Below are 288358 nucleotides of genomic sequence, written 5' to 3'. Positions count from 1 at the left end.
ATGCGTGCCTGTATGTATGTGTATATGTGCATATGTGTGGGAAGGAGTGGTGTGAGAGAGTGTGTGTGTGTGTGTGTGTGTGTGAACGTACGTGTGTGTATGTGTGCGCATGGGACATACCATGGCAATTTCCAACATTGTTTGGCACATGCCACCGGTGCAGCTGTACTTGAAGACCTTGGTTTAGGGAGCGGAAATTTCAAAGCACAGGAATTCAGTACTGTAACCAGAATACTATCTGGGCCCAATACCTTTTGCAGTTCATCCAACCATATTAATATCGCATAAACTGAACAGAATTAGCTGAAGACTGTTACTTTCAGTGCCTGGGACCACTAATGGAGGTGTTGACGGATGATTCATTCAGCAACTGTCACTGAAGATTATCCTAATGCTTCAGTCTTATCTTTTGCACTGATGTATTGGACATTTTCATCATTAAAAGTTGAGATTTTTCTGTAGTCTCCTGTACCACTGTGTTCTTTATTAGTTCAATATCATTCATGAATGGATGCAACAAAACTGCCAAGCTTAGATTTGGTCTGTTAGCTGATCAGTTACTGAACTCAGTCTACCATATCCTGTTTGAAATGGAAGTTCTCGTGTCTGGTCGTTTTAACAGTTTGGCGTCTCATTTCTCATTGGTGCTACTGCGCGCCTGCCCTCCTCCATTTTCCATTGAACCACGTTGAACCCATGACTTGACGAGAATGTTTGACTGGAAATGCACCAGGAAATGAGGTTGCAGATTTTCGAGGGGTATAGTTCTGGTGCTGTTGTAGGCCAGAGTGCATCTTAGATTCCCAGTTTTGAGTTATTACCTCTGGTCAAGTTTTGTGCAATACAGCATATTAATGGCACTGCACAGCGTGATTGAGGTTTGGAAAATGGGAAGGACATTGACTCGACAAAGATGGTGCAGTGACTGATCCTGTCATGTATGAATGCATCTGCAAAGAGGCGAAAGTGAGGACAGCAGATGCTGGAGATCAGAGTCAAGAATAGAGTGGTGCTGGAAAAGCACGGCAACACAAGCAGAATCCGAGGAGCAGGAAAATCGACGTCGCTGGTATAAACCCGTCATGAGGAATGTGGCTGGGAGCCTCTGGGGTAGAGAGACAAATGGGAGGGTTGGGGCTGGAGTGAGATAGCTAAGAGTGCAACAGATGGATGGAGGAGGGGATGAAGGTGATAGTTCGGAGCGGAGGGTGAACCGGATAAGTGGGAAGGAAGATTGGCAGGTAAGATAGGTAATGAGGATGGTGCTGAGCTCGAAGGTTGGAACTACGGTAAAGTGGAGGAGGGGAAATGAGGAAACTGGTGAAGTCCACATTGATGCCCTGGAGTGTTTCGAGGAGAAATATGAGGCGTTTTTCCTCCAAGCTTCGGGTGATGAGGGACTGGCGTGTCAGCAGTGAAATGTGGCCGTGCAGAGCCTGATAGCTAAGATTGGTACCCATAGGGAGGGACTTAACTGGGACTATGGGTTCATGTCACACTACAAGTGACCAGCATTGCACTAAACACACACAGACACTCCTACACACACACAAACACATACACACACTTATAAACACACACACGGACACTCCTATACACCGACACGCACACAGACAGCCACATACACAATCCTTCAGACACACACACTCCTGCATCAAAAAACACCGTCTCGGAGACTGATAACCTTTTACACTCACAAGCACACACACACATATATATACTTGCTCCCACAGGCACTTGCAACCCCCCACTCCAGACAGACATTCGTACAGACACACTCCCACACGCACACATGCGCACCCTTACAGACTTAGTCCCCTTTACACTCACACACACACATATTTACGGTCTGTCACAGACGCTCACAGCACCCCACCTCAGAAGCGCACACACACATATACACACATACATACTTTCTCTCTCTCTCTCTCTCTCTCTCTCTCTCTCTCTCTCTCTCTCTCTCGCTCGCTCTCTCTCTCTCTCTCTCGTGCACATTTTCGTTTGCGGGGTGAATTTGTACTTGCAGAGTTACATTTTACTTTGCCCCAAAGCTGCATGCATCCATGTCAGACTCTGTTACCTCATTTCTTAGATTTGTATCAGTCTTAACATTACAGCACAGGCAACAGCTGTACGCTACTTTCTCCCCACCCCCACCCTCCTCTCACTATCTCTCCACCCTTAAGGCTCTCTGCCTGCATTCCATATGAAGGGCTTTTGCCCGAAACGTCGATTTTACTGCACCTCGGATGCTGCCTGAACTGCAGTGCTCTTCCAGCACCATTAATCCAGAATCTGGTTTCCAGCATCTGCAATCATTGTTTTTACCTAACAGCAAACAGGGGGCTAACACCTTCAATACATTATCTGGGCTGATACCAATTGTTAATGTTAATCTGAGAATGTAACTTTAAAAAATGTTTTGTGAGTTACATATGAAAGAAATGAAACTAGCATGGTCATTCTAACAGATGAGAAATTTAACAAACAATCAATGTATTTTTCAATGTATAATTTCAGTTACATCACACTGTAAACTTTTGATATAAATTCAGTGTCTTACAATTGTGTACTACACAACCACCTGATGAAGGATCAGCGCCCCGAAAGCTAGTGTGCTTCCAATTAAACCTGTTGGACTATAACCTGGTGTTGTGTGATTTTTACTTTTGTGCATTCTGGTGTAGTTAATAATGCGGCAGTGGTTAATGCATGTTTTAGGTGATCACATATCTTTGTACAGTACGCTGTCCACTGAAACGTCTTGCCCTTAACAATTCGGTGAATGAAGCAGCTGTACTGCTAAAGTTCGGCACAAACTTTTGGTAAAATTCACTCAACCCCAGGAACCGCATAACTGCTCGTTTTGTTGACGGTTTTGGAAATTCTCCAATTGCTTTTGTTTTTGCATCCCTTGTGGCCATTTATCCTTGCCAAAGAACGTGGCTCATGAAGGTGAATTGGGCTTTGGTAAATTCACTTTGAGCTCGGTTTACTACCAAGCCTGCCTGCCGAAGTGGATCTAACAGACCTGATAAATGCAGTAAATGTTCCTTCAATGAGTGACTAAAAATCACCAGGTCATTAGTGCACACCACACATTTGATATTCTTGCAAGGACCTTACTGGTTAGTCTCTGAAAATTGGATGGAGCGTTCTTTCATACAAAATAGCATGACTTTGAACTGATATAGTACATTTGGGGTTAGAAACGTTGAAATTGCATTTGCTTTCTCTGGCAGAGGTACTTACCATAAATTCTGAGCAAGTCCAATTTAGAAATGTAAGTTATCTGTCCCAATGTTTCGACACAGTCATCCAACTGTAGAATTAGATATGTATCAATCTTTGTGACGGTTTTTACTTTGCGACAGTCCACACATAACCTTTGGTACCATCTGGCTTTGGTACTGTGACTGTCGGTGAAATCTTGTCACTGTATCTCATTTCAATTATGCCATCTTGAAGAATGCACTCTATTTACTTCTAAACCTTTGCCAGTTGTAGAGGGTTATTCCGATAAGGATATTACCTAATCGGAACAGTATATCCTATCTCTACATCACGACAATCACATCTGCCCACTCATTCCCTCGAAGTCCGAATAGACTGTTGGTGTATTTCACCATGAATACTGTTGCAAAGTTTTAAACATTTCCTCATCCATTTCTTTGCTGTTTATAACTAATATCCAACCTCACTTTCCAGTGGTAGATTTACCCTGCCAATGTGACTTGCTATATATGCAAACATATCCTATCACCTCCGTTATACTTTTCACAATCTAATTATCATGTTTAAACTCCTCCTCCCCATTCCATTTTTATTTACCTGACTATTTTTTAAAGATTCTGAATCCTTTGCATTCCTAATAATATTCACGTCACTGTATATTTTTCTTGTCATTTTATCCTTTCCCTTACTTCGCATATCAGTTGTAGTTGCCTTGTCCTCTCCTGATTTTGTTTCTTCTTTGTTGTAATGTATTTCAGGCATGTCTCAGAATTATTCGCAGAAACTCTACGATTACTGCTTCACAGTCCTCCTTGCTCGGCTCCCCTTCCAATGTACTGTGGAGGGATCCTCACTTATGCATTTATAGTTGCGTTACTCAATTCTTATCGCCACAGATATAAAAAATGAGCAATAGATATACAATGAAAGAGGATCGTTTCAGAGATGTTGCACTGAGAACTATTGAGTGATTAATAAACGAGATTTAAGAGAGAGAGGAAAAGAGAGAGAGAGATGGAAAAGATAAAATAGATGAGCAAATGTAAACGTAGAGAATCGTAGATAATCGATAGAAGTACCAGGGCTTGCAAATTAGATGCAGTGTGTGCTGTGGTCCTTCGTACAATGTACGTACAAAAAAAAAAATCGTACAATGTACGTACAAAAAATACACTGGAGGGTTTCTGGTTTGAGATAAGTAATGGGTTGATTCTTATATGGTTCAAAGCGCCCCAGATCTCTGACATTGGACTTAATTAGGGAATTACAAATGAAAAACATGGTGGCCCAGTGCTTGAGAGCAAAACAATTTCTGCGTGTATTTAACTGCAAAAATAAAAGTACGAGATTAGAAATAAAACTCAATTGCAATATAACAGTGACATTGTTAAATATGCAGTGGAGCGTAATCAGATACTATTATATTGAATGCAGGTTAAATAGTATTAAAACTAAACAGCAAGCCTTTATTCCGAAAAATTAATTTGGATTTCCTACTCTTGGGGCTCCCTGCACTGCAAGCACCCTGCTCCTACACAATGCCCTTCAGAGCGAGGTTGCAAACTTTGGGGTCTCGAGAATGAAAGGAACCACTGGGGGATATTCACCATTTTGCTTGACAGGTGGCTGCTCTGAGGTGTGGTACTCAGTATTTTTTTGGAAACTTGAGACAGCGCAGGCCTTCAGTCTGCTTTTGTGTCCACTGCTGCAATGGGACATGTCATGGTTGTTTGGTGAGTAATTGATTTTTCTTGCTTTCTGGTCATTTTTGAGAGTTTCATTTCATAATTTGCTTGAGGCCTTGTGTTGGTCATGTTGTTGGTTTTCTGAGATTTTGGGTGCTCAGATCTGCTGGTAGTCGTCATTCAATGTTGATTCGCATGTTATGGAACAGGTCCATGTCACTAGTTCTCGGAATTGCCGTCGGGATTCTTCTTCCAGAGATAGCCATCGGGATCGCTGCTGGAGCGGTATCTCTCTGGGATTCTTTACCTGATGGTACCTGCGAGCACAGGTCTCTGTGATTCTACTAGTTGCGAGCCTGTTAACTTCGTGCCAAATCTATGCTTGCCATTGTGTTACTGTTGTTCCCTTTTGAAGTCTCTTGCCTTCCTGTCAGTTACGAGGAGATACAATTGAATGTATTGCGAACGATTGGAATGTCTGGCATCTCTGCACAAGAATATTGATCAAAGTTGAATATTTTGGTATAGGTATAGTTTCGTAATATTTCATTTGGGATAGGCTGAAACGTAAAGTTAAGTTACAGTCTAGAGTGTTGGGTATGTCTACTTGGTGTTTTAGAATTGAGATGTAAATTGCATTTTCGGGATGAACAATAGACAATAGGAGCAGGAGCAGGCCATTCTGCACTTCGAGCCTGCACCACCATTCATTATGATCATGGCTGATCATCCTCAATCAGTATCCTGTTCCTGCCTTACCTCCATAATCCTTGATTCCACTATCCTTGTGAGCTCTATCCACCCCTTTCTTGAACGAATCCAGAGACTGGGCCTCAAATGCCTTCTGGGGCAAAGCATTCCACAGACTCACCACTCCCTGGGGGAAGAAGTTTCTCCTCATCTCTGTCCTAAATAGCCTACCCCTTATTTTTAAGTTGTGTTTTCTGGTTCAGGACTCACCAGTCAGCAGAAACATGTTTCCGGCCTCCAGAGTATCCACTCCGTTCATAAACGTATATGTCTCAATCAGATCCCCTATTCGTCTTCTAAACTCAAGGGTAAACAAGCCCAGTCGCTCCAATCGTTCAACATAAGATAGTCTCGCCCTTTCTTGAATTGACATCGTGAACCTACGCTGCACTTCCTCAATAGCCAGAATGCCTTACCTCAAATTTGAAGACCAAAACTGCACACAATATTCCAGGTGCGGTCTCACCAGGGCCGTGTACAGCTGCAGAAGAGCCTCTTTGGTTCTATACTCAATCCCTCTTGTTATGAATGCCAGCATGTCTCCACTACCTGCTGTACCTGCATGCTTTCCTCCATTGACTGGTGTACAAGAACACCCAGATCTCTTTGTACTGCCCCTTTATCTAACTTGATTCTATTTCGGTAGTAATCTGCCTTCCTGTTCTTGCCACCAAAGTGGATAACCATACATTGAAACACATTAAACTGCATCTGCCATGCATCTGTCCACTCACCTAACCTGGCCAGGTCATTCTGTAACCTACGAACATCCTCCTCACATTTCACTCTGCCACCCAGCTTTGTTTCTTCAGCAAATTAATACCATCTTCTATATCATTAATACATATTGTAAAAAGCTGCGGTCCCAGCACAGATCCCTGCGGTACCCCACTGCTCACTCCCTGCCATTCCGAAAGGGAGCCATTTATCACTACTCTTTGTTTCCTGTCAGCCAACCAATTTTCAATCCAAGTCAGTTCTTTGTCCCCAGTACCATGTGCACTTACAACGGTTAGAAACAGCTATCTCTTTTTCTGTGCATTTTCCCTGATAAGCTCACAACTGTTTTTTTAGCTTTAAAAGTTTTGAGGAATCCAACGTTTTGTTGCGATATTTTGATTTTTACTCGATCCTTGATCACACAACGATTAATGAGAATACATAAAGTCATTTTTTCATCTAATCCCTTTCAAGTTGTTCTATTGTCCTTTGCCACTCCTTCTTTCAAACATGTTCTGTTTATCTTTTTTTATATCTCTGCACTTTTATGCCGTATACTGGCAATCTCGATGATGTTAGTGTCTTCACAACCAGCGTTGACTATTAATTTTATGTTTCTTAAACAATGGCATTTATATTCTATCTGTGACCCTCTAATCCCCACCACCAAGGTAACTGAAATGGTGATGACTACTTTCTCGCTCCGGCCAAAAAAAGAAACTTGATAAAGAAAATGCCTATAATCTGTGCAATAAGAGTTTTTCAAATTTAGAAACAAATTATCGATGTGTAATGTGTCAAAGCTAAACCGTTGCCTTGAACGATCAGTGAGAGGCAAGATGAAGGAAATTCTGATTCCTGTATCCGGGGCAGTTGTCCACAGAGACAATTTCAGATTTGCAGTTGGTCTGGAGATGAGACTTCAGTGCAGTAACAACTTCTTGATTGGCTTTTTAGGAAGGTAGTTACATGCAGATGCATGAAAACAATCCAGCGGGGTCATCGAGTCTGTGAAAAAAAAGCATCACCGTTCTTCTTTACGTCTAACATTGATAGAATAATAAGAGATCGACAATAAGACCAAGAGCAGACGACGTAAACGATCCACCCAGACCACGTATTTTTGTTAACTTAAATTTTCCAAAAAATATGCGACATGGAGCGGTTTGTTCCGTGAATATGACGTAAGTCACTCTCCATAGACCCTAACTGTGCCACTGGAGGGTTCCTTTCTTCTATAAGTATGGAGCGTGCCTTAATATGTTATCCCATATTGTCAGCGGCGACGATATACTCAGCACGCACGGGATAAGCAGCTCCAGAGAGAAGAGGAGAACAGTATCTGTGTGCAACAGACTGGAATTTTACAACAATGGTCAAAGATGTTTCCTGGGCACTTGACTATCTTTCCACGGATTGGCGAGATTCAGAAGCGTGGATTGGAGCCTTATTGATAATAATTAGGGCGTGTTACTATCCCTTGCTGGCTATTGTTGGTGTTCCTGGTAAGCCTATCCTGAACTATTTGTTAATACTGTGAACTATTATGAACCCCATAGCTACTTCCATCGTCTATATTTCGCCAAGATATACAATAGTGCATTTGGTTTCAACTAAAATATGCATTCCTTTCTTGAATTTCATACCCTTCATCTACAAACATCTGAGGAGGAACAAACTGCTCATAACCAAAGTGGCCCTATTTTGACCTGAGCTTATTTATATCACAATACTCCCTTGATCATCGGACCTGTCTAATACCACCTCAACAATATCCCTAGTATTCAATTCTGCCGCATTGTTGTTTCTGAATACATTATGATACAAATCTATCTGGTTGGAATTTACTTCTGGTCACTCTTCCTGTTGCAAACATTCTGATCACAAACTTATTTTTGTCTGTACCTGTATCTGTGCCAGGTAAAAAGTGTGAAGGCAGTCTGATTATAAAATAAGGTGGTAGCAACTTTGTGTCATTCTTTCAGCATAAGCCGTGACCTCACCCGAGTGAGAGGTCTGTGCTGTCAGTGACCCACGAAATGAGAGTTGCATTCGAAAACCTCCCTAGCAGGGGTGTCCATAGCGCTCCAACGTATTCGTTCAGGGATGGAACGCCATGTTTGCCCCCGTCTGAGGGGAATACATTAGTTCTGTCTCCATAAAGGAATACTGAAAAAGTTCTCCCAATATAACGTGGGGAAAACTGTCCAAGTGAAAATGAGAGACTGGTGGAAATGAGAATTAATAAAGAGAGTTTACTTAAAAAAACGCTTTGAATTGAATGTTTGCGAATTGCTTCACGAGATGAGATACATCCCAAAGTATTTATGTAGGCAACAATAGAGCTAGGGAATAAATTCATGCTGCAAAGAAACAGACCCTTCCTTCCAAATTGTCCATACCGATCAGAATCACAAACTGATCTACTCACACCTACCTGCGCTTCGCCAATATCCATTGAAAACTTTGTCATTCAAATCCTCATCTAAACCTCCTTTATACATTATAACTACAAGAAGGAATTATTGATTATCCTTCAAACTTCATTGGAGTCTAGAAATTCTGTTTCCTGCAGACTGGAAAGTAGCTTTGTAACCATAAATATTTAAAACATGGCTGGGAGGCGAAGAACAATAAGACTACTTCATGTCTGTTGTGAGGGAAATATTAGAGTCTTTCATAAAGAATGTGATAACTGGACACTTGTGGAATCGTGATCTCACTTGGTCGTGGCGGCTTAGTTTCAGGCATGTCAAATAACATTTGAGCAACCTATGGAATTTTTGTTAGTTGACGCATGCATAAATGGGCACCAGTGGGAGTGGTGTATTTTAATTTGAAGTAGACTTGACATGGTTGCTGAAAGCGTGAGCCACGGAATCTGAATCTAATTTATAAGAGTAAAATATAATAATGCATGAGAATTGTTTAGGTGAGACAATACAGAGAGCAGCACTCTTTTCTGGACTTCAAGCCATTACTACGGAGTATCACATGTATCACAAGACCCAATTTGCAAGGCAGTTAAATGATATGGATGTGGGCACAAAATAGCATACCTCTTATATTGTATTGATTAAATGGTGTAAAGCTGGGAACTGTTGTCCAAAAAGACCTGAATGTGCAGGAACATGAGTCACCGAGAAAGTACATTCAGGGAAGTACGTAATTTTGCCAACAAATGTTATGTCACCTTTCGTTCAAAAAGATTTAAAATATAAGTAATGCAATTTTCCTACAATTTCGAGCTTTGTTGAGAGAGTATTTGGGGTACCGTGTACAGATACTGTAAGCAATGATCACCTTGCCACAGTCACAGTTTAAACGAGTATCATCAGACTAATCCCTGGGATGATGGTACCATGAGGAAGGAGTGAAGGAATTGCGTGTTTAAAATCCGTAGCGTTCTGAGAGAAGAAGCAATGATTGTTTTGAAGCTTGAAGATCGGAAGGCAATCTGTTATTTCCAAAAGAGATATTGATTGGGTAAAAAATCCATACTTTATCCAGGATAGGGAATTCCTAACAGCTTTTGCGCCGCTGTGGAGGCGAGAGAAATGCTTGTGTTTACGAACTTTATGACGGTTCATTTGGAGTCAGTGTGTGACCCTGCACTGAACGTTATATTGTTCACAATCCCCAACAACAGCCACAATACCCTCCTTCTTAAACAGCTAGCCAGTCTGTCTTTTCACAGATGGAAATCGCCTCCTTGAGTGTTCAAACAAAATATGTACCTTCACTCCTCAGTGCGAGAAAATCTCGTTAAATTCCCACGTGTGCACCATGAGCACCAGAGGGACGAGGAAAAATGTGGAACAGTCTGTGCAGCCTCTGTCATGTTGGAACATCAGTTACCTCATTCTGTCCTTGTACAAGTGTCTCGAGGGACTGGATGGCCGGGTATTTTTCCTGTGGAAGTGACTTATGGCACTGAATCATTACTTCCTTGTCCAATTGGTAAAGGACTAATAGACTAATTGGGTTATCCCTGGTTCCCGTTTAACAGTTAGATTAGATTAGATTACAATACAGTGTGGAAACAGGCCCTTCGGCCCAACACGTCCTCACCGACCCACCGAAGCGCAACCCATCCGTACCCCTACATTTCCCCCTTACCTAACACTACAGGCAAGTTAGCATGGCCAATTCACCTAACCTGCACATCTTTGGACTGTGGGAGGAAACCGGAGTACCCGGAGGAAACCCACGCAGACACGGGGAGAACGTGCATACTCCACACAGACAGTCGCCTGAGGCGGAAATTGAACCCGGGTCTCAGGCGCTGTGAGGCAGCAGTGCGAACCACTGTGCCACTGTGCCACCGTGCCACCCACAGTTCTATGTGCCGCCCACAGTTCTATGTGCTGACTAGTGTGACAATGCTGTAGCTTGTGGAGGTTATTTGGTCTCGGTTTCTTTTAAGAGAGAAATTGAAGGAGAGGTTTAAAGCTGGCTAGTTAGGAATACATGAGCAATCTGCTTTGGTTGGGCTTGGATTTATTTTCAAGAAGCTTGAATTGCTACGGCCAGCTCCACAAATTAGAATTTCTGGGTTTCCCCCTTTGGAGTAGCATCAAATGAGTTGGAGTGTCAACAGAGATGGAAGTTTCAATGCATGAATCCTGGCCGATACTCTCTCATATTTTTCTGGATGACTTTGTTTTCTTTTCCTACTGGATTGGAGAAGTGTATGTGGGGATCTTTGTCGGAATTATCGTTTTTACCATGTTTTTGGGGAATGTTAATGGAATGTTACTGTTTTGAAACAGTTACTTAGTACCAGTTAATTTACCTTGCATTGATAAATTTCCCAAAAGACTTCAAGTTATTCTAAATTCATTTTTGGGTTGTATTTTCGGTACAGTTTTTAAATAAAAAGTGTTAAATTTAACACCGAATAATTTGACCAGGCACAGTGCAGCTGTATTTGGCACTTTATAGTTGCTTTCAAACTAAGAAAACTTTGAGGGTTACGGTCTGTTCCTAAAATAATTTTCACAGGGTCTTTTCTTGCCCTTAATACTTGACTCCCTCTCTTCCTGTGTAACAGGCTGGCCGGACGGAATGCGCTACCTCTTTTCTTGCCCAATAGTTTCGATGGGTTAAATTGCTTCATCAGATTCCTGAGAAACAAATGAGTTCCTCCTTTTACTGTGGAAATGTACAGTGTCCAAAAGTATTGTTACATTACAGTTACGTATACATTAACAGTATTAGCTTGAATGTTGCCCAAGTCTTGGTGCAAGTCGATGCAGATTGTTTCAGGAGTTAAGAAGTGAATTTTCATTCTGAACATTGTGTAATCTTAAGTGAATATCCCCATTTCTGACCCTAAGACGGAGAAGACATTGATGAAGCAGCTAAAGATGCTTGTGTGCTGAGGAACCGACCCTGAGAATCTCCTGCACAGATGTACCCGCACTATGATTATTAACGTCCATGAGCCAAAACATTTGTCCTTCGTGCTTTAAATCACTCCAGCGGGGGGAGTTTTAACAACTGATTATGATTTAGCTCAATTTTGTTCAGCTTCCTTGATTCCATCCTCACTCAAATGCCGTCTGGATATCAGGGGGTGTCGCAGTTCCCTGACACCCTGCATCTCTCTCAATTACTCATATCAATAGGTTATGAAGTAGGAGCAGGGAGTGTTTTCTTCAAACAGACTAACAAATGTCAGAAACTCTCTCAACCAAAGAGTTCGTGATTGAGATTACTGAAAGTACTGAAAGAGGAGAAAGAGAGAATTTGACAGGACAGAGAGTTGGGTGTGATGAAGAATTTGGTATTTAAGAACATTAAAGACCAAGAGCAGAACAGCCATTAGCCAAGTGTCGGACAATGCATGCTTGGCGTGGTGCGAGGGCAAAAGCCATGCTCCTGTTTCTGCTGTGCTCACATTGTGTAATTGGAAATTTAGTGTTTGCTACTTTCCAGGAAGTTCTATTATTAATTTTTGTAGTCAGAGAGACCAGGGGATTTTGTGAACCATCACTGGGTGAGCTATGTGGCCTACCTATATCGTGTTTGTGGGTCTATACCATGACTACCAAATGAATCATATTCCGGAGAAGGGAACCTTTTTGAAGAGAGATGAGGGAGTTCTTTCATACACAGCGTCGATTTTCCATTATTTTTTCTAAACCGACTGAAACCGTGTGACAGTTTTGTTTTGTTGAATGGCCTCCTCTGCTTCTGTGCATCAAGCTAAAGAGCAAGGAACTTGCAACTGCCACTCTCTTCCAGGTTGAGGGGCTGAACGGAAAATGTGAATATAGGACTGAGAAGTAGGAGTCGGTCATGAGACACTTTGAGCATTCTCCATCAGGCACTAAGATCGTGGCTAATCAGGTTGTGGACGCAGCGCCTGGTGCCTAACTGTATCCCATTAACCATGACTCAATACTCTGTAAAACGTTGAACTAGCACAATAAATGTAAACAAAGGGGAGCCACAAACAACTGTGGAAGGGAATTCTCCAACTAAATTAATTTTGGAATTTCTCTTAATCCCTCTTCGAGAGACATGTAGCACGGAAACAGAAATCTTCAGTCCAACTTCTCTTTGCCAGGAGAAAGTGAGGACTGCAGATGTTGGACATCAGAGCTGAAAAATGTGTTGCTGGAAAAGCGCAGCAGGTCAGGCAGCATCCAAGGAGCAGGGGAATCGACGTTTCGGGCATACAATTTGCCAAACAATTTCTAAATTAATTTAGACACATATGCCAGTAATTGGCCCATATCAATCTAAGTCCATCCAGTACATTTACCCGTATAGATGCGTTTTAAATGTAATTGTACCAGCCTCCACAAATTCATCTGGCACCTCATTCTATACACCCACCACCGTCCACGTGAAAATTTTGTCCCTGAGGTCGTTTTTAAAACTTTCCTCTCTCACATGAAAGTTATACCTTCTAATTTTGAACATCTCCACGCAGGTGGAAGATGTCCTTGTCTATTTACTCTACCCTTACCTCTCATGATTTTATTATCAACTTCTGTAGGGACACACCTCAAACTCTGACACCCCATGGAGAATGCAATGCCGCAAAATATTCGTCCTCTCCCTGTAGCTCAAAACATCCCGTATCAGTAATATCCTTGTAACTCCTTGCTGCACCCCCTCAAGTTTAGCAACATAATTCATTTATCAGAGCCAACTGAATTGTACTCCCTAATCGGTAAATGACCTCACTCGTATCCTGCTCACCTGCACCTTGTCATCAGAACCCCTCTACTCAATGTGCTGACATTTGAAGGCAAGCGTGCCAAATGTCTTCTCAGTAATCTGTAAACCTGCGACTCTACTTTCAAGGATCTCTGAAACAGCACTCCAAGGCTTCTTTGTTCAGCAAGACTCGCCAGGAACGTACCATTAACTGTTTAAATTTTGGACTGGTTTGTCTTTCTAAAATGCAAAACTTCACTTATCCAACTTAGACTCTACCTGCCAATTCTTGGCCAATTGGTCTTCCTCATAAAGATCCCGTTGCATTGGGATAATTTATGCTGTCCACTACACAGACTATTTTGATGTAATTTGCAAAATTCCTAAACATGCATGTGATATTCATACACAAATCATTTTCAAAAATAATGAAAAGCAGTGAACTCAGCACTAAGTTTTGTAGCATACCACTGGTCACAAAACTGCAATCTGAAAAATATTACTCTATCACCATTCACCGTTTTCTACCTTATTTCAACCTTAATAATCAGTCTGACCTAACCTTAATAATCTGTCTACCATGCGAAATATTGTCTGAAGGTTTGCTGAGTACCACAAAAACAACATGCACCACATAGCCATCATCAATATTCTTTGGCAATTATTTAAAAAAGACTAAAGTCAGTGACAATTACCCACATGCAAGGCCATGCTGACTACCCATTATAAGGCCTTACCTTCCCAAGTACATTTAAATCGTACCCCTCAAACTCCGCTCCAGAAACTTACCGAAAACTGATGCCAGGCTCACTGATATTTAGTTTCTTGATTTTTCCGGGCACTGTTTCGGCTTCTCGTCCAATTCTTCCATTGATCATAATAAATTTTCAATGTCGCAACTTTGGTGATGTGGTTACTAAATTGTTATGAGTCTGCGTCAGTTTCATTGTGAGGAAAATAAGGCAGTTTTTTAATCTGATAAAATCACAAGTTTATGATAAAAGCAAAGTTAATCTAAATATGAAGGAAAGATGAATGACCAATAAATTAGATATTGCAAAAATATATATTGATGATTTTCTTCCTAAAATGCTGTAAATATACACACATACCGCAAACTCACACAGATAGACAGTCAAACAGATAGAAAGACAAAACACACGTGCACACCTGCACACACACGCACACACACATACACACACACACACAAACACAAACACACACACACAGGCACACTTGCACAAAGTCACTTATACAAACACACATACAAACTCCCGCATAGAAACACACGGACAGATTCACAAACATCACACTCATAAACACACACACCAATAGAACTGTTATAGACCAGACCAGAACCACTTAAAGTATGTTAAGAAGGTCGCCAGACGTTAATTTTCTTTCTGATTGTAAAGCAGATTTGAAGTGTATATTCAGGGTATGATAGCTGGTAAAACCACTTGACTTTCAGCAAAGCAGAATTTAACTAAGTACTACATTGTAAATAATAACAAAGGGGAATAGAATTCAGAATAATTAACTCTTTGAGAGCTCAACTTACTTGATTCAGAAAATTATCTAAGTTGCTGCTGCAATTCGCTTATCATCGTGTAAACACACCCATTAGCAAAATGTAAACTGAGTACAGGTTCTCAGAGGCACGAGAGATTTCAGAGAGAAAAAACAGGCAAGAATCAGCTGTTGATGCTTGGAATCTGTTTTTTTTAATCAGCAACAACTTCTGTGCGACAAGCAGCTTCTTTACTAAAATTGAGCCGAACTGAAAAAAAAAAGCTAAACTGGGCGAATTGGCCTCTCCCCTGCCATTGTTCTAATCCAAATTCCTGCACTACTATTTTTCAAACTCTCTTTAAAAATAGTCTTGGTATAAAGTGCGAATATCGTCACAATACATAGTCTGTCACGCTCGCAGGCCCACATACACAAAGTATGTTTCTCTCTCTCCCTCTCTCTCGCTCTCGCTCTCTCTCTCTCTCACACACACACACACACACACACACAAATACGTCTGATGACGAACAAAAAAAGCAAAATATGCAGAGTATTAACTTGAAAGAAATTTGGCCAACTAATGGTAGAACTCACCCCAGAAGGAAAACTGAGAAATTATTTCAAATGTTATTCTGCCTCTGAAGTCATTCTGCTCATAGAAGCGACTGTCAAAGGGATTTCTTCCTGGAATAATTGGATTTGGCTGAATTCACTTTGCATCAAGCCGTGGTGAGATTCCAATAAATACTCAGTGTGAATCCTCCACGAATGGTAAACATGTGTAATAAGTTATTTTAGATTGCATGCAATGCTGTGAGGAGGAACAAGAAAAGAGATAGGGCGCAATAGACTTTCTCTTCTTAGCAAGGTTACATTTCTCTCCTCACGGAGTTGAATCACACAATATTATCTGATCCCAAAGTGGACAGTGTGAGGTATCCTTGAACACTTTTGGAACAATATGACTCCATCACATTCACTGATCCATGTCGGTACATATTTGCTGCGGCCATACACAGAGCCATTTTCTTCTTACGAAATTTCCCCACATGATTCGAAGATGTCTTTATATGTGAAGCGTAATTTCATCATAAAACCTCAATGCTTTCACAATATCTCTTTTAAATTTAATGCATCGATTTCTTAAATTATTTCCCTTGGTTTTATTCTCCCATACAAAAGGAACTATCATCTCTATTAACCAAATACGCTCTGTTCAAGTCCTTATATGATCAAGAAGAACTTTTGTCATTCTCAGGTCTAAGCAATTCACCCTTCATAACATTGTGCCTTTATGCTAAGACCGAGCAAAGAGAAACATCCCTGAGAAGTTTCTAAAGCAATTGTGTTTTTATTTCGTTTTGAGGATCATAACCTGCCACAGGGCCTTGGATTTGGTCTCAGCAACGGTCTTTGCAGATGCAGGAGAATATCCCGAAATAAAAATCTATACTCATTTTTTTAAAAATCGCATCATTCCATTTATCATCCAAATCACTTTCTGCATCTTCAGTAAATTAATGTGTTTTAGGTGCCGGGATTCACAAATCTCTCTGTACTACTGAGTTCTGAAATCTCCATACTGTTAAATATTTCATAGCTGTTTTATCCCATCGCCCACATTTTATTTTCTTTTTGCTGAAGGTTTGCTGACTAAACTGCGCTGTCTTTTTCCCATTGCAGCTGCTCTGTCTCCATTTGACATGTTAGATTAGATTAGATTAGATTAGATTAGATTAAATTACTTACAGTGTGGAAACAGGCCCTATGGCCCAACAATTCCACACCGGTCCTCTGAAGACAAACCCACCCAGACCCATTCCCCTAAACTTACCCCTTCACCTAACACTACGGGCAATTTAGCATGGCCCGTTCAGCTAACCTGCACATTCTTTTTGGACTGTGGGAGGAAATCGGTGCACCCGGAGGGAACCCACGCAGACACGCGGAGAATGTGCAAACTCCACACAGACATCTTCGTGAATGAGTTTGCTGGTGTATTAGCAAAATGAACTCCCATTCATTCAGATCATTCTTCTAAAATCATTAAACTACATTGTAAATTATTGATGAACTCATATTGATCAACGAGGCACTCCACTCCTATCAGCTTTCCAATCTGCAAGTAACTAATTATCTCTACTCCGTGTTTGTTGTTCGCTAAACAAGTGTTCTCCTGTACATTTGCTGCAACCTGGAAAAGTTGTCTGGCCTCCTTCTGTGATATATAATGTACTCAAATAATTTATTCCATTCCTGACTAACTCCTGAGGGGGGCAGAATTGTCTCCTTCTGTCTCATTGTAATATTCCTCAAATTCTGTCATATCCTGGAAGCGTGAGAGAGAGAGAAACGCATGGGTTCAGAACAACAGTTGGCCATTCGGACCCTCGAGCATGCTGCTTTCTTTAGAAAGATCATGTCCGTTCTGACTGTGGTCGAATACCCCCTTCCTGTCTATTCCCAGTAACCTTTGACACCCCTACCTCTCAAAGGTCAATCGAGATCAAATTCCTCAGTCTTCACTGCTTCCTCGTTATGAAAACACCACGGACAGCGCAGCTCGCATGACAAATGAACATTTTTCATCTTAATCTTCAATGGCAGACCTCTTAATTTTAAAGGAAAAAGTGAGGACTGCAAATGCTGGAGGTAAGAGCTTAAAAATGTGTTGCTGGAAAAGCGCAGCAGGTCAGGCAGCATCGAAAGGAGAAGGAGATTCGACGTTTCAGCCTCCATGACATCCCCTGGCAGGCTATTAAATGTACACATCTTTCTCTGCATGTTAACTTTATCCTTTAGGTCCCTCATAAATCGCTACGTCTGACCTAAACTCTTGGCCTCTACATTTGGACTCCCTTAATGTGGGGAATACCCTTTGACTGTTCAACATACCTATGCCCTTCATGAATTTAAAAACATCTATAAGGTGTACGTTTGACTGCAGTCAACACGAATGGCTGTGGTTTGAGTCATCCAGGGGCGAAATTCTGAAATACTGACATCTCTTTCTTCTCGATCAAGTCCCAATTATAGAATCGTTTTAGTCAAAGTGTTCATGTATGTTATAAAACGCGTCTGTAGGGGTTGAATCTAGCCTTTTGAGCCCAGAGGTGTAACTGTACGACCAATCAGCAATAACCCCGAAATGTGTAAAATTATTCCCCAATGTGTGGTTTTCATCAATCTGATCCGACATGCTCTGGTACATCTCCACGACAGACAAAGCTTGAGTCAGTACTTTCTCGTCCAGAGAAACGTAAACTACCACAAGATCAGGAATTGGAAACAAATCCTAAGCTTTGGATCAGACGCATGGGTGCTACCCACTACATAACACCTAAACAGTGCTCTCTCGCCTCTCTCAGCAGCCTGGGATAGATCCCATCAAATCCTGGGGATTTGTGCACCTTGATACCCTTCAGCCTACCCAAAACATCTTCCCTCCTTATGTCAACGTGATCCAGAGAAAACAAGCTTTTATCTCTAATTTCAACATTCATGATGTCACTCTCCTCAGTGAGTACTGAGGCAAAGTAACCATTCAGAATCTCACCCATTTTCTCATATTCGACACACAATCTTCGTTCGTTACTCTTAAGTATTCCAATAATTTATCTAGTTACCGTCTTGCTTCTGATATAAAAATAAACGACCTTGAGATTATCCTTAATTCTGTTCGCTAAAGTTGTTTCATGGCCCTTTTAGCCCGATTGATTACTCGTTTAAAATTGGTCCTACTCTCCTGATATACCTCCTGGACTCGTTCTGTTCTTAGCTGCCTGAACCTTACGCATGCTTCTCTTTTCCTTTTGGATAGTCGTACGATTTCTCCTGTCATCCACGGTTCACAAATTTTGTCTTTGCTATCCCTTGTTTTCAAACGAACATTCTGCACGATCTTTAACCGAACTTTGAAACCCTCCCACATAACAAATTTGGACTTCCATTCAAATAGCTGATCCCAATCCACATCTGCCAGTTGCTTCCGACGTTTGATATAATTGTTCTTGGCAGAGTTTAATAATTTTCCCTTCGGATCACTCTCATCTTTGTCGAAGAATATTCTAAAACTTGCAGAATTGTGATCACTACGCTCAAAGAAATCCCCCATTGCAACTTCTACCACCCGATTTAGCTCATTCCACAACACTAGGTCCAACGTTGCCCGTTCGCTCGTTGGAATATCGACTCACTGCTCCAGAACACTTGCCTGGATGCTCCTTGCAAATTCTGTCCCACTCTGACCTCTGACATGAAGTGCATGCCAGTCAGTGTTGGGAAAATTACCACTCTGTTGCTTACACAGCTTTCCATAATATGTTTACTTATTTGTTCTTCTACCTCACACTTACTGCTGGGAGACCTGTATTACAGCTGCAACAATGTAACTGAACACTTCTTATTTCGCAGCTCTTCCCGCAATGCCTCACTCCTCAAGGCCTCCATTTTGATCTCCTTTCGAACAGCCGTGGTATCATCAGTGATCAGCGAATGCAACTCCTCTCCCCCCATCTTTTACATCCATCCCTGTTCGGTCTGAAGCATCTATGTCCTGGATCATTTAATTGCCAATCATGTCCTTCCTTCAACCAAGTCTCAGCGATCACAATAACATCATACTCCCAGGCACCAATTCAAAAGTTATGTTCATCTGCCTTACCCACGATACTCCTTTCATTAAAGTATGCAATTCAGGTACCAGTTCTTTTGCCTTCGTCTGCTCTCTGCCTACTCTTCCCCTTGGTAATGCTAATTTCATGATCCTCACAATCTTTATCTTCTACCTCACTGTCTACTAGTCTTCTCTTCTGATTTCCAGCCCTGTGCCACTTTAGTATTATACCTCCCAACTGCAGTAGCAGAAACTCCTTCAAGACTATTAGGTACAGTCTGGTTCAGGTGCAGATCATCAAACTGTAAAATTTCATCGTTCCACAGAACCAGTTTCAACGTTCCACAAGTATGACCACCTTTTCCTGCACCATTTCTCAAGCCACGTGTTCAGCCTTGGCTAGCTCCTGGCAGTGGTAGCAATCCCGAGATCACGACAGTTGAGGTCCTCCACTTTAACTTTTGTTCTCGCTCCCTGAATTGTGCTTTCAGATCCTCATTTCGTTTTTTTACTTATATTATTGGCTCCTATGTGCACCATGACTTCTGGCTGTTCATCCTCCTCTTTCAGGATGCACTGATTGGTGACATCCCTGTCCCGAGCAACACATTATCCAGGAGTGTCGTTTTCATCGACAGAAACGCCTCTCTGCTCTCTTTACAATAGAATCCCCTATAACTGTGCCGCCAAGAGTCTTTTTCCCGCTATTCTGAGCAGCAGTGTCAACCATGGTGCCATGGTCCTGGTAATTGCTGCCCTCCCCGGTTAGCCATATTCCTCTACAGTATCCAAAACGATATACTTGTTTTGGATGGAGGTGACCGCAGGAAACACCGACACTGCTTTCCAGCTATTTGTCTGCCTTTTGTTCACCTACTCACTGTCTCTCTCAACAACCTAATCTGCGGTATGACCAATTCATTAAACGTATTATATCCACGACCTCCTCAGCATCGTAGATGCTCCACAGTGAGTCAATCCGCAGTTCAAAAGCCGTCATGCGGTCAAACAAGAAGTGCAGCTGAACACAGATACAGCTTCCCCGCTAGACAGTTAACTAGTGACAATGTGACGCCTACACAATGTTCTACTGTGTTCAGATTTCCAGGCCTTATTGAGCAGTACACTTGTTTGATCTAGACAGTGTTCTGAGCACATATTTCTGAGCTGCCATTACAGTTTTCAAAGTGGATATGTGAAGTGGATGAGAATGTGATATAATTTCAGCATTTTAGCTTCTGTGCTGCACATATATGTTATGTTCTCATTATTCTGAATCGACCGTCCAAAATCGCCCCCGTCCATCTTGTCTTATCCTTCTGGCAAACACGATCATTCTTCAACATGTGTAACAATAAGTAATTATCCAATTATCCAACTTTGATGTAAAAACCAGTCCCTCTTGTTATGAAACAGAACCCCTCAGGATGCATATAGAAGGTAACAGAAGCAGAAACATTTTTGTTGTTTTACTAAAAGAGAGATGCAATTCAATTGGTCAAACTACTCATAATCAAGCAAAACACAAATGATTCAAATACTATATTTAAAACACAACAAAAGAAAGAAGAACTTGGAATAAATTAATTCATTTTGAAAACTTTCTCAGTAAAACATAGACTATTCTTCTGATATCAACTGTTCCAATATGTTTACATCCCATAGACACACCTTGGTAAAAGGAAAGTTCAAAAAATGCATTTTCCTACATGCAGTTTTACACTCCAGGAGGAAACAACATCAAAAGATAATTCTGAAAGAAAACTGAGAGAGAGAGAGAGAGAGAGAGAGAGAGAGAGAGAGAGAGAGAGAGAGAGAGAGAGAGAGAGAGAGAGAGAGATTGTACAGCAATTGGGAGATACTCATTGTCTTCTAAACATGATGATGCCCCAGAAATCACTGCTGAAAGCAAACCAGAAATCCAAGTTCTGTAATTTCTCCAGTTTCCTCATTTCCCCTCCCCCCCACATTGCCTCAGTTAAATCCATCGAACTCAGCGTAGCCTTCCTAACCTGCAATCTTCTTCCTGACCTCTCCGCTCCCACCCCACTCCGGCCTATCACCCTCACCTTGACCTCTTTCCACCTATCGCATTTCCAACGCCCCTCCCCAAATCCCTCCTCCCTACCTGTTATCTTAGCCTGCTGGACACACTTTCCTCATTCCTGAAGAAGGGCTTATGCCCGATACGTCGATTCTCCTGTTCCTTGGCTGCTGCCTGACCTGCTGCGCTTTTCCAGCAACACATTTTCAGCTCTGATCTCCAGCATCTGCAGTCCTCACTTTCTCCTCTGCGAGAGATTAACCAAACTCACCCAGGCTGCTCCTGTTGCCCCAATTTAATGAACGACCCGAGGCAACTCAAATTGTTTGTCCTCTCAGAGACGGATCTAGATTTGTTTCCCAAACTCTCTCAATGTCTAACAGGATAAAATGCGCCTCATACAGCCACAGTATCATCATACAGGTATGTTACCCGGAGCTTTGCTATTTGTATCCATGGATTATTTAGTTCCATCACTGTCGAGTTCAGAAACAAGGAAACGGTGTGTGTTCAACTGTGTTAACACTCCCATGTGACTTTATGGTGCTCCATGTTGTACAGGGGATTTCAGCAGCTTGAAGACACGTGTTTAAAATTTGGTCTGAATCTGTGCATTGATCGCTTGTGTTTGCCTCTGTCAGCTGATCGTGCCTTCAATATACGAGAAAAGCCCTCAAATATGATTGTAAAGGATCAGGAATCCATCTTGTACATGAACGACGTCTGACTGAATCCTCTTATTGACATGTTTGTGGAGGAGCTGGGGATGGTAGCCTGAAGGTTGTGCTGTGAGCTGCCTCAGACAACGAGGGAAACCGGAATATTTGGTAATCCAACTCTGGACAGAACACGGGGACTGAAGTTACAGCATCTGGATCTGCGACATGAACAACAAATGGAGCAGAGCCTGCAGAGTGGGAAAGCTCTGAAACCATAGTGTGAATGTGTGTGGGGAAAGGGAACTGCCATACGCACACTGGCTTTTCCAAGAACTGCTTCGCATGCTGCACTTAAACCAGGACAAAACTGTAAGGGGACCCTCATTGAATAAGGAGCTAGTCACATGGCGGTGGTCAACTCTGTCAACACACAACTTCACACCAGATGGAGGACGGTGCAGCCAGTTACTATTGGGGTCACACTTTCGTTCAGTTTCTATGGTCCAGAACTTTCCAGGCAGGAGTCGGTGACATTCCATCATTTCCCAATATTTCGACATCAATGTCACTATTTGGTGGTGGAGAATATATGTGGAGGATGAGGTGAATATCATGATTCCTCCCTCAGTAGGGAGCTGCTGAGTGTATCTTTCTCTTCCCAGTCTGGCGGGATTCCTGATAGTGCACATGGCTCTACCGAGTCCGTATGTCAACTGCAGAGGAAATGAAGGAGCTGTCAGTCCATTAATGTTGGAATGTGACCATGCACAACACATCATGTTGGTGAATGCCCGCTGTCCTGGTTCGCGTCGCAGCTTCTTCATTCAGAAGCAGTCATCCATTACCATCATCTTTGGATCTCTATGCGGAAAGAAAAGATGACCTCTCGGATGAAGGCAGTCCCCTTGGCACACAGTTCAAAATAAGCTCCCGCTCGCCACTCCCCACAGCTAAGTACATCATCAAAACACCCCTTGTGTACTGAAAGCAATTGGGCCACTGGGAACATCAGGGAGTAGATCGTCATGGAGATGGAACAATAATTCTGATGTTAGACCGGGAAAGAGTGAACCGTCCAATACACCTTGTATCACTAATTCCCGTAATCCTTCTCAACTTTAAAATTTGTGAAGCCTTTAATTTTTCCAGGATTGAGCTTAAAATTTATAAATAATAATATATTCCAACTGACAAACTATTATTGATTCACGTGCCCTGTCTATATTCATTTGCAGATCTCCACCTTCCCATCACAAGTTAATTTTATGCTTATTTTCGTGTCGTCACCAAACGTAGTTACATTGCATTTCTCCGTTCCTCGAAATCATTGATGCAGATTGTACCTAGTTGAGGATCTAGTACTCGTCACTGTGTGACTCCACTTGTTACCATGTGTCAAAATGATTAAGACTGATTTATCCTAAATGGCTGCTTCATGGTTGACAATCAGTCCTCTCTCATTCCTGTGCAGCACACGCAAATGTTTAAATAAGAACGAGGTGCATCAGTTGGCGATTCAGACCCTCGAGGCTGCAGTGTCATTTGTTGCGATAATGGCTGATATCATTTCGGCCTCAGATTTATCTCCCTGCAAATTCTCCATAAGCCTTCATTTACAAAAAAAAATCCCAGTTACCTTGCACTCTGGGGTACTAAATTACAGAAGTTCACAATTCGTTGAGAGAAGAAAGTTCGCCTGATCCCGTTTTACATTTGCTCTGCGTTATCCTAAAGTTACGATTTGTAGTTTTAGATTTCTGCACATGAGGAAATATTCAGTAGACATCTGCATTGGCAATCATTTTGAACATTTTCAAGACCTCAGTGAGTTCTCCTCCCACCCCCATTCTCAGAGAGGATAAATCAGAACTGCACAATCTATCTTCATAGGCAATCCAGCAATCCAGCAATTTCTTCTGAAATCCCTCCAATGAAACTATATCCCTCCTCCATAGGTGTGGCTATAAGACTCGAGTTATTTTCTACATCGGAGTAGGAAGAATTGATAAGATTAGGAGATATATAGTTAGGTTGAAGGTCAGAAATATTTTCCAAGATTTGAAAAGTTTAAAACAAGGGAACATCTATTTAAAGTATGAAGAGGAAAGTTCAAAAGAGACATGGGGGTGGAGCATTTTTTCACAGAGAACAGTAAGAACCAGGAAAACACTGTCAGGAGCAGCGGTAGTGTTAAATATGATGGACGTGTTTCCTGGGCTTTTAGGTAACTATATGAATAATGCAAGGAATCAAGGGATATGGACAAAGTTCAGGCAGAAGGGATTACTTCCATTTGGCGTCATGTCAGACACAACATTCTCGTCCGAAGGACTCGTTCTTCTGCTGTTCTGCTCCATGTTCTCTGTTATTTGGCATGATTTCTGATGACAACATTCAGCCAATGTTCTCTACGTTTCAATAAATCTGAAAGGATAGCAAGTAAACCTAGCACATTCACAAAGAGAGGACTGACTGATGAAGTGGCATAGACAAGTGCAGGCAGGCAGCATAAGGGAGAATTAGCAACACTGTTAAATGAGTGGGAGAAGGAGGATGCAAGTACAGAATTCAGCAATTCGGTATGAAAACGTTGAATCGATTGATATAAGATGTGAGGAGAAAGTGAGGTCTGCAGATGCTGGAGATCAGAGCTGAAAATGTGTTGCTGGAAAAGCGCAGCAGGTCAGGCAGCATCCAGGGAACAGGAGAATCGACGTTTCGGGCATAAGCCCTTCTTCAGGAATGAGGAAAGTGTGTCCAGCAGGCAAAGATAAAAGGTAGGGAGGAGGGACTTGGGGGAGGGGCGTCGGAAATGCGATAGTGGAAGGAGGTCAAGGTGAGTGTGATAGGTCAGGCCGGGTTGGGAGCAGAGAGGTCAGGAAGAAGATTGCAGGTTAGGAAGGCGGCGCTGAGTTTGATGGATTTGACTGAGACAAGGTGGGGGGAGGGGAAATGCGGAAACTGGTGAAATCCGAGTTCATCCCTTGTGGTTGGAGGGTTCCTAGGCGGAAGATGAGGCGCTCTTCCTCCAACCGTCGTGTTGTTGTTATAAGATGTGAGCAGGGATTGTTAGTTTTGGCGGCCATAAAAAATGGACAAATCCCAGCTCTGAATGAATCATATCTAAGGCTGTTGTGTGAGGCAAGCCCGGCCTAAGCCAAAAGTTTAAGTAGGATCTCGCAACAGTAGAGGAGTCAAAGATCCAGAGAACAGGTAATGTGTTTTCACTTTATAGGATAAAGGATGGGGACAGATAAGGTAACTACAGCCCAGTGATTGTCAAATCAGTGTGAGGGGATTCATTGGAGAAAACAGTGAAGGTGAAAACTGATCTCCATTTAGAGAGGTAAGAACTGATCGGGGTGAGTCACCAAATCTTTATCAGAGGGAAGTCATGCCTGATAAATGTGAATAACATTTTTTTTTCCTGAGAGAGCCATTTGTATATTCTTTCAGCATGGCCTTTGACAAAGCCCCAAATGCGAAATGATAAAGAAAGTTACATATCATGGTTTCCAGTGGAACTTCGCAAGTTAAGTTCAAAATTGGCTAATCCAACAACGATGTGGAGATGCTGGTGTTGGACTGGGTGGACAAAGTTAAAAATCACACAGCACCAGGTTATCGGCCAAGAGAGTTTTATTTCAAAGTACTAGCTATCTGAGCACTGTTCCTTCATGAGGTAGCTGTGGAATATTAACATACATTCAGTGTTTTATGATCCCGTTCCACAGCAGCGCTGCGATGAAGGAGCAGTGTTCCACGAGCTAGTACTTCCATTAAATCTGTTGGACTGTAACCCGGTGTTTTGTGATTTCTAATTTTATCCAACAGTGACAGGAGAAATAGGAAGTGGTCAGAGGCTGGTTTTGTGACGGGAGGTCATTATCCGCTGTTGTACCACAGGGATCAGTGCTAAGACCCTTATCATTGTGATCCCTTAAATGATGTAGAGGTGGATGTGCAGGCAGTGGGGCGAGTGTTATAAGCAAGCCAATGTGTTTGACACAAAGATTTGCCGGGTAGTTGGCACTGAGAGGGGAATGTCCTTTGTTTCATGAAGGAATAGATGGAACCATGAAATTGACAGATCAATGGCAGGTGTAATTTAATCTGATAACTCTGAAGTGATGGAATTTGCAAGATAGAATTAGGCAGGGAGCGTTCAATGAATGGAAGTGCACTATGATGCTCAAAAATTAACTCTCCACTGATTCCTAAAGTGATTGAACAAGTTAACAGTTTAATTATGAAGGCACAAGTTAACACAGGCATAACCTTTATTCATCGTGGAATAGATTAGAAAAAGCTAATCATGACATTGGTTAGGCCAAGATGTGTGAAGTTCTGGAATGGCACATTACAGGAAGTGGGTGATTTCAACGGAGACAGTGCAGAGGAAATTCAACCGGATGTGCCCTGGAAGAAGAGCATAAGGCCATAAGTACATGAGACATTTTATTAAGTTGAGGGCGTGTACTTTACCAAGAAGAGAGTGAATGCTGTACTGCGCTGAGAGTATGCAACAGCAGTCTCAGAATGTATTGTAAATGTGATAATATTTACAATTGGCTGTGAAACAGATACCAGAATTGGTTGCTGTTTTGAAAACAAAACGAATTTACGCAATGAGCTTGAATTATGCCACAGGACACGAAAAACGAATCAAGATTAAAGTAATTGTTTTGCCAACATCGAAGCAATGAGACATTTCGATGCTGGGCATATAAACAAAATGCAGGCATGTTGGAAATCAGCCAACTGGATGTCATTGAGATAGACACATCAAAATAAAAGCAAAATCAATCAAATGTACATTTTTATGAAACATATTCGCAATAAAAGAACGAACATGACCCAGTGAGATCTTCAGCCAAAAGAAAAAAGTACAGGTTTTGAAATTAAGTCGATGTAATAATAAGAAGTGTTTTATCGCTACAGTATATTGTTATAGAGTTGAGGGCAAATAAGAGGGAGGAGGTGTAGAGTCTTTGGCTTTGATTTTTATCTTGCCATTGTCAACAGGATTACTGCCAGGCGACTGGAGGAGAGCCATTGTTGTCCACTTGTTCAAGAAGGGGAGCAGAGCCGAATCTGGTAATTATAGATCAGTGAGGTTTACATCGGTGGTGGGTAAAGTGTTGGAAAAAGTTATGAGATACGACTTACAATCTTTGAGAAAGGAAGATTAGGGGTGGTCAACATGGTTTCGTAAAGTATAGGCCATGCATTTTGAGTTATTTGAGAATTTGAACAAACAGATCGATGAGGAATAAGAGGTTAATGTGGTGTATATGGATTTTGATAAGGCGCTGGATTAGATTACCCATGGTAGGCTTTTGCACAAAATACGGTAACGTGGGATTGAGGGCGATTTAGCAGTTTTGATCAGACGTTCGCAAGCTGAAAAGAAGACAGAGGTAGGTGGTGAAAGGAAATATTCATCCTGGAGTTCAGTTACTAGTGGTAAACCGCAACGTTTTGGGGACATTGCATTTTGTCATTTTAAAAAATATAAATAAACCAGATGAGCTCGGAGATGAGTGGGTGAATAAATTAGCGGTAGACACTAAGTTCAATGAAATTGTGGATAGTGTTGAAGGATGTTGCAGACGACAGATGGACAAAGATAAGCTGCAGAGCTGGGCTCCGATTTGACAAATGGAGTTTAATGTGGAAAATCGTGAGGTGATTTACTTTGGAAGGGCCAATAGGAATAAAGTATGGAAGGCAAATAGTAACTTCCGTGGTATTATGGGTGAACACAGAGACTTCAGTGTCCGTGTACATTTATCCCTGAAAGTTGACACCGTGAAAAAAGCGTTATTTAGAAGTCAAATGGTTGGCTACACCAACTAGCCACGAAACGACACGGCCAGCTATCCGAAGTAGCCACACACTCAGATGACAAGCAACATGAATTCGTCTGGGACAACACTACTATTATTGGACAAGCCAAACAGAGAACAGTCAGGGAATTCCTAGAGGCATGGCATTCATCCACAGATTCAATCAATAAGCACGTCGACCTGGACCCAATATACCGACCACTGCAGCGGACAGCTGGAACTGACAACCGGAAGTGGCAGATACAAATCACTATAAATGCCGGAGGAAACAGCACAGAAGCGCTTCACAGGAGGATCCCAAGCACTGAGGATGTCACCTAGACAGGGGACGAAACGTCTGCAACACAAATTCCCAGCTTGGCGAACAGAAGCACAGCAAATGGTGTGTTAGCTTTAATCGGTAGAATGATTTATTTTCGAGGCCACGTGGTCATGCTGCAGCCTTAAAAACTCTGGAACAGCCGCACTGGCAATATTGCGTACGATTCCGTTCACCAAATCAGAGGAAAGACGTGCAAGTTTTGGAGAGGGTTCAGAAGAGATTCCCTGGGATGTTCCCTGTTATTGAGGGAATGTCTTATGAGGAAAGGCTGAGGGTCTTGAGGTAGTGTTCGGTAGAGAGAAGATGTTTCTGATGTAAATTAATTGACACATACAAGATAATCAGGGGATTAGATAGGGTGTGACAAAAGGAAAATTGAAATTTTAACATTGTTAGTCAAGCACTTCGGTATATCAGGGAAAGAGACACTCCCAGTACATATAGAAAAAAGATATTGCAATTAAGAAAAAATGTAGTTCGATGATAAAGAAATGGGAAGAAGAGCCATGAGCGTAGAAAATGAGTGAGAAAGAGAGATAAACGAAAGAGGGAAAGTGGAAAAAGAGATAGGAAAACAGAGGGAATGACCTTAGCTGTGCAAATAGAAATAGAGTAAAGAGAGGCAGAAAGAGACGAGAGAGAAGGAGAGCGAGACAATAAAGAGAAAGGGAGAGATAATGTGAACTTCAGCAGTCGTGAAATGGTCAGAAAAATTAAAGTAAAAGGATGGAGATATAGACAGAAGTTAGTAATATGTACAAGTATATCAAAACATTGCCAGAACTGGAAGAGAAATAATTCGAAGTCTTCTTTAATTATTTTGAAAAATTGATTAGGCAGATGGTGCGGTCAAAGAACCTGTCGGTTATGTTCCTTCAGACTAAGCTTGTGGGCAGAGGTGGTGAGGTATTTGCAGCACTGTAAGATGAGGGGTTAAACAATTGTGTAGATGTCGATCAGACTATTTTGAGTGTTTCTGAATTGGTAACCAGAAGCGTACAGACACCGTTTCAGAAACACAAAGAAGAGACAGTACAGACTTATGCTGAGTTAGAAAGAATTAAACATAATAATTTTGATAGATGGGTGCAAGCCTCAAACAGAGATAAGACGATATGACCTAACAGGCTCGAAGAGAGATTATTCTGCTGGAGGAATTTAAGAACTTACTCCTGGAGTTGCTAAGAATTCATGTGGATGAACAGAAAATTCAAGAATTGAGAACAGTGGCAGAAATAGCAGATTAAAAGAAATTCGAGCATTTGACAAATTTTGGATTCCTGCAGGAATTTCATGCTGTGTGCAATAGAAATTGGGGAAAGGTGTGATCCTACACTACGAAATAAAAAGTAGGAAACAGGCAATTGTTTGCCACAGGTTAACAAAAAGCCTAAGAGGGTGGAAAGGAGCTGAACGGCTTCAGGTTTTTTCCTTGTCATGCAGTGGGGCATAGACGATTACAGTGTCAGTGGTTTAAGAGAGGGAAAAAGATGTTTTAACTGTCAGGAGATGGGGCACATAAAGCTACAGCGATGGTTGTTAAAGAAAGACATTGTGAGAAATCAATGCGGTAAAAGTGGTTAAGCCAATGTAATTACGAAGTCGTAAAGGAAACGCCATGAAAAGTCGAGGAGCTGCTGGAGAGTGCACGAACTCTGTTGGGGTTGGGTTTTTAGTTATTGTCTGATCTCTATAAGACTTCGCCTCTTTGGGTACATTATTCAGAAAGAAGAAGGGGAGAAGGGAAAGAAGTTATAATTTTGAGAGATACAGGGTCCAATCTGTCTCTCATAGTAAGACATCAATATATTTGAACTGTTTCTGACATGTTTTCAGGGATAATTGTCATTTTTGGGATAGATGGACAGGGATGCAATGTTCCCAAAAGTAAGTTCAGGTTGGAGTATCAATTGGGGAAATAACAGCGGGACTGATTGAATAGTGATTCAGTTGAATGAAGGTTGTTATTTGTAACCATTTAGCAGGACCAATATTGGGGGGTGACACCCGTTGTTGTGGAGAAGCCAAACTTAGATCACTAAACTGAGAAGTTAAAAGAAAAATACCCTGAATTTTCTTTCCAGACTGTGCAGTAACACGATCCCACTATTTTAAATCGCAGCACGAAGCAAACTTTCAAGGCAAAAACGAACGATTTGAGGTTCAGTTAGGGGACACATTGCTTGATTTCATGGGGCAGGAAAAAATCTGAAAAGGATAGGGTCTGTTAGAAGTGTTTACGTCTGAAAGATTAATTAAGGTACAACAGAAAGACGAGACACTAAATGGTATATAGATTGATGCATACTCAGAAAAGGAAACTGAATACATTCCTGAGGGCTATGATCCTAAATGTAGAATCCGCAAACGCAAATTGAGACCATAGTACGTTTGTGTCGAGAAGAAATGGAGATAAATGTACCATATTGTGTTTCTGGTGCCATGCCGACAGAAAGTGTTAAGTGTAGCACATGAATTACCAGTTAGAGGTCACCTTGCTGTAAAGAAGACTCAGACGAAGGCACAAAAGCATTTCTATTGTTCTGAAATGCACAAGGATGTGGTTTATATTTGCAGAGCATGCCATATTGCCCAATTAGTAGGTAAGCCAGAGGTAGTAATAAAACGATCCCTGTTGTCGTGAGTTGCCACATTTGAAGAATCTTTCACTCAGGTTTTCATGGACTATGTAGGTCCCTTGCCTAAACAAAAAGTGGGAACCAGTACTGGCTAAACATAATAGATGCATCTAAAAGAATTCTGAAGGCAATTCTATTATGGCGTATTACGGCAAAGGGGGTGTTGTCGTAGTTAATAGATTTCTTCATGTGGTATAGGTTACACAGACGGATTCAGGCGGACAAAGAGTCTAATTTTACTGCTGTGATGTTTTCACAACTCATGGATAGCGGAGGCAGAGAGCAACTTAAATTAAGTGAGTGCCATCCTCAATCACAGTGAGCATTGGTAAGGGGTAAAAACGCCATCCCATTCTCCCAATTCCTTCGTCTCCGCCGCATCTGCTCCCAGGAGGACCAGTTCCAAAAACGTACGACCCAGATGGTCTCCTTCTTCAAAGACCGCAATTTCCCCCGCGACGTGGTCGACGATCCCTCCACCGCATCTCTTCCACTGCCCGCTCCTCCGCCCTTGAGCCCCGCCCCTCCTACCGCCACCACGACAGAACCCCACTTGTCCTCATCTACCACCCCACCAATCGCCAGACCACAACAACACGACGGTTGGAGGAAGAGCGCCTCATCTTCCGCCTAGGAACCCTCCAACCACAAGGGATGAACTCGGATTTCACCAGTTTCCTCATTTCCCCTCCCCCCAACTTGTCTCAGTCAAATCCATCGAACTCAGCACCGCCTTCCCAACCTGCAATCTTCCTCCTGACCTCTCTGCCCCCACCCCAGTCTGACCTATCACCCTCACCTTGACCTCTTTCCACCTATCGCATTTCCGACGCCCCTCCCCCAAGTCCCTCCTCCCTACCTTTTATCGTTGCCTGCTGGACACAGTTCCCTCATTCCTGATGAAGGGCTTATGCCCGAAACGTCGATTCTCCTGTTCCCTGGATGCTGCCTGACCTGCTGCGCTTTTCCAGCAACACATTTTCAGCTCTGATCTCCAGCATCTGCAGACCTCACTTTCTCCTCATCAGACCATGAAGACCAGGCTCAGAGCTCACTCTCAGGATGACCCGAATGATTCGGATAAAGGTATCCCATTTTCTTGCTTGTCATAAGAGATGCTCCAAACGAATCGACTCAATTTGTTCGCTTTGTGTTTATACTCACATATGAAGTGAGACGGCCTGGGAAATTCACCATGAGAAATTGATAGGACTGAATTCGGAGATCTCGCATTTGGGTTCTGTATCTGAGGAGAGCGAACTGTTTAGACGGGTACGTGAGTTACCCAATCAGCGCCTGAAGAAGGCACAGCATAGAATGAAGCAGGTGGCATACGAATCTCTAAAAATCGGACGTTTTCGCGGAGGGATAACGTATTAGTGATGGCAACAGTAGTAAGCGATCCTTTCACAGCCAGTTTTAGTGATCCTGATTAAATTCAGAGAAGAAAAAGTTAGCTAAACTGTCTGGTAAAGATTGTGTTAAAATAAATATAACGGTGTATGGACTGTGAATGTGTTGTAACGTTATGATAATAGCAAATGGGAACTGTAGAAACAGATGCTTGCTACCGCCTTGCAGTGAGGAAGCAAAAGCAGAAGTCATGGAAATGGGTGTGTCTCAAAATACGTCAAACAATGAACATGTCCTTGAAGAATTGGATTGGTCAGTAAGCTATATGTCTCAGGAACAAAGAAACGAGATGAGTATTTTTGTTGCAGCAGTATGAAGAAATAGCAGGAATAACTTGGGGAGAACTTACATCGCTGTTTATGAGATGGAAGTAGGGAATGCTGTTCCGATAAATCAACACCCCCGCAGATTTAATGCTGTCAAAGCCTCACAAGTCCAGAAGCAAGTCAATACAATATTCACCGAAGTTACCATTGAACTGACTCAGAATGAGTGAACTTTCAAAATTGTGTTAGTTTTGAAAACTGACCTGATCACACTTTTGGGTGTACTATCACAAGGTCCATGCCCGAACAAAATCTGACTCAACAGAAAAAACCTATATCACAGACTGGACTTACTGGTTGGTCATTGGCAGGGATCTTTATTAGAGGAAGCGAATCATGTTTCTGTACTTGTAAGCCCATTGGGCTACATCAATTCAAAGTGGTGCTTTTTGGAGGAATGACGAACGCACCACCCACATTCCAAAGTCTCAGGGAAAAAGATGCTGAATTAATAAATTGTGCAGTTTATCTGGAAATGTAGCAATCATTGAAACGTCATTGAAATATTAGATTCTACAGTTAACAGACCTCTTTAAATGATTATGAGAGGCAAAAGCAGACGTGATGTTCTTGCGACATAATAGCGGTCGTGTAAGGTTGACGGCAGCGAATGCCAAGACGAAAGCCATCAGGGAACTTGGAAAATCAACTTGGAAGAAAGGTGTGCTTTGATTGTTCGGACTGAACAGATTCTACTGGTAGTTCAATCCGAATTTCAGTGGCGTGGCCACAACACTAACAAATTTACTAAAGAAGAACCCAAACTTTCGGTGGAATTAGCAATACCAGTCGGCATTTGAGAATACAAAAGTAATATTAACTACCTCACCATTTTTAACTAAATCTTTTTTTGACAGCCTTCAATGTTGCAATTGATGCTAATGATATAAGAGTTGGAGCGTTACTGCTGCAAGAAGGTGATGTAGGATTTTAAAGTCAATTGTCTACTTTTTAGAGAAACTCAACATTCAACACAGAAAATATTTGACCACCGAAAAAGAATTAATGAGACAGAGACTAAATTTACAAAATTGAAATTCTTATGTGATGAACAACATGTCAGAAATGATTTGGAGGTGTCGGTGTTGCACTGGGGAGTACGAATTTAAAAATCACACAACACCATGTTACAGTCCAACAGGTTTAATTGGAAGCACTAGCTTTCAGAGTGCTGCTCCTTCATCAGGTAGTTGTGGAGTACATGATTGTAAGACACAGAATTTATACCAAAATTTACAGTGTGATGAAATTGAAGTTATACGTTGAAAAATACGTTGATTGATTGTTAAGTCTCTCAACTGTTAGAATGACCATGTTAAAACAATTGTTTAACAGGTTTTTCGATCTTACACTCATGTGGAGTGCATGATATCTTACAGTCATGTATTCCACAACCACCTGATCAAGAAGCAGCGCTCCAAAAGCTAGTGCTCCAAATTAAACATTTTGGCCTATAACCTGGAGTTGTGTGACTTTAGCTATGTCAGAAATACTTGTGTACAAATCTTCTACATTCTTGGAAAGTTTTAAAGACAAGCATAAAAGTTAATTTCATTGTGGCATTATGCTACAGATATTTAATTTACAAATTGTACATGTTGTGGTTGATAGAAAGGTGATTGCAGATGCGTTATGAGAGATTAAAAGGATAAAGTATCGATAGGACTGGACAGATTTCTACGAATGTGTGTATATTTGTGTGTGTGTGTGTGAGTGTGTGTGCACTAATTGACATGAATTTAGAGTAAATACTGATGCACTTAATTTTCATCGTGTTAAGGATTAGGCAAAATAAAACAGTGAAGCCATCTTTTCAACTGAATGGTTCATCATATTCCTGAGGGCGAGATATTGTGAGAGTTTACAAGAGCAGCCTCAGAATTTACTGAACAAAATTGAAAATATGGAACATTTGATGTGAAATAGATGGAGGAGTTTTTTTTTCTATTTTGAGAAGCGTTTGAATTTGAGGAATCCGCTTGAATTATGTCTCAGGATACAAAAACTCAATCCAACTTGAATTTATTGATTTGCCAGCATCGAACCAATCAGATAGTCTGCTGCTGCGGATTTAAAAATGGGAGGCGTTTGAAAATCTGGCACAGTATTTGACAGACCACAGAAATTGAAACGATATCTATAAAAGTTACCTTTTCCTGTGAAGCATGTTCAGCAGTAAAAGAAAGAAGACGACCCAGAGAGAATTGATGTCAGAAGAAAAATGACACCGAAGACAACAACTGCTGTCTGGTTTTGAAATTATGTTCTTGAAATTTTAATAAGTGATATGTTGGAGCAGTGTATTATCATAGGTTAGGAGGCAGGTAATAAGCAGTGAAGTGTTATCAAGTTGATGGCATGCTCTGTACCAAAAAGGGAGAGTGAAATCTGAAAAGCCGGCAACACCTATCATGTGACTGACTGCAGGCATAAATTGTAATGGATAATTTGAAGATGTATCATATGGATGTAACCGTGGTATCAGCTGTTTTCAGAGCAGTTCGAATTTCACCATTCAGTTTATGCTATGCTCGAAGATATAAGAACCCAACCGAATTTGAATTTTACGTTTTTAACAACGCTGACAATGAAATGCTTCAAATTTATGTAGTGGATAAAAAAGGGCATTTTGGACAGTTATTCAGAGGGAAAGAGCAACTCCTGCCACTGACAGACTGTACACAAACCCACTGTATAAGAGGCCACTTTTGATACGAAACATCTTTGCACCAAAAGACCGAAGAGGATGCAGGGAGATCGACACCGCTTTGTGGTTTTGAAAATAGATTTGACTTTTACTTATTATTGGTTTTATCAGATCAGACTACTCTTTTAGATCAGGAGGTAGATAACACATATTAAAGAGAAATAAGGCTTAGTTTTGTATTTAGTCGTTGTTTACTGTTCTCTATTGGATTTAAAGAATAAACTTTTTTTTGGTTAAATAGTGGACTTGGATAGGACTCTAACACTCATACTGTATCGCATCAAACGGCGAGGTCATTTTTTCAGTGGGTTTGGTTTAATTAGCAGAAGGTTTTGCCAACATGTCCTAACAGTTTGTGGGCTCAGGCCACGATGTGGAAAGTTGTAGATAAATCCAGTCTGAGACTGGATAGATTTAGATCTGAATAGATTTAAGGTATGAAAGATCACAGCAGATTTAAACACTTGCTGATTGGTGTTCTAGATTTCTTTGTAAAACGTAGGTGAGAAAAATGTTTAATTTCTGTAACTGTGTTTGGTGAAATTTGATAGACATGATTCTGAAAATTGCTAAAGCTGTTCTCGAGTTTGAAAATTTTTCACAAATTTCCCAAGAAAGATGAGAAAGAAAATAAAATTTATCTTTAGCATGAGCAAAGAGGTTAAAATTCGGTTTAAGAAAGAACATAAGTAAAGCTGAAATTGTAATAGAATCACACAAGCACTTATGGTTGTCAGAGAAACAGATAAATGAGTGAGGGCAAGAAAACCTTACATTAGAATTGAGGAAAATGAAGTCAGAAGATATAGTGAGAGTGAGGTAAAAAGAACGAGAGAGTGAAGAAAGAGAGAGAAGCAGAAAAGAGAGAGATGGTCCTCAACAGACCAAAAAGAGAGAAGAAAGAGATAGAGAGAAAGAGGGAGACAATAAAGGGACAGGGAAAAGAGAGTATTTGAATTTCAGAAGTTGCGATTAAGTTAGTAAAGTGAAGTTAACAGGCTGTCAAATAAACAAGAAGGTAGTGATGTGCACAAATATCGTTTATTTTTTTTTAAAATGCCACAATGTGGTGAGAAAGATATCGAAATCTCCTTTATTTAATTTGAAACAAAAATGGCAAGGCAGATGGTTTGGTCTGAGGACTTGTGGTAATACTAATTCACACTCAACTCGTAGGCAAAGCCAGTGAGATATTCGCAGCGCTGTCAGATGAATCAATCAAGAGATTATGAAGAGTTCAAACAGGTTATTTTCAGTGCACACGAAATTGCACCAGAAGCCTAGAGACAGCAGTTCACTGTTAGAAAGAATTAATCATAGCCATCTTGGCATATTGCACAGGCCTTCAAATACCCTCAAAATTCCATGAGAGATTATTCTGTTGGAGTAGTTTAAAAACGCACCTCCGGAGATCACGGAAATTCATGTGGATGAGCAGGAAGTTCAAAAGTGAGAAAAGCAACAGAGATGGCAGATGGCCATGCAGTTAATTGTTTACCACAGGTTAAAAAGAAGTCCAAGAGGTGTGGAAAGGATGTGAAATGCCTCACGTGTCTCCAAAGTGCTAAAGTAGAACACGTAATGTCACAATGCTGTCTGTTAAAGAACGCCATTGTGGGAAAAGATGTCATAAAATAAGTTAATCCAGTGGCATTTATGAAATTCGTGACGGAAAAACCAAGAAAAGTGAAAGTGCTGCCAACATAGGGACTAGGTATGGACTTCTCGCCTGATATCCATAAATAATTAGCCTCTGTGGGTAAAGTTGACTCAGAAGGAACTGGGGGAGGAGGGCAATAAAGTATATTTCTGAGAGGTACAGGATCTCACCAGTCTCTAATATTAAGAGATGAACGTATCTCTACGCTTTCATACCAGTTACCCGAGATGATGGTAACTTGATTAATGGACAGAAATAAACCTACCCTTACTTAAGATCATGTTAGAGTGCTAACTCAAGACTTGGAACTAACAGTGGGAGCGATTGTCAGTGTGTCAGTTTGATGAATCCATTTTGCTCTTGGGAACGATTTCGCAGGATCCAAGTTGGACTACACGCCTTGTTTTGGAAAAGGACAAGAAAGACCAAGAAACTGAAGAGTTAAACAGAAATGCCCTGGTATTTTAGCAGAATGTATTAACAAGATCCGACTATCATAAGTCACAGCACGAAGATAAAAAAAGATAAAGTTAACGTTTAGTTAGTGGCGTCCTGATTGACGTACTGGTGCAGATAGAACCTGAACAGGCAGAGATTCAGGCAGAAGTGTTCAGTCCTGAAAGGCTAACGGACTTACAAGAGAAAAACGAGGCAATAGAAGATCTATATGTTGAGAAATGCTTAGAAAACTGGTCATAGAATATTTCTGAAGATTATTTTCTCAAAGCTAGAAACGTAAGTCGAATCCGTAGATGAAAATATGATAATGCAGAGGAGAAATTGAAAGAAGGTCACTTGATTGTGTTGCCCATAGCATAACAATAGTAAGTGTTACATGTAGTACGAGAACTACCAGGAGGAGGTCGCCTCAGTTATAGTCTGTTGTGCCGTTCCGCTGCATAAAACTAAAAGTAGGAACCAATACTTGTTAACCCTAATGGATGTGTCTACCACATTTTCAGAAGCAATTCATTTATGGAGTATTCAGGCAAAAAGTGCAGCAGCTTCCAACACGCAGTATGGATGACCCACAGAGATTCAATCTAACCAAGAGTCTAATTTTAAAACTCGGCAGTTGAAGTGAGTCATGGATAGCTTAGGTATCCAGGATTTTAAATCAAGTGGGTATCATCCTGAAACCTCGGAAGGAACTGAGGACTGCAAATGCTGGCGATCAGGGTCGTGAGTGTGGTGCTGGAAATGTACAGCTAGTGAGGTATATCCGAGGAGTGGAAGAGTCAACCTTTCCGGCTTCAGAACTTGTGGGACCATGCTGTCTTGCTCCCCAGATATTGGTGGACTGGTTGTGTTTTTCTAGCACCACATTATCGACACTGTATGCCAGTAATGATCGTAAATGTGACGTCAGACGCTTCATACCATGTGAAGAGCGTTCTGACAGGATTACCCGAATGATTGCGATAAAGATATGCCTTTCGTGTAGTTTGTGATTAGTGTTGCCCCAAAGGAGTGTGCTCAGTTTACTCCATTTGAGATAATACACGGACATTAAGTGAGAGGCCGTTTGAAATTATTTAATGAGAAATTGACATGCCCAAATTTGGAGATCTCATACTTGGTTTTATGTATGGGAGGTGAGACGAAATTGAATAGCTGAGTTCGCGAAACAGTACCAAAACAGGGCAAAGCATAGAATGAAGCCGGTGGCAGATAAAAACTCGGAGATCCAGACGTTTTCAGGCGGGGATGACGTAGTAGTGTTGTTCACAGTGACAGGAGATTCCTTCACAAGCAAAGGTAGTGGTCCTTGCAAACTGAGAAAAACAGATGAATCCATCAAACTACCTAGTAAATATGTGTGTTGGGAAAAACAAAGACTATGTCATAGTTGTCTTGTGAACACGTTGAAATCTTATTATAATAGAGCGAAGGAATTGAAGAAACAGGTGTTAGCTAATACCCCACAGAGGGAGGACAAAAAAACCAGATTTTCTGGAATTTGATTTCCCTCAATATATGTTAAACAATGACTAAGTCCCTCACGAATGCAAAAGGTGAGTAAACTATGTGTCTTTGGAGCAAAGAACGCAGCTGCAAGATTTCTTTACAGCAGGATGATGACATATACAAGAATAAGATGGGACGACTAAATCTATAGTTCATGAGGTAGACGTACAGAATTCTGCTCTGATAAACCATCATAAAAACACACGTAATGCTTTCAAAGCCAGGCAGATCCAGAAAAAAGTGAATGTGATGATCAACAAAGATGTCATCAAACCAAGTCAGAGCGAATGGAGTTCAGCGATCAAATTTGTCTCAAAATTTGACCGGAATCAACCGAATTTGCGGGGAACAGTGTAATTTCAAGCCATAAAAATCCGACTCATTCTCAATACCGACATTGCAAGACTGAATAGTGAAGGTTGGACAATCTGGTAACATCACAAAAGTTTACTTACTGTGCGGTTTTTGGCAGGTACCTTTCGCGGAGATAACAAAAGTAATTTCAGCGCTTGCAACCTCAAACGGCCTAAATAAATTCAAAGTGATGTCTTTTGGAATGAAGAACGCAGCAGCCAAAGTTTAGAGACTCATGAACAGAGTTATGGCTGGGTTAGCAAACTGTGCACTCTATCTGGATGACGTGGGGATCTTTCGTGTGAATCCTGGAAAAATCAAATGGTACAATTGGCAGAGCTATTTGAACGGTTAAGAGAAGATAAACTGGTAACAAACAGAAAGAAAACACAGTTCGTGAAAGTAGAGATGAAGTTTTAGGGACATACATTTGGTCATGGAAGGGAAGCCCAAAGGAGCAAAAAGACGAACGATATTGAGGGATTTCCTTTACCAAACGTTGAAGAAAGAGACAATCCAATCTTTGGGAGAATGATTTTTCCACTGGACGTTTCTTCCAAACTTCAGCATTGTAGTGGGAACCTGAACTGATTGGCAGAAGTAGAACACAAAATATCCGTGAACAGAACAGTGCTAGGTGACATTTGCCCATTTAAAAGCAGGATTAACCACCTCACCAGTTTTCGTTAAAACAAACATTTTGAAAGCCTAGAAAGTTGCAATCAATGCTAGCGACATTGAAGTTGGAGCTGTATTGCTACAGGAAGATGATGATGGAATTGATCTGTGAGTTTTCTATTTTTCAATGAAGTGGAACACCCACCGGAGAACATACTCTACGGTAGCAAAGGAATTCTTTAGTTTGGTACTCGTCTTAGAACGTTTCAGTCTTTATGCCACGAGCAATATTTTGGAGGCGGTTGTGTACACGGTGCACAAGCCTCTGACATTCTTTGAATGCATTAAAAACAAGAACATGAGACAATTACTTTGGAGTCTTATATTACAGACGGCTAATTTACAAATCGTACATGCGGTCGGTCGTAAGAATGTAATAACAGATGTGTTATCGCAGATTTGATGGAAAAATATAGGCAAGATTGAACAGATATAATGTGATATTTATATGTGTGCAGCAGTTGACATGAAGTTAGATTAGTGTCCTATGTATTTCATGGTAACATTGTTAAGAAATAGTAAAAAGAGAAGCCATCTTTTCATTAAGATGGCTTAATTTTTCACTTAAGAAGGGAAGAATTATGAGGTTGAAGGCATGCAAAGTCATTTTATGAGAGACTGAAAGCTGAAAAGCTGCGACGAAAGTATCATGTGACTAATTTCATGCATAAAGTGGAAGGGACAATTTGAAGGTATAACATTTTGCTGTAAACTAGATATTATTTTTACAGTAGTTGGAATTTATCCAATCAATTTGAATTATGCCACAAGTTTCTGAGACCTTACCGAATTTGAACTTTACTGCTTTGACAACATCAAACCAACGAAACAATCCGATGTGTTGTGGTATGAACAGTAGGTATTTTGGAAAGTTAGCCAGAGAGAAAGAGCACCGGTGCTATCGACAGACTGCCAGCAAATCGTCTGTCCAAAAATATATTTTCATATGAAACATCTGTGCAGCAGGAGACCAAAGATGACTCAACGAGACCAAAACCGCTGTGTAGTTTTGAATACTATTTTGCTGTAAAGTTAATAGGGGCTTTGTTGCAACAGTATTTTGTTAGAGAGTGGAAGGTAGGTAACTTTTTTTAAGAGTAAGTAGGCTTAGTGTTGTAAATGGTCGTATTTTAGTGTTCGCTTGGAGTTAAAAAATATTTTATTTCTGTAAGTGATGGAATTTGGGTAGTTCTCTGTCACTCATATTTCGACAGATTACGAGATGAGGTGAGCTTTTCTGTCTGTTTGATTTAATTAGGAAAAGGGTTTTCCACATTTTGGCAGCAGCGAGATGTCCAGTGTTCAAATCCCAGACAGCCCCCAAATTGTGACGATACGGTGGCAAACCCTTCTGGTAATTAAACCAACATGCAGAAAACTCACTTCGCCTCTTAATCCATTAAGATATAAACGATAAATCACAACACAACATAAAACACTGAAAAGCAACTTATTCTTTATCTCTAAACCAAAAAAATCTAAACAACATTTTACAAATCTAAATCCCCTTTCTCTTAATAAAATTTATATGCACCCGATTGTGTAACAATGTATTTATCCGATGAAGCCCGTATTAAATTATTACCCAATCAATTTTCGAAACCAGCGTGTCGAGCTCCCTTCGTTGTCTACGGTCCTTTGCTGCAAAGATGTTTCATATGAAATCGCACCTTTTGAAGAGAGAGTTTGAAGGCAGCCTGTTGATAGCAGTAGCTACCATTTCGCTCTGGATTATGGTCGAAAACGCCTGATTTTCTATCCATTAATACATTGGATCGTCTCATTGGATCAATAGTGTAAAAATAGTAAAATTCAAATTCGATTGGTTTTTCTTGTCTTGGGACATAATTTGAATTGATTAGTTAAATTCGAACGGCTGAGAAAATAACTGATACCTGGATTACAACACCATGTCACATGTACAAATTTCCAGGACACTTCATGCCTGCTGTCAGTCACATGACAGTTTTTGCCAGCATTTCACCTTTCACTCGCCCTTGAACGTACAAGTTAGCCGTCAACTTCATAACATAAGAGAAAGGGAGACTTAGTTGTTGTTTAATATTCACTTTCAGAATCAAGGGGAAAAAATGATGCTACTTTCTTTAAATAGTGAAAAAATCCAGTTGGCTTTCATTCATAATTTAACAGATTATGAGGTGAGGGGATCATTTCTGGATGTTTGGTTTAATTAACAGAATTGTTCACCACCGTGCCATAACACAGACAAGCAGAAATTCGGCCAATGCCAATTGAGTCAGCTCTGCCATTCCGACATTCATCATTAGTTTCTGTTCACCATTCTCCTGTTTTACAGAGAACATAGAAAAATACAGCGCAGTACAGGCCCTTTGGCCCTCGATGATGCGCCGATCCAAGCCCACCTAACCTACACTAGCCCACTATCCTCCATATGCCTTTCCATTGCCCGTCTAAATGCCCATAAAGAGGGAGAGTCCACCACTGCTACTGGCAGGGCATTCCATGAACTCACGACTCGCTGAGTAAAGATTCTACCCCTAACATCTGTCCTATACCTACCATCCCTTAATTGAAAGCTATGCCCCCTCGTAATAGCTGACTCCATACGTGGAAAAAGGTTCTCATGGTCAACCCTATCTAAACCCCTAATCATCTTGTACACCTCTATCAAGTCACCCCTAAACCTTCTTTTCTCCAATGAAAACAACCCCAAGTGCCTCAGCCTTTCCTCATACGATCTTCCTACCATACCAGGCAACATCCCAGTCAACCTCCTCTGCACCCGTTCCAGTGCCTCCACATCCTTCCGAAAGTATGGGGACCAAAACTGCACACAATACTCCAGATGCGGCCGCACCAGAGTCTTATACAATTGCGACATGACCTCAGGACTCCGGAACTCAATTCCTCTACCAATAAAAGCCAGTATGCCATATGCCTTCTGCACCGCACTATTCACCTGGGTGGCAACTTTCAGAGATCTGTGTACATGGACATCAAATTCCCTCTGCTCATCCACACTACCAAGTATCCGACCATTAGCCCAGTACCCCATCTTTTTGTTACTCTTATCAAATTGAATCACCTCACACTTACCTACATTGAACTCCAAACTTTCTTTCTGTAATTCTTGATTCACATGATACTAAAGAGAGCACACTTTAATTGTGAAGTGTTTGAGATTTAGAGAGAAGTTGAGGGTGCTGGCGTCGAGAAGAAACGTCCTCAGTGGGTTTTTGACACTGCTAATCTCACAACTACTAATAAGTAATCGGACGTGCACTTGAAGTGTCAGAGTATTCACGACTGTGGGTCTCATGTAGAAAAGTGGAAATAATGTAGATCGTACTGTGACAGCACACAAGCTATGTTTCTGCGACGTATGACTGCAGAAGCTCAATCATTCAGCAGCTTCAAGACAGGGACTGATGGGTTTGTGAAGAGTATGTTAACAGGAGCTAATTTGTAAATCATCTCAAAGTACAGTATGCCAAGGTGAAATGATAGTGATGATTACTTCAGCTTCCAACTACCTGAACCCAGGGAATTGAGAACAGGAAAACAGGAATGTCTTCTACAAGAAATTTTAAAATAAACTTTATAGCAATACTCGCAAAACTAGATCTACTGAGAAAGTCGAAATAATATAACATCAATAAATAAACAATTTTGCATGAATTATCAGCATTTGGAATTTCAGAAAGTTTTTTTTTTATCAAGTCCCAAATCTAGTCTGCAGTACCTGGGTCTTAGATACTGACGTGGATTTTGAATGGGAAAGCTGACATGAAACAGTGAGGTGGAATAAACAGAGTTGTTATTTGGCATTGAAAACAGTGATTAACGAGATGTTGCAGCAATTGATTTTTGGCATTATCTCTTTACAAAATTGGTCAAAGACTTGATTGAGTTTGAAAGTACAATCATTCCAAATCTGCTGATGTCAGAAAAGTCGGATTGTAAATGAGTGAGGAAAATGTAAAGAAGCTACAGTATGATTCATGCAAGGAGAGTGAAGGGAAATACGTGCTGATGCAGAGCAATGTTAAAAATCACACATACAAATAAAGGCTATAGTTGAAAAGGTTTAATTGGAACCCTAGGTTTTGGAGCGTTGTTCCTTCATCGGGTGCTTATGGAGTACACAACTGTAAGACACAGAATTTTTAGCAGAAGTTTACAGTGTGATGTAACTGAAATTATACGTTGAAAAATATCGTTTGTTTGTTAAGTGCCTCATCTGTTAGACAGACTACTTTAGATTCGCTTTTTTCATATGTTGAAAGTGTTAAGCCCCCTGTGTGCTGCCGTCTGTGGCATTCTGTTTAGACCTATTCAATCCCAAAAAAATGAGTTCACAGATTCTTACATGGATTCATCTAGTTCTTGAGCAAAGTAAAATGTAACTCTGCAAGTACAAATTAGCCGCTCAAAAGTATATGTCCATGTGGGATTGTGTGTCTATGTGTGTGTGTGTTGGAGTGGGGTGTTATGAGTGTCTGAGAGAAAGTGTGTATGTTTGCGTGTGAATGTAAAGGGGTCAAAGTCTGTGCATGTCTATGAGAGGTTGCACGTGTGAGTGTGAGAGTGTGTGTATTTATAGAAGTGTTGCGTGTGTCGGGGTCGTGAGTTGTGAGTGTCCGTGAGTGAGACTGCATATGTGTGAGTAAAAAGGTGTCGAGTCTGTGAGAGGGTGCACGTGTGAGTATGTGAATGTGTGTCTGTAGTAGTGTGTGAGAGTGTTTGTGGGCGTATAGGAATGCCTTTGTGTGTGGGCATGTACGAGTGCCTGTTTGCGAATGTGTGTATGTGAGTGTGTGTAGGATTGTCTGTGTGTGTGTGTGGTGTAACGGTGGTCACCTGTACTGTGACATGAACCCAAGTTTCCGGTTGAGGCCATCCCTCTATTATTGAAGTTTGCTATCAGCCTCTGCTCGGTGACTTTTCACTGTTGTCTGTCCCAAAGTCCGCCTCGGAAGATGGTCACCCGAAGTTCCGAGGACGAATGATCTGGACTGCTAAAGTGTCCTCCAACTTGGAGGGAACACTTCTGTCTTTTGATTGTTGTGCAGTGCCCATTCATCCGTTGCCGCCGCCTCTGCTCACTTTCACCAATGTACCATGCCTCAGTGCATCGTTGCAGCGTATGACATCGACAACGTTGGCTGAGTCAAATGAATACCGGCCACATACATGGTGGGAGGTGTACTCATGTTTTGATGTGGTATCCATGTCTACTCTCTGACACGTCTTGCAGCGCCTACTGTGACCGGGTTGTATGGAGTTGTCCTGAAAGCCAGGCACTTTTCTCCGAACAACAATGTGTTTGAGGTTGGTGGTTGTTTAAAGGCCCGCAGTGGAGGTGCGCAGCAGATATTGGCGAGGTGAGCATTCTCACTGATAATCCGTTGCAATCCGTGAAGAACATGGCGTAGTTTTTCGACTCCTGGAAAGTACTGGACAACGAAGAGTACCCTGTTGCTGGCAGCACGTGTCTGTCTCCTGAGGAGTTCATTACGGTCCTTGCTTTGCCACATGTGAACTGGTAATCGATGATAAAAACATCATATCCCATTCTTAGGAAGCATCCTTGAGTACTTCCCCAATGCCCGTCATGTTCCTCCTCGTCTGAACAGATCTTGTGTACACGCAGTGCTTGTCCACAGGGGATGGCTTTTTAAATATGTTTTGAGTAGAAAAAGGAGTAGCGCAGCATTGTGAGGTTGTCTGTAGATTTAAAGTACAGTGTGTTGCGGAAGTACCCATCCTTGATTGAGATGCAAGTGTTCAAGAATGAGACCGATAGTAGAGATTAGTCCTTGGTGAGTTTGATTTTGGGATGGGTAAGCAAAGATGCACGAGCAGAGGCTACGACAACGATGATTGGGCATCACACAGCAATCAACAGACAGGAGTGCTCCCTCCCAGTTGGAGAACACTTCAGTGGCCTATTCGACCTCGGACTTTCGGGTGACCATCCTCCAATGCCATCTCCAGGATAAGCAGCAGCGAAAAGTGGCCAAGCAGAGGCTGATCACTAAGTTCGGTACACATAGGGAGGGCCTTGACCGGGACCTTTGGTTCATGTCACACTACAGGTAACCATCATTGCACTATACACACACACATACACAAACACTTCTATAATCACTCACATTGATACACTCACACACACAGGCACTCTCTCCATCACACACACACACACACACACACAGATGGACTCCCACACGCACACACAGAGATGCACACAAACAGACAGGGAATCCTATACACACATGTTGACTCTCCTATACGCAGACATGCACACAGACACACTCACACACACCTATCATCGCATACTCTGCCACACGCACACATGCACCTTCTTACAAGCTTAGACTCCTTTACACTCACACACGCATATACACTGTCTCTCACAGACACTCACAATCTCCACCTTAGACACAGACACATTCCACACTCACAGATGCGCCGGCTCGCAGACGTTGACCCTTTACACTCAAACACACACATATACACTCTGTCACAAATACTCCCAACACCCTCCCCAGAAGTGCACACACGAACTTCCAGTTGTCAGTTCTGGAAGCGGCAGATTCAAATCACTGCAAATGCTGGAGAAAAGATCACAGAACCGCTTCACAGGAGGCTCCCAAGCACTGAGGATGTCACCTAGACAGGGGGTGAAACGTTTGCAACACAAACTCCCAGATTGGAGAATTCTGTAATCCGTAAGGCTGTGGAAATCATAGTCTGACCGTAAATAAAAATCAATTGATGCGTTGATCGAGACTGAAGTTGTGGGGCAAGAACAGCTCTATGGTATGGCAATAAAGGAGGAAGCAAGCTTGATGGGTCAAAGGGATGGCTGAAGATCCTACTTCATATTTTTATTCTGGAATGTATTGCATAAAGGGATCAACACAAAGATCGTTGAAAACATGTTTAGCCAGAATGGGTGTAGACCCAATGGATTTAATGGGATACTTCTTCTCTTTTACTGTTGAAATTTTGGAAACGGCTGTAAAAGTTGTTACCAGTTCTACGATGCCAGAAACGAGGTCTCTGCGGGGTCCCGCCCTCTTTTCAGATACCATGCCTATAGATGAGTAATCCATTTAGTTTTATGATTGAAGACCTCGAAGTTGTTTGACACGTTGAGTGTTTCGCTTGGCTTTTTCAGAGAAGATTTAAGAGTTAATCACATGTCTGTGTGTCTGGCGTGACATTTAGGACAGACCGCGAAAGCACAGTAGATTTGCTTCCTGTAAGTATATTGAGAAGCAAATTATGCTTAGATGTTGATATCTTATTAACTGATTGTAAAGTCCACCAGCTACCAGAACATTAACCTAGTCTGAATTAGTAATCCAATGGCACTTCCACAACAGCTCCATCTTCAATTGGGGATGTACCGGAAACCAAGCAAGCATGTTATTTCTGTGCTAATTTTACAGCTGTTTCAGAGAAAACTTCCATCAATTTGACTATTCAAATGGGACTGATAGAGTGGCAATTGGCCAAATTGTAATTATTCTCATATTAGCGGACTGTACCTACTTGAGTAATTTTTCACATTGACAGGCAGATGTCAGAGTTGAAGCTGGAATTAAACTGCTTCCTCAGACACACAGCTTGCTTTGAACCACAGGACGTCTGTCCTATTGCAGGAATCGTGTCAGGATCCATTGCCTTTGTCGTAGCTACTGTGGTCAACTGTTTCTTGATAAGATGCGCATCGAATTGCTTGAAGACGTGCTTGTATATTTCTATGGGGATCATGATGAGATTGAGATGGATTGTCGATCAAACCTTCTGGCTGAGAATGATGCAAATAATGCATGTTGAAGAGCTTATACATGAAACGTCGATTATCCTCTTCCCTGGATGCTGTCTTACTGGCTGTGCTTTTTCAGCGCCACACTCTTCGACATGGATACTTCATCCTTGTCTTTTTTTACACTGATTGTGCAGAACGGGGATATTTGTGGAGTACTCTATAAAGTGTTGACATTACATTACAGTGTGGAAACAGGCCCTTCGGCCCAACAAGTCCACACCGACCCGCCGAAGCGCAACCCACCCATATTCCTACGTTTACCCCTTAACTAACACTACGGGCAATTTAGCATGGCCAATTCCACCTGAACTGCACATCTTTGTGACTGTGGGAGGAAACCGGAGCACCCGGAGGAAACCCACGCAGACACGGGGAGAACGTGCAAACTCCACACAGTCAATCGCCTGAGGCAGGAATTGAACCCGGGTCTCTGGTGCAGTGCTAACCACTGTGCCACCGTGCCACCCACGATTCGGTTCCCACAATTTCTGTCCGGATGTGGCAGGCTGCAGAGCTTAGATCCAGTCTGTTGTTCATGTGATAATTTATTTCTCTCTGTAAGACGATTTGATTTAATATGATTTATTGAGACGTGTCCTTAGTCGAGTAGAACTGGGTGCTCCGGTTTCCTCCCACAGTCACAAAGATGTGCAGTTCAGGTGGAATTGGCCATGCTAAATTGCCCGTAGTGTTCGTTAAGGGGTAAACGTAGGAATATGGGTGGGTTGCGCTTCGGCGGGTCGGCGTGGACTTGTTGGGCCGAAGGGCCTGTTTCCACACTGTAATGTAATGTCAACACTTTATAGAGTACTCCACAAATATCCCCGTTCTGCACAATCAGTGTAAAAAAAGACAAGGATGAAGTATCCATGTCGAAGAGTGTGGCGCTGAAAAAGCACAGCCAGTAAGACAGCATCCAGGGAAGAGGATAATCGACGTTTCATGTACAAGCTCTTCAACATGCATCTACAACTTTGTGTTCTACTTGCCGATTATAGTCAGGTGGGAGCTGCCTATTTTGTAAGAGACACACATTGGCGGCCTTGTTTCAACTGCTTCTTTTTAAGAGACAAAAAATGGACAAAATTATTTTTAAAAAACTGCCTTTTGCACAATTGGAAATAAAGTTGGCTTTCGAAAAAGGCATTTATTCCAAGGCAACATAAAGCATTGCCTGATTTGCAAGATTCGAAAGAACGTCAATACAGCAGTGAAGTAGATTGAAAAGAAACATGTTGCAGGTCTGTAACACAACACAAAAGAAATGATAGATTTGTAACACAGAAAACTTCAAGAATCCCTGCAATAATTACTCATTCCAGGCTCATTAAAGATGTGTTCAGCCACAAAAACAGCAGCCAAGTTGTCTTGGAGAAATTAGCTGTGTCTTTGAAATTAGTTACAATATTAATAGGTTCTATGTAAAGGTTTGTTAAATTATCACAGAGGCAGGTTTCATAATTGAAAAACATTAAAGAGATGCCTGGCATATCTTGTCTGTCGAGCTAAACGAATCGTTAGCAATACAAATAACTATCGATATTGTAATTATTATTACGAGTTTTTTATGACAGAATCAATTGTTTGTGAATAAAAGAAAGTGTAATGGAATTTGATAAGACGTGGCCAGTACAGTGGAGAATCGAATTTAATCTGCATTGAGAGAAAAGCCTAAAAGAGCATAACCAAAAAGAGTACAGTCAATAACTTTGGCATACATCGTCGAAAGATCTCATGGCCCAGATATTACAAAAAAAAATAATAAAACCTAAGAACACAGAGCGATCCATAGGCATGTCCATAATTCATCAGATGTTTTACAAGATTGTGGTAACAGAAGTGAAGGGGAGGGTACAGTAAAAACGTTGTGTGTGATCATGGTAACACAGGAATAAAAACATTGCTTCTTGCTGAGAAATCTCACTTCATCTCCCTTTATCTCCCTTCATCTCCCTTCTGATCCGATTTTACGATTAAGAAAGGGATTGTGTTTCTATGTTAAGGCCAGATTCGGTGAAGAAGTTTTGTCCCTGTTCATACTTTTAAGCGGTTTATACTTGAATAAAAGTTCACTATATGCCTGTATCCTGTCTGCCTCCAGAGACTTTGCCGCTGGTCGAGGGAATCTTGCTCCTACAGTAGGCAAATACGTGCAGATCAGAAGGTGAAGGGAAATCTTAGTGGCAAAGTGGCTACCCCACAAATGGCACGCAGTGGGCAAGATCAGTGTTCACAAGATTAGCATTATTTGAATTTAGAGCATCCCTTCATGAATCTGATAACATCTATTACGATCTTATTCCTGAATTGCTCGTCTGTGTTCAACAGCCTGTATTTTCCGCCTGAGAGCAGAGCATTTTGGCCAGCATTACCAGGGCCCGATGGGTCTTTCATGATGTTGGGAGCCTTGCTGCGGCAGCGAGCCAAGTAAATCGGTTCCATGCATGGAAGGTTGGGTCGTGATGCTAAAGGCTCTGCAGACTACACTCTATAGTTTCTCAGTGCAGATGCACTACTAAGTATTTATGCATTTGCACAGTATGCTTTCAATAATGCATCTGTATAATTTGGGGGGGGGGGTGGTATCAGTATGGGCATGCCACATTTCCTGAGCTACCTGTGAAAGAATTGATGTTACTGTGCCTCCTTGGCAGTCGTATCAATTGGGACGTCGAGGAAACGTTGACATTTATCATCACTCCGAGGAACTTTCTGCTACCGACCCTATCAATCACAATTCCATTGATGTAGCTAGAGGTGTGTTCCCTTCCTTCTTTCAGAAATCAAAGGGGAGTAATTTCGTTTTGCCAACTCTCATTGCAGAACGGCACCAAAACGTTTATCTCCCTTCTGTATTTTAGTTCATTGCCGTTAAATGCCCATCGTAGCTTCGGGGTGTTGTTAGTGCATGTGTACATTATGTTCACTTGGAAGTTCGATGCATAGTCTTGGGAGCACAGTTTGTATGGTAGGTTGATGAGTAAACAACCCTGACGTCATCTAGTGTTCAGTCTTACTGTGGCGGAGGTGCTGATAAATATCTTCACTGATTGCTGTCTGTGGGTCAGAAAGTTTAGAATCCATTTGCAGAGGGTCGAACTGAGACTAAAGACACAGTGTTTTGAGTTCACGCTGAAGGGGATAACGGTAATGTAGTTGGAATTGTAGTCAATGAGCAGGAGTCTGACGTAGATATTCGTGTTGTTCAGCAATTTCAGGGATGAGTGCAAGGCTAAGGATGTGGCATCTACTGTGGATCCATAACGTTGTTACACAAATTCTGGGGGAATTGATACAGGGCGTGGCAGTCTTTCAAAGCACTTCAAGTTTCTCAGGTATGGAGATTGTTGTAGTGTTGAATCAGGTATGGACGTCGGCTGCTATGTGGGAGACATTGAAGATGTAGTGAATACTTTCGCCAGTTGGTCCTCACAGGATCTGAATGCTCTGCCGAGAACACTGACCAGGTCTGGCACTTTCCTTGTGGTTGACTCGAAGGAAGTCTAATCTGACCTCTGTAGTGGTGACCAAGAGAGCTGGAACGTCTGGGGTTGTCAGGGCAGGTGTCAACGTTCCCGTGCCATTCTGCTTAAAATGGCAACCCCACCCTACGAGTACAGAATACATGAAGTGCGTCAGGGAGAGATGTACCTGCTATCTTGCCATGCTTCATTTTGTAACACTTAATCGTGTCAAGGCCATCCTAAAGGCAACGGGAATTTGTTTGGTTGGAGGAGGCCTCCAACTGAGACTGCTAGTGCTTCTTAACATCCCTGATGTCTTGGCAGAATTCATATGTGGAATTATTGTGTTGGTATGCGTCATCCGACTTGAATACTGTATGTCTGGCCTTCAGTAGTTTTAAGACACAGGATAAACGTTCTTGTTCAATTTAATCCAGCAACACAGAAAAGATTTATCCTGCGCAGTAATCTGTGAAAATATGAGAGGTCAAAACCTATTTAAATTAAAAATTAACAACTTTATTTTTTAAAGTATAACATAGAATATTTAACGAACTACTATTCTCAATTTCTTCCTCCAACCTATAATTAACGTTCATCTTCTGCAAAGCCAGACTGACAGAAACCCCAGTTACAAAGCAAAAGGTCAAAACAGGGCAGCTTTCCGTTCTTCTCTGTATTCCTGGAAAATGTTCTTCTTTCTAGGGATTCTGCATGACAGTTTACTGATCGGTAAAGGGGACTACTTTAAAGGAAATCTTTATATGTTGGTAGCGTGGCAGTTCTCCTCTCTACTGTTCAATATTCCCTGGTCTAATACACCCTCCCAAAATAAAACAAGACAATAAGTCATTGTCTTTTATGACTGTCAATACACTCAATTCAAATTTGCTTGGAATTTGGTATTTTGGGGTACAATTTGAGCTGATTGGCCGAATTCGAATTTGGCATTGTCTCCAGTTACCCAGCTAATCGAGTTATTTGAACAAGTCACATTATTACCTTCTTACAAACATTTGGTGATGTTTCCGGCAGTTCAGCTGGCTTCTAACTCACTTAACGTCAAATACACCCATATCTTCAAAACACCTCCCCCACTAAAAAAAGGAAACATCACACTGAAAAGTTGGCTTTATTCGATTTGTTTAAAGGAATTGGATTTCTTGGTATTTCCAAGGTATTTGTTCGGAAAAACTCGGATTGAATTATTTGTAATACAATTCTCCACACATTTGTGAATGAAATCTTTGACAGAGGTTGCTTACTTGTCCCAGCTTTCTGCTGAGTGGTTGAACGCGGTCCAGTCTACTATTTGAGAGCAGTCCCACAGACTTTCTTCCACAGTGTAGGACTTGCACTGTACTTCGTATTGTGAAGGGTCTGCACATTTCAACTTGTGTTTGTAAGCTGTGATAAGGCTGTTTGGAGGGTGCACATTCAACTGCGATAGCTTTTACCGGTGGTCATCAGTTTGAAGTTCTCACCCTGGCATGTTCGCTCATACTACTCACTAAACCATTGATCAGTTTGTTTGCAATGATAGATCGAGGAATTGTGCCAAGTAAAAGACGAAGTTACCAATTGTGGTACGATATCCTGCTTCCACTGCCTCTGTGGTCGACAGCATCACATCAATGTCAGGAATACTATATTCAAGGAAGTTCGGTGAGCTAGATCACTGAAAGTATATCAAGTATTTTTGACTTGCAAATGAATTGCGGGCTAAAAATAATTGATCGTAGAAGGGAATTGAGAGTTATTGAGAGTTAGATTCTTGCAGTATGAAAATAGACTGTTCTGCCGATGCTGAACATGGTTCTTGAACTGAACTAGTCCCATACGCTCACGTTTGATCCACATCCATCTAAACACTCCCGGTCCATGTACTTGTCCAAAAGTTTTTAGTTAATGTTGTAATTTACTCGACCCAACAACCTACGCTCTGTGTGCAAGCTTTGATGCTCATGTCCCTTTGAAATCCTTTACTCTCTCACCATAGTCTTTTGGATTCTAGTTTTTTTGACGGCGCTAGCCCGGGAAGAAGACATTGGCTATTCACCTTATTTGTGCTCCTCATGATCACATAAACCTCAGAATGGTCACTCATCAGCCTGAAAAATAAGAGTGGAAAAAAGTCCCAGCCTATACTTCAGACAAAAGTTTCAGTCGATTTCAGTTACATCATTTTCAATGCTTTTTTTGCACCATTCCCTGTTTAATAACATCCTTCCCAAAGCTGAGCCACGAGGATTATACACAGCATTCCAAATGACACATTGGAGTTGTCATGCACAGCCGTAACATGATGTATCCATGCCTGCACTCAATGTTCCTGACCAATAAAGGCAACATGCGAAACACCTTCTTCACTGTACTGTCTACTTTTGACTCCACTTCCTAAGAACAGTGTGCCTGCACTCCTGTGACTCCCTGTTGGACAAATAAACCATAGTGCGCTATCATTAACTGTATCAACCCTGCTGTAGTTTGTCAAATAAAAATCAACACCTCACATTTATCTGCAATTAACTCCATCTGCCATTCATCAGCCAATTGGTCCAATTGGTGAGTATTACTTTATAGTCTTGGATAGCGTTATTCATTGAATGCAACCATGCTGGTACTATCTGACTATTCATGTTTCCATATTCTGATCCAAATGTTTTCAATGAACAGTGAATCAGAGTGGATCCAGCAGTGGTCCTGGTGGCACACCGCTGGTGACAGGTCTCCAGTTGGAACAACAGTCCTCTGACACCACTCTCAGTCTCCTACCATCAAGCCACTTTTGTGCACAGTTGGTGCATACCCTCCATCCTTGTGTGTTCTAATCATATTAATCAGTCTCCCGTGTGGAACCTCGTGGATGGATTTGCTAACGTACATGTCTGCAAAGGATACAACTCGTGCTTAATCTTACTTTTGGTCACTTCATCAAAAACTTAATCAGGTTTCTTAAAAAAATATTTTCCTTACCGAGAGTATTGCATATTAACTGAAATCAATCATTGCTTTCCCGTATGTATATAAATCATGTCTCCTTGTTACAACATACTCACCACTGATGTCAGGCTCATGGGTCTGCAGTTCCCTCGATTTCCCTTGCAGCCTTCTTAAAAGAAAAACACGATATTAGCCACTCTCCAGTCTTTTGGATGCAGGTTTGCTTGCTGACCTGAAAGGTTCATTTCCAGACTTTTAATTACCTTACAAGGTAACATCTTCAGTGGACCACATGCTAAACAATGCTGAAAATTCCTGCTGTCTATTTATGTGTTTGGGTTTCTTTGGATTGGTAAGGCCATTTCCTGTGTTAATGTTATTTCCTGTGGTGAAGTAACTTCCTGGTAGATGGGGTCTAACTCGATGTGTTTGTTGTTAGAGTTCCGTTTGTAATGCTACCATGATGCGAAGTGGTCTGAGTAGTCAGGCAGTCATTTCCGTGATGTCTTTGATGTAGGGGAGAGTGGCTCGGGTTTCTGGGCGTGTTTTGTCTGCTTGTTTGGGTTTGTTGCTGAGAAATCGGCAAACTGTGTTAATTGGGTACCCATTCTTTTTGAATACACGGTACAGGTAATTTTCCTCTGATTTGCCTAGTTCTTCTGTGCTGCAGTTTGTGTTGGCTCGTTGAAATAATGTTCTGATGCAGCTTCGTTTGTGGGTGTTGGGATGATTACTTCTGTAGTTCAATATTTGAACTGTATGTGTTGTTTTTTCTGTAAGTTTTGGTTTAAAGTTCCCCATTGGCTGTTCGCTCTACTGTGACCTCGAGATATAGCAGTTTGTTGTTGACTTTCTCCTCTTTAGTGAATGTTATGCCAGTAAGGGTATTATTGATGATCTTGAAGGTTTCCGCTAACTTGTTCCCATATCAGGGTGCTTAGCAGTGGAAGTAATGCAGAGACTTGAGCAAACCGCACTGCCAACCATCCAACACAAACTCTGGAGCTTCTACGTGGATGACACTTTCGTTATCATTAAACGAATCACAACAGGAAATATCATCACCACTGGAAATGACATCACCAAACCAAAGAAAGCCAAACATATAAATAGAAAGCAGGAATTTTCAGTATTGCTTCGCACGAGGTCCATAGAATATGCTACCTGGTAAGGTCATGAAACGTCTGGAAATGAACCTTTCAGCGCAGCGAGCAAATCAACATCCAAAACTTCTGCAACCTCTCCAGTCTTCTAGCACATCACCTTCAGCGGTCGAAGATACAAATATCTCTGCTCGTGGCCACACAATTTCTTCTCCAGCATCCAACCAAGTCCTGAGACACCTTTGATCTGGTTCAGGAAGTAATCTATCTTTATGCATTTTAGGATTTCTATTACCTTCTCTTCAGTAACGTTAGCAACACAGTTTATGTTCCTGAAGTTCCCGAGCTTCCATGTCTTTCTCCGCACGAAATACTGACGAAAAATATTCGTTTGAATTCTTACCATGTCCTCTGGTTCCACACATAGATGGAAGAAAGGGCCCCCATTTTCTCCCCAGTTTAACTTTTGCCCATAAATTATTGGAAAATCTATTTGGATTCTCTTTTAAGTTGTCTGCCAAAGATATCTCATGTGTCCCTATTTACTTCTTAACTGTATTCCTCAACGGTTTGACTGTCTATACGTGAACATGCTCGTTTTATTTCACTTTGCAATAGTTGCCTTGGCATTTACTTTAACAGGAACACGCCAGTCCTGTCTCCCATTTGGCAAAACTTCTTTCACCAGCAAACAATCTCTTCCATCAACTTTTGAAATTTCCTGCATAATACCATTAAAGTCTGCACGATATGCGTCAGAAGTGGTCTCAGTAAAACCTTGTTTAGATGTAGCAAAATGTTGTAATGACTACACCCGATAACGTTCGCAAAAAAGGACATAAATCCATATAGCATTCTAATTACTTGCTGCAGATGCAAACCAACATTATGTGAACCGAATATCAATACATTCAAATTCCTGTTGTCCCGAGTTCTGCAACATCTCTCCATGGTATTCTTGCTTTTTCATCCCGTAACAGCACCAATAAACCAGAACCCACACAATACTATTTTTCATGAATGTTTGCTCACTAACCTCCACTTCCAGTGGTCTGTCGCAGACTCCAAAACACCGCTGACAAATTATTGAATGACGATCTTAGTCAATGAGCTAAATGAACTCCATTCGATTTGTTCCCACTTCCAATGTATTAACATAGATTTAATCATTGATGATCTCACACTGATTCCAAAGGCATTTCACTCGTTTGTACTTTAAAATCTAAAAATACACGTTAGTTTCTACTATGTATTTCCTGCTAACTTATCAGAAGTACCTCATCCTAGTTTGCAGGCTAGAAAGGTTGAATGGTGTTTTCCTGTGCTCAGTAATTATACAAGGACCTAATGACTTAATTCCATTCCTGAGAAACTCCTTAGAGAGGTTACTGATCTCCTCCAGTTTTATTTTATAGATCCTGAGTGGCTGAATATTATCTTCCTCTACCTCTGCAACAGTATAAGCAGTTGCATGAGGGAAAACACACATAGATTGGGCGCATCAGTTGTCCGTTCGCCATCTCCAAGAGCTACTCAACTATTCAGAATGCTCTTGATTGATCTGAATGTGGGTGAATAACCCATACCTGTTCATTCTGAACAACCATTGAGTTCGTTGCCCACCAAAGTTTAATCGAGTTCACACTTGAATATTTTAACGGCCCAATCTTCCCTCTTCCCTGGGGATGAGGCCACCACAGACAGAACAGGCCGAAGGAGAAAGGGAAATCCATATCTCAGTGGAGTAACCCTTAACTTTAAAGTGTGTTAGCTTCACAGAAAATCAGCACCGCTTTTCAAACACAAGGGCATAACAATTAGAAGCAGTGTTATGCCGTTGTGTTTGAAAACACTCAGCCCCTCAAACCTGTCCCACATTAACACTGACATTACAATCAAATATACCGCAACCTCGTCCTGCACTGGGCTATCGGTGCACGTTTAAATATACCATAGTACCGTATGAGGCCAAAAGAATGGGTCAGTATCAGCTATTTCTCCACCACGTCTGTTCTGGTTTTCGATTATGGCCGATATGTTTCTCAACTGCATTCTGCTGCCTTCTCCCCAACTTTGCAGTCCCTATCCATCGAAACCTACCGTTCCTTCGTTACTGCACATGTGTGTGTGTGTTCTCGTGCTTATGGTTGTGTATTTCTCAGTCTGTTTTTGTCTATCTGTGTGTGTGTGTGTCTACTCATCCCTTTGTCATACCCTTCGGACAGTCGGTGTGGACGTATTGGGACAAATGGCTGGTTTCCACACTCCAGAGATTCTATGATTCCAAATGTATGTGTTTCAGCCTGAATGTGTGTTGTGCTCATCAATGCATCAATGTATGTCTCTCTACATCTGCATCCGGATGCAGTTAGGTTTCTGTTGTGTTGTATAGAATTGAACGCATTCCTTTCTCTCTCTATCAGTCTGTACCAATATTGTTTGAAATGATGCAATGCCATCCTCTGCCAGCTGATCCAGGGCGCTGCAAAAATAACAAATGCTTTTTGAGGAGGCAACTAAAACTGTGAATATTTCACGTTTGTTTCGTTGTTAAAAGAATGTATTTAGAAATTCTGAGCAGTTTTCTCCGAGTCTTGGCCACGTTTCCGTGAGATACCAGCAGAAGGATAAAGATATGCCTACTCCTGGCCTGCATGCCACCCTGAGGTTTGCTTCCGGACTTGTGATTTTTTTTGTCATCTATCATTTAGAAAATATATGAAACAACATTCTAGCTTGCAGGAAGTGCAATGAATTTCACGACAACCTTTTCCAAAATGCTTCGCTCGAAAACCCTAGCTGAACCTGTTGCAGACAATCCCTCTATCAAACTCAAAGGAAATGACGCTGAGACAATATTTTTTAGATTCAATCAAATTATTCGAAGACTCTGCTGACCCCAATCCCAGTTACAAAGCTGCAGACAAATTTTCATCAAATATTTTCGATCATCTGAATTCACACCAATGTAATGATCACCAATCATTCCTGGGGCAACCAACATATGTTCCAATATGGTATTTATATGTCTTCATTTCAGCATTTTGAAAGCTGTGAAACCATCCTTTCATAAAATGACCTGTCAATCTTTCCATCTCTGTCTATATCCCAAACCCCTCCCATTTAATGATCCAACTGATTCCCCCAAAATCTCTCTCTCGCAGTGATTGCCGCACTGACACCACCCCTTGTCATGGCTCAATGGAGCTTTGGAGCTGTAAATAAATGGGAGCAACACATCCCGTCAGTTCCAGAAAGAGCTGCAAGATTCCCCACGCTGTGTAGCGATATCAGCAGTCTAACTGCACAGTGCATGGGGATGCTTTGCACAGCTCCAAATTCTGGACAGATACGTAATTCGGTTTTTCAGATCGATACACTTGAATGATTTGCACAATGTTCCAATTTGAAAAGAAATCTGCAATGTATTGAGCAGTACACTATCCTGATCTTCTCAGTGCCTGTACTGAACAGATATCTCTCCTGGCTTTCTGGTGTCTGGGCTGGATCCGTCACGTGGATTGACAACATGGCATAACAAACCATTACAGTTGATCTGGAAATGTCTTCATTTTGTGTTCAAGCTCTTGTAATTGAACTTACACTCAATTAATGTTGCAGTCTGACCACGCACAACACATCATGTTGGTTAATAGCCAATACCTTGGCAGCAGCTAAAGCCTCTTCTTTCAGAAGCAGTCAGCCATTGCCTTTGTCTTCGGGTCTCCACATAGAAAGAAAGATGAAAGCCGTCCCCTTGATACACGGTTGAAAGCATCCTCTATCTTCCCAACACCAAATATCCTCATGAAAATGTACACTCTGTATAGACAGCGATGGGGCATTCATTCCAATTAAAATTTCCAATGTCTTAAGGGGCAAGAGTGAACGCTCCAGTATACACTGCACCACGACGTTTCCACATGGTAGGCTGATGGAGAAAACGCAGAGGCACGGGAGTAAGGGTGATTTCGCAGGTTGGATTAGAAACTGGCTTTCTGTAAGAGTGCAGCGAATGGTGGATGACGGAAAATATTCGGCCTGAAGTCCAGTTACTTGTCGTGTGCCACATGAACCGGTTTTGGCACCACTGCTGTTTGTCATTTTTATAAATGATTGAACGTAGGCATAGTTGAATGGGCGAGTAAATTTGCAGTTGACACTAAAGTCGGGGAGTTCTGGACTGTGAAGAAGGATGTTGCAAGTTACAGGAGAACTTGGATAAACTGCAGAATTTGACTCAGCTGTGGCAAATGGAGTTCAATGCAAGTAAATACGAGGTGGTTAACTTTGGTTAGAATAATAGGAAGGCCGAGTACTGAGTCAATCGAAAGATTCTTGGTAGCGTGGATGTGCAGAGGGAGCTTAGAGTCCATGGACAAAGATCACAAAAAGTTGCCACCCAGGTTGATAGTGCTGTTAGCTGAAAATGTGTTGCTGGTAAAGCACAGCAGGTCAGGCAGCATCCAAGGAACAGAAGAACCGACGTTTCCGGCTGAAGGGCTTATGCCTGAAATGTCGATTCTCCTGTTCCTTGGATGCTGCCTGACCTGCTGTGCTTTACCAGCAACACGTTTTCAGCTCTGATCTCCAGCATCTGCAGACCTCACTTTCTCCTGATAGTGCTGTTAAGAAAGCATATGGTGCATTTAGTTTTATTGGTAGTGGGACTGAGTTACAGAGCCGTGATGTCATTCAGCAACTATAGACAACGCTCGTGTGGCCTACATTCCTGGTCGCCTTATTGCGGGAAGAATGAAAACGCATTGGAAAAGTTGTAGAGGATATTTACCAGGATGTCGTAGTCTGGAGGGAAGGTCTTATGTGGAAAGTCTGAAAGACTTGGAAAGAAGAAGGCTAAGAGGGGGTTTGATCAGGACATACAAAATGACCATAGTGTCAGATAAGCGAGACAATGATGATGGTTTTTCCTAGGATGACGACGTCAGCTTGTACGAGGGGTGATAGCTACAAATTAAGGGTTGATAGATTTAAGACAAGTCAGATGCCTGGTCTTTACTCAGGGAGTGATATTGGCATGGAATGCCCTGTCTGCAAATGTAGGTAAGTTATCCACATTAGGGATATTTTTAAAATCCTTGGATAAGCACATGGATGATGATGGAACAGTGCAGAGTGATGTGATTAGATTTGTTCACAGGTCGGCGTATCATTGAGAGCCGAAGGATCTGATCTGCGCTGTACTGTTCTCTGCTCCATGTTCTAAACGGTGTAATCTCTCTTCATTTCAGTAATATACTCTATTCCATTTTCCATGAACAATAAATACACAATTACATTCGTTATGTCTTCCAGATCTTTTGTCCATTGCTTATTGATTTACAAACTGTCGATCTTTTATTGACAACTTCGTTTCCTGCCGATGTTGGTATCATTCTATTATAGGTGGCATAGCATGAGGAAGGAAACTGCAGGAATGGGCACAATAAAAATCTGGAGTTTATTCAGGAAACAGCTACTGTATGTCCTTGATAAGTACGTACCTGTCAGGGAGCGAGGATATTGTCGATCGCAGAAGCCGAGGTTTACGGATGAAATTGAATCTGTAGACAAGAGGAAGAAGAAGGCGTATGTTAGGAAGAGGTGTGAAGTCTCAGTTAGGGCGATTGAAATATGCAAGTTAGCCAGAAAAGACCTAAAGAAAGAGCTGAGACCAGCGTGGAGAGGACATTGTTGGCAGTTTGAATCAGGCAAATCGTTAAAGCTTTCTTTTGGTGCATGAGAATGACTAGATTAGGATTAGCGCCAAAATCACGGACAGTAGTGGGATATTACGTGCGAATCAGAGGGGAAAGTGGAAGCGCGAAATGAATATTGAAACTGGAAAATGCAATGCCGACGAGGAGATACTGAGAAACAAGCTGCTAGACTAGATAGGATTGAAGTTAACAAGGAGACACTGTTAGAAATTCTGGAAGGTGTGAAAATAGATAACTCCTGCAGAGGTAGCAAATGGAATTTAAAACAGAAAGTGCGAGGTGATTCACTTTGGAATGATTAACAGGAATGCAGAGTACAGGGCGAATGGTAAAATTGTTGGTAATGTGGAAGAGCAGAGAGATTTCCGTATCCATCTTCTGAGATCCCTCAAAGTTGCCACCCAGGTTGATAATGCTGTTAAGAAGGCTTACGTTGTGTTAGCTTTTCGTAGGAATGCGATCGATTTTCGGAACCATAAGGTCATGCTGCATCTATACAAACTCTGGTGCGGCCTTACTTGAGGTATGCCGTGCAGTTCTGGTCACCACTTCATAGAAAGGATGTGCGATCTTTGCAAAGGGTTCGGAGGAGATTGACTATGATGTTGCGTGGTATGGAGGGAAGGTCCTGTGAGGAACGGTTGAGGGAAAGGAGGCTGTTTTCGTTAGAAAGAATTAGGTTGAGTGGTGACTGAATTGATAAATATAAGGTGATCGTGTGGACAGTGGGAGCATTTTTTCCCAAAGATGAAGGGACATATCTTCAAATTCAGGGGTGATAGATATAGGACAGATGTCGGAGGTAGTCTCTTTCCTCAGAGAGGAGTAGGGGCTTCGAACGAACTGCCTCCAACAGTTGTCGATTCGTCCCACTTTACTGGCACTTAAATGGTCTGTTTATTGGCGTATGGACTACAGTGGAATAGTGTCGGTTATATGGGCTCAGGTTGGATTCAAAAGGCGGCGCAACATCGAGAGCCGAAGTGTCTGTACTGCGCTGTAATGTTCTGCGTTCTCACGTTCTAACTTTGGTTAGAATTATTTTGTTGTATTTATCCAAATCGCAAATAGATATTGCACATTTGTGAGGATCCAGCACTCGTGAATATGTCTCGTCAGTAGTTAATTTCTGTAAAATCGAATAAACGTAATTTGTCCCTCTTTTATACCTGCTTCTGGCCCAGTCACGAGTTCTCCCTCTATTCCCGTGGAGAAGCTTTGAAAAGCTTAATGGTCCCTCCCCTTTCGAATGCTCCCAGGAGATAGAAATAAATTTGTTCCAATTGCTGAGTAACAGGCTCAAGTGTTTTAATTGTCTTGTTCTGTTGCTGTTTAAAACTCTTTGTTGAGTGAAGAAACTGCTTCAATATATGTGAATTATTCTGAACATTTTGGGCCAGCGGTGAACTGCTCACTTCTGACTTTATGATGGAGGATTGATTGGAGGTAGTGCCACATCACGCAGTGGGTGGGATCATCAATATAAGGCTGAGATTTTTTTTCCACCAGGACTGTGTGCTGGATGCTCCTCCAAATCCTATTAAGGACAGATACATATATGACAAGTGATTTGATGTGCATCTTTACCTCTTGTTGGTTCCCCGATCATTTCCTACAGTTAGTCTGCTAGGTATTTGAGGTCTGGCCCTGTTCAGCCAGTGGTGGGCCTGATGAGATACTCTTGGCGATAAGCATTGAAATCCCACATGCAGAGTACGTTCTGTGACCTTGTCATCTGCAACACTGCCTCTGATTTGTTTTCAACATTAAGGAGAACAGATTTATCAACGAGAGTTGATGTCCATCATTGCCACCAACCAACCCAACCGTCCTGTGGCTGAACGCTTTCGCTCCCCCTCCCACTCCATCAAGGACATGCAGGTCCTTGGCCTCCTACATCGCCAGACATTGGCAACACGACGCCTGGAGGAAGAGCGCCTCATCATCTGCCTAGGAACCCTCCAACCACAAGAGATGAATTCAGATTTCTCCAGCTTCTTCATTTCCCCTCCCCCCACCTTATCTCAGTCGCAACACACGGACTCAGCACCGCGCTCTTGATCTGCAATCTTCTTCCTGACCTCTCCGCCCCACCTCCTCTCCAGCCTATCTCCCTCACCTTAACCTCCTTCCACCTATCGCACTCCTAACGCCCCTCCACCAAGTCCTTCCTCCATACCTTTTATCTTAGCCTGCTTGGCACACCTTCCTCATTCCTGAAGAAGGGCTTATTCCCGAAACGTCGATTCTCCTGCTCCTTGGATGCTGACTGACCTGCTGCGCTTTTCCAGCACCACACTTTTCAGCTCTGATCTCCAGCATCTGCAGTCCTCACTTTCTCCATCATTACTTGATTGCCTTGATCAATTCTGAACTGTTTTAATTATTTTGTTTAATTATGGAATCGATGTTGAGGAATTACCCTGTAACTCCTTTCCTGACTGCATCCCGTTTCCAGTGGTGGGTCTGTCCTCGTGGTGGGAGAGAATAAAATGCAGGATGGTGAGCGGGCTTCAGGAAACATTACCAATCAGGTCTGATCTTTTGAGTGTCGTGATGTCAGACTGTTGACTGACAGGTCAATATGAGGAATAAAGGTTACAATGGAGCAGGAACTAACGGGTTAAAATTTTGAATAGAAGGCACTCTATCGGAATGTATGTAGTATACTCAAAACAGGTGAGAAATTCAATGTATGGATTGAGATAAATGGGTATGACTTAATGTCATCAGAAAGAAATGGCTGCTGGGAATGTAATATCCAAAACTTTTTACAGCTGGAAGTATAAAACAGAACTGAATAAGACGTGGCGGCATTCCATCAATATGGAATGATATCTGTATGGACATGAAACACAAAATTGCATCAAATGATAAAGGTATCGTTTTTTCTGTCATTTAGAAAATGCCAGTTCAGTTGAGTTTGAGACATATTTCCAACGTGAGGCTGAATGAACCACACCAAACCGAATTGGCAGAGGAGTATTTATGATGCTGGTCTTTATAACTGCATCATTCGATACCCGACAACCCCTGAAACATTTTGCACCCGGCATTTCCTGGAATATTCGATAACTGACATCTCCCGGATAATTCTGTAACTGGCATTCCCCAGAATAGTGTATATCCGACATTTCCTGGAACATTCTAGAACTGACAGTCTCCGAAATATTCTATACACAACATTCCTCCGAACATTCGCAACACAGCACACCCTGGACCATTCTATTATTACTTTTCTATTTCTTGGGAACATTCTATTACTGACATCCCACAGAGCATTCTTTATTCGACATTCGACAGAACATTCTATACATGAACATACAATATATTGGGCGGCACGGTGGCACAACAGTTAGCACTGGTGCCACACAGCGCCAGAGATCCGCGTTCAAATCCCACCTCAAGCAACTGTCTGTGTGGCGTTCGCACATTCTTCCCGGGTGCTCCGGCTTCCTCTTGCAGTCCAAAATTGTGCAGGTTAGATGAATTGGCCATGCCCGTAGAGTTAGATGTCGGGGAATGGGTCTGGGTGGGTTGATCTTCGGAGGGTTGGTGTGGACTTGTTGGGCCGAAGGGCCTGTTTCCACGCTGTAAGTAACAAATCATGAGCATCCCTGGGATATTCTATAATTGACTTCATTTGTTAACGGTCGGGTTCAATGAATTAAAAAAAAGGTAATATCCCCAGGGAAGAGTTTCTGTACCAGAGAGAATAAGACACTGATCGGAAGAGACCTCAGGTAGTGAAAGTGGTGAATATGCTTTCCAAGAGTTCACATTTCTTCACGACAATGGATCAGCCGCAATTTAGATTAAAAGGCAGAAGATTCCAATCTCTGGCTGCCTTCAAGGAAATGGTTGGGAACTATTCAGGACAGCAAAGTTTTCACCCTTTGAATTAGAAACAGGAAAACAGATGACCTGTGTCTGCTCTCGAGTGATCGAGTGCATGGGAATATTTTCGGATTCAACTGTTATTGGATGTGTCTCTGTCTCTGCGTTTTAGGAGGGAAGGTTTCTTGTGGTTTCCATCAAATTCGTGGCATAAACTCAAAAATTAACTTTTTCAAAATTTCAGATCCAATTATGTCAATATATTTTTGAATAACGTGACTTATTTGAAAATCTCATTCTGACTTCAATTAATCTGGTAATTTTGCCTTGAGGATGACGTATAATTTGTGTGTTTTCCTTCCTCAAGTTAACTTAGTGACGACCTACGTTCTGCTTTATAAAGATTGTGGATTGTCTCCATGTGTCAGACGTTACCTGGGGGCCATGGCAGTGGCGGATCTACTGGTTATTGTTCTCGACCTGGTATTGAGGCACATTCCCATTGCTTATCCCGAAGAATTTTATTTCCTGAGGCGCTCCATTCCCGTGTGTAATATCCACGCAGTCCTGCTTTATACAACTACTGACTGTTCTGTCTGGTTTACAGTCACTTTCACCTTTGATCGGTTTGTGGCCATTTCTTGCCAGAAGATGAAAAGTAAATATTGCAGTGAGAGAACGGCGGCTTTGGTTCTGGGAATAGTAACTTTGCTAAGCTGCTTAAAGAACATTTTCTGGTATTTTATTCTCACAGGTGAGTATGTGCTGAGGAACATGCCCTGGTTTTGTTGGGTGAAGAAAAAAGTTCGATACTCCCGTGTCTGGGGAACAATCGAGTTGCTCCACTACATTCTAACGCCAGCTCTCCCTTTTCTCCTAATATTGTTGTTCAATGTTTTCACCATCAAACACATTTTAGTGACAAGCAGAGCCCGCAGGAGACTCCGCGCTCACACCAAGGGGGGCGCTCAGTTCGGCAAAGAAATGAGAAATACAAAGAAAACTACCATTTTACTGTTTGTGATCTCGGGCAATTTCATCCTGTTATGGTCGACATTAATGGTGTATTCTATATGGAACCGGATGCATTATATTGTGGATACCCCCGTATATCTCCATCACTTTGTGCTGACATTGGGGTTCATGCTGCAGCTTCTCAGTTGTTGCACAAACACCGTGATTTATACTGTGACCCAGACTAAGTTCAGACAGCAGCTGAAGAATGTGGTGATACATCTCTTTACCAAAGTTCATCAATCAATCAAATACACTCATTAATCAGTTCATTTAGGATTTTCTCATTTCAGTTCCATGTTTCAGCAATTAAGAAACCTGTCACTATGATAACAGACTGAGGGTAGTTCTGTTTTCTACAACTTCATCCCACAGGGGCTTCCATGGACACATTTCAAGATTAACTTCAACACAGGGGCCAGTGAGAAAGGACACCGCCCCACTGACTTTATCTATCCTTTCAATTGTAAACAATAAAAAAGTTAAGAAGTGCCAAGCAGCAGCGAGAACGATATTGTTATTTGTCTTCATGGTGAAGAAGCTGAGCTGGGGAGAAACAGACTTAGCCCCGCGTCCTGGTGCTCAGGGAAGGGAGGGGAAAAGGAACGAGCTCAGTAGTTAAGTATAAGTCGCTCTGTACTTGCTTTCACCTCTGGGTTACCCGCTTAGGTCTGACTTCGGCATAATTCATCTATCTCCAATTGTCCTTCTCCCTTCATATCTCCCTTCCACTCTCACACAGTCTCTCTCTCTCTCCTCCTCCCGTTTACACAGTCTATTTCGCTCACCGCCCCTCGCCCATTCTCTTTCACTCTGTCTTCGTCTTGCGCATTCTCCATCGCAATCTCCCGCTGTCAAACCTCTCTATCTCTTCTCCTCTCTCGCCTTCTTTTGCTAAGGTAACGGGGTTGGGTAGAGATTCTGGCCGTTGTTAGTTTAACAGTGTAGGAGTTGGCACTAAAGTTGTTGCTAGGGGCACAGTGCGTGTGCGCAGAGTGACTTTTACTTGGAGCTGAACATGGGGATGGCAGAACAGACCGTTGCTGGTGTGTAGGGGTGGAAAAACAGACTATTACGCATGGAACACATTGCATGTGGACCATTGACTGTCTCTAGGAAGAGATTGGGGATAGGTCAATGACGAGCTGAATTGATTAACTCGGCATATGTATGCAGACCATGCTGATGGAAGAGAATGTACAAATGATGCAGTGTGATGGTGGCGCAGTATACAGGGGAGTGAGCATGACGGTGGTGGAGTGTGCGGGAGAGTGATCGTGTAGCTGAGGGGAAAGTACGAGGGAGTCAGTATGATGATGAAGCAGTGTTCAGAGGGTGAGCTTGACGGTGGGAGAGTAAACGAGGCAGTGAGCTTTGGTGGGCGAGCATATGGCGAGTGAGCACAATTGTGGAAGGGTATGTCACCGAGTGAGTGTGAGGATAGAGTAGAGAGTAGTGCAGTGTTCGAGACAGAAGCAAGTGTGCCAGGGACTGAGTGTTACAATGTGGACTGTGCCGAGCAATGAACATGACGGTAGGGGAGTGAAAGAGGAAGTGGGAGAGTGTGTGGGGCAGTGAAGATGTCGGGGGTTGGGGCTTGTTGGGGCATGTCAGCATGACCATGGTGCAGAGTGTGGCACAGTGACCTTGACAGTGAGGTAGTGTATGGGCGAGTGAGCGTGACTCTGGGGCAGTGTGTAGGAGAGTGAGCTTGATGGGGTTGGAGAGTGACTCTGACGGGTAGAGTGAGCCGAAGTTTGGGGATTGTGCAGGGGAGTGAACGTGACGGTGGAGGAACGTCCAGGAAGAGTGTGAAGCGAGTGACTGCTATGTTGGGGGAGAGTGAACATGACAGTGGTTGATTGTGTGAGGCAGCAAGCTTAATGGTGGTGGATTATGCAGGGGAATCATCATGGGAGAGTGCGTTGCAGTCATTGTGATGGTGGGGGAAAGTGCGAGGCAGTGACCATGACTATGAGGGAGTTTGCGGGGGAATGATTGTGATGGTGGGGAAGTGTGCAGGAGAGTGACCATGATGGAGGGAGATTATGCGAGGGAATGACCATGAGTGTGCAGGAGTGTGGTGGGGGGAGGGGAACTGAGTGTGGTATTGATCGAGTGTGTTGGGCATTAGGTGTGATTTTGGGAGAGGGTGTACAGGAGTGAACGTGATGTGTGAGTGGGCAGCAGAGTGATTGTGGTCGTGGTAGATTGCGTCAGAAGGTAGTTGTGACACTGGGGGGAGTGTATGGTGGAACAATCGTAACGTTCGAGAAGTATACGGTTAAGTGAGCGTCATGCTGCCGGCGGATGCCGGAAATACAGATTGAAGGTGGAGGGGAGTGCCAGGACGTGAGTGTGACAGTGGGGAATTTGTGTGGAGTGAGCGTGATGAATTTTGTGGGGATGCCAGCACGATGTTGGGAGAATGTGTGAAGGAGTGACTGTGAGGAAGTGTGCAGGGGAGGCGGCGTGACAATGTGGGCAGGTGTGATGAAATAAGCAAGACACCAGTAGTGTTTGCGTGGTGTGAACGTCACTGTGGAAGAGGGTACAGTTCAGTGAGGGTGAGACTGGAGGAGAGTGCACGACGTTCAGCGTGATGGTGAGTGAGTGTGCAGTGGAATGAGTCTGACATTTGGGCTGTGTGTGGGGCAATTAGCGTAACAGTGGTGAAGAGCATGACTCAGTGAGCACAATGACAGTGGAGTGCATGGAAGAGGGCCCATGATGTTGGGAGAGTGTGCTGTTGAGTGAATGTGACGGTGGGAGAGGGTGCGGGGACTGAGCGTAAACGTGAAAGACTGTGCAAGGATGTGAGTATGCCGGTGGAGGAGTGTGCCGGGTTGTGAGCATTACTGTGGGTGTAAGTATGATGGACTGAACGTGACTGTTGGGGAGTGTGCGGAGCAGTGAGCCTGAAGGTCAGCAAGTGTGGGAGAAATGAATATAATGGTACGGGATAGCACAGGGAGGGAACTTGACGGTGGGGAGTGAGCAAGGCAGTGAGTGCGATTGTTTGAGATTGATGGTGACGGAATGAGTGGGGGATGAACCTTGATGGTGGGGGTGAGAACATGATGTTGCACGTGGTTTGGGAATTCAGCGGGACTGTGCGATTGTTTGTCAAAGATCGTGCGAGGAGTGTCTGGGCTCGTGACTGTGATGGTTGGCGCATGTGTGGTGGAGTGTGCATAATGCTGGAGCAGTGCGGGAATGTGCAGCATAGTGAAAGTGATGGTGCAGACGATGCGAGAGCGTGCGGATGAAGATGGGGCAATGTGTTTGGGTGTGAATGTAACCGTGGGGATTTAACGGGGCAGTGACCATGATGGTGGAAGAGTATGTGCATGATTAATTCTGGCTGTGGAGGAGCATGCGCGGGATTCAGTAACCGTGGTGGAGTATACGGGGAGTCAGCGTGACACTAGTGGAGTTTGCGGGAGAATGAGAATGACAATGGGGGTGTATGTTGTTGAATGGCTCTGACGATGTGAGAGGAAAAAGAAGATTGAGCGTGATGCTGGTGAACTGAGCATAACGCTGCCTGTGCGTGCAGGGTAGTGAATGTGACTGCGTGGGAGGGAATGAGTTCGGAAGTGATTGCGACCATAAGATAGTATGTGTTTCAGAAAGAGTGATGGTGGTTAATGATTGGAGTTGAGGGTGTGACGTTGGTGGAATGTAAGGGAACTTTTGCTTGATCGTATAATGAGAGAGCACGGCAGTGAGTGTGATGGCGTCGTTGTGTGCCGGGCTGTGACTGTGAAGGTCAAGAATTGTGAAGGGAGTAATCATTATGGTCGGGGAGTTTGCGGGGTTCAGCGTGACCTAGGAGCTGAGTACTGAGGAATGAGTGTGACATTGGGAGCTTGAGCATGGCAGCGAGCATGATGGTGGTGGCACATGTGAGGGGGTGAACATGACACTGATGGAGTGAACAGAGGTGTGAGGGCACTGTTGGGGGAGTGCACAGGAGACTGTCCATGATGGTGGGGGATTGTCTCAGGGTCGGAAATTGACGGTGGGAGTGTGAGCAAGAAATAGTGTATTTCCGTTTGAATCTGTGTTGGGAAGTGACTTTAATGGTGGAGGTGTGCGCAAGTGTGTTTTGGGGATATAGTGTAATGGTTGGGGTCAGATTGATCGTGTTAGTTTTTGGGGAGTAGTGACATGACGGAACGGGATATGTCAGGGAGTGAGAGTGATGGTGGGGGAATGTGCATCAGACGGAGTGTGCTGGTGAGTGAAAGTGATGGTGGGGCTGTATGAAGGGGCAGTGACCATTACTGTGGGGGAGTGTGTGGTGTAGTGAGCATGACAGGATGTGACTATGCTGGAGTGTGAATGTGTGGAAGAGAGCATGTGATGGTGGCAGATTGTTTGCTAAATCAAGTGTGACAGTGGGGGAGTGTACTGTATACTGAGCCTGACGCCGACTGAGTGAACAGAAAGCTTGGCGTGTGTAGGAAAGGGGAAGGAGCATTGCGGAAAGCTGCGGAATAGTGAGTGTGAAGGTGGGCGAGTGTGTGGAGGCATGAGCTTGATGGTGGGTCAGTATGTTTGGTTGTAGATGTGACTGTGAGGGAGTGAGCGGGGCAGTGATGATGATGGTGGGCAAGAGTGGCCGTGATTGATCGAGCATTGTGAAAGTGTGCGGAGGAATGAGAGTGACGGTGGTGGATTGTGGAAAGGAGTGTGTGTCATGGCAAGGTGTGTGCTGCTGAGTGTCCCTGACGGCGGGGCAGAGTGTAGCGGAGGGATTATGACAGGGGAAGGGGTCGTCAAGGGATTGCAATGATTTGTTCGTGTGTGGGACAGTGATAATGATGGAGGGGGAACGTACATAGGAGTGAGAGCAATGGTAGGTGACTGTGTGGGTGAACAAATGTGATAGTGGTGCAGTGTGCGATGGAGTGTGTGCCGTATTGATGAAGACTGTGTGGTAGTGTGCTGGGGTGTGATCCAGATGCTGGCGGAGTGAGAAGGGAGTGAGCATGATAGTGGTGGACTGTGAGAGAAAATCAGCATAATGTTGCAAGAATGTGCGGGCTAATCTGCGTGATTTTGGAGGTAGTGTGATTTGGAAGAGGTTGTGATGGTTGGGGAGAGTGCAGTGATGGTGGGGTATGTGTGGGCGAGAGGGAGTAGTAGTTAGGATAATATGGTCAATAAGCATGAATTTGGGTGAGAGTCCTGATGGAAGAACGTGATAATAGGGGTCGACGGGTGAGTATTTCTTACTGAATGGATATGCGCTTGGGAGTGAGCTTGTCTGTGGGATTTGTGCTGGGGAGTGAGCGTGGCGGTGAATGAGAATGTGGGGGATTGCTTGATGGTGTGGGTTTGGAGCTGTGAGAGTAAAGGTCTGACCTGTGCAGGGAGTGAGAATGGTAGTGGGGGAGTGTGCGTGTGTGTCCGAGTGACCATGCGGGTTGCGCAGCGGAATGTTGGTTACTTTTTAGGACTGTGCGTGGTATTCAGAATGACAACAGGGGAGTGCATTTGTAGAGTGGGCCTGACAGTGGAGGATGGGGTGTGGTGAAGTGAGCGTGATAGTCGGTGAGCATGAGATGAAGACCATAAGACCATAAGACATAGGAGTGGAAGTAAGTACATTCAGCCCATCGAGTCCTCTCCGTCATTCAATCATGGCTGATGGGCATTTCAACTCCACTTACCCGCATTCTTCCCGTAGCCCTTAATTCCTTGTGACATCAAGAATTTATCAATCTCTACCTTGAAGACATTTAGCGTCCCGGCCTCCACTGCACTCTGCGGAAATGAATTCCACAGGCCCACCACTCTCTAGCTGAAGAATTGTCTCCGCATTTCTGTTCTGAATTTACCCCCTCTAATTTTAAAGCTGTGTCCATGGGTCCTAGTCTCTTCGACTAATGGAAACAATTTCCTAGCGTCCACCCTTTCCAAGCCATGTATTATCTTTAAAGTTTCTATTAGATCTCCCCTTAATCTTCTAAACTCCAATGAATACAATCCCAGGATCCTCAGCCGTTCCTCGTATGTTAGACCTACTATTCCAGGGATCATCCGTGTGAATTTCCGCTGGACATGCTCCAGTGCCAGGATGTCCTTCCTGAGATGTGGGGACCAAAACTGGACACAGTACTCCAAATGGGGTCTAAGCAGAGCTTTATAAAGTCTCAGTAGCACAACGGTGCTTTTATATTCCAATCCTCTTGTGATAAATGACAACATTGCATTCGCTTTCTTAATCACGGACTCAACCTGCATATTTACCTTTAGAGAATCCTCGACTAGCACTCCCAGATCCCTTTGTACTTTGGCTTTATGAATTTTCTCACCGTTTAGAAAGTAGTCCATGCTTGTATTCTTTTTTCCAAAGTGCAAGACCTCGCATTTGCTCACATTGAATTCCATCAGCCATTTCCTGGACCACTCTCCCAAACTGTCTAGATCCTTCTGCAGCCTCTCCACTTCCTCAGTACTACCTGCCTGTACTCCTAACTTCGTATCATCGGCAAACTTCGCTAGAATGCCCCGTGTCCTTTCTTCCAGATCATTAATATATAACGGGGACAGCTGCGGCCCCAACACTGAACCCTGCGGGACACCGCTTGTCACCGACTGCCAGTCCGAAAAAGAACCTTTTATCCCAACTCTCTGCCTTCTGTCCTCAATCCATATCAGTAGCTTACCTCGAACACCATGGGCCCTCACCTTATTCAGCAGCCTCCCATGTGGCACCTTATCAAAGGCCTTTTGGAAGTCTAGATAGACCACATCCACTGGGTTTCCCTGGTCTAACCTACTAGTCACCTCTTCAAAGAATTCCAAGAGGTTTGTCAGGCACGACCTCCCCTTATTAAATCCATGTTGACTTGTTTTAATCCGACCCCGCTCTTCCAAGAATTTAGAAACCTCATTCTTAATGATGGATTCTAGAATTTTACCAACAACCGAGGTTAGGCTAATTGGCCTATGATTTTCCATCTTTTGTCTTGATCCTTTCTTGAACAAGGGGGTTACAACAGCGATCTTCCAATCATCCGGGACTTTCCCTGACTCCAATGCCTTTTGAAAGATCTCAACCAATGCCTCCGCTAGTTCCTCAGCCACCTCCCTCAGAACTCTAATTGTTGGGATATTACTCATGTCTTCCACTGTGAAGACTGACGCAAAGTACTTATTAAGTTCTTCAGCTATTTCCTTATCTCCCATTACTAGGCTTCCAGCATCAGTTTGAAGTGGCCCAATGTCTGCTTTTGCCTGTCGTTTGTTTCTTATGTATTGAAAGAAACTTTTATTATCATTTCCATGAATTCCCTTTCTTTGGATCCACTGGCAACATTATTTACCCAGTCCACCTGCATATGGAAGTCTCCCATGATCACCGTGACCTTTTCTTTCTGACATGCCTTCTCTGTTTCCCAGTACATGTTGCGCCCCTGGTCCTGACCACTGTTCGGAGGTCTGTACATAACTCCAATTATGTTTTTTTGCCTTTGTGGTTTCTCAATTCCACCCACACAGACTCCACATCATCAGACGCTATGTCATTTAGTGCCATATATTTAATTTTGTTCTTAACTAACAAGGCAACCCCGCCCCCTCTACCCGCCTCCCTCTTTTCGATAAGTTGAAAACCCTTGGATGTTTAACTGCCAGTGCTGACCCCCCTGCAACCAAGTCTCTGTGATGCCTACCACATCATAATCATTCACGATGATCTTTGTCATTAGTTCATCTGCTTTGTTACAAATGCTACGAGCATTCAGGTAAAGTGCCTTAATGCTAACTTTTTTTATCGTTAGAGATGTTGGAAGTCATAAGATGTCCTAAGTTATCCTTCCTTTTTACTGCATTCCCAGTCTGCCTCAAGTTTAAATCCGCCTGCACACATGCTATCCTGCTGCTTATCTTTCCATTTAACTCCATACTCCCTGTCGCTTTCACTTTCCCTTCCCCCCAACTGAGAAGTTTAAAGTCCTCAGAAGTGTGCATGACTGTGGAAGGTTGAGCGAGGGAGTGAACGTGATGGTTGGGAGTGTTTGGGAGTGAATTCATGGTCGGGGAGTTAACCTGATGGTGGAGCTGTGAGAGCAGGACATGAGCGTGACAGCCTGAATGTGTGTGGGGGAGTGATCTTCTTGGTGGGGTGTTATGTGCAGGGGCATGTGCGGGGGAATGAGTGTGAAACTGGGGAAGTGTGTCGGGAGCTGTGTTACAGTGTGTGAGTGTATGGGGCTTCAAAACAACCATTGGGGGATTGTGTGGCCGAGTGAGCGTGACATTGCGGGATTTTCCGGGGGTCACATTTAATGTTGGGAAGTATGCTGTGTTGTGAGCCTGCAGTGGAAAAGTGTGCAGGAGGGTGGGCTTAAGGTTAGGTGAGTGTGCAGACAAATGAACAAAATGGTGGGGGAGTTTGTGGGTGATTGTTCGTGACGGTGGGAAGTCGGGCAGTGGAGTGAGTGTGACACTGGTGTAGTATGTGATGGGGTGAACGTAACCTTGTGGGAGTGTAGGGGTTTTGGGGGAGACCATATGCGAGTGAATGGGGAGTGAGCGTGATAGTGTCATTTTGTGTGGTGGAGCAAGTGTGTTGGTAGCGGGGTGTGTGGGCTAATTGGAGTAATGTTTGTGAGTATACAGGAGAGAAGGCCTGATCGTGGGTGATCATACAGTGGAGTGAGTCTGATTTTGGGGGAGGTAGTGAGTATACCAGCAGGTGTGTGTCAGGGACTGATCATATCTGTGAGCGAGTCTGTGGGAGGGGGTAACCAAGATGGTGGCGCATTGTGCGGGGAGTGAGTGTGAGAGTGGACAAGTGTGAGGGAACTGAGCATGATTTTGTAGGCTTTGCAGCAGCAAGAATGTTACATTGTGTGGGGGGAGTGAATTTGACGGATGTGGAGTGTGCAGGGCATGATCGTTATGGTGGTGGAGTGTGTGGGGAAGTAAGAGTGACTGTAGGTCAGTGTTCTGGGCAGAGAATGTGATGGTGGTGGAGTGTGCGCTGGGAAGTGTGTAATTTTGGGGCAATGTGCGGTTACCTGAGGGAGACCATGTGGGAGTGTGTGGCAGAGTGAGCCTGATGCTGAGATGGTGTGTGAGGGAGGGAGTATGATGATGGTGGAGTGTGTGGGTTAATGAGCTTGACAGTGGCAGATGTGTTGGGAACTGGTCATGATGGTTGGGGATAGTGCCCGTGAGTGAGCATGATGGTTATCGTGATAGTGAGGGGATGGCTGGGATTGTGAATGTGATTGTGTCGATTGAAGCATGAGGACATGTGTTACAGTTTTGATGTGAATATGGGAGTGAGCTTGATGTTGGGCTTCATGCTGGAGAGTATGTGGTAGAATGAGCATGACTGTGAAGGAGTCTGTAGGGCGTTTGCATGATGGTGTGGGTGCGCGTGTGGCAGTGAGCGTGAAGGTCGGGATTTGTGCAGGGAAGGATCGTTACATAAGGAAGTGAGTGGGTGGTTCAGAGTGAACATAGGAGGGGGATGAGCAGGTGATTGAGCGTGACGTTGTGCGAAATTTCGGGGATTCGGAAACCGTGGGTGACTGCGTTGTGGAGTAAGCCTGACTGTGGGGGAGTGTATCGGGAAGTGACTGTGACAGTGGGGGGAGTGACTGTGGGAATGCCATGGCGGTGGGGATTTGCGAGGATGTGCACGTGAGAGAAAGAGAGTGTCCGGGTGAGTGAAATTAACTGCTGAGAAGTGTCTGGGAGGAGCGAAATTGGTAGTGGGAGTGTGAGAGTGGCAAGCGTGTTGGATGGTTTGGATGTGCATGGGGGAGTGGGATTCACTGTTGGAGAATGTATGGACGAACGAAAGTGACTTTGGGGCACTGTGTGGTGAATTGAGCCAGATGGTGGGTACTTCTCCAGGAAGTAAGAGTAACTTTTGGGAGTTTGCGGGAGTGTGTAGGGGAGGCATCATGACTGTGAATGTGATGCTGTGAGAGTGTGCAGAGGCATGCTTGTGATGGTGTGGGAGTGTGCACAGGACTGGATGAAACGTTGGGGCATTGTGCAGAGGTGTGAGCCTGACAGTGGAGAAGGTTTTGAAGAAGACAGCATAAGTCTTTGGGCGTGTAAGCAGGGTGTAAGGGAGGGATTGTGGCTGTGTACATGATGCTGCGAGAGCGTGCATAGGCGTGAACGTCATCGTGGTGGAGTGCATGGGTGATTGAGCATGACGTTGTTGCAGTGAGTGGGACAGTGACCATGATGGTGGGGAAACATGCACTGGAATGAACGTCACGGCAGGGGGCTGCATGAGGGAGTGAGCATGACGTGAGAAAGTGTGTAAGAGAGTGGACATTATGATGACTAACGGTGAGGGGGAGTGAGTGCGATGGTTATGGGGTTGTGTTTATGGTGGAAAGGTGAGAGTAGGGTAGAGTGTTGGGGAATCGAATTGTTGATGGTGTAGTGTAAGGCTGAGTGAGCGTTTCAGTGTGGGAGTGAGACTAAAGATGGGAGAGTGTGGGCTGTGTAGGCGTAATGGTGGGCATGTGTGTGGGGTAGAAGTATAAAAGTGGGGGAGTTTGCGGTGAAGTCAGAGTAACGGTCGTACAGTGTTGTGGGAGTGAAAGCGACTTTGGGGAGTCTGCGTAAGAGCAGGGGTGACGTTGAGGAAGTGTGGGGCGAATTGAGCTGCGAAAGAAAGTTGTGGTGGATACAACAATTACAACATTTAAAATGCATTTGAATGGGTAAATAAAAAAGAAGGTTTATAGGTTAGTGTGCAGCAAATGCTGACAAATTTGGACAAGGTCCGTTCAGGATACCTAGCAAACTTTTCCTGTTTTGATTAGCCGGTAAGAATTCGTACTTTAGAATCTGACCCTTTCTACCGAAGACAGCACCGTATGTGACACATGGTCCAGATTACAGAGGATGAAGTGCTGGATGTCTTGAAATGGGTGAAAGTGAATAAATTTCCGGGACCTGATCAGGTGTACCCGAGAACTCTGTGGGAAGCTAGAGAAGTGATTGCTGGGCCTCTTGCTGAGATATTTGCAACATCGATAACCACAGGTGAGGTGCTGCAGGACTGGAGGTCGTTAAACGTGGTTCCACTGTTTAAGAAGGGCGGTAAGATAAGCCAGGGAACTATAGACCGGTGAGCCTGACCTCGGTGGTGGGCAAGTTGTTGGAGGGAATCCTGATCGAAAGGATGTACATGCTTTTTTAAAGGCAAGGACTGATTCGGGATAGTGAACATGGCTTTGTACGTGGGAAATCATGTCTCACAAAATTGATTGAGTTTTTGAAGAAGTAACAAAAAAGATTGATGAGGGCAGAGCAGTAGGTGTGATCTATATGGACTTCAGTAAGGCGTTCGACAAGTTTCCCCGTGGGAGACTGATTAGCAAGTTTAGATCTCACGGCATACAGGGAGAACTAGCCATTGGAGACTGAACTATTTCAAAGGTAGAAGACAGAGGGTGGTGGTGGAAGGTTGTTTTTTAGACTGGAGGCCTGTGACCAGTGGAATGCCACAAGGATCGGTGCTGGGCCCTCTACTTTTTGTCATTTGCATAAATGATTTGGATGCGAGCATAAGAGGTACAGTTAGTATGTTTGCAGATGATACCATAATGGAGGTATAGTGGACAGAGAAGAGGGTTACCTCGGATTACAACAGGATCTGGATCAGATTGGACAATCGGCTGAGAAATTGCAGATGGAGTTTAATTCAGATAATTGAGGGGTGCTGCATTTTGGGAAAGCAAATCTTTGCAGGACTTATAGACCTAATGGTAAGGTCCTTGGGAGAGTTACGGAACAAAGAGAACTTGGAGTGCAGGTTAGTACCTGCTTGGAAGTGACATCGCAGGTAGATAGGATAGTGAAGAAGGCGTTCTGTATGCTTTCCTTTATTGGTCAGAGTATTGAGTACAGGAGTTTGGGAGGACATGTTGCGGCTGTACTGGACATTGGTTAGGCTACTGTTGGAATACTGCGTGCAATTCTGGTCTTCTTCCTATCTGAAAGATGTTGTGAAACTTGAAAGGGTTCAGAATAGATTGACAAGGATGTTGCCAGGGTTGGAGGATCTGAGCTGCAGAGAGAGGCTTAACAGGCTGGGGCTTTTCCCTGAAACATCGAAGGCTGAGGGGTGACCTTGTAAAGGGTTACAAAAGTATGAGGGCCACGAATAGGATAAATAGACAAAGTCTTTTCCCTGGGGTGGGGGAGTCCAGAACTACAGGACATAGGTTTAGGGTGAGAGGGGAAAGAAATAAAAGAGACGTAAGGGACACCATTTTCACGGAGAGGGTGGTACATGTATGGAATGAGCTGCCAGAAGATGTGGTGGAGACTGGTACAGTTTCAACATTTAAGAGGCATTTGGATGGCTATGTGAATCGGAAGAGTTTGTAGGGATATGGGCCGGGTGCTGGCAGGTGGAACTAGATTGGGTTGGGATATCTGGTCAGCATGGACGGGTTGGACCGAAGGGTCTGTTTCCATGCTGTACATCTATATGACTCTCATAAAGCTGCTTCGAAAATTCATTTCTAATTTGGCACGTTTTATTTGGATACTCTGCACTTTGGTTATAGACTTTCCCACAAAGGAAACGTACTCTCAGCGTTCACCCTGTCACGCCTCTGAAGAATCCATACCGATTCAAAAAGTCGAAATCTCATATTGCAACTTGCAGAGAGTAAAATCCCAACTGATCTTCTGAAGGCAAACCCACCGGGCGCACATCCAGTGAAACCTCTCTGTGGAGGACTCAGCGAAATATTATTTTGTAAATAGACGGACAGAAATTTCTGAGATTCTCCAGATGTGGTCTCTGCAAGACCTCGACTCTTTTTCTCAAAACACCTTGATATAAGGACCAACGTTCCTTTAAACTTACTATTTGCCTGCTGCAACTGTGTGCTCGTTTTCTGTATTTTGTGCGTAAGTACCTCAATTCCGTTTGTTGCAGAATTCCACTGCATTTTCCCATTTAAATAATACTTCTTATGGCCACTTCCAAAATTGACTGCTTTGCATTTTCCCATATAATACTTCATTTGCTAACTTTTTTGTCTACTCACATATCAAGATCTTAGTGAACCATTTGTATCCCTCTAGCAATCTGCATTTCTATTTATTTTGTGTTGTGTGCAAAATTAATCACAGTACTTTCTTCTTCCAAACTGTTCATCTCCGTTGTAAACAGTTGCAGTCTCAGCACTGATCACTACGAAACTCCCATTCGTCACATTTCACCAACCTGAAAAAGAGCCTCTTCTCCTCTGGTCATTGCTTTCTGGAAGTTTGGCAATTCTCCATCCTTGAGGAGAAAGTGAAGACGGCAGATGCTGGAGATCAGAGCTGAAAATGTCCTGAAGAAGGGCTTATGCCCGAAACGTCAATTCTCCTGTTCCTTGGATGCTGTCTGACCTGCTGCGCTTTTCCAGCAACACGTTTTCTATTCTCCATTCTTGTCAACATATTGACTCCAATTCTATGGGCCCTTATGTTAGGATGTAACCTTTTGTGAGGCACTTGTTTAGAACCTTCGTGAAATCCAAATAAGGCACATATATTGGGTCCTTACTAACTGCTCTGGTTGAGCGTTCATCAAAATAGTCAGAAATGGTTTCTCTTTCATGGAGTCATGCTGAATCTGCTTAATTAAATTGTCATTTTCCAAAAGCACTGCAAACGTTTCCTTAATATTTGATCGAAGTTTGTTTCCAACACTAAATGTTTGACTAATCGGCCGATTATTAACTGCCGTTTACCTCTTTCCCTTTTTTAATAAAGGTGTCTTGTGAACGTATGTTTGCTCGCTGAGTTGTTCGATCCATTTTCAGACGTTTCGTCATCATATTAGGTAACATTTTAGATGAACCTCCGGATGAAGCACTGCTGATGTTTCCTGCTTAATATTGAAATCTTTGGATATCCTGAGGTGAGTGATCTAATTTCCTGTTCTTTTTTCTCAGTGGGTAACAAATGGTGTCCAGATCAATGTGTTTGTTGATAATCAACCTAATTGATATCTATCTGTGTTGTCTAGCATGGTGACAAATCGTCTGAAAATGACCCTTCCAGCTTAGCGAGCAAACCTACATCCAGATCGTGAACCTCAGGTACAAATCGTCTCAAAAGTCGATAAAGGTGTCTCATTGGCAGTTTTCAATACATCTCCAGAATCTACAGATTAGGAAAATTACAACAAACACATATGATACGACTGGAGTTCCCTCTTTTTTAATCCGCTTGTTATCTTAACAATGCTTGTGCCAGCACTAGCTGACCCTACAGCACTGATGAGACAATCACGGCAACTAATATTATCCAAATATCTTGCACATAAATACTTTGAAAGCGCAACTAGAACAATGTGGTCATTATAGTAAAGGTTGCATTTCATGAACTGCATGGGGTTAGTATTGCAAGTATGTAAATGGATTTGAAAAGCAATTTTTAATGCTAGCACCTTTCTGACATGTTGAGAGCAAATTTCCAATTTTGGCAGAACCAAAGCTTGTTGAAACAGTTTCCCCATCACCTGGCCACAAAAAAGAGATTTTTTAAAGTCGTACCCAGGTATCAGGCATGTTTTCTAGTACTTTGAATGTCAATTACACCGATGTATGATTCGAAGAGCTAACCTCGTAACACATAAATTTTTGATAGGAGGTTATAGGTAATGAACTTGTACTGATTACATACGAAATATACTCACATCCTTCTCAAACCAGAATTTGCCTTCTACTTCAAAACAATGAAATAAACTTTTTTGTTTACACGAAATGTAAGAACATTTAAAATATTTTCTAAACATTACTTTTAGATAACTAAAATTAAACGAAGAACTATCATGATTTCCTCTTATAACTGCACCTGGTATTGTTGGGATAGCCACGATATTGAACCATTTTAATAGTCAGAATCTGTGTGTAATTTTCTAATTTGTTAATCCTACATAGAACACTCAGCGATTCACAGGAGGAGAAACGAAAATGCATAGAATCGCTCCAAAATCATGGTGATGAGCTCGCGAATGCTCCTCTTAACCAGATTCACATTGGGGAAGGAGACTGGAACATTTTGCATGCAAAACATGTGCTGGCAATGTTATAGTGATTCAGCACTCGTTGTTTCTGATGTTAATTTATGCATAGTGACAATCAGAATTTAATGTGACTCAAGTACAGTTAAGACGTTCTTGGTATTTTAATACTTTGAATGGCATTAAGCTTTTTCCCGCACAAAAGTGTTTGCACTTTGCAAATACATATTCCCATGCACACACAAACACCACACATAACTTAACAATTTAATACACATTTAGTAAAATACACGCAGATCAAAAACAAGTGCAATATCACTGGCAATTATAAAAAACGATTAATTTTTGTAGTTGCTCTTTCTTAAAGATATAAAAATGGCTTTGTAATCCAAAACGCTTTGCATTACGGCAAGAATGAAAAGACTGAAGGCAGAAAATGTTGCTGAAGAGATTTCGGGCCAAGTCAAACACTTCCGTTGAAGTATTCGGCATCCTACAAAGCATTGGATAAATGGTTGGCTTGCCGGTTTACTTTCCCATTTACAAACGTATATTCTCTCTCGCAAACTGTTCCTCACTCTCTTAGTTTCATGCAGTCTCTCACTCACAATCACAATTATACGAACATGGTCTGACTCTCACTCCATCAGACATAGGTGTGGCATGAATTGAAGCAGTCTCAGTCACATGCACGGTCTAACTTGACATGGTCTGAGTAACACACATGGAATGAATGAAACAGTCTGCCCAACGCAAACGGTATGACTTTTCACCATCGCGTTCTCATGCATGGTCTGATTTGAGATAATCTCTGACACAAGCAGAGTCGAACTTGACACAGCCTCAGTCTCACGCCTAGTCTGATTCTCACTTAAGTAACAAGCACAGTGTGTCTCAGTCTCGGTGGCATGAACAATTTGACTTGACACTCTGTCAGTTGCACACACGGTCTGACTTGAAACTGTCACGGCTTCACACACGGTCTGAGTTGATATGGCGGAAGTGGGTACTGCAGATGCTGGAAAGCAGAGTGAAGATTAGGGTGGTGATGGAAAATCACAGCAGGTTAGGCAACACCGAGGAGCAGGAAAATCGCCTTTTCGGCCAAGAGCCCTTCATCAACACTTCCTGATGAAGGGCTTTTGCCCGAAACGCAATTTTCCTCCCCATCAGATGCTATCTGACCTGACATGACACAGTCTGGGTCGCACATGGGGATTGACTTGACACTGTCTCAATTTCTCAGATGGTCTGACGTGGCATTCTCAGTCACATGCGCAGTCTGACTTTACACCTTCTTGACCATACATACGGCCTGACTTGATGCAGTCACACATAGGATCTGACTTCACTAATTCGCACTCACATGTATGGTCTGCCTCGACGCAGTTTCAGTCGCTTGCATGGTCTGACTTGACACAGCACAGGTGACACGTACAAACTGACTGCGACAGTCTGGGTGACAGACTGGCACTGACTTGACACAGTGCTGTTCAAATACATGCAACGAATTGACACACTCTTGGTGACATTTACGGACCAACTTGACAACTTCTCGGTCACATGTAAGGTCTGACTTGGCACAGTCTAGGAGACTGACATGGACAGAGTTGATACAGTCTGGATGAAATGCATGGTCTGACGTGACACAGTCTCAGTGGCACACACGGTCTGACTGTACACGATCCCAGTCATACATAAGTCTGACTTGACACCATATCACACAGGTGCATGGATTCACTTGACACAGTCGAAGTCGCAGGCATGGTGTACCTTCACACAGGGGCATTCACGAGCACAATCTGATTTAACACAGTCTGATATCACGCAGTCACACTAAAACGCAGGAACTGACTCGTTAGTCTCAGTCACACGCATGGTCTGACTTGACACAACCTTAGTCATCTGCCAGATCAGACTTGACATAGACTCAGTCACACTAACAGATTGACTTTACGCAGTGTCTGTCGCATGCACAGTATGATTTCACAAAGTTGCAGATATGCGCATGATCTGGAAGATATAGACTGTAGTGAAATAGATGGTGACATCTTGCAGAATGTCCAGATTACAGAGGAGGAAGTGCTGGATGTCTGGAAACGGTGAAAGGTGGATAAATCCCCAGGACCTGGTCCGGTGTACCTGAAAACTCTGTGGGAATCTAGAGAAGAGATTGCTGGGCCACTAGCTGAGATACTTATATCATTGATAGTCACAGGAGAGGTGCTGGAAGACTGGAGGTTGGCAAATGTGGTGCCACTGATTAAGAAGGGCGGTAAAGACAGGCCAGGGAACTCTAGACCGGTGAGCCTGACCTCGGTGGTGGGCACGTTGTTGGAGTGAATCCTGAGGGACATGATGTACATGTATTTGGAAAGGCAAGGACTGATTCGGGATAGTCAACACGGCTTTGTGCATGGGAAATCATGTCTCACAAACTTGATTGAGTTTTTGAAGAAGTAACAAAAACGATTGATGAGGGCAGAGCAGTAGATGTGATCTATATGGACTTCAGTAAGGCGTTCGACAAGGTTCCCCATGGGAAACTGATGAGCAAGTTTAGATCTCATGGAATACAGGGAGAACTAGCCATTTGGATACAGAACTAGTTCAAAGGTGGTGGTCGAGGCTTGCTTTTCAGACTGAAGGTTTGTGACCAGTGGAGTGCCACAAGGATCGGTGCTGGGCCCTCTACTTTTTGTCATTTACCTAAATTATTTGGATGCGAGCATAAGAGGTACATTTAGTAAGCTTGCAGAAGACACAAGAATTGGAGGTGTAGTGGACAGCGTAGAGGGTGACCTCAGATTACAACAGAATCTGGACTTGTTGGGACAATGGGCTGAGAAGTGGCAGATGGAGTTTAATTCAGATAAATGCGAGGTGCTGCATTTTGGGAAAACAAATCTTAGCAGGACTTATACATTTAATGGCAAGGTCCCCGGGTGTGTTGCTGAACAAAGAGAACTTGGAGTGCAGGTTCACGACTCCTTCAAAGTGGAGTCGCAGGTAGATAGGATAGTGAAGAAGGCGTTTGGTATGCTTACCTTTATTGGTCTGAGTATTGGCTACTGGAGTTGGGAGGACATTTTGCGGCTGTACAGGACATTGGTTAGGCCAATCCTGGAATAATGTGTGCAATTCTGGTCTCCTTCGTAACTCAAAGATGTTGTGAAACTTGAAAGAACTCAGAAAAGATTTACAAACATGTTGCCAGGGCTGGGAGAAAGTGAGGACTGCAGATGCTGGGGATCAGAGCTTAAAAATGTGTTGCTGGAAAAGTGCAGCAGGTCAAGCAGCATCAAAGGAGCAGGAGAATCGACGTTTCAGGAATGAGGAGGGTGTGCCAAGCAGGCTAAGATAGAAGGTAGGGAGGAGGGACTTGGGGGAGGGGCGTTGGGAATGTTATAGGTGGAAGGAGGTTAAGGTGAGGGTGATAGGCCAGAGAGGGGGTGGGGCGGAGAGGTCGGGAAGAAGATTTCAGGTCAAGAAGGCGGTGCTGAGTCTGAGGGTTGGGACTGAGAAAAGGTGGGGGAGGGGAAATGAGGAAGCTGGCGAAATCTGCATTCATCCCTTGTGGTTGTAGGGTTTCCAGGCGGAAGATGAGTCGCTCTTCCTCCAGGCGTCGTGTTGCCATGATCTGGCGGTGGAGGAGGCCAAGGACCGGCATGTCCTTGGCGGAGTGGGAGGGGCAGTTAAAGTGTTCAGCCACGGGACGGTTGGGTTGGTTGGTGCGGGTGTCCCAGAGGTGTTCTCTGAAACGTTCCGCAAGTAGGCGGCCTGTCGCCCCAATGTATCGGAGGCCACATCAGGTGTAGATGATGCAGTAAATGGTGCGTTTGGAGGTGCAGGTGAATTTCTGATGGATATTGAGGGATCCCTTGGGGCCTTGGAGGGAAGTGAGGGGGGAGGTGTGGGGGCAAGTTTTGCATTTTTTGCGGTTGCAAGGGAAGGTGCCGGGAGTGGAGGTTGGGTTGGTGTGAGCCGTGAATCTGACAAGGGGGTCGCGGAGGGCGTGATCTTTCCAGCACGCTGACAGGGGTGGGGAGGGAAACATAACCTGGGTGGTGGGGTCTGTTTGGAGGTGGCGGAAATGACATAGAACATAGAACATAGAAGAATACAGCGCATACAGGCCCTTTGGCCCTCGATGCTGCGCCGATCCAAGCCCACCTAACCGAAACGAACCCACTATCCTCCATATACCTATCCAATGCCCGCTTAAATGCCCATAAAGAGGGAGAGTCCACCACTGCTACTGGCAGGGCATTCCATGAACTTACGACTCGCTGAGTGAAGAACCTACCCCTAACTTCAGTCCTATATCTACCCCCCCTTAATTTAAAGCTATGCCCCCTTGTAATACCCGACTCCATACGCGGGAAAAGGTTCACACTGTCAACCCTATCTAACCCCCTAATCATCTTGTACACCTCAATCAAGTCACCCTTAAACCTTCTTTTCTCTAATGAAAACAGCCCCAAGTGTCTCAGTCTTTCCTCATACGATCTTCCTTCCATACCAGGCAACATCCTGGTAAACCTCCTCTGCACCCGTTCCAGTGCCTCCACATCCTTCCTATAGTATGGCGACCAAAACTGCACACAATATTCCAGATGCGGCCGCACCAGAGTCTTATACAACTGCATCATGACCTCAGGACTCCGGAACTCAATTCCTCTACCAATAAAAGCCAGTACGCCATATGCCTTCCTCACCGCACTATTTACCTGGGTGGCAACTTTCAGAGATCTGTGTACATGGACACCAAGATCCCTCTGCTCATCCACACTACCAAGTATCCGACCATTAGCCCAGTACCCCATCTTTTTGTTATTCTTCCCAAAGTGAATCACCTCACACTTAGCTACATTGAATTCCATTTGCCACCTTTCTGCCCAGCTCTGCAACTTCTCTATATCCTGCTGTAACCTGCCACATCCTTCCTCACTGTCAACAACTCCTCCGACTTTCGTATCATCCGCAAACTTGCTCACCCAACCTTCTAACCCCTCTTCCAGGTCATTTATAAAAATGACAAACAGCAATGGTCCCAAAACAGATCCTTGCGGAACACCGCTAGTGACGGCACTCCATGAAGAAACTTTGCCATCAACTACTACCCTCTGTCTTCTTCCATCCAGCCAATTCCTAATCCAAACCTCCAACTCACCCTCAATGCCATATCTCCGTATTTTCTGCAGTAGCCTACCATGGGGAACCTTATCAAACGCCTTACTAAAATCCATATATACCACATCTACCGCTTTCCCCTCATCAACCTCCTTCGTCACCTTTTCAAAGAATTCAATAAGGTTTGTGAGGCACGACCTGCCCTTCACAAAACCATGCTGACTATCCTTGATCACATTATTCCTATCCAGATGTGCATAAATCCTATCCCTTACAATTCTCTCTAAGACTTTGCCCACAACAGAAGTGAGACTCACCGGCCTATAGTTACTAGGGTTATCCCTACTCCCCTTTTTGAACAATTGAACCACATTTGCTATCCTCCAGTCTTCTGGCACTACTCCAGTAGACAAAGAGGACATAAAAATCAAGGCCAATGGCTCTGCAATCTCCTCCCTTGCTTCCCAGAGAATCCTAGGATAAATGCCATCAGGCCCAGGGGACTTATCTATTTTCACCTTTTCCAGGATTTCCAACACCGCTTCTCTACATACCTCAAAGCCATCCATTCTACTTATTTGTGACTCAGTATTCACATCGACGACAATGCCCTGTTCCTGAGTAAATACTGAAGAAAAGTATTCATTCAGTGTCTCCCCAATCTCTTCCGCCTCCACACGCAACTTCCCACTACTATCCTTGACTGGACCTATTCCTACCCTCGTCATTCTTTTATTCCTAACATACCTATAGAAAGCCTTAGGGTTTTCCCTAATCCTACCGACTAAGGACCTTTCATGTCCCCTCCTTGCTGCTCTTAGCTCTCTCTTCAGCTCCTTCCTGGCTACCCTATAACTCTCAATCGCCCCAATTGAACCTTCACGTCTCATCTTGAGATAGGCCGCCCTCTTCCATTTAACAAGGGATTCCAATTCCTTATTAAACCACGGCTCCCTCGCACGACCCTTTCCTCCCTGCCTGACAGGTACATAATTATCAAGGACACTCAATAGTTGCTCCTTGAACAAGCTCCACATATCATTTACACTCTTGCCTTGGAGTCTACTTTTCCAAGCCACACATCCTAAGTCATGCCTCACCGCATCATAATTTCCCTGACCCCAGCTATAACTCTTGCCCTGTAGTACACACTTATCCCTCTCCATCACGAGAGTAAAAATCACCGAATTATGGTCACTATCCCCAAAGTGCTCATCTACCTCTAATTCTAACACCTGGCCTGGTTCGTTACCCAGAACCAAATCCAGTATGGCCTCACCTCTTGTTGGCCTGTCTACATATTGTGTCAGGAAACTCTCCTGCACACATTGAACAAACACTGACCCATCTAACGAACTTGAGCTATAGCTTTCCCAATCAATATCAGGAAAGTTAAAGTCCCCCATAACAACCACCCTATTACTGTCACTCATCTCCTGAATCACCTTCCCTATCCTTTCTTCAATGATTCTAGGACTATTAGGAGGCCTGTAAAAGACTCCTAACAGGGTGACCGCACCTCTCCTATTCCTAACCTCACTTTAAACCCATTGTCAGTTCCATTTCCCCGGTACAAGTTTGAAGCCGTGGTAATGATGCCACATCCGTTTTGTGTCCAGCTTGTACAAATGGAATCTCTACAATCTCGGTGAGCAGGTGGGAGGGCTCACAACACATAGTCCCTCCCACCTCACCCCCACTCCTAGGAAGGGAGCACGGATGTTCTCTCCTACATCTAATTCTGTAAACAGAACATATACTGAAATTAATTTGCGATATTTACTGTTCTCCCCACTTTTCCTCACATCTTCAATAATCTGAGCTCATCTATACACAGGGCCCTCTGTTCCTGCACCTCCTTTGTAACAGTACACCCTTCTTTATATTGTCTTTCAATGTTTTCAGACCAGTCACCTGCAAAGATCCTCATCTGCCAGATATCTGAATTTTGAACCAACTTGTCGCTGTCCCTTTGGAGTTCAGTAATAAGATCTATTCGTGATTATTCAAGGCGTAAAGTGTGCCTACAGGATTTCTTTCCCCACTGTTGCAGACGGTAGATAATTGATATTTACTCGGACAATCATACCCATACATTTAAGGATGTTTACACTTTACATCGATGGTGGAACTTATGCACTAAACATTCTGCATATGAGGCAATTACTTTAATTTTTGTGACACAATGAAAAATGTTTCGTATCGTTCAGTAAAGTTAACCAAATTTTAAGAAATCCATAATGAGCTGAAAGGTGCCACTTAAAAAATGACCCAAAATCTGGCATGGTTTAGGTCTTGTGTCGTGGGTATCCCCTCTGTCTCTGAGCCTGAGCTCTGGATTTGATTCTAGTGCCCTAATTTCTGTGGTAGTGTCTCTAGCTCTGAACCAGATGGTCTGGATTCACGTCTTTTCCGTGTAGAGCTGAGTCACAGCATGTCTGAACAGGATGAGAAACATCCGTAATGAAGAATCTTGCAGATTTCGGGGCTATTGCCTCATGGTGATAGTGTCCCCACCTCCGGGCACAAAGTTCTAGACTCACAATGTGTTTAAACAAATTGAAGACAGTGATTTTCGAATCGTGATTTGATTGGGAGGGAAGGGGTTAATTAGTGAATTTCAGAATTCAGGTGCAGGACAACTGAAAGTCCATGTATTTGTATTGATTGGAGTCAATGTTGCAAATAATAGAGATTTTTAAAAATCACAAAATGCATGAATACGGTGATTGTTCAAGATGTTTTCCCCTGGGCGGGGCAGTCCAAAACTAGAGGACATAGGTTTAAAGTCAGAGTGGAAAGATTTAGAAGAGACGTCAGGGACAACTCTTTTCATGCAGAGGTTGGTGTGTGCATGGAATGAACTTCCAGGCGATTATGGTGCAGTCTGGTAGAATTTGAACATTTAAAAGGCTCATGCTGCCAGACCTTCCGGGCATTTCCATCAATTTTTGCATTCCTTAAAGAATAAGATGCAGTCACATTAAAACAGATATTCTGAATACATTACACGCTTTATTTTTAAATTACGCAGGCATATACAAATATACCTTCGAACCAACTATTTCTATTTTTCAAATAACGAAATGGCTCTGCATCTCACGACAACAACGATGTATTACATGGGGAAGGGAATTTGATGGAGTCATAATTCGGACGATGTTCAAGGAGACGAATGATCATTGTGGTTTAGGAGAACAATATTGTGTGATTCGCTCAGAGAGGGAGATAATGGAATCTGCCTGAGAAGGAGCGGACTACTGCACTCGCTCTCCTTCCTTGTTCCTCAGCACAGCAATGTATGCAAGTGGGGTAAAGTAAACCGTCAATCATCTTTACCCTTCGTGGAGGATTCCACCTCAGAATTCATTGGTGTCTTCTCATTGCCTGAAGCAAAATGAATTCAGCCAAATTCAACTGTAAGAGGAAGTAATTCCATGTCCAGTAGCTTGTGTGAGCGGAATAATTTCAGTAGCAGAAGAACATTTTGAACGATATCTCATGTTTCCTTTCGTCATGAGTTCACTTAACACTTGGACAACATTCTTCCCAGTTACAACAGTAGCAATATTGTTTCTCGGTTTGTGTGTGCGTGCCTGCGTGTGTATGTAGTGTTTTTTTTTTTAAGAAAGGGAAGTATTGCTTACATATTTACAATATCCAGATTGTCATTCATCTTTCTACCGTAGTTTAAATAACTTTGCTTTGCATAATAAATGTGCTATATTCGCAGATTAAAGGAAATTTGATCCTAAAATTGACCCTGTCACAGTCTGAGATCGATATCAACAGACACGAAACCAATCTCTGTCCATTTAAAATGTGTCGTGAACACTGGAGGAGTGGGAGTACAAAAGGAAACGGTGACCAGATAAGCAGGAGAATTATAGGCCAGTGAGCCTGACGTTAGTGCTGCATAAATTGTGGGTGGGGTTTTTAAGGGAAAGGAATTCCGTGCACTTGGGAAGGCGAGAACTGATTAGAGATAGTCAAAATGGATTTGTGCAGTGGAAATTATGTGTCGTTAATATGATGGAGTGTTTTGAAATAGTGATAGAGTACATTGATGAAGGCAGTTTGTCAGACATTGTCTAAATATACTTCAGGAACGTGAGCATAAGATTCGATTGGTAGACAAATTAGGACGGTTATGCAAGGGGAACTCGCTAATGCGATTCAAATTGGCTTGAAGGTAGACGATTTTTTTTTTTGCAGATTGGAGGCCTGTGATCAGCGGTGTGCCACAAGAATCAGTACTGAGTTCACTGCTTTTCATCATTCATACAAAGGATTTGTATGTGAATATCGGATGCACAGAGACTAAGTGTACAGATTACATCAAAAAGGTCGTGCAGTGCATATCTCAGTATACAATGGGACGACAAACAGATGGGCCATTGGGGCAAGGAGTGGCAGATTAAGTTTGATTTCGAGAAGTATGAAGTTTTGCATTTTGGAAAGGCAAACCAGGGCAGGAATTGTACACTTAGTGGTGAAGTCTTGGCGAGTGCAGCAGAACAAATCGGTTATGGCATTGTGCATAGAAGTGGGATGGCAAGTTGCTCCTCTACAGCACGTTGGTAAGGCCAATTTAAGAATACTGTGAATAGTTGGTTTTCTTCTGCTGAAGGAAGAATGTTGTTAAATTTGAGAAAGTACAGAAAACAAACAACATCCTTGCTTCGGGACAAGAGGTTTTGAGCTGTAGGGAGAGGCTGGATAGTTTAAGTTTAAAAAAACCCTGGTGTGTCGGCTGCAGAGGGGCGACATTACAAAGGTTTACAACCATTGGGGGCATGGATAATCTGAATAGCCAATATCTGCCTCCTAAGATAAGGGAGTCCATAACAAGAGACATAGTTTGAAGGAGAAAGTGGAAAGATCCCGATGGACTTTTGGAGTGGGAATCCTCTTCACAGAAGCGTGCCTCTATGTCCACATTTTTTAAGCTGATTCAGTTAAATATTTGACAGAAGGCATCACGGATAACGGGATTCAGAAAAGAAGTGGGGCTGAGACCACACCCAGATCAGATGCAGAAAGTGACCAATTCCGACTTCTCAGGCCAATGTCTCTCTGTTCCATTCAGACCCTCAAACGTGCTAGACAGGAACCTTTGGAGGCTACTATCTCCCATTTCATGGTGCACAGAAACAGAAGATAGTATTCAGCCCCTCAAGCCTGTCGCACATGATTTGACGTTTTCCGAAAATTATAATTTGAAAATCCCGGCCTGGGAAACAAATAGTCCACTCGCCTCTTTTCACAGAGCTTCCCTCTGTAAATTGTGCTTCATTTATTGGTCATGTTGTAGACTCTGTTTCACTGTGAATATAGCCCCCATACCTCAGCCACTGATGGCTCAGAAAATCCTTTGGTCTCCTTGATGAATCATTCAATAACAGAATGCCGTGGAAATTAAACTATTTGTCTCAAGTCTTAGCAAGAGCAAAGAAAAGACTTTTATTTACATTCTGCAGGATTGGACCCAGTATATTCAGCTAAATGCCTCAAAGTAAGGGGTATTTTAGTATTGTTCGGATAATTGCCTTATTCTGTTTCTTATCATGCTTTAAACGGCAAATACTGGGAAAACTCAAGGTGTTATGCTCTCATACCCTTGTCTTGGACATAATAGTTCTTCAGATTTCACTGAGTTCGGCTGTCGCAAGGTCGAGTTGAATGTTTACAAAATTCAAACAGAGAAAATCTGGCTGCAAACTTCATGAAAGTATTGTTTAAAAAGCTCAGCATAGCGCTACATTTTAGAAAAGCTCTCTCTTTCAAATTTAACAGCAAACAGACAATTTTCCATTATACAGAACTTCGTTGAAAATAATACCCACGAACTTTCGAATACCAGAATATGAAAACATCAGAAACACGAATAAACAATTCGCCCGGCCTCAATTCTGCCTTGCCCTTCAAGAAGATCATAGTTGACCTATTCTCGAACTCAAATATTCCATCGTGACCAATTCTTCATTATCATCATATCCCTGAACAATCAACATCCATCCACCTACATTTTCAATGCTTTCAGTAATTTACCTTCCTGAACACAAAGAAAAAGGGAACTCCTGACATTCAATGCCTTCTGTTTGAAGAAGTACACATTACTTCTATACTATGACCAACCGATGTGAACAAAAGAGGTCAATACAAGGTCTCTGGTACGAATGGCTGGCCATGACATCAAGGCAATAGTTAACTGAGAAATACATCACTGAATGAACAAAACTGAACTTAACGCGAATCTGTGTATACTCCCCACTGGTTGGAGTCAATCACAGCACAAAGGAAGAACTTTGTCGTTCGTGGATGTCTATCATCTCTGTCCTGGGTTATCTCGGTGGAGATCCTCAGGTTATCTTACCACAAACATCTTTAGGTACTTCATCAATGCCTCCACCTAGCCCCCTCCTCACCATACGATCAGAAATGTGGATGTTCACTAAAGATCACACAATGTTCAGAACAATTCGTCCCACCACGTCTCCTGAAACCGTCTCTGTCCATGTACAGCAAAACGTGGACAACATTCAAACTTGATCTCTTAAACAGTCAGTAACAATAATTAATAAGGTAAAAAAATGACTGCTGAGGCTGGAAAACAGATTCTGGATCAGTAGTGCTGCAAGAGCACAGCAATTCAGGCAGCATCCGACGAGCAGCAAAATCGACGTTTCGGGCAAAAGCCCTTCATCAACAATAATTAACAGTACTGTTATGAAGTTGAAGGCGTGTGTTGTACCTTTAAGACAGACTGAATGTTTTTCTGAATTGAGAACTTACACACACATATGTGATGTGACTTGATGGCAGCCTCAGACCGCACTGGAAAATTGAAAATATGTAACATTTGTCTGTGTAATGGATATCTGAGTTGGTTGTTGTTTTGACAACAACTCGACTTTAAACAAACAGTATACATTATGCCCCAGGATACTAAACTCCAATCGAGTTTTTAATTCAGTTTATGCCAACATCAAACAATGAGGCGATCCGGTGTTGGGAACATATTAATGTAGGAATTTTGAAAATAGTAGACAGAGGACCGGCCACCGAGAGAGACACAATAAATTAGGAAATCTCTTTCAAAGTTACCTTTTCTTATGAAACATATTTCCAGGAAAATGAAAGAAGACGACCCAGGGATATGTTCAGCCAGCAGAAGACAGACACCGAAGACAACAGCTTCTTTCTGTATTCTTAATAAGTTGAAGTAATTTTAATAAGTGTCTTATTGGAATAGCATATTGTCATAGAGCTGGAGGCATGTATAAGTATTTAAGAGAAAGGGTTGGTAGAGGTGTGTATCATTGATTTTCAATGTTCATTTTTCGAGGGAAAGTTTGAACTATTATTTTGATTAAATGGTGGAATTTGGGAGTTCTCTGTCACGCATATTTTAACAGAATACGAGGTGGGGTTGAAGATCTGCATCCCCTGAAGAAGGCCCTTTGGTTCACGATCAGTCAAAATAATCGACAAATATGGTGTATTCAAAAAGCAAGGTTAATTAGTTTACTGAATTAAGGTACCTTGACGCAATTCTAACCAGCAACACACAGATGGAAACTTCCTCTGTGTTCCAGGGTCAAGTTGTGCAATCACATTTGAAAATTATACATTATTATATGTTTTTTTTTAGTAATAGTACAGCCTTAATTACAAGAAAGACCAATCATATATAATAAGGATACATGATTTACAGCAAGTTATTCCAGTGATATTTCCTCGGAAAGAGTTCTTAATTGCACAAAAAGTCCAATCAACTGTAAAATGGCTATATGATTGAAGACAGACTAATCCCATGGTATTTCCCTTAAGAAGGATATCTAATTTACGTAAATTGTTCTACCATGCATACGGTCAAGGTTAGTTCAAATGATCAATTAGGGTGTCAGCATTCATCTTACGAAAACTCTATTATCCTCTTATCTTTGAACTGCAACTTATTTCTGCGAATCAGCAGTATGTTCTACAGTATGGTTCACAAGCCTTTTTATCGAATTCATTTAAATCGAGAAACTATTTTGTTTTAATAAAAATCTACATATATTGTAGCCTAAGTTCTAATTTTGGACCGTCAAGGTGAATGTTTATTGGTATTAGGTGTAATTTATAGAAGGGTTCACGGCCGTGTCGCACAGCACTGCGTGACACTGATGCAATGCAATCTACAGTGTTTTAAATTGAAAACAATTTATTTAAATAAAAATTGTAGTTAAAATACAACGAAAGAAAGAGTAATTTAGAATAACGTATTTCTGTTGGACGACTTCACAGAATAAAAGATGAAGGAAGTATTATTAATTAGCTGTTCTAATATAGGAACATCCCACAACCACAGCACTTGTCAAGAAGAAAAAAAAAATGAGACACAGATTCTCGCATGCACTTCTCAAATCGAGTAGGAGAAAAACATCAAGAGAAATTCCAGAAAGAATACTAGCCAGAAGACATTCACTGAAGCTTTCAAATCAGTTGAGACCCCTGTAGCTTCCAATGATACTGAGGAACCAAATCGGAGAAATCCCAAACTCTGAGATCTGGTGACGTCCATTCAGGCTGTATTATTGTAAAATTAATGAAATGGGATGGTCAGCTTGTGAATGATATCACAGAAGATTACAAGAATTTTTCAGATGCACAAGTTGGAAGACAGGAAAGCAAGAGCAAACATTGTACTGCTCGAAAATGAGCCAGGAGAAGTTGTCGGAAAGAAATAAATAGCTGAGGAATTGCACGGTTGCTTTGCATCAGTCTTTTCAGCGGAAGGCACCAACAGCCCGCTAGAGTTTCAAGGGAGTCGGGAGCAGAAGTGAGTGCAGTGACCATCATAAGGAGAAGATGCTGGGGAATGTGAAAATCTGAAAGTGGATAGATCACCCAGACCAGATCGTTTGAGCTCCATTGTTCTAAAGAGATAACTGAGGACATTTTGAAGGTATTATTGATGTTCGTTCAGGAATCACTGGTGTCGGGTGGGGGTTGGGGGTTTCCAGATGACGAGCGACGATAACCTCTCAGTTTAAGGAAAGAGGGAACCAGAAGACAAAATGTTGCAGGCGGTCAGGCAATTTGAAACTTTTGTCAAGAAGGCTCAGTGTAGTCCTGGGTTTATGAATAGCGGTAATGTGTATGAAAATATGCAAGTTACGGAATACTTGAAAACTGTATGACGAATCTACAGGCGAGTTCGGGTTATAGTTACAAATGCTATTGTAAAGAGCAGACTTGCAAGTATGGCTTAAAGAAAGGAAATCGGTTAGAAGGAGGCAGACAAATGCGTGACAAACAGACTGTGTCACAAAACTAGATTTTTTTTTTTCTAAAAGGTGCTCCTTGACTCAAGGAGACGATGCCATTGACGTTTTTTTTTCAGAAGGACAAAAAACCGGACCGGACTCCGAGCATTCTGGTTTGGTGCAGAGATGAAAATTATTTTTGGAGGCATTTTGTTTGTATGTAAGCAATGAAATGTAAGCAATGTCCGCTCGCTATCTGAGCTGAGCAGTTTTAGTTCAGTCTTGAACAATAAACTACAACAGTCAGCTATGTGGAAACAGTCTCTTTTCTGCCTTCAACTTCAACCTGTAAGAATATCTTCCATGTATATTAATGTTTCAAGGGAGCTTGCTAATCGGGACTGCTGTGTATGTTTGGAACAGCATAAACAAGTCTAGTTGGATAGATTGAGTTCTGCAGGGGTGTTTTACTCTGTTCTTTGTGTTTCATTGCGTAAGTTTGTGAATAAATTATTGTCTGTGTTAAAGTCTAGTAGTTAACCTCGCTCAATTAATGAGGTAACTTTCGCTATATACTTACTTAAACAAATTGCAAGGTTGTGGTCTGGGTCTGCCTGCTGTAGAATGTTTTGAGTGGTCTGGCTTACTCGATAACAGCTGTCACTGAACCCTGTTGTTAGGATGTGGGGAACAATTTGTTACTCAATAGACTCCAAAATAAACTGTCAAAAACACAATTAAAGCTGTTGCTGTGGAGGTCCTAATGTGAAACTATGTAGTCTAGGCTAAGGAAGAAATAACAACAGATGTTTGAAAAGATTGCTGAATCGCTCCTCATTCCTTAGTGAATTCATTGTACACTTTCCATCCAATTTCTTGTCATTACTGCTCAAAATGCAGACTCCTTTACTTTAGCAAAACCAAACAGTGACCATTTTGTAGAACACTCCACTCCATCAATAGCAGTATTCTTTGTACCAGACCAGAAACGTCAAAATATTTCAACTTCAATTTTCAAAACTTGAAAGCCTCTGCCCAATAAAGTATATAGAGTCATAGAGTCATAGAGATGTACAACTTGTAAACAGAGGCTGAGGTCCAACATGACCATGCCGACCAGATATCCAAACCCAATCGAGACTCACCTGCCCAGTCCATGTCCCTCCAAACCCTTCCTGTTCAAATATGCATCCAAATGCCTCTTCAATGTTGCAATTGTACCAGCCTCCACCACTTCCTCTGGCAGCTCAATCCATACATGTACCACCCTCTGAGTGGAAAGGTTGCCATTTAGGTCTCTTTTATATCATTCCCCTCTTACCCTAAACCTATGTCCTCTATTTCGCGAATTCACGACCTGAGCAAAAATACTTTGCCTATTTATAGAGACATAGTGTCATAGAAATGACCAGCATGGAAAGAGACCTGTCAGTCTAACCCGACCATGCCGACCAGATATCCCAACCCAATCTTTTCCCACCTGCCAGCACCCAGCCCATATACCTCCAAACCCTTCCTATTCATATACCCATCCAAATGCCTCTTAAATGTTGCAATTGTACCAGCCTCCACCACATCCTCTGACAGATCATTCCATTCATGTACCACCCTCTGCGTGAAACAGTTGCCCCTTTGGTCTCTTTTAGATCTTTCTCCTCTCACCCTAAACTCATGCCCTCCAGTTCTGGACTCCCCGATCCCGGGGAAATGACTTTGCCAATTTATCATATTCACGTTGCTCATAATTATGTAAACATCTATAAGGTCACCCCTCAGCCTCCGACACTCCAGGGAAAACAGCCCTAGCATGTTCATCTGCTCCCTGTAGCTCAGATCCTCCAACACTGGCAACATCCTTGTAAATCTTTCCTGAACCCTTTCAAGTTTCACAACATCTTTCTGATAGGATGCAGAGGAGAATTGCACGCAATATTCCAACAGTGACCTAACGAATGCCCTGTATATCCGCAAAATGACCTCGCAACTTCTATACTCAATACTCTGACCAATAAAGGAAAGCATACCAAACACCTTCTTCACTATCCTATCGATCTGCGACTCCACTTTCGAGGAGCTATGAAAATGCACTCCAAGGTCTCTTTGTTCAGTGACACTCCCTAGGATCTTACCATTAAGTGTATGAGACCTGCTAAGATTTGCTTTCCCAAAATGCAGCACTTCGCATTTTTTGGAATTAAACCCCATCTGCCACTTATCAACCCATTGGCCCATCTGGTCCAGACCCTGTTTTAATCTGAGGTAACCCTCTACACCTCCAATATTGGTGTCATCTGCAAACCTACTAACTGTACCTCTTATGCTCGCATCAACATCATTTATTTAAATGACAAAAAGTAGAGGGCCCAGCAACGATCCTTGTGGCACTCCACTGGTCAGAGGCCTCCAGTCTGGAAAACAACCCGCCACCTCCACACCCTGTCTTCTACCTTTGAGCCAGTTCTGTATCCAAGTGTCGAGTTCTCCCTGTATTCCATGAGCACTAACCTTGCTAACCAGTCTCCCATGGGGAACCTTGTCGAACGCCTTACTGAACTCCATATAATTCACATCTACTGCTCTGCCCTCATCAATCATCTTTGCTACTTTTTCAAAAAAACTCAATCAAGTTTGTGAGGCATGATTTCACACGCATAAAGTCATGTTGACTGTCCCGAATCAGTCCTTGCCTTCCCAAATACATGTACATCCTGTCCCTCAGGATTCCGTTCAACCACTTGCCCACCACCGAGGTCAGGCTCACTGGCCTATCGTTCCCGGCTTGTCTTTACCACGCTTCTTAAACAGTGGCACCACGTTTGCCACCATCCATTCGTCCGGCACCTCACCTATAACTATTGATGATACAAATATCTCTCAGCAAGAGGCCCAGCAATCACTTCTCTAGCTTCTCACAGAGTACTCGGTTACCCCTGTTCAGGTCCTGGGAATTTATCCAACTTTAACCGTTTCCAGGCATCCAGCACTTTCTCATCTGTAATCTGGATATATTGCAAGGTGTCACCATCTATTTCCTTCCAGTCTATATCTTCCATATCCTTTTCCACACTAAATACTGATGCAAAATATTCATTTAGCATCTACCCCATTTTCTGTGGCTCCACACAAAGGCCGCCTTGCTGATCTTTGGATGGCCCTATTCTCTCCCTATTTACCCTTTTGTCCTTAATATATTTGTAAAAACCATTTGGATACTCCTTAATTCATTTTGCCAATGCTATCTTATGTCTCCGTTTTGCCCTCCTGATTTCTCTCTTAATTATACTCCTACTTTCTTTATACTCTTCTAAGGATTCACTCAATCTATCCTGTCTATACCTGACATATGTTTCCCTCTATTTCTAAAACAAACCCTCAATTTCTTTAGTCATCCAGCATTCCATATATCTACCAGCCTACACTTTCCCCCGGACAGGAATATACTTTCTATGATTTCCTATTATCTAATTTCTGAAGACTTCCCATTTTCCAGCCGTCCCTTTACCTGCGAGCATCTGTCTCCAATCAGCTTTCGAAAGTTCTTGCCTAATCCCGTCAAAATTGGCATTTCTCCCATTTAGAACTTCAACTTTTAGATCTGGCCTATCTTTTTCCATCACGATTTTAAAACGAATAGAATTATTGTTGCTGGCCCCAACATGCTCCCCCACGGACACCTCAGTCACCTGTCCTGCATTATTTCCTAGGAGTAGGTAAAGATTTGCACCTTCTCCAGTAGGTACATCGACATACTGAATCAGAAAATTGTCTTGTACACTCTTAATAAATTCTTCTCCATCTAAACTTTTAACACTATGGCAGTCCCAGTCGATGTTTGGAAAGTTAATATTCCCTACCATAACTACCCTATTATTCTTACAGATAGCTGAGATCCCCTTAAAAGTTTGTTTCTCAATTTCCCTCTTACTATTGGACGGACCATAATACAATCCCAATAAGGTGACCATCCCTTTCTTATTTCTCAGTTCAACCCAAATAACCTCCCTGGATAGATTTCCGGGAATATCCTCCCTCAGCACAGCTGAAATGCTATCCCTTATCAAAAATTCCACTCCTCCTCCTCGCTTGCCTCCCTTTCTATCCTTCCTGTAGCATTTGTTTCCTGGAACATTGAGCTGCCAGTCCTGCCCATCCCTGAGCCATGTTTCTGTAATTGCTATGATATATCAGTCCCATGTTCCTAACCATGCCCTGAGTTTATCTGCCTTCCCTGTTGGGCCCCTTGCATTGAAATTAATGCAGTTTAATTTATTAGTCCTACCTTGTCCCTGCCTGCCCTGACTGTTTGACTCAATTCTGTTCACAGCTGTACCCGTCTCAGATCGATCTGTATCCTCAATATTTCCATGGGTCCCACCTTACTAGTTTAAATCACCCCGAGCAGTTCTAGCAAAATTTCCTGCCAGTATATTCGTCCCCTTCCAACTTAAGTGCAATCCTTTCTTCTTGTTCAGGTCACTTCTACCCCAAAAGAGATTCCAAAGATCCAAAAATGTGAATCCTTCTCCCATACACCAGCTCCTCAGCCATGCATTCATCTGCTCTATCTTCCTATTCCTGCCCTCACTAGCTCGTAGCACTGGAGTACTACCCTTGAGGACCTCCTTTTTACATTTCTGCCTAACTCTCTGTAATCTCCCTTCAGAATCTCACCCTTTGCCCTTCCAAAGTCGTTGGTTCCAATGTGGACAATGACCTCCTGCTGACCCCTCTCCCCCGTGAGATCATTCTGCACCCTCTCTGAGACACCCTTGATCCTGGCACCATGGAAGCCACACACCATTCTCTTTTTCTCTGCTAGCCATAGAAACGTCTGTCCGTACCTCGGACTACAGAATACCCTAACACAATTGATCTCTTGGGAGCCGACGTTCCCCGCGTTGCATTAGAGCTAGTCTCAATACCAGATACTTGGCTGTTCGTGCTGCATTCCCCATGTGAATCGTTACCCTGTTTGAAATGGGTATATCCACAAAAGATTCCTGCCTTACGTGCCGACCTCTCTCACCCTTCCTGGGGGTAACCCATCTGTGTGACTGTATCTGAGACTTGCCCCCTTCCTATAACTGCCATCTATCACATACTGTTGCTGTTGCATGTCCCTCATCGGTTCTATCTGTCATTCCAACTGATCCACTCGATATGATAAGATTCGCATCCAACAGCATTTATGGCATATATAATCCGCAATAACCCTTAAACTCTCTTTAAACTCCCACATCTGACAAGAAGTACATATCACAGCAAAGGCCATTTCACAATCTACAGACTCAGAAAATAACACCGTCTTATTCCTCTACAAACAATGCCCCAGTTTAAATTAATAGTTAAGGCTTATATTTTAAGTTTAATCAAGAGACGTATCTCCAAGAAACATATAATCAAGAAAGAATCCGCTATACTCACTACTGAAGCCATTCTCTTGGACAGACTTGAAACAACAATTAACTTATCTGATTCTGTGCTGTGAACTTCGCCCAACAGTTCCTCCAAGATTAGTTGTGAATTTCACTTTTTGTTAATTTTTCCCAGGTGCACTGCGATGTCCAGTGATACACGAATTCAAACAGCAAAGGCGGTCACTGTGCTGATTCGTTCTCTCTGTCTCTCTGTCTGTGTCCGTCTCTCTGTCTGTGTCCGTCTCTCTCTCTCTCTCTCTCTCTCTCTCTCTCTCTCTCTCTCTCTCTCTCTCTCTCCTGCTCTGTCCACAATATGATCTTATCCCTTATAAAAGTGCTGTTGTTTTGACATTGAATTTCCAAATTCCAAAACAATGCAACAGCATACAAAACAGTAATTGCTGCTCCTGGAATTCGCGGAAATCACTTCCAACACCTAAAATATCTCAAAATAAGGAGCAGCTCTTACAAACAGAAATTTTTCCCGTCCTCCAACTTTGATGACCCAGAATCCACTTTTACCCCATCCATACGCCTCATAATTTTGTAAATTAGCTATTATCAATATAGCCAAAAAACCCTTCAATCTAACGACTTTCTAGAGTCTGCATCTTTTACGACCTCTCTGGAAAAAGAAATCAAGGACTGCATCCCTTAAAGAAATGGTTTCATAGAACAGAGAAGATAGAAAAATACAGCGCATACAGGCCCTTTGGCCCTCGATGTTGCGCCGATCCAAGCCCACCTAACCTCCACTGGCCCACTATCCTCCATATGCCGATCCAATGCCCATTCTGAAAGCCCATAAAGAGGTAGAGTCCACCACTGCTACTGGCAGGGCATTCCATGAACTCACGACTCGCTGAGAAAAGAATCCACCCCTAACATCTGTCCTATACCTACCATCCCTTAATTTAAAGCTATCCCCCCTCGTAATAGCTGACTCCATATGTGGAAAAAGGTTCTCATGGTCAACCCTATTTAAACCCCTAATCATCTTGTACACCTCTATCAAGTCACTCCTAAACCTTCTTTTTTCCAATGAAAACAGCCCCAGGTGCCTCAGCCTTTCCTCATACGATCTTCCTACAATACCTGGCAATAATTTGGTAAACCTCCTCTGCACCCGTTCCAGTGCCTCCACATCCTTCCTATAGTATGACGACCAAAACTGCACACAATACTCCAGATGCGGCCGCACCAGAGTCTTATACGACTGCAACATGACCTCAGGGCTCCCGAACTCAATTCCTCTACCAATAAAAGCCAGTACGCCATATGCCTTCTTCACCGCACTATTTACCTGGGTGGCAACTTTCAGAGATCTGTGTACATGGATACCAAGATCCCTTTGCTCATCCACACTACCAAGTATCCGGCCATTAGCCCAGTACCCCATCTTTTTGTTACTCTTACCAAAGTGAATCACCTCACACTTACCTACATTGAACTTCATTTGCCACCTTTCTGCCCAGCTCTGCAGATTATCTATATCCCGCTGTAACCTGACACATCCTTCCTCACTGTCTACAACTCCACCGACTTTCGTATCATCCGCAAACTTGCTCACCCAACCTTCTAGCCCCTCCTCCAGGTCATTTATAAAGATGACAAACAGCAATGGTCCCAAAACAGATTCTTGCGTAACACCGCTAGTAACTGCACCCTTAGATGAACCTTTACCATCAACTACTACCCTCTGTCTTCTTCCAGCAGCCAATTCCTAATCCAAACCTCCAACTCACCTTCAATGCCATACCTCCGTAATTTTTGCAGTAGCCTACCATGGGGAACCTTATCAAACGCCTTACTAAAATCCATATACACCACATCTTCCGCGTTACCCTCATCTACCTCCTTATTCACCTTCTCAAAGAATTCAATAAGGTTTGTGAGGCACGACGTGCCCTTCACAAAACCATGCTGACTATCCTTGATCACATTATTCCTATCCAGATGTTCATAAATCCTATCCCTTACAATTCTCTCTAAGACTTTGCCCACAACAGAAGTGAGACTCACCAGCCTATACTAACTAGGGTTATCCCTACTCCCCTTCTTGAACAAGGGAACCACATTTGCTATCCTCCAGTCTACTGGCACTATTCCTGTAGACAACGAAAACATAAAAATCAAGGCCTTTGGCTCTGCAATCTCCTCCCTTGCTTCCCTGAGAATCCTAAGATAAATGCCATTAGGCCCAGGGGACTTATCTATTTTCACCCTTTCGAGAATTTCCAACACCTCTTTCCTTCATACCTCAAAACCGTCCATTCTAATTAATTGTGTCTCAATATTTACATTTTCAGCAATGTCCTGTTCCTGAGTGAATACTGACGAAAGGTATTCATTCAGTGTCGCCCCAATCTCTTCAGTCTCCACACGCAACTTCCCACTACTATCCTTGACTGAACCTATTCCTACCCTAGTCATGCTTTTATTCCTGACATGCCTATAGAAAGCCTTTGGGTTTTACCTAATCCTACCAACTAAGGACTTTTCATCTCCCCACCTTGCTGCTCTTAGCTCTCTCTTCAGATACTTCCTGGCTACCTTATAACTCTCAATCGCCCCAATTGAACCTTCACGCCTCATCTTTACATAGGCCGCCCTCTTCCATTTAACAAGGGATTCCAATTCCTTATTAAACCACGGCTCCCTCACACGACCCTTTCCTCCCTGCCTGACAGGTACATACTTATCAAGGACACTCAATAGTTGCTCCTTGAACAAGCTCCACGTATCAATTGTGCCCATGCCCTGAAGCCTACTTTTCCAAGCCACACATCCTAGGTCGTGCCTCACCGCATCATAATTTCCCTGCCCCCAGCTATAACTCTTCACCTTTAGTGCACACTTATCCCTCTCCATCACTAGAGTAAAAGTCACCGAATTGTGGTCCCTGTCCCCAAAGTGCTCACCTACCTCCAATTCTAACATCTGGCCTGGTTCGTTACCCAGAACCAAATCCAGTATGGCCTTAACTCTTGTTGGCCTCTCTACATATTGTGTACATATTGTGTCAGGATATCCTCCTGCACACATTGGACAAACACCGACCCATCTAACGAACTCGAGCTATAGCTTTTCCAGTCAATATCTGGAAAGTTAAAGTCCCCCATAACAACCACCCTATTATTTTCACGCTTCTCCTGAATCATCCTCGCAATCCTTTCTTCTACATCTCTAGGACTGTTAGGAGGCCTGTGGAAAACTCCTGACAGAGTGATTTCACCTTTCCTATTCCTAACCTAAGCCCAAACTACCTCAGATGGCGAGTCTTCATCCATCGTCCTTTCCACCGGTGTAATACTATCTTTGACAAGCAATGCCATACTTCCCCCTCTTTTACCCGCACCTCTGACCCTAATAAAACATTTAAACCCTGGAACCTGCAACAGCCAATCCTGTCCCTGTTCTATCCATGTCTCCGTAATAGCCACAACATCCAAATCCCAGGTACCTACCCACGCTGCAAGTTCACCTACCTTATTTCGTATACTTCTTGCATTGAAGTATGCACACTTCAAGCCACATTCCTGTTTACAGGCACCCTCCTTTGAGATTGTTTGGCCTCGGGAGGCGGGGTTGTTTGGTGCAGGCGTCCCAGAGATTTTCTCTGAAGCGCTCTGCGAGTATGATCAGTGCATATGATTATTTCATATACTTTACTGGTAACATAAATACTGAAATATTTTCATGCCAACACCAAGCTGAAAGTGTCTTTCGCAACTATGGAATATAATGATCAACTTCTGCGAGAAATAACTGATTGGCCTTTCTATCTGCTCGTCATCTTCTTGCAAGAGCACAGCACCGGCACCCACATCACTTGCATCGTTAACCACTTTCAATGGTTTTGTGCAGTTTGATGTGACTTATACTGGGACAATGGTTAACACATCTGCTAGGCTTTCAAATGTCACTCCATGTCCACTGAAAGGTCTTGCCTTTCTTAACAATTCAGTGATTGGAGCAGCCACACTGCTAACATTTGCTGTGAATTTTGAAAAACTTTTACTCAGTCACAGGAACTGTAGAACTTCTCTTCTTGTCGAGGGCATGGGAAATCCCCAATTATCCTTGTTTCTGCATCCCTTGGCGTCATTTGGCCGTGCCCAATAACATAGCCCAGGAAGGTGACTTGGGCTTTGGCAAATTCAATTTGAGCTAAATTATTCACCAAGCCTGTTTTCCAAAGTCGAGCAAAGAACTCTGACAAATGTTGTAAATGTTCCTTTCATGTGTGACTAAAAGTCACCAGGTCATTGATATATAAAACACAGTTGAGTAATCCGGTTATTGGTTAGACCGTGAAATGTGAGCAGAGCATTTACATTCCATTCGCTGTTGCGACAACTGAAAATGTGTTTGCACTTTCTGTCGAAAGTATCTGCCAGTATCATCTGACTAAGTCCAACTAAGAAATGTAAGTCTATTGTTCCGCCTTCTCAACACAACCTTTGAAACGCGGAATCAGATATGCGTTTGTCTTTGTAACTGCATTAACATTTCTACACATAACTATTGAGTACCATCTGGTTTTTGCACCATTAATTAGGGTTAGCTCCAATCACTATAACTCGTCATGGAGCATGCATTTGAATCTGCTTTGGAACCTGGGCCAAATTTAGTGGGTTACGCCTGTGTCATGTGAATGATTAATTGGAACAGCATCTCCTATATCTACACATGCGTAATTAAGTTTGATCTTCCCATCTTATTTCCAATTATTTTTTCATGGGATTGTAGTAACTATTTCAGGTCATTTCGGCTTTCCTATGGGAGATAATTCAATAATTTATTCCAATTTTCGAAAATTCGGTTCTTGCCCAATTTATTTTGAAGAATGTTCAATATAGGATCCTCTGAACTTGGTTCGTCCCTCATTGTTATAATGAATAACGCATTCTTCTGATGTTTTCCTTCCATTTTAAAATAGCCTTTGAGCACATTCACATGACACAGTCTGTGAAATTCCTTTCTGTCTGGATTTCCTACCAAGTAGTTCAACTCACTCAATTTCTTTTAGACTTAGCAAGGTCTCCCAAAACCTGTTTTAAAGTTTCAAATATCACTTTAATTAGCACTAATACCTTGTCCTCAATAGTAAACGTTTTGATGTTTGATTTATCGTCTACTTCTTGCTCCATTGCTTGCTGCAATACGTTTAAATGCTGTCTACCCACCCAACCCGCCCCCCCCCCCACCCCCACTCCAGATCTACTTAACTGGTTTGATATGTAGTATAAACATGTGGTCTCTGATTATTGACTTAACAATTTTTCCTGAACCAATGCTAACTGTGTTCTCATTTCATGCTCAAAAACTAATTCAAATGGACTGAATTTAGTCAATTCATTTAGTGCATCTCTGATCGCAAAAAAACAAAACACAATAGGAATCCCGTTATCCAAATGATCTGGGTAGTCCTGACTATAATCCCTCAACGTGGTCTTCATTATCTGATGCCCCTGAGGTTCTGAATAGTTGGCAGTAGATTTGAAAAAAATTTCCCTGAGTAATCCATAACTTCATTGAATAGTTTTGATGTGAAATTTCGTCTGATTGTGTCTTTTTTCATAGTCCGCACCTTGTCAAAAAATGCGTAATTCCTCTATAAACCTTATAGCTGAAATATTCCAAAATGGAACGGCCTCTGGAAAACAAGTTAAGGCATCCATTAATGGTAGCAAATACTGATTCCCATTTTTTTTCCTTTGAGGGAGGGAAGCTGCGCAAACAATTAAGACTCTTCAAAAGGTCGTACAAATGCAGGAATAGGCATTAAAGATGCGAGTTTTATTACTGCATGTTGCTCTCCAATTACCTGACATGTGTGATACGTCTGGCAAAATTCAGCTATATTCTTGTACATTCCAGGCCAGTACATTTTTTTTTTATTTTGGCTTCAGGTCTCCTGACTCCTAAATGACCCCCAAGTTGTAGCTCATGCGCCATTCGCAACACCGCCTTTCTACCATCCACTGGCAAAAGCATTAGATAAACTCCTGCCCATTTCTTAATGCCCGAATATGTGTTGGTCTCCATTTCCTCACTAAGATACTATTTTTAAAGATAACAACATTCAGGGATACATTCACATTTATTTTCTGTGCATGCCATTTTATACAATTGCTTTAAATTCCCATCTTGTTTCTAACTCAGTTATTTTTTGAGCTAAATGTATCTTCATTGTCATCTATGTGCTCCCGGCTTGTGCCAACCATGTGACCAAACATGGTCTCTGCTGATTCCACATCAACTTTATTATCTGTGCTTTTTGATCTCTCATGATTCAGATGGTGACTTTTTGATCTCGTTATCACACATTCAGGATAATTCCCGGATACGTGTCCTGCAATTTTTTTAGTTGCCTGGATTTACACTATCTTTTGAACCTCAGTTGGCAACACTCTTACCGCTGAAACAACTGTATAATTAACAAGGACAGGTTATATTCCTGGACCTGAGAGTTTGTTCAGTACTGATACCAGGAATTCTCCACTCTTCACTGAACACTCTAACCTCACTTTTGTCTCATCATCAATACTTGTTACAAGTATACCTGTGGCAATCGTCCTTCAGAAGTACATATCTCTTCAGCTTTCAGGTTCACAGTTTGAAATAATGCTCTGTCTCGTACTATTGTTACCTCTTTTCCTGCTGCTCCTGGCCTATGTGAACAAACTTTACTTCTGCAGATATTAGGCTTAAGGAGATCTGGCACTTCCTCCTTGACAAACCTCCGACCAGCCTGTACATTCTGGTGCAGTTTTCTAACCTCCACTGTGCTTTCTTTTACCACTCCAACAAAAATCACTGGCCTATCCTGTTTTTCTTCATCTGGCTTTGCAGTACTTTTCCTAACCCTCGAGCACAGTAATTTCATAATAGGCTACTTTATTGCAGTGAAACACCAGAGCTTTTTAACTTGTTTGTGCACTTAAAGGTTATGCATTTTTATCCAGTGGTAAGTTATTCTAATGATCTTCACCGAGACCTAACATTCCCTTTTCACATGAATTTTTTTCTTTTCCTTAGTTATATCCCTCACGATTGAAATTGATTCTGAAAATGAAACTTTGATTTACGGATCGACTCATAATCATGAGATAGTTGAGATCTTAATCCTTTTGTTTTAACTCTCTGCTCTTTCACACGGATTCTCCAGACATTAGGAAGTAAATGTTTGAATTCAAAGTGCCAAATTCTGAAGTTCGAACTGTCTTTCTTGATTTCGTTTCTCTCGTTTTCTCTCTCTTCTCTCGCTCTCTTCCTTTTCTATATTTTCTCACTCTCGTTGAATTTCTCTCTGCTCGACTTTCAATGGTAATTCGTTAGTCCACGTGTCTGCCATTTCCATCCTCTCCATTCTCCATTCCCTGGTTTCAGACGGTTAGGAACTGCACTTGTTTTTGCTTACTTTCACAATTATATAATTATTGAAATTATTACAGTTCACGCTTATAAAATTCTTCGCATTCTTGTAATCATTACTGATGAAGGGCTTATGACACAAACATCCATTTTCCTACTCGTGTGATGCTGCCAAATCTCCTGTGCTTTTCAGCATCACACTCGCGACTCTTCTCATGTTGTTAACAAACGTTTCAAAAGCCTAGCAATTCCTGTCTTAAGCAGTTTAATTACTAACCTTCCACAAGCGTACAATCATAAATGCGTAGACTCTGTGCTGTCAGAAACACAGCACGGTCTTCATTAGTCCCAATTTCCTACAGAAGGCCTGTAGCCAGGAATGTTATGACACTTCAGGTTCTCGTCCAAGTACTGTTTAACAGTTGTGAGGTTACCCGTGACAACGCCCCTCTGAGGAGTACATTCCAGACCCCACACTCTCTGAGTGAAAATCACTCTTCAAATCTTCTCTTAACCTCGAAACCCTTCAGTTTAAAAGTGTGATCCCTAGTTCTTGGTGCATTCAATAAAAATAAAAGCTGTTTGTCATCCATGCCCATGCACTTGGAATCTTCTCCTTCTGAGTCACGTCCCCCTCAGCTTTCTCTGCTCCAGAGTAAATAACCCAGGTTTATACTCCCTCCATAACTGTTATGCTCCACCCCAGGGAACATCTTATTGAAACTCCTCTGCACAGGATCCATGCTATCACATCCTTCCTGTAATGTGATGCACATGACTGCGCACAGTATTTCTTCTGTTGCCTCGACAATGTCTTGTATAATTCTTACAATCTATGTCTCATTTAATAAAGACAATGCATCCAGTCCCGTGTGCATCCATAACCAAACAATGAACTTATCCAGTTGTATTTAGTGTCCTGTGGAGAAACACCTTCTTAGCTTCCTAGTGTGCTGCCATTCATTGAGTATTCCCTTGTCTGTTTCTATCTTCCAAAATACAACACCTTACATTTATCAGAGTTGCATTCCATCTGCAATTACTCTGTCCATCTGACCATTCTATCCACATGTACCTGTAGCGTCAGAACTTCCTCCTCAATGCCAACCACTCAGCCAATCTTTGTGACTAACCAAGACTTGTTTTCACACTCCCTCACCCCCATCCAACATCACATCTACATAATTTATGAATACCACAAATGATGAGGGACATAGCACTGAACCCTGTCGTACACCAGAGGACACAGGTCTCCAGTCATACAAGCAGTCTTCTACCACCACTCTCTGTCTCCTGTCACGAACTTAATTTCAGTTGACACCTGATGCCATGAGATTTTACTTTCTTTATCAATTTTCCATGTGGTGTTGTATCGGAAGCATTTGCTGAAAAACTAAATCCACGACCTACTGGACTAAAACAAAATTAAATTCGTTAGCCATGACTTCCCTTTGATAAAGTCATGTTACCTATCCCTGATTAAAACATTGTCTCTGGAAATGGTGATTAATTTTCTCCTTCCTAACTTTGTTCAATAGTTTCCCGAACACTGATCTTATACTCATTGTTCTATAGTCTCTTGTCTATCTCCACCGCCCTTCCAGCAAAGTGGCTCAACATTATTGGTTCCCCAATCCTCCACAACCTCCATCTTCCCTGTCGACAGATTCGACTTAAACATTTGGGTCAGTGACTTTCCTCCCTTGTCTCCAACAACAACCTGAGATACAACTCATCCCGACCTGGCAATGGGTCCAATTGTTTTCCAACCAAAGCCCCCAAACACCGTTCACCGTTGTAATCAATCTCCTTCACAGCTTTACAGTCAATCTTCTAGAATTCTATACCTGCCTCCTCCTTGTACCAAGTGCCACAGATGTGAAGCGCTCATGTAACAATCTATCAACGTTCTCCGGCTTTACACACAGACTGCCTCATTGGTTTCTATCGGGTCCTAATTATTCCCTGGTTAATATTTTTCACTTGCTATCCGCTAAGATTATCTTGGCATTCTGCCCACCTTTTCTCCACGTCACTGTGTTAGTAAGACCCTCTGTGTGAGTTTTGAATTTTCACTGCGATAGTTTACTAGTTTTTGTCTCACTAGAGAACGCAGGCTGAGTTTCCATAACCACCCTATTATTGTTACAGATAACTGAAATTTGCTTACAAATTTGTTTCAAAACTTCCCACTGACTGTTATGGGGTTTATAATGCAATCCCAATATGTGCATCATCCCCTTCTGATTTCTCAGTACCACCCAACTAATATCCCTGGATGTATTGCCAGGAATATCCCACCCTCCTCTCTTGCCTGCTTTCTATCATGCTTATAACATTTGTATCCTGGAAAATTAATCTGGCAGTCCTGCCACCCCTGAACCATGTTTCTGGAATTGCTATGATATCCCATTGCCATATTCTTAAGCAATCCCTGAGTACACTGCCTTTCCTTTGAATAGTCTTGCATTGAAGTAATTTCATTTTAATTTATCCGTCCTACCTTGTTCTCTGCTTTGCACTGACTGTTTGAATCGCTCCCCTTCCTGACTCTACCGGTCTCAGATTGATCTCGTTGCTTCTCGGGCCCCACATCACACCACACCATCCTACGAGTTTAAATTCTCTTGAGCTGCTCTAGCCAATCTCCCTGTCAGTATACATCAGTCCCCTTCCAATTCAGGTGCAATTTCCCTTTCTTGTACAGGTAACTTCTACTCCAGAAGAAATACAAATGTTCCAAAAATGTGAACCCTCCGCCCATGTGCCAGCTGTCCAGCCACGCATACATCTGCTCTGTCCTCCAAATACATCCATCCCCAGCTCGTAGCATGGGGATTAATCCAAATATTACTGACCTAATTTTTTAAAAAAATTCCTGCCTAACTTTCTATATTCTGCCTTCGGAATCCTATCCTTTCCCCTTACTGCGTCGTTTGTTCTAATGTGTACAATGAGGACGTCTTGCGATCCCTCTCACCGTTGAGAACATTCAGCCCCATCCCTGAGACATCCTTTGTCTTGGTATCAGGGAGGAACACACCATTCTTACCACAGAAGCATCTGTGTGCCTGTGTCTCTATCGAGAGTGTCCTTTATCACAATCGATCGCTTGGAGACTGACACACGCCTTATTATATTTTAGTCTATATCGTTACTAGAACCTTGGCTGTTTGTGCTGGCTTCCCCGGAGAGTGCATCACCCCCGACACGTTCGAAAGCAGCATACTAGTATGAAATGCGGATAGCCACAGAATACCCCCTGCACTACCTGCCTACCCCTCCTATTACCGGTATTTAACCCATCTACCTAACCGTATCTGCGGGTTTTCACTCTGCCTATAACAGCCATCACTCACACACCCTACCTCTTGTAAATTCCTTATTGTTTCTAACTATCGGTCCAAGTGAACCATGCGATCTGAAGATGTTAAACGCCATTGACAACTTTGACCAGAAAACAATGTTTCCTCTTGAGGGCCGGTCCAGAATGTGAGGACATAGTTTCACGATAAGGGTAACAAATTTAAATCAGATAATATAGTAAATTTCTTCTTTTAAAGGAGTGATGAATCAGTAGAACTCAATCATCCAATGAGATGGATACCAGGACACTGAGCATATTTAAAGAGGAGATTTTTAATTAGCAATGGTTCAGGGGTGATAGGGAGCGGGGACTCTAACCCCATTTTCCAGTACATGATACGGAGTTCATGTGACTTGCAATCGCAACTACGCAGTTGAGTAGTTCTTCAGTGTTAGGAGATATTGTGCCTCTGGAGCACATTCAAATTGTGAGTTCCAGAACGCTGCAATATCTGGGTGAAAGAAATGTTTCTGCTTTTCATTCCGTCTTACATTAGAGATCAGCTTAGTTGAATTTGGGTATCACTGCCGTTAAGCAGAAGATGTTGGAGGTGATCATTTCCTGTTTTTCTCTCATTGGTAAATACATCTGTTCTTTGACATCAAAGTCGGGTTTTTAAGAATTTGGGGCATAAATGTTACAGAAACCAGCAGACAGGACACAGACTGAGCAGAAAATTTGAAAGAAAACATGTCGATTCTAGTTATTCAGACCTACTCAATTATGGGAGACCAGAGAGAGGGAGAGAACAGTCACCACAGGAGGAGAGTAAGGGATCTGATAGTGTAAAAAAGGTACATCACAGGTAAAGCTGTAAGTTCGCTGCTTGATAAGTAACGTTTTATTTGAACACTTAAATTGAAGAAATATTTCATAGATTAATAACTGATGGCCAGCATGAAATGGAAAAATGGAATGTTAAAGCGAATAATTTATAAGTGCATTGCCAGTCAATATATTGTCCCTGCATAATCTGGGAACTGGTGGACAACTTCGTGGTTTATACATACCCTACCTGTTGCCTGTCCTGGTTACTTGACTAAATCTGACTCAGTTGGTGAACTGAGTCTGAGTTTTGAACTGCAAAGTCTCAGAGATTGGGAGAATTACCTGGATTTTGTTTTTCAGGAGTGAATCATACATTTCAGAATAATTCCTTCAAATTTGGCCAGTGGCCGCGGACAGAGACAGGGAGAGGAGGCATGATGTGTTGTTTGCCTGGTTCCAATGCAAAAAAAATCTTGCAGAGGCTTGACAAGATGTTGGAGGGGTATGGGGTGAATTCAGATGTGGTTATTCATGTGGGGTCCAACACCATTGGTAAAAGTAGCCATGAGGATCTGTTCGGGAAATACCAAGAAACATGAACAAAATTACAGAATATGACTTCAAGGGATCGACCACTGAACTACTACATGAGCTGCATGTAAATTGGTATAGAAAGCAGAAAAGCAAAGAAGTAAACAAGAGGTGAAAGTAGTGATGTGGAAATGAGGCGTGCCATTTCATGCGCTATGTTTCTCCATATTTGCAAAACAAGTTGTTGTGAGATTGGAAAGTGCAATCTATCAGCACGGTTTTTGCTGCTGATTAACAGTAGATGTTGCTCTTGTATTCACTCGCGAATTCACTCGTGTGTCCGCATATGCACTGACTGAACGAATCATTTAACACACTCGGAACAGACGAAATGCATCTCCCCAGTATGTATTTCCTTATAGTTCTGCAGGTCAGATAAATCTCTGAATCATTTCCCAGACTTGGAGCATTTGAGTGGTCTCTCCCCAATATGAATTTGCTCACATTTCTGCAGGTGTGATGACTGAGTGAATGCCTTTCCACAATCAGAGGAGCTGCATGGCCTCAACCAATTGTGAACTCACTGCTATGCACAGAGTGAGGATGACTAAGAAAATCCCTTCCATGCTCCGAATATGTGGATGGGTTCTCAACAGTATGAGCTCATTGGTGTCTTAACAGGGTGAAATATTCACTGAATTTATTCCCACATTCAGAACAGGTGAACAGCTTCTCTCCGGTGCCAGGACGTTAACATTTCTGGTGTGGAGAAGAATCTGGGAAATCTTTCACACCACCAGAAAAGAACAATGACCTGCCCCTGGTGTATCTATATCCATGAAATTCCAGTGTTGACCGGGAATGGAAACCGATCCCACAGTCCTCACATTTTCAGGATCCCCATGATGTGGGAATCGTTGTGTCTCACTAGGTTCAACAAACAGTTAAAGCCGCATCTACATCGAACACGGAAATAGTGCAATGGGTAGGCCAGACCAGTCAAATCATTGTCAAGCAGGCAGCCCAGACCATAAATTTTGCCGTTTGCTTCGGTAAGCGTACAGTACAAATTACGCAGATTAAATTAGCGAAGTTGAATACCAAGTTTAAAACGTACCAAAAATCTACTGACAAAATTACACAACGAAACACAAAGAGCACAATAAAGAACACCGGCAGAACTCAGTCTATCCAAAAGAGATTAAAGCATGCTGTTCTGAATATACACAACCGGCCTAATAAACAAACACCTTTTAAAACGCAGTACAAAAAAAGTCAGATACTTACAGGTTGCAGTTAGAAGGGCAGAGGAAAGAGTTGCCACACAGCTCACTGTTTATGGAGTCAGAGAGTCATAGAGATGTACAGCACGGAAATAGCCTTCGGTCCAACCCGTCCATGCCGACCAGATATCCCAACCCAATATATTCCCACCTGCCAGCACCCGGCCCATATCCCTCCATACCCTTCCTTTCACATACCCATCCAAATGCCACTTAACTGTTGCAATTGTACCAAGATCCACCACATCCTCTGGCAGCTCATTCCATACACGTACAACTGTCTGCGTGAAAAAGTTGCCCCTCAGGTCTCTTTTATATCTTTCCTCTCTTACGCTAAATCTATGCCCTCTTGTTCTGAACTCCCCGACCCCAGGGAAAAGACTTTTTCTATTTATCCCATCCATGCCTCTCATAATTTTGTAAGGTCACCCCTTAGCCTCCGATGGTCCAGGGAAAACAGCCCCAGCCTGCTCAGCTTCTCCCTGTAGCTCAGATCCTCCAACCCTGGCAACATCCTTCTAAATCTTTTCTGAACCCTTTCAAGTTTCACAACATGTTTCCAAACACGTTCTGGGCTGAATTAAACTGCTCAGTTAGAGACCTGACCACTCCACTTTCTTTACATGGGTCATTTCTACAACATGACCACTTTGAACTGATATCTCAACTGTCTACATATAAACAAAAAGCCTCTCAAAATCACTCTCAGCTGGTTTATTGACAATCTGAAAAAGGGACAGAGTATCGTTCAGATAATGAACAGCATTTAGAAGAAAAATAAGGGCTAGCTTTGTGAAAAATAGTGTGTCATAGCGTTATTGTTTTTGCCACTGTCAGTTCACTGGAAGACTCTTATTTGGTAGTGGGAGATATGGTCTCAGTGCTTTTCCAATCTCATCGATGTTTGAAAACATTGTTGCCGAAAGAGCAAATGGACATTTTTCAGTGCATTTCATTCATGTCTCATTTAATTTCGTCATTATACGCATATGATTTTGAGATTTCTCTTTGCAAATCTTCGCCTTCTAGTAACAAGTAAAAGTAATTATGAAAGGAATAAGAATTGATTATAAATACAGAGCAGAAATCTATTTACTCTGGAATATCTATTTCCTCTCCCCCTCAAAACTGTATGCATGCATCCCACTCTTTTTCCAAATATTCTTATTCTGCTGCCTCTAACGTACATCCTGCCCATGCACAGAAAGGACCTGTTAAACAGACCCATGCTCACGATTTCCGGCAATGGGCAGTCTCTGCAGACTTCCAGGGATCACTTCCATTCCCTTCTGTTACTGCAAGACAATAAATTAACAGAAGAATGAAAACAAAAGGAAGGTTCAAGCTAGCAGTTCGCACATACTTCCAGTAGAGAAAAGAATCGTTTTGTTTGGTATAGGTTTGCTGTCTTTATTTCCTCATTCCTCCAATCGTAGGATTGCGATCATTTGGGGTTGGAGCTTTGAACCCACCCCCACACCCCATTGAGACCAATTAAAAAAGATGGTGCCTTCGATCTGCAGCCAATTGCATTTTGAAGTGTGTTCCAACCCAGCCATTGCAATGCGAGATCACCATTTATTTCCCATCCCTAATTGCCTAGAGGGCAGTAAAGATTCAACCACATTGTTGTGGGTCTGGTGTCAATTCTTGGATAGACCGAGAGTGGACAGCCATTTCCTCCCTTGAAGGACATTAGTGAACCGGATGGTTAGTTTGTCACACTCCGAAATGTGTTCATGGCCATGAGCACTCTTCTATCTACATTGTTATTGGATTCAAGTTCCACCGTTTACTGCGGTGGGATTCAACGCTGAGACCCTCTCGATCTCTGGATTAGCACTACAGCGATAATGTCACAATGTCATCCTCCCATTGTGTGAGTTGGAATTCTTATGACACGACTGGTGTCCTGTTTCTTGGAAGTGAGATGAAAAGTGTGAGTTGGTGGATAGTAGGAACAGGATTAGCATAAAGGACATGTGAGCCTTGATTGCATTTTGCTGACATACTCTGTTAGGTAAGGAAATTTCTGGTGAAAGAATATAGATTCAGGAAATTGTGAAGATGTGATGATTAATTGTTCGCAGATTTATATTACAGAAAAGGTGAAATCTACTGGACAGAACTAAACTGCTGAGATAGAGAGCTGACAACTTAGATAGAGAGCCACTCCACTTTCATTCCAACGGTCACTTGTGAAACATGACCACTTTGGACTGATACTTCAACTGTTTACATATAAACAAAAAACCGCTCAAAATCATTCTCATTTCTGTACCAAATCAGTTTGATCAGAGCCCGGCCTGATTTATTAACACTCTGAAAAAAAATCAAGGACAGAGTATCCTTGAGCCAAGGGTTTTTTTTAATGAAAACAACCGAGTAGTTTTGTGTCAAAGTGTGACAACTCGTTATATTTTTTACCACAGCCAGTTCTCTGGAAGACTCAGAATTGTGAGTGGGAGAGTTTGCATTAGTTTTTTTCCAGCTGAAAATGTGTTGCTGGAAAAGCGCAGCAGGTCAGGCAGCATCCAGGGCACAGGAGGATCGACGTTTCGGGCATAAGCCCTTCTTCAGGAATGAGGAAAGTTTGTCCAGCAGGCTAAGATAAAAGGTAGGGAGGAGGGACTTGGGGTAGGGGCGTCGGAAATGTGATAGGTGGAAAGAGGTCAAGGTGAGGGTGATAGGTCAGACTGGGGTGGGGGCGGAGAGGTCGGGAAGAACATTGCAGGTTAGGAAGGCGTTGCTGAATTCGATGGATTTGACTGAGACAGGGTGGGGGGAGGGGAAATGAGGAAACAGGTGAAATCCGAGTTCATCCCTTGTGGTTGGAGGGTTCCTAGGCGGAAGATGTGGCGTTCATCCTCCAACCGTCGTTTTGTTGTGGTCTGACGATGGAGGAGTCCAAAGACCTGCATATCCTTGGTGGAGTGATGGGGAATTGAAATGTTGAGGCACAGGGTGGTTGGGTTGGTTGGTCCGGGTGTCCCAGAGGTGTTCTCTGAAACGCTCCGCAAGTAACCGGCCTGTCTCCCCACCATAGAGGAGGCCACATCGGGTGCAGAGGATGCAATATATAATGGGTGTGGAGGTGCAGGTGAATCTGTGGCGGATATGGAAGTTTCCTTTGGGGCCTTGGAGGGAGGTGAGGGGGGAGGTGTGGGCGCAAGTCTTGCACCTCCTGCGGTTGCAGGGGAAGGTGCCGGGAGTGGAGGTTGGGAGGTGAACCCCGCCCCTCCAACCGCCACCAGGACAGAACCCCACTGGTCCTCACCTACCACCCCACCAATCTCCATGTACAGCGCATCATCCGCCGTCATTTCCGCCACCTCCAAACGGACCCCACCACCAAGGATATATTTCCCTCCCCTCCCCTATCCGCATTCCGTAAAGACCACTCCCTCCGTGACTCCCTCGTCAGATCCACACCCCCCACCAATCCAACCTCCACTCCCAGCACCTTCCCTGCAACCGCAGGAGGTGCAGAGGCTGAATTTCCTCCTCATGTTCCCAGTGCTTATGTTCTTATGTTAAACAACTGTCAATAAGAAAATCACCACCATCACTGATGGAGATTTGGGGAAAAAGCAAGGGATTCAGGTGGATTAGCATTACAAATTTGGATAACGAGGATGTGTGTGACAGATTGTGTTTTATATGTTTAGACTGGACAGTATATTCCAGGCATGCACAATAATCTGTTCTGAATGTCTATCGTTTACTTACAAAGGTGCCTTTCGTCAAACCATATCCTTCAGTGAACGATCACTGGGGATTGAGAATGTATTTATTTCCCCGGAGTGTTGTGTTCCCCGGAGTTATTAAATAATTTATAATTGGATGCATAATCCCTGACATTGGTGATGAAGGTAGCATCTGTTGATGATACTTGCTGGAATGCACATGTTTCCCTCTGTTAATATTCATTCTTCAACTGGTAATGTTTTCAGATGATGTTCCCTATCGGTCGAGAAATGTGGCGAGCCAATGATAAATTCTTGGAAGATACATTAGGAATTCAGATTCAGGGAATCAGAAGTATGTCAAATGGACAGGTTATCATGATAGGGTATGATGTCGATGGGAGAGACTTTGACGAAAGTTATGAGTTAGGTGTTAAAAGAGTAATTCTCGAGGCAGTTTGACTCGGTGAACTCAGCAATGGGAGGGGCACAGCACAGGTAACTGTTCAGAGGGTAGTGAGTGGTATTCCTGGAGAAAAGATGAGATCCATCACACTGACGTCCACACAATCACTCTGTTAACCTCACCCTGACCCGCTTCCACTCACACTGTCACTGTCATCCTGACCCCCTCCTATTTCAGTCCAGTGCCATCATCCTGTCCCACTCATAATCATTCTGTCACTGTCACCCTGACCTACTCACAATAATCTCTCACCATCGCACTGACACCCTCCCATTCACTCCTTCGCTTTCGCCCAGACATAATATATTCACTCCAGCACTGTCACTCTGACACCTTCACAGCCAATCTGTGACTGTCACCTAAACCCCCTCACACACCCTCCCTCACCGTCAAACTGAACCCCTCACACTGATTTCGTCACCATCACCCTGACCCGAGCAGAGTCAGTCCCTGACTCTCACCCTGGAACTCTCAAGCTCACACTGTCACCATCACCCTGACACCCTCACACTCATCCCATCACTGTCACTTTGACCTGCTCACATTCACTCTGTCACTATCACCATGACTCTCTCACACGCACTCCGACACCGTCATGCTGACACCTTCACACTCATACCATCACTGTCACCTTGACTTGCTCACATCCACTCCATCACTGAGTCCCCCACTATTATCCTGACACCCCGCACAGTCACTCCCCACTCTCAACACGAACCCCTTACTCTCACTGTAAATCTGACCCGCTCACACTAACTCTGCCATTGTCATCCGGACCCCCTCAAGCTCACACTGTAACAGACACAATGGCCACCTCACCTTCACTCTCTCACTGTTAAGCTGACTCCCTCACCCTCACTCAGTCACAGTCACCCTGAACACCTGACATTCCCTCTCCCATTGTCACCATAAACTCCCCACTCACTCTATTACCATCACCTTCAACCACTCCCCTAACCTCCATCACCATATCATTGACCACCTCACGCTCACTCCATCACTGTCACCCTGACCTCAGCATACTCACTCTATCATCGTCACCCTGACCCCCTCACGTTCACTTGATCTCCATCACCCAGACTTCTCACATTCACGACGTGACTATCGCCCTGACCGTCTCAAACACAATCCATTCACACCACACTCACACCCTCACACTCACATTGCCACTGTTACACTGAACCGCTCACACTCACTCTATCACCATCACCCGACATACACACTTACTCATCATCATCCGCACTCATTTGCACTCATCTCTTCACTGTCAAACTCACCTGCTTGGTGTGCTACTGTAACCCTGACTCCCTCACAAAAACTTCATCACCATCACCCAGACACACTTACACACAGTGTATCCCTTACCGACGCAAATTCACTCTGACCCATTTCTCACCACTCCGTCACCATCACCCTGACAACTCACATTTACTCCTTCACCGAAATCCTAACGCCCTCAGACTCACTCTGTAACTGTCATCTTAACTCACTCACACATATCATCACTGCCATCCTAATCCCCTCAAAATCAATTATTCACTCTCACCCTCACGCACGCACTCACTCTACTACCATCACCCTCACACTGTCACACACACTCCGTCATTCTCATCCTGACTCCATCAATTCACTCCATCACTGTCACCCTGAACCCAGCACACTGAGTCAGTCACGAACCCCCGACCCCTCACATTCATTCTGTCACCCTCACCCTGTAACTATCACATTCACTCTATCACGACACCCTCACACTCATTTATAGCCATCGTGTTGGCCCATTCACACTCAGTCTATCTCTCGTACACTCTCTCGCACACCATTACACTAGTTGCCTCACATTCACTCAGTCACCATTACCACAGTCAGCGTGACCCCTCTGATATTCACTGCATCACCGTCACCTTGAATCCCTCACTCAATCCGTCACCATAAGTCTGACTCTCTCACTCTCCCTCACTCACCATCACCATGATCCCCCTCACTCACTCTGTCATCGTCACTTTCAACCCTCACAATCTTCCTGTCACTGTCACCATGACTCCCTCACACTCACGCACTCAGCATTACTCTGATCCACTTACACTGACTCTGTCACTGTCATCATGAGCCACTGACACTCATTCCATTACCGTTATATGCACACACTCACAATCACTCAATCAACAACATCCACGCTCCCTCACACTCACTCCATCAGTGTCAAAATTAACTCTTCACACTCACTCCCTCACTGTCACCTTGACTCCCTCACACTTACTCCATCACAATCACCCTGACACACTCACACTCAGCCCGTCACTATCATCCTTACCCACTCATATTCACTCTGACCAATCTCTCACTAACCCATTACCATTACAATGACCCCTCGTACTCACTCCACCACTGTACCCCATGCCCCCTCACCCTTGCTCTATCGCTGACACCCTGACGCCCTCAAGCTCACTCCATCACTGTCACACAGACCCCCTCATACTCTCTCCATCACCGTTGCCCTGACGCCCTCACATTCACTCTGTCCATCACGCTAACCGTCTCACACACACTCCCCTGGATGTCATGCAAATCCCCTTGCACTCACTCAAACACCTCCATCCTGATGACCTCAAACTCAATCAGTCACCGTAACCTTGGCTCCATCACATCCTCTCTGGCACCATAACCCTGACATTCTCACACTCCCTCAAACAACAGCACTCGAACTTTCGCATACTCACTCCATCACTGTCAAGCTGAGCCCTTCACATTCACTCCGTTACTGTCACCATTACTCTGTCACTCTCACTCCATCACTGTCACTCTGACCCGCTCATACTCTCCGTCATTGTCATTTCGGCCCCCTCAAACTGACCCTGTCACAGACGCACTGGCCCCTTCATACTCACTTGGCCACTGTCACTCTGACCCCCTCACTTTCACTCCATCACTGACATTCTGGCCCGCTCACACTCACTTCGTCACTGTGACCTTTTACCCATCAGAAACAATCCCTTACTGTCTTCCTGACACGCTGAAACTATCAACCTGCATAATCACTCTGTCACCGTCACTTTTACCACTCACACTCACTCCCCCACTATCACCCGGACAACCCATACACCTCACTGACACGCTCACACTCTCCTAAAGTCACCATGACTCCCTCACACTCACTCCATCACCGTCAACGTAACCCCCTCAGACTCACTCGCTTAATGTAACACTGAATCCATCACATTGTGGGCGGCAAGGTGGCCCAGTGGTTAGCAATGCTGCCTCCCAGCAGCAGAGACCCGGGTTCAGTTCCCGCCTCGGGCGACTGACTGTGTGGAGTTTGCACATTCTCTCCGTGGCTGCGTGGGTTTGCTCCGGTTTCCTTCCACAGTCCAAAAAAAAATGTGCAGGTTAGGTGAATTGGCCATGCTAATTTGCCTGCAGCGTGAGGTAAAGGGGTAAGTGTAGAGGAATGGGTATGGTGTGGACTTGTTGGGCCGAAGGGCCTGTTTCACATTGTAATTAATCGAATCTAAACACTCTCACTCCATCAACGCCATGCTCACTTCCTCAGACTTACTCACCATCACAAGCATTTCCCCCACACGTTCCCAAACCTGAGCACATCTTCGAATCCGTCGCCAGTGCATATCCCATAAATGGCCTTTGACCCCATCTTCTCTGTTCCCTGAGTAATAGACAGCGGTACCCAAAATGTTTTCCATGCATAATAGCCTGTTCCCGCTCCCCCACTCTTCAGGTACAGCCACAGGCTATGGTGCCACTCTCACATTGACCTCCTAGTAACGTTCAGTATTTTCACCCTGTGTGGGTAGCAACGGAATTTGGCGCCAGACTCATGCTGTTCCACTAGCAACTGCGTGAAGCACCACACCCCATGTTTTCCCGTAACAATGGCCTGATGTTCCAGACCTTCCTCTGTTAGCTGATCAACTGGCTGAAACTCCGCAACACCCATTTTGTCCTCGTAATGGCTGGTCCTGCACGCTCCCGTCACCATAGCAACGGCCTGAAGTCCCATATAAAGCCCTCCTTTCCCATGGTAAGGTTAAGATGAGGAAGGATTCCAAATGCAGAGATTTGGAGAGAGGGAGATTTGGAGATTAAGAGTGCAGATGTAGGGAGTTTGAAGAAGAATGTGGAAGGGATGGACAGTGAAAGAGAGCGTGTAAATGGGAGGAAGGGAGACAGAGGGTAGTGTGAGGGGGGGAGGTATTCGGGGAGAGGGACTATGGGAGAGAGATGAATTCTACCGAGCCCTCATAGGGTAGGTGGCCCAGAGAGGAAAGCAAGGGCAGAGTGACTCTAACCCAATTCCTGAGCTCAGGTATTGGTCACCTCCCCTCCCCTGAGGACCAGAACGTTGGGCTGAGTTTTTCACTCTCCAGCTCAGTTTATTTAACACAAAGACAAACAACAATATCGTTGACTGCTGCTTGGTGCTTTTTGTAAAGCATTTTTATTGTTTCCAAATTGAAGTGATAGATACAGTCAGTGGGATGGTAATTTTTCTCACAGACCCCTGAGTTGACAGAAACGTTGAAATGTTTCCTTGTGATCCCCTCGGGGATAGGTTTGAAAAAAAAACAGCAGTCCCTTCAAACTGAAACCAATGCACCAGTTTGCTTCATTTCTGAAAATTTGGACTTAAATGAGAAAACCCCGGGTGCATTGATTTGATTGTTTGTTTAAGTTGAATAAAGGGATATTCCAGCACATTCTTTAGCTGTTCTCTGAACTTCGTCTGGGTGACGGTATAAATTACGGTGTTTGTGCAGCAACTGAGGAGCTGCAGCATGAAGCCGAGCTCCAGCACAGCCATATCGAGATATACAGGGGTGTTCACCATCTCCACGATCCGGTTCGTTATAGAATACACCATGAACATTGACCATAACAGGATGAAATTAGCCGAGATCACAAACAGTAAAATGATGGACTTTTTTCGATTTCTCATTTCTGTGTCAGACTGAGTATCCCCATTGGAGTGAGCTCGGAGTCTTCTGCGGGCTCTGCTGGTTACTAAAATGTGTCTGACGGTGAAAACATTGAGCAGCAGAATCAAGAGAAATGCGACACCGGGCGTTAGAATGTGGTGGAGGGACTCGATTGGCACCCAGATATTGGTAAAAAATACCAGAAAATGTTCTTCAAACAGCTCAGCGCAGTCACGATTCCCAGACCCACAGCCGCTGTTTTCTCACTGCAATATTTACTTTTCAGATTCTGGCAACAAATGGCCACATATCGATCAAAAGTGAAAGTGACGGTAAACCAGATAGAAATGTCAGTGGTTGCATGAAGCAGGACGGCGTGGATGTTACACATGGGAAGAGATTCCTGGAATAAAAACTGTTCTGCATAAACAATCGGAATGTGTCTCATTATCAGGTCGAGGATAATGACCAGGAGATCCGCCACTGCCATGGCCCCCAGGTAACTAGATTAGATTAGATTAGATTAGATTAGATTAGATTAGATTAGATTAGATTACAGTGTGGAAACAGGCCCTTCAGCCCAACAAGTCCACACCGACCCGCCGAAGTGCAACCCACCCATACCCCTACATTTACCCCTTACCTAACACTATGGGCAATTTAGCATGGCCAATTCACCTGACCCTGCACATCTTTGGACTGTGGGAGGAAACCGGAGCACCCGGAGGAAACCCACGCAGACACGGGGAGAATGTCTGACACATGGAGACAATCCACAATCTTTGTGAAGCAGCACGTAAATCGTAATTATGTTAACTGTGAGGAAGGAAAACTAACAACTTATACTTCATCATGGAAGCAAAATGACCAGTTTGATTGAGGACCCAAAGAGATATCCAATTGTGTCACTGTATGGATAAAATCAGAGCTGAAATTAAGATGGTCATTTCTGAATTACGTATAAAGAATATGATGTATACCATAAGAAACCCTCCCTCTCAAAACACACATACATGCATCCTTAACAGTAGATGGTTTCTGGAACATTCCCACACACTCGATCCTTTTAAAGCATTCCTTTTCAGTTCCTAATACGGACAGTGCAAACGTAGTTGTCCTGAAGGATTCTCTCCCAGTTCTTTGACGACAAACAGAGGTTGGAAATTTCTGTCTTTAAATCTGAACTGCATTTGATCCTCTGTCGTGTCGAAATGTAAACGAAGGAAAAATATGTTGACCCCTTAAACTGCATGATGGCACCTTGGAAAAATATCTCCTTCTTCCTGGGATGTGATCTCTTCCCTCAGGATATTATCTTTTTTTCAATATACTGACGTCTAGCCGTTCGCAAAAAACAAAGTTCTGGGGAATGTCGGGTACAGAATGCTCTGGGAAATGTCGGAAAATGAATGTTCCAGGGACTGTCGTGTGCAGCATATTTTGGATAATATCGTTTACAGAACGTTCTGGAGAATATCGTGTAGAGAATTGTTCTGGGAAAATCGGTTACAGAATGTTCTAGGTACTGTCGAGTCCAGAATGTAGGCTATAGAATGCCCCTGTCTGTAACACTCACCTAAACATATTCGAGCCATCATCCTGTGCCAGGCAGATGCCCTTTGAGGAGGAGCAAATACAGTCTGCTATAATCACACGGAAATGCCATTGAAGTGCGTCATTTGCCCATTTAGCACTTCACCCACACTCGACGAATCAGTATGAATCTGGATCAGTGGTGCTGGAAGAGCACAGCAATTCAGGCAGCATCCGAGGACAGGCAAAATCAACGTTTCGGGCAAAAGCCCTTCATTAGGAATAAAGGCAGAGAGCCTGAAGCGTGGAGAGATAAACTAGAGGAGGGTGGGGGTGGGGAGAGAGTGGCATAGAGTACAATAGGTAGCTTCAGGGCTGAGGAAATGACCTGGGAGTTGCAGTGAGAGAGATACTCCCTGAGATTCTTGTAGAGAGAGGAGGAAAACTTCTTCAAGGCAGGCATCCTTGCAAGAGGATTCGCAGTAGGATTAAAATCAACGAGGTAAAAACAATGACTGCAGATGCTGGAAACCAGATTCTGGATCAGTGGTGCTGGAAGAGCACAGCAATACAGGCAGCATCCGAGGACAGGCAAAATCGACGTTTCGGGCAAAAGCCCTTCATCAGGAATAAAGGCAGAGAGCCTGAAGCGTGGAGAGATAAGCTAGAGGAGGGTGGGGATGGGGAGAGAGTGGCATAGAGTACAATAGGTAGCTTCAGGGCTGAGGAAATGTTTTATTCATTATCTCTGTCTCCACTTCTTTCTGGGCAAGAGAATTCCAAACACTCACAACCGCGTGCGAAAATCAAATAAATCTCTTCACTCTTATAATAAATGAAAAACGCCCACTTCAAAACAATTCTGCAAACTCCCAGGTGCAGTGTCATCGCTTAATAAACAACCATTTGCGATTGAATCTCTTCCGTGATACCCTTTCTGAACCACAGATCGTTCATCAATCAAAAAAAAAAATTCTGAGTAACTAAAGCCATTCCTTGAAGAAGAAAACAGCCTTGAAATGTCCGAAAAATGGTGGCAGAGTTTAAAAGTTCCAGCAGGACCATAAAAAGCTACATTGTTCAGTTTCTGATACAACTTTATTTATCTCATTTCTTTAGTTTTTTAACCTAATATTAATTGGAGTGCAATGGAGTCAGAGAGTCACACACCTGGGGCTAGCACAGGAAGGGGAATTCCACAAGGGAGTCTCAGGGCAGAATCTGAACATTGTGGAGTCTGGATACTGGGCCCGTTGTGATACAGAAGTTGGTTTCAGTACGTTCAGGAGACTGGGCCTGGTTCAGTCCGGAGTGTCGGCCTGATGTGGTCTGATTTCGGGATGGTGCTGTCTGGAGACTGAGCCCGTTGCACACAGGACACTGGGCCTGATGCTGCCTGGAGACTGGGCTCGGTGTGGCCTGAAGACTGGCCCCAGTGTGGTCTGGAGACTCGGCCCAGTGCAGTTTGGTGCAGACAGGACACTGCGCCCAGTGTGGTCCAGAGACTTGGAACAGTGCGGTCTGCAGACTGGGTCCAGAATGGTTTGGAGACTGGGCTTGGCGCAGTCTGGAGAATAGATCCAATTCCGTCTGGATACTGTGTCCGTGCAGTCTGGAGATTCAGCCCGGTGCTCTTTGGAGACTGAGTCCAGTGCTGTCAGGAGACTGCATCCAGTACGTTCTGAAGACAGAGATCGGCGCAGTCTGTAAATTGGGCCCGGTGTAGTTTGATGACTGGAGAGATTGCGGTGGAGAGGTTAGGCCTGACGTGGTCTGGAGGCTGTGGCCAGTGTTGACTGGAGATTGGGCCCGGTGCATTCTGGAGAATCTGATCATTCCATTTTGGTGACTGGGTCAGTAATGTCTGTAGACTGGCCCAGATTGGTGTCTGGAGACGAGTGCCTTTGCGGTCTGGAGACTCGGCGTAGCGTGGCCTGGAGACTGAGCCTGATGTGGACTGGAGACTGGGCCCGTTGTGGACGGCATGAAGAGCTCGATGTGGAGAGGGCACAGGTCCTTTTGTTGTTTGGAAACTGGGCCCAGTGTGATGTGGTTACCAGTTTGGTTGCAGTCTGCAGACTGGACTCGTTTCGGTTTGGAAGCTGGTGATGCCCGGAGACAGGGCTTGATGCGATCTGTAGAATGGGCGAAGTGCAGCCTGGAGACTGGTACCAGAGTGGTCTGGAAACTGGGCCCAGTGCAGTCTGGAGACAGGGCCCAGCAGGGTCGGGAGACAGGGCCTGGTGCCGTTCTGAGACTCGGTCTGGTGCAGTCTGGGAATTGGTCTGGTGCACTCAGGACACTAGAAGTAGTGTGTTTTCAGACGGGGCCTTGTATGGTCTCGAGACTGGGGCTGGTCTCGAGACTGGTCCTGGTGTTGTCTGGGAACTGAGCTTGGTATGGCATTGCCATTAGCCTGGGGCAATCTATAGTCTGGGCCTGGTGCAGTCTGGAGTTGGGGCCTGGTGCGTTCTGGAGAATTGCCAAAATCCGGCTTGGAGACTGGTCTGGAGCAGTCGGAGACTGGGTCTAGTTCAGTCTGGAGACTGTGCCTGATGTGGTCTGAAACCTGGGCCAAGGGTTTTCTGGAAACTTGGCATGGGGCAGTCTTGAGTTTCAGACTGGCACAGTCCAGAAATTGGGCCTGGTGGAAATTGGCGAGTGGGCACAGTGTGATCTTCAGAATGGGCCCAGTGAGGTTTGGAGACTGGGGTTGGTCAGGAGACTGGGCTCGATGCGATCTGGAGACTGGGCTCAATGCGATCTGTCGACTGGGCTTGGTGCCGTCTGGAGGATTCTCACGATTGGATTGGAGACTGGTCGAAGTCCAGTCTAGAGTTTGGGCCTCCTGGGGTCGGGAGTCTGGGCTTTGTATCCTTTGGAGACAAGGCAGGGTGCACGCTGGAGACCAGCCCCAGTGTCGTCCAGAGACTGGGCATGGTGCGGTCTTATGGCTCAGCCTGGTGCGGTCTGGAGACGGGGACAGTGCCTTCGGGGGACACGGCCAAGTGAGGCCTGGAGATTCGGCCCAATGCAATCTGGAAATAGAACTTATACGGTTTTGAGAATCTGCCCAGTCGTTTTGGAGTCTTGACTGAGTGCAGTCCGGAGACTGGAAGAAGTACCATCCAAGAGACTAGGTTGGTGCAGTCTGGAAACTGGGCGGCTTGCAGTCTAGTGAATAGCACAGTGCAGTCTGGAGACTCGATCCAGTGAAGTCTGGCTTCTCGGTCTGTTACTTCTGGAAACTTGACCTTGACCTATGAAAAACCTGTCCAGAGTAATCTGGAGTCCTTGCCGACAGCAGTCTGGTGACTGAGCCCAGTGCAGGCGGTAGACTCAGCCCAGCGTGGCCTACTAATTGGGTCCAGAGTGATCTGGAGTCTCAGCTCAGTATGGTCTGGAAATTGCACCCGCTGTGGCCATGACACTGGATCTGGTGTGGTCTGAAGACTGGACCCTGACCAGTCTCGAAACTGGGGAGTGGACACAGTGCAGTCTGATGACTGGCCCCAGAGTGGACTGGAGACGGGGTCTGCTGTGGTCGGGAGACTGGGTCTCACATGGTATAGAGTCTGGGCTCAATGCAGTCCGAGGAATCTGAGCAGTGCTCTTTTGAGACTGGACCTGTTGCAATGTGGAGACTGGGACCAGTATCATCCAGAGAATCTGAACCGTGCAGACAGAAGACGAGGCTGAGCACGGTTTGGGGGTCTGAATTCGTATGGTCTGGAAAATGGGCCCGGTGTAATGTGGAGAATCTGACCATTCCAGTTTGGAGACTGGGTCGATGAAGTCGGGAGACTGGCCCCGGTGGTGTCTGGAGACTTGTGCTTTTGCAGTCTGGAGACTCGGCCTGGTGTGACCTGGAGACTGAGCCTGATCTGGACTGGAGACTGGGCCCGTTGTGGACTGCATAATGTACCCGGTGTGGAACGTGTTGCTGGTTGAATAATGGGCTCTGTTTGGACTGAAGAATTAGACAAGTGTGGTTTGGAGACTGGTCCCGGTGTGGTCTTGAGACGAGTTTGGGTGAAGTATGGAGACTGGACTTGGATCGGTATGGAATCTGGGCGTGGTGGTGTCTGAGGACAGGGCCTGGTGTGGTCTGAACAGTGGGCTCAGTGCGGCTTGTGGACTGGTCCCAGTGTGGTCTGGAGACTGGAACCCGAGTGCAGTCTGAAGATAGGGCCCATTATGGTCTGGAGACAGAGCCTGAATGCAGTTCTGAGACTCCGTGTGATGCAGTCTGGGAAATGGCCTGGTGCACTTAGGACACTGGGCGCAGTTTGCTCTTCAGGCGCGGCCCAGTATGGTCTCGGGACTGGGCCTGGTGCTGTTTGGTAACTGAGCTTGGTGTGGTCTAGACAATAGCCTGGTGCAACCTGTAGTATTGGCCTGGGGCAGAGTTGTGCCTCAGGCTGGCGCGGTCTGGGAACTGGGCCTGGTGCAGTCAGGGGTCTGGGCACAGTGTGATCTTCAGACTTTACACAACGGGGCCTTTTGACTGGGCATGGTGCAGTCTGGAGGTATGCCACAATGCAGTTTGGAGAATGGACCCAGAGTGGTCTAGAGAGTGGGCCAGGTCCCGTGTGGACACTGGGCCCTGTGGAATCCGGAGACAGGTCCTTGAAATGTTTGGTGACTAGTCCTGGTGCAGTCTGGAAACTCGTCGCAGTGTCGTCCGGAGACTGGACATGTTGCGCTCTTGTGGCTCAGCCCGGTGAGGTCTTTAGACAAGATATGGTACAGTCTGGGAATTGGCATGGTGCACTCAGGACACTGGGCGCTGTGTGTTCTTCAGACGGGGCCCTGTATGGTCCAGAGACTGGGGTTGGTCTCGACACTGGGCCTGGCGCATCTGTGGACGGAGCTTGGTGTGGTGTAGACAGTGGACTAGTGCAACCTGTAGTCTGGGCCCAGTGCAGTCTGGAGACTGAACCTGACTTGGTCTGCAGACGGGGACTGGTGCAGTCTGGAGAATAACCAAGCTTCGGCTTGGAGACAGGTCTAGAGATGTCTGGAGTCTGAGCCCGCTGTTGTTTAGAAACTGAGCCCAGTGTGGTCTGGAGACTTGGCCTGGGGCAATTTTGAGACTCACTCTGGCGTAGTCTGGAATTGGACCTGATGAGGTGAGGAGACTGGGCACAGTGTGATCTTCATGTTGGGCCAAGTGCTGTGTGGAGACTGGGGTTGGTCTCAAAACTTGTCCTGGCGTGGTCTGGTGACCTGGCTTGGTGCGGTATAGAGGATGATCACGAGGTGGTTTGGAGACTGGTCCCAGAGTATGCTGGAGACTGGGCCAAGTCCAGTCTGGAGTCTGGGCCTGGTGGGGTCCGGAGACTGAGCCCTGAATGCTTTGGAGTCTGGTGCAGTCTGGAGACGAGCCTCTTGTCGTCCGGAGACTGGGCATGTTACGGTGTTGTGACTCATCCTGGTGTGGTGTGGAGACTGGGACAGTACCGTCTGGAGACTCGGCCTAGTGAGGTCGAGCCAAAATTGTCTGGTGCAGTTTGGAGAATCTACCCAGTGCAATCTGGAGGCTTGGCTGAGTGCAGTCTAGTGACTTGATCCCGTGATGTCTGGCTTCTTGGCCTGCTGCCTCTGGTACCTTGACCTGGTGCTGTTTGAAAAATCTGTCCAGGGTGATCAGGAGACTTTCCCCGACTCCAGTCTGGAGATTGAGCCCAGTGCAGGCTGGAGACTCAGCCCAGCTTCGCCTGCTGATTGGGCCCAGAATGATCTGGAGTCTCTGCTCTGTGCTGTCTGACAAGTGCGTCCGCTGTAGTCTGGAGACTGGCCCTGGTGTGGTCTGAAAACGAGACCCTGTCCGGTCCGGAAACTTGGCCCACTGCAGTGTGGAGAATGGACCCAGTGCAGTCTGGAGACTGGCGCTGCTGCGGTCTGGAGACTGTTCCTCGCGTCGTATGCAGTCTGAGGAATCTGAGCAGTGCTGTCTTGAGACTGGACCTGGTGCAATCTGGAAACTCAGCCCAGTACCATCCAGAGAATCTGACCCGTGCAGACTGTAGGCGGGGCTGAACACGGCTTGGGGGCTTGGCTTCGTGCAGTCTGGGAACTGGGCCGGGTGCAATCTGGAGACTAGTCGCATTGCAGTCTGGAAACTGGACCCTGTGACCTCTGGAGACAGGGCCCGGTGCAGTCTGGAGACTTTTGTTGGCACAGACTCATGCGTGATGACTCTATATATTGTCCATTATTTTTCTTCTTTTAATTTTCTGCAGGATATTCATTTAAAATTCTACTAATTTTGCACCAAAAACCGAAGAATGTGTACCGAGCTACATTGTACCGAATGTGGCACCATAAACAACTGCATTGCAAACGGTTATGTGCATTCATTAGATTGCACGTGACAGTAAAGCCAATTGAATTCAAATGTGAGAGAGTCACTTTTTTATGCCTTTTCCGTGAAAGCTGCTGCTTGTACAGTGGAATGGCATGGCCAGCAGTGCGTATAATGAGATCACTTTTAACACAAAAGGGAAAGACAGATGTAAAGACAGTGAGAGAGTGAGGAGTGTCATCATTTCCCCCATTTCCATTCGTCCACTAGCAAAACAAGAAAACCTTAAATGTTCAGAGATGCAGAAGTAGAGGTACTCACATAGATACACTGAAACACATACAAACGCAAAAACAAACACATGAAGCATAGAGGCGAAAGTGAGGACTGCAGATGCTGGAGATCAGAGCTGAAAATGTGTTGTTGGAAAAGCGCAGCAAGTCAAGCAGCATCCAATGAGCAGGAGAATCGACGTTTCTGGCATGATTCCTGAAGAAGGGCTCATGCACATAAAGCATACAGTCATAAACATATTAAGTATGTGCAAACATTCGACCACTCATGGCTGATCGGATCTGGACATCAACATTTTTTCCTCTTCTGAATTTGAGCTGTCAGTTTGGAAACATAATTAAATTAGACTGAAAATAGTTCTGGAAAAGCATAGGCTTTTTCCACAAGTTAATGTTATGAATTGGGGCAAGGCCAATTTTGACGCAATTTCCCCTCCCACGTGTTTGGAGATGCCCAGCAGTGCCTCTCATCCACGTCCCGTACTTCTGACCTCGAAGCCCACTCCTCCAACAGCGACAAGGACAGAACCCCAACTAACATTTCACCTCACCAACATCCACACAGATTGCATCGTTTTCTTTTACTGTTCCGCCACCTACATCGGACCCCACCACCAGTAATTTATTTCCATTCCGACCCTCATCCGTTTTCCATAAACATTGATCCGTCCACCACTCCCTGGGTGCATGGACTCCTAACAACCTGTACTCCATTTTTGACACCTTACCCTGCCACGTCAGGAATTGCAAAACCTGCACCCACAATTCCCGCTCATATCCATCCAAGACCCCAAGGAAGCCTTCTACGGCCAACAAAGTTTCACCTGCACTGACACACATGACATTCATGTATCTGTAGCGCCCAATGCGTTGTCCTCTGCATTGGGGAGACTGGACGCCAATTCGCAGAGTGCTTCAGACAACATCTCCAGGACACCTGCACCAATCAGACCCACCACCTTGGGGCTAAATAATTCAACTGTCCCTCCTAAATACATGCAGGTCCTGAGCCCCTGTAATCACCACTCCTTAACCATCGGACGCCTGGAGGAAGAACGCCGAATCTTCCTCGTCGGGACACTTCAACACCTAAGACCCCTGTGGATTTCAGTTTCCTCATTTCTCCTCCCCCACCTTACCCCAACTCCAACCATCTAGCTCAGCACCATCGTCATGGCTTCTCCAATCTGTCAATCTTCCTTCCCCCCTATCCGCTCCACCATCCTCTCTGACCTATCACCTTCATTCCCACTTCCATCCAACTATTGCGCTCTCAGGTACATTTGCCCCAGTCCCACCCGCTTCCATTTATCCCTCCACACAGAAGCTTCCAGCTGCATTCGTGCTGAAGTGCCTTTGCCGGAAATATCCGTTTTTCTGCTCCTCAGATGCTGCCTGACCTGCTGTGCTTGTTTCCAACAGTACTAATCTTAACCCTGATCTCCAGCGACTGCAGTACTCACTTTCGTCCAATGTTGATGGTGTTATGCAGGAATTTTCAAAAGATGATTGGCCAAAACTGTTCAAAGATAAAGGAATTTCTGGCAAGTGGGAGTCAGTCAAAAGCAAGATAATGAGAGTTCAGAGAGCATGTTCCTTTTAGTGTGAAGGCAAACGCTAGAATGAGTAGGGAACAGTACATGGCAGACGGTATTGAGGCTCAAGTTAAGAAGCAAATGTTTGTAACTCAGATATAGGAAGTCAGGGTAAAATAATTTCCATTGGGAGCACAAGAGGTGTCGGAGTGTACGTCCGAGGGAAATCAAAATGGAAGGACAAAGAGGGTCTGAGATAGCTTTGACAAATTAGTTAAGGGGAATCAACAGTGATTCTACAAGTATATTAAGGGAAAAAGAGAAACTATGGAGAGAGTACGGCCCCTTAAAATCAACAAGCCATCTATATATGGAACCACTGGAGAAGAAGTAGGTTTGATTTTACATGCATTAGCATGAAGACAGTACGATGTCTCAGTGGTTGGTACTGCTGCTGCACAACGCCAGCGATCCGTGTTCCATTCTAGCCTCGGGGGTCTGTCTGTTTGGCGTTTGCACATTCATCCCGTGTCAAGGTCGGTGTGCTCCGGTTTCTCCCATTGTCCAAAGATGTGCAGGTCCGATGAATTGGTCATATAAAATTGCCCATATAGTTAGGTGTTTTAGTCAGAGGTGAATTTAGGGTAGCAGAATGGAGGTCTGGGTGGGTAACTCTTTGATTGGCCTTGTTGGGCCAAATGACCTGTTTCCATACTGGAGGGGACCTAATCTAATCTCAACTAAAAACAAATTACAGGGCATAACATGTGATGTAATCTTCGGTACAAAGATACCACCTACGATATATAAATCCTTGGTGCAAAGCAGAAGAAAAAAGAAAACAAAGTGTAAATGTAACACATTACAGTCCTTCCTGTAAAGGTGGAAAACACAGAAACACAGTTAAAAATTCAACAACACAGTCGATAAGCCTCTGGCCATGCGGAGTTCACTGTCCTGACAAGGCCTCGACATCCCATACTCCGTGGCCTTATGGCCTGTCCTTTCTCGATGGTTGAGAAATTCATGAATATATCGCGTCAGTATTTACTTTGGAGAAATAGATGGAAGCTCGGGAATTTGGGGAAATAAATATATCTAGTGATGTTTCAAAACGAGGCCACATTACAGAAGAAAATGTGTCTCAACTCTTAAATTGTATAAGCCTAGATAAGTACCCAGGACCAGTTCAAATATGTCCTATGTTATTGAAGGAAGCAGGGGAAGAAATGTGGGTCTCCGAGCTGAGGGTTTCAGAATATTCCTCAGAGTCCTACGTCGTGTCACTGGATCTGAAACATAAACTCTGATTCATCCTCATAGGATCTGATGATGCCATACATGCGGAGCTTTCCCAGAAACTTCTAATTTGTTTCTGATTTACAGCATCCGCCGTTCATTCAATTTTTATTTGTCTAATTGACAGCCACGGTTGATGTGCTGGAAGACAGCTAATGTTGTGGCAATAATTTTTAAAATGCTGCAAGGTAAAGCATATGAACTATAGACCAGAGAGTTTGATGTCAGTGGTGAGAAAGTGATTGGAAAAGATTCTGAGAGACTGAATTTCTATGCTTTCAGGAAGTCAACCACTGATTTGGACATGATAATAGCTATGTGTATGGTAAATCTCTCTCAGAAACGTTTGGACATTTTTGAAGACTTGAACAGGAAGCTAGTTAAAGACAAAATATCTTACGTCATCTACGTGGACCTCAGTGAGGCCTAACAACATCCGACATGGTAGATTGGTTAATAATATTAGACCAAAGGGGATCACGCAAAGCTAGCCAATTAGAAACAAAATTTTGAGGACAGTAGGAGACAGAGGGTGAAATTCTAGATTTATTGTTCCAGCTGGAGGCTTGTGACCAGCCACAAGGATTGGTGCTGTCTCCACTGTTGTTCGTTAACTTTACAAATGTCTTGGATGATGCATAGTAAGATTACAAACGAATCTGAAGTTGGTGTAAAACTGGAATGTGAAGAAGGTCAGTAAAGAGAACAATGAGATCTTGATCAATTAGTCCAGCGGTCCGAGGAATGGCAGATGGAGATTCATGCAAATAAATGTGGGGTGTTGCAAGTTGTAAGACAACCCAGGGCATGATTGATATAGTTAATGGTCAGATCTTGGGTGTATTGTCAAACAGGACGACTTAAGGCTGCAGTTACATACTTCCTTGAAAATGGAGTCGCAGGTAGACAGTGCAGTGAAGAAGGCGTTAGGCATGCTATCTTCATTGGTCAGAGCATAGAGTACAAATGTTGGGATATCATGTTTTGGCTCCGCAAGTCAATGGTAATGGCACATTTGGAGTACAGAGTACAATTCCTATTGCCCTGCTGCAGGAAGGATGTTATAAACTCGAATGGATATAAAACATTTAAATGACGCGATGGAGCCTGGAGTTTTTGATAGGTTGCATTGCCCAGTAGTTTTGCTTTTTCTGCGTTGGAGTCTAAGAGGTGACTTTAAAGAGGTTTATAAAATCGCAAATGGCATAGGTAAAATGAATACCTAATGTTCCTTCTACAGCGTAGACATGTTCAAATCCAGAGGTCATAGGCCTAATGTGAGAAGGGACTGATTTAGAAGAGATCTAAAAGGCAGCTCTTTCTCAAACTTTGGTGTGTGAATGTAATGAGCTGTCAAAGGAAGTGGAAAAGACAAATAAATTTAAAACATTTAATACATATTAGGATAGGTATATGAATAGGGGAAAATGAACTATTATCAATGCAGATAAATCAGATTGTTCAGTTTCGGAATTCTGGTCGGCATGGACAATCTAAGTCAAAGTGTTTGGTTCTGTATAACTCTAATAATCTATGACTTTATTGTTCTTCTCTCCTGGCCAATTATTTGTTGCTCTCAACTAATTTCCATATGATAAATCCTCCTTAATTATTTTCAATGACAGAGCTGTGCAGCTTTTAAAAGAAAAGTCTGAACACTGATGTCGTGAGGTAGACAATAGCAGCAGCAGAAGCAGAATTGCATTTAAAGACAGTCTCCGCATTTTGACCCGAAATAATCCCCTGTCTACCATTATCATCAATCCTACCTGTGGTTCAGTGACAGTGTGCGTGGACATGCCAGAATTAAGCTTTGTGTACCTAAAGCTGATGACAACCGTTAAAGCTAATGCACTTGACTGTTCCTATTCCAAACAGCAGAGCTAACATTTGGGAGAGAGGGTGAAATGATCCTAAGACGAACAGATCAGATCGATGTCCTCATGCCCTGCCACTACCAGTTATGGACGACTAAACAACCCTCTGGAGAAGACGGCTCCATATATTTTCTAACCTTAAAAAATGGAAGAGCCCTGCACAGCAGTATGAAAGACTTTGATGAAGGATCTGTGCCATCCTCATCTTGAAGTGTTGAGTGGATGATCAAATTCACCCTCGTCATGATGTCTGCACAATGACAGATTCCCATCTTCAAACAAATCAGATTGATCCACGTGACATGAGGACACAGCTGACCGTAGTAGATATGACAAAGTCAGTATTAATAGTGTCAGTAAATGCGCCACTAGCTCTGTCTACCAGTTTATTCTGAACAAGCATTAACCACAAATACTCGTACCACTCCATCTGCCTAGCCAATTTTTGAAATGAAATAAAGAAGGGTTCAACGCATTTCTCATCAAAATGTTAGAGTTTTGACTTAACAATGTGTAACACTAACCTCTCCTTTTACCTCCATCATGCTAACTTGACATTGCGGAAACAGTCGCAGCTTCTCATATTCAAATTCTCTGTCTTTTGGCTCAGCTAAGAACCGTCTCTGTCTCTTTATTCCCCCCCTACTATGTTTCTTTCTCTCTCCCTTTATTTACCTTCTAACTTCATTTTCCTCAAATCCAATGTGTTTTTATTTCGAACTCCACTGCTCTTTTCTGTTTCTCTGACAAACCTAACTGTTTAAATAACTTCATTATAATTTCAGCTCGAATTTGTCCTTGCTTAAACCCAAACCTAGATTCTTTGCTCATTCTAAAAGTATGGTCTTTTTCTCTCCTGCTGAACATTCTTGGCAAATTTGAGAATCATCTTTAAACCTCACAATCTCTTTCGCAGTGTATACAGCTATTTCTCTCAATTTAAATTTAACCAACCACAAGTCGATGAAGTTTTAAGAAAATGTCTTAGCTACGTTTTATTTAATTTCTAGAACACTAACATGCAAGTACTTAATCTACTGAGAGTTTTTGTACTCCAAATCTATTGGGATCAGTCCAAATCTAAGGCTGTTTCTGTCGAAACCAGTCCAAATCACGGACGAAAGCCGCAAAATGTTAACGATAAGGGGAATCCCTCTGCTAATTTAAACCAGTCACACAGAAAAGGTTTACCTCTTTCCAAAATCTGTCAGAATTCGAAAAGCAAAGAAGCGGGTAAGTGAAGTTGAAATGCCCATCAGCCATGATTGAATGGCGGAGTGGACTCGATGGGCCGAATGGCTTTACTTCCACTCCTATGTCTTCTGCTCTTAACTATTTACTATTCAAAATAAAATTAACAAAAGCTAATTTAAACTTTAAGTCAAACAGAGCAATTCCTGACTCTTAAAGTTATCTTGTACCTCCCACTCTGCAATAATGGTACAATAAAAAAAATCCTGATTAAGATTACCTTAAAAGAAATTTCAAAACTAGTCAGCTTTTTCAATTCTCCTTTGTAGATTTTCCTTAGTACATTTTCTCGAAGTCGGTTTCGATGTTCTGCTGTGCAACGTTTTAGAGATTGGTACCTTTCAGAGAACTGTTCAGCCGCCTGTCCTTGTTGTTTGCTCGGCAGTTCTCCTTCTAATAATTCAAAATGTTCGTTTTATACCCGCAAAATATCGGATGGTTTCATTGATTTGATATTATCAAAATACAAAATTTAAATTTGATTGAATGTTGGATCTTGCGGCATAATTAAATGTGATTGGCCGAAATTGTGTTCTTTTTTGTGTCATGGCATCTCAGCAGCAGCTATTTGATTTTCACCTTTGAAACTCTTACTTTGTTCAGGACTCTCGCTCCTTGCTAGAGTTTCAATTCTCTTTAATTTACAGTACACCGCTACAACTTCATAACAGTTTCAAACAAAATGGTATAGCCATAACTTTTGCAATGACTAATACGGCATTTGCAGTTTCAAATGCCTCCTGGCATTTTGCTGTGCATCGTAGTTTGGTGTTCTTCTTCAGTCAATCCGTCGGCGTGCCACCACGCTGCTGACATTTAGTAGAAATGTCACATAGAATCCTTTTAGTCACAAAAGTCGAAACAGCTCCTTTTTCGAGGATGGTTATAGAAATTCTTCGATAGCCTTCGTCTTCAGGTTTCTTCAGCCATTTTCCATGTTCGAAGTTTTCTCAAAGAACTTTATTTCTGCCTTTGTGATTTTTTTTCTTTCGTTTTTTTTATAAAGTTTGCTTTTCGCAATCGTTCCAACAGGTCTATCCACAGTACTTGTGTACATTCCAGGAAAGGATAAAGATCACTACATCATTAAGATAAATGGCTTAATTGTTTAATTGGCCACAATTCTGTTCACGAGTTTTTGGAATGTGACTGATGCCTTCTTCATTCCAAAGTGCATCACGTTGAATTGATATAGCCCTGTCGGGGTTACACACACAGAAACTTATTTCGCGACCACTACTGCGACCACTAGGACTCATAACAGCACACAAACCAACAGCCACTCTCAGACAACAACTCACCAGTACGAAGGACGATACCCAGCATGAGCAAAACCAATGTAGTGTACAAAATTCCATGCAAGGACTGCACAGAACACTACATAGGACAAACAGGAAGACAGCTAACGATCCGTATCCATGATCACCAACTAGCCACGAAACGACACGACCAGCTATCCTTAGTAGCCACACACATAGATGACAAATAACATGAATTCGACTGGGACAACACTACCATAGAGCAAGCCAAACAGAGAACAGCCAGGGAATTCCTAGAGGAATGGCACTCATCCACAGACTCTATCAACAAACACATCGACCTGGACCCAATATACCGGCCACTACAGCGGACAGCTGGAACTAACAATCGGAAGCGGCAGAGGCAGGCCACTATAAATGCCGGAGGCAACAGCACAGAAGCTCTTCACAGGAGGTTCCCAAGCACTGTGAATGTCACCTAGTTAGGGGACGAAACGTTTGCAAGACAAATTCCCAACTCGGCGAACAGAACCACAACAACGAGCACCCTAGCTACAAATCTTCTCCCAAACTTTGAAGTGTGGTAGTTGACTGAACACCAACTTCTTCATTTTTCTCTTTACTTATTCCTTCTTGCTGGAACTTATGATGATAGGATCTTGTTACTGACAGTCTGGAAAAAGATCAAGGTACGTTTCTTTTATGCACTCAGTTTTTTGGTTTTATTTTGGCTTTGAGAGCACAAGGAGCATCAATCCTACCGTGGAGCCTTCTAGGTCGTTTCCAGGAACTGACTGCCAATCACTTCCATTGTTACTACTGCAGTCTTGATTGGACACTCTAACTTGATCTTAGTTAAGGGAAACGCTAAATGTATGTCGATCTATTCCACAACTCATTCCCGTTTCAGATAACATGACAGTGTATTTTCTTCCTTGTCTTAATATGTGAGACTCACCAAATCCCGTTTCTCTTAAAATTATAACGTCCTTCCCTTGTCCCCTTTTACTTCCAGATCACACTAAAACCACAGTGGTGAAGTCTTTATCAAAGCAAAAGTGCGTACTACAGATGCTGGAAATCAGAGTCTCGATTATAGTGGTGCTGGAAAAGCACAGCAGATCAGGCAACATCCGAAGAACAGGAAAATCGGTGTTTCGGGCAAAAGCCGTTCATGAGGAATGATGGCAGGCAGCCTCCGGGGTGGAGAGATAATTTGGAGAGTGCTGTGGGTGGGGAGAAGGTAGCCAAAAGTACAATAGGTGGATGAAGGTAGGGATGAAGGAGACAGCTCAGAGAGGATGGTGGAGTGGATCAGTTGGGAGGAAGATTTGCAAGTAGGACAGGTCCCGAGGATAGTGCTGAACTCGGAGGTTGGAACTTGGTTAACGTGGAGGGAGGGGAAATTAGGAAACTGGTGACGTCCACATTGATTCCCTGGTGTTGAAGTATTGTGAGGCGGAAGATCAGGCATTTTCCATCCAGGCATCAGCTGGTGAACGATTGGCGGTGGAGGAGGCCCAGGACAGGCATGTCCTCGGCAGAGCGGGAGAGAGGGTTGAAATGTTCCGACACGGAACAGTGGTTGATTGGTGCAGCTCTCCCGGAGATGTTCCCTAAAGAGCTTTGGGAGAAGGTGTCCAGTCTCCCCCAATGTAGAGTAGACCGCATCGGGAGGAACGCATGCAATAAAATACATTGCTGGATGTGCAGGTAAAACATTCATGGATGTGAAAGCATCCTTTGGGGCCTTGGATGGAGGTGAGGGAGGAGGTTTAGGCGCAGGTTTTGCAATTCCTGCGGTAGCAGGGGATGGTGCCAAAAATGGAGGGTGGGTTGTTGGGGGCGTTGACTGTACCAGCTAGTAACGAGGGTCGGTCTTTGCGGAAAGTGGAAATGGTGGGGAGGGAAATATATCCCTGATGGTGTGGTCTGTACGGAGGTGCAGGATGCTGATGAGATGCGTTGGAGGGCATCTTCAACCACGTGGGAAGGGAAATTGTGGTCTTCAAAGAATGAGGCCGTCTGGTGTGTTCTGTGGTAAAACAGGTCCTCCTGTGAGCAGATACACTGGAGGCATAGGAATTGGGCATACAGTGTTCCGCAAGGATCTGTTTTGGGACCATTGCTGTTTGTCATTTTTATAAATGAGCTGGAGGCGGGGTTAGAAGGTTGGGTGAGCAAGTTTGCGGATGATACGAAAGTCAGTGGAGTTGTTGACAGTGAGGAAGGATGTGTCAGGTTACACCAGGATATAGATAAGCTGCAGAGCTGGGCAGAAAGGTGGCAAATGGAGTTCAAGGTGTGTAAGTGTGCGGTAATTCACTTTGGTATGAGTAACAAAAAGATGGGGTGCTGGGCTAATGGTCGCATGCTTGGTAGTGTGGATGAGCAGAGGGATCTTGGTGGAAATGTACACAGATCTCTGAAAGCTGCCACCCAGGTAAGTAGTGCGGTGAAGAAGGCGTACTGACTTTTTTTGGTAGAGGAATTGAGTTCCGGAGTCCTGAGATCATGTTGCAGTTGTATAAGACTCTGGTCCGGCCGCATCTGGAGTATTGTGTGCAGTTTTGGTCGCCGTACTATAGGAACGATGGGGAGGCACTGGAACGAGTGCAGAGGAGGTTTACCAGGATGTTGCCTGGTATGGTAGAAAGATCGTATGAGGAAAGGCTGAGGCACCTGGGGCTGTTTTCATTGGAGAAAAGAAGGTTTAGGAGTGACTTGATAGAGGTGTACAAGATGATTAGAGGTTTAAATAGGGTTGACCATGAGAACCTTTCTCCACGTATGGAGTCAGCTATTACGAGCTTTAAATTAAGGGGTGGTACGTATAGGACAGATGTTATGGGTAGATTCTTTACACAGCGAGTCGTGAGTTCATGGAATGCCCTGCCAGTAGCAGTGTTGGACTCTCCCTCTTTATGGGCATTTAAACGGGGATTGGATAGGCATATGGAGGATAGTGGGCTAGCGTAGTTTAGGTGGGCTTGGATCGGCGCTACGTCGACAGCCAAAGGGCCTGTACTGCGCTGTTCTATGATATAGCTTTTTTTCAAGAGTCTTTGTCGAGATCGGGCACTTACTCAATACTAAGTCGCTACCGAGGCTTTGATCTCCCCTCAGCTCCTCGACTTTTTTGGAATTTCATTATTTCCTATTTGTTTCCAATTTCCTCTAATCTTACTGCCTAAGCTTCATTTGCCAGATATTTTTTCCCAGTGCCTTTCTAAATAAATGTTACGTGTCCCACCTTATGACAATGGAAACACCTGAGAACTTCCACGTCGTTTTCAACCCTTTGGGCTTCACACTTTCCCTGTAGCCAGTTATTTCCAGGGTGATCACGTTTTCCTTTTGTAATGAAGCATGACCCCTTCTACCAATTTCTATCTGCCGCAATATGAAATTCCCGTTGGAAGCTAAATTTCACCTTTTGCTCCAATGTATATTATTCTGCCATCTCTGCAGCACTTCTTACTTCTTAAGCTTCCTGGCGTGACGAAACTTTATCTTTGACATGGTTAGATTGCCCTTAGAGCTTTCCAGATAAATTCTAAACGACACAAACTTCTACCACGTCTGAAGTTTGAATGGTACGTTGTGGCCCTTTTGATTGTACCGAACAGAGAATGCTTCAGATCCAAATTTTTCAAAACTTTAAAAAGATTCGTACAATCAAGGTGCCTGGGCAGATCTCCAGCTGCGCAGGTTAGTTCAGGGGTAAATTGAATCAGGGTCACAGTTAAAACAGAAAGCTCTCTCAATTTTTCTGCTCTTCTACTTCATAACCGGTAAGCTTCTTGTGTCATTTTAATTCTTTGTGCTCAAGAGTTTTTTTTATTAGGATTGTTGCAAGTATTTTCAGAACGGCATAATTAATTCGGGATAGTCTGTGGGGTTTTGGATAGGATACGTTATCCGGTATTCTATTTTCTATTCTCTGTTTCATTCCGTAATTCTGTAAATAAATTATATTTGTTTAAAACTTGGCAGTTGGAGCAGCTGATTCATTCCGTTAATATCTACTATACATTTATCTAAAACAAATAGAAAAGTTCTGGTCTGGACTACGTGCTTGAAAAATGTTTTAGGGGTTCGGGCCTGGTCCATAACAGATTAGGGGCTCTTTGTGGGATTTAAACAGGGCTTGGTAGGTGTTAGTGTCTTTTATTTCTGGTGTTGACATGGTTGGGGAAACTGAGCTTCCGATAGCAATGGTTCTTTCAGTCACCAAGGATATTTTGAAGGTAGAAGAAGTGAACGTGTAAGTATAACAAAATGTACATAAGATCAAGGTGAAGGAAATAGGAGACAAGCTGGAGTGGAAGCTAACGTGAGGGATATGAGATAATGTAAATTTGCACGTAAATTTGCTAGAAAGCCTATTAGGATCTGAAAAGATACTAAACATCAATTACAAATGAAGCAGCTTGATATATAAGCTGAAATAAAACAGGTCTGAACTAAGACTAAAAAGATTTGAAATATAAGCAACGGCTTCAGCAGAAGTAAAAGAAGTAAAAGCTCGGCTGAGTAAGGAACACAGTGGATGAGCAAGCCCCTGGTTTTCAAAAGCCTGATGAAAAACTATTAAAGTACGTTAAGGCATTGCCTAGATTTGATATGAAAGTATTTTTCATGCCATTTTTAAAAAGTGGCTAAACAAATGCAGTAGTCAGTGACCATGTAGGTTTTTAAGTCCAAACAAAACTTGTGAGTGGAGTTGGTGAGGTGTTCACATGACTATCAGAGGAGGTACCTGGGGGGAATATCGTGGTGAAAAAGCCATCTTGACTGCAGATGAGTTTCCACCAGAAGCCTACAGACAACAAAGTTTCAGGAAACGATGGAGGCACCCTTGTCAAACGTAAGCTGAATTTGACGAGAACAATCAAAATAGTTTTGATAGGTGGGTAAGAACTTTAAAATACATCAAACATACGAGGATATTAGAGAGACATTTTTTTGGAGGAGTTCTAAATTTCATTGCCTGACGTTCTGCAAACACATGTGGAAGGTCAGATGTTAAAACGGCAAGGTTTGCAGCTGAAGTGGCAGATGACTATGAATTGGTCCGGAAAATACGTTTTGGCTTCCCAAATCAATTTCTGTCCATGAGGGATAGAAATTGGAGAAAAGAGAAATGCTTACGCGGTTTGGGAAAGATCTCAGCGAAGATCACATGGATAAATTATGACAGGGTAAAAAGGAAACATTTGAAGGGGACAAAGAAGTTAACAAGCTCTGGTCTTTTCATTGTAATAAAATCGACCGCAGGAAAACACAGTGTTACTATTGCAGGAAAGAACCAAGTGTAGGAAAACAGGACAAGCGTGGGAATGTTGTCGGAATGTTAACAGAAACCACAGTGGAAGTTAGAAAGCTGCATCAGAGTGTACAAGCTGATTGGAGGTTTGTTAAGGAGGAAGTGCCTGATTTGCTTTAAAAAAACCCGCAAAGGTAAAGTTTCCTCACAGAGGTCAGGAGTATCAGGTAAAGAGGTTACAATATTATGGGATATAGGGTCATCTCAGTCTGTGATGCTGAAAGATTAGGACAAATGCACATCTGAAAACCTATTGTCAGAAAGTGTACTGATAACGGAAATTCATGGTGACACAAAAAGGCCGATGTTGTCAATGCAATAAATTTGAACTCAATTGTGTTTTATTGCCTTGACATAATTTAAATGTAATGATTAAATTTGAATTCTTATAAAACAGCAATCAAAACTCAGGTATCCGTTTAAGAGTCAATTGTCACATATATCTATTTTGAACAAAAACTTGGCGCCTAGTTTTTCTGTATTCTAGCAGATGTGGCTGTATTTTAAATACAGAAAACATTATCTACCTTAAAGTGGCCTTAGATGCTTTGAATTCGCAACCTTGGTCTCAGTGGTGGCGTGAAAATATGTTGAAAACTTAAGACATGGGTGCAGGTCGAGGCCATTCAACCACTCGTGACTCCAACACAATTGTTACACCAACTTTAAGAATGCTTGGGCATTTGTGGGAAATGGAACAAGTTGTAACAGGATGAAAAGATGAGATACAGAAATGATGTTGTCCATGTTTGCGGAGTATCGAGGTGTTGTTAGCAAAAAACTATATCAAAGTACGAATTTAAAAGTGATTTCAGACACAGTTTATTGACCGAAAGCTTTTTGGGGAAACGTGGTTTTTAAACCTAAACACGCGTATTAACCAAGCTGTTTCGCTGATCACAAAATTTATCATCCTTTATGTTTTTAATTCTATCAAATTACACAGATCTAGTCATGTAATCAGAATGTCTCACGACTGTAATTCGAGCTATCCCATAACATTTATCTAAGCGCCGTAACTGGTTAATTTGAGTTGGTGGTTTTACGTGACTTTCACTTTTGCCTGCTCCTGCAAGTTTTACCAACCATCAGGAAAAAAGCAAAACGTGAACAAAAGTTTTAGGAACCACCAGCACAAATCTTAATCAACAATTTCAGCATGCTTGACAAAATTAGTCAACGATCCCAGCATGCTCGACTTCAGTCCCCGCTGATGGTTAAAGGACTTGATTAACCATGGACCCCAGAAGACTTACAGTAATTTCCAAAATGTCTCGGTGTCTCCCATCAAGGGGCACTCCACAGTTTTAATGACATGAACACTGGCCCTAGACAGATCGCTGGCAGTCAAGTCTTTACAACACGATTTAAAGGGAGCTGTGACAATGCTCCCAGCTATAGCGATAACAATGAGTATGATTAAAGCATGCCAACAGTACGAGCCCTAAAAATCGCCTAGTAGCTACCGTAGTGACCGCGGTGGATTAAAATCAACAAACCATTGCCCTTCCTACAGAATCGTATCTGCCTCAAGACGTGTGGGATCCGCATGTTTAGTTATATTGTCTGTAGCGTTCGCAATGAACGTTCAACAGTTGGAGCCAATATCAGCAAAGGTGACACCCTAGGCATTTGGCAAATAGTCAAGAGCCAGATGATTCTGCAAAGTGACAAGAGTATAATTTCTGATTTCCCCCTCTCACTACAGCTCACTATCACTGTTTTGAAGCTAGTTTCTCATGAATCATATCTATGTCTCGTAGTTTAAAGTATGATATTGTGCTCTCCCAAGCCATATTAATCCATTTCTCAAGTAGGTCTAAATGTTTAAAGTTCGATCTTCAGTAGATTTGTTTTCTTACAGCACTCAACCATGTTGTTTACTACGGAGGTAACAATCAGTTTTGCAAAGTATATTGTTATCCCAAGAAGGTCACGCATTCTTGACTTCCATATGATCTTATCAAAAGGTCTATGAGATTTTGCTTATCTCCCTATGCCTATTCGAAATGTTATAATCAGTGGTTTGATCCCAAATTCTCAAAGAAAGACAAGGAACCAAGCATCAAAAAGAGAAATCTATCAGTTCCGTACTCTCACCTAAACTTTCTTTTCACTGATATGTGTGACCAATTCAATTGCCATTTCATTCCAGTGGTTCGTTCTTTCTCTAAGTCTACCCACCCTTTCCCTTTTGATGGTGTGCCTCTACAGAAATGTTTGTCCACATTCATTTGACAACAGTCTCTCTCCCCTCTCTCTCTCTCTCTCTCTCTCTCTCTCTCACACACAATCCTTTATTTCGAATATTACAAGTTAGCCAGTTGACTAATTCACGCAAAGGATTTATCAGAAATCCAATTTCTAAGAAGGGCCTATATTCTGCATTTTTCTAAGTGTCCTCTGGCCCTTATTTCCCAAGCTGTGATTCTAAGATTCTTTTCAAGGGCAGGTCGTGGCTCACAAACCTCATTGAGTATTTTGAGAAGGTGGCCAATCATGTAGATGAGGGTAGGGCAGTTGACGAGGTATACATGGATTTCAGTAAAACCTTTGATAAGATTCAATATGGTAGGCTGTTTGAGAAAATGCAGAGGCAAGGAATTGAAGGTGATTTAGCAATGTGGATTAGAAACTGGCTTTCTGAAAGAAGGCAGCGAGTGGTGGTTGATGGAAAATATTCAGCCTGGAGTCCGGTTACCAGTGGTGTGCCACAAGCATCTGTTTTGGCACGACTGCTGTTTGTCATTATTGTAAATGACTTAGACGCAGGCATAGGTGGATGGATTGGTAAATTTCCAGATGACACTAAAGTCTGTGGAGTAGTGGACAGCGTAGAAGAATGTTACAGGTTGTGGGGGACTTGGATAAACTGCAGAATTGGGCTGAGAGGTGGCAAATGGAGTTTAATGCAGCTAAATGTGAGGTGATGCACTTTGGGAAGAACAACAAGAAGGTAGAGTACTAGGTCAGTGGAAAGATTCTTGGTATTGTGAATGTAAAGAGGGATCTGGGAGTCCATGTACATTGATCCCTTTTAGCTGCTCCCAGCTGGATAGCGCTGATAAGAAGGCATACGGTGTGTTAGGTTTCATTCGTAGAGGGATTGAATTCAAGAGCCGATATATAATGCTGCAACTATACAAAACGCTGGTGCGGCCATCCTTGGAATATTGTGTACAGTTCTGGGCCCCATATTCCGGGAAGGATGTGGAAACATTGGAAAATGTACAGAGGAGATTTTAACAGGATGTTGACTGGTCGCGAAGGAAGGTCTTATCAGAAAAGGCTGAGAGACTTGAACCTGTTCTCATTGGCAAGAGAAGGCTAAGAGGGGATTTGATGGAGACATAAAAAATGAGCAGAGGATAAGATAGGGTAGGCAGTGAAAGTCCTTTTCACAGGATGATGACATCAGAGTGCACGGGGGGGAGGGGCATAACAACAAATTAAGGGATGTCAGAGGCAGGTTCTTTACGCAGAGAGTGGTATGGGCGTGGAATGCCCTATCTGCTAATGCAGAGTCTAGATTATAATGATGCTGGAAAAACACAGCAGGTTAGGCAGCATCCTCGGAGCAGGAAAATCGACGTTTCTGGCAACAGCCCTCTAATCTCTACTCTGGTTTCCAGCACCTGCAGTCCTTTTTTTTTTACCTACCAGATATTGTATTCAACTGAGCCACATTAGGAAGATTTAAACAATCCTTAGCTGAGCACATGGATGATTTTTTGATAGTGCAGGCGGACGAGCTGAGAAAAGTTCACAAGTCGGCGCAACATCGAGGGCCGAAGGGCCTGTTATGCGCTGCATTGTACTATGTTCCATGTTCTATGTCGACCTCTTTGTGGATTCTGAGGGTTAGCCTATAAGGCCAGCTATTGATGCACCAAACTGGACTGGAGAGTTGGGTGGAAAAGTGGCAGATGGATTTCAATGCAGACAAATGTGAGGCGATGAAATTAGGCAAGACTAATTCTACAGCGAATTATACAATGAACAGTAGAGCCTTGGGAAACTTTGATGGGCAGAGAGATCTGGGAGTACAGGTCCATTGTACACTGAAGGTTGCTGCACAGGTGGATAGAGTGGTCAAGAAGGCATATAGTATTCCTGCCTTCATTGGACGGAGCAATGAGTATACGAGATGGCAAAGCATGTTAATATTCTCCAAGACATTGGTTCGGCCGCATTTAGAATATTGTGCATACATATGGTCGCCGCATTACCAAAAAGATGTGGACGCTTTTGATATGGTGCAGAGAAGGTTTACGAGGATGTTGTCTGGTGTGGAAGGTGCTAGCTATGAAGAGTAGTTTAGGTTAATTTTCATTTGAAAAAAGGAGATTGAGGGGAGACCTGATTGAGTTTTATAAAATCATAAAGGATATAGACAGGTTGGATAGAGACAAGCTTTTTCCCAAGGTGAAGTATCCAATAACGAGCGGTCACACTTTCAATTTGGAAAGTTTGAATGGGAGACACGCGCCAAGTACTTCACAAAAAGGGTGGTGGGCGTTTGGCACGCGTTGCCAGCAGATGTGGTGGACGCAGGCACGGTAGATTCATTTAAGATGCGTCTGGATAAATGCATGAATAGGTGGGGAGTAGAGGGATACAGATGCTTAGGAATTGGGCAACAGGTTTAGACAGTACATTTGGATTGGCTCAGCGGTGGAAAGCCGAAGGGCCTATTCCTGGGCTGTAAATTTTCTTTGTTTTTTGTTTAGAACAAGCCCAGTTTTCTTGGTTCTATCTCCCTGTTGTCCTTCGTTTTTGATACAGAACTTGGGATTGATCCCATCCCCCGTTTTCCAATTATTTAATTATTGAAGGTATGTCTGTCAGGTACCGCTTAATGACAGTTTGCGGGGGTTTGCGTTTACCTTCCTATCCGGCAGTGAAAAAATGAAATGTTTATACACTCGAACTCCACCGATTTCTCAACTGTGTTTGAACCACTGGCGGCATCGTAGTTGTGTTTCCCTTCATGTTGCATCCCCGTCGGGGTCGTTCCTATTGGAGTCCGGCAGTATATAAATGGAAAGTCACCAATTCCCTCTATCTCGCATTAATTTATCTGGCAGTCTCACAGCAACAACACTGACATCCGAATATCATACCCCAGGTATTTTGTTCCTAGTCTCCATTCCAAATTTACAGTCCTGCCTTTTGGATGGGGTCAAGCCCTTTTAACAGCGCCACAGACTACGTGGTGCAGACAAATACCTCCTTGTCCGATTGTTCTTTACTCAGAAGAAAAAGGACGGATATTTTCACATTAATTCGAGACAGATCATCAATTACTGCAGTATAGCGCCAATTCGTTGTGGGCAATTACTGTAGTCTAAATTCCCACATTTATTTGGTGTCGTTCTCTGAAGCCGAGGCAACGGCCATTTTTCTGATCCAGTGGACAGCACTCTGCTCGCAAAGCCAATTTAGGAGGTAAAAACAATGACTGCAGATGCTGGAAACCAGATTCTGGATTAGTGGTGCTGGAAGAGCACAGCAGTTCAGGCAGCATCCGAGGACAGGCAAAGTCGACGTTTCGGGCAAATGCCCTTCATCAGGAATCAGGAATCGCAAAGCCAATTTGTTGTTTGTAAAACTAATACCAACAACACTAATTTAGCAGGGATTTCAGATGCAGTTTATTGATCAAAAGCTTTCGGAATTCGCAACGTGTCTTCTAACCAAAAAAGCGGATCTTGACCAAGCTTTCTCGTCGATTAAAAATTCATTTGATAACTTTGAATTTGAGGAAAGTATGCAGTTTCGATCACCTGAACAGAATGCCCATGAATGACATCCGAGCTTTCCCTTGATTATCATCCGAGAACAATAACCAGTTAATTCCGGAATGGCTTTACTTTACCACAACTTTCGCCTTCTTCTGCAAACTTTATCAACCAACAGCAGAAAGTTTTACTGAACTCTCCCTGCATGCTTTGCAGATGCATTCAACGATCCCAGCATATTCTCATTCAGAGCAATGGGCACCGTCTTAGGGTGGTGTGAACTAAAGCATGGCCTTGTGAGGGACATGTCATGTCTCATAATGCTTACTGAGTTCTTTTAGGAGATGGCGAGACAGGTCGATGAAGGTCGAGGAGTAGATATGTTGTATGTGGTCTTCAGCAAGGCTTTTCATAAGGTTCTCCATGCTAAGCTTATTCATAAAGTCAGGAGGTATGGGAAACAGTGAGACTTGGATGTCTAAATTCAGAATTGGTTGGCTGACAGATGTCAGAGAGTGGCTGTAGATAGAAAGCATTCTGTTCGGTGGTCAGTCGTGAATTGTGTCCCACAAGGCTTCTGCTCTTTGTACCTTTATAGATTACTTGGATGAGCAGGTTAAGGGGTGTGTTAGTAAATTTGCCGATGACACAATGGTTGTACTTGCCGATGATAGTATCGAGGGCTATTGCAGGTTGCAGTGCGACATAGACAGGATGCAGATCCTGGCTGAGAAATGGCTGATGGATTGCAATCTGGATAAATGCGAAGTGACGCACTTTGGGAGGTCGACCTTGAATGATGAATATAGGATTAAAGACATGATTCTTGGAAGTGTGGAGGAACAGCGGAATCTTGGTGTTCAAGCTTGGAAAGAATTCTGAGGGATAGGATTTGTGTCTATTTGGAAAAGCATAGGGTGATTAAAGGCAGTGAGCATGGCTTTGTGAGGGGAAGAACATGCCTCAATCGTATTGAGTTCTTAGAGGAGGTGTCAGGACAGGTCAACGATGGTAGAGCAGTGGATGTGGCGTATATGGACTTCAGCAAGGCATTTGATAAGTTTCCCCATGGTAGGCTCATTCATAAAGTCAGGAAGTATGGGATACAGGGAGATTTGGCTATCTAGATTCAGAATTGTCTGGCTGACAGAAGGCGGAGAGGGGTTTTGAATGGAAAGTATTCTGCCTGGAGGTCAGTGTTGAGTGGGGTCCCGCAGGCCTCTGTTCATGGGCCTCTGCTGTTTGTCGTTTTTATAAATAACTTGGATGAGGAGGTTGATGGGTAGGTTAGTAAGTTTGCAGATGACACAAAGGTTGGAGTTGTCGGCAATAGTATCGAGGGCTCCTGCAGGCTGCAGCACGACATAGACAGGATGCAGACCTGGGCTGAGAAATGGTAGATGGAGTTCAACCTGGATGCTTACGAGGTGAAGTATTTTGTAAGGTCGAACTCGAATGCTGAATATAGAGTTAAAGACATGAGTCTTGGCAGTGTGGAGGAACAGAAGGACTTCGGTTTGCAAGTACATAGATCCTTCAAAGTTGCCTCCCAAGCGGATAGAGTTGTTATAAAAGCATATGGTGCTTTGGCTTTCATTAACGGGGGATCGAGTTTCAGAACCGTGAGGTTTTGCTGCAGTTCTACAAGTCTCTGATGTGACAACACTTGGTATATTGTGTTCAATTCTGGTCGCCCTACTAGAAGAAAGATACAGAGGCTTTGGATAAGGTGAAAAAAGGTTTACCCAGATGCTACCTGAACTGGAGGGCTTGCCTTATGAAGGAAGGTGGAATAAGCTCGGACTTTTCTCTCTGGAGAGAAGGAGGAAGAGAGGAGCCCTGATCGAGGTGTATAAAATAATGAGTGGAATAGCAGGATTGACTGGTACGAGGACTCATAGTTTGAAGATATTATGTGGAAGGTATAAAGGAGACGTCAGAGGTTTGTTCTTTACGGAAAGAGTTTGAATTCATGGAATGCGTTGCCAGCTGTGGTGGTGGAAACAGAGTCTTTGGGAGATTTGAGCGACTGTGAGACATGCACTTGGATAGCCGTGAGTTGAAGGGTGCATAGGTTCGTTTACTATATTTTACATTCGGATGAAACCTCGGCACAACATCGTGGGCCAAAGGGCCTGTTCTGTGCTGTACCTTTCTATGTTCTATGTTCTATGTACAGATCGCTCACAGTTACCACCCAAGTGGGTTGTTAAGAAAGCCTTTGCTGCTTTGGCTTTATGTGACAGGGAGACCGAGTTCAAAAGCCGCGTTATTTTGCTTCAGTTCTACGAGACCAAACCTGGCCGCCCTATTATAGGAATTATACGGAGGTCGGGGGGGGGGGGGGGGGGGGGGCGGCGGCTTATCTTATGAAGAGAGGTTGACTAATCTCGAATTTTCTCTCTTGAGAGCAGGAGGAAGAGAGAACTGATCGAGGTATCCAAGATAATGAGAGGTTTGCATAGAGTCAATAACCAGAGACCTTTTCCCAGGGCAGGATTGACTGGCACGAGGTGTCATCGTTTTAAGATATTAGCAAGAAGCTATGGAGGAGACGTCAGAGTTAAGATCTTTCAGCAGTGAGTTGTGAATGCTTGGAATGGATTGCCAGTGGTGGTAGTGGAAGCAGAGTCATTGGAGACATTTAAGCGACTGCTGGACATGCATATGCACATCAGTGAATTGAGGAGTGCGTAGGTCATGTTACTATATTTTTGGTTAGGAATAATCCTCGGAAAAACATCGTAGGCCGACGGATCTGTTTTGTACTGTACGTACCTATGTTCTATGTTCTGTTTATGAATGAGATAGAAGGAACTCAATGATAATATAGAATATTCTATCAAAGAAGACTGAGGAGGTAAATTCACTGAATATATTCCAAAAATCGTCAAGGATTTTAATGAATTCAAGGAAAATGGGGAGCAAGTGCAAATATAACATTGAGAAGGAGGCATGAAAAATTTGAAGAGTGGAAAGCCTCTAAGGGATTTATGTTTCTTTCTTGCATTATAGTTGATTTGCCTCAATTCTTCACTCCTGTCTTGTGGAAGCTCAACATAGCCGTCAGCTCACCAGCACTTTGGGAATCCATTCCCGAGCTCTTACAATATTATCAATGGGAAATCAATTCCTTGACAGCATAGAAACTACAAAAATACAACACAGTAACGTGCTCTTCTGTCCACGACATTATGCCGAAAACAGTCCGAAATTAAAATATTTCCTTCTGTCTGCATTGCTATATATCCCTCAATTTCTGAATTTCATGAGGTCGTGTAAATGTGCCTGCAACGCACCTAACGTATCTGCATGCAACATTACCCTAGTAGTCTGATCCTGAGTCCGAAGGCTCTCTGCGTAAAATTTTCCAATGCCCTCTGCTTTCAACATTCCTCCGCCCATCATACGTGCATTCACCTTAATATTATATATTTGAATTTCTATTAAAAAAACCTCCCTGACTGTCAACGCTTCATGCACAGACCATAAGCTTTCAGACTTCGACCAAATCTCCCCTGAATGTCGGCTGCTGCAGAGAAAACAAATCGAAGATTTCGAGCCTCTCCTATTTTTTCATACCTTCCAATCTAACCAGCATCGCCCTAAAAACTCTTATGTACACTCTACAAAGTCTCCACATCCTGCTTGCAACGTGGTCACAGAAGCACCAAACATTGGCCAGACTCTGGAATAGAAATTTCTTGTTTTTCTGGTTTTCTTTGAATATTCATTGGCTCTGTCACCATGTTTCTCTGATTCAAACACCCTTACTCGTCGAAACATCTTCTCAACATCTCTCCCATCATAGCTCCTCAGAACATTGTATGTTTCAATCAGCTGACCCTGATTTCAGTAAACTGAGGTAAATAAGCACAAACTGTTAGATGTTATTAAAAAGAGATCACTTTCAAAATATGAACTATCCAAGTGAATGCATACCTAAGCGATTTCAAAATTAGGATATCCTTTCGTGAAAACAGCGACTATAAGTGTACAATGTACCCCAGGCCCTACTTCACCAACCACAAATAGATTTGAAACAGGATCTTCCTAATTTTGATCTCCGACATCTACGCGATATCTCGAACGGATCTGGTACATCGTGCGACTGGTGGTAGTGATTGGGTGTGCATAAGACGTTGGTACCGATACTGCAGATTTTGCCCCAATCGTTCAAGCATTTAATTACAAAGTTAAGTATTTTTGGCGTTACACTTGGAAGTGTTGCCAAAGATGTTGAATGTTCATTGCTGGCGGCACTGTTATTTTGATTTATGCTATGCACAGGATTCTGAACATAGTGAGGAACTGAAATAAACATGCAATACAAGAAGTGTTAATGCACAATATAAATGACAATAACAGGCTTATGAATAAAAGCTACTCACTGGTAAAATGGACAGACTTTTGAAATGACAATGTAATGGAAAATCATGAAAACTGTGAACAGAATCCAGATCATTTCAACCAAATATATCCTCAAACACCAACGGCCCGATCACGATTCAATGGCTGCAAGAATGGATTACTCATTTCCCACAGAACCTACTTGGAGTGGAAGCAAACCATCCTCGACCCTGAGGAACGACGTCAAAAATCGTTGATATTACTGTGGCAACTGGAATCTTACGCTGTATGCTCGAACAGAAGTACGTATACTCAAACGTTACAACATTTTTTTTCCGAAGAATTATTGCAGGTACGCCAAGCGAACTATCTTGTCAACATCACAACGTAACCCACAACAAATTGATGGAGTGCAATGAGATTGGTGCCAACATCCATTGGACAGCGATTACACTGGAGCTAAGGTATAAGGAAAACATTTTGTGCTTTCAATTTAGAGAGATGGAGTTTCATTTTTCAACATTAATATTGTATCAAGAGCGATAGAGTTAACCTGGATGACAAAGCATAGAGTTTCGTTCGCAACGTTACCAGAAGGTTCAAGAAGAATTTGAATGAAAAAACTCATTGTTCTTGTTGACTTTCATGAGTTGGAGATTCCGGTGTTGGACTGGTTTGTAGAAAGTTAAAAATTACACAGATTATAGTTCAACAGGTTTATTTGAAAGCATTAGCTTTTGGAGCACTGCTCCTTCATCAGGTGATTGTAAGGCGCAAAATTTACAACAGAAATTTACAGTGTGATGTAACTGAAATTATATAATGAAAAAAACCTGGATGGTTTGTTAAGTATCTTAACTTTTAGAACGACCATGTTGGGTTCAGTTCTTTCAGATTGCAAAACATTGTTTTAAATTTACATTCCTAAGTGTAATTTTCAGTTGGTGTCATGTCGGTCAGATATAGTATTAAAGGTATTAGCTCCCTGTGACTTCTGTCTGTGCCACAATGGTCACACTCATTCTTATCTAAAAAACGGATTTATAAAATCTGACACGAATTCATTCAGTGTTTGAGCAAAGTAAAATGTAATTCTACAAGTGCAAATACACCCCAAAAACTTATATGTGTGTGTGCATGCGAGTGTGAGTTTGGGGGTGGGGGGGGGGGGGAAGGTGTGTCGGGGGCGTTGTGACTGTCTCTGAGAGGGTGTGTGTATATGTGTGAGTCTGACTTTAAAGGGGTATAATTCTGTGACGGGTGTGTGTGGAAGTGTATGCGCGATTGTGTGATGCAGGGTCTGATTGTGTGTTAGTGTATGTGTGTAACCCCATTGCACTATCCACACTCACAGGCAGAGAGACACAGACACTCCGACGCGCGCGCGTGCATACACACACACACACGTACACACACTTAGACCCGCTCTCATACACTCACAGAGACTCCCGCACGGATCCTCTCACAAACTTAAACCCCTTTACATTCACACTCACACACAAACACACACTCTCACTGACACTCATGACTCATCCACCCCCATGGCCTCAACACATACGCACTCCCACATGCTCACAAGCATGTATATGTTTGTAGGGTGACTTTGTACTTGCAGGATTACATTTAACTTTCCTCAAAAACATCATTAATCCACCTAAGTTTTTGTAAATCCGTCTTTTTGAAATTAGAATCAGTCTGACCATTTTGACACAGACAGCCTTACAGGGAGCTAACGCCTTCAATACCTTATCTGGGCCGTCATGACACCAATTGTGAAAGTTCACTTGAGAATGTAATTTAACAAAAACGTTTTGCGATTTATATATAAAAGAACTGAAACCAACATGGTCATTCTAAAACATAAGATACTTAACAAACAATTCCAAGTCTTTTTCAAGACATAATTTCAGATAAATCACACTGTTAACTTTTGCTATCAATTCGGTGTCTTACATTCTTGTTCTCCACAATCGCTCGAAGAGCTAGTGCTTCCAATTACACAAGTTGTTCTGTAACCTGGTGTTGTGTGATTTTTAACATAGGTGACTGTGTAATTCAAAAATAAAAATGCAGAGATTTGACAGCAAAAATAGTGAAGCAAATAACAAGAAGAATGTCGGAAAATGCTGGTGCATCTCAGCTGTTCTGGCAGCATCTTCGAGAAGAAAGCAGAGTTAACATTTGGAGCTGGTGTCTCTTCACTCGAAGAGCTTAATCTGTTGAATCAATAAATAAATGTTGATACTTACTGCATACCCCAATTACAACCAAAATTGGAAAGTACAAGTACTGAAAAATGTGAAATGCACAGAGAATAGAATCAGACAATGTTAACCACAAACGATTTCCAGAGACCATGTCAACAAATATCTAAATCTCTCTGCAGTTTTGTCAGAAGCCAATTATTTGTAGTCAGATCCTGAAGCGTTGCTGTAATACTCTGGGAGATGTCCTTGATTTGTGATCTTATTTTGCAACGGTATTATCTCCTGTGCTCAGCCTACAGTCCTTCCTCTCCCTCTTTCCTAAAACTGTTGTGCCGGTGATAATGCTTCAGTTGTCCCAATGGGATAAGGCAAGAATGCCTTCATAGTCCATAGGAGAACTCACTTCGGATACAGTTGGACCACGATGACATCCATGCTCTGTTCACCCTTTCCAGACAATCCAACACATTTAAATGCATTGTTTTAATAGAATACTCTCTTCCATATTTGCAGAAGAGCAAACCAGTCAAGTTTAATTAGATTAAGTCAACGTAGTCGAATTGGCCAATGAATGTGCCTTCCATTCAATCGTGTCGACATCAGTATTTCGACACTATTCCCCCTTTCAAGCACTTGAAAATGATGACGTTTCAAGTGCTAACCCATATACCATTTCTTTTCGAAGCTGAAAGATCACATACTGTGCATTACACTGTGAGTTGCTGTGCAGTTTCACAAATACCATCAACATGTCTCCTGCACTTCCTTATATCGACAATGCTTGACCATCCCTGGACAAATCTCAAAATGCCAACAGCTCCTTTCCCCGTCTGCAGTTTGGACAATACAATCACAACGGTGTATTTTGCCTCCTAGTTCACAATCAGAAGTTGAAACTTGAGGACCCATTCCATAAAGTAATGCAGTGCTGATCTGAGCAATGGAACAGCTTTTGCAGGTCTGTGAGGAGCAGTGGAATAGTCCATATTCAGGAATTCAACGCAACCCGGGACGAATATGACACAGTCGTCACGGACTTCATAAGCAAGAGTGTACTGGAAAGATTGTGAAATACGTGAAACCGTATATTCCCTAACGGGAGACCACGTATGAATCGAGAAATACATTGCTGTCTGAAGATAAATTGTGCGGGGTTCAATTCAGTCGAACCAGAGCTGTACAAGAAATCCAGACACAACCTCAGTAAAGCCATAACGGACGTCAAGAGACAATACTGGACTTATGTAAGAGACCTAAACTCACCACATAGACGCCCGCCTTCTGTGACATGGCCGACTTGACACCACAGCCTATAGAGTGATGCAGGAAAGAATATTGTATAAAATATCGCACTGTCTGATCCGTGAATGCATTTGATCATCCGGTCGATCAGATCTTCAGCGAGATATATCTGAAACTAATTTTAGAGTTTCAGATACATCTCTTCCCTCTGTGACCACTGCAGATGCCAATTCGGCCTTCATTACAGTGAGCCAAGGAAATCCAGTCAGATGGACTCACTGGTCATATGCGGACCAGCTAACGTTGGTATTCGATGACGTCTTTAAGTTCTCCTTGCTTCAGTCTGAATTCCCCACTAAGTTTAAGAAGGCCACCATCATCCTGACACATTAGACATCACAAGCAGTCTGCTGCAATATCAAGCCCTGTGACTCTGTGATGAAAACATTTCACCTTCCATGAAAGAACTGCATTGAGGTATCGGAAAATGAGTTAATTGCGGTGAAATTCATTTGTGTTTTTGTGCATAACACCGAGTGGATTGAAGTTAGTTATTTAGACTGAGTACTGTGGTTAAGGCGGGAAGGAGATGGTTGAGAGGACGACTCTGAAAAAGGATTACTACTCAAGAAATTTCCCTCCATTTTGTGGAAGGCGGACATACTCCCCGTGTCTGCATAGGGTTTCTCTGGTTTCCTCCCACTGTCCAAAAATGTGCAGATTAGGTGAATTAGGTGTTAGGTGAAGGGTTAAAACTAGGGGAATGGGTCTGAGTGGTTGCTCCTCGGAGGGTCGGTGTGGACTAGTTTCCCCTAAGGGCCTGCTTCCGCAATGTAAGTAATATAATCTTTATGGGTAGTGGCAACAAATGATGATCAAGTCCACAGATGTGAAAGCCTGTGTTAAGTTATTCAATTCCTTTCTGTCGTTCTCTTTCCGTTTTGCTTTGATCCTTTCTTTTCTCTTATTTCCTGTATTATGGACTAGGCCAACCACTCAAAACATTCTTAAGCAGACATCCCAGACCAGAAATATTCAATAGGTTTCGGTTCGTGTACAGTGAAAATTACCAGAGTAAGTTAGCGAGATCGACAAACAGGTTCAAAACAGACAAATATTTATTCACAGAATTAGACAATGAAACACAAATGATTGAACAAAAAAAAAATCCTGACAGAACTCAGCCTATCGAAGCTCGACATAATTAGGCTGTTTTGAATACACACAACAGTCACAATAAACAATCCTCTTAGAAAGCAAAATAAATGAATGGAAACAATGCTTTCAGGTTGAAATCAGTAGGGCAGAAAAGTGAAAGGCTTTTTCCACAGAGCTCACTGTTGAACTCCAAACTAGTTCTGGACTGAACTAACCAGCTCAGGTAAAGTGCTGACAACTTCCCTTTCATTTTACAGGTCACTACTCAAACATACCCATTTTGGCCTGAAGTCTCATCTGTTTACACATATACAAAAAGGCCTCTCAATACCCTATAATCTCTACACAAAATCAGACCACTCAGCTATTAAACCTCTGCGTAAACAAAGGACATGTTATGCTGGAGAAAAAAGATGAGCCTTTAGAAAAAAAAACAGCTTTGAAAAACCTCCCCCTTCAAAACAAAATGAATCATCAAGATGAAAAGGTGGCTTCAGTTTGAAAACCTTTCAAAGACCCGGTTAGTAATCCAAAGACACATATACACTACATTAACTGTAAATATACAAACATATACAATCACATGAAATTTCACCTGCAACTACCAGCAAAAGCCCTCGCATCACCTTTGAGTCTTAGTAATGCATCGGCAATCACGTTTTCGCGAGCTGTCATACGCACAATTATTAAACTGAATCTCTGCAACAGCAACCTCCATCTAAACAGACTGGAATTTATGTCCTTGAATTTGTTCAACAAATATCAAAGGGTTATGATCAGTGTATACTATTGTCTCAGATACATTGCTGTTAATATAAACAGTGAAATGTCGCAATGCCAACACCAAGGTTAAAGTATCTTCCGCCAATGTTGAATATTGATGGAAGTTCAACTTCCTTGAAAAATACACAAGGGGTCTTTCTGTTCGCTTGTCACCCTACAGTCAGGAGCACAGCACCAATTCCCACATCACTGACATCGATCACAACCTTGAAACACTTCATATAATCCGGTGTGGCGAGTTCTGGGACAGTGGTTAACACAGTTTTTAAGGCCGTAAAATGTCTTTACACAGTCCACTGAAAATTGTAGCTTTTTTTTTAACAATTTAGTGAGTGCAACAACCACACTATGAACTTCTGGCACAAGCATTCAGTAAAATCCACGCAGTCCCAAGAACTGCTTTGGTTTGATCGACAATGTGGGAATTCCTCCAAGAGCCTCAAATCTGTTATGGACCGGGCCAGACCATTCAAAGCAAAATCTTAAGCAAGCTGCCCCGAATCCAAACTGATTCGGCAAGTGTCCAGTCTTAGTTACCCGGAATAGGTTAGCGAAGTTAACTAACAGCTTAAGAACAGAAACATATGTATTCACAAAATTACACAAAAGAACACAAATAACAGAATAAAGAACTCATACGTAACTCAGTCTAGCATAACTAGAATTAATAATGCTTTTCCGAATACACCCAGCATTCTCAAAAAGCAAACCCCCTTAGAAAATGTAAATGATTGGATCAGTAGCTGATAGGTTGAATTTTGAATGGCAGAAAAGAGAGAGAGGTTGCTTACACGCAGCTCGCTGTTAAACTCACAATTAGTTTTGGAGTGAATGAAATGGTTCACCTAGAGAGGTGACCAGATTAGAGTGATGCTGGTAAAGCACATCGCATTTCGCGAAGGAGCCCTTCATCAGCACTTCATCAGCCTTTCATTCCTGACGAAGGGGTCATGTGCAAATCGTCGATTTTCCTGCATCTTCGGATGCTGTCTGACCTGCTGTACTCTTTCACTACCACTCTAACCTTGACTCTCGTCTTCAGCATCTGCAGTCCTTACTTTCGCCTGGAGAGCTGACCACTCCCCTTTCATTATGCAGGTCACTTCGAAACATGACTGTTTTGACCTTAATTCTCATCTGTTAACATATAAACAAATATACTTCTCAATACCTTTAATATCTGCAGCAAACCAAATTAATTGGCACTGAAAGATGTTCTTAAACCTCTGGAAATAAACAAGGACACAATATCCTTGAGAAAAGGAACAGTTTTTCGGAAAAAAAACCAGCTTTGCGGGTTGTTTGGCGGCACCCACACCGTAGCAAGAACGTTGCGGTGGGCATGGCTTCTCTTGGATTTTGGTACCTTTGGTAGCAGCAGCGTCAGGTTCAGTGGCGTCAGCGAAGTATTCCAAGCGGCGAAGGGATGGCACCTGCTGTGGGGTAACTCATATGTTTTTAGTTCTAGTGCACGTCGCAACGAAGTCTTGCAAGGTATCCCTTGAGACAAGTAACTGATATGGACTCTATCAGAATGACTTATATTTGGAGCTTTTTACATTTTTACTTTTCTATTTTATTACCATGGGATATAATTTTGAAATATTTGTTACTTTACTTCTGTTACGTTTCGCGTTTCCTAACAATTTGATCTTAAATGATTGTAGTGAGTCACCTCTATTGTTAAGATGGTGCTGTATTGTGATGACTGCAATATTATAACTGGACACATTTGAGGATGTGAGACGCTAAAGTTCAACCAATGCAATTCTGTTACATTTGAATTTGCAGCTTGTTTCAAGAAAACACATCATTGTAAAATAGCGTACATGACTTTTAGATTTACAAACACGGAATGTCGCATGTTTCTGCTTATATCATAATGGCAAAGATATTGGAGATCCACTGGATTCCAAAGACTCAATGATTTGTCCGGAAAATTTATGTTTGGTATCTTGAATAATCATGTGACACGACATTTTAAATCTGGTTTCCGACCAAAGACGATGTCGAACTTGTTGAGTTCCTCCAACAGTATCTGTATATAAATAAATACAAATAATATAGCCTCGACGGCCTCTCTCTGTCCTTCTTTTTTCCAGCTATAATATTCATCATCAGTGTAACTTGCAATATGTCAAACGTCTCTAAGAATCTCTTGTTTTCTTTATGCGCCATCATCAGAACGTTACAGACTAAAAAAAAATGCACACCTCTCGATTCTGCAGCACCTGTTGAAAAACTGACATGTCAATCCTCAAACTATATTGATTGTTCTGTCATTTCTTGGATTATCCGTAGGTGATCTCGAGATCCCGAGAGAAACATTACATCAAAGATGTGTTTCCAACAGTGATTAGATCTTTTGTTTACAGTGATTAAAAAGCACCGTCTCCAAGTGATTGATCTCGCGCCCTCTATCTCTCACATTCACTGGAGTTCTACAAAGGGGTGTACCGTAAACCCCCTTCCATAGACAATCTCGCCAACATTGTTCTGTACAAGGCAAATATGGAACCTGTCAAAAAGGTACAGTAAATTGTATTGTGTGTGGCTCTGTGCGTTTGTGTGTGTGTGTGTGTATGTGCGCTATTTGGAGACTTACCTCACAAAGGCAGAAACAGCAGCAGTCATGTTGTTTGTGTCCACTACGGCTGCCGTGGAGCGGGGGGGAGGTGTTGGACAGGGGTGCGCAGGAGGGGTGCAGAGATGGACGGGGTTCTGAGGTTGGGCATGGTGATGGACGGGGTTGGGGCGGGGAAATGGGAGGGGGCGGTGTTGGACGGTGGCGGCGTGGGCGTCAATGCACAGGGTTGGGGGCGCGTGGCGGGCGTTTATGGAAGGGGTTGGGAGTGGGGGACGTGAGGATGGTGATGGACGGGGTTAGGTCAGAGGCGGGAGGGGGAGCGGTGATGGACAGGGTTGGAGGTGGGGAGCGGCGGTGATGGACGGGGACGGGAGGGGGTTGGTGATGTATGGGGATGGGGTGGGGGCAGTGTTGGACGGGGTTGGGGGCGCGGGCCTTTCATCTATTAGCCGAATAATAGATTCTCCGAACGAAATATTGCCCGCCCATTTCGCTCGAATAATCGAGATTTTTCTGCATATATTTTCAGGCTATGCAAAGTTTAGTTAATTTATGGATAATTTACAAATTGGTAAATGGATCCAGTGGGATAAAGATCATTTGCAGATATTGGCGGATAAATGCCACACGAAGTGTAATCCAAGTTACAGTGAGGTGCTTTTTTTATTGCAAACCAAACATTAAGTAAAAGTGTACAATTAATCGAGGAACAGTGAAAAGTATTGCTGTAAGGATGGATCTTCGGGTTCAACTCAATAACTCCCTAAAAATGTCCACGGTGGTAAAGCAGGCGTACGGCTTGCTTGATTTTATTGTTTGGAGACTTTAATATAGGAGTCAGGTTTGTCATGTTGCAGCATAATAAGAGTTATATCGGTCACACATAGAGCATTGTGTTCAATGCTGGCCGCTACATTTCTGGAAAGATGCGAGTGCTTTGGAATGGGTGCAAAAGAGATTTATCAGGTTGCTTATTGGATTGGCGATTGGGACATTATCGAGAGTCTAGAAAAGTTCGGGCATTTCCTCTGAAGCGGCGGAGGCTCAGGCAAGATTTCTTCGAAGTCCATAACATTATGGGATGTTTAGCTCGGGTTGACCGCCTGACTCTCTTTCCCAGAATTGAAATATCTAGTACTGGGGACAACCAATTGAAGTGAGCGCAAAATTTCAAACGAGATGTAACGGACCTTTTTATAAGGTTGACACGAATGCGCTGCCAGAAGTAATGATGCAGGAAAACACTGTTGCGGCATCTAAGGGATTTAAGGAAAAGCAAATCATTATGCAAGAGATCCCGGGATACGCAGCACGGTCAAGCAATAGGAATTAGTTTAATTTGGCGTCAGATTCAGAAAATTATCGTGGGCTGAAAGTCCTCTGCTTTCTATATAGTTCTATGTTCCATATGGGGTGAAGATGGGAATTTTGTCAGCTGAGGAAAACAAGAAGGAGAGAAAATTGTGGTATGATAATACCCTGGATGGTAATATTGGATAAAATCCGAAAATGTTCTGCAAGAATATGAATCGAATAGAATGATGAGGGAAATATTAAAGCCTATGTGGGGCCAAGTGCGACCCTGCAAGAGAAACTCAAAAATATTGGCTGACTTGAAATCGGTGCTTCTCACATGTCTTCCCTCGAGACAAAAATGTTTACAAACTTTTGGCAAATTGCCTGTGAACCTTTTGAGCAGATTCAAATTAGAAAGAAGGAGAGTTAGGCATTGTCGATTGTAAATTGAACAAATACCCAGCTCTCCGTGAGTTATATCCCAGGCTATTGCGGGAGGTAACGAGGAAACTACTGGAACTCTGACAAATGTTTGAATCCATGTCTGACAACAGAGAAGGTTCCAGAGTTCTGGAGGAACGACAGTCATTTTTCAATTTGCTAGAAAGATGGTGGACGTAAACCAGGGAACTACAGGCTAGCGAATCGAACATGAGGGATTCTGACTCTACTGGAGAAAATAGTAAAGGATAAAATTAAATTCCGTTCAAAATCAGAGCATCATCAAATGTGTACAGTGCAGAAGCAGGCCATTCAGCCTATCGAGTCCCACTGAAGCTTTGAGATCTTGCCAACATGGACACAAATCCCATCCTAACCGTGTGAACCGGCATGTCCCTTGCCTAATCAACCTATCCTACACAATTGCGCATATCTCATCCACCTAAACTGCTCAAAGTTAGATTTAGAGGGATAATTTTCATCAGTGATATTCAGAATGGATATGACAGACGGAGATCCTACCCAACAAATCTGGAAGACTTTTTGAAGGAGATGACCACGAGTTCTGATGACATTGATATGAATTTCAGGAAGGTCTGTCATAAGGTAAAAGAAGGTAAAAGCTAATGATGTTAGGGCAAGTTTTGAAGTTGAATACAAAATTGGTTTCGAAGAAAGAGACTGACGGAAGCTGCCTGGAGATGTTATGAGGTGATCTACTGTTAAGATCAATGCTGGGCCTTTGACGATGTATTCAAAACATAATTTAAATGAGAACGCGGGAAAGAAGGAAAGTATGTTTTTTTGAATGATCCAACATTACGGGTGGCACAGTGGTTAGCACTGCTGCCTCGCAGCGCCAAGAGACCCGGTTTCAATTCCAACCTCAGGCAACCCTCTGTGTGGCGTTTGCACATTGTCTGCGTGGGTTTCGTCCGGGTGCTCCGGTTTCCTCCCACAATTCAAAAATGTGCAGGTTAGGTGAATTGGCCATGCTAATTTGCCCGAAATGTGAGGTGAAGGGGTAAAGGTAGGAGAATGGGTTTGGTTGGATTATGCTTCGGCGGGTCGGTTTGGACTTGTTGGGCTGAAGGGCCTGTTTCCACACTGTAAGTACTCTAACCTAAAAAAAAAAATTGGCTGGGTGGTTGAAAGTGACGAGAGGGGTGTGAGGTTATTTGAAGATATAAATGGATTGGTCTGACGTACAAGCAGAAATGAAATTTGTCACTGATACATCTGAGATGACATAATTTGGAAGAAGGATTTGGAAGGTGAGTAGTATGGATTGCCTCCAACGAAGGAAAAGGCCATTTGGCCCCACGAGTCATCAGAGAAACGCAGAAGGTAATCCACGCTGAACCATTCAGTCCACCAAGCACTATCGCAATCAGTCGGCATTTACCATGGCTAATCGACATAAATACACGTCTTTGGACAATATAGAGTAATTTATCTTCGCCAATTCACTTAACGTGTAAACATTTGGGCGTTAAGAGGAAACCATATCACCCAGCCGAAACCATGCAAACACAATAAGGGAGTGCATACTGCTGGAATTAAATTCATATTCCTCGTTATTGTGTGGCAGCCATAGTATTTACTGAGCTTCCTTGAAATACAAGATATTCAGAATCTTCAATGAAGGGATATTCGCATAAGTACAATGTTGGTGTACTTATGCGAATATCCCTGAAGCTGGCAGTAAAGGTGAAAAATAATTAGCAAGGAATATTGAACACTTCTGTTTATTGAACGAAAGTGAGTACTGCAGATGCTGGAGATGAGAGTCAAGATTAGAGTGATGCTGGAAAAACACAGCAGGTCAGGCAGCATCCGAGGAGGAGGAAAATCAACTTTATGGGAAGGGCCTTTTGCCCGAAAAGTCGATTTTCCTGTTCCTAGAATGCTGCCTCACCTGCTGTGCGTTTCAAATATAACTCTGATCTTGATGCTTCTCCTTATTGGTCGTGGCATAGACTGCAAGAACAGGGACGTCATTTTGGAACTCTGCATGTCATTGATAAGTCTGCAGTTGAATTACTGTGTGTTGTTATCGTCTCTAAAATCATGGGGAAGAATGTGGTTGCAGCATCTGGATGGACGAGAGGTTCACTGAGATATTGTCAGGTTTGACAGCTTTACCAATTTCAAGTGCATTCAACAATTTCTTGATATTACCTTGAGTGAATTGAAGAGACAGATCTCAGGGATTTTTTTTGGAATTGAAGATTGAGGAGAGACCATATAGTGGTGTACACACTGTTGAGAGAAATGCACAGCGTGAGCGGAAACCAATATTCCGATTAAATGAATGTTCAGTATCAAGGGAGCATAATTTGAGGGGTTTGTGGCAAAAAAGAACGTTTGCCCTCGGATCATAGTCTGAAATGTAGTGCCAGAAATGGTATTTGAGGCGATACTATTTGAGCATTGCAAAATAATAGACTTGGATGCGCATGTAAAGTCTCCTAACATCTTTTTTTTTAGAAATGACATTGGTAAAAACGATGATGATTTTTTGTCACGACAGATTGGATGCAGGAAAGTGCCTCGTTTGCACAGTATACATCCATTATTCTGATGCAAAAACGTCCTCATGTGGATTCAGTGATGATAATGTCATTGAATGCCAATGGATGATTTTCTTTCATTGGATATGACCATTGCCGGACATACATGTTGCACAAATCGTAGTTCCCACTTTCCAGCACGAATCTTCATGTTGCCCAAATGGGAAATATCATTGATGAAGCTGTTGAAGATTTTTAGGCAAATGATACTACTCTGGTGAACTACTGTGGAGATGTTCTGCAAGCATTCAAATTATATCAAACCCCGAACTTATTTTTGCCAGTTTTTGTCAGAACCAGCAGAGAGACTTAAGTATAAATGTCTTTGATTACAGTTTTTCTAGAGTTTCTTAATGTAATAAATGCCGCAAAAAGTCAAATATGGAATTAATGTGGATGGGTGTCATGCTGGTGTCATCTTTGGGAGTATTCTACATTCTCAAGCTTGGAATTATATTAGTGAATGAAGTGTCAGAAATGTAGACGAGTTGGCCTTGAGGGAGTTGTTGCTGAGCAAGTGCTCATTGATTGCTCTGTTGACGACATCTTTACTCAGACTATTCATAACCAAGATAACAGTGATGTGGTGTTGGATTTGTCATTCTTCAGGATATGCCTGGACCATGTTTTTCATTGTTTTATTGATGCCAGCATTGTAGCTATAACTGAAAAAAAAAACAGTCGTGCTGCTGGTTTTACATCATAAGCATTTATTATTCTGGCCTGAAATTTTGTCAGGTCTGACAGCTTTACCAATTTCACGTGCATTCAACAATTTCTTGATATTACCTTGAGTGAATTGAAGTGTATGCAAATTGTCATCCTGTGATGTAACTGCCGAGAACATTGTCCATAAAGAATAATTATTATAAGTGTTATCTCAGGATTTCTGTTGACCTCCCTGTTGTAAACCTCTCTAACTTTTAGCAATAGCATCAGACGTTTATAATGTTACAATATCTTCGATGCTGTTTTTTATATCTGAGATGGAAATTGTTTAGTCCAGTTTCTCTTCTGAGACTGATTACTTATTCTGAGCACTTTAGTAAGCTTTTTGAACCACCCTCATCACAGTTAGTGTTCAGTCAGTGTTGTTGGCCGGATAAGAAAAGGTGTGACTATTGTTTCTTCCGAGTGCATGAAGAAACCAGATAGACGTTTACAACAATCCAGATCATCTCATGGCCACCAATGGAGCAGCTTTTGTCTCGACGGTGCACTCACAGTTCTCTTCCTCATTGTTCTGAATTGTTCTGTTACAATTTAGTGCGAACAATTATTCATTAATATAGGAGAAGCCCGCATTTGTTTTCATATAGATTTTGGCCAAAAAAATACTTACACAGTCGCATCAGTTAATAAAATCCTCACCAACTAACAAATTAACAAGAGGATACGTTTGCACATCTTCAATAATTCAATCCTTCCTTTCTCTCAATTAATTTAATGATTACAGTAAAGGGGAATTTCAATATATTCACAAAATTCGTTCTGAATTTAGTTTGTGTTACTGCATAAATGCCAGTGTTCGTACAACAACTCAGAAGCTGAAGCATCAGTCCCATCTCAAGCACGAAAGCCTGCAATGATATGGCATAATATCCCAAGGAAGACATGCGATGCCAAATTGAATACAACATTAACGTTGACCATAAGGTAATGAAATTAGCTGAGACAAGGAAGAGTAAAATTATGGATTTTCTACGACTCTCCATCTCTTGATCGTTGCCACTACGAGAAGCGTGAAGTCTCCTACGAGCTCTGCTTGTCAATAAAATCTTTCTCACAGTTATTATATTGAACAACAGAATCAAGATGAAAGGGAAACATGGTGTTAGAATATGATGTAGAAACTCAATTGCCACCCAGAACATAGAATCTAAAACATTTTCTCTCATGAAACAGAACCAGGGTAAGTTGAACTGCAAATAATTACCTGACAACATGAAATACCAAAAAATATTCTTTATGCAGCTCAAAGCTGTTACAGTTCCCACAACCATCGTAGCTGTTCTTTCCGTGCAGTATTTACTTTTCATCTTCGGGCAGCAAATGGCAACAAGTCGATCAAAGGTGAAAGTGACGGTGTACCATACGGAACAGTCAGTGATTGCATAAAGTAGGACAGCATGGATATTACACACAGGGATAAAAATCAAGAAATGAAACTCTTGTCGGTAAACAATTGGAATGTGTCTGAGTATGAGATCGAAGAAAAAACCAGTAAGTCTGCAATTGCCATAGACACCAGGTAGAGCGTGACACATTTGGATAGATCACACTTCCCGCGGGACAGAATCACAATTGTCACTGCGTTCACTGTGAGACAGAGTACAAGAACATGCATGAATGTTTTCTAGGAATCTGGGAAAAAAACAACAAGAGTAAATAACAAAGAACACCACAGTTCCGCATCAGGATCTTCAGCCTTCCAAACCTACACTGCCATATTTTGCCTTTTCATTCTAAAATTGCTTCAGTTTGAGGACTCATAACTCTCTTTTCCCTTCCCATTCATATCTTCGTCCGTATGCTTTTTGAGTGGTGCGATTGTGTCTGCTTCAAGCACTTCGTCTAGCAACGTTTTCTCAGCAGTCATCACTCTGTGTGTGAAGGTATTGCCTTCTGCATCGCGTCTGAACTTCCCATCTTGCATCTTGAAAATGCGTAATTCACCCTCTACACAGGGTGCTTCATATTTTCTACTCTACCAATGCCATTCACTAACTTATGAACTTCTATGCTGCAGCACTCAATCTGCTGCATTCCAGTGAAAACAAATCCAGTCTAGACAATCTTTCTTAATAGCTTAAAATGCCCCATGCCCGGCAACACCCTCGTTATTAATTTCTACACACTCTTCAAAGCATCCTCGGCATGTGCCAGAACTTTACACAATAGATTAGGTATGTCAAAACATAGATAAAATAACCTTTGCCTTTACTGAGTGCCATAGACAATTGGGTGTGGTAGGAGTGAAGCATATGCAAAATGCGAAGAGTGTGAGAAACGGATGTAATTGCATGTATTTTTCTACTGATATATGGTGCATGCACAGAGGAGAATCAGCAAAAGTGGATGGTTCAACTTCTCGCAGAGCAGATTGAGAAGATAATTAATTTAGTTTGATTAAGGGTTTCATGAAAACAAAGCTGTTTCTATCGATGCCATGTCATTAACCATGTGACAGCTCTGCAACACAATTGATAAAAGAGGACGGACTGGCTGTACGAATATCTATTTTAACAACAATGATATCCAATGGAATGCGTACTTACATTATGAGGAATGATTGTCCTAATAAAGGTTTTCAGATACTGCAGGGAAGAATTCCAATCTTGGAAGAGTCAGTAATTAGATAAGAAAATAGAGTTGATGAAGAAACAGCATAATAACAGGAATTCGGATGATCTAGACTGGGAAATAGACCCGAAAAAGTCTACACAGGTATGCAGAAATGAAGTGGATTTTAATGTGTTATTCACGCCAAGACGAAACTCACCATGTACATGCTGAAACGTAGGAAGGGAGAGGTTGTTTACTCTGGACTATCTGGTTGTGTGCTTAATTGAAAATGGAAGTCTCTGGGTATTTTAGATAACAAAAATCTATGTTTCTAAGGCCTTAGCAACATTTCTAAAAGAACAAATACGATTTGTGTGTGACGATTCGAATCACATCTGGAATGCAGTGGTTTCAGCTTGTCTTGACATAAAATAAAAGCTAAGGTCTTGGTTATTTGAATGGCATGTTTTGAAAGAGGCTAGTTTCCTCCATGATTGGGGTTTACCTAAAATCCACCATTTCAAAGAAGACTCTTAATTGGCATTGTTCATAATCGAATACTTGTCAATCTATCCAGAATGTAACTAGCCGCATTCCGTTATTGCTGTTTCAAGATCTCTGTCGGCAATTCTGGTATCATTAGGTCAAGATAATATGAAAAAGTGGAACGCCACTTCTATAACAGTTGCTCCAGAAAGCACTACAAGTTGCAGAGCACAAGAAAGCTTCATCAGACTCTATGTTGCGGGTAATGTTTTCTTTTATTCTGTTTAACAGTGCTTAAGTCGTGTGACGTTGAGTTTAGTTCCTGCAACCACTCTCTGTTAACATGGCAGTTTGTTTGAGTCACGATGAAGAGCCAACACTGCTGGGAGAACCAAAGGATATCCCATGCAGTTTCTCCATGCTTTCAAAATCCCCAAAATTAAGTGGCATATGCAACGTGAGAAAGACTTGCACGATGTGATGTTTTTAAAATGTGCCCCAGGCGATTTTTTAAATATAAGGGAGCATGCAGGTGGTGCTGCAAGGGAATGGAATGTGCTGCTTTAAGTTTAACAAACAATGGTAGGCAAATCTTAGATATGGAAAGAAAGAAAAAGAACAAATAAAATTTACTACCCACGTACAGGCCTTTTTGACAACCAAGCCTGAGCCGTTTCCAAATTTACTATCTGTACCCTAAATACTAAGCATCTGTATCCCTTTGCTACCCACCTACTCATGCATCTGTCCAGATGGATCTAAAATGAATCTACCGAGCCTGCCTCTACCACCTCTGCTGGCAACGCGTTCCACATGACCACGACCTCCTTTGTGAAGTACTTGCTGCTTGTATCCCCCTTAAACTTTACACATCTGACCTTGAAACCGTGACCTCTCCTTATTGAATCCTTCATCATGGGAAAAAGCTTGTCCCTATTCACCTGTCGATATCCTTCATGACTTTTTAAAACTCAATCAGGTACCCCCTCAATCTCCTATTTTCCAAATGAAAACAAACCTAACTTACTCAACATCTCTTCATACCAATACATTCCGTACCAGACAACGTTTTCGTCAACATTCTCTGTGCTTTCTCAAAAGCGTCCATACCCTTTGCGAATGTGGCGACCAGAACTGTGCACAGTATTCTGAATGCGGCCGAACCAATGACTTGTACAATTTTAACATGATTTGCCAGCTGTTATACGCAATACTGCATCCAGTGAAGGGAAGCATACCATATGCTTTCGTGACCTCTCTATTCACCTGTGCAGCAACCTACAGGTTGGATGGACCTGCACTCTCACATCTCTCTGCCCATCCACGTTTCCCAAAGTTTTCAATTCATTGTATAATTCGTCTCGAATTAATTTTGCATAAATGTATCACCTCACATTTGTCTGCATTGAAATCCATCTGCCACATTTCTGCCCAACTCTCCAGTCTATCTATATCCTCCTGTATTCATTGACAGTCCCTGATGCTTTCTGCTACTCCAGAAAACTTTTCTGACATCTACAAACTTGCTGATCATACAAATGGTGCACTCTTCCAGATCATTTACGTACATCACAAGCAACAATGGCTCCAACACTGACCCCTGTGGAATACCACTGGTCACCTTTCTCCATTTCGAGAAACACCCTTCAACTACTACTCTCTGTCTCCTGTTGCTCAACCAGTTCTTTATCCGCCCAGGTAGAACACCCTGCACACCATGTGACTTCACTTTCTCCATCATTCTACCATTGGGAACCTTATCAAACGCCTATTAAAGTTCATGTATATGACATCAACTGTCCTTCCTTCATCTATCAATTTGGTCACTTCCTCAAAGAACTCTATTAACTTAGTAAGGCACGTTCTCCCCCGCACAAAAAAAACATGTTTCCGATCACTGATAAGCACAATCTTTTCTAAATATATGTACATTCTGTCCAGCAGTACCCTCTTCAGCAACTGCCCCACCACCGAAGCCAGGCTTACTGCTCTGTAGTTTTTCGGAATATCCCTACTATCCCTCTTGTGTGTTGGGGCAAAATGAGCAACCTCCAGTCCTACTGCACTTCTCCTGTGATTAAGGATGCTACAAAGATATCTGTCAGTGACCCAGCTATTTTGTCTCTTGCCTCCCTCAGCAACGTGGGATAGATCACATCCGGTCCTCGTGTTTTGTGCACCTTAATAAGCTCTATCCTACCCAACACATCTTCCCTACTTGTGACATCGTGATCCAGAATAATCAAACATCTTTCTCTAATCTCAAGATTCATCATGTTCCTCTCCTCAGTGAACTTTAATGCAAAGTAATCAATCAGAATCTCACCCATTCTCTCAGTTTCGACAACATCCTTCCTTCATTATCCTTTACTGGGTCAATCTTTTCTCTTTTTACCCGCTTACTTCGTATGTAAGAATGAAATGTTTTGGGATTCTCCTTAAGTTTGCTCGCTAAAAGTACTCCTTTTTGGCCCACTTTATTCCTCCTTTAAGACTTGTCCTACTCTTCTGAAATTCCTCCAAGGCCAATTCTGTTCATTACTGCCGAGATCTTATATACGCTTCTCTTTTCCTCTTGGCTGGTCGTACAATTTCTCCTATTATTCACGGTTCACGAATGTTGCCCTTCCTATACTTTGCCTTCAACGGGCCTTGACTCTCCTCCACTATCTTTAACCTATCCTTGGAAGCTTCCTACATATCAAAGGTGGACTTCCCTTCAAATAGCTGTGACCAATCCACATTTTCGAGCTCCTGCCTAATTTTGATATAATTGTCCATGGCCCAGTTTAGTACTGTTCCCTTAGGTACGCTGTGTTCTTTATTAATGAGTATTTAAAAACTTAAAGAATTGTGGTCACTTTTCCAAAAGAAATCCCCCACCGCAACTTTTACTACATGTTCTGGCTTGTTCCCCAGTACCACATCCAATGTGGACGCTTCCCTCGTCGGACCATTGACATGCTACTCTAGAAAACTCTCCTGGGCGCATTTACAAATTCTACCCCAAATAGTCCTCTGACTCTACGTGTATCCCAGTCAATGTTGGAAAAATTTAAATTTCCCACGGAGAATGAGTTTGTTTGTGTGACTATCATGCATTTATATTTAAGACATTAATGGTAAACACAACCATGGATTGGCAAATTAAACACTCTGGTTAGGGGAAGATTGATTTTGCACCATTGCTTCTGCATGAACTCTTCTAAATCCGAAATATCGGAGCTTCTCGTTGAAGCATCCCTGATAATTTTACAACATTTTCAGCAGTGCTTAGAGGATCAAATACTCAAGATAAATGAAAGCTAACATGACTGTGATGCTTTTGCCTCATAGAGAATTGACGATCTCAAAATACAGAGGAGCAATACGTCAAAACATTGTTTTGAATGATGATTGAAATTACAGTGTCTCGCATTTTATGACCACCCATAGAGACATTTGCTTCCCATTTTCTTCAAGAAGATAATTTACATTAGAATGGCACACATTTGTCCTCACGCAACTTCGTCGATATAGATTGGTGTGTGAATTGTTAGAATAGAAGTAAAGTTGCAGAATGAGGGGGAAATGTGTTAATAATACTTATCTACCTGTAGGTCCTTTTTATCTAGGATTCTCATCCAATTAGAAGTGTTACAGGTATGCCATTTGACTTTCCAACTTCTTCCGAAATGAGCAGCATTTTTTGTAAGTTTAACAGTGCTAACAAATAAACAGAGTACAAAAGTCTAACTTCATTGAAAATGTATGGGAATGGAAACATTGAATTGGGTGGGGCCACATCTGGGTTTGCACAAAATAATGAAAGCAGAAAATAGTTTTTTGGCCAAACGTTTGTACAGGATGTCAGTTGAACAGAATTGGAGTGAAATGGTACGAGCAGTCGGGATTTGGAAGATGTTTTCTATTTTCCCAATATGTATTTATTGTAAACGAGTCCTTCTGAGAACTGTGGAGTCTAAATTTCAGAAAGGCACACGTCGTCCCAGTTTAACTCTGGTCGCACAAAGAAGCATTGATTCAGGTGGTGAGATATTGCAGCTAGTGTCTGAATCGAGAAATATTCTAAAGGTGGAAGATATTCTTGTTCAAATTCACCCAGAGCAGCGGAACTGAGGTTCTGTTCAATGTTGAAGAGAACGATTTGATCTTACCAGCACTGAAGTAAGAAGATCAACAAAGGGGAATTTTGAGGGTTAAAAATATATGACTGGAATGCTGGCACTTACTATCAATCCTACCAGACGCAAATAAAAAGAAGATAGTTAGATAATGGGAGCACGAATACAACTAGCAGTGAATTCAAAAGTTTCAACTATAAAAAGAATCTCTTTAGGAGCACTAATCGTATCTATAGTGCTGCACTGAAATTCAAGAATAATAATCCAGATATGTTCGTTTGATTTATAAATATACAAAAAAGAACAATTATCATTACTTACGTGGAACACCAACAATTGCAAGCATAGGATAGTAGAAGCATTGAACAATATAAAGTATATATTGGATCCGCCAAGCTACTGACATCCGATTGTAAAATACAGAAAGAAAGTAAACAGTCCAGGATAAACCTCTCTTAATTGGGATCGGATTCCAATTTTTTGATCCAAGTTTCTCAGCACTTGATGGAAAGTTCCACGCTGGTATTCGCAAAGCCTGGTGCATTATTGTACCATACAAATCTGTTACTGTCATATTCTGATCCATTTGTTGTTAAATTTCAATGGCGGGTTTTGGATTCAAGAGGATTTGCATAAGATGTCGATGTATTGACTCTTAGCTCCTATTCTGTCGGTCTCAGACTGTGTCTGTATCCACGTATCTCTGTTGGTGTCCAAGATCTTGGTTCCTCTGATACTGTTGGAAAAATTTATGGCAAGGATTCACTTACGTAGATAACAATCACGCAATCCCCGCTCAATTGATACAATTACAATCCATGGGGATGGACATTAATTAGTCACTGAACAAATAGTCATGTTATTCTGCTCAATGCAGTGCAGTCGGAAAGGAATTCATGGGAGGAGCCAATGATTCAATTACAAAAATAGCGAAGGGATGAACTTGAATATTTAAATCTACCATGTATGTGAGATGATGTTATATACCAAAGAATTATTGCAGCTATTACACCAAATGTAGTATTTGCATAAATTGATGCAGTGTCTTGAAGTTACGTATATAGAGTTACAAAAGTGATGCGGCAAAGTGTATTTCGAAGGATTAAGTACAGCAGCTGAAATCAACTGAATAAAGAGATTAGAAATGAATTTGAGATTCACTAAGAAATGAAAACATTAGCTGTGCTCAAAATACTGATCATTTCTGCAGGTTTGTGAGCCTGGGGATGAATGTGGAAATCGCGAAGGGTTAAGTGCTGGGAACAGGGATAGAGATAGGAAGTTTTATCGGGCTTGTGTGATCACGATAAGATAGAAGAATTGAAGCTGAAAACAAGTATATCGTTCGTCGTTAAAATTTTAGGAGTGCAAAAACTCAAATTCTAAAATTAGTTTGGACATTTGAGACATTAACCAGTAAGGCAAACGAGAAGTGTTTGCAACAACTCAGGAAACTTTAATATATTATAACACTATTGAGGCAGCGACCTGACAGGTGTACTACAACTGTTGCTTTCTGGTTCAGCTTAGGACGCAGGCATAAACTAAGTTGGTTCGTCTCCATTTTCAAAGCCTCGAGGATATTCCACTGCAGTTTTCCAGCAGCGTAACTTCAAACTGTCAGATAGGTATCTTAGTCAGTGAAAGCAGTTCTTTATTAATTCTTTCGAAGCCACAAACTAACAGCCTGGTGAATTGATGCATTACATGAGGACTGACCTTGACTACGTGAGATTTATTTCTCGTTGTGCTACAGACGCATTTTCAATCTATATTTGAGTCGAAAGTGGAGACATACGCTGATAGAACCTGAATATTGACGTTCTTGAGATCGTGTCTCAGTCCTCAGTCAATTGGCAATGCTGCATTGAATCGAGCATTTACTCATTTTTGACCATTTTCTTCTGCTGGGGTGAATGCTTTTAACAGTTCGTTCACCTGTATGCCTCAAATGCTAAACAAAGGCAGGACATAATGATCCGTATAAATAGTATTAAGGTCCAATACAGTAAATAACGACATATATAAAAACTTTATTTGCAGGTTGCCTCGTCTATACATATTTTATTTACTCAATTGTTCTTTATTTCATATACATTTCCAAGTCCCAGCTGCTTTCACATTTTCTTCATGAGGGCTACCAAACTGTGAGTAAACCATTTGTGTCTTATTTAACCTTGAAAATGTAGACCGTGAACTGAACTCTCCCCACATAACAAATGTATCGATAAACGCAGGGTTCTTTTCTAAACCTGCTTGAAATCCCATGGCATATTCCTTTTTCAAAGGAAGTGGTGTTACATATTGCTAGAGTTCAAAGAATTACCACCAACAATTGTATCGCTTAACACAAAATTTTCTTCTAAGCTTGCTTGCAATTCATGAAACATTCCTTTCTTCAAAGAAATTGAGTCACGTATTTTTCAAAGTTTACTGGCCACTATGAGTAATACTATGACATCATCTTAATAAGTTTATATGAACTGATTACGTAATGGTAACTGAATCAAATTGATGCAAGAATGTTAGCTTCCGGAGTACAGAAAAGTTGTAAAATACCACTGCTAATAAGAAAAAAGGAAACTCTTTGAGGTTGGGCAATATTATATGGAGGATTGTGGATTCCAAGGCAGACGAGAGATTTATGTAAGATTGAATTGTGTCATATACTTTTAAAGAGGTTTGATTTTAGTCATATGATGTCATGGCTAATTTGATAAAGAATACATTGCAATGTTTTCATGAGTGTGGCCATCTTCTGGTGCCATCTTAAAACGCAAAAAAAAAAGTTTTGACGTGCGATATAAAGGCAGATGAATAAAAATAAAATTGTTCAACTTTACTGTCCACTTCTTGAAGTTCTCCGCTATGAGCTATGATCCTGGTGGAGAGATAGCAGTCCCTTCACCGTACCACTGCAGCTAGGATGGAAATTGCCACAGTTCGAATCCGTCCTGCCCCACCAACGCCCTCGCTGGTATGAGACCTCGCTGGACTCGCCATTGCCACCGTTGCCCTGGGTAGTGTTCAGGCCAAATATCGAGTCTGCTACTGCCTGAGTCCGGAATAGAGTGCGAAAAGTATGCCACATGTGACAAGGTTCACGAAAGGCTGTTGCAACTAGAAAAGATTGTAGAAACCGCGAAGCATTTTAAGGCTGGAGGACGTTATCGAGTTCGGGAGTGCTGTATCTATCAGAGATGACTGTGTGGGTGGAAAGATTATCGCGGTTGACTGGGGCTCCAATCATATGGACGGTTCATATCTCGGAGATATTTCTAACTGTGTGTGAACTACTTAACATCAATGTTTTCTTTTAAAACAATGCAATACTGTCAGCTTTGATACTTGGCGTGAATTGTATCATGGACTGCTGAGATGAAGCTTGAAGTTATCATATGCAAGAGCGGACGGAGGTGCATTAAAAACTTCAGTCGAGATGTTAAAACAAACTAAATGGGTTCTGAATTGAAGACGCTGGGTGGCAACATGAGGTCTGCAAGCTAAGACATGAGTTGCAGCTCTTCACAGGCTAAATCATGAACATGTGTTTGGGAATTGGCTGCATAACACTGAAATAGTTGTAGGAAAAGCGCGAAGTCTGTAATCAAATGTCAAGGAAAGAAACCTGTGCCACTCTTGAATGCAGACAAAATGCCTTGTATATATCCCAGTTTTTTTCCCTTTGAGCACGTGGTCCTGGATATTTGGAAATGCTTCCCTCAGATCTCAACAGCTGATTCCAGTAATGTGAGCTCTTTTGATTCAACCACAGGGTGACTTCCAGCAGTCCAGTTTGGCGAGTTCCCATCTTGGCAGCTTTGACCCTGTTGGGTGGCCCTCTTTGGAAGCCTTCTTCAGTGACGACGAACAGTTATTATAATCTCGGACAGTCCCATCTTGAATTGGCTGTCTCAGCCTGACGTGACGGTTTCCCACAGCCGGGGTTTGCAGCCCAGCATTGTCAGATCATTCTGACATAGGAGAAAGGGAGCATTGCAGTTTCTGCAAATCAGAGTCGAAGACTGTGGCGATGGTGTAGCACAGCCAGTCAGACAGCATCCACGGAACAGGACAATCGACGTGTTGGGCACAAGCCCTTGATGAGGAATGAGGAGCTGGAAAAGAAGACCTGAGAGATAACTTGGATGGGGTGGGACTAAGGAGAAGGTAGCTGAAAATGCAATAGGTAAATGAGGTTGGGGTCAAGATGATAGCTCAAAGAGAAGGGTGGAGCGGATGGGGAGGACGAAGGTGGAAAGTAGGACATGTGAAGAGGATGTTGCCTCGTATGGATGGGACGTCTTACCAGGAAAGGCTTAGGGACTTGAGGCTGTTTTCGTTGGAGAGAAGAAGGTTGAGAGGTGACTTAGTAGTGACACATAAGATAATCAGGGGTCAGATAGGGTGGACAGGGAGAACCTTTTTCCAACTTTGGTGATGGCGAGCACGAGGGGGACATAGTTTTTTTGAGCGATGATATATTTAGGAAAGATGTCAGAGGTAGTTTCTTTACTCAGAGAGTAGTAAGGGTATGGAATCATTTGCCTGCAACGGTAATAGATTCACCAACGGAAAGTGCATTTAAGTCATCATTGGACAAACATATGGACGTACATGGTATAGTGTAGGTTAGATGGGCTTCAGATTGGTAAGATGGTCGGCGCGACATCGAGTGCCGAAGGGCCTGTACTGCGCTGCAGTGTTCTATGTTCTATTGAGGTTGAGGACCAGTTCTGCCAAGCAAATGGAAGCGTACTGGTGGGGATGACTGGAGAGGAAGAGATGGAAGTCATGGAAGCCTTCGTCGGGAAGAACAGATGTGTACAGAGACAGGATGTCCATGGTGAAGATGACTTGTTGGAAACCGGCGAAATGAATGTCAAGGAGGAGGTGGAGGGCGTTGGGGTGTCTTGACTATAGGTGAGGAGATCCTGGACCGTGGGGAAAGGAAATTATCAAGGTATGTGGAGATGATTTCAGTGGGCCAGGATCATTCTGAGACAATCGGTCAAACAGGGCAGAGAAGTTTGTCAATTTTGAGGAGGCAGTGGGTAGGGGTTCCCATTGGCTGATGAGGTGGGTTTATGCTCTGAGAGTTTGGTGATGGGATGGGACGCCATGGTCAATGAGGCAAAGGAAGAGATGCCTGTGAGTTGACACCTGGCTTCAGCAGTGCAAATTTCGTTGCGCCAAACTACCATTGCAAACCCCAGTCTCCCCCTCACCCAACACTTTGCCTGCTGGTTTCACTGTGAGTTTGGGTTTCGAGCGGAGCATGTGGACGGCTGAGCTTTGCAAAGGTGACATATTGGATTGTGTGAGGGGTGTCGACAGATGAGGTGGTCGATTTCCCGTCGTCCATTGGAAATAAAGAGATCAAGGACTGGTAACAGGCTAGCACGAGGTTCCAAGTGGTTGGGGGATGTTGGAGGCGAGAGAAGGGATCCTCGGAGGGTGGACCAGAGTCCTGTTGGAATGAAAAGAACAGAAGCAAAGGCATCAGAAGTATTCAATGCCATGGAAAGTGTTGAATTCATTTATCCGTGCCCATAGGATTTGAAGGTGAGACATTTGCTGAACGGTAGGTACAAATCAAAACAGGGAGCACGTCCGACAATTCTTTTGTTTATCTCAGATTGAAAATCAGCAATTGAGGTGTGGAAGACAGTTTTACACCTCTCCATACTTTTCGTTTCAAATTGTTTCTTAACATCTCTCCTGAACGGACTGAACATCATTTTCACATTCATTGCAGAAGCCCCACCCAATGGCATCAGTTTACTTTTATCACCCGCTTTTATCTTGTTAATATTTTGTCGGGCTTCATTCAGATTATTTTTTAACTTTGGAAATTCTAGTGAAAACAGGCCTCATTATAACCGATGGAGAAGTGCCTAAGCAGGTCTGATAGCATCCGTGGGAGAGAAAACAGAGTTAATATTTCTCGATCAGTGACCTTTCTTCTGAAGTAACACACCTGATCTCTCCTTTTACATTCAAACTTTATGAAACCGGAACAGATGATGGAACTCTGAGATCAGAAAGTACTGCACCAGCAGTGAATTTGGGAGTTTCTGTCAGTGGATAATTGCACGGAGAATGCTGCTCAGTGATTTTCTATCACTGGATGAGGCTGACCAGTCAGTGAGCTGGAGACATTTCTGTTCAAATGCGAAAACGAGAGAGCATAGTACTTTCAGATTAAAACAGATTCAATTGTCATAATGCCATATCAGAATCGCAAATAAAACGAATTATTGTGTCGGACATCTTTTTCACATGTATTTTTCGGTGAGAGGTGCCTTGTCCCTGCATGCAGCCCAAAGCTCCTTGATTTAAAATCTGAGCTGTTACATTCACAGACACATTGTCTTATACCATGTGGAAGATCTTTGGGGAGATCGAGTTTGCAGCTCAGCTTTTTTGCTTTTTGTTGTCAAATTTCTGCCATGAACAAATCAATTATAAGAACAAGATTAATCTCAACTCTGAAGGAGCATTTCTGCCCATACATCATAACGAACTAACAAAAGCAGAATCTGGAATCTTAAAGAAACAACGCTGTTCACTCAAACCCCATGAACCCCAACCTGAGATCATATATTATTTCACTCGACGTTGCATCGAGACAGTTTATTCCAAGTGTCAAAAAAAAACCTCAGAACTGTCATTCTTTCCGCTAGTGTGGTGTATGCCCTGTTTAAACAAGAACATTTCACTCACTGATTGAAATTTAAATCTTCCCATACATTGAACGTGTTCATTCTGCCAAGGCCGTTATTTATTCCCCTTCCACAATTGCACAGGATCTGGAGTCACATGAAGGACCAAGTGAGAAGAACATACTGCCTTTTCTGATAGAAATGCCGTCAGTGAACAAGATAGGCTTCCAAAAATGGAGACGTCTTTGACCTCTATTATTATCACTATTCATTCTGACCCATGACGGTGTATGACTTTACATAAATGTTTGAGATGTTTGGCCCTTCTCCTGTTGCTTTAAAAAGTGTTTACAAATTTAACACAAATCTTTAATAAAAGTTAACAGTGATGAATGAATAATGATGTATAATCATTACAAAAGCAGGTCCGACTGTTGAAATCGCCTGGATGTGGCTATGTATTTCTCAACTTGTAGTTACTGCTCCTTGGGTTTGATACATGGCAAGGAATTCACATTTTGAAAAGCTCAAGGTAGCTGCTCGCTGCCTGACATAATACATGGTAGTTTTAAAGAGTTAATGTATGTGTTGTTACACATCCAGCTCAGCCATCATGTATTGCACATTCCTATTTGTCGTTTAACTGAAAAACTTGTTAGACAATTTCAGGAAGCAGTTAAGAAGCAATTGCTTTACTGTCTAGAGGCACATATAGGTCAGGCAAGGTGGGGACAGTCTATTGCCTCATTCTTAAAGAGTAATAGTGGATCAGATGTGTTTTTTCAACAATTGATATTTAGTTAGATGGTCACTATGAAGCCACCAGGAGAAGGTAAGGCTGGTAGATGCTGGAGCTCAGAGTCGAGAGTGTAGTCCTGCGAAAGCACAGCAGATCAGATCGCATTCGACGAGCAGGAGAATTGATCATTCGTGCATAAACCCTTGAGCAGTTTCAGACGTTTCTTTACAATGCTAGGGAACATCAGTTAGCCTTCGGATGAACGCTTGGTGGTATGGACCGCATTCCATTTATGTGCAATGTTTCCTTGCGTTGGTGAACTCATTTTCTGCGCTGAAGTCATTTCTGTTCTTTTTCTCAGGGGGTGGTAGATGGGGGTCAAACTCGATGTGTTTTTTGATGGAGTTCCTGTTGGAATGTGATGCTTCGAGGAATTCTCGTGCGTGTCTCTGTTTGGCTTGTCCTTCGGTGGGTGATTGTCCCCGGCAAAGTGGTGACATTCCTCGTCTGTGTGTAAAGATGTCAGTAATAGTAGGTCATGCCTTTTATGTGGATAGTTGATGGTCATGCATCCTGGTGGCTAATTTGCTGCCTGTTTGTCCAAGGTAGAGTTTCTTACAGTCCTCGTGAGGTATTTTGTAAATGACTTTAGGTGTGTGTGTTGCGTCTGTAGGTTTTTTGAAGTTCGTTAGCTGCTGATCAGTGCCTTGGTGATTTTGTGAGATGTGGGTTGAAAAATGTGATGTTGGAAAAACACAGCAGGCCTGGCAGCATCCGAGGAACAGGAGCAGGGTTTATGCCCTAAACGTCGATTCTCCTGCCCCTCGGATGCTGCCTGGCCTGCTGTGTTTTTCGAGCATCACATTTTTCAACTATGGTCTCCAGCATCTGCAGTCCTCACTTTCTGCTATCTAACTTTGTGGGATACAATGATGCCCAAGCGTTCTGAATAGTCTGGCACTCCTTTCGGAGACTTATACTTACATGCAGATGAGGAAGGAGACCATTTCGACTGGGGCAACTCATGCATCCTACGACAAGCCAAACAGGCACGGACGAGAATTCCTCGAAGCATGGCATACAAACAGGAACTCTATCAACAAACACATTGACTTGGATCCCATTTATCATACAAAAATAACGGGAAATGGCATCACCACAGAAAATGAAGTCAACAACCGAAGGAAACCTAAACAGGTAAATAGAATGTGGGCCTTCCCATCAGTGCTTCTTCTGTAGGCTCAGTGATGATGTTTCCTAGTACGCTGACGAAAAGTCTGAAAACGAACCTGCCCACTCAGTGAGCAAACCTACATCAAAAACAGAATATATTTCCCAGATTGTCGAATGAAATCCAATCAAACGAGTGTGGATTGTACAACAACATACCCTATCCAAAAATCGTAAAGGTTATGCCAACTTGATGATGCTATTCAAGAAAACTGCAATAATCTCCAGAAGCACCCCCTGGCAAAAGAGGAAAAAACAAGCACAAGGTTCTTACAGTAAAGACAGAAATGGCAGAGAGATTCACAATGGAACACCTTCTCTGATGTAACGGTTTATTTGACAGCAGCCTCAAAACTGACTGACAGGTTCCTCTGAACACCTAGCCTGCTAAAACCCAACCCAAACTCATCCTAACCAGAAACATGCTGAATTTGGAGACCGATCCACTCGCTTTTATTGCACAAGGGCTTGATTTTAACTTCAAAGCTTCTTCAAGTAGGTCAAGGCAGACATGTCTGAACCTACAATTTTTCTCAAAACAGTTGAAAAAATCCAAGGAGCTGCAGCATTAGAAGACTACGCACAATACATGTCATATATCATAAAGAGAGGCAGAACTGCCAGCTCTGTCCAGACTGCTGCTACACATGATCCAACCCCTCAAAATATTAGAAGAATGCAGCCTAGACCCGAAATACTTTACTTGTTTTAAGTAGGTGTAAACTCGATCTTCCAGGAGTGATGCAGCTCCCCCAACAAGTCAGTTTTATACTAAGCCCAATTTACTTATCCACGATCACGAAACCCAATTAAGAATAACATAATTATTTGAAAACCCAACACACACGAAATCACAATTTGTCAAAAAGCTGTTGCAAATACTTGCAACATTCCCATAAACATCCCCCTGTTAATAAAAGTACAATTCAAACACATGTCCTTGAAGGAGAGATGTCAGAAGAAGAGATGATCACCATGTAACTGCTGCTTTGGTTTCCTGGCAGGGTCTCTGGGATCCAGGTAAAACGTGACCAGCAGCTGCAAACAAAACCAGCTTGCTGAAACCAAACTAAATTGAACCCTGAACTGGGAGAAGAGGTTTCATTGTACAAGTGTTTAAAAAATAATTAAAATGTTTCTCGGGGGATCCAAGATGGCGGCGACCCAGCAAGACTGAGTCTATAGTGCTCCTCCCAAGACTTGGGTACAGTTGGTCACCCACCCCCTACCACGCTCACCAAATCATTTATAATAGTTGTGTAATTTAATTAGTTGTGTAATATTACATTTAAACAATTTAATCCTAAGTAAAAATGACTAAAGGGAAGGGAGCTCGCAGCTCTCAGCAAGCAAGAACCCCTCCCCCACCGCTGCTGAAGCACGACCGAGAAATCCAAGAAATTGAACGCCGAGTCCGAGGGGCGGAGTGAAAGGCCGCGATCTCCGAAAATACCGCTCAATCGGCCGTGCATCAGGTCCGGACTCTCGAGCAGCGAGTCCGGAACTTGGAAAATCATATTAACGACCTCGATAATCGAGGTCGTCGAAAAAATATTCGTTTGCTGGGCCTTCCCGAACGGGAAGAGGAAGGCCAGCTTATAGCATTCCTGGAGCAGTGGCTGCCACAGCTTTTAAATCTGCAAGCTGGATCAGGCCAGGTAAGGGTGAAATGAGCCTACCGGGTCACAATACGCGGGACCGGCTCGAACCAGCGCCCGCGCCCGGTCCCGTTCCGGCTGCAGAGCTACAAGGAGAATCAGATACTCCGAGAAGCCTCTAGAAATCTCGGAAAAGACCCCTAAGCTATGATCTATAAAGAATCAAACATCATGCTATTTCAGGACTTTTCACAGGCTCTGGTTCGAAAGAGAAAGGCATTCGACGAGGCAAAGAAGCGTTTAAGGGACTTAAATATTCAGTACTCCTTACGCTACCCAGCGACGTTACACTTTAACCATGAAGGATCCGTATATAACTTTGGATCACCAGATAAGGCTAAGGAATTCTTGGACTTTCTTAGATAAACTGTAAGACATAATGGATGTTGGTCTGCCTTTCCCCCCGCTTTGGTTTATATCCCCCTTTTATTTCTCTTACCTTACTGTTTAATATTATCATGGGGGTAGGGAGAGGAATTTGATTTTCTCCCCCCCACCCTTGGGGTTGTTTTCTGTTATTATTTTATGTATATATGAGGGATGTATGTATATGTGTGTGTGCGTATATATATATATATATATTAAAGCTGGGGGTTTTGGTTAATGTTGGTGGGGGGAGGTGATTACCTTATTCAATTTTACCTCTGTCTCTAGGAGCGGGGTTGTTTTCCCCTTGTTATTTTGTATTATTATATTTAATTATTATTTGTTGAGGTGGTAATTTTATAGTTATATTTTTATATATGGCATTAACATTACCAAATATACCCAGGTGTTGGTATGGGTGGGGGTAGGGTGCTCACTGTTAACTCTAGCTTTGTATTCTCTTTGAATACTCCTCATTTTATTGAGGAGTGCCTGGGTCAAGGGTGGGGCATTGGTTGGGAGAGGATATGATGGACTTTTGGAGAGGAAGTGACACTCCCTGGGAACAAGGGGGAAAGTCTCCACTTAGATACGTTTTATATTTTTTTATTTAGAAATAGTTTTTTATTGTATTGTTGTGGGTGTATTAAAGAGGTTTTATTTTTGCAAATTTTATATGTTCTACGCTCGGGATGTTCTGGATAGGGTTCCCCCTCCCGAGGGGTCTCAGATTGGCCCAGAGGATTATGATTGATCAGTCGGTTAAGTCGTGCACCTGGAATGTCAAGGGGAGTAATTCGCCAGTCAAAAGGAAGAAAATATTATCAAATCTTAAGAAGGAAAGAGTTGATATAGCTCTCCTACAGGAGACACACCTGTCAGATAAAGAACACTTGAAATTACGACAGGGCGGAGTTGATCAGGCCTTTTTTTCTTCTTTTGGCTCAAAAAGCAGGGGAGTTGTTATTCTTGTTCGGAAAAATTTCCCTTTCAAAATCCTAAAGCAGATAAAAGACGAATCTGGACGATATAGCTTGATGAAAGCCCTCATAAATGGAGAGGAATATGGGATTTTAAATTTGTACTGCCCCCCAGCACACCCCTTTAAATTGGTAACGGAAGCGTTTTCATAATTGATGGATTTGATGCCCATCATATAATTATAGGGGGGGGGGGAACTTTAATTGTATTATGGATCCGGAAATAGATAGGATTCCCAAGAGTACTGCAGGAGTATCTCCCAAATCTAGACAATTGATGGATCTGAACAAAGAATTAGGATTAGTAGATGTATGGAGATGTCTTCATCCACAGGGCAGAGATTTTTCTTTCTACTCTAATCCATATAAATGTCATACCAGACTTGATATGTTTTTTGCCCCCTCGACTTTTTAAAATTCTATATTATCCTGTAAAATAGGTAGTATAGCAATTTCTGACCACGCTGCTGTTATATATGGAAACGAAGGCGAGGAACAATGGGACATCCCCTCGGCATTGGCGTATGGACCCCTTCCTAATGAAAGATAGTAAATTTGTAAAGTACTTCTCTCAAGAATTTAAAACTTTTTTAGAAATTAATTCAGGTACAGATAGCAACCCGTCAATGATGTGGGAGAACATCAAAGCTTACACGCGAGGCTTGATCATTTCCTACTCAGCGACCCAGAAGAAATTAAAGGGAGAACAACAGCGTCTGCTTGAAGCCCGCTTGAAAGCGGCTGAAACAGCCTACAATGATAGACCTATTATTAAATTGCAAAGGATTACAGCTCTTAGGACAGCTCTAAACACTACGCTTACTCAAACGGCTAAGAGGGAAATATTATTTGCAAAACAAAGGTTATATGAATATGGCGGCAACCGGGTAGATACTTAGCATTTCTTGCAAAGAAAAAAAGGCCCGTCAGACTATTACATCTATCAAGGAAAGTACGGGTATTTTGTCTCATGATCACAAAAAGATTAATGCGATCGTTAGGTAATTTTATTCTGAGTTATATAAATCACAGGATTGTGAAGATAGGACGAGGAGGCTGGAGTCATTTTTTAAAAATTTGACTTTTCCAGGCCTAACTCCGGAACAAGTATCGGTCCTAAATGCTCCTCTTACACTCGAAGAAATACTTGATGCGATTAGGCAACTTCAGAATGGTAAGGCGCCGGGCCCAGATGGTTTTCAAGCTGAATTCTATAAAGAATTTACAGAAATACTGGCTGGTCCACTTATGGACATGTATAACTATGCATATTGTCAGGGCTGTCTCCCGCCTTCGCTGAAAGAGGAAAATATCTCTCTTCTCCTTAAAAAAGGAAAGGACCCAGAAGATTGTACATCATACAGACCAATATCCTTGCTAAATGTAGATTTTAAAATCCTCTCTAAAACGTTAGCACTGAGACTAGAAAGGATACTGCCATATATTATAAAGGAGGATCAGACGGGGTTTATTAAGGGCCATAGATCATCCAATAATGTTAGAAGGGCTCTGAATATAATTCAAGCCTGTCATCAGGGAAAGATACCAGGAGGAGTGGTTTCATTGGACGCGGAAAAGGCATTTGATAGGGTCGAATGATCATATTTGTTTTACGCATTGGAGAGGTTTGGCGTTGGACAGGTGTTGACCAAATGGGTCTCAACATTGTATAGTGATCCCAAAGCAGTTGTGGTTACCAATGGATTACGTTCGGAGAGCTTCAGTGTGGGTAGGGGCTGCCGTCAGGGATGTCCCCTCTTGCCATTGTTATTTACGCTAATAATTGAAGCAGTCGCAGAAGCTATAAGAGCTGATCCTAATATAGTGGCCCCAAGGATTGGTACAGGTAAACATAAAATTACCCTTTATGCAGATGATGTTCTTCTATTCCTCAGTAACCCTCTGATGTCCACACCTCGCCTAATTCAAGTTATCAATACATTTAGTGCATTCTCAGGTTATAAAATAAATTTTTCAAAATCGGAGGCTATGCCAATGCGTGGCCTTGCTATGATACCCCGCTTAGTGGACGGATCCCTTTTTCCCTTTCGCTGGTCCCTGGAGGGCTTCTTATATATAGGCATTTTTATTACTCCAGTATTTGGTCAGTTGTATAAGGCTAATTTTGTGTATTTATTGGAAAGGATAAGGCAGGACCTCCAGCGATGGGGAGACCTATAAATTTCCTGGTTGGGTACAATAGAACTAATCAAAATGAATGTCCTGCCCCGTCTCCTATATCCTAAGAGAATGCTTCCGGTGATGCTGCCGAGGACGGCTTTATGTAAATTATATGGCTAGCTGGGTTCCTTTATCTGGAATCATAGGCGGTCCCTCATTAAGCTGAAGAAGCTACAGCTTCCACAGGCAAGGGGTGGATTGGAATCCCCAGACTTTAGGAAATATCGGTTAAGTTCCCTTTAGGTTACATAGCTGATTGGGTCTTGTCTGATCCACAATCAATCTGGTTGGACATCGAGGCCTCTCAATTAAAATACCCACTTATTAATCTTTTATTCTCAGACAAGAGGAAAATCATTACAGATCACTGTAAAAACCCTATAATACTAAATACAATCAAGGCTTGGAATATAATGCGGCAAAATGAGGGCAATTCACATAAAACATCCCCCGATGCACCGATAATGGGCGCATGGGGATTCCAACCGGGGTTAACAGATGCCACTTTTAAATTCTGGAGATCCAGGGGTATCTCATGTCTAGGGGATCTATTTAAGGACGGGGTCCTGATGTCTTTTGAACAGCTGCGTCAGAAATTCGGATTACCCAATGGAGACCTCTTTCGATGCTTCCAAATTCGAGATTATATACAGAAGAGGACTACGTTATTAGATAGTCTTGAAAAATCCGATAGAGAATGTAGTGTCCTACGACCAGTGGGGGTATCTTCCGTCAGTACTATTTATCATTTACTACATGATAAAGTATCGGGAGATAGGGATAATCTGCTTAAAACATGGGATCAGGATTTGGGACTAGAAATCTCTACAGAAACGTGGAATGATATTTGGAAAAATGCTAGAAGAATGACTATTTGTAACAGAACCCAGGCTATCCAGCTGAAGATACTTCATAGGGCCCATATAGCACCAATTCGATTGGCAAAAGTTAAGGCAGGAGCATTTCCAATGTGTCCTAAATGCAAAATAGAGGTGGGCACTCTTATACATTGCTTATGGACCTGTCATAAGATCCGTAGATATTGGACTAAAGTAGCAAGTACCCTGACAGAAATTTTAGGAACGGAAATTAAAGTAGACCATGTATCTCTCCTCTTGGGCTTTTCGAAATTTCCCTCCCTGGACACGTACGGGAAGAGACTATTTTCGATTCTTTCTTTCTGTGCAAGGAAAAATATTTTGGTGAACTGGGCGGCTGAGGGCCCCCTTGGACTTTCAAATTGGCACAGACTAATTATGGAATGTATTCCTCTTGACTTCCTTACAAATATGGTGCACCGAAAGACCGGATTATTTTATAAAATATGGCAGCCCTTCTTGAATTACATAAATACAGATATTTCGGCTATCCTAACAAACCTGGCTGGTCCGGGGCCCCTCTGGGGAGGAATCCCGCATGAATGCGGGTTTTATTACATCTGATGCGAACACATTCCGAGCATGTAAGAGACTTAAATATACACTCTGGTTAGTTGTAGGTTAGATTAGTAGATAGTTGAGTTTTTTTTCTTTTTTTCGGTTTGTTTTGTTTTGTTTTGTTTTGCTAAATTTTGGCTATTGTATATTTGAGCTAATTGTATATCAATGTTTATATCTGAGAGTTTTGTTTATTTTTGTAAACTTGTAAAAATGTCAAATTTCTAATAAAAATATCTATGTAAAAAAATGTTTCTCAAGTAGATATTTCCGACATGTCAGAGCGTCTGTATTTACGAAGGCTCTGACATAAAAACAAGGACAGTCTTAAGATACGGGGTAAACTCCTGCTTAATTTAAACCAGCAACACAGGAATGTTTATCTCATGCAGTAATCCGTGAAAACTTTAGAGGCCAAGACTTTGTCACAGTAAAAATTATCAACTTTATTTCTGAAAGTATAACAGAGAATAATTAACTGACAACTATTTGCACCTCCTTTCTCCAACCTATGTTTACTTTCTCGACGATAACACTCGTCTAATATATATCCCAAATTAGATTTACAAGAAAATACAACTTTTAAAGCTAAGCAACGTTCGAATCTTCTCTTTATCTTTTCCGGTAGATTTGCTCTCCATGTCAGTGTTGAGGTTTTTCTCTGTGCAATCTCCTTCTCTGGACAAGTACCTCTCAGAGAGCTCTGGCGAGCAGTCTATAATCTGCTCGTCTGTTGGCAGTTCTCCTCCCAACTGTTCAATTGTCCCCTGTCTTATACCCAAAGCATCCGATTGTGTCATTGGCTTTAAAGATTGCCAATATCCTCAATTTAAACTTGACTAGAATTTTGTAATTCTTCGGAATATAATTTCAACTGACTAACCGATTTCGAATCTGTTTTGTCGTTTCCAGGTAACTAGCTACTACAGTAGCTAGATCACATGTTACATAGTGATATCACTTCCAGCTTTTACTGTCTTAAAGGTATAGTGCACCCACATTTTCATAACAACAAACTGACCTTGTTAATACAGCAGCATTATCACACTCTCCCCTTTTAAGAAATGAATCATCAATTTCCAAAGATGGCTCAATTTTAAAACCCATTAAGCTTACAGTGCTTGCAGACTGTAACACAACATACATTACTTTGACTGCATCAATACATTCTGTTTTCAATAAATTTGCTCCTCTTATCAAATGCATCGGTTTCTCATCCAAGTCTTGAAATTGCATTTTTTCATGTTTTCTCGTCCTGGCACGTGCATAATATTCTGGCATTTTTGTCTTTATCATTGTTCACAAACTTCGATGGGTTAGGGTCAATATATATGATTGTCCCAGATACGTTGCTAGTAACATAAACATTGAAATATTGTAACACAAACAACAAACTCAAAGTCTCCTTCTCCACTGTGGAATATCTCGGCAAATGAATGTTCAACTTCCTGGAAAAATATATCCGCTATGTCTTTCTACCTTCCAGTCATCTTGCTGCAAAAGCACAGCAACGACACCGACATCACTTGCATCGATGGCCACCTTAAATGGCTTTGCATATGCAGGTGTACCTAAAACTCAGGTTGTCGTTAACACAGCGTTCCAGCGAATAGATGCCTTCTGACAGTCGGCTATTCACTGAAACTTATTGTCTTGCTTTAGTAAACCAGAGAGTGGAGCAGCCAAACTGTTTAATTTGGGACGAATTTCCAATAGAACCCATTCAATCCCTGGAGCTGTCGTACTGTTCTTTTTTTGTTGATGATCTGGGAGACTCCAGAGTTTATTCTGTTTTTTTTTATTCAATGGGGCCATTTGTCCATGTCTGATAAAATGTCCGAGGAGGTTGAGTCGCGCTTTGACAAATACATTCTTCGCCAGGTTTTTCACCAAGACTGCCCCCCGAAGTTAATCGAACAATCTCGATAAATTTTGCATATGTTCATCCATGTGTGCCTAAAAATCACCGGGTCATGAACTTAAAATACACAATTTTGTCATGCGAATTTGCCTTATTGGTTAGTTTTTGAAATGTGGCTGACACATTATTCATACAAAACAGCATTGTTGGAAATGGAAGAGACTTCAGAGTGTGGTGCTGGAAAAGTACAGCAGGTCAGGTAGCATCCGAGGTCCAGGAGAATCAACGTTTCTGGCATAAGCCCTTCAGCAGAAGCCCATCATTCTCCATCTGTTTTCGTTATGGGTCCTTGCCAGTGCATTTGAGAATAACCGCTGGATGCCCTGAATTCAAAAATGGAAACAGAAATCAGGAAATATAGCCCAGTTAAGGTTTAGATGGAAATTGTCGTAAATTGTTATTCATATAGATACAGCAGGACACATTGATCCGTTCAAATTAATCTGGCAGTTGTTTTATGATTCTATTGACATTTCTTAAATGACATAAAATGTACCATTCAAAAAAATGAAGCTGCACCAGTACTATGCTGATTTTCTTCAAATAAAGTAATATGCTCAATATCATGCCAGAAATTAAAGATTTGAGCTATAAATGGGAATATTTGAATGGGAGAACGCTATTTATTTACATGCTAACCACCTGAAAGCAACACTTGCATTTACAATTTTTCTGAGGCTTTATCTTGTTTTCACGATTTCTCGGCTGTTTTCCATTTGGCTCAATCTGCCTCGTCTTCACCATGGATGTGCAATCCTTCTGCGCATCCATCTCTTATCAGGCTTCTGTAACCGTTGTCTGCTTCCTCCTGAAACAGAGACCTAAAATGTCCCATCCAGCATCATATATTTTCACAGTTTTGAGCTTACACATAAACGTTGTTTTTTTTTTCACTTGTTTCTGTCACCTCCTTCAGTACCTGCATCCCTCCCTTTCTCTGTAACCTGGTCCACCTCCAACATTGCACCGTATCGGGGCAAACTCCTACAGATCCCGCACATATCTCTCTCTCTACAACGTCCTCTTGCACCTCCATATCTCTTTCCCCCTCCAGATTTGAAATCTCTGCTTATCTCTAACATTTCCTCCCAACAGACCTCCTTAACTCTTATCTTCTCCAGTCTCTACATCCCTCCCTCTGGAAATCATTGCCAACATGAAATGCATCTTATCTCTGTAACCCACTCCAGCAGCTATATCCATCTCTCTATATGGAACTAACTCTAACATCTGCATTACTCTTTATGCCTGGAATATCTATCATCCATCCACTACACCTCCCCATATCTCCATCACCAGCTCAAGCCCAATTCCCCTTCATAATCGCTGTAATCTCCCCCAGCTCTGACACACCGTTCTATCTCTGTAATCTCTCACACACAGACAATTTCGTAACACGTACAGAACGATTTCTACTTTTAATGTTTGTATCAAAAAGCTCATGTCTCCTTTCGTAGTCTCAATGTGAAGAATTAAGTGGTAAGGTAATTCAAAGTGAGTAATACACTCCAAGTTGTGGTAGTCATTGACCCATGGAGTACAAAAGAGGCCAATTCAGCCATCGACAGGCTAAAAATATATTACTACGAATGATAGTCCTAATTTCCCTCTTTCGGCCCAAAGACTCAAGTGATGTAACACTTCAAGGCACATCCAAGAACCGTGTAATTGTCTTGGGCTTTGATGCGTCAACTCGCCTCCCAGAAAATGTATTCCAGATTCTCACCAGCCTCGGGGTGCAAACAGTATTCTTCAATTCCCACTAAGCCGTCTACCTTTCCTTTTAAAATGATGTCTCATCTCGACTAAACCCTCGACGAAAGCGAATTGTTGCTTTCTATTCACCCTATGTTCACGACCTTATTCATATCCACCAATCCCTCCTCAACTTTTACTTTGACTGAGTAAACAATCCGAGTTCTTCCAGCGTCGTTTCACAGCGGAACTGTTCCAGCCCAAGCAACATTCTTCAAAAGGGTGTGCATTCATCCAGTTCAATCACATTCTTCCTATAATACGGTGACAAGAGTTGGAAAAGAACTCCAGCTGCGGCCTAACCAATAATCCACGCATTTCCAAAATGACCAACTGCAACTCACTTCCTAATTACCCAAAAGCTGTTCTCTATCCAGAAGCTACAAGAAATGTTTCTAATGTAATACAACCCACTCAACTGGATGAATAAAACACTAACAACACTCAAGAGATCTAGTCCATCCATGGAGAGCCGCCCATTTGATGGACATCATTACATCAATATTCACTCTTACAACTTCTGATACACGGTAACAGCTGTACGCACCATCAGTAAGATGCACTGCAGAAATTCAGAAGAGCTCCTTAGGCAACACATTGCAAACGCAAACCATTTGTAGCAAAGGTGGCACCATCTGCAAGTTCTCCTCCAAACCTCAGATCAATATGACTAGCAAAAGCTTTGGTGATCTTTCACATCCACTGACTCAAAGTCCAGGGCATCTAATGGGAAATCTAATGCTGTAATTTTAACGATAACGACTTCACATGACTATAAATGCTAAACCAACAGCAACACACTACTTCCAAACGTGACCAACCTTCCAAAACTTCAGAAAAACAATCCCTAGGATTTTCCTAACTCTGCGAGTAACCCTAACCCTTGCCATAATCCTGATGCTCGCTGGAAATTCAACTCAGTCCGAGCCTTCAATACATCAAACCCCAATATTCCTCTAATATTGACATGAAAAATGGATCTGAAATTAATCCTAAAACTAATATGAACGCCAGATCAAATCTTATCGTTTGCATAACACTAACAGTGATCTCATTCACAAGCATACATAGAAGCATACAAAAGTATAAAATAATTGCAGTCGTAGGCTATTCGATCCTTTAAGCCTGCACTTCCCTATAATTTGATCATGTTCGATCATGCAAACTCAGCATCTTATTTAAGTTCGCACTCCTTACCCCTTTGTGCCTTTACTCGCATGGGCTGCATCCAGCTCCATCTTGAACATATTCAAAGACCCGGAGGGCAAAAAGGGGACTCTTACTCTCTAAGTGAAGAAATTCTTCATCATATCTCTCTGCAATGGCTAATCCCTTATTCGTAATCTGTGACACAACGTCCAACAACTCCCCGACATTGGGAACATTCTTCCTGCATCTAGTCTGCCCAGTCCCATCGGGATTCTATATGTTTTGATGAGATCCCTCCTCGATCTATTAGATTCCAGTGAGTACAAGTCCAGTTGATCTAATTTTTTGTCGTTTGTCAGTCCTGCCAACTCGGGAATCAGTCTGTTGAACTTTCGCTTGTCTCCCTCAATAGCAAGAATTATCTTCCTCAGATAAGAAAATCAAATACACAAAGTGTGTCCACACCAAGGCCCTCTTTAACTACAATAAGACGTCTTTACCATGACTCTCATAGAACATAGAACATAGAACAATACAGCACAGAACAGGCCCTTCGGCCCACGATGCTGTGCTGAACTTCTAACCTAGATTAAGTACCCATCCATGTACCTATCCAAATGCCGCTTAAAGGTCGCCAATGATTCCGACTCTACCACTCCCACGGGCAGCGCATTCCATGCCCCCACCACTCTCTGGGTAAAGAACCCACCCCTGACATCTCCCCTATACCTTCCACCCTTCACCTTAAATTTATGTCCCCTTGTAACGCTCTGTTGTACCCGGGGAAAAAGTTTCTGACTGTCTACTCTATCTATTCCTCTGATCATCTTATAAACCTCTATCAAGTCACCCCTCATCCTTCGCCGTTCCATCGAGAAAAGGCCGAGAACTCTCAACCTATCCTCGTACGACTTCCTCTCCATTCCAGGCAACATCCTGGTAAATCTTCTCTGCACCCTCTCCAAAGCTTCCACATCTTTCCTAAAGTGAGGCGACCAGAACTGCACACAGTACTCCAACTGTGGCCTAACCAAAGTCCTGTACAGCTGCAACATCACTTCACGACTCTTGAATTCAATCCCTCTGCTAATGAACGATAATACTCCATAGGCCTTCTTACAAACTCTATCCACCTGAGTGGCAACCTTCAAAGATCTATGTACATAGACCCCAAGATCCCTCTGTTCCTCCACCTGACTAAGAACGCTACCATTAACCCTGTATTCCGCATTCTTATTTGTTCTTCCAAAATGGACAACCTCACACTTGGCAGGGTTGAACTCCATCTGCCACTCCTCAGCCCAGCTCTGCATCATATCTAAGTCCCTCTGCAGCCGACAACAGCCCTCCTCACTGTCCACAACTCCACCTATCTTCGTATCATCTGCAAATTTACTGACCCACCCTTCGACTCCCTCATCTAAGTCATTAATAAAAATTACAAACAGCAGAGGACCCAGAACTGATCCCTGCGGAACTCCACTTATAACTGGGCTCCAGGCTGAATATTTACCATCTACCACCATTCTCTGACTTCGACCGGTTAGCCAGTTTTCTATCCAATTGGTCAAATTTCCCTCTATCCCATGCCTCCTGACTTTCCGCATAAGCCTACCATGGGGAACCTTATCAAATGCCTTACTAAAATCCATGTACACTACATCCACTGCTCTACCCTCATCCACATTTTTGGTCACCTCCTCGAAGAATTCAATAAGACTTGTAAGGCAAGACCTACCCTTCACAAATCCGTGCTGGCTGTCCCTAATCAAGCAGTGTCTTTCCAGATACTCATAAATCCTATCCCTCAGTACCCTTTCCATTACTTTTCCTACCACAGAAGTAAGACTAACAGGCCTGTAATTCCCGGGGTTTTCCCTATTTTAGAATCCCTATCTCAAATTATCTCGCTTTACCTTTGGTTTTCCTCACTGCCTGCTGCACCTGCATGCATAGTTAACCTGTCTCTGTGAATAACTCAAATGTATCAGAGAAATTAAGCATAACAGTTAGGAAAGGAAGGAGGCCGTGTTGAGTAATCTAAAAGAAATTAAGATGTCCAAGTCCCCATGTCCGGATAGGATCTATCCCTGATTTCTGAGGCAAGCAAGAGAGGAAATAGCTGCTGCCTGACCAGATATCTTTGCAGCATACTTGAACAAAGGTAATGCCCTGAGGACTGGAGAGTTGATAATGTTATCTCCTTATTTCGAAAGGGTGGAAAGAATAAACCAGATAAATATAGACGCCGAGACTGACATCAGTGTTGGGCATGCAGCTGGCGAAGACTCTGAGGGTTACGAACTATTCCCAGTTGGAAGAAAAGGAGCTTATCAGTGATAGGCAACATGGTTTTGTACAGGGAAGGCCATATCTTATGAAACTAGTAGAATTCTTTGTGAAGTGAAAAAGTTGATTGATGAGGGCAGGGCTGTCGCTGTCAAATGCATGGACTTCAGTAATGCACTTAATAAGTTTCCCCATGTTAGGCCGATGGAGAAAGTGAAGTCACATGAGCACAGGTAGCATTAACAAGTTGGATTGAGAACTGGTTGGGCAACAGGTGACGGAGAGTAGTAGTAGAAGAAATGAGTTTCACAAAATGGAAAACTGTGTCCAATTTCTTTCCAGAGGGTTGCGCTTTGGAACACTCCTCTTAGTGATCGACATATCACTGATCTGGAAGAAGGTGCGCGTGGTCTAATTAGCAGGTTTACAGATTACAGTAAGATTGGTGGAGGAGTAGACAGTGAAGGGAGCTGTCAGAGAATACAGAAGAATATAGATCAATTGGAGAGTTAGACGGGGAAACGGCCAATGGAAGTCAATCTGAGCAAATGTGAGGTGAGGCGTTTTGGAACAATGAATTCAAGAGCGAAATCTGTGGTAAATGGGAAATCCATGGGGAAATTGATGTACAGAGAAATTGTTAATATCCATTGCATGCGGAAGTTGGCAACAGAGGTCAATACAGTGGTCAAGAAGGCATATGGCATGCTTTTCTTTATCGCATGTTGTACTGATTACTGGATTTGGCAGGCCATGTTACAATTGCGTAAGACTTTGGTTCAGCGAACTGTTCTGGTTGCCACTTTATGAAAAGAATGTGGATGCTTTGGAGGGCGTGAAGAGGATATTCACTAGTATGTTGACTCGTTAGGAAGGTGCTAGTCAGGAAGATGGGTTAAGTTTTCCTGTCCTTCTAAATGCACCATTTTTTGAAAATTGAACACGTGGAAACAAACATGTTCCATCTAAACAGTCTGACACTTCTGTCCTTACGTTTCTCCACAAACGTCAGTGGGTTATGATCAGTGCATACGTCTGTCTCATATGCATTACCAGTAACATTAACACTGAAATATTATAGTGTCAACACCGAGCTCAAAGTCACCTTCTTAAAGGTGGACTATGTCTGCTGCTGAATATTCAACTTTCAGTGAAATACCCGATAGGTCTTTCTATCTTCTCGTCGTCTACTTGCGACAGCACAGCATTGACATCGACATCATTTGCATTGACAGCCACCTTGAACAGCTTTATGTATTTCGGTGCGGCTGAAACTTGGACAAGAATAGAATTTTCAGGTTGTCAAATGCCATCTGGCAGTCTGCTGTGCTCTGAAACGTCTTTCCGTTCTTGTGCACTTCAGTGCCTGGACTATGCTCACTACTAAGTTTTGGGACCATTTTCGATAAAATCCACTCAATCACACGAACCGTAGTAAAGCTCCACTTGATAATGTTATGCGAAACTACCCAATTGCTTTAGTCTTTAGACCCCATGGCGACGTTTGTCTATGTCAAGTTACATGGCCCAGGAACGTGACTTGGATTTCGGCAAATTCACGATTGGCCAGGATTATCGCCACATCTGTCTTTCGAAGTCGGTCGAACAAGTCTGATAAATGTTGTGAAAGCTCCTTCCATGTGAGACTGAAAATATTAGGTGATCTATATAAGCAACACAGTGGGGTAATCCTTCCGTTACCTTATTGGTTCGTCTGTGAACTATGGTTGGCATATGTTTGATGCCAAATGGCATCATATTAAACTGATATAGTTCATTCAGCTTCAAAAAACCCTAAACTGCTTTTGCTCTTTCTGACAAAGTTAGTTGCCAGTATCTCCTGACCAAACCAAACTTAGAAGTATAAGTTTTTTTTTTATCTGACCTTCTCCACACGGTCTTCCAAACGCGGATTCGGATATGCATCAGTGTTTGTAACTACGATGACTTCGCGGTAGTTCACGCATAACCGTTGGTTACTATCTGCTTTTTGCATCATAAACATGGGTGATCTCCAATCACTGTAACTCATATCGAATATGTTGTCTTGGAAAATGCGTTCAATCTCGTTTATAAACTGTGCCAACTTTAGAGGTTTATGCCCATAAGGATGTTGATTAATCGGAACAGGATCTCCTGTGTCTACATCCTGCACAATTATATTAGTACTTCACAGCCTAAACACTCATCTCTACACGAAATAGTAAGAGCTTTTTCAGGTCATTTCGATTTTCCTCTGGAAGATAACTCAAACTGCATCGCAAAGTTTTGCAAATTCCTCATTGTCCAACTTAATTTGAGGAATGTCCAATTTAGAATCCTCTGAACTTCCCTCTGTTGCAATAAATAATAGATTCTCTTCTTGCTTTCTTTCCCTGTCAAAACACCTTTGGAGCATATTCACATGACACTCTGTGAGATTCATTTCTGTCTGGAGTCCCTGTCAGTCATTTCACTTCACTCATTTTTCTTTCAATTGGATACTGTGTACGAAATCTTGCTTTTAAGGGTTCTGTCATCACTGAAAGTAACAGTTCCTTATCCCTGAGAACAAAACTGCGATGTTTTATTTCTTGTATGCTTCCTGTTTCATTGTATATTGTAATACTGTTAAATGCTGTCCAGCCAACTCCCCAGCTGTATTTAATTGAACCCTAATATTTGACACATAGTTCAATGATGTGGTCTTTGAATTCTTACTTACCAATTTCTCCTTCGTCCATTTTCGCAGTCCTCTTAATTCATGCCAGAAAACTACTTCATGGAATGAATTTGGTCGATTCATTTGATGCATATCTGATAGCAAAAAGCACAAACCGAATTTTCTTACCCCAGTCATCTGTATTTTCTTGGCTTTCAGCCCTAAACATGATCTTTTATGTCTGATCCCACCTTTCCCGCGATTCTGAATAGGCCGCAGTAGAATCAAATTGTTTTATTTCTAAGATGCCCATAACTTCATGATTAATGTTGATGTGACGTTTGATGATTGATCGGATTGCATCACTGTCAGTAGTCCGTATCCACTGAAAAAATTGAGTAATCCCTCGACCATTCTTTTAGCTGTGATTTTGTGTAATGTAACTAGTCGATACATCAATTCTTGTAAAGAAATACATGATTTCCACATGTTTGAGGTTGGGGATCTGTGAAATCAGTTAAGACGCTTGTAGAGGTTTCCTCAAATGCAGGAAAGAGGTTAAAGGTGGAGCTATTATTACCGCCTGTGGTTTTACTATTAGCGGACATGTATTACACGTCTGGCAGAATGCAATTGCGTCCTTGCGCAATTCACGCCAATAAAATGGTTTTCTATTTGAGCTGTGTGGCCCTCACTCCTAAACGATCCCCAAGTCATAAACCCCAATGTACGAATACTCAGAATTTAAAACTAACAATAACTGGTGTATTCCATTACTTTTACTTGGAATGATTAACTAAACCATCCTTCTAGACACTCATCCCAGTCATTCGTTAAAATCACAAACACCAGTGGCCCCAAATGAGATCCTTGTGATGCAACACGAGTTACTGTACTCCAGGATGAACATTTCCACTCAACCACAACCCTTAGTCTTCTTTCAGCTAGCTAATTTCTGACCCAAACCGCTAAATCATCCTTAATCCCATGCCTTCATATTTTTTGCAACAGCCCACTGGGGAACTTTATCAAACGCCTTACTAAAATCCAAATTCATCACATCAACCGCTTTACGCTCATCCACTTGTTTCATCGCCTTCTCAAAAAACTTAATAAGTTTCGTGAGGCATGATGTACACTTTACAAAACCGTGTTGACCACCCCTAACTCACATATTCTTTTCTCAATCGTTATAAATCATATCTTACAACTCTTTCCAAAACTTTACGCCCAACCGAAGTAATGCTCACTGGCCTATAATTGCTAGAGTTGTCTCAACTCCCCTTTTTGAACAATGGAGCAACATTTGCCACCTCCAGTTTTCTGCCACTATTCCTGTAGACAATGACAAAGTAATGATTAAAGCCAAGAGCTCTGCAATCTCCTTCCTGGATTCCCATAGAATTCTCGGATAAAACCCATCTGCCCCAGGGGTCTTATCTACTTTCACACGTTCCAAAATTGCTAACAACACCTCGTTGTGAACCTTAATCCAATCTAGACTGGTAGACCGTATCTCTATATTCTCCTCGATAACATTGTCATTTTCCATTACAAATGCTGACGAAAAATATTCACATAGTGCTTCAACTATCTCCTCTTACTCCACACACACTTCTACTATTATCCTTGATTGGACCTAATCTTACTCGAGACATTCTTTTCTTCCTGATATACTTTATGGGTTTTCCTTGATGCTATCCACCAATGAATTTCTATGTCCCCTCCTGGCTCTCCTGACCTCTCGCTTTCGGTCTTTCCTAGTTAACCTTCATTTCTCACGTACCCTAACTGAGGCATCACATCTCATCCTAACATAAGCCTTCTTCTTCCTCTTGACAAGAGATTCAACTTCTTTAGTAAAACATGCTTCCTTCACTCGACAACTTCCTCCCTGCCTGAAAGGTACATACCTATCAAGGACGCGCAGTAGCTGTTCCTCGAACTAGCTTCGCATTTCAATTGTGCCATGCCCTACAGTTTCCTTCCACATCCTATGGATCCTAAATCTTGTCTAATCACATCATAATTGCATTTACCCCAGCTATATCTTATGCCCTGCGGTATATAAACATCCGTTTCCAGCGCTAAAGTAAACATAACCGAATTGTGGGGATTATCAACAAAGTGCTCACCCACCTTCAAATCTAACAACTGGCCGGGCTCATTCTGCAGTTCCAAATTCAATGTGTCCTCGACCCTTATTGGCCTGTCGACATATTGTGTGAGGAATGATGAATTACAAACAGACTGGAAACGCAACTGACACAGAAAAACTATGGAACCGGTAGAGATTGCAGTCGAAGCTCAGAATACAGAGGCACTGCAACCCCAAACGCTCATTGATACAGTGTCTCGAAATTAATTTTGACGTGGTTTTTTTACTATTCGGCTCAGATCTGTGATCCGAACCAATGTTTCTCTGTCAAACCTATGTTGCTTGGGGAAAAATGTCTTCTGGAAGGCAACGACAAAAATCCGTTGAAATAATGCGTTATAGATTCAAGTTAAAGTTCGACTATCTCTTCATTGGGCTTCTTGCATCTTTTCAAAACGTGGCAGCTGATTTTGGTGAAAAGGTATCGCTTATAGAACATAGAACATTACAGCGCAGTACATGCCCTTTGACCCTCGATGTTTCGCCGCCCTGTCATACTAATCTGAAGGCCATCCCACTTACACTATTCCATGTACGTCCATATGCCCGTCCAATGACGACTTAAATGCACTTAATCTTGCTGAATCTACTACCGTTGCAGGCAAAGCATTCCATACCCTTACTAGTCTCTGAGTAAAGAAGCTACCTCTGACGTCTGTCTTTACCTATCTCCCCTCACTTTAAAGTTGTGTCCCCTCGTATTTGCCGGTCCCATACTTGGAAAAAGGAAGTATTAATATTAGATTGGATGAAATCGTGGAAGTGGTTCCTCTCTTCCCATTTATTTCCTCTTGTATTGGCTTTCACCAGTTAAATATCACCCCACTGTTTTAATAAAAAGTCAATTCGTGTGGGATCTCCTTAGTGCTGTCCAGATGATAGCCCTGCTTCTGCTCATTTGCAACTTCATGCTGATACCTGCTTCTCAAAATATCTGAATATGTGGTCACTTAATGGTAAAGGATCTGAGCAGGTTACAAAATAGTATGACAAACTCTTCAACTGCTGCAAACCATGGGTGCCACGTTCAATATTCAGAATAACACTTAATATTTCCGCTAGTCCACAATTTCTCGAAGTGATAATACTTTTACTAGCTTTTTTACTTTAAGTAATTGTGTGTTGTGTCTCTGTGCATGTGGTTTGTTTCTATTTATTTCTGTTCCTCAGTGGCTTGCAATTCTTTCTGTATCGCCCCCAAGTCAATGTAATGCTGCCATTCTTCCCTCTCCACATGGACACTGTTGCTGGTTTTCCTCTGAGATCAGTGCAAAACTCCCCAAGTTAATTGTAAGCCCTATACGTTTTTGTTATGTTTCACCCCTGCAATCTGGGGTGCTGCTTAGAACTTTGAGTATTGATGGAAAAAAAATTGAAACCTTTACTGATCAGGATATTTTCAACGGTAGCAACACAAAGGTAGAAAACGTTCAAACCGCATAGGCAATGAGTGCTGATTGGAAAAAGCACAGAGAATGGACGAGAACTGCCAAGCCTTGTGGTTTGTTTTGATTCAACCAATCAACAGTTTCCATTCTCAGTTTTATTTAGCTGGATAATGCCTTGACTAATCAGTCAACCTGCCCTTTTAAAATTTAACAACGTTAAGCTGTCAATTGTCCATCAATCATGATGCACTTTCCGACCCATCAGAACTCTTTTCTTGTACAGTGTAAAATATTGTTCCACTTTATGTCGATATTCCTGCAGCTTTCCTTATGAAAGTAAGATTTAAAAAAAACTGGAAAAATACTTGTGCTATTTTAAAGCAATAATGTATGTATTTGAATATCGGAACACTTTGCAAATGGAATATCCAACATACAGCTGATATGAGTAAAACGGAATCTATGTTTAGGACTCGAAATGGTTTAACCCCCTGAAAAACCTATCCTTTTCTTAGACATCCGCTTTGACCATTGCATCAGTCTGGAAGTTGGAAGATAATTTTCGCAACTTGATCATTTCTGTTAACTGCTGTTTAATACATTGCTGAAACTTTGGAAATTGCACTTTATTCCATTCATAAAACGACGATATTTTGTGAAATCATGAGATATGCACAATGCAAAAGCAATTGTCATTTAAAGTTGCTTGGACAAGGCTGGGTAAACTTAAATTTGCATTTATCGAGAAAGGACTGAGATCTTAAGTGGCTCACTGCCATCTAATGTTTTAAATTTAAAATTATGTATATTTCAAATTCTCCATAGCCATGATCAACGCACTGTCTTCTATCTTTTATATAAAAACTCTGTTCTTTGGTTCTCTAAATGTTGTATTTCTTCCTTTTGTCCATGTTGATGACCGAGCCCCCTTAATTGGCTTTATTCTATTGATCACTTCATCAGATGACCTCTGGAACTCATTCACTCTTTTTGAAAGCCTGCTTAACAACCCTGTTTGACGTGTCTGGTCATCCATTCTAACTCTTCTGGTACTTTCTCCTGTTTGGCAATCAGTACATCACTTCCCGTTAAAGCGCCTCATAAATATGAAAATTTAATGCCCACTTTGGCAGATTTAATTCATGCCAATTGGAATGTATCTGCGAAGCCTCTAGTGAAACTGAAGCAAGAAACAGCTTCAACCTGTGCACACATTTTAACCTAAAATATTGCTGCTTCTCATTTGCTTTTCAAATGCACTGATCCATTCGAAATTGTGGACGGCACATTGACATTCAGAGAAAATTGTTTCTGATGGATAGCAGTGGTTGTTTCTGTACTTCTTCCATTTTTATTGATCTCAGCCTAAGTCACAGTTCAGAATTTCAGAGTAAGTCAAGACTGTTTTTATTGAACTTTATCAATTCTGACCAGTTTGCCACACTTCCATGTTGTTGTATATTGGAAGCAGGTTTAAACCAATCAGACTGGGTTCTATCAGACCTGTAGGGACATGCTGCAAGATCATTAGGTGGATAATAGGTTGTAAAATTTCAAGGGAAGGCAAGAGTCAAGATTAGAGTGGTGCTGGAAAAGTATACCAGGTAAGGTAACATCGGAGGAGCGGGAAAATCGAAGCTTTGGCAAGAGCCCTTCATCCGGAATGGTCACGGCTGCTCATCAGATGCCGCCTGATCTGCACTGTTTTTCCGGAATCACTCTAATCTTGACTAATCTCCGGCATCTGCAGTCCACACTTTCACCTAAGTGAAGGAAGGAGTTGCAGTGCCTCTTATATTTCCATCTCAATGGTATTTTATTGATTTCAAAACAAAGAAAGAATGGCCACTCAGTTGGCCAATGTGGAGTCTGTTCCCACCAATGCTAGAATTTTATCAGTAGTAGGTGGATTCTGCATTGTGTGGGATACAACATCCCGAATGCTCGAGGCACGCCTGCAGATTCAGGATGTCCCACCTTAAAAAGATCAAACAGCTAACAGCAGCGTATCCCAACTGCATACTGGAACAGCCTCCTGTCTACGGTCGCGATCATTCTTGGAACTGGAAATACAAACAAATGAGTAGAAAGGCCGTTGGGAGTCGGAGTGTACAAAATGTCGCCAGGGTCCGCTCGGCAGATTCTACTGAGGCCAGTAATGATTCATTTAACATGCCCCCAGTTGGTGCATGGACCTTCCCCGAGTGGGAGTGTTGTGAACAAAGCTTTTTCAGTTCTCTCAACCTAAAATTGAAGAGTGGCCATGCGAGAAAAAATATTCACGTTCAGTGCTGTGCACTTGAGACGTTTTTGTGTGTATTTGTGTGAAAAAAATTATAATTCCTCTCTATGTTGTCAATACTCAATTCATTTCATACAATGGTGATTTATTGTTTATTCATTTGTGGGACTTGGCCGTCGCTGGCTGGCCAGAATTGATAGTCTATCACTATTTGCCCTTGAGAAGTTTGTGGTGAGCTGCCTTCTTGACTTTCTGCAGTCCACTTGCTGTGGGTTGACCCATAATGCCAGGAGGGAGGGAGTTTCAATGTTTTGATCCAACGATGTGATGGAATGGCGATATATCTCCAATCGGGATGGTGAGTGGCTTGGAGGGGACTTACAGGTGGTTGTGTTCCCAAGTACCTGCTCCCCTTGTTTTTCTAGATGGACGTGGTTGCGTGTATGGAAGGTGCTGTCTTGGAACCTTTGGTTAATTTCTGAAGAGCACCTTGCAGACAGTAATAACCATTGCTACTGAGTGCTGGTGGTGGAGGGACTGAATGTTTGTGGATATGGTGCCAAACAGGTGGGCAGCTTTGTGTCAAGCTTCTTCAGGGTTGTCGGAGCTGCACCCATCCAGGTAAAAAATTGAGGTTTAGTTAAGAAAAAGAAGGAAGCATATGTAATGTATAGACAGGATAAATCGAGTGAATCCTTAAAAGAGTATAAAGGCAGTAGGAATATACTTAAGAAGGAAATCAGGAGGGCAAAAAGGGGGACATGAGATAGCTTTGGCAGATAGAATCAAGGAGACTCAAAGGGTTTTTACAAATTCATTAAGGAGACAAGGGTAACGCGGGAGAGAATAGGGTCCCTCAAACATTAACAAGGTGGCTTTTGTGTGGTGCCGCAGAAAATGGTGGAGATGCCACACGAGTATTTTGCAACAGTATTTACTGTGGAAAAGGATATGGAAGATATGGAATGTAGGAAAATAGATGGTGACACTTTGCAAAATGTCCATATTACAGAGGAGCAAGTGCTGGATGTCTTGAAATGCATAAAGTTGTGGAGAATCCTGAGAGACAGGATGTGCATGTATTTCAAAAGGCAAGGACTTTTGAGGGATAATCAACGTGACTTGATGTGTGGGAAATCATGTCTTACAAACTTGATTGTATTTTTTGAAGAAGTAAGAAAGAGGATTGTTGAGGGCAGAGTGGTACATGTGATCTATATGGACTTCAGTAAGATATTTGACAAGGTTTCTCAGAGGAGACGGGCCAGCAAGGTTAGATCTTAAATACAGGGTTAACTAGCTACTTGGATACAGAACTGGCTCAAAGGTCGAAGACAGAGGGTGGTGGTTGAGGGTTGTTTATCAGACTGGAGGTCTGTGACCAGTGGAGTGAAAAATAACCCACCACCAATACCCTCTGTCTTCGATCTTTGAGACAATTCCACATCCAAATGGTGAGTGCACCAGGTATTCCGTGAGATCTAACCTTCCTCACCAGTCTCCAATGGGGAACCTTGCTGAAAGCCTTACTGAAGTCCATGTAGATAATATCTGCCAATCTGCCCTCATCAATTCCCTTTGTTAGTTCTTCAAAAAAACTCAAACAACTTTTTTGAGACATGATTTCCCACGCATATAACCATGTTGACGATCCCTAATACGTCCTTACCTTTCCAATTACATGTACATCTGGTCCCTCAGGATTCCCTCCAACAACGTGCCTACCATTGACATCAGGCTCTCTGGTCTATAACTCCCTGGTTTGTCCTGACCACCTTTCTTAATCAGTGGCACCACGTTAGTCAACCTTCAGTCTTTGGGCACCTCACCTGCGACTATCGATGATACAGATATCTCAGCAAGTGGCCCAGCAATCACTTCCCTCGCTTCCCAAAGAGTTCTAGGGTACACCTGACCAGGTCCTGGGTATTTATAACTTTTACGCATTTCAAGACATCCAGCACTTCCTCCTCTGTAATATGGACATTTTTCAAGGTGTCACCATCTATTTCCCCACATTGCATATCTTCCTTGTGCTTTCCACAGTAAGTACTGGTGCAAAACACTTGTTCAGTATCTGCCGCATCTTCTGTGGCTCTTCACAAAGGCCGCCTTGCTGATCTTTGAGGGGCCCTATTCTCTCCATAGGTACCCTTAATGTATTTGTCAAAGCCTTCGGATTCTCCTTAACTCAGTTTGCCATGTGCCCATGTCCCTTTTGTACCTTCCTGATTTCTCACTTAAGTACACTCCAACTGCCTTTATACTCTTCTAAGTATTCACTCAATCTATCCTGTCTATACCTGAATTATGGTTCCTTCTTTTTATTGACAGCCTCTACTTCTGCTCTACCCCATGGAGGAACTGTTTTCTCTGCACCTGCTCTTATCAAAACCTTTCATAATTTTGACCCCTCAGCCTGCTTTTCTTTTCAAGAAAGAAGTGAACATCACGACCACTCCTCCCTGATATACACACCCATAAATTTGTGTTTCACTCTTAAATCTCTCTTCATCCTCTCCAGTGCTTGTGTGGCCATTCTATAACCTGGCAGCAAGAACTGCAGGCAATACTTTTAATTATAGTCTAAACCATTTTAACAGGGATCTAGCAGACATGCCTACTTTCAAATCTATCCTTTTAGAGATAAAGCTTAGAGCTTTGTTTGCGTTTTGACGGTCTTCGTTTCGCCTTGGCAATTGTTTTTAGTGATTGATGTAATCGTGTGAGATCCCTTTGTCTGTCTCTCCCACTTAGACATGCACCATCGAATAAGTGACCTGCACATTATTCCTACCAAGATACAGCACGTTACATTCATCTATGTCGAACTTCATTTGCCAATTATTTCACCATATTGTAAATTTATTAATGACCTCCTGTAAATTCTTGCAGTCCTCAGATCTGACTAGCTTACCACATTCCCTAACAATTTGATTGAATTGCTAAATATTTTTATTTCGTATTAATTAGAGACAGTATTTAATTTGCAGTTTTACTTCATTTTGCTTTGTGTTTTATGGTTAAGTACTGAGAAAAGTGCAGTAATTCACATGATATCTGTAACAACTAAATGTAAAATAACGGATGGATTAAAGTTATTACAAATACAGAAATAATTTGTAAGTTCTCGTAACTGCAAGTTCAAAACAGGAAATTATTTTTTACATGAATCATATAGTGGGATTAATCGCACCGCAATTGCATTTCTTTTTTGTTGCAGTATATTTCCCCAGTTTCTGTGCAACTGGTATCAAATTGAAAAGGCACCCATACTCGATTTGACTCCAACTGATATTAAAGAAATGACATCATTTATGTAAAATGCAGCATGATTTATGACGACTCCCTCTCGGTTTTTACATCTTCACGGCCACAAAGTAATATAATAAGAAACGGAATAGGCTGTTTGTTTTCACTGCACCATTAGAGGGTGAGCGGTATAAAATATTGAGCGACGTAGATATAGTGGATAGACAGGATTTTTTCCTGGGATAAGGGAGTCCAGAAAAGAGGGGTAGGATTAGGATGCGAGAGGAAATAAATGAAAGGGTCCTAATGGGCAACTTTTTATAGCAGAGAATGTTGCATGTATGGGATGACCTGCTGCAGGAAGTGGTGAAGGTTGGTACAATCTACATATATCACATATCATATCATATCCCCTTTCTCCCTCCTGATTTCTCTTTTTAAACAATGTCCCTACAAACTCCTTTATTCTTCAAGAAATTCACTTGATCTCATTTGTCTATATGCCGTAACTATAATTCAAATAGTTCTAAAATAGTTATGGAAAGGATAGGTTTTGTATAAAAGTTAAAATCTCTCATTGGATCTGGGCAAATTTTGATAGAAAGAAACAAAAAACATCCAAGAATGGATTAGAGTAAACTGTTTGCACGTGAAAGGAGAGCCAACAAGAGCGAGGCTTTCAGAAGTGAGATAATGAAAGTTCAGCGGCATTACGCTCCTGTTAGAGTGAAGGTAAGGCTGGTAACAGGAGGAAACAATGGAGAAATAAAGATGCTGATGTTCTGGTTAAGAATAAACATATGTTATATATTAGAGTCAAAGAGTCATACAAGACCTATCCTTTCTATAAGTATTTTAGAACTATTTGAATTATAGCCACTGGCCCCAAAGTGCTCTGCTATGAAGACTTCAATCACTTGCCCTGCCTTTTCTCACAAGAAAAGGACAAGTTTTCTTTTTTTCTTATCTGTGGTGGTTCCATCTACCTATTAATTAAGAAATCTTTCTTGAGCACATGGAACAAATTCCTCACCATTCAAGCCCTTAACATTATGGTGTCCCAATTTATGTTTAGAAGGTTAAAATTCGCTATTATTACAACTGTATTATTCTTACATCTCAATGAGATCTCTCCACATATTTGATCTTCAATTTCACTCTGACTACTGGGGGGGGGGACTATTGCAATCGCATCTCCTTCTTATTTCTGAGTTCCATTTGCTTAGCTTTACTTTACAATCCCTCAGAAATATCCTCTCTGAGGACAGCAGTACTATCTCATGACAGGGAATAAACTGACGGGAAGCATCTTCTCGCTCTTCCGACTTCCTTTGATGGTGTGAATTGCCCTTACGAGACTCTATGCATACATTACTCTATTTATTCTTAATAACTGAAAAGAAAAACAATAGGTGACTTGGTGATGGGAAATATAAAGTTACATTGTGCGTAAGGCAAATTCTGGATATAACACATAATAGAAGAAAAACTCCGTTCTCTCTGCTCAGGTCTTGCCTGGGCTGCTGTACCTTCAGAGTATTTTCTATTTGCTTTTTCGATGAAATCACATTCATCTCATTCGCTGTTTTGTTGTAGTCAACCATTTGTTACGAGAAGTTTGCCTTTTCAGGATATACGTTGCCTTTTCGTGTACAATCTCGGAGTTCAATGTTTGGAGTACTTGTTGTTACAACCTCTGCCTCGGTCCATGAGGCACAATTAAAGAAGAAAAATGAATAACAATTTAAGGTCAAATATTATGATGTTGGAAGAACAAGGTTGAACTTCAATTTTTTACAGATGCTGCAGGGAAGGACATCGAATGGAAAGTAGCAGGAGTTCCAGTAACGACCTCCTTGTGTCAAATATATCTCAGCCTCGTGGAGCTGTGACGTGCTTCTCTGTTTTGTGATGAACTCAGAAGAACATATAACAGTAAAATTGTAAATCCAAAGGTGAGTAGGAGTAGATAATCATCCGTGTATGTGTGCTCAAATCAGGGAATGTACCATGACATGTCGACAGAAGAACAAATAAACCCCAACTTCATAAAGTGTGCTGCAGACAACAAGCACAAATGAATTATGTTAAATTGAAATAAAACAAAGTTTAAAATCACATAACACCAGGTTATAGTCCAACAGGTTTAATTGGAAGCACACTAGCTTTCGGTGCGACGCTCCTTCATCAGGTGATAGTGGAAGGCTCAATCCTAACACAGAAATTATAGTAAAAATTTACAGTGTGATGTAAATGTAATTATACATTGAAAAATTGATTGTCTGTTAAGCCTTTCATCAATGAGAATACAGTGATACTTTCACTTCTTTCATGTATAAATCACAAAACCTTTTTGTTTAAAGTTGCATTCTCGGGTTAGCTGTTAATAATGGTGATAGCGAGATAATATGTTGAAGGTATTCGCCCCCTGTGTTATCTGTCTATGCCATGATGTTTAGATTGATTCTAATCTAAAAAGTGAGATAACAGAGTTTTACATAAATTCATACAGTTTTTGAGCTCAGACTAGGGCTTGTCCATAGGGGATGGCTGGTTCGAACAAGACTTCTTCTCTATGCAGGATCTCCAACGAACATTGTACACCAGGGACATTGATGACATTTTCTTCCTCTGGACCCATGGCGAGGAGTCATTGATAAAACTACACAATGACATCAACAAGTTTTATCCCACCATCAAACACACCATGGACGACTCTCGACTATCTGTCTCATTCTTGGATACATGCGTCTCCATCAAGGATGGACACCACAGCACTACACTCTACCGCAAACCCACAGACAACCTCACAATGCTACACTTCTCCAGCTTCCAAGCAAACCATATTAAAACAGCCATCACTTATGGACAAGCCCTACGCATACACTGGATCTGCTCAGATGAGGAGGAACGTGATGGACACCTGGAAGTACTCTAGGATGCCCTCACAAGAACGGAGTACGATGCCCAACTCATCGACCGCCAGTTCCGACTTGCCACAGCAAGGAACCGTAATGACCTCCTAAGGAGACAGATAGATGCTGCAACCGACAGGGTACCCTTCGTTGTTCAGTATTTTAAAGGAGCTGAAAAATTACGCCATGTTCTTCGTGACCTGCAACACATTATCAATGAGTATTAGCACCTCACCAAGACCTTCCCCACACCTCCACTACTTGCCTTTAAACAACCGCCAAACTTCAAACAGATAGTTGTTCGGAGCAAGCTGCCCGGCTCTCAGGACAACTCCATACAATCCTGACACGGTAGATGTTGCAAGGCGTGTCAGAGTGTGGACATATATACCATTATTACGCGTGGGGACACCTCCCCCCTTGTACATGGCAGGTACACATGTGACTCAGCCAACGTTGTCTATCTGATACGTTGCAGGCAAGGATGCCCGGAGGCATGGTACATTGGGGAAACGGAGCAAAGGCTACGAAAACGGATGAATGGGCACCGCACAACAATAAACAGAAGGAGGGTTCCCTCCCAGTTGGGGAGCACTTCAGTGGTCCAGGACATTCAGCCTCCGGCCTTCGGGTGACCAATCTTCAAGGTGGACTTCGGGACAGGCAGCAGAGAAAAGTGGCCGAGCAGAGGCTGACAGCTAAGTTCGGTACCCATGGGGAGGGCCTCAACTGGGTTGTTAGGTTCATGTCACATTACAGGTGACCACCATTGCACTATACACACACACACACACACACACACACACGCACACACACACACACACACACACATACTCCTACATACACACACACTGTCACATACAAGCACTCCTATACGCACATACACACGGACACACATACACACAGACGCGCACAAAGACACCCCCACACACCCTTACAGACACATACTCCTACACTCACACATGCACCCCCTCACAGACTTAAGACACTCTGCACTCACTACACACACACAAAGACTTTCTCACATTCACAACACCACAACCCAAACAGACAGACACACACACAGACAAAGACCTACATGCACACATATATTTTGTGGGGTGAGTTTGTACTTGCAGGGTTACATTATACTTTGCTCAAAAACTGCATGTATTCATGTAGAACTCGGAGCTCAAAAACTGCATGAATTTATGTAAAACTCAGTTATCTCACTTTTTTTAGATTAGAATCAATCTATACATCATGGCACAGACAGAGAACACAGGGGGCTACCACCTTCAACAGGTTTAACTTTGTTTTATTTCAATTTAACATAATTCATTTGTGCTTGTTGTCTACCTATCACCATTGTTAACAGCTAACCCGAGAATGCAATTTTAAAAGAAAAGGTTTTGTAATTTTCATATGAAAGAAGTGAAAGTATCACTGTATTCTAACAGATGAAAGGCTTATCAGACAATCGATTTTTCAATGAATAATTACAGTTACATCACACTCAAAATTTTTGCTCTAAATTCTGTGTTAGGATTGAGCCCTCCACCATCACCTGATGAAGGAGCGTCGTTCCGAAAGCTCGTGTGCTTCCCATTAAACCTGTTGGACTATAACCTGGTGTTGTGTGATTTTTAACTTTGTACACCCCAGTCCAACACCGGCATCTCCAAATCATGAAATAAAACAGTTGGTTGTCTCACCTGGAATATTGCATCCAGTTTCAAGTGCTACATTTGTGAAAAAAAAGTAAAGTCATGAGAGAAGGTGCATGACTGACTCGCAAAAGTGTTCCTTGGATGATCCATCTCACCGACTTCGAGAAATTAGGATTGTTCTCTGATGAGCAAGAATTTTCATTTTGATTGAACCCTTAAATCCCTGATACATTTTGGTAGATTCTCGCTGAATAAGAATTAAGAGCATTCAGGCACTTTATAAGTATAATTGGCAATCAAAACATCATAAAAGAAAATAAGGTGAAACTTACTTGAATGCAGCGAATGCTTTGGATATTTTCTGCTCCTGTAAAGTGTGCAGCCGTCTCAGGATTAATTATGACATTCAAGGTGAAATCGCATTTCGCCTGGCCTGATGCTTTTAAACAGCAATTGTGATTGATCAGCAATGATGCGATTCTAATTACACAGTAAACATAAAAATCTGTCCTGGCGTCTTACAAACTTACTACCGCTTCACAATTTCTATGCTTTGCACCCTATCATTTCCCATTTTGACTTCCACTCCTTCGACGATCCTCTATGTTTATTTTATAAATTTTGCTCCAGTAACAATTCAAGTTGCAATGTAAGTATGTTCTAATGGTTTAGCGAGACTCTCTGTGTGTGAATAGTTTCACACAGTGAACAATTCATTTAAAATTTGAGAATGCATACGTGTGTAAATGTATATATTAATGTTGATCATTCTCTCTTGCAGAGGTATAAATTTCATGTTTACCAATGAAATGATAAATTAAAATACATGGGAAAAATTCGTTTTTTGAATTTCTTATCAGCCTCGATTAATTACAGATTTTTGAGTGTTCTAGAGAGACCAAGGTATCAGATGTTGCGGAGTCAAATCTAAATTGATGGATTATTTGAAATATATGTATTTCAATTGCTTTCATAAGGGATTAATACTACATATATTGCCCCCGGAAATAATAAACTATGACTAGTAGAGACGTCTTCAGAGTCTCGAGACAAGATTGGATTCAGACTCAGTTGAAATGATTGGTGCTGAATTCTGCCTGTACGTCTGATTTCTACCTCGCCTGACCCAAATCGAGGTGTGATTTATGATTTTTGTGGGTTTCTGTTCAGTAATATTCCTGTATAAGACATATCTGAGTCTCACTTAATGGGATTTGAGAGGTGTGGTGTGTCAAATAGATCCTAGAATTTATGCTCCACGAGTCATATGTGTGCGAGAAACTCCAGTTGAGAGAATCCGCCCAACGTTTTTCCATGTGTTGTGCCTGCATGTCTGACTGAACGTTGACATTTTTGACTGATAAACGTTTAATTGGACATCTGGGTACCGATTTATGCATTACTAAACCAGCCTGTCCCGACATTGGGAGTACTTTTAGTTTAAACAGACTCAACTTCCTCATTCATTTGCCTGCCTCTCATAGATTTCTGTGAGCAACATTCCTGATTTTGATTATTATGTGACCCGTGGGCGTGACGATTTGTGCTTAAGAGGACATGGTCTCTAATCATTCTGCCTCTGGAGAATTCCGTCAGACAAACAGTGTGAAAAATGCAATTATATGAGTGGTCCACATGGTGGCGCAGAATTAACCTAAATAACTGTATGAAACACAACTAGACAAGTCAAGTGAAAGGTGTTTGCTGGGAAGGTAGTGGAATGTGTAAACTTGGGAAAATGTTTTTTTTTACGTATTGGCCTCGAAGAAAGAACTAAGCATACTCAAAGTTAGTGCATATTCCTTCAAGATTTATTAACCATTTCAGAAGCATTTTTATCGAAAAGCTTATGTTAAAGTTAATAGAAGTGAATATAATGACTGGATGCTACACTGAGACGAGATCGCATGCACAATGAGCCGTGAATTTTATGTACATCTGTAGCAATCGCCAGAAAGAGAATGAAAAGGCTCAGCATATAAGGGTGGCATCCATTCTGAATAAGGAACAAATTAAAAAAAAACGAATTGAATTCAAACAACTGGGAAGCTACAAATTATTCCAACTATAATCATCTCAAAGATATCAAAGTGAAAACGAAAGGACATCAATATTTATCTCAGTTACACACTGATAAACTGAAGTGATCTCACGATTCGAGTCATCAACAGGACAGATAGTAGATTCGGAATTCAGAAGCCTTAATAAACAGATGAGGAAAATCTACAGTGTCCACACCTCATTCACTTAACCTGGAAAAGAGAGATAATGTCATGATGCAGATGTTTATTATCAGATGCATTCAGGTTCTGAGTTGTATTCAGTGGCACACTTCTATATTTCACAAAACATCTTAGGCTGCTTGCTGTGTGAATTATTTGATTATCATCACCTTCACCAGAGTGACGGCAGCACTATAGAAAATACTCAGGAAGAACAGGGTGATGAACGTGGAAGCAGTTTTCCAGATGTTGCCATTATCATCCCCATAGTCTTCAATCCAAGTATGATCTATTGAATCTATGAATATAAAGCTGAGAGAACACGTTCAGATTGTTTAATGATCCTGACAGATCTATCTGCATCTTAGTATTGTAATTAGAAGCCATTACATCTTCTTCAGGCAGTCAGGTATTTCTCAATTTTGACTCTCTATCTGCATGTATTAATGCTTTATTGATTCTCAGCAAGAAGTATCTAATATTAACTGCACATTTTCTCCTTACTGTCCTTGTCAGAACACTTTGAATTACTTTGTCTTTTAATCTATTATTGAAGAATATTATCATTTGAGGGATACATATTGAGAACAATTATTTTAATTTTATCATTATATTTTAAATATGTGCTGTGACCGCAGTTTAGTTCAAGATTTTGTCCATCGCTGGATAAAAGTTCATATGTGATTCTCATCTTCATGATATATTGGTGACCAACTGCTTGGCATCTCATGAATGTAAATTACATCCACAGTATGAAAAATGCTTCATATTTTTGTTTGTAGGATCTGTATATTTAGGAATCAGTTTTTGTGCATGGCGCTCTTAATTTATTTTTTCTATGGCTTGATGTGTATGTTTTTCCTTGTGTTTGTGGATGTGGTAATGCATGTCTCTTGCATTGCACTTGCCCATTTTGAAGTGTGTGTATGAATAAACATACTCATGCTCTTTACTACTGATGCGCTCACATGCTTTTTGTATTCAAATCTTGTTCCCTTCACGACGTGGAAGCATCACCATGCTAAACTGGCACTTCGTTGACGCCTACGTTTATCTTTTAACGTCCTTGTGAGTGTTTACTTTTCGTTATGCCATCCTACCAATATACAGCAGGATCTGTCTATTTCAGGTCCTACCTACATTCGGTTATTTTCATGTTTGTCCTCAATAATTGTGTGCATGCAACGTCATGTTTGGTGGATGTTTATCTTTGCGTCATGATCTCTGTTTGTGTGGCAATCTATCCTAAACCATTGCCTGATGTGTTTCTTTGTGTTATTGTGTGTGAATGTTTGCTGATGCTTGTGCTATTCTCCTTGTTTAATAAATGCTCCATTATTTGCACGTCTGCATGTACGACTCGGAATTTATGTGTGTGTATGTGACCATGTATAAGTGCTGATCAAAGTGGTTTCAAAATAAAATAAGCTGCCACTGCAATCATACGTTTGTGCTTATGAAAATTAAGAACTAATATTTATTTTATCCTGTGCTCATAAGTGCCTATGTGTGCCTACACGTGGGAAGACAACTTTCAGATGTTGTATCTGTGTGCGTATGAATGTATGTCGATCAGCATTATGCTGCATGAATAGAAATGCAGTCATGTCCATTTGTGTATTAATGTGCGTCTATGCTTTTCATAGTTATGTGTGGATATCCTTGTTCATTTGTGCATGTGCTATTTTTTCTGTGAATATGCGTTTTACGGGGGGCTAGATGAGTGTTCAAGTACCATTTGCATGTGTAGCTGTCTGTATGCAAACGTGTGTTAATGCTCATCTGTGTGCACGTTTATGTATGTGCATAAACGTGTGTCTTTAGGTGAGAGCCTGTTTATGTGTTTTTGCGCATGTATTTGTGAGCATCTCTCTGTAACTGTTTCAGCTCTTATACTAGACTACAGTTTGCATTATTTTTGTGTTTTAATGGATTGTCAACAATTATGTCTGACCCTGATTTTGTCAGGAACATTTCTAATCGTCGTGGAGAGATAAATGTTTCAGAACATAGAACGAAACTGCGCATACAAGGCCCTTTCGCCCTCGATGTGAGCTACTCTTTTGTTGCAGCGATTGAATTTCTGTCTCTGAGACAAGAGATCTGAGTTCAAATTTCCACTATTCCAGACATGCAGAATTACATTTCCGAACATGCTGATTACAAAATATCTATAAATGTTCTGTACGTGAAGCAAAATTATGTCAGAAGTTCGAATACCAGAATTTCTCCCATGTGCTCCAGAAAACTGAGACAAAATTATGGACTTCAATCTGGGATGATGCAAATACCAGTTTAGGATTAAGGGCAGTCAATGTTAACAAACGATTAACAGGGTCAATCGTGTCCAGCATACTCAAAGGTATTATTTTGCATGGAAGATGGAATCTTCGGACAGTAAAGAAGAAGCTGACTGTTCCTGTCAGCGACTGTGGTACATTACTGTGGACTTCTATCTTGAAAACTCTGCAGAGTGAGTAAGAGTACAGACCGTTAATAATTCCCCTCTCCTCCTCCTTCGGCTGAACAACAATAACCTTCCTTTCGCGTCTCTTTGTTGGGGAAATTAACATGCATTCTGTCAACTACTGCATTGGTACAAGATCCCTGGTTAAACAGACACTAGTGTTATATTCAACTTCATCTGCACGATTTGCGATTGGTATTTTCCAATCAAAACTAATTTCAAATGTCTCTTAAGATTGCGTTCCCAATTGTTCCATTGTGGAAGTTGAAAGCCGACATGAATTTCGTAAGAATGTGCAATCGGGGAATCGGGAAAACCAAGTTCAAAATTCGTGTTTTTCACTTGACAGAAATTGGGGATTTTCAGATTTCGTTTAATTAGAATTTAAAATGGAAAAGGTACTTTGCAGAATCTGGCAATGCGTGAGCTTTACTCTATCTCTGATCCTAACTTTGTCCGAGCAGGGAACATTAACTGCACAAGACATGAGTCCGACACCTGTTACTAATCCAACTTAACTTTACAACTGGAATATAATTAAAAGTGAGAAGCACAATTAATTAAACGGTTGTATATTTAAATCACAATTGGAAGAAAAAGTTTTATTACTTTTGTTGAATGATTAAAACATCTTCGAAATTTTTCTGACATGAATTAATAGTGCCCATCAGTGCAACTGAAATGTTCACAAAAGTTGGTTTACCGCTGGAGTTATCGACTGTTCTGTTGATGATCTTCAGTGGAATCGCTTCATGTCCCACCACACTGGAATAAGAAGCACCACTGGCCCACTCCTCTGCTGCAAAGGACAACAGGGTGTACATGAAGAAGGAGGTGCTCTCGCTCTCCGCCATCACCTCGGTGTTCTTGTAGTTACTGGGATTAACTGGCTTGTCATTGTTTGTCCACTTGACTAAGATCTCTTGGGAAGAGAAGCCTCTCACTAAACAGGTGAGGGAGAGAAAACTCTTAGCGGAAACGTCTTCTGTTGGTGGCAGGAGGATCGACACTGATGGCTCCAGTAGCTTTTCTCCTGCAGAATATATGAAACAAATATAAATCCACTATAAAAATCCAAAATCAATATTGCAATTTCAGACGTATTAAAATGTGCCAGTTTTGTTTTTAAATTTGGGATTTATACACTCTCATTTTCTGAACGAGCAGAATGATATCCATCCTAATCATTAACAATAAAGAGTTTAATTCGAAAGTCGCCTCCATGTTTCCAACCCACAACTAAGGCATCCTGTACATTTGTCATTGCTGATGTTAAAAACACAAACCAGGCTTCTTCCCACTTTATTTGACTTATAATAAAAAAAGAACAAGCTTTGGTCCATCTTGTTCTCAATCAGATATTTAGCTATCCTGACATCAGACACATGTTTAATGCTCCCAACGTTATTTGGAACCAATCCAAGCATGCCATGTTAGTTACTGGATTACTCATGGGATGTTTGTTTTTTCATCTCACCGCTCACCACTTTCCTTGTGCATGGAGTCTCTCAGTGGAGCCGGTAGATACAGATGGTTCACCAAACCTTCAAAACTAACGTGACTCTTCCAGGCTTCAGTAGAAGTGCTTAATTTGCTGATCACGCTGTCTGGATTTTCTCAGGCTGGTTAGAGATCTCTGATTTCAGAGTCTTCTTTTCCTGTACCAGGTGACATTGGCACCAGAAGAAAGATTGGACACAACACAGGTTAATGTCACCGTCGCCTCCAGTGAGATGTGTTCTAATGGCGGTGGTAGGAGTTCAACTCTGTAATCGTGGCAATCAGTAACTCCTATGAAACAGAAATCAAATCAATGAAAAATGCCTCTTTAGGATCAAAACACCGAGTCTTCAGGCTATTCACTCATGAAGTGAAGAAACCACCTTTGACATGGCATCTTCCAAATGTTGCTGAAATGATGGTTCCTCTTCCTGATATATTTTGATTTGTGAAAACATTTGTTATTATCTATAACATGACCCATGTAATCATTCATAAAGAACACTGGCTTTGTAACTAGTGAAACCTGTGAAAAAGTAAAATCAAAGATACCATGACGTAACACATGGAATTACCTTCCTTTCAGAGCTCTTCTCTCACTTAGGACCATCCTTTGATACTTTTGACAAGCTTAATCTGAATATAACGACTTCATTTCTATGTTCATGAAACTTACTTGCAAATGCTGCTGGGCATTCTGAATGCCAAATTACATCCCCAATTTTTAACAAAGTGTAATCAATCATAATTATTTTCTTTGTTCTCATGCGTTTGCAGGCGTTTAAAGGTGTTACAGGGCAGTTATCAGTCACAGAAATTCTGTTCGATGTGTTTAACGTTATTGTAAATAATTTGTATTATTGGTGTGAGATCATTCTCAAAAGCATACCATGAGATATTATTCCGCCTGTCAAATTTGTAGTAGGTCGAAAAACAAAACAGTGAATTTCTTAGTAGAATAAAAACAAAACAAATACGAGTATCTAACATTATTCTACAAATTAATGGAAATTTGCGTGAGCATTATTCAGACTTCCACTGATCACTGTGTGAACATCTCCATCCGGACACCAGGTTGAATACGCCTGACTCTAATTCCTCGTTCGTTCATCGATTCTGTCGCCTTCCCACTAAAATGTTTTCTCCTGCCACATCCACGAATTGCAGAGAGTACCTTAAAGAGTTTCAATTAAATCCTGTTTATCCGGATTGATTAAATGTGATACCAACTTGCTCTTCGGCCTGCTCCCATGAATGAAGTTAAAGAGCTCAGTACCAGTTAAAATCTATGATGTACAATGCCCAAGTCCAACAGGTCATTCCTGAACAGGAAATGAAGCATTGAACACATTTTGATTTATTTTGCAAAAAGGGTAACTGCATATTTTACCTTGTAATTTTGAGACCACAAGAAAGTAAGATATAGGAACAGAATGAGGCAATTCGACCAATCGAGTCTGCCCTGCAATTCGATCATGTGTGATATGTTGCCACATTCACCAGCCTTCTCCATGTACTAACCGATCAATCGCCATCATAAATACAGTCACTGACTTGGCCTCCATAACCGTCTGTGGTAATGAATTCCACCACCCTCTGGCTGAAGAAATTCTTCCCCACCTCAGTTACAAATGGTGTCCCCTTTGACTCCGAGGCTATGCCCTCGTGTCCTACTCTCGCCTACTTGTCGAAACATTTACTCCACGTTCACCCAAACTCGGCCTCTCTGTATGTTTTAAGTTTCAAAAAAATACCTCTGTGACACTAATCCCCCGGGCCTCACAAGACACGCACCCCTCCCCCACCCGCTAAACCCTTTATCCTTAATGAAGTCACCAGGCGTGGATTCGGAACTCTAACTGCCTCTCCAAGTGTGGTCAGCCAACAAACTACTTTTAAAAAAAGACTGTCTTCAATAGAGAGGAAAACATGCTCTTCTGATTAGACATAATGTTGAATTATGAGCAATGCTAATGTCACACTCAAACTAAAATGCATGACACGTTTGTGAATGGGATGCTGCACACTTTAGTGCTGTTGACTAAGTTTGATAAATGTGTGTATCTAGTTCACATCGGAGTTCAGAATATTTTCCAGTGCTCTCGTTTGCATGTCTTACCCTGGGGTGTGGTGATGTTTTGACTTTGAGTGTTCTCTCCATGAGTGATCTGGCAGTTAAACACTGCGCTGTTGAACCATTCACCATAACAGCCGGTCAGCCGATTCATTACCGAGAAATTCCCATTCACCTCACACACGGGAGATGTGAAGATACCAGAATCCACGGATTGGCCATTTTTTAAACCAACTCATGGAGATTTGCTTCAGATGGAAATCAATGATTGAACAGACGATGGTTGCAAACCTGCTACTTGTTAGCACTCTTCGGGGGCGGGAGTTTAAACTAATTTAGCAGGGGGATGGGATCCAGACTTGTAATCCAGCAAGTAGGTTAGCTGTTTTTCAGGATGTCCAAGAATGTTGAGAGGCTGCGGAGAAAGTAGCACTGAAAGGGAATACTTGCAGAGACAGAGATGAGTTCAAGTGTGTATACTTCAACGCAAGAAGTATCACAAATAAGGTGGGTGAACTTAAGTCGTGGATCGGTACTTGGGACTACGATGTTGTGGCCATCAATGAAACGTTTAAAGGAGAGGGACAGAAATGATTGTGGAGGTCCCTGATTACAGATGTTTTTTTAAGATTAGGGAGGGTGGTAAAAAAGAACGGGTGTGTGGCGTTGCTAATTAGAAATGGGAAAACGGCTGGAGAAAGGCAGTTCGAGAAGGCTCTGCCTTTGGAGGTAGTATGGGCTGAAGTCAGAAATAGAAAAGGAACAGTCACCTTTTGGGTGTTTTATATAGGCCCCCAAATAGCAGCAGAGATGTGGAGAAACAGATTGGGAAACAGATTTTGGAAAAGTGCAGAAGCCACAGGGTAGTAGTCATGGACGATTTTAACTTCCCATATATTGCTTGGAAGCTCTTTAAATCAAGTAGATTGGACGGGGCGGTGTTTGTGCAGTGTGTCCAGAAAGCTTTTCAAACTCAGTATGTAGATTGTCCGAACATAGGGGAGGCCATATTGGATTTGGTACTTGGTAACGAACCGGGACAAGTGATGGGCTTGTTAGTGGATGAGCATTTTGGTCATGGTGACCATAATTCTGTGACTTTCACCTTGGTTATGGAGAGAGATAGGTGCGTGCAACAGGGTAGGTTTTACAATTGGGGGAAGGGCAAATACGATGCAGCAAGACAAGATCTGAGGAGCACAAGTTGGGAACATTGGCTGTCAGGGAAGGATGTCATTGAAATGTGGAAAATTTTCAAGGAACAGATACGACGTGTCCTTGATATGTATGTACCTGTCAGGCAGGAAAGAGATGGTCGTGTGAGGGAACCTTGGTTGACGAGGGAGGTTGAATGTCCTGTAAAGAGGAAGAAGGAGGCTTACATAAGGTTGAGGAAACAAGGTTCAGACAGAGCGTTGGAGGGATACAGAATAGCCAGGAGGGAGCTGAAGAAAGGGATTAGGAGAGCTAAGAGGGCATGAAAAATCTTTGGCGAGTAGGATCAAGGATAACCCCAAGGCCATTTATGCGTATGTGAGAAACATGAGAATGACGAGAACGAGGGGAGGTTCGATCAAGGACAGTAGTGGGGCCCTGTGTATTGAGTCGGAAGAGATCGGAGAGGTCTTGAATGAATACTTTTCTTTTGTATTTATAAATGAGAGTGACCGTATTGTTGAAGAGGAGATTATGAAACAGACTGGTAAGCTAGAGGAGATTCATGTTAGGAAGGAAGATGTGTTGGGCATTTTGAAAAACCTGAGGATAGACAAGTCCCCCGGGCCTGGCGGGATATAACCTAAGATTATATGAGAAGCAAGAGAGAAATTGCAGAGCCGTTGGCAATGATCTTTTCGTCTTCACTGTCAACGGGGGTGGTACCAGGGGACTGGAGAGTGACGAATGTTGTGCCCCTGTTCAAAAAAGGGAATAGGGATAACCCTGGGAATTACAGGCCAGTTAGTCTTACTTCGGTGATGGCAAAGTAATGGAAAGGGTACTGGGGGTAGGATTTATGAGTATCTGGAAAGACACTGCTTTATTAGGAACAGCCAGCGCGGATTTGTGAGGGGTAGGTCTTGCCGTACAAGTCTTCTTGAATTCTTTGAGGAGGTGACCAAGCATGTGGATGAGGGTAGAACAGTGGATGTTGTGTACATGGATTTTAATAAGGCATTTGATAAGGTTCCCCATGGTAGGCTTATGCGGAAAGACAGGAGGCATGGGATAGTGGGAAAATTTGGCCAGTTGGATAGAGAACTGGCTAATCGGTCGAAGTCAGAGAGTGGTGGTAGATGGTAAATATTCAGCCTGGAGCCCAGGGATCAGTTCTGGGTCCTCTGCTGTTTGTAATGTTTATTAATGACTTGGAAGAGGGAGTCGAAGGGTGGGTCCGTAAATTTGCAGACGATACGAAGATTGGTGGAGTTGTGGGTAGTGAGGAGGGCTGTTGTCGGCTGCAAAGGGACTTAGATATGATGCAGAGCTGGACTGAGGAGTTCAACCCTGTCAAGTGTGAGGTTGTCAATTTTGGAAGGACAAATAAGAATGCGGAATACAGGGTTAACGGTAGGATTCTTAGTAAGGTGGAGGAGCACAGGGATCTTGGGGTCTATGTTCATAGCTCTTTGAAAGTTGCCACTCAGGTGGATACAGCTTGTAAGAAGCCTATGGCGTATTAATGTACATTAGCAGAGGGATTGAATTCAAGAGTCGTGAGGTGAAGTTGCAGCTGTACAGAACCTTGGTAAGGCCACATTCGGAGTACTGTGTGCAGTTCTGGTCGCCTCATTTTAGGAAAGATGTGGAAGCTTTGGAGAGGGTACAGAGGAGATTTACCAGGATGTTGCCTGGAATAGAGAATAGGTCGTACGAGGATAGGTTGAGAGTGCTAGGCCTTTTCTCATTGGAATGGCGAAGGATGAGGGGTGACTTGATAGAGGTTTATAAGATGATTCGGGGAATAGATAGAGTAGACAGTCAGAGACTTTTTCCCTGAGTTACAACAGAATGTTACAAGGGGAAAAAAATAAAGGTGAAGGGTGGAAGGTATAGGGGGGATGTCAGGGGTAGGTACTTTACCCAGCGAGTGGAGGGGGCATGGAATGCGTTGCCTGGGGGAGTGGCAGAGTCAGAATCATTGGTGACCTTTAAGCGGCAATTGGATAGGAACATGGATAGGTGCTTAAGCTGGGACAAATGTTCGGCACAACATCATGGGCCGAAAGGCCTGTTCTTTGCTGTATTGTTCTATGTTCTATGTTCTATGTTGCGATTTCTTCATTGGGACTCACGATCAGAAGACGAGTTGTTGGAGAAGTGGACCTTTATGAAAAACATCGTATAAATTATCTGACAAATTTGATAACAAATACATTCAGTTCTTATGTAACAAAGTTTATTGTGGTTAATAGATACGAACCTTGATATTACAAACATCATAATTGTCCAGAGTGCTATAGAAGCTGAGATCAACACAGTATAATTAGACGGGCGATGTGATAATGACAATGTAATGCTAAAATTAGAGGTCAGAGCAAGGAGGTCAAGAAGGTATAAAAATGATAGGCCAGTTAAATCAGAGGGAGAGATAGCAAGTTTGGATGGTATTCATTTTAATGAAAGGAGTATGATAAACAATGCTGATGAGTTAACGGCATAAAGGAGGAAGTGTGCAATTGATATCATGGAGATATGCTGAGAGAGGGGCAGCAGTGGCAGTTCAATGTTCCAAATATATTGCCTTCAAGTGAGACAGGGAAAAATGAAGATGGAGTGGGAGCGGTGAAGATTGTTGATGTTCACCAGTGTGAGGGAATATGTGGACAAAAAAACATTGTGAAGTGTTGTGATTTTTTTCAGAAATTCGGATAGATGCTGTGTTGCTGGATGAAACAATAGTAATATTTACATGGCAGATAACATGTATGCCAAGAAAATGATGAAATAGTGGGTGGCTGGCAATAATTTATAATTCCTGGCCACCCGGGGATATGGTAAAACTTCCAATGTGGTATTGTTATGCAAGACAGACGAAGAGAAAAACAATGAAACCACAGGCTCGGCTCAAGCTCGGCTCTGTAGTAGGGAAGACATTGTAACTATGGAGAGGGGAATTAACTTTCATCTGGAAGGTTAATCAACAATTCTCAGCACGATTACATTGAGCAATTTGATGTTAGTTTTCGAAGAAGTAAGTTGATTTCCAGATGACAGTAAAGATCAGAGCCAGATGAGATCAAGTTAATTTGACGAATTGAACCCTGAGTTAGCTGAATGGCGGGGTGCAGAGGGTAATGGTCATAGAATGTTTGTGTGGATGGAAGTAAATGTCTAGTGGTGTTCTGCAGGGATCAGTGTTGATTTATTGATGTTTCTATTCTGTAAAATCGATTTTGAATCTCATGCAGGAGATTTGGCCAGTAAGTTCACAGATGAAACGAAAATTGCCGTGTTGGTAAGTAGTGAGCATGATAGCTTTAGATTGCAGCAAGGTACAGAAGGGTTGGCTAATTGTGGTGAGAATTAGAAAATGGAAATCATTCTGGATAAGTGTAAGGTGATGCACTTGGTCAGAAGAAACTAAGAGGTATCATGTTTTGAATGGTGGAACCGTGAAAAGGACTGAGGATCTTTGGTGTGCATGCCCATCGATCCCTTGTAGTAATGTGGCAGGTGGATAAAAAGACTAAGAATGTGTGTCGGGTATTTGCTTTAATGAGCCAAGACATTTACATTAGGTGTTGGGAGATGATACTGGAAATTAATAAAACACTGGTTAGGCCAGACATGAAGCATTGTGCGATGTATAGGACTGCATGTTATGGAAGGAATGTGATTACACACAAGGCAGCATTATTAAGATTTTCCAGGACTTTTCCTGGGCTAGAAGTTTTTAATTTATGGAATGTCATGAACCCAACTGGGGTTTTACTTGGAGCAGAGAAGAATGAGAGAGAAGATGATTGTGATGTCTCGAATTACGGTAGACATATACAGAGTAAACAGGACAAATCCGTTCCCCTTAATGGATGGAGCAATGTCTCAAGGGCCTAGGTTTACAGTAAGGACAGGAGGATATTGGGGAAACCAAAATCACACAGAGTGTGTGAATCTGCAGCTCAGTGTGAGTAAGTCTTGAAGAGGCTAGGCACCGCATAACGTGTGAGACATATGCAGATGCACATAAGAAATGTCAAGTCAAACAAAGCAATGCATCAATTGCGGATATACTGGACTGGAATAGTTAGGGGGCTGTTATTGATAGGTGTGGACTGGATGGACCACAGGAACTTTCCCTGTACTCTATATCTCTATGACGATGTCAAATGTATTATAACTAATGCCCTATTCATGTTAACCACAGGTGTGCTGTTCACCTCAGTTCCCACAAGATTTACATAGCATTCCAGTGCTCTGCTTTGACCCGCTATGTTGAACCTCACAGGAGAATTTACTGCAATCTGCCTCTGACTCAGGCAGGGTCAACTGGCTTCTCAGGGTGTAAGTTCCCTTGTTGTTCCTCAAGGATGGATAAGTCTTCACTGCAGTCGTGATTGGCACCCCACCTTTCTTCCAGGTCACCTTGGTAACGTCAGTGTTATAGTCCATGGCCAAACAACCAAAGATCACAGAACCGTCAGTGTTGTGTTGCTGACAGGAGAAGACAACTCCATAAAGTTTGGGGGCAGATGCAGTCTCAAGGATAGAATGACTAGTCGAGCAAGTTAGTTTCTGTTAATTCGACTTTATTGGTTACCCAAATGTTTCCTCAGCTGTAAACGTATACCAGTGTGTTCCTGTTAAAATCTTTAGTATACCCTGAATTTATTTTTGTTTCCAATCAGTCGTTGATCATGATCTATTGGTTCCCTCTTAAGAAACATGCCCTCTACCTTGACCATTACTATATAATTTAGAAATAGGAACACCCTGATCTGACTTAGAGTAACTGCTGAAACTCTCACCAACTGACACTTTCATTGGATTGCAAGTGACGAGCATAGAGTTTTCACAAAATACAAACCAAGAAAACGTGGAAGTTGGAATTGGAAACGAAAACCGAAGTTGCTGGAGAAACCCAACAACTGGCAGCATCTGTGGAGAGAAACCAGAGTGAACGTTTCGAGTCCATTGTACCTTCCCAGCTTATCAATGTCAGCCAGAATCCGCTCTCTGGAAATAAGGCAGTTGCAGAGCACTGGGACTGAGAGAATATCTGTCACAGCTGATATCATGCTAATTGCCTGGAAGCTCATTGATCGACTTGACAAGATTAGATTAGATTAGATTAGATTAGATTAGATTAGATTAGATTAGATTAGATTAGATTAGATTACTTACAGTGTGGAAACAGGCCCTTCGGCCCAACAAGTCCACACCGACCCGCCGAAGCGCAACCCACCCATACCCCTACCTTTACCCCTTTAACCTAACACTACGGGCAATTTAGCATGGCCAATTCACCTGACCCGCACATCTTTGGACTGTGGGAGGAAACCGGAGCACCCGGAGGAAACCCACGCAGACACGGGGAGAATGTGCAAACTCCACACAGTCAGTCGCCTGAGTCGGGAATTGAACCCGGGTCTACAATTATCTGAATTCTGGAGGCCTCTGAAACAAATAGGACCATTAAAGTTTCAGAGACTTTGGAGTGTGACAGCTAGCTGAAGTGAGCATTTATGTATAAATGATTCGAGAAATGAACAAATACACTTTAACTTCAATAACTATCAAACTGACACGCAGTTTATTGCAAAACTCTAATCTGTCAGATTAATCACTGCTCTGACTTTCTGTCTCGACGTCAATTTCCATTCACTTTGACAACCCTTACTCTGTGACACACTCCTTCACCCTTGGAAGACAGGATTCCCATCACAAGACATAACACACATTCAAGACAATCCATATTATGGACGAGAATGTAATCTCGATTCCTTTCACTCAATTCCACTCCTGCCACCCTGCACCTGGTCCGTGGTGAACCTGGTCCTGGCACCAGAATTTTGACAATCCCTGACAGGACGCCACTCCCTCAGACATGACCTTAGACCTTCACCACTGAACTCTCAACTTACCCATGTCAACCTGTGCATATTGCATCATAGCTCTGTTCACAACTTCCCTTTACCGCCTGTGACTTCGTCAGACTCCGAGCTTTACGTTTTGTCATCATATCCACAGCCCAATACCCTTCTGAGCCACTCAACTCACCAACCCGACTGGCCACCCACCTCTCAACTAATCAGTCTGACACACTGTCCACCTCTCAACTAACCAACCCAATAGCCTGCCCACCTCTCAAATAACCAGTCTGGCACCCTGCTCACCTCTCAACTAATCAGTCCGACACCCTGCAAACCGCTCAACTTACCAGCCCAGCACCCTGCTTCCCACTCAACCCCCCATCTAAACACTAGCCCACCTCTCAATTAACCAGTTCGACATTCTTCCGACCTCTCATATAACCAGTCTGACATCCTGCCAACATCTCAACTCAAGACCCGGCACACTGCCCACTTCTCAACTAAACACCCAGGTACTCTGCCAAATTCTCTACTAACTGCTCCGACACCCTGAGCAGCACTGAACTAACCAGAATGATAACATATTGAACTCTCAACTAACCAGCCTGACACCCTGCCCTTCTCTCAACTTACCAGCCTGGTACCCTGTTGACAACTCAACAAACCAGCCTAGCAGCCAGCCCACCTCAACCCAACCAATTCCGCACTACCCTCACCTTTCAACTTACCAGCCTGGCACACTACCCACCTCTCAACCATCCAGCCCTGCAGCCTGCTGACCACTCAACTAACCATCTTGGTACCAGATAGACTTCCTGCATTTCTGCTCATAGTACCTCTCTCCTACCAAGCACAACGCGATCAAATTATTTCCTTGTGACCATTATAATTTCCCTTGAGCCACACTGCCAGACTTTTGTGCATGCATGCTTAGCCAGCAGCCATCCAACATTTCACCGCCTACCAGCTCAAACTCTATCACATTAACAATCTATCCCCCACTAGCTCACCAGCTTCCTACTTTGAGCCTACTGCACCATAAAGTCAGAGCGTCAGATAGTCGTACAACACAAACAGATCCTTCAGCACTGCTTATCCATACCAACCAGGGTTCCCAAATTAAACGAATTCCATTAGCCTGCGTTTGGCCCATATCTATCGAGATCTATTCAGTTCCTGTGCCTGTCCAAATGTCTTAGAAATATTGTAACTGTAACTGCATTTACCACTTCCTCTGGCAGTTCATTCCAATGTCAGCTACTGCTGCAACACAAAGTCTCAACCCATATACTCAATGTTCTGTGCAATTAAAACAAATTTTGCAAACACCTTCTTCTTTCAAGAATCTATGTATCTCACCCATCGGGTCCCCGTGTTCGACAAAGCCACCCATTGCCCTATCATTGCCACTCTAATAATCTTTTTATCTGAATCACCAGGCGACTATGTTCGGTAACATGAATCATTGCACTATCATTCACTTTCAGTTGTGACCAGATTTGTCTTCCCATAATGCAATGAGTCTTTTTTCCTGAAGAAGGGCTCATGTCCGAAACGTTGATTCTCCTGCTCCTTGGATGCTGCCTGACCTGCTGCGTTTTTCCAGCAACACATTTTCAGCTCTGATCTCCAGCATCTGCAGTCCTCACTTTCTCCTTCAGGTTATATGTCTATATTGTGAAACGTGCTTCTGCTTTTCAAATTCACTGTTTATGAAAATTGCAAATGACAAGGTACTCATCACCATTCCTTGCAGAACAGAATTCCCCAACATTCGCATGCACTTCATACACATTTCACTATTGTATGCTTTTTCTCAACTCTCAGTCCATTCAACAACTGATCTCCTCTTTCGCATTGTTTCGATAAAACCCATCAGGGTAAAGTAATTCAGAATAAACTACAAGTATTGCATAACTTGTGTCGTCTCGTTATAATGAACAATCACATAGCGAAATTAGATATTTCCATTCTACATTCTCCTAAAACTCGATTAATACCTTGTTCCATCTAGAATGTTCCAGAATATGAGTGACTTAATCCTTCATGAACTCGGAGTTGTTATGTAATTGCCCATTCACATTCCCATTCATGTCAGTGCACCGTCTCTGTCTAGTTTGACCATTCTATCCTCAGGTTAACAACTTTTAATCATTGCTGGGAGACTCGGACATCTTTGACAGATCAGTCAACTTTACACATTTTGGGCTTTCATACAACAAAATCACCATTTGAAATATCTTTTATTTTATTTCATTAATTTGTAATTCCTAAAATTGTCTTAGGAGATTTTTCAATGTGTACATACTGTTCCAGCATAAACAAATAAGAATGTTGAACTATTGTCGGGTGGAATGATTTAACATATCCTTCTTTTGTTGTTCTGTTTCAATGACCGTAGATGTAGTTGCTATATTGATGCTGTCACATGGAAAATGTGGTTTTTTGATTTGTATCACTCGTTAGTTACTGGCTATGGCAATTGCACTTCTACTGCTTGTTATCACAGAAGACATACTGTGGCGGATCACTTATTATATCCCATCATGTTTCTTTCTCATTACAGCTGAGTGTAGAGTTACCCATGCCCTGCATTGTGCAACAACAGGATGTTCAGTCTGGTACACCGTTAATTAAACAATTGATTGGTTTGGAGCCATTAGTTGTCAGTGTCTGAGTGGAACATACTTCTCTGAGAGAACAGCAGCCGTGGTTTAAGCAACGACTGGTGTTCACCTCTGTTTGAAAAAACATGCCTCATTGCTTTATACTGGAAGCTGGTGAGGTCATATAATATGTGTCATGGTTCTGTTATAATACTCCTGGCTTGGTGTGATCTTATTATTTCCTCCCATTCGTTTTAATTTTGTTTTACTGAAACGTCTGACCTTCCGACACATGTTTGTGAGGAGTCACATTTGGAAGAGACTGAGATGTCAGAGCACTAAAGATAATTATAATTACGCAGAAATGGAGAGCAGGAGGACATCTGAGATTTTACTCTTCAGCTGAGCTGGCAGCTTCCTTCTTTTGTCGAAGGTGTGTGATATATTTATTATTTATTCTATAACATTAGAGGAGCAAATAGAAGAGATTACAAAACTTTCGAATTCATATTGCAAACAGTTGGATTCATGCTGTGCAATTTAAGTTGCTGCATAAACAACTTAATATATGGATCAATTCAGTCCAAGTTTAGAAAGCCACTCAAGGGTGCAATGTAGAATCCCATCAAATCAATGCTTCGACTGAAAACGAAAGAGTGCTACTGAGAGCATGCAAAAGACTTCTTCCAGAATTTTTTTTATTCCAGTAGCGTCAAATACACAGAACATTCGTTAGCAAATGTGTGAAAAAGAGTTACACAAAGCCATTAAAACTTTTGGAACAACAAATGAACACTGTTGCACTCATTTAGTCCTTCGTTTACCAATTGCAAAATCTTCAATAAGTCCATTAAACAAAATTACATTTTGTAAATCCATTTTTTTCAATTCAAGCTGTCATATTCCATGCGACTAACAATTAAACATAGCAATGTATGGCACACAACAGGCCCTTCGACCCACGATGTTATGTTGAGGATTATTCCCAAATCTAAAATAAAGTAACCGAACCTGCGTACCCCTCAATTCACTGCCGTAAATGAGCATGAAATGCAGTCGCTTAAATTCCCCTAATGACTCTGCTCCCATCAAAAGCGCTGGCAACGCATTCCATGCATTAACAACTCTGCGTAAAGCACCTACCTCTGACATTTCTTCGATACCTTCCTCCTGATATCCTCGTGCCAGTCAATCCTGCGGGGGAGGGGAGTGCGGTGGAAGTATCTGGCTTTTGACTCAATTCATGGCTTTCATTACCTTTATTTGGAGACGCCAGGATTGCACTGGAGTGTACATAGTTAAAAATCACTCAACACCAGGTTATAGTCCAGCACGTTTAGTTAGAAGCACCAGTTTTCTGAGCGCTGATCCATATCCACAATCACATGATGAAGGAGCAGCGCTCCGAAAGCTTGTGCTTCTAAATAACGCAAATGCAATATTTAGTGTAAAAGTCTGGTGCTGGAAAAGCACAGCTGGTTAGGCTGTATCCGAGGACAGGAGAATCGACGTTTCGAGCATAAGCCTTTCATCAAGAATGAAGCTTTTCCAACACCACACATTTTGACTCCGATTTCCAGCATCTGCAATCCTCACTTTCTACTCTCATGCTGATCTGATGCTGCCTAACGGGCTGTACCTTTCCAGCATCACACTTTTCGACCCTAATTTCCAGCTTGTGCAGTCCTTAGTTTCTCCTCGTTGCAATATTATAGTCTTCTGACACCATCCCATCCCATCTCGTCTCAGAAAATGGAGTGATTGTGCCCAGTGCTCCTACAACTCCTATTCTCTAAATACTGTTTTAATGTAATTCATTCCGATTCGGTCTCTTGTCAAAATTGAACCAAACACATTATCCAACAAATTTCAAACATTCTTGACACGTAGAACTCTAATGTTACCATGGCTAGTTATCATCTTCCTCTTTGCTAAACGTTTGCCTTTAAGTGAATACTACACAAAATAAAATAACAAAACCCTTCCTTGCAAACAACCTCAACTTCTCACATGAGATATACACTAATCAGATAAAGCGCAATTCAAACTATAAGCCGAACACTGGAATTATCTTTATGAATAGGTTAACTTCTCTCTAAAATGTCTATCTCTCCCAAAGTTAAAGATAATTGCGATTTGAAGTAAAATCCAAATGAGAAACCACGCTCTAATTTTATCTTGCATCTCAAATTAAATTATTTTTCATCCAAATATAAATTTTACGTTTGTATCAAAAATATCGTTAATGTCAAGCAGATCTCCATCCCAAAATCTCCTGTCACCGCCACTGGACTCACAAGGTTTATCATTCTCTCAGGGAATTACAATGTGTTGCATATATTTCTACATATACACGTTGACATATGAAGCAAACTAGATAAATGTCATGAGGACAAAAAGGAGTGTCAATTGCCATGTAAAATGTTTCATATTTCAACATAAATACAGTAACTGAGGGTTTTTTTTAGAAGCAGCAAACAGAGAGATTAATGTCTATTGTGAAGCTTTTAGGCAATTGCTGAAGTAAGTTTAGAGATTTCACCTGGTCGTCGTAGAGTGAGCTATTCCAGCAATAGTTCGCCTTATGGTTGTTAACAAACTTAAAAAATTACACAAAGAATTTGAAATTAAACGCTTCCCGTCAGTCTGCACAGGTCAAGTGATATGTCAGAAGGACTTAGTTACAAGTAAAACTTAAAATCCCGTTTATATTGCTTTGGATTAAACTCAAATTACAAACCTATGTTTTGGAGATATTCGAGATACTAAATATCGTTTCTTTAAAATAAAAGTGGTGCACGAATTTATGTTCCATTTTATACCATTAAGGATGATGGGGGTTGTTCTGCGGAATGATTTTAACTTCCCCTGCACTGGTTGGTTCTCACTTCGTTCATGGGCCTTGTAGTGCAGAATGTGTAACGTCAGTTCAGGAGGGTTTCTTGACAGAGGATGTATACTTTCCAACCATGGACGCTGTTATGCTGGACATGAATATGGCAAAAGAGCACCTCCAGGTGAGTAAAATTTCATTTAGGGCAGAATTTCTGGAGTAGTGACCATAATGCAGTGAGTTTTAAGGTACTCAAAACACGACAAGTGGCGGATATTTGGAACGGGATGCCAAAGAGAAAGCGGTATAGCAGTAGAGGAACATAATAGCAGCTTTCATTAAACATGACGTGGACGAATTCATGAAGAAGAAGGGAAAGAGGAAAGTCAACGCAGCTCTAGTACGGAAGGGCAAACTATGTCGGTGCAAACTTGAAGTGTGCAAGTGCCTCTTTCTGCATTATATTAAATTTCGTGACAAGAAAATTTACCATTTTCTCACAAATCATCAGGTCTTGCAATATACGCAGCATTCAATAAACATATCCTTGGTAGTGGCAAATAACAAGAAATAATCTGCCGCTTTTGAAGTTTAAGAGGAAGTCTCCCTGGCGAACTTGAAGATTCAACTCCAAAAGCTGGTAAAATCACCAACTCACTGAAAGCAAATGCAAAGTCTCTTTGGATCTATGTGAACCTGACTTCACATCATGATTCTTCTGTCTTACTTTAAAATCACCCATTGAGAACTCAAAACTGTTGAAATAGTACCTGTCTGAAGGGGATAAAAACTGCACCACTGGGTGTGTAGCCTTCTTCAACACAAACAGAATAGAACATATCTCTAGAAGGCATAGTATTGGCTGACAACTGTTAGAAGTCAAAACGAGAGCGTTTACTGATATGGAATGAATAAGAAGACGACTGCGAATATAGAACAAAAAAGAATGCACATTGTATTTCAAGCGGGTGACATTGCTAGAAATATTTACGATACTGTTTCTGGGCCGTTTTATTTCCAATGGAAGCAAATTCTTGAACTCTGACTCAGAGACTGAGATTGCAGACTTAGCAAACATGGAGTGAAGGGAAGATTTTTTGTTATACTTAGCACAGGATTTTACAAGTGCTGAGTCCTTAGCCTGTCAGAGATTGAAATTGAAAAATGTGTGCACAGTGCGAGCTTTCAGGGAACTTTGTTGCAGCTTTATTCGAAACGTCATATTCGATAAAAACATTGACATGAAATAAAATTCACGTGGAATTTATGTGCACTGACATGTTTTTTTGATGTGCAGTCATGTTCGTGATAGAGAAACTATTGATTCAATATAAACAATAGGGTCTCACAAACAAAACAAATGAGGTAACAAAAATACAAATTGCTTTCCTGTTCATATAATGTTCATTTAGCGATATTTGAAGGTGAAAACACCAGTGAGAACATCCCTTTGTTCCTCAGGTGTGACTATGTGATGGTTAATTTGATTTATTTGATTTAAGATCTTGTATTCATGTGTACTTCATCACTGTGAAAAGTCTTGTTTGTGAGCAGTACAGGCAGATCACAGCAAATAAGGACAGATATACCATAGGGTGCATAGGCGGAGTGAAACACAGAGGTGATACTGCACAGGCAGTGCACGAAGCAAGATCAGTATGAAAACAATCAATATAATGTGACGTTAAAGGATCCTTTCATCAGTCTCGTGGTGGCAGGGAAGAAGCTTCTCTTGAACTTGTGCGTGCATTTGTTTCAATCTTATGTATGTTCTGCCGAACGGAACTGGTTATTAGGAGAGCATTACCTGTGTTGGGGGATCAGTGTTGATGTTGTCAGCCTCTCCGTCGCAACAAGAAGTGTAAATATTGTCCATTCATGCGAGGGTGGCTTCCGTAAAGGTCTGGGCTGTACACACAACCTTCTGTATGTTCTTATGATGCTGGGCAGAGCAATTGTCACACCCGGACGATCTGCACCCGAACAGTATGTTTTCCATTAAGAATCTGTAATATTGATGAAGGTCTTTATAGAAATGCCAAATTTCCGAAACCATCTGAGGAAGAAGATGCTTTGTTGTGCCTTCTTGACCATCGCATATGTACGGGAAGCCCAAAACAGGTTGTTGTTTTTCATCACGCTGAGGAAGTTAATGCGCTCCACCCTAACAATGTCAGTTCCATTGATGCAGATGGGGGCAAGTTTTTTCCTTTCTTCCTGATATCAGCGGTCAGTTGTTTTGTTTTGCCAACAGTCAGGGAGAATTTATCATTGCATCCCGAAGGCAGAGTCATAGACGATGATTAGGCGCGTGCTCTGTCTGAAGTTCAGTGCTGGGAAAATGTGAACTTCAGAGGACTGAGGCAGACTGGTTGGCAAGAGTTGATTTGCGTCCTAATCTTCCTGGAGAAGCATTCAATTATTTGAGAGTTCAGAGCCACTATTTATTAATTAGTGGGACGTTTTAGGAAAGTTGGATGATGCTCATGCATTTATCAGTATCTGAATTTTATTTGAAAGCATTTTCAAAGTTTTAATTTCCTTGCAGTTTCAGCACATTGTAATGTTGCAACTGGAACGCAACGATGATAAAGTCACTGACGGTGGCAATCTGGATAGCTAATGCCAAATTGTGCGAGATTAATTGATGAGCTGTTCTGAAGTGTCACAAGTTTTGTCTCAGAGATTAATTTCTGTCGTGGAACGGTGTAGGATTTTCTAACTGTCTCAAAAACATCCAGAGATGTTGAGACTGGAAAATGATGCAAGCGCTGGGCTAACTTATGTAACTGGAGATTGAATTTGTGCACAGTATCAAGATATATGGAGACAACACCTGCTCCAAGGATACCATACCTGAAACATCAGACGAAATTAAAATGCACTTAATACTGCAAGTGAAATAAAATAATTTGACAATACAAATACGCATCCTAAGCTGCGATCAAAAACAAGTGGCTGAAGTACTCCACAAAGTTTATTTTAAATTCAATGGCCCACATAAAAGGGTTTGAGAGCACTCCAAATGGTTTGACAGAGGAATTGCTCAGCTTTCAATTCCGTGCAACAGAAAGCATTTTCTGTAATGATGATTTGCCAACGTTTTACAAAGTTCATGGATCAATGAATGGGGAATATCCGATTGTAGATTCATAGATGGCGCATGATTTTAAGGAATATAATACGTAGCTTCTTTGTTCAGAATATAACATTATTGAAATTGATTTATTTTTCTCTCTGCTTGGTGAAAATCTTTTCGTCCTTCATGAGTCCTATAGATGTTACATTGGCATCTTTCCACTGTATATCACAAAGGGGAAGTGAACCAAATATAGATGTACGAGAATGAACCTCCAAAGACAGACGATTGCATGGTATGAATAACTTTGTAATGGCATTCGTCACGATCAGTCAGTTTTCGTTTTGTTAGTACTTTGTCTGTTCCTTCGACAAAGTGTTTCCAAGTAATCACTGTGTGGAATTTTTATTTTTGTACTTGTATTGACACGTGTGTGTGTGTATATATATGCTTGAGAGAATGTGTGTGTGTTTGTTTGTGTGTGTGTTTGTTTGTGTTGTGTACCTGTGTGTGTCCGTTACAGGGTGCCTGTGTGTGTGTCACTGCGTCCGGATTTCTTAATCTGTCCGTCTAAATGTGTTAATGGGTTTATGCGTGTCTGTATGCACGGATGTGTCTCTATGGCAGTGTGTCTTTTTGCGTGTGTGTCTATGTTTAGTATGCATTCAAATATATGCGTGTGAGTCAGTGTGTCTGTGTCAGCTTGTTTCTCTGTGTCGTGTCACTGTGTACACATGTGTCACCATTTTATCGAATTGTACATAATTCAGCAGCATTGCATATTCTATAATGTTCGTCAGATGTCTTTGCACCGTTGTTGCAGAAAGTGATCTTTGAAAAAAGAAACTTTATTTACTGCTGACTAAAGAACCCTGGTTGGTTTGTTCTTTACGCTGAACCTGATACAGTTAAATAATTGACCATAACACGATGCTCTTCTGAACACGAGTCTCTGAACCTCATAGTTTCAATCTGCTTTCTCTCCACAGATCAGGCGAGGGCTCTCTTTTTGTAACAGCTTCCGTTCTAATTTGTGGCCATGTCATAGAACTGGTTACATTAAATATTTTCTGTGATCTGTGGATGGGCATCGAGGAGGAAAGAGTAATCATTCCAAAAATCAGCCAGGCAGTTTTGAAGACTTAGTAATGATGACCAGAATGCAGAATTGTGTGTCAAACAACTTCACGCATTCTGTGCCTCTAATTTATTTTGAGGCTCGGTTAGATTTTTGACAGATGAGCGAATGATGGATGACATGGATAGACAGAAATGTACGGCTGAGATCACAAATAGATCAGCCATGGTCTAAATCATTGGAAGAACTTCATCGAATCGTCAAGTTACCTACTCCTGTTCCTCAACCATACGTTCCTCTTTTTTATTCAGCACTCGGAATCTGCTTCCCAGGTGCAATGGGAGAATATTTCAGATTTCAAACCTGTGGATCGAAACAGGAGATAAGTTTTCAGAGTCTCGAAAGACTGTCATGTACCGTGGCCTGTAGACTGAGAAACTGCGCGATGGAAACACGGGTTGGCTGGCGAACATCTGACAGGCCCCACTTTATACAGCTTATTCCCTCTGCAAGTTCTGCTTCATTTGTCAGTTCTACCGTAAACAAAGATTCATTGTGTACGGAACATCTATCATTGGCCAGGCTTAGTTTAACAAACACACTGATCACCCTGTATGCAACATTTTACAATGTAACCTCCTGGAAATCAACTGCTGAATGAGTGATAGCTGAACAAGAAATTACGGAAAAGAAGCAGAAGTATTCCATTCATCCCATGCTGCACAATTCATCATGATCTACTGCAAGCCTCAAATCCTCAGTCATGTCCATTCTTTGGACCTGAACAGGTTGTCGCAGAGGGAATGGTCTTTACAGAAAGTGGACAGCGGTGGGAAGGGAACTATACTGCTGGTGGTGGGGTCCGTTTGTCAGTGCTGGATGATGCGATGTATCTGGAGGTTACCTTAAGGCCAATGGTCCGCTTCGGAGCTGCGAGAGGCGGGAGCCGGGAGGAGGTGACGTTGGTGCGAGGTGATTGTCGGGAAGGCTGGTAATTATATTTAAACTTCTTATCTTCAGGCCAGCAAGGGAGGAGCGAGCAAAGACTTCTGGGAAGGGTAAGTAGAACAATTTGTATTTGCGTGGTTGTGTTACCTGAGACATTACTCGGGTAGTGTCTCCCACCCATCCTCTTCCTCTAACTTAAAAATTGTTGTGGGCGCCAGATTGACAAGGTAAGGTAACTAGTTTATTTCCTTTATCCTTTTTTTCAGTAATCACTTCGGGAGTTAGAATAGTGGGAATGGAGTTTAGGGCAGTGGAATGCTCCTCCTGCAGAATGTGAGAAGTAAGGGTCACCACTAGTGTCCCTGCTGACTACATCTGTAGGAAGTGCACCCAACACAAGCTCCTTGAAAACCTCGTTAGGGAACTAGAGCTGGAGTTGGATGAACTTCGGATCATTCGGGAGGCAGAGGGGTTTATTGACAGGACTTACAGAGAGGTAGTCACTCACCACAATAAAGAAAAAGAGAGATGGGTTACAGTTAGCGGACAGAAAGGGAACAGGCAGGCAGTGCATGGATCCCCTGTGGCCATTCTCCTCAACAATAAGTATACCGCTTTGGATACAGTTGGGGGAATGACTTACCAGGGGAAAGCAGTGGGGCACCTGCTGCTCGGAAGAGAAGGGGGAAGAGGAACAGAGCATAAGTCATTGGGGACTCGACAGTTAGGGGAACAGATAGGAAGTTCTGTGGGGACGAGAGAGACTCACGGTTGGTGTGTTGCCTCCCGGGTGCCAGGGTCCATGATGTCTCTGGGGGGAGGAGGGGCAGCCCCAAGTCGTGGTCCACATTGGCACCAACGACATAGGTCTGAAGAGAGACGGGGACTTGAGGCAGAAATTCAGTGAGCTACGATGGAAGCTTAGAGCTAGGAAAAACGGAATTGTTTTCTCTGGTTTGCTGCCCGTGCCCCGTGCTAATGAGGTCAGGAATAGGGAGAGAAAGGAGTTGAACACGTGGTGACAGGGATGGAGCAGGAGAGAGGGTTTCGGGGTTTTGGATAATTGGAGCTCTTTCTGGGAAAGGTGGGACCACTACAAGCTGGAAGGTCTTCATCTTAACCAGAGGGGTACCGATATCCTGGATGGGAAATAGGGAAATAGATGGTGACATCTTGCAAAATGTCCAGATTACAGAGGAGGAAGTGCTGGATGTCTTGAAACGGTTAAATGTGGATAAATCCCCAGGACCTGATCAGGTGTACCCGAGAACTCTGTGGGAAGCTAGAGAGGTGATTGCGGGGCCTCTTGCTGAGGTACTTGTATCATCGATAGTCACAAGTGAGGTACCAGAAGACAGGTGGTTGGCAAACGTGGTGACAATCTTTAAGAAAGGCGGTAAAGACAATCTAGGGAACTATAGACCGGCGAGCCTTACCTCAGTGGTGGGCAAGTTGTTGGAGGGAATCCTGAGGGACAGGATGTACATGTATTTGCAAAGGTAAGGAATGGTTCGACATAGTCAACATGGCTTTGTGCGTGAAAAACCATGTCTCACAAACTTGATTGAGTTTTTTGAAGAAGTAACAAGGATTATTGATGAGGGCAGAGCAGTAGATGTGATCTATATGGTGTTCAGTAAAGCGTTCGACAGGGTTCCTCACTGGAGACATCGTTAGCAAGGTTAGATCTCATGGAGTACAGGGATAACTAGCCATTTTGATACAGAACTGGCTCAAAGAAGACAGGTGGTGGTGGGTGGTTGTTTTTCAGACTGGAGGCCTGTGACCAATGGAGTGCCACAAGGATCGGAGCTCGGCCCTCTACTTTATGTAATTTACATAAATGATTTGGATGCGAGCTTAAGAGGTACAATTAGTAAGTTTGCAGATGACATCAAATGGGAAGTGTAGTGGACAGCGAAGAGGGTTATTCCCGAAACGTCGATTCTCCCGATATTTGGATGCTGCCTGACCTGCTTCGCTTTTCCAGCAACACATTTTTCAGCTCTGATCTCCAGGATCTGCAGTCCTCACTTTCTCCTAGCGAAGAGGGTTACCTCAGATTACAACAGGATCAGCACCAGATGGGCCAATGGGCTGAGAAGTGGCCGATGGAGATTAATTCAAATAAATGTGAGGTGCTGCAATTTGGGAAAGCAAACCTTAGCATGACTTATACATTTAATGGTCAGGTCCTAGGGAGTGTTTCTGAACAAAAAGACCTTGGAGTGCAGGTTCATAGCTCATTGAAAGCGGAGTCGCAGCGAGATCAGATAGTGAATACGGCGTTTGGTATGCTTTCCTTTATTAGTCAGAGTATTGAGTACAGGAGTTGGGAGGTCATGTTGCGGATGTACAGGACATTGGTTAGACCACTGTTGGCATGTTGCGTGCAATTCTGGTCTCCTTCCTATCGGAAAGATGTTGTGAAACTTGAAAGGGTTCAGAAAAGATTTACAAGGATGTTGGCAGGGTTGGAGGATCTGAGCTACAGAGAGAGGCTGAACAGTCTGAGGCTGTTTTCCCTGAAGCGTCGCAGGCTGAGGGGTGACCTTATAGAGGTTTACAAAATTATGTGGGGCATGGGTAGGATAAATAGACAAAGTGTTTTCCCTGGAGTCGGGAAGTCCAGAACTAGAGGGCATAGGTTTAGGATCAGAGGGGAAAGATATAAAAGAGACCTAAGAGGCAAAGTTTTCACGCAGAGGGTGGTACGTGTATGGAATGAGCAGCCAGAGGATGTGGTGGAGGCTGGTAAAATTGCAACATTTAAGAGACAATTGAATAAGAAGGGTTTGGAGGGATATGACCCGGGTGCTGGCAGATGGGACTGGTTTGGTTTCTGGTAGGCACGGACGGGTTAGACCGAAGGGTCTGTTTCCATGCTGTACATCTCTATGACTCTATGACTCAAAATCTATTCAGGTGGATTTACACTAATACAGCAGGGGAATGGGAACCAAAATTGTAGCTGAAAATGTGTTGCTGGAAAAGCGCAGCAGGTCAGGCAGCATCCAGGGAACAGGAGAATCGACGTTTCGGGCATAAGCCCTTCTTCAGGAATGAGGAAAGTTTGTCCAGCAGGCTAAGATAAAAGGTGGGGAGGAGGGACTTGGGGGAGGGGCGCCGGAAATGTGATAGGTGGAAAGAGGTCAAGGTGAGGGTGATAGGTCAGACTGGGGTGGGGGCGGAGAGGTCAGGAAGAAGATTGCAGGTTAGGAAGGCGGTGCTGAATTCGATGGATTTGACTGAGACAAGGTAGGGTGAGGGGGAATGAGGAAACTGGTGAAATACGAGTTTCCTCATTCCCCCTCCTCAGCACCAAAATTGTAGGACAGGTACAGAAAAGGATGAGAGTAGGGAGTTCCCAAATCAAGTAGTGGATTGTTACCTGGGACTTCGATAGTGTGGCCAATACGGAGACATGGATAGAGCAGGGACAGGAATGGCTGTTGCAGGTTCCGGGATTCTGATGTTTCAGTAAGAACAAAGAAGATGGTAATAGAGGGGGAGGTGTGGCATTATTAATCAGGTACAATATTACAGTTGAACAAAGGATGTTTGGAGACTCGTTAAATGATTTAGTATGGGATGAGGTTAGAAACAGGAAAGGAGATGTCACCATGCTGGGAGCTTACTATTGGCCTCTGAATAGTCTCAGAGATAGGAAAGGATAGCAAAGATGATTCTCGATAGGAGTGAGAGAGGCAGGGTAATTATCATGGGGGACTTCAACTTCACAAATATTGACTGGGATCACTACAGTACGAGTACTATAAATGGGTTAGTTTTTGTCCAGTGTGTGCAGGAGGGCTTCCTGACACAGTGTGCAGACAGGCGTAGAAGGGGAGAAAACGCTTTAGATTTAGTACTGGGTAATGAGCCTGGCCAGGTGTTAGATTTGGAAGTAGGTGAGCACTTTGGAGACATCGATCACAATTTTGTTAGGTTTACTTTAGTGATGGAAAGGAATAGGTGTTATCCACCGAGCAAGAGTTATGGCTGGGGGAAGGGAAATTTTGATCCAATTAGGAAAGATTTAGGAAGCGTAGAATGGGGAATGAAACTGCACGGGATGAGTAAATTAAAAATGTGGAGCTTATTCAAGGAAAAGCTCTTGTGTATCCTAGATAAGTATGCATCTCTCAGGCAGGGAGGAAGATATAGGACGCGTGAGCCGTGGTTTACTAAGGAAGTGGAATCCTTGGTCAAGAAGAAGAAGGCTTATGTTAGGTCAAATTGTGAAAAGTCAGTTAGGGCGCTTGAGGGTTACAAGGAAGTCAAGAATTACCTAAAAAGAGAGCTCAGAAGAGCTAGGAAGAGACATGAGAAGTTGTTGGCGGATATGATCAGGGTTCACCCTAAGACTTTCCATAGGTATGTCAGGGATGACGAGAGTTAAATTAGGGCCAATCAAGGATAATAGTGGGAAGTTGTGTGTGGAATCAGAGGAGATAGGGAAAGCACTAAATACATATTTTTCGACAGTGTTCACTATAGAAAATGAAAATGTTGGCGAGGAAGATACAGAAATATTTGCATCTAGATGAGAAGAGATTGACGTTCACAAGGAAGAGGTATTAGAAATACTGCAGAGTGTGAAAATAGACAAGTCGCCCGGACCGCATGGTATCTATCTTAGGATTCTCTGGGAAGCAAGGGAAGCGATTGCCAAGCCTTTGGCATTGATCTTCTAATCATCATTTTCGACAGGAATATTGCCTGAGGACTGGAGGATAGAAAATGTGATTCCGTTGTTCAAAAAGGGTAGTAGAGACAACCCTGGTAATTACAGACCAGTGAGTCTCACTTCAGTTGTTGGTAAAGTGTTGGAAAAGGTTATAAGAATAAGGATTTATAACCATCTAGAAAAGAATAATCTGATCAGGGACAGTCAGCACGGTTTTGTGAAGGGTAGATCGTGCCTAACGAATCTTCATGAGGTTTTTGACAAAGTGACCATACAGGTAGATGACAGTAAATCGGTCGATGTGGTGTATATGGATTTCACAGAACTCTTGGATTACGGATATATTCGAAACTTTTTTTCTTGGAAAAAATGGAGTACGGCAGCAATCAAATTTCCTCCTCCTCCTCCGTTGTACCAGAAAGTTTGTACCAGTTTTATTGTTTGCTCAATTTGTTAGTTAGTTTCCAAATCCGCATTGAATCTACATAATAGATCTATTGCAATGCAGGGGACGATTCACAGCATGCCCCCGAAATTTCCAATGAGAGAAGGATATCAACTGCGGCAATGCATGGGATGCAATCTGGATAATTCTTAGAAACATCCCTTGCTCTATCTTGGCTCTCTTCTGTGCATCTTCTGTCCTGAATAAACATCGTCAATTTCTCCTCTCACCCTGCAAAATGGACAGTTTATTTCTCCAAATAAGTGGTTGGCAGTGTAGCTCGCACCAACTTCTTTAGACCAGAATTTCTAATGTCTGAAAATGGTTGCTTGCAAAGCTAAGCAAAAGGTTCCGCGGCAGACGTCGCACACCTCGTAAAAAAGGAGACACTTCCGGCAGAGAATTGGATGTACATGGATGTGGATTTTTTTTCTGATATGATGGTAACGCCAGTAGACATGGACTCCTGTATGGTTTTCGTTGGCTTTTCTAATAGCTGGTGGACAACACAACTAGGCCAAAATTTTTGTCTGTTCTGTCTGGACTCATCAAAGAGAGAAAAGAAGATTTATTCAGCACCTGGAGTGAAGTCGAATTTCAAACTTGGGATAATGTAGAGCATGCAGTGAACGGGATCGTGGCAGGGAACGATTTGGCGACGTAAATGCGTTCAGTTGAGAGCAATATCACCTATCGCTTTTTGTGGTTCGATTCCTATTCAGATAAAGGAGTTGCACGTGCTTAATAAAGAATGGGGTTTGCAGGATGAAATGATGGCAACTGTTTCGATGTTTTCCGAGTTTTAATAACGAGGACATTAATATAGTTAAACGTCTTATTGACTTAACAATAAGATGGAGTAACTTACCAGGAAGACCAACAATAGCGAGGATATGGTAGTAACCAGCTTGAATCACCCGAAGTACAAACTATATCCGCATTGTTAATGATGGACAACCTTGCGAAAGCTGGTAAAGACCCAAAGACAAACCTTGATCCATTGCTTTAAATTTCCAATCTGTTGCTGTCCGATACTGGTCTTTCTCTCCCTTTCTGAGCAGCTGATGATTCCTTATCATGTCACACGTGATGCCCCCGCTGTTACTTTAAGATAGCGAAAGATGTCTCTTATTAAGAGAAGATGAAATCCCTCAAATGAGAGAATTAGGATCCTTGGAATTTGACATTAACTCTGTCAGTGTACGAACAATTTCAGTGAACCCTTTTCAATCCAAAACCTTTCTCTAGTGACAATGCTGTGTCTTTGCACGGCTGTGCTGCCCTTGGTTATATTCACAGGGATCATAAAGGTAGAGGTTCAGATATGACTGGAACATTTGTTGAGTTGTTTTTCTAAAGCACTTGTTCAATAGAAGGGGAGTGGCCTGTTTCCGCAGTTCAAAGTTCAGTTTGTTTTGGGTTTATCCAGCTGTTCTGTTTGACCAAGTTTCAGTGGCAAACCCAGAGAAACTGCTGGCTACAGAAAGAAGCAGTACTAATCTGTCCATTCTCTCTCTCCCTGTGACGTCTCTCCTGTAAGAATCTATATTTGGTTTTACCTTTTTCTTGACCAATGGTATATTTATGGGAATTTTGCAACTGCTTTGAACATTATCATTAAGTTCTAATTGATTCGATTTGGCTTCCAAATAGGCTCAGTTATTCTAAATACAGTACTTTTTTCGCTTGTTTTTCAAATAGTAGTCTCGAAATACATATTGTTTTTCTTAAAACTCAGTGGTTGCACCAGCTGCATCACGCCTGGAATATCCACTGTACATATGTTTAAAACAATTAGAAAGGTTAGGGTCTGGGATACATTCTTGGCACGTTTAATGTGTGTCTGGACGGCTCTATAACCCAGTCCCGTGAATTGTTTTAATGAGTGGGGTTAGGACTTATTCAGCTTGATCATGGAAGTCATTATAGAAGGTGCAGAGGCACTATCGATAATCAGTCCATCCTACATAAGTGTGAAGATCTACACGGGCTCTGGAGAGTTGGAAATATGTAGAAAACGAGAAATAGTAAACATCATAATCACGTCTACTAACTTTTATATCTGTCGAATATTTTGGAAACATGTGAAGTCCAATATGTCGGGAAATACGTTGTTTCTTTGAAAATAGTTATTTTGCAGGCACAATCATTTTAGATTTTTCACTAGATTTTTTGCTCCAGTCTCTCATTGAGATCATCGTATGCTATCGTTTCCAGCTTCTGTTCTTCAGGTCAATTTGCACGAATCTACTTTCTCCCAGGAAGAAATCCATTGACATAAGTTTTGCTATTCAGTTGTTAAGAAATTTCATGTTTGACACATCTTTATCATATGAAATATTTTCCACAGCGAGTACTCAATGCCTTTCATCCGTGATCTAATAATATCATGGAAGGAGCTGATATCGATACAGTCAAGACAAAGTTCGATTAACATTTAGAAAAAAGAAATGTGCAGTTATATGGGAGGAAACCAAGAGAGTAGTAGTAGGTATTGATCAGTTGGAGAGTTTGTGCACACATGGGAGACTGAATGGACCACTCTGAGTTCCAGTTACAGTAATTCCTCGCTTGTATGATACTTATTAGACAGTTTAGCGACCTGAAGAGACAAGCTTGCTGGATGCAGGGTGCACCGGCTTCACCCCATTGTATTGTGTTTACGGTAGACAAGTCCCCATGACCTGATTACAAACATCACAGACTTGAAAAGTATGCAAGGGAGGAAATTGTTGGCGTCTTGCCCAAAGTATGTGGATCATGTTTTCTCACAGAAGACGTGCCAGAGACCTGGAGATTAACAATATTTCTTTACTTTAGTAACAGTTTAAGCAGGAATAATTCGTGAAATTACAGGCCAGCAATTCTCTGACAATAGTAAGGAAGTTGTGGCAGACGTTTCTTCGTAACAAGGGCAACTCGCATTTAGAATCGGAAAATGAGCTCAATCGCAATAGTCACACAACACCAGGTTATACTTCAACACGTTTATTTGAAAGCAGTGGCTTTCGGAGAGCTTTCACTATTTTACATAAAAGACTTAACACCAATCTAGGTTTGTTCAATAAATGACCTCTGTACCATGATGCTGTAATCTATTGCGATAAATTGTGCGTCTAATAATTCTCTCCGAAAACGACCACATTTAGAATCAGGGCTCTGAGAACTAGTGCTTCCAAATACACCTGTTGTATTATATGGCATTATGATTGTATGACATTTTACTTTTCCCACTCCAGTTCAGCACTGGAACGTCCACATCATTATTTGGCATAGAAAGATAGTCTTTGTGTGGAGAAGGTCGTATCTCACAAAAAGAAATTATTTTATCTTGAAAAAATGTCAAAAATGATTAATGAGCACTGAACAAGATATGTAACATCTATGGACTTTTGGAAGACTGTTTACAAAGCCCCTCAAGTCAGCCTGCTACAAAATGTGAAGTCACTTGAGATCTACTGTGAGATACTAACGTGGATTCAGAGAAGACTTAGACATTGAAGACTGAAAGTAAAACGGAAAGATAATTTTCAGGCTGAAACTCTTAGCAAGTATGTTCCTTATAGATCATTGCTGGAATACCTGTAAATTACGTGGACAACAATGTAAGTTTGCTATTCACTGAACGCAATCAAGGATTACTTTTCGAATTTATATACACAGCTAATGTGGGAAGCACGATCTTTGAGAACACAGCTCCTTCTTCAGGTCATTTTCGGAGACGGTCATTAGACACAGAATTTATCAAGATTATGGGTGCTAAGGACTGTCACGAACATTGCCAAGGACACGGCAGGGCGTCAATGGATTTGAGACCAGCGTGGAAAAACGAGAGTTGGAGGTGACCTAAGTGAGATCTCGAACGCAGGAGATAAAAACCCGCAAACTGCATCAAACGTTGCAACAACCAGCAAAAGGATGTAGCTTTGAGGTCTGCACTTTCTTGGAAGTGGCACCAGAAATAAGTAAGGTCGAATGTAGGTGTCATGCCTATCTTCATTCGTGGGGCATAGGCGATAAAAAATTGGCAAGTTACAGATTTATAGAAATTTAGTTCGGCCACATTTAGTATGTCGTATACAGTTCTCGTCGTCACACGACCCGAGGGATGTGAAAGATTTTGAGGGGCTGCATAGCTTGCTCTTCAGGATGTTGCCCGGTTGGCGATGTATTAGCTCTGAGTATAAATTTGAAAAATAAACCGTAATTGCAATCAGTTAAATTTGCAGGATGATTGGCAATTCGATAAAAGCATAAGCACAGAAAATTATTCGAGGATTGGATTAATGGATAGTTACAGGTATTTTTTAATCCCAAGTTTGAAATAGCAATTACTTGGAACACAAGGTTAAAGGTGAGAGCATTTCAGAAGAATGGCGATGAGAGAGAGTGCTTATGGTCTGGAATGTCCATGCAGAGCAGTGTTGAAGGCGGAAACAATGGCTAGGTTTAAGAGGTATCTTGCCAGATTTGTAAACAGGCAGTGAATGGAGGGATACGGAGCATATCGATGCAAAGTCGCTTAGTCGAGAATGGTATTATGTGGCGATTCAGTTATGGGAATTCTTGTTCCTTTGCTGTACAGTTCTTTCTTCTTTAACTCTGACACTATCATGTTGAAAAAGCTCCACGCATGCAGAGGGTCAAATACTTCGTTTTCTTTTGAGGCATCTGATGGCATCTTGGACTCGGCTTTCAGCTGAGTAACTTCACAGCATAACTTCTGTTGATGACAATCCCACACAGCCATAACGAGTTGTGTCTGCTTTGTCTTGCGACAATTAGAGCTGACAGAATTTCTCATTTTCACATCTCACATTTAGACCTATTATAAATTTCTAAATCTCCTTCCTGACCTTTTTTATCCACTTTGTCTTGTGCTTTGGGCTCAACTGCCATACGTTCTCCTTTATAATTGTCTCGCTTTGAACTTCTTCGCCACGCATACACATTCATACACATCTTTAAAAACTATACTGTTTCAGTTTCTTTCAGTAATTAAGGTGAACAGTATTCATCTCCAAAATTTACTTCGTTTTTCTCTGCCTAACTTTTGCTAAGTTTCTCCAGTATTTTATTTTGCCATACTTAGCATTTCAAGTGTTACGACACGGGGTAAACCCTTCTGCTAATTTAAAACAGACACACATGAACGTTCGCCGCATGCCATAATGTGTTAAATTTCTAGTGGCAAAGTGCTATCCCACATATCACAATTTAAAGACGAAAACAATAACTACATTTTATTCTAAAAACGAGAACATTAGGCAACGAATTGTTACAACTCAATTCTATTAAAACTATGTTACCTCACATTCTACAGCACTGGTATGATAAATTCGCTCTTAAATTTATGGCAAATCAATTTTCAAAAACAGTTGTCTGCTTCGCGTGTTCGAAGTTCCTCTGTCGGTTCTTGTAGGTGTCTTTGTTCTTCTGCTGCAAAACTTTCTGATGCCCATGCACCGTTCCAAGGTAGCATTCTGCTGCAGTCTATTGCTGATTGGCTGCTGTTTGTTCTTCTAAAAGTACGACCTATTAATCTCCTTCAAAACTTTACGTGGCAAATTTGAGAATCATCTTCAAACCACAAAAACTCTTTCGAAATTTTAAGAGCTATTTCTCTCACTTTTAATTTAACAAACCACAATTCGCTGAAAGTAAACAAATAGTCTCAACTTGTTTTCATTTACGTATCTCGGGCACTAACCTGCAAGGCTTTAAAACTATCTGGCTTTTCTCGTACACTAAATATACTCAAATCTGTCCAAATCTGTCCAGACTGTATCGTTCTCAGCCGACCAAAAACATTAATCCGAGACCAATCTGTTCAATTCCTGGCAATAAACCCCAAAACATCGGACCGGCTCGCTGGTTTGATGTCATCCAAGACATTAAAATTCAAGTTCTATTGGAGTTTGGTATCTGTGGCGTAATTTAAACAGTTTGTCCACATTTGAATTTGTTTTATACTATGACAATGCTGTTCTCTGTACTTGTTTCACAACCAAATGTTACTTTTTAAAATCCACTAGCACACTCTTTGCCAGCCAGGTGTTTCAGCTCCATTAAAAGTAGAGCACATGTCTAGAAGTTAATAACAACTCCCTACTTAAGATTAAACTGAACGATCATGATGAACGGATGGGCCCTTTCACTTTTGTATTTCTTAACCTTATGCTCACGACATACTTATAACATTAATCTAAGTTCATCTTGATTTATATACACATACACATGCACATATACATAAATCTATAAAAAGACATTGGATAGAAACCAATCTCATCCAACGTCTGTCAGTTAATCTGGGAAAGGACGTCTGCAATTACATTCTTATGCATTGCAACACTTAGAATTTGTAAATTAAATGTCTGTAACATAAGACACCAACAAAACATTGAAAGTGTTCTTTAAAGTGTACCAAGAATATTAGTGTATTGTTATCCATGAACAGAAACGTATCTGACATATTGTTCGTAACATGCACATTAAGATGTTGTAAGGTCAGTACCAATCTCAATAGTTCCTTTTACATCGTAGAGTATTTTCTCTGGTGGATGTTGCGTTTCTTTGAAAAGTAAACAACTGGCAGTTCAATTTCGTGACCATCTTCCTGTAGTAATACAGATCCAACTCCTATGTCAAGAGCATTGATCGCAACGTTGAGGGGTTTGAAAAGTTTGGTGTAGCTATAACTGGTGCGATAGTTAGTATTGCTTTTAAATATACAAATGCCACCTGGCATTCTTATGTCCACCGAAAGTTTCTGGTCATCTTCATGAAATCTGTTAATGCTACATATACACTGCTGACGTTTGGACAAACAACTGATGGAGTCTGCTTAGTCGCAAAAATCAAAGCAACTCATTCCTCGAGATTGGTCAAAGGAATTCCTTGATAGCATTGGCCATGGGGTCAACCTTCCATGACCAATGTTATGTCGCAAGAACGTCACCTCCCCTTAAGTTTATTCTCAGCTTTGCTACTCTTAATTATTCAAAGAGTTATGCAAATTGTACCATGAATTTTCATGGACTTTAAGATCATTACATCGGCCAAATACATTGCACACTGTGTTAACCCAGCCACAGCGCTGTTCATGAGTCTTTACAACGTGGCAGGTGCGTTCTTCATTCCAAAAGGAATCATTTTGATTTGATATAGCTCATTTGGGTTTTACAAACACAGAAATTTATTTCGCCGTCACGGAGAAAAGTACCTGCCAATAACCAAGCAGGAAGTCTAATTTGGTGATGTTACGAGCTTGTACAACTTTCTCTGTACAGATCTCCAATCTTGTTATTGGATATGCGTCCAATTCTCTTAAAGCATTGACTGTCCGATAATCCACGCAAAATCGTTGAGACTCGTCCGGTTTGGGAACTAAGATTTCGGTGAACCCCACTCACTCTGGCTTGGTACAATAATATCCTCGTTAGGCATGGCATCTACCGCATTCAAGACCTGTCTGACTTTCAAGGGATTAACCCGATAAACGTGTTCCTGTATTGGAACTACATTCTCTGTGCAATAGCATTAGTCCTCCCCATTTGATTGCTACAAATGTCCTCATACTGCAGTAACAAGCCTTTCAATTGTGTTCGTTGTTCATCAAGGACTTACTCATTTTTAACTTATTTTGACGCACATCAAAATTTTAATATCAGGGTTTGATTCCTCATTCTATAGGGCAGCAAACAACGCCTGCTTCTCCAGTTTTTTCTCTGTTGTATAATCCCGATTCAACGTGTTCTCGTGACATACACAATACAGGTCTTTCTTTCAATCTGGCATGTTTACTAAATCGTTCACACGAGTCATCCTGTTCTGAATTTGATAGGGGCTACTAAACATTGCTTCGAAGGGATTTCCTATCACTGTTTACAACACTCATAAATCATCCCCGAGGCCCTGCGGGAAAACGTCCGAGTCTCAGAGCTTTCATCTGCCACCTGCTTCATTGTTAGATTTGTTCTCTTTCGGTGCTGTTCAAATAAGTCACCGACTCGAATTAATCTCTCCCTCACCGCGATACATAATATGAGTGTGAGATCTCTGACTTTGGCCCTGTGAATTTCTCTTTAATTAATTTCAAATGCCTTCTCTTTCCATCAACGAATATCAACTCGAATGTTGTAAACTGAGTAGACTCGTTTGGGGAAACCCGAATGTTAAACAATACGAATGGAATACATTTATCCCAATTTTTAGGGTAACCCTGACAGTATGCTCGCAACATGGTCTTCACGGTCACCTTTCTAACGCTCCCTGTGATTCAGGGTGATACATACTTGATTTAAAGTGATGTATACCAACGTTTTCTATGTTACAATTCACACAACACCAGGTTATATTCCAACAGGTTTAATTGGAAGCACACTAGCTTTCGGAGCGATGCTCCTTCATCAGGTGAGTCCTGTGTAGCACTAGGTGACCTCTTACAGGTGGATCATGTGCTACTCGCGACACCTCCTGTCCGAATGCTACTGGCAGCACAATCTGGTGCACTTTGGCCTACTTCTCTTCCACGCTAAGCTGCCGTGGTCTCCATTTCAATGTTTGGATTTTATCTTCTAGATAATTATACTCATTAATATCCTCTGCCTCCTTTTCGGAATATGCATGTAATATATATCTTTATTGTCTTGTTTTGTTGTTGCAGTCTCTCAACCTTTCAGGACCGAAACGCTTCTATCTGAACATCTGCCATTACCGGTTCGTCCCTCAACATACTGTCAAACAGCGTGTCCGCGATCTGCAACTCAATTCCTTCTTCTCTCTCTTTCGTTTTTGTTCGTGCTGTGACTTCTGATAGTGAGATCTGGTTAATACACAGTCTGGGAAAATGCCAGTATATTTACGTTGTAACTTCTCAGTTTCTTTGTCATCGTTGGGCTTCTCCACAACAAGGGGAGTCACTCCCACCTTGAATCTCTGTAACTCATTACCAAGAACAAACTGAACTTCTGGAACTGACACTCTGTCAATTACTCCCACTGTAAATTCCCCAGTCTTCAGTTGGCAGTCAAACCTGATCTTACATTGGGAATGCAAAATTTCTGTCCATGTTTCCCACAAATTGCCATATTCTCGGGTAACAAATCAGAAAGAGTGTGAATTAGCTCATCCCTTCCTATCAGCCACTGGTTGGTCCTGTATTTCTCAAAAGTATAACATCTTGTTCTTCTCCCCAATTCGTTCTGAGTAAACTTTACCCACAGAATTGAGTTATTTACAGCGATCAGTTAAGAACTTCATACCCGCCCTCTGCCCAGGCTGTGTACTGTCCTGCATCTCCTCGGCTTTTATTGCGGTTTTCTTTACTACCTTCATTAATGCCACTGGCTTAGCTTCTTTTGCCACATCTTTTTCCTGGTGGTGACCCTCAATGAGAGTTTGAAGCAAACACAATCTCGCATTATTTTGGTTCACTGCCATTGTGATATATTACAGCAGAAATATATTTTCACGTTTGCAGGATGCTATGACATCCAGCCACGCCCCTCGCAAAGACAAGCTTTACGAAAGACGAGGGAAAGGTCAAACTGCAGGCAGTTGTGAAAAATGCAGACCTGATTTGAGAACCATAAATCTTCGCAAAACGCTGTGATATTGAAGAAACTGTAATGTTTGCACGTCTCGGCTGAGAGGGGTCATCATCTCTGAACAATACACACTTTAAATGATGCAACGAGATGGAATGGTCACGACAACAGTGTGCTTTAAATGAGTCACCCACTCACATACATCTGTGTTACCAACGTCATCCGGCACTGTTTCCACCGTTGGTTATCCATTTGGCTGAAGTTTTGAGCAACGTCTTACATGTAAGGTGGACACCCCAGAATCACCATCACCCTGTAGAGATGATGTGCAGTTTCCCCGAGGCTGACTGTGGAGGCCAATGCAATGGCACCAGAAGGGAGTTGGAGGAGGCAGGAGAGTTAGGACCAGGGATTTTTTCATTCTGATCCAGGCTTTAACGGGTTTCTGTTTGAAGAGCAGGAAAGCGAACTTTGCCTTTCTGGGGTTCGGGATGGTGAGAAACCTGGTAGGACAGGACAGTAAGAGTCAGAGGGTGATCGAGGTCTCTCTTCATGGCTCCCATTGCTGAAAGGACAATTCAATGAATGAAGCCTTATTCACAAGATCCTGGAAGTATACAGCAAAAGAACAGACTCTTCGTCCATGCTCGCATGATTTAACAAATGGAAGCAATTCAATTTGCGTGTACAGAGCCCATATAACTTTATTTCATAGCCAGATGTTGCATTGATTAGGAAAGGATGAAAGTTTCGTGTCAAGCTGCGGTCCGTAAATATTCCATATTCTACACAAGGAGAGACAGTGAATTCGTGCAGGCGTATTTTACACTGGGTGCGTCTTCTACGATCGAAACTCAGGAGGAAAGTCAAAGATTTCATTGATATTTCCAACTGTGCCTGCGTATTTAACCCAAACACAGAATTGCAGTATCTGTGAACAAATCCACAAAGGTGAAATTGATGTAAGCACAATTCTCTGGTCAAGCACACAGAGGAAAAATTACGCTAGTTTCCCAGGATAGGGGGGGGGGGGGCAGTGGACCGGAGTTGCTGTTCGCAACTTTTCAACTTTCAGTGAACATGTTTGCAAACTTTTTTTGCAGCTGTATCTAATTTAGTGGATTAGGCCGAAAAGAATGTTGCTTCAAGAAAACAGCATTTGCTATTTCAACATGAAGTGCGATCAGTTCCCTGCATAATCCCATATTTTTCTCCAGGGAATAGATACAACTCTTTTACCTCATGTCGATTTCTTCTGGAAGATAAATCAATAATTTAGGCCAATTTTCAAGAACGTCCTCGTTGTCTAATTCAATTTTAGTACTGTCACGTTCAGAACGATCTGTTTTGAGTACAGTGGTCTCAGTTGTGATAACTGCCACATTATTCTTTTGCTCTCGTTCCTGATTGAAGTACTTTTTGCACGTATTCACACGACATATTGTGAGAGCTGGAATTCTTAGATGCCATGACGGGCGCGCTGGGCAATGGAGAACCGTTGCATGTGGTGCATCTGAATCTCCAGGTGTCATTGATCAAGGAAATGCACATAGGCTGGTGCAACAGGTAAAGGTGCACGGCATTATTGGTAAGGAGGTAGCATGTGTAAATGATTAGCTAGTGAATAGAAAATAATAATTGTGGATAAATCGTTGTTTTTTTTTTAATTTTGGCAATCAATGTCTACTGGTTTGCCTCAAAGATCAGTGTTGGAATCGTAATTGTTTCCAACTGACATCGATGATTTGGAATTTTAGGTCATGTGTAACGTGTCAATGTTCGCACATGACACTACGATGAGTGGTATAGCAAAAACAGCAGAATAATAGAGACAGATTAAGTGAGTGGGCAAGGGTGTGGTAGGTGCAGTACAATTCTGGTAAATGTAAGGTCACTCATTTTGACAGGGATAATAGTAACACAGTTTTTTGTTTAAATGGAGAAAAGTTGCAGCATGCTGCGATTCAAAGTAACCTGGGTGTACTTGTGCATGAATCTCAGTATGTTGATTTGCAATTGCAACAGGTAACTAAGAACGGAAATGGTATATTGACCTTAATTGCAAGACGGATGGATTTTCAAGACTCGTAGGTTATGCTGCAGTTGCATCGCGTGCAGGTGAGGCTACACCTGGAAACTTATGTCTAATATTCGTCTTCTTACTTGGGAAATAATGTAATGGCACTGTACGGGACGCAGAGAGATTCCATAAATTGATTCTAGAGTAACCAACTTTGCCTTTTGAGGACCAGACTGAGTAGCTGAGCCGATACATATTGGAATTTAGAAAAAAATGGGAGCGGTCTTCTTGGCACAAGTAAAATTATGAAGGGAATAGTTAAGATCGAAGCAGGGAGGTTATTTCCACATGTAGGTCAAATTGAAACGGAGTGACATATATTCTACGTTTAGGGAAGCACATTTACGACTCAGTTAAAGAATTGTTTCATTACCCAAATGGTTGTGAATCTGCAAATTTCCCTGTCACCTGAAGCAATTAAGTCTACCATACTGCATGTTTTAAAGGCAAAGCTAGTTTGATATTCGAACAGTGCAGAAATTCATGTTTTTTGCGAATGGGCTGGAAAGTTGAGTTGAGCAGCAAAACGATCACCCACAATGTTATTGAATGATGAAGCAGGCTCGAGGAGTCAGGCCGCCTACTTCTGCTCCTTATATTTCTTATGTTTGAATATTGAACATAGAACTTAGACCATTACAGCGCAGTACAGGCCCTTCGACCCTCGATGCTGCGGGGTCCTGAGAAACTAATCTGAAGTCCATTTAAAATACAATATTCCATTTTTATCCATGTCTATCCAGTAACCATTTAAATAATCTTAAACTGGGCCAATCTCCTCCTGTTGCAGGCACACCATTCCACGCACCGAGTACACTCTGAGTAAAGAAACCACCTCTGACATCTGTCCGATATCTATCAATCCTCAACTTAAAGCTATACCCACTCGTTATAACCATCGCGAATCGAGGAAAAAGGCTCTCATTTTCCAACCAATTGACACGTCTGATTATCTTATACGTTCCAATTAAGTGATCTCTCAACCTTCTTTAACCAAACGTAAACAGCCTCAAGTCCCTCAGCGTTTCATCTAACACCTTTCCTGCACATCAGGCAACATCTGGTAAATCTCCTCTGATACCTAACAAGGTTTCCACATCCATCCTATAAGGTGGTGACCAGAACTGTGCGCAATACTGCAAGTGCAGCTGCAGCAGAGTTCCGTACACTTGCAGCATGACCTCATGGCTCCGAAACTCAGTATCACTAATAATTAACGCTGACATATTGCATGCCTTCTTAATAACCCTCTCAAACTGGGTGACGACTTGCAGGGATATATGTTCATGGACTTCAAAATCTCTCAGTTCATCGACACTACCAAGCATCTTACCGTTAATCCTGCACTCTGCACTCTTGTTTCTTCTTCCAAAGTGAGTCAGCTCACACTTTTCTGCATTAAACTGCATTTGCCAACTCTCAGCTCAGCTCTCCAGCGTATCTGTGTCGCCCTGCAACCTACAAACATCCTTTGGTATTGGCCACAACTCTACCAACCTCGTGTCATCCACAAATTTACTAATCGATCATTATACGCCCTCATTCAGGTCATATATAAAAATGACAAACTGCAGTGGTCCCATAACAGATTGTTGCCGTGCACCACGAGGAACTGAACTCGAGGATGAACATTTCCCATCAACCACAATTGGCTGTCTTCGTTCAGTTATCCAATTTCTGATCAAAACTGCCAAATAACTTAATCTCGAAATTTCGCATTTTATTCAATAACCTTCTGTGGGAAACCTTATCAAACGCCTTACTGAAATCCATATATAACACATCAATTGATTTATCCTCATACACCACTTTGGCCACTTTCCCAAAGAACGCAATAAGGTTTGTTTGGCACGACCTACTCTTTACAAAACCGTGTTGACTATCGTTAATCACCTTGTTTTCTTTCTGGATGAGTATAAATCCTATCTAATAAACCTTTCCAACACTTTATCCACAGCCGAAATAAGCCTCACTGATCTGGAATGACCATGGTTGTCTCTACCCCCTTCTTGAAGAAGGGAACAATATTTGGTATCCTCCAATCTTCTAGCACCATTCCTGTTTACAGAACGAGAGAAAGATCAAAGCCAAAGCTCTACAACCACCTCCTTGGTTTTCCAGAGAATTTAGTTTCACACAATCCAGAATTGCTCTTCATTTAGAATCTCAATCCAATCTAGTCAATGAGCCTGTATCTCAGTATTTTATCGACAACATTTTTCCAGTGTGAATACTGACAAAGAATATTCATTTAGGAATTCACCTATCTCCTCTGACTCCACGCTTAACTTCCTAGTCCTTTCGTCGATTGGCCCTAATCTTACTATTGTCATTCTTTCATCCCTGATGTACCAAGCGAAAGTCTAAGGGTTTTCTTTGATCCAAACCTCCAACAACTTCTCATGTCCCCTTTTCGCTCTTCTTTGCTCTCTCTTTCGGGATTCCATTGCTGACATTACCTCTCAAGTGCCTAACTGACCCTTCACGTCTTATTCTAACGTTAGCCTTCTCATTCCTCTTTCGTGAACCACGGCTCCCTCGCTCTACAACGTCTTCCTTAAGTAATGTTCTTATGTAATTAAACATTTGTCCTTTGATCGGGTGATCTTATCAAACAAGACACCTCACTCAATTTCACATCAATTTGATACGCAACACTACTGATTCAGGAAAGACTCATTTCCCACCTGGAATAACTCTACTTCTTTATCTACACGAGCAAAACGCAGGAACAAGAGAACCCTTCCTACTGATCGAACTCCTCCCTCCAGTCAACAGGATGATTTGCTGCTGAGCTGCACATGTCTGCACTCAGGCTTCATCTCTCCCTCAACGAGATAAAATACTCTCATATTTCAATCTGCCAATTTAGGGAGAATCTACTGGGGTTTGTGCAAGTCTTTTCCAAATGTCGATAACCCTTTTCTCTGTTCGTATGCATATTTGTTTGTGTGTATTTATGTTCATGTGTGTCGGTGTTAGTATGAATGTGTGCATATATGCGGGTGAGACTATGTGTGTGTGTATACCATGCGCGTGTGTCCTTGTTTGTGTGATTGTGTGTGAGTGTCAGTGTGTGTGTGTGTGTGTACCTGTGCGTGTGCGTGAGTCACACTGTGTTCAAGAGTAAGAGTGTGTGAGTGTTTAAGAATGTGTTGAGTGTGTGTATGTGTATATCTTTGAGTGTATGTGTGCGAGTGTGAAATTAAGAGCGAGAGTCTGAGTGAATGCGTCTATGAGACAGAATATGTGTGTGCATGTGTGTATGTGTGGCGGGGGGTGGTTGGAGTAAATCGCTCCCAGAATTGAATAGGGCCAAATTCGCAGGTTATGCACCAGTGGGAAACTGGAATGGAACGACTGTAATTCTCGGGCACTCTTTGTGACTGTTCACGATGTTAAGGGGATAAAATTCCTTGAAATTTTCAGTTATTTGAACGTGAAGTAGCGGAAAGCAGGAGGCCCGATTTGACCCACTGACTCTGTGCTTTTCTTCACCGAATTGCAAGATCACTTTCCCTCTCTCTCGCTGACGTCCAAAAAGAGGTGATTTCGGAGGAAGTGAGGATTGCAGGTGCTGGCCCTCAGAGTTGAAGATTTTGGTGAATGCCGAGTCCGTGATACTCACCCCACACACATCATAAATGCCCGGAAACTTGACGGCTTTTGTGACCACCTCCATGTTTTCTCTGATAAAATCCACGAACTGTCAGAAGATGTTGGAAAGAGGGAAAAATGCTCAGCTGATAACATGCAGATGTCTTTTGAATGTTAGAATTGTACCTGCCTCCTCCACTTCCTTTGCCAGCTGATGACATGTACGCACCACCCTATGCATGAAAACATTACCCCACTCTTCTCATTTAATTCGCTTGCGTCTAATCTTAACTTTACGCTCTCTTGTTTTGGTCCACCCAACCAACGGAGAACACCTCAGTGATTCACCTCATCTGTGCGCCTTCTGATTTACTACATCTCTATATGATACCCACTCATCCGCTTGCACCTCAGGGAAATTAATCCTAGCCTGTCCAGGCTCTCGTAAAAACATAAACACTGCAGTCTTGGTAACATGCTTGTAAATCTTTTCTTCCACTCTTCCACATTTAATGTTATCTTCCTGCAGCAGAGTGACCAGAACTGTTCACAGCTTTCGGAAAGTGACCTCACATAATTCTTATGCAGATCTAACATAATATCTCGTCTCCTGCACGCAATGCTCTGACCAATGAAGGAACGTGCATCAGAAACAATGTTCTATTCCCTGTCTACCAGTGATGTCACTACGTACCTACACCCCTTTGGTCCCTCTGTTCACCAGCACTCCACAGGCTCTACCATAGACTGTGTAAGTCCGCACTGGTTTGTGCTCCCAGCTTCTCAAGTCCCATTCTATTTAACTATTGCTCATAAAGCAATCCCTCCCTATTTGGGGATCATCCTGTTGTACCTTCTGTGAAAGTTCTCCAACGAAATGATGTATTTCCTAAAAATAAGGGAGACCTAACCTGCTCACGATGCTCCCGTCGTGGTTTTCCCATTACGTTCCTTTTCAATCTCATTGGAACTCACCATCAAATGGGATTCAGGAGCGAGCGAGTTGCAGACTTCCTGCTGGAGTGTTCCCATGTCCATACGATCCCTCCATTGCGACTGGAGCTTAGTGGAGATTTCCACACACTGGAAACAGGACATTGTAGACAAAACTGGATTGCAGAGAAATTGGAAAGGTTATGATTGAATAGGGAATGCTTCCGACAAGTAATCAACACACAAATTCTCATGTTTTAGTTGAGGGCTGGGTAGTAGGGACGGGTAGTGAGGACAGATTAGCTAGCACCAAAAGTGCTTCTGACACTCTCTGTTTGGAGGAGTGCGTGCAATTTCAAAACACGTGGAGACGAGAACATGGTATTGTCCGAGGATCTCAGCAGATCTGAAAGCATCTGTGGAGTCAGAGAAGGCAAGGTAAAGTTTTCGACTCCGCTGTACCTTTTTCAGAGCATGTTCCCTCCTGGAGAGAAAAATCAAATAATTTTACTCATATATCTGAACAATCTTCCATGTGGACTTGTGTCAAATGGCGTTGGCCGTGATTGGTTAATCAGTTTCACCTGATAGGGATGATCGCCAGAGAATTGGGATTGGGAAGGGCGATTCGGAGCACAGAGGACTTTCATAAGTATTTCAGAATAACTTATAACTTTTCAGTCTCTCTTTTTCTCTTTCTCTCTCGCTAAATGTAAAGGACGTTTCAGAAGTAGAGGAATCGCAGTTTGTTTATTATTAACTGCAGGCAATTGAGTTGGAAGATCAAGACGGAATGCTCAGTCCAGGATTAGGCAGAGATGTAATATCATTCCACTCCATCAACATCTCGCTAATCGCAATTATGGTGCTTTTCAATGTGGGACGTTCAGACAAGAATGGGCAAGAATATTTGGGGCCATTTAAACTAATGTGTTTCTTGCCTAACTTGCACAGGAACGCATTCGTCCACAAGGAGGGCGTTGTGACTGCCCGGAGCTGAACAGTTTCGTTACTGAAAAATACGTCCAGAGAGAGTGTTTAGGCCATGATGTTACTTCGCTTTGCTTAGACATTTTTTGAAACAAAAACGCGCCATAAGCGGCTATATGGGCTCTTCCAGAACTGGAATCGGGATAAACAGATGGGACAGTTCACATACACACTTATGTCGACAGAAATACAAGCGTCTTTGTCACTTCTGATTGCATTGTCGACCGAATGGGCACGTTTTCAGATCAGTGACGTCTGTGTCAGTTCTGAACAGTTTACTCTGCTTTCTGTCCCTGCAGATGATAAGAGCCTGGCTGGCTTTATGACGCAGTCTGGTTGTTATTGATTTCCAACAGAGTAAATAGAGCCAATTTGGTCCGTCACATCTGCACTGCCACTCCGAAGGGCATCCCACCATTTCCCTGTAACCTTGTATTTCCGGTCAACCCACATAACCTGTGAATTTTTCGACTGTCGGAGGAAACCAGAACACCTGAGGAAACCCACGTAGACACGGGGGAGAATGCAGAAAACTCACGCAATCCATCGCCGATGGTGGAATTGAGACAGGTCCCTGGCGTTGTGAGGTAGCAGTGCTATCCACTCTGCCCCCCCCCCCCCTGCGTTGACGACCTTCAGCATCTGTAATATATCCCCTCTTGTGTCACACAGGACTCGGTTTTGGAGTGGACCTCACGTCCTCTCCAATTCTAATCAGGCCTCTGATCATTCACTCTCTCGAGGAAAGGGCGAGCCTGTCGATAGCCCTGGTTAAATCGATGAGTTCTAATGAAAGCTCGTTTTGATTGCTTTCTGTTTCCCCATGTAACCGAATGCTTTTCACTGATTTCCGGGATGAACCAGAATCTCGTATTATACAAATGCAGACAGCTTAGCATCATGTAATACCGTTAAAATAATGCGACATTCCCATCGGCGTCACTGAGCAGGGAACATTTCAGGTTAGATTCTGAGCAGCAAAAGAACAGTGAATTCGCATCAGCATCAAAACAAAGGTAAGTGACAAATGTTGATTGTCACGGTGTTTCCTGGACTCCTTCAGACGCCCTTTCTACCCTGCCAACGTACAAAAGAGGAGAGTTTTACAAAGTGGTTAGCATCTTACCAGGAGAGAAGCAGAAGAGAACGAGGAATAGCAAGACAGTCATCGCTGTTTTCCGACTTTCGAATTCACATGCAGTCCTGTTGTTATACATCAGGAAATTACCTTAAGCTCAGGTTTTATGGTGGAATGACAGAATAGTGAGCACAGCAAAACATGTAAGGTAGCCAATAGGAGCCCCTTCTTGTGACCAAGACATCCATCCCTTTCTCCGACAGATTGATCTGTGTTTGTCCGGTGTGAGAACATATTGCCACGTTTCCCTTACTGCTTGGAAATTAAACATCAACGCGATGACAGCGCCACAATAGAGTTAGTGAATTGCACCCTTCTAAATGGTGACGATTTCTCAGTTTGTCTGATTGTTCCTGGTGTTTGCTTTCCTGGAAAGGTCCTGCTAAACGATTCGGGCCAGTCTTTTGGGTGGGAGGTGGGGGGTGAAGCCCACTCAATGATTCCATCCCGAATGCATGCTTTGCTACAGAAGCTGAGTTCTCTCACACCTTGAAGAAAGGAATCCTTGTTGGGGCCGAGGAAGAAGCATGGAGGTAAATAGGTCCACACTCTGATAGAAAATGTATGTATTTATTTCCCATTGGGCAGTAACATTCAAGGGGGCAGCGCAACGACCCTCTGATTCACAAAACCTTAACGTACAAACCGCATATTTGAAATGAGAACAAATAAACAGAAAGAGGTGATACAGAGAGCATGCTGGTGTACCCAGAAAAACAACTATCGGATTGCAGTGCTACGCTTGCGCTACACTAACAGGGGAATCATCTTCCAGGCAAGACTATACACAGATGTGCCGATGTACATACTCGAAGAGAGGTAGATAGAATCAGAATTACCGTTTAGATATTGTGTGAATTTCATGCAGGGGAGCACTCAGTGCCAAAAAAAATCAGTCAACAGTGCTATACAGAAGTTCACTCGCGGATTTGAAGACAGAGAGGTGACTGACTCCTAGAACTGTCTGTTCCTGTCATGGGTGACTGGCACTGACTTTTGTTTGGAAAGCTGGCACATTGAAGGAAACACCATGTACCCAAACATGGGGAAGGATTCGATCAGATGGAGAGTAAAAATAATTCTGCTCTGAAGGAGAAACATCCGGCACAATTTGGTACTTCTCTCTCAAAGTTTCCAAACTTTCCCCAGCCATTTCCCGACTCTAAAATCAGAAGTAAGAAATGCCTGATCAGTGATAGCCCTAATTCGTGCTGGGTACTCTATTTGATGAGTGAATTAGATTTGCTAAGTTCACCGGACAGTTTTACTTACTCACAACACACTAACACCAATGCAAGTGAAATGTTTTCTATTTGCAAACAGCGAAGATGTTCTGAAGAAAAATCGAAATGTTCTGAAGAAAAATCTCTTCTTCTTTCAAACATCCTCCCTCCCAATCCCCGGCAAGGTTGATGCCTCGTTTGCTAAGTATGGTTTTTCCATTGTTGCTCGGTTACCCGTACCACAGACTGAGTCCATTTCCGGAACAGAATACAGAACTGCAATGAAGTTAATGTTTGGTCTGAAAATCTCAAAACATGACAACCGAATTAGCAGTAAGGAATGCACTTTGCCTTTTGAAATCGCAGCTCTGTAAGTCGCAGATATCCAACACAAAAGGACAAGCTGGCTTCAAATTTTGTGTTCAGACAAATGATGACGGGAAACTCAGGAAAGCTCCAACGAGCTCCAATTATTCTTGAACAAAGAGAAGAGCAGAACAAGCATTACCAACAACATGCCCAGTAGGAACCTTATTGTGTTTCTTTCACTTTCTGTTAACCCAGGGGAATTGTCAGCCTGTGGGTCTCACTGTCAAAGAAAGTGATTAAATTTGAAACTTTCCACATTGTTGTGTAGATACAATACATAGACATAGAAGATAAATAGAGAGGGTGGTTAAAATGGATGGGGTTATCAGCATGAACTTCACGAATGGCGGAACAGGTTCAAGAGGCTAAATGATAGAAGGAGCTTAATTTGCATAAATGAAATGTGTAGTATTTTGGTAAAACAACTGAGGACAGGACTTATACAATTAAAATTAGGGCATTGGGCAATGTTATAGAACAGAGATATAAGGTGTACGGGTGCATAATTCTTCCAGGAGAAATGTGTGAATTACCGGTCAGTCTCCCTTGGCGAGGTATGATTGAGGTCGAGAGGGTTCCGAAGAAATTTACGAAGAGGTTGCTGGAAATGAAGTGTTTGACTAATAAAGAGAGCCCAGAATCTTTTTCACTTGAGTCTGGGAAGCAGAGGGTGACCTTTTGTAGTTTTAATAACCTTGAGAGGCACTAATAAGATAAATGGAATGCAACGTTTCCTCACAGTGGGTGATTAGAAATAAAAGCGTTTTTTAAATTTGATTAGAGCTAATCATCATGAAAAAACCTGAAGTGTATTCTTCTTAAACAGTAAGAGGTTTATGTTTGAAGTGAACTTCTAAACGAATTCATGGATATGGGTCCAGCTACAAAGTTTAGAAGACATTTGCATTGGAGCATGAACAGAGTTTCGGCAGATTCTGTACAGGAGGAGGCGGGTGGGAATAAATTAGTGTGAGATTATGGTTGTAATGGAATGGTTGTACTCAAGTGTCTGTTTCTGTGCTATATGATTCTACGCCAAAAATAGTTTTTGAGAGGACATTGAAAGAAAAGAAAAAAGGAGAGCCTTGGTCTGAATTGACGTTTTCACGCTGGGGTGTCGCTTTGTTTCATTTGACTGTCGCTAGAGTTATGTTGAAGAGAAACTGGCAATATGCACTTCTTTAGAATTGTTTTGGATACTGTTGCGGGGACGACTTATCAGACGTACTCAGAGATTGGGGTACGGTTCTCTGGCACAGAGTCTGTCCATATTGGTCAGAAAGTAAGGGGTGTGGGGGAGTTGAGCAGAGCATTGGTCACTGGGGACTCCATAGCTGGGGGACAGATAGAAGATTCTTAGAAAAGAGAGAGTCTAAAAGTGGATGTGTTTCCTGCCAGGTGCCACAGTTCGGGATGTCTCAGATCATGTTTTCGGAAACCTTAACGGAGATGGGCGTAATTCAAATCTTGTTCCACATAGTCACCGCCGACTTAGGTTGGAAAAGGGATGGTGATTTTAGGCAGAGATTCAGGGAGCTAATGTGAAATTTAAAACTAGAACAAAGAGAGTTGCTTTCTCTGGTTTGAAACCCGTGTCATGTGCTAGCAAGGCGAGGCAGACAGACAAGGGAGAGAGACGAGTTAAACGCGTGTCTATAGGGATTGTGGATCAAGGAAGGATTCGGATACTTGAATATTTGCGTCTCATTCTAGGTTAGGTAGATCTAGTGAAAACGCATTGTTTGCGCCTGAAGCAGGGGTAACCAATATGCTGGGGGAAGCGGTGGTATTTGCGAATGCTCTTTGGAAGGATTGAAACTCATTCAGCGATGGGAAGCTGAATTGTAGCTCCAGTGGAAAATGATTTCATAAATATGGTTACAAAGTCACATGCATTTCACGGGCTGGAGGAAGGTGGTATGAAATGTGTAAATTTCAACACCAGGAGCATCGACAATAAGGCGGAGAACAAGCAGCATGGGTTTTCGATATTGTGGCCATTTCAAACATGTGGATTGAACAGGGAGAGTCATGAATGTTGCAGGCGCCGAGGGCAATGGCAAAATGAGTGAGAAATGCTGTCGTGATCCAATTGCACCGAATAGGAGAAGGAATTTCCAAGCTTCTGTACCAAAAAGCAGGAGAATATGAGGCAAAACTGATGTTTTGATAAAGGACGTCTCAAAGCGGCAACATGATATTCCGATGGAATGAAGGATGGGTGGAGAGCCAATATTCAATGGTCGTGCAGCAAATTGTTACGAGCAATATGGGTGCAAAGCAGAGATACGAGGCCAAAGAGGAGGCGTGAAAGTGAGAAAGTGCGGAGTGGGTGCGTTTCAGATTTCAAGCACCAGTTGTGGCGGAGGTGGGACCAGTCCAGACTGGAGTCGGCACAGCTGGGAAAGGCCTGAGAACCTTGGCGTGGGGGGCGGTGGCTTATTCACTCAGGCATATACAATGACTGTTCAGTTAAAATGGCAGGGTGGGGTTGTTTTTGGAACCTTTTTACGTTGGCCCTGAGAAAAGAGCAAGGACAGGAACTCGGAGAAAGCATGTCATTTCACTGTATAAAATGCTGGGAGCAGCTCTGAGTAGTTCCGACTTGTAATTGTTTTGTTTCAATGTGGACTGTGATCAGCAATGCCGATTGAAAATGTGAGTGCAGCAGCTCTCTGCTGTTTAGTCAGAGTTTGGCTCTTGACCTGGAGGAAATGAGGCCGTGACATTCAGTCTCTGTCTAGTTGGAGTTCAAAAGATGGGAAAAATTGCCTCCGAATTTGTTCTTGAGACATTCACACTGTAACGGCACTCAGCGTGAGTAGCCTCGTAAGCCATTGCAGGAATGAACCTCTCTCACTCAACGGTGAGTCGTTCATATGAGGAACAACAACTTGAAGATGGTGTCAAACAGAATCGTTGACTGATGTTTCGAAGGCCCATATTCATTTGTGAAGTGTTATGTTGAGAAAAATGTACTCAGCGTGTGAATTACATCTCTGAACACCAATGAACTCCAGAGGACAAGGGAACTAATTTTTAAGCGAAATATCCCTGCGTGAATTCACATTGGCATCGATTAGATCAAATTCCATCAGAACACTACACCCCCCCCCCCTCCCCGCCTCCCAAACCTACCTGTTTGGGAATCTGCCATTTTGTTCCTGATGTGGAACGGGCAAACTTGTGCTCATCCTAACAAATGTTACTGTATTGACATTGTCTGTTCAAGTGCAGAAATAAAGAGCAAACTTTAAAAGGACACAGCCTCGTCCAACCTCAGAATGACTTTGGAATCACCAACCCTTTTTCAGAAACAGTAACGTAGCCTTTTAGACATCCTTTGCCAAAATGATTTTGCCAGAATGATGCTTAAATTTCTGCTTCCGAAAAAGTGGTTAAACAGCATTGAGCATCTTCATCTTTTTTTTGTTTTTGTTGCATTAAACTAAAACACCAAAAGTGGGTGGAGTCAGGCTCACCAAGATCCAGGGCTTTAGTTTTACCTTCAGTTTAAGTTTTGGTGGTATTTGGAGAGAGATTGAAGCTGATAGGCACAGATCTGTCCCCTCTCGTAAAAAAAACTTGCCTAATCTATCTGCTGCGAGAGCGTTACTTTTTTTTCGGTTTTCTTTTCTCCATACCTGGAGGTAGCAGATGTTTATAAAAAGATCAGTGTTTGTGAGAACCCAAAACAGACAATGTCGGAAAAACACAGCAGAGTTGGCAGCATCTCCAGAGTGAAAGCAAAGTTAATGTATTTTTGTGAATTTGCTACAGTGAACAGTTGATGATTAATCATTGCATTCGTTTGTTTAGCCTTTAAATGAAATGAAAGTGATGCCAATTCTGTATTGTGTTCTGTCTCTTAACTGTTTTCCAGAGAGAAATTGCACTTTTCGTGTGTCTTTCACTCAATAAAAGTTAGGATCTGGGCTCTGTTCTCGATCTGTTTTGAAGAGATTTGGTCCAGTTCTGAACATTTGCCGCAGCTTTAACTGGACGACAATCCTGATGTTGCAATTTGAGTAAACATGCATGAGACACAAGGTTCAAAATCTGAATGAGAAACTGCAGGAAGAGAATGGAATCGGTCTGGCTCCGTGAGTGAGTTCTCTACATATGCCAAATAAAACAGTAACATTTTTAAATGAATTTTTTTAAAAATTGTGTACGCTCTGTGAAATATACAAAAAAAACCCCATAAACTGCTCGAGAAACCCGTCAAGTCTGGCAGCATCTGTGTAGAAAGCAGAGGTCAGTTTCGAGTCCAGGGACTCTTCATCAGAACTCTCAGTGAAATAAATGGAGACCATGAAGCTTCCCTTTCATTGTTGATGGATCACTCCTGAATGAACTCTGCTATGTACGTTTTGATTGGGACAGTTTTGACTTTTTTTTGCTCTTTTTTCATTTCTTGACTAATTTAAAATATATTTTTGAAAACTGTATCAAAGCCGCTGACAAAACGTGTTTGCTCGAGGAAGTGGAACTACTAGTAATGATGAGATGTGCATCAATGTCAGTGAGAATTTATTCCATGTCTATTTCAAGGCCAATTTAAATGGATCTGTTCCGAGGGCCTTGCTAAACTATCGCTTCCAGACCAAATAAAGCAGATGCATAAACAAGAAATGGAATATGCATTAACTTTTAAGGTAGAACGCATTTACTACCCGATTCCAGCAGCTGTTGTGATACCAGTAAGTCCCCTTCTAAGTTGCTGATGCTGAACGTCGGTGTGAGCTCTGTTGCTGTTCTTAATAGCAGTTCTCACTGAGTTTATCTTACAACTGCTTGTTGTGCCTAAGAATTGACCAAAGGCCGTTACTCTGTTCACCGTTTTTTTTCTTCAAACAAGATTGTATTTTATCTGCAACGTATTTGATTTGTTAAGTTCCAACATTCCGAGTAATAGTTTAATGAAAAGGGGAATATTATTATTTCAGAAATGTGACAATTTTTCATTCTCTCGGGGGATGTCTGATACATCAGAATTATGTGTTTATTTTATAAAAAGGAATCCTGCGGGTAAAGTTAGTTTGTTGCTAACCAATGAGGTGAATGATTAGCAGGGATATTCAGAAATACTAAGGAATTTAAAGATAACCATAACAGTGTATCAGTAATGAAATTATCGCATAGCAAATCAGGCTGCATGGACTAAGTGTGCAACTCATTTTTTTTATTGGTATGTTTCACGTGTTAATGAAGTGTTGTTTTCCTTGTGTGTTGGTGTTAAGAAAAAGCTTCTGGCCAAGACCCGGGGATCAGAGAATGTCCAATTGTTACTACCTTTAATTTGTGAGTCTCACGATCAGAATTAGAATAATTGAATACCCTCATGTGGAAGAAAGCGATTCAGTCCAGCGAGTCCACACCATTCCTGCAAAGTGTATCCAATCTAGCTACAAAAACCATGTTGTCCTGCATTTCCTATGGCTAACACATCTACACTGCACATCTTGGATATTACGGGGAATTAAGCATGTCTAACACACCTTCTATGCATATCTTCGTACTTTCAGTGGAAATCAGACCATCCATAAGAAACCCATGTAGGCAGGGAAGAATATGCAAGCTCCATATGGAGCATGAGAATGAAATTGAACCGACATATCTGGCCCGTGAAGCCGCTGTGTTAACCACTGAATCACTGTGCCGCTAGAAAATATGGTGCAAATATTCTCAGTAAGAAAAATGTCTTCTCTAGTCCCAATATTACACAGACGAAGCTGGAAATCGTCTCACCCTACTCTATGCCGTCATTTTTCTAAGATTTTACTATCAGTCTGGTGTTGTATAATATTGTGCATAACTGAGCCTAAAACAGATTCGCAGAAGGCATGAAGTAAGTTACACACTCCTGAACACGATGGACAACTTAGCTTGGACAATTCATCTGACGTGCATGTCTTTGGAATTTGGAAGGTTAGGCACTCAAACATGGCGAGAACGTGGGAACTCCATACAGAGTGTCGCCCTAGGCTACAACTGAACCTGGTTCCCTAAAGCTGTGAAGCAGCAGTGCTAAGCACTGAGCCACCGCGCCACTGAGCTTTCTTTGCATTAAATTGTAAGCGCACGTGGTGGAAGTGTGGTAGCGCCATAGATACCGATATCAATTCAAATCCATTCATATCACGCTCAATTTGAATTTATTGAAAGACAAAGTCGTGTAATGGCAGATTTTCTCCTTGTTTTCTTTAGTGGAGGACATCGGTTGGCCGACATGAGACTTCAGAAGAGACAAAAAGAACACGAACTGCTGATGCTGAAATCCAAGATAGACAAGCAGCAGGCTGGAAGAACAAAGCGAGCCAGGCAGCCTCAGCAGATGGAGAACTCAAACTTTCAGGTGTAACACTCCTTCAGGCCTGGGTCTCGATGTATGTACACCGGATGCAGATCAAGGAGAGTAGTCGGAGGCAGGGGCGGTGTGACGTGTTCAAGACAGGTGAAAACAAGTGGAGGGCACAACGTGGTTGTTCGTTGGCTAACTATGCAATTGTTTAGTCTCTGCAAGAAATTGTTGATTAGAGGAATGGAAGGGAGGGGGAGAGGCCTCGGAGTGGTGTTGGCGGATGGGAATTGAAGCAGATTGAAAGTAGAAAGCTAACTGTTGAGTCTCCTGGCTGTCATCACACAGGCAGAAAATAAGGTGACCTTTCCCACAATATGTGCTCTGATTCGCTGTGGCAAAGGATGAGGCGAAGGATGGTCATATTCGTAAAGGAGTGGAAAGGGGAATTACAACGGAGAGTGACTGGGAGATCAGGTTGGACCCTGCACACCAGGCTCAGCGAAATGTGGCCTCACTTATCGTTTGGTCTCAGCGATGGAGCGGGATCATTTGATATGAAAAACTACTTTCGAGACGGGGAAGGTGAACAGCTGTCTTAAGGGAAGGACATTTTAGGGGCTGGGATGGAAGTGAGGGAGTGGTGGTGCCAAAAGATTTTGATAGTCTTACGGTTGTAGGGGAGGGTGACTTGGGCTTCGGGGGTGTTTGCGGGGCAAGTGGTGTAAAAGAATGTGGAACGGAATGGGACTTCGGTTTGCAGGTAAGGGTGGGGAGAGCAAAATATTCTTCGTGGTGGGGTCTAATTAGAATTGGCAGAAGTGCTTGAGAATGATAGGTTGGATGTGGAGCCTGGTCGCGTGGGACATGAGGACAAGAGTGAATTTTTTTCATGGCGTTTAATGGGGAATTTAGAGCAGTGAATTGGAGAATGGACGAGGTGTGCTCTGGGGCTGTCTGAAAGATCAAAGGGGTGAATAACAAGTTGATCAAAATAAGTGGACTTCTGTAATACTTGCAAGTAGAATGTCTCTTCATACAAGCAGATGCCGTGTGGTCTGAGGAATTGAGATAATTGTGTGGACCTCTTGCAGGTTATTAACAGGGAAGAGGTGTTGTCCACGTAGAGATGAGAGTCTGTGGGTTTACAGTAATCATCCGTTTGGGACTGTACCCGAGATCAAAATAGAGATGTCAAGACACGGCGGGGTTGTGTCCGAGATGGACCAAATGTGATTACAGCAATGGACCTCATTGTAAACTGTCTGGAAGCAATTGTGGGGAACTAATAAAATCTGATGCAGCATGATATTCCATGCATGAACTAGTAATAAAATACTTGCATTCCTGCTTCAATGATTCTGAACGACTGGCTTCTATCAAACTGTTTTCACTGCAGTTTCATAACCCATCCTTTCTTTAGAAACCCAATGTTCCGTTCAAACCTCTTAGAATGTCTTAATTCATTTTTTTTCACTCCTCATGCTTCCTGCCTTTGTAGACCACAGTCTCTCGTTCTACTTAACATGTCAAAAGGAATCAATTGCCATCAGTCTGTCCCAGCTTTTAAACTGGCGCCAGATCTGAACTTGTACGACTGGATACCCTGACTGAGAAAACATTCTGTCAGTCACATACTTCACTGCATTTTACTTCAGCCATTCAAATAGATCTCATGCATTTTAAACAATGATGGTACTGAGTAAATACATGTTACACAATATTTTTTTATCAAAGAAACATTGACAGAAATAGTGACCAAAATATCATTCTTCATCATAGACGGGGCGGAAATTTCAACCCAGACAATGTTATTGCATCTTTGCCTCTGCATGTGATCAGAAAGTTCCAATTATGTTTCTACCTGTTTCAATATCCCTCATTTTAAGCATTATCCTGCACGCTGAAAGTGTTCTTTGATGCTGTCGGATACCCTGATGGATAAAACATTTCCTCCTTTCCTGACTTTTCTGCATACTATTTCAGCCGTCGAAACAGAGCTCGTGCATTTCTTTCTCAATTCCGGATTGAGTAAATAAATGAAAAGTTATCTTTCTTTTTTACCAAAGGAAATTGACCGCAAATACGAAGCAAATTTTCCTCAGGTGCAGAAAATGAGCAAGATTTCAAACTGGGCATGTTCATTCTGTCTTTGTGATGGTTTCTAATCAGAAAGTTCTGGCATTATTTTCCTGTGACTTTCAACTAAAATCAGTAGAATTTTCATCCTGTAACTCGCGGTAACTGTTCTTTGTTTAAATGCATCTTTCACTATATCCTGTTCGTTTTCGTGCACCTTATACTGAGGTGGATAGCCGCAATTTATTTCCGAGATTCATTCCTATTCATAACACCTGCTTATTCTCTCATGACCAGTTTGAGCTTTGCAACCACGTTGTTTCTCTCTGGCTCACTGTGACTGCCACCTTTGATCGATTTGTGGCCATTTGGTGTGAGAAGCTTTAAAACAATCTACTGCACTGAATAAAGGCGACTGAAGTTAGAACATAGAACATAAAAGATGAAAGCGCAGTATAGGTACTTCAGCCCGCGATGTTGAGCGACCTGTGAAACCAATCTGAAACCCATCGAACGTACACTGTTCCATTTGCATCCATATGTCAACAAGTGAACATTTAAATACCCGGAAAATTGACGAGTCTACTACTGCTGCAGGTTGGCCGCGAGCGCTACAACTGCTCTCTGTGGGAAGTAACTACCTCTGGCATCTGCCCTATGTCAATTTCCTGTCAATTTAAAGCTATGTCTTCACGTGCTGGCCATCACCATTCGAAGAAAAAAAAGGTCTGACTGCCTCCCCCTTCTCACCCACTGACATTTTACATATCTTAGTTAAGTCACCTCTCAACCTTCTTCTCTCTAAAGAAAACAGCCTCAAGTCGTTCATACTTTCCTGACCATATCTTCCTCCATACCAGGCAACATCCGATTAAATCTCCTCTGAACCCTTTCCAAAGATTCCGCACCTTTCCTTTAATACAGCAACCAGATGTGTATGCCATACACAAAGTGCGACCGCACCAGAGTTTTGCACAGCTGCAGCATGACCACATGGCTCTGAAGTTCAATTCCTCTACAAAAAAGCTAATTCACCGTATGCTTTCTCAACAAGACCATCAACTGTGGCGGTAAGTGTGAGCGATCTATGTGTACCCAGATACGCTGAGATCTCTCTGTCAATCTACACTGTCAAGGCCATTAACCAAGTACCCTGCATACTATTTACTCCTTCCGAAGTGAAGCAGGTCATACTTTTCCGAATGAACCTCCATTTGCCAACTTTCAGCCCAGCTCTTCAGCTTATGTGTGCCCCTCTGCATCCTACAACATTACTCGGCACTACCCACAACGCTGCCAACCTTAGTGTCATCCACACATTTACGAACGCATCCTTCTACTAACTCATTCAGGTAAATTGTAAGAATGACAAACAGCAGTGGCAGCAAAACAGATTATAGACGTAGCTGAAAATATGTTGCTGGAAAAGCGCAGCAGGTCAGGCAGCGTCCAGGGAACAGGAGAATCGACGTTTCGGGCATAGGCCCTTCTTCAGGAATGAGGAAAGTTTGTCCCGCAGGCTAAGATAAAAGGTAGGGAGGAGGGACTTGGAGGAGGGGCGTCGGAAATGTGATAGGTGGAAAGAGGTCAAGGTGAGGGTGATAGTTCAGACTGGGGTGAGGGCGGAGAGGTCAGATATAAGATTGCAGGTTAGGAAGGCGGTGCTGAATTCGATGGATTTGACCGAGACAAGGTGGGGGGAGGGGAAATGAGGAAACTGGTGAAATCCGAGTTCATCCCTTGTGGTTGGAGGGTTCCTAGGCGGAAGATGAGGCGCCCTTGCTCCAACCGTCGTGTTGTTGTGGTCTCGCGATGGAGGAATCCAAAGACCTGCATATGCTTGGTGGAGTGGGAGGGGGAGTTAAAGTGTTGAGCCACAGGGTGGTTGGGTTGGTTGGTCCGGGTGTCCCAGAGGTGTTCTCTGAAACGCTCCACAAGTAGGTGGCCTGTCTCCCCAATATAGAGCAGGCCACATCGGGTGCAGAGGATGCAATAGATGATGTGTGTGGAGGTGCAGGTGAATCTGTGGCGGATATGGAAGTTTCCTTTGGGGCCTTCGAGGGAGGTGAGGGGGGAGGTGTGGACGCAAGTCTTGCACCTCCTGCGGTTGCAGGGGAAGGTGCCGGGAGTGGAGGTTGGGTTGGTGGGGGGTGTGGATCTGACGAGGGAGTCACGGAGGGAGTGGTCTTTACGGAATGCTGATAGAGGAGGGGAGGGAAATATATCCTTGGTGGTGGTGTCCGTTTGGAGGTGGCGGAAATGACGGCAGATGATGCGCTGTACATGGAGATGGTGGGGTGGTAGGTGAGGACCAGTGGGTTTCTAGCCTGGTGGCGGTTGGAGGGGTGGGGCTCAAGGGCTGAGGAGCGGGAAGTGGAAGAGATGCGGTGGAGGGCATCGTCGACCACGTCGGCGGGGGGGGGGGGGGGGGGGGATTGCGGTCCTTGAAGAAGGACGCCATCTTTGTTGGACGTTTTTGGAACTGGTCCCCCTGGGATCAGATGCGGCGGAGACGAAGGAATTGGAAGAATGGAATGGCGTTTTTTCAGGGGGCAGGGTGGGAGGAGGTGTAGTCCAGGTAGCGTGAAAGAGAAAGGAGGACAGAGAGAGGAGGACAGAGAGGGCGCAGAGAGAGGGGGGGGCAGAGAGAAGTAGAGAGAGAGGGGCTCAGAGAGCGGGGGACAGAGAGAGAGAGGGCGACAGAGAGAGAGGGCGACAGAGAGAGTGGTGTCAGACAGAGAGGGGGACAGTGAGGGGGTACAGAGAGAGGTGGGTGGGAGAGAGTGTGGGTCAGAGAGAGGGCGAGAGAGAGGGGGGACAGAGAGTGGGGGAGATAGAGGTGGTCAGAGAGAGGATGGCAGAGAGTGGGGGACAGAAAGAAGGGAGCACGAGGCGGCGCCGATCCAGTCATCGATGTAGTTGCGGAAGATGGACTGTTCCACATATCGTACGAAGATGCAGGCATAGCTGGGGCCCATGCGGATGCCCATGGCTACTCCTTTCGTTTGGAGGAAGTGGCAGGATTGGAAAGAGAAGTTGTTCAGGGTGAGGACCAGTTCAGTCAGTCGAAGGAGGTTGTCAGTGGAAGGGTACAGTTCGGTACGGCGGGAAAGGAAGAAGCGGAGGGATTTGAGTCCTTCGTGATGGGGGATGGAGGTGTACAGGGACTGGATGTCCATGGTGAAGATAAGGCGTTGGGGACCGGGGAAGCAAAAATCATGGAGGAGGTGGAGGGCATGCGTTGTGTCCCGAACGTAGGTGGGGAGTTCTGGGACTAAGGGGGACAGGACAGTGGCCTCCTCTATATTGGGGAGACAGGCCGCCTACACTTTGACTTCCCCTCCCCCTCCACCAAAGATATGCAGGTCTTTGGACTCCCCCATCGCCAGACAACAACTACACGACGGTTGGAGAAAGAGCGCCTCATCTTCCGCCTAGGAAGCCTCCAACTACAAGGGATGAACTCGGATTTCAGCAGTTTCCTCATTTCCCCTACCCCCCCTTGTCTCAGTCAAATCCATCAAATTCAGCACCGCCTTCCTAACCAGAAATCTTCTTCCTGACCTCTCCGCCCCCAATCCAGTCTGACCTATCACCCTCAGCTTGACCTCTCTCCACCTATCACATTTCCGACGCCCCTCCCCCAAGTCCCTCCTCCCTACCTTTTATCTTAGCCTGCTGGACAAACTTTCCTCTTTCCTGAAGAAGGGCTTATGCCCGAAACGTCGATTATCCTGTTCCCTGGATGCTGCCTGACCTGTTGCGCTTTTCCAGCAACACATTTTCAGCTCTGATCTCCAGCATCTGCACACCTCACTTTCACCTCAAAGATTATAGAGGTACACGACTATTAACCGACTCCAGCATGAAGATTTCCAATGAACCACCACTCCTTGTCTTTTTTCAGCTAGCTAATTTCTGATCCAAACATCTAAAGCACCCCAATCCCTTTCCTCTGTATTTTCTGGAATAGCCTACCGTGGGGAAACTTAACAAACGGCTCACTGAAATCCAAAACACCACATCAACCGTTTTACCCGCATCTGCGTGTTTGCTCTCCTTCACAAAGAACTTAACAAAGCTTGTGAGGAACGACCTCCTCTACTCAAAATCGTGCTGACAATCTCTAATCAACGTATTTCTTTATTGATAATTGGAAATCCTATCTCTTAAATTATTTTCCAACATTATACCAACAACCGAAGAATGGGTCACATTTCTAGAATTTCCAGAGTGGTGTCTGCTCCAGTTCTTGAACAAGGGGACAACATTTTCTGTCCTCCAGTCTTCCGTCACTTTTCCTGTAGACAATGGCGACATTGTTCTAACAAATGTGAACGTACTGAACAGCTTGGAAACTTTTTTCCCTGGCGCTTTACACAAGAAGATCGATTTATGATTGGCAGTGTTCCCTGGTAATTAGATTGAAACTCATCTTTGTTGATTACGCATCATTGACCATAATTGTCACGTCTGATTTACATATTAACTTCCTTTCTCCCGTTCTCTCTTGTTTTGCTGTTCAATATTCTGACAGTCAGACGCATTGCAGAGTACGACATGGGCTCCAGCGCTGAAGTTTTGCAGAGAATCAGAATGACCAAGAGGCGTAGAAGCGAAGGAGATTGATTATTCTACACTTTTGACACTTTCGTGATTATATTGGCAACTCTGCTTGTTTATAATATGTATTTGTGAACTGCAAATATTGAATTTCATACCTCTGGCTCAGATCTCCACCTCGTAAGAAAACGTTCTTCTGCCATGATATAGCTCCTCAGTATGCCAAAACTTTCATTTACACTGCAACACAGCAACAATTCAGCAATAAGCTCAATAACAGTTTAAAATACCGACTTGAGTGCATTGTGAAATTAGTAATAGCGTGAGCCTCTTTATAGTGACAGTAGACTTGTTCTTGGTGCAAATATGCAGACGGGAACACTGAAGCAATGTCCAAGGCAGAATAAGCCTCCAGGGCAGAATAAGAGAGTAGACATATCACCCCAGTCATTAATTACTGCATTTTCTAATTGAGTGACAAGGATGAGTTCGTAAATACCTTGCACTGACAAGTTGTCAGTTTAAACCTTCAGACTGGTCCTACGACTGTATGTGTGATACATTTACCTCTCCATTGTGTTATCGATGTTTTTTACTGATACGAATAATATGAATAATTAAACAATGATTTAAATATTCAGCTGTGTGGACAACAAGTCCGCATGCTATGTACACTTTCAACAAAACTATTTATTTCGTCGTTTCCTCTAACCCAACAACAATTACACATTTGAGGCTCGAAAAAGTGGGATTCGTATGGTGGTGTATGAAAGAGGCTGATATTCTCGATCATTTTAATGTGCTGGACATTTTGAAAAGCCTGAGAATGCATAAATCCCCTGGACCAACGTGGATATACCCAAAGATTCGAGGGGAATTGAGGGAAGATATTGCTGTTTCGGCCATGATCTTTACTATCCACTGGGGTAGCACCAGATGATTGACTGTGGCAAATGACTTGTTCCAGAATGGGAATAAGAATACCGCTGGGAATTACAAGCAAGTCAGTCTTACATCGTTGGTGGTTGGTGTAGAAATAGTCCGTATATCTTTGTGATTCGAAAAGATTCACGTTAGAAAGGCGCAGCAGGTCAGTCAGCATCAGAGGAGCAGGGAAATCGACTTTTCAGGCGTAATGTCTTCATCAAGATTGTGGCACGTAAGGGTGATGACAGATCAATTGGCGGAAGTGGTGTTAAGGTGAAGGTAACCTTAATAGGTAATAGGTAGGTGTAGCCGGGGGTGATAGTGAAAGATCGGAGCAGACGTTGGAACACATAGACGAGAAGGAACAGGGGCAGGTACAACAGTTCAAGAGGCCTGTGCCATGTTGAAGGGTTGGATCTGGGATGAGCTGGGGTGGGCGATGATGAAATGGCGATTTCGGCGTTGATGCGGTGTCATTCGAGGTTGCGAGGTGGATGATGAGGAGTTCTTCCTCCAAGCATCGTTGGCAAATATTTGGCAAAGAAAGATGAGGTGGGAGGCTGTGGATGGGAGATGCCTGAGATGATAAGGTTGTGGATGGTCTGGGTTTGGTGATGAAAGGTGAGGAGGATCCCTGAGAATGCACCTGACATCAGCAGTGTAGAGTTCTGACCGCGACACAAATACTGCGCTCCACCTTGTCTGCTGGTTTGATGTTGACTTTGGGTTTGGAGCAGAATGTCTTGAGGAGGGCGCATTGTGAGCATGAGAGATTGTAGTGTGTGAAAGGAGTGGACAGATTGAGGTGGTCGATGTAATGGCAACAGTTGAATGTGAAGCGGGCGATGACGGGTAACAGACCAACACAGGTTGACCAATGGATTGATTATATTAAAGGCAGGAGACAGAATCATCAGAGGGAGTGAGAGAGTCCTGATGGCAACAGTAAGCATGGAGACAGAGGCAGCAGAAGAAAGAAAATGATGTTGGAACGCGTGACGAATTCGTTAACTCAGGACCAAAGTGCAAGTAGGTCGGACATTCACTGAGGACTGAACGTTCATTCTCGGTAAGGTCGAGATCTGGAGATGGTAAAGAAAACCTCGGCAAGCCTGCAGTTAAGAACCTAATGGAGTGGTGCAGTTGTGAGTGGGACAGAGACTGCTTTGGGAGTGAATGTGGTCATGGTATTATTTGAGCCGCCATCAAAGGATGTGCTGTTATCTGTAGTGATCGGGGGCAGACCTGGTGTATTCATTGGCATCCCCGGCGATTTAACTGACCTTACGTATGACGTTAGTGGTGTCTTTGGTGGCGGCTGTAGTGGTTGACTTCAGTGGCCATGGGAATACTTTGGGCGGCAGTGGCGCTTTGGGTAGCCTTGGTGTGTTTTCGCAGGGGGTGGACCAACCCACCAAAAAAAAGTAAATCACCGTTCCCACATTGTGATTGAATTTCTCTCCCAGAATCCCCTCCAGAGTGGAACTGTGGCTGCTCCAAAAGCACGTAAAAAGCAAACGTTCAAGTAGACAGCTCACAACCACCTTATTAAGGAGTTATTCGGGCGAGGGAAAAAATCCTGCCCCAGCCCAGAAGAATGAGAGATTGCATCCACAGACAATTATCAGACTGTGTACCCCGTGAAATTGCGACTTGAATACCTTCTGGCCATTGTTTGATAAGCGAGCTTTTCAACAGAGTTTGTTAATATTTGACTGTGCTCTTCCTATATTCTAAACTTTACTTTTAGGGGATTATACAGAATTTCACAGTCCCTTTATCAGTTCAATATCCTCTGCCTCCAGCAGTAACACGTTTCCCTCCCCTCTCCCGGAGTTCTCTCTGTGTCGTCTAAATTCATGCATATCTGGTCCTGCACAGGCTCCACTCTTCTGTGAGTCATTGTGAACATCAGGTGACCAATCCCATTCTTGAATTTCTATTCCAACACGTTCCCCATCCTGTCACATATATCTTTGTCCTTTTCAGGTCTGCAGCGTTGTCTAATGTCGAAGACCTGTCCACTTTGCTGCATCATTAGTACAGCAGCCTGGTGTTGTGTGATTTTTAACTTTGTACACCGCAGTCCAAAACCGCACCTCCAAATCATGACAACCTCGTGTATAGGATGAGTGCACGCTGAACTGCAGCGGACACCGGAAGCCTGAGTAAGTAAGGTAATATATTGGAGAGGTTGCTTTACCCGAAGCACTATTCATGTCCTCGCTCCCACCCATACTCCTCCTGTGATTAATAATAATTCTTCTGTGCGCCAGATTGGAAAAGGTTATGAGTTTATCATTTTCAATTGTCTCTCTCGGAATTCAGGACAGTGGTAATGGCTGTTAGGGCATTTGATTGCTCCTTCTATAGATTGTTGGAGGTAAGGATCACGGGTCGCATCCCCACTGACTTTAACGGCTGGAAGTGCACCCAACACAAGCTTCTTGGTTACCAGATGAGGTGATTGGAGCTGGAGCGAGATGAACTTTGGATCATTTGGGAGGCTGAAAGGGTAATTGAGAGGAGATAAGGGAGGTAGGCGCACCGCCGGTACAGAAAAATTGGTACATGTTTTATAGTCAGGGGACAGAAAGGGAACAGGCAAACAAAGCATGAATCTCCTGTGGCCGTTCCCCTCAGTAACAAGTATGCCGCTTTGGACACATTTGAGGGGACGATATACCAGTGGCAGCATGCGATACATGTCTCCAGCAGAGAGTCTGTCTCTGTTGCTGAGAAGAGAAGGGTGAGAAGAGGAGATCGTTGTCATTGTGGACTACATAATTAGGGGGACAGATAGGCGATAACGTGAGAACGAGAGAGAGTCACATTTTGTGTAATGCATCCCAGGTTCCAGGGTATGTCATGGCTCGGAAAGTCTTTTCAGGATGCTTAAGGGGGAAGGGAAAGCAGACGAAAGCCTTGATCCACACAAGCACTCAAGACATAGGTAGGAAATGGGCTGTGGATGTAAGGCAAAAAACCAAGGTGGCTCGGGTGGAAGCTTGGAGCTAGAACAAGCAGAGCTGTTATCTCTGCTTTGCTACACATGCCAGGTGCCATCGAGGCGAGGAATAGACAGATTCCTTGAGTACGTGGTGGCAGGGACGCTGCAGAAAAAAAAGGTTTTGTATACCTGGATAATTGGGGTTCAATCTGTGCTAGGTTGTACCTCTACAAACGCGATGGAATGCACCTGAACCAGAGGTACACCAAAAATCTCTTGTGGAAAATTTGTTTATACGCTTCAGAAGAGTTTACATGAATTCAGCACGGGGACGGTAAACTGAACTGCAGATACATTGAACGAGAGGTTGAAAGTAGTAAGATCATAAATAAGTTTTCAAGGTGGCAGGGGTGTATCAGCAATCGGGAAGATGGTTTGAAGAATGTCTACTTCAACGCCAGGAGCATCTGGAAAAGAAACCCTGTTTGAACCTGCAGCATCGGTTGGAAAATGGGACTTCGAAATTGTGCCATTTTGGAACATGGATAGACCAAGTATAGGAATAGTTGTTGCAGGGTCTGGGGTGTAGATGTTAAATGAAGTGCAGGAAAGGTCATAAAAGGTGCGGTGTGCATTGTTAGTCAAGAGGAGAAAGTGTGGACTGCAGATGCTGGAGATCAGAGCTGAAAATGTATTGCTGAAGAAGGGGTTATGCCCGAAACGTCGATTCTCCTGTTCCCTGGATGCTGCCTGACCTGCTGCGCTTTTCCAGCAACACATATTCAGCATTGTTAGTCAAGAACCGTGTTGCAGTGGCAGAACGGACGTTTGTTGAGAACTCATCTACTGATGTAATATGGTCCGAGGTTAGAAGCAGGAAAGGATAGGTCAAAGCGTTGTGAGTTTTCTATACACTTTCGAAAAATTACATAATTTTTTTGGAAAGATTGCAATGATGATTCTAGATAGTAGCAAAAGTAATAGCGTGGTTGTTATGGGGTCTTAACTTTGCAAGTTTTGACTGGGAAACGCTATTCTTCGAGTCCAGCATTTATTTCAAAGTGTGCTGGAGAGTTTCCTGACATTCTATGTAGATAGGCCGACAAAAGCAAAGTCCACTTTGGATTGGGTACCGGGTAATGAACCCAGCAACACGTTAGATCTGGAGGTAGGTGTGTACTTTGATGATAGTGACCATAATTCGGTTACATTTATGTTAGCGATTGAAACAGAAAGCTATATACCACAGGGCATGACTTACACTTGTAGGAAAGCCAATTATGATGCCATTAGGCAAGATCAAGGATGCAGTGGATGGGGAAGGAAACAGCAGGTTGTGGGCAAAATTTAAATGTGAAGCTTGTTCAAGGAAGAGCTACTGCATGCCTTGATAAGTATGTACTTCTCATACAGGGAGGACGATTTTGAGCGAGGGAGCCATGGTTTACCAAAGTCGTTGAATCTCTTATCAACAGGAAGAAAGTGGACGATGTAAAGATGAGACGTAAAGGCTCAGTTGTGGCGCTTGAGAGTTACATGTTAGCCAGAAAGGACCTAAAGAGACAGCGAAGAGGAGCGAGAGTGAACATGAGAAGTGTTTTGCAGGTAGAATCAATGAAAACTCTAAAGCTTTCGATAGGTGTGTCAGAAATAAAAGAATGACGAGATTAAGTTCACGGTCAGACAAGACAGTTTTGGCAAGTTGTGCACAGAGTGTGAGGAGATGGGAGAGTAGCTAAATGAATATTTTCGTTAGCATTAAGCAAAAAAAGTCAATGACTTCGAGGGAATACTGATATAGAGGCTGTCGGAAGACGCAGGATTGTGTGTTTTTGAATGCAAATGTACATGCAAAAATGTGTACATCTCGGTATGCATATGACTGTGTGCGTCAACATGTGCATAATGATATGCTTGTTTGCATAAGTAGCATGAAGATGTGTAGGTTTTGGGACGAAGCTGTTCCTTTAACAAGATTACGTTATCCTTAGTTTATTGCAGAGAGGTTGGAAAGAAACATGTTCCGTAATGTCTGAGTTTGCAATGTTTTAGAGCCAACTTGTTTATAGATAATCGATACTGCGACAGGCAAAATGCTATCAAGATAAAAAAAAAAACACTTCTACAATGAGAAGTGAGTGGCTAGTTCTCCCAGACCAGCTTTTTCCTGGTAGTTTAGTATTAACAGTAGTGAAGAAAGGCTGCTGGAAGCAGGTCTAGACTGGTTCTCTCTCACTCTCTCTGACTTCATCCATGTAAGAACTTGATTTAATTTTACTTTTGTGCTAAGTGCTGCTTATGGGCATTATTGCAAGTATTTTAGAACCGAATCATTAAGTGGGTGGATCTGTTGTTTCATGGATAGAAGACGTTATTCGGTATTACTTTTTTTAGAACATAGAACATAGAACATAGAACAATACAACACAGAACAGGCACTTCGACCCACGATGTTGTGCCGAACATTTGTCCTCGCGTAAGCACCCATCCATGTACCTATCCAATTGTCGCTTAAAGGTCACCAAAAATTCTGACACTAACACTCCCACAGGCAGCGCATTCCATGCCCCCACCACTCTCTGGGAAAAGTACCCACCCCTGACATCTCCCTATACCTTCCACTCTTCACCTTAAATTTATGTCCCCTTGTAACACTCTGTTGTACCCGGCGAAAAAGTATCTGACTGCCTACTCTATCTATTCCTCTGATCATCTTATACACCTCTATCAAGTCACCCCTCATCCTTCGCCGTTCCAATGAGAAAAGGGCTAGCACTCTCAACCTATCCTCGTACGACTTATTCTCCATTCCAGGCAACGTCCTGGTAAATCTTCTCTGCACCCTCTCCAAAGCTTCCACATCTTTCCTGAAGTGAGGCGACCAGAACTGCACACAGTACTCCAAATGTGGCCTAAACAAAGCCCTGTACAGTTGCAACATCACTTCACGACTCTTGAATTCAATCCCTCTGCTAATGAACGCTAATACACCATAGGCCTTCTTACAAGCCCTATCCACCTGAGTGGCAACTTTCAAAGACCTATGAACATAGAGCCCAAGATCCCTCTGTTCCTCCATCACACTAAGAATCCTACCGTTAACCCTGTATACCGCATTCTTATTTGTCTTTCCAAAATGGACAACCTCACACTTGGCAGGGTTGAACTCCATCTGCCACTCCTCAGCCCAGCTCTGCATCATATCCAAGTCCCTTTGCAGCCGACAAGAGCCCTCCGCATTATCCACAACTCCACCAATCTTCGTATCATCTGCAAATTTACTGACCCACCCTTCGACTCGCTCATCGAAGTCATTAATAAAAATTACAAACAGCAGAGGACCCAGAACTGACCCCTGCGGAACTCCACTTGTAACTGAGCTCCAGGCTGAATATTTACCATCTACCACCACTCACTGACTTCGACCAGTTAGCCAGTTTTCTATCCACTTGGCCAAATTTCCCTCTATCCCATGCCTCCTGACTTTCCACATAAGCCTACCATGGGGAACCTTATCAAATGTCTTATTAATTTCCATGTATACTACATCCACTGCTCTACCCTCATCCACTTGCTTGGTCAAAGAATTCAATCAGATTTGCAAGGCAAGACCGACCCTTCACAAATCCGTGCTGGCTGTCCCTAATCAAGCAGTGCCTTTCCAGATACTCATAAATCCTATCCCTCAGTACCCTTTCCATTACTTTACCTACCACGGAAGTAAGACTAACTTGCGTGTAATTCCCGGGGTTATCCCTATTCCCTTTTTTGAACAGGGGCACAACATTCGCCACTCTCCAGTCCCCTGGTACCACCCCTGTTGACAGTGAAGATGAAAAGATCATTGCCAACGGTACTGCAATTTCCTCTCATGTTTCCCACATAATCCTAGGATATATCCCATCAGGCCCGGGGGACTTGTCTATCCTCAAGTTATTCAAAATGCCCAACACATCTTCCTTCCTAACATGTATATCCTCTAGCTTACCAGTCCGTTTCACACTCATCTCTTCAACAATACGGTTCATCTCCTTCGTAAATACTGAAGAAAAGTACTCATTCAAGACCTCTCCTATCTCTTCCGACTCAATACACAGTCTCCAACTACTGTCCTTGATTGGACCTACCCTCGTTGTCGTCATTCTCATGTTTCTCACATACGCATAAAAGGCCTTGGGATTATCCTTGATCCTATCCACCCAAGATTTTTCATGCCCTCTCTTGGCTCTCCTAATCCCTTTCTTCAGGTCCCTTCTGGCTATCCTGTATCCCTCCACTGCTCTGTCTGAACCCTGTTTCCTCAACCTTATGTAAGCCTCCTTCTTCCTCTTTACAAGACATTCAACCTCCCTCGTCAACCAAGGTTCCCTCACACGACCATTTCTTTCCTGTCTGACCGGTACATACATATCCACGACACGTCGTATCTGTTCCTTGAAAAAGTTCCACATTTCCACGACATCCTTCCCCGACAGCCTATGCTCCCAACTTATGCTCCTCAGATCCTGTCTTACAGCATCGTAATTACCTTCCCCCAATTGTAAAACCTTCCCTGTTGCACGCACCTATCTCTCTCCATAACCAAGGTGAAAGTCACAGAATTGTGGTCACCATCACCAAAATGTTCACCCACTAACAAGCCCATCACTTGTCCCGATTCGTTACCAAGTACAATTTCCAATAGAACACACCCACTCAAATATCAATCACTTACCTTCCCGACCAGCTCTGCGCTCCAACCTCACTTCCGCCCAGCTCGCGCCGCTCTCTGCTGAGAAAAGACCGTTGGCGTCGAGGTAACTTCTTTATATATCACTTACCTTCCCGACCAGCTCTGCGCTCCAGCACAGAAAAAAATGAATGGTTTTACCAGAAGACAGAAAGAAATAGCGAGAGGGTTTGAACTTCATAGTTTGACACTGAGACAGAAAACTCAGCTGAAAAGGATGGAGATAAAATCTGAAGCTAAGCTCTGTGAGAGAGTGAGAATGCGCAAACCCTTGGTAGCCAAGTACCTGGTGGGGATCTGTTTAAATATACTCAAGCTGTGCCTAAATTCGATGCAAAGGATACTGAAGCCTTCTTCATCTCATTTGGAAGTGATGTTAAACAGATGTGGTGACCAATGCTCATGTGGTTTCTGATCCAAACAAAACTTTGTCCCTTTCAAGGGAAGAAATAGTGAGGCAATGCCATCAGGATCAGAGGATGTAGCTGGAGCTTATGAAGAGGCGACGAAAGCCATCTTAAGTGCATGTGAGTTTATGTCGGACAACTTCAGACAACGTTTCATGAAACTATGGCGGGGCGTTGGTCAAAACTCCATTTAGTTTGAAAGGATCAAATAAAGCAATTTTGAAAAGTGGATAAGGGTGGTAAAAATGGAGGAAAGCTGCGATTCTGTGAGAGAGACAATTATTTTGGCGGAGTTCAAAAATTCACTTCTTGAATTACTGAGAGTTCATATGGAATAGCAGAGAGGTAAAAGGGCAAGATTAGCTGCTGAGATAGCTGATGATGATGAGTTGGAGCAGAAAAGAAACGTTTAGAAATTGAGGAAATGACAAATTCTCACGTGAAGAATGAAAGATCAAACTCTGTGAAGATCATAAGGATGAGTTACAATAGTGTAAAAAAGAAACCCTTGAAGGGGACAAAGCAGGTAAGAAGCTCTGGTGTTTTCACTGCAATAAAGTAGTCCCATGAAATCACAGTGTTGGTCGGTTTGGAAAAGTACTGGAAAATTGAGTCTATGAAAACCGGATAAGCCTGTGAATTTTGTCGGAGTGGTAATAGAAAGCGCAGTGGAGGCTGTACCAGAAAGAACAAGCCCGTCGAAGGTTGTTTAAGAACTTCGATGTCGTGGCCATTTTCGGAGACATGGATAGAGCAGTGTGTGGAATGGATGCTGCAGGTTCCAGGATTTAGATCTTTCATTAAAACAGGCAAGGCGGTGAAAGAGGGGGAGGCGTGGCCTTGTTAGTCAAAGATAGCATAACGGTGGCTGAGAGACCTTTTCATGAGGACTCGTCTAGTGAGTTAGTGTGGGCTGAGGTTAGAAACAGGAGAGGAGCGGTCACACTGCTTGGAGTTTGTTTATAGGCCTCCGCAGAGTTCCAGGAAGATGGAAGACAGGATTGGCAAAATTATTCTGGGTAGGAGTGAAAGGAGCAGTGTGGTCATTATGGGGGACTTTAACTTCCCCAACATTGATTGGAAATGTTACAGGAGAAATTGAGGACTGCAGTTGCTGGAGATCAGAGCTGAACAAGTGTTGCTGGAAAAGCGCAGCAGGTCAGGCAGCATCCAAGGAGCAGGAGAATCGACGTTATGGGCACAAGCCCTTCTTCAGGATTGAGGAAAGTGTGCCAAGCAAGCTAAGATAAAAGGTAGGGAGGAGGGACTTGGGGGAGGGGCGTTGGAAATACGATATGTGGAAGGAGGTTAAGGTGAGGGTGATAAGGTGAGGGTGATAGGCCGGAGTGGGGGTGGGGATGGTGAGGTCAGAAAGAAGCTTGAAGGTTGGGAAGGTGGTGCTGACTTCGAGGGTTGGGACTGAGACAAGGTGGGGGAGGGGAAATGAGGAAATTGGAGAAATCTGAGTTCATCCCTTGTGGTTGGAGGGTTCCTAGGCGGAAGATGAGACGCTTTTCCTCAAGCCGTTGTGTTGGAATGCTCTGGTGATGGAGGAGTCCAAGGACCTGCATGTCCTTGGTGGAGTGGGAGGGAGAGTTGAAGTGTTGAGCCACGGGGTGGTTGGGTTGGTTGGTCCGGGTGTCCCAGAGGTGTTCTCTGAAACGTTCCACAAGTCGGCAGCCTGTCTCCCCAATATAGAGGAGGCCACATCGGGTGCAGCGGATGCAGTAAATGATGTGTGTGGTGGTGCCTGTGAATTTGTGGCGGATATGGAAGGATCCCTTGGGGCCTTGGGGGAAGTAAGAGGGGAGGTGCGGGCTCAAGTTTTGAATTTCTTACGGTTGCAGGGGAAGGTGCCGGGAGTGTAGGTTGGTTTGGTGGGGGGTTTGGACCTGACGAGGGAGTCACGGAGGGTGTGGTCTTTTCGGAATGCTGATAGGGGAGGGGAGGGAAATATTTCCTTGGTGGTGTGGTCCGTTTGGAGGTGGTGGAAATGACGATGGATGATACGATGTACATGGAGGTTGGTGGGGTGGTAGATGAGGACCAGTGGGGTTCTGTCCTGGTGGCGATTGGAGGGGCGGGGCTCCAGAGCGGAGGAGCGGGAAGTGGAGGAGATGCAGTGGAGAGCATCGTCGACCACGTCTGGGGGGAAATTGCGGTCTTTGAAGAAATGTTACAGCTCTTGTACGTCAGATGGATGAGTTTTTTTACAATGTGTACAGGAGGGTTTCCTGACACAGTATGTCGAAAGGCTGACAAGGGGGGAGGCCACACTGAATCTGGTGCCTGGTAATCAACCAGGTCAGGTGTTTGATTTAGTTGTCGGTGAGCACTTTGGACAGAGTGACCATAATTCAGTTATGTTTATTTTAGCGATGGAAAGGGATAGTTACATGCCACAGTTCAAGAGTTATCGTTGGAGCAAGTGCAATTATAATGCGATGAGGCAAGAATGAGGCTCATAGAATGGGGTAGCAAGACGTAGGGGATGCAGACAAACGAAATGTGAAACTGGTTTGA

At 42.7% G+C, this 288358-nt stretch overlaps 1 pseudogene; it reads right to left on the bottom strand.

The window, feature by feature from the left end:
- Positions 1-167928: 167928 nt before the first annotated feature.
- Positions 167929-253442, bottom strand: LOC148135276 (uncharacterized; annotated as a pseudogene).
- Between the last annotated feature and the right edge of the window lie 34916 nt (positions 253443-288358).

The sequence above is a fragment of the Chiloscyllium plagiosum genome, unplaced genomic scaffold, assembly GCF_037043375.1.
Source record: "Chiloscyllium plagiosum isolate Xiang-an unplaced genomic scaffold, Cpla_swu_hap1 HiC_scaffold_50, whole genome shotgun sequence".
NCBI lineage: Eukaryota > Metazoa > Chordata > Chondrichthyes > Orectolobiformes > Hemiscylliidae > Chiloscyllium > Chiloscyllium plagiosum.
Note: the sequence above shows the minus strand (reverse complement) of the source record. Positions and strands in the feature narration are given on the sequence as shown.